Source organism: Pezoporus flaviventris, unplaced genomic scaffold, assembly GCF_033815535.1.
Source record: "Pezoporus flaviventris isolate CSIRO_AGI_PZ_B2104156 unplaced genomic scaffold, CSIRO_AGI_Pfla_v1 ptg000002l, whole genome shotgun sequence".
NCBI classification, from domain to species: domain Eukaryota; kingdom Metazoa; phylum Chordata; class Aves; order Psittaciformes; family Psittacidae; genus Pezoporus; species Pezoporus flaviventris.
The window spans coordinates 75,718,443-75,924,747 of NW_026892550.1; the positions used below are offsets into that span (position 1 = coordinate 75,718,443).

The window sequence follows — 206,305 nt, forward strand, 5'->3', positions numbered from 1 at the left end:
AGGGAAGCTCAGGTGAAAGCGGCGGTGGCCGTGAACAACAGCGTGGTTTTCTTTAAAACTGCCCAAACACAAAAGCGGTCAAATCCGCATAAAGCTTGCTCATGGCTTTGAGAAATATTCATCCCTATGCTGAAAACAGTTGAAGTTCAAAATTTTCGGGTAAAAAGAGACTTTTTTCACTGCCTCGCTGTTCCAAAATTTTTCAGATGCCACTGCCTTAGACTTGACTGGTTTAAACTTGACTGGTATTAAACTAAAAAACAGTGGGAGGATGATAAGACGCCCACTGCGTGTAATCAGAGCTAGGTATACTCTACTGATATCCGTCACAAAGATTCTTGCTATACGGAAATGTATCACATCTTTTCTTACTGTGAGATTTTCCGTGCATTATGCTGTAGGTAAAAGTATTCTATGACAAAACTGCAACCCTACTAAAATGGAGACAGAGAATCTATGGGTTTATACACAAAGTATGCTGAACAGTAGGTATGTGGAGACTATATGTTGATATAGATATACAACAAAGCTATTCCTTTGTCTCCATACTGCTGAGATGCCATTTTTCTCTTGCTTTAAACCTTTTTTTTTAAGCATTATGTGGCATAAATACAAATTTGCACAAGTCTATTAACAAAGGCAAGTCCGATGTAAGTTTTCCAGTTACTTCAGAGAAAGTGGACTTTAAATCCCCATACGACTGCTTACACAGAATTCTCACTGCTGAGCACCATTAAGTAGTCTCTTAGTATAAAATGCTCATTATCTCACACTGTACACTGTTTTCAGTGTCAGCCATGGGTTTGCCTTTGTTGTTTTCTATATGGACAATATTTGTACTCATGAAGCACAGGAAAAATCAACAAGGAGTTTCACAGAGATAATTTACTCAGCTCCAGCTTTGAAGAAAGAATTGGGGTTTGTTTTTGTGACTATAATTAGGTTGCATCTTGAACTATTTAGGGAAGTAGTTTCTTGCGTCTTTCATCACATGCAAAATCCTATTGAGCTTCAGTGGAATTATGTACACGGTACAGCAAGTTTTGCTCTCTAAGAAACCGATACGTTGTGTAGCTACCGTAGCTTTGAAATACTTGGGGTTACTCATTTAGGACAATCTAGGTGTCTAACCTAATTGTACATACTGTATCAGCGTTAGGTATTTTAGAGCACAGCCATGCAACAATCTGTTTGCATCATACCTTGTATTCTTGCAGAGGCCCTTTGATTTGAAAAAAGATACTGCCCATGCTGTGTTCCTTAAAAAGAAACAACAACAAAACATAAAAATAACAACAACAACAAAAAACAACCGACCAACAAAAACCCCTGTACTACTGCTGTGGGCTACAGGAATGGACTTTCAATTGCCCCTAGAATTTCCCTTGAGAACACATATAAGTACATCTGGAAGTAAATGAGGAATGCTCTTGCTTCCCAAATGAGCAAGGCTTCCATATATGAAGGTTTATTTTCTCTTCAGAGATACATAAATGAGGGGTTTAATATTGGTTCTTAGTTTTAAGAAAGTCACATTCTTACTTTTTTTGTTGCACTTCCCATCACTAACTGGAATTACATGTTCTAGGGGCTGTTTTTTCTATTATTTGAGTATTGTCTAAACAGAGATTGGTTTGCTGTTTCTACAATGAAAGGTAATGACTACTACCTATTCCATTATCTAAGTATTGATAATACTTGATTTTCAAGTCACCCTTGCAGAAGCCTGTGTGATACATCCCTCCATTTTGAGGGGTGAAATAATGATAACTCTCCAAGTAATTGCAATACTATATATTACAGTATGTATTTCATGCCATAGAACTTTCTATTGAACTGTTTCTGTTCTGAGAATGCTGTGTGAGACAGTGGAAAAAATCTCTTATAATATAGCACTGTAAGTGCTGTGTAGAAGGCCATTTTTTCTACTACACAATATCCCTGCAACATGGACTTCTGAGAAATCAGATTCCCCTTACCACCTATGTTAGAGAGGAAATGTCAGCCAAAATTTTCAGAGAAGTTAGCTTTCCTTCTTGATACTGAAGGAAAAGGACAGTGTAAGAAAAATTGACCAAATATTTTCTCTTTCTCACCATGCTATTACAAAGCCACCAAGCCAAAATACTTGGTTCCTAATGCACTTTTTTATTAATTGCTTTTCTTCATCCTGTCCTTCCTGCTTTACTTGCTTTTTGCCCATCACTCGTTTGCATTTGAACTCTGCAGCACAACAATAGTGGAGGAATTTTCCCCTTTGTTTATTTGAAGGAAATTCTACCTGAAAAACAGCCAGGATGACAACAAAAGAATCCATTACAAATCTTGAACATATTCTGTATGGTTATAGTCTTAGAAATATTTTGTATTTCCAACTGAAATGTGTAGGGAAACAATCTCAGTCACAATAAAATTATATATAGAAAATTTACTGGAGTCTGAAGTACCAGGCTGCTACCAGAACACAGTATTGAAACAGACATATGATAATTCTTGTGTGATTAAACTTCAGCCATCACTGCCTTACTTGACAGTACGAATTTAAACATCATTGCTGTGTCTTGATGGTATGCTTGAGGCCTCAAAGTGCCATATTCAAATAAGCAAATTGCATGAAGCCACACTTCTGAAACAGCAGAATAAATGAGAAACCTAATGGTAGTGAAATTGCACCTACAAAATTCTGGATATGGCTGAATGTTCTCAAAAAGGTATGAATCATTTAATAAATCTTTTACACGTATTTGAAAACATTCATAATGTCAATAATGCCAATGTTCCAGAATCATTATTCTTCTCAAAAATATTTAATGTTATCAAAGTATCAGATAGATGTCAATGTAGCCAAACTTCAAAAAGCAAGGGAGAAAGGATGAGTAGACCAGGCAGAGCAATACAACGTTGTGTCCTGTGTTATTTCAACTGGTTAAAGACTTTACAGTCAAAGGCTGCCAGTCCAGTATGTTTTGTGAATGCTGACTTGAATTTACAGGGGTTTGAAGTGATGTCATTTTAATTTAGAAAACTGCTTCCTGGAAGCTGCTTAGACAGGAGTGAAATACTGAAAGCTGTACTGCTGTATGGACAGAGACTGAACAGAAAAGCCTGAAAGATTTACAGCAAGTAGTAAATGTAGAAATGTAGCAGGTATAGTATTACATCACTAAAGATGCTAGATTACTCTCCCTGCTCTTTTTATTTTTTTTAATTAAGACATGGACTTAATGCCATAACTATTTCATGATTGACTTGGAATTGCAGCCAGTATACAATCCCTCATTTCTTTCATGGGACTGATTTGATCAAGACGGGGGGGGGGGGGGGGGGGGGGGGGAATAGGAATGGAACAGGGTTTTGATTACGTGGATTGACAACTCTGTTGGAATTTATCCATCCTCCTCAAATCATGAGAAGTACACAATTCTGATTTTAAAATTTCTATTGGCAATATTCTTCAGCTGGAAGGAAGCGATCAAAAAATTGCTTTTCTAAATTGAAATAAGGCGTCTAAAGAACCCACAGCAATAAATTTCCTTGAAATATTTTCAAAAACATGAGTTTCATATTTCTCTTTCACATTTTTTCAGCTTCTTTAAAATTGGCAGATGAATGGAGTAAAGATCTGAAATATTGGAACAAACAGCACAGCTGGCATTCAGTATACAAAAATATCAGGAAATATAATCAGATTCTTAGATTCCACTAGAGAAGCAGGAATACCTTTCAGATCTACAAGGCACCTGACTAAGCAGATATACAAATCAGTATGACTGTGACAAGTAATGGGGAAAAAAGTCATGTAGTGAATGTGCTCTGGGGTTGCTCTTACCAGAATTTCTTGAGAGGTACGTTTCAACAGTTTTAGTCTGAAAATAAATTTAACCTGCTTGTTAAAAATTGGAATGTTGATACTAAGTGATTTACATTTAAAAATCAGCAAGATCCAAGGAACCTTTAGTAACAATTTCCCTTGCATAACAACCTTGCATGGTATGTGATAATGCCAAACAATTCTTTTCCTGCTTTATAAAAAAGTAAGAGTATCTTCTCTCAAGAGACGAAACTGGTTTTTATTTGCTTGAGGTGACGGATGAAGAGAGGGGAAAAAAGACACTCCTGGTAATGCTAGAAATAGAATCCAGGCCATGCAGTACACTGAACCCTTCTCTAACGTGTGTGTACTACTTTTATGAAAATTGGGAAGTTGGTGGGAAGTGTAATGAAAGTAAAATTGGCCTTCTTTGCCTCATACTGGGAATTTGCCTACTTGCCAAGAACCCAATGTTTTCAAGGACATTTAGCTCCTACATCAAGGACTTCTAATAAAGTCTAAACAGGTTAATCAGCATGTAGAAAAAAGGAGGGGTGATATGATATCACTGATCTGTAAGCACATCTCAGCCTCAGAACTAATATTATGGTTTAAGGCTTTTAAATGAGATGAACATACAAATTCCTGAGACCTGACGCTGTAATTTCATGGACACTGTGCAGCAATTCAGGCCCATGCAAAGTGAGTGGGTCTAAAATGCTGTCAAATCACCTAGTGGAAACCAAGCCCTCAGAGCTGTGTGTTGCAGTGGTATTTTGTGGTCTAATGTATGATATTAAAAGGCTGTTGAAGTCTCATGCCAATAAAACCATTAGATAGATACCAGTTACATTTTCACAGATCTGCAGAATGTCTGTCTAGACAAAATGGACGAATGCTCTTTTTTTGCATTGTGGCAACTGTGTGTGTACATTTATATGTTTGCACTTGTTATTTCCCTTTTTCTAAGGCAAGCTAGATATGTCTTTAAGCAAATCAATGTATTTGCACACTTTTCAACAAATCCACATGATCCTGAGCCTCTTCCAATTAAGTTTTATTCCTCTCTTTTCACTCATACTGGTAGAAGTTAACAGAAGTGCTATTAGGAAAGGGGCTACAGAATCAGTTCCCTTGTCTGTACATTGCTCTGGGGACTGTATGGAGCTTATAAACTTTAGAAAGTACACTTTCATAAGATTTGCTTTACTGCTTGTTTATATAAAAGGCTGGTTTTCTTCCTTAATTTAGTTTCCCTGTCCCTGTGTCAGTCAATACTCCTTGAAAATGTAAATGTGAATCTTGGCCTACTGTGGAGTGCTGGCAACCACGTGATAAAAACATTTACTGTCACAAGACAACATCTTCAACATCTAGATTTTCTTTTTGACAGTGCTTCAAATGTGGGTGGGTGAATGCAATGCATCCTACTGTCCCTTGGCTGGTTGACAGTAAAAATTATCACATGGACATACCATACTCAGTATTTCAGCTAATGAGATCAAGAGCTGCAATGGATGCATGGAGTGCAGACTACCTCTTATTTTAGCAAATTAGCAACATTTTCTGCCCAGCCCAAGTATTAAGTCTGAATATATTTGGACACATTTCAGTCTTTCTCTAAGTGGGAGAGCAGGGTTTGAGTCACTGTGGGGATCCGAATAGGGGAAACAGGACATAAAAAAATAATACCAAGAGACAAACAGGTCAGTGATGAATTAAAACAGTTCACAATGATTTTTACACCCAGAAACAAGTGGATTTCCCACATTTTTTTGTGAATTGATATTGTACTATATTTTAATTTGTGGGCACATTCTCCGTTGTAACACCTTAGCAGAGAGAAATTTAAACAGCAGCTTACCACTGTAAAAGACGAGTCTGAGTGACAAGCGTGGCTCCCTGAGGAGAAGATCCTTCATCCTCATTTGTACCATTCAAAGCTCCATTTTCCAGGATGCCTGGCAATTTTGACTGGAAGATTACCTGATTCTGTCATAGTTCAGAGCCTAATTTTATTAAATCCCATCAGAAATCTTGGATAAATACCATATGGTACTAAATGCTTGCCATACCTTAAAACATTAAATTCCTCTTGTTGGAAGAGGAGTAAGTACCACAGCACAGTGTTGATTGAAAATGTAATCTTTCCTTCCACATGGTGCTCTGGAATAGGTGGTAACCCTCAACCACAGGTACTAAATATCTGAGTGAAAGCAACTCAGTGGGTCATCCAAAACCTTTTTTATGTTGCAGGAATGGGGAACAGCAAGGAGAAGAGATTGAAAAAAGGTCCCACTGAGTGTAGCTATGCTGCAAGTGGGAGTTCATCCTCCTGGAGAGCTCCTGAGTTATTTGTGGCCATGTGAAATAATAGTTCAGTGTCTAGTATGGCAAAAATCATGGTACCAGTTCTACCAAATAACAATTACCCTTGAGAAGTTTTGCTGTTCAGTGCACAGTGAAGCACTGAGCACTTAGATATTATTATTCCCAAGTGGGAACTGGTGGGTTAGTCTTAAGCCTCTTGGTAGTAAACTTCTTATGAAGAGGTCACATCTTGTCTTTGAAGTAAGATATGCTCAGAAACATTCATTAGGAGTTAATCAGAATCAATATAAGAGACATAGTAAATATATATTTTTGTGTATTTATTTATATGCATATACTTGTCTGATTAAAGCAGACACAGGATGCCAACATCTTGCTTTTGCATAGCATGCAACTCATCTGACTCTTGCCAACTTCAGGGTTGGAGATCCCATATACATATTCTGTGTTATGAAATTTTAAAAATCCTGTATGTATGTTTGTTACAGTTTTCCTGACTTGTAGGTAAGAAAAGCCACTTTGCAGAAAAGGGAGTGAAGAAATGCTGAAGTTCCTAGCAGCTGGGAGGTGTTCAACAATAGAAAGAAAGAAAAAAACAAACAGAATGCTTCTGTGAGAAGAGACTACACTTATTAGTAACAACAACCTTCAAAGTCATAGACAGGGAAAATGGAAAACTTTGGAAAAAGGGAGACAGGACAGTACTTATAAATTATTCACTGAATGCCAATTTAAAATATAGTGGTGATGCAATATCTTTTGCCATTAAAATTAGAATAACTCTGCTAGGATCAGTAAAAGGTAGGTGTCTCGTTCAATTAATATGTGTTTTGAGGAGGAAGATGGTTGTAGAAGTGAAAGCAAGATTAAAGAACCTCACTGCTCTTGTCTTTCAGTAGTCCCTGTAGTACCCAGGCGTGTGACCAGGTGCTTACACAGAGATAAGGAGGTCATTGCCAATTTCATTTTCCAACTTCAGGAAAACAAAACCCTGAGTTCAGGCCAATGAAAACACTGCAGTCACTCTCAGTAGAGTCTGAATTCCATATCTGGCTTTTAATAAAACCAGAAACCCATGTTCATGAAAAGATGGAAGAAATTTTCTCAGGGTTTTCAGAACATAGCCAAATCTAGGTGGGTTGGTATCTCTGCCAAATTAAGGAGAAAAAAGAAATCTCAGGAGACCCTCAGAAGTTGCATTAATTTTTAAAACACCCATGTCCTGGTTTTTTAGGAGTAAACAGCATCTACAGTTCCCATTACAACTCAGAAAATGAGACCAGAGATGCTTATTCAGAAGAAAAGCCATAGAAGGCAGACTACTTTGCAATAATATGACAGACAGACATAAAGAAACATCTTTTATGCAGAAAGCATTTATATGCCCCATAATAGAGGTATTTCCATCTTCCTCAATATTTTTCATTACACTGCCACTACTGATGTGTGGAAACTGCCTGCAATAATGAAGTCTAGGAATCCCACCCCACCCTAGCCTTTCAACTAACAGGGATTTGATACCAATAGAGAGCTCAAATAAAACTTGATCTTAATAGCAGGAGGGAAATGCTCAGAAACTGGAATACTGAGCATCAAAATTAGGCTATAAAGGAAAATGTTTTCCTTATCAGATGAAACAGCTGCTGACAGAAATATATGTCTGGCAAGCCAGAAAATAAGGAATCTGCACATTGTGGACTTTGATGTTGGCATAGAATTCATTTGAAGAGGTACAAAGATTATTTAATGGCTTATGTTAAAAGCTCACATGTAAATACACATCCTGGGTGCAAGAAGAATATGGTAAAAGACATACAGAAGTTTTTTTCTTTTTTAAATTGCAAAAAAAAAAAAATGTGGCCAAAATTTGATTCTGAAATTACAAAAATCTCTTTTGCTTATGTAATCATCCCCAAAATAACTTACCTTCAGTATTAGATAAAAAACAGTCCAAGAGCCTCACACATTCAAACTTTCTAGTTTTGAAATTTTAAATCATCAAAGAGGAGCCCTTTAACTTCTTTAATAGTTGAAGTACTTTCACTTTGAACCAGGCTATTACCTCTGTCCATTTTTGAACAGTTCATTTTCAGATTTAGGGAGTGCTTAACATAATTCATCATAATTTCAGCAAACTTTTTAGCAGAAATGAATCTGTTATGTTACCCCTTCTGTCTGTCACTCACAAATGGAAATGATTGATTGCACATGAATATATGACTAACCAATAGAAATGGTGTCTCAAGTCATATGAGTGACAGAAATGTAGCTTGAATTCTCTGTCCTTTCTTCTTGACATTTTGTAATGAAGAACCTCTATGAGATGATAGACACCCAAGATTACATACATTTGCATTATTAAAAGGGGAGGGTGGAAATTATTGTGAATACAAAGTTCTAAGAAGGTCAACAATGATACGCTGACTTGTCCAAAACCAGTGATATACACAAGAGATTTTGGAGAGGAGGCAACAGTTTGTTTCAGTCATCTTCAGAGATGCAATCACTGAAGAAATGAGGTAGATACTGAGATGGAATGGAAGTAAGAAAGCATGAGTGTATCGGCATTTTGGTCCTTTTCTCCCTGTGACACCCCCACAGTTAATACAAAACAGCTCATTAGATCATGAAAGTACTGCAAAACATTTTCCTTAATAGTGTCTTCCTATAGCCCCATTAGATTCCCCATTGTCTGATTATGTTAAATTAAGCTAATTAAGTTATCAGTATCCAGTTTTGTATGAAGCCACAAATCTAATCCAGATAAAACATACTAGCCTGTCATTGACTTCTGCAGGAACTGAAAGATCCATGTGACAAACTGAGATCTTAAACCTGACTCTTCATCCCATGAAAAAAAAATAGTGGGAAATTTTGTCTACCAAGGCATGTAAAGTTTTCGGTTCCCATGTAAGTTCCCTACTTATATTCCTTTAGTTTGCCCATCTTCCCTCGTCCCTTGTGTTGCCACCCCCATGCAATGGAGCAACAACTGTTAGCAATTCTTGTGGAGACAGTGTTCTCATGGGAGAATGCATAATTGGTACATAAACTCTGAATAATCCTGAAAGATGCAGCAAGGCCATGAGAGGCCCAAAGAAGCTTAAGCAAGCAAGATAAGAAGAAGCTGGAATTCACTGAGTTAATGAGAACTGTGGACTGTTGGCAAGCTTTCGAGGTCAAGTTCTCACACCTGTGCTTAACCAATTATATGTTAGTCACTAAGGGTCTTCAAGACATGTATCCAATCATAATATGCCAAATCACTGTAAGTGCATGTAAGAAACAGTATATAAGGTGTTAAGGCTTTGCAATAAATTTGGCAATCACTTGATCGCATTGATCGTCTCCTGCGTCAACAAATTCTCACTGAGGCATTTGGAGCCAGATCCGCAGCTAAGCCCTAGCAGAGAATAACTGTCACTGTCGCGGATTCTGCCTGAAGTCAGCGTAGGCCATGTCAAGAGAAATGTTACCTGGATATTTTGGATTGCTCCTTGCTGCATTTGACATATTTTTTTATCGGACTTCAGTCAAAATTGACATTGCTGTGCTCTGCCCTCTCAGCCACTCTATTTTCTAGAAACATTTTCTCCCATTTATGTCCTCCACCTTTTTCTTTTCCTTTTATTATATTCTGAGATTTGTTTTTTCCCATGGTCCGTTAGAGCTATCAGATCCCTCCAGTATTCTGTACCATGCAGTGCTGAAGAAGAGCTCTACTGAAAGTAGCCTAGATAAGAAAAGAAAAATCCACATTTTATAGTATCCAGTAATTGTCTCTTTTAATGTACTTTTGAAAGTTTTTTCCTTCTGCTTTTTATACAGATATACAGTCACTAACTCATAGAGTCCCTTTTCCCCTTTGCAGGGCCTTGGAGCCTAATCCTGTATATATATATATATATATATATGTATATATATATATATATATATATATATATATACATAAATCTACCAGTCACTATAGTGATGCTTCTGACTTTACTTTCCAGTCCTCCCCAATTGCTCTGCATTATGATATCTGTGCATTGCCCAGAACATGAGATAATCTTGATGTTAGTGGGTGGACCTAACCATTGTGTCTGAAATGGTTTGATAAACCCCAATTCCTAAATTATAGCCCAGGTGCAAGACAGTGAAAGGAAAGAAAGGTGTAAACTTTGCAAAATATGTCCCAGGCCCTCAAGTAATAAATGAAATCCTTAAGGAAAACAGCAGAGAACAAGAGAAAAAAATGTTATGCCCAGAAAGCAAAAAATTAATAAATAGGCAAATTATATCAAAATAATAAAAATATCTCCCGGTGGTTTCTAGTATCTAACCACAGCACTCCGGGTCCCTTAGCCAATAATTCATCAGCAGTTGTTACGCATGGGTCAAAACTGCAAAGTATTGACATAAATTAGAAACCTTTCTCACCTCCCTCAGAAATTAGAAGACACAACCATGCAACAATAGAATATAATTCTAATGAAGGAAATGCAGTGGAACACTATTGTCATGCTCTGATCAGCGCATGCTGGTTTGTGACACAAGTTAGCAGTTTAATAGAAATATCCACTAAGGTCGATATAAAATCGTAACTGATTTTTTAATACTGACATAAGCTTGTACGGATTTGTGAATACTGTCAATTTGCTTAGCTGCTGAATTGGAATTAGAGATATAATGAGAATGAATGTGAGTAGCATTGTACACAAAACCAATTGACAGTTCAAGAGAAACAGACCCAAGCAGAGCATAAACAGAGTCTTAAATATTATTAAACTGTACATTTGGCCAGTCACACCACTTGATTACTTTAACATTTGTAACCATATGGGACAAGGACTTGATATGAAGAATGGAATGGCCTTTGCACAACAGACTATTGAAATTAAAAAATCGGCCAAGTGCATGAGGGACAATTTGCCTTCCTTTGAAGCATCTTGCATTTGCCAAGCAGCGTGGAGAATATTGGACTTGATGGATCATTGGCTTAATGGAGTATGGCAGATCCTATGTTCCTATTAAAACTGACTGGTGGACGGCATCATTCCAAACACAAATCTGGTATTAAAAGTAAACGTGTATGTTCTTCTGAGCTTCCCTGAGTTAAATAATTACAAGTCATCTGATTTCTGTTGAAACTGACTAATTTTTTGTAGCCTGATTTTTCAGTGCTGCACTCTGATTTACAGATGACCTCAGAATAACAATAATTCATGATGAGCCTGAGTGAGAAGAAAAATAGTGGTGAATTATTTAATGTCACATTTCTAGCTTGCTTTGCTAGAACCAAGATCATGTGAGAAGAAGCTGGTTTTCTAAATTGCCACATAAACAAGCAAATAAGGTGTTAAGATTTGTGTAGCTGAGAAATGTGGCAGTCTTGTGACACAAGAACTTCGAGCTGAGATGAAGGGAATAGTCTTGGGAAACCAGAAGTACAGTTCAGTGATCACTGCCTTTGTCTTTCAGCAAGTATAATGCACAAACCTACTTAGCTCACAGCCATTAAAGCTCTTATCATAATTAACCCAAAAATAAGAAATCAAAACCAGTTAAGCCTTCTCACAGGCAAAGACAGGGCTGGGATGCATAAGTATCTCAGAATGATATCATTCTCCACTGTCTTCTTTGAGGCAGGTCCACACCCTTATTAAAAGGGCAAGGCAGCGCATCTGGTGTGGTTACCTGGCTTTCAGTTAGTGCTACAAACTCCAAACTCCTTCCCCCTAAATTTACAGGGACATGTCTTGGTCCTTGTTAGGTGTTCTACCTGCTTCTCCTGTCTATGGTTTCAGAAAGCTACTGTAGAACTTTACCTCCAAATAACTTGTTTTCCAAGGCCGGTTCCCTGCTGAACACCATCACTGTGGCCTAGTGACTGCATGCAGTGACACAGCACCATACAGTCATTTGTGCGTGACATTTTTTCAGGGCACAAGCTACAAAATTATCACAGTAATAAATGCAAAGATCCTTTAAAACCCATCTGCCTCCAAGTCATTTACATCATAATTATTAAATTACTTCAGAGCTCAGGTGAATATCCTGCAGTGAGCAATAATGGGAGCAGAGGAGACTATCATACTGCCTAACTTCTGGTGTGTAATATAAGTAATGAATGAAGAGTCTGTCTTCCTAGCTCTTTATATATCAATGGAGAAAGGGAGCAGCTCTTCCAAACAGTCATTCTAAATACCCATGTTATGGAATGTAACAAGAGTTTTCCAATTTAGATACCAATATTTGGTCCCTAAGTCAAGTGGTGCATTGTAGTCAGGAAGGGAAAGCTCTAAAAAGAATTGAAAATCCTTATTTTGACAGAGGATATAGTTTTATATTTGCAAGAAAATGTTCTGGCTCCTATCAGATTTGGACACTTCCTTGGAGAATATGAGTAGAGGATGTGAGGAAGAAAGTGAAAAATAATATATATATTCTAGAGATGGTCCATGAGATTACCATCTTCTGATAGAAAAGTCAGGAAAATGCTGATGGCACCTGCTTCAACATCTGCTTCAGAGCAGGGTATCTGTCAGGTTCAGATACATGAAAGCTCAACAGCATTATTGCATTTCCTGGGATGGGATGTGCCAAATAATTTTTTTTTAATAGTGGAAGATCCAGAATGGTGTTGGCCATTTCTGCCTAAATCTGATAATAAAAGGAAGCTTGCAATGATCAGTTTAGAAATTTAATTAAATTTCTGGTTTCATACTATTTCATAAGCTCTTCGTGGAATTTGAATACTCTTAAGCAGCAATTATTTCCATCAGACCCCTCACATGCATTTTTTGTTGTTCCAGTATGTGACTTCTTTCTAATACAATATTAGACAACATTTGCAAACTAAAACCGTTTTCAAACCCTTTCCCTGGTTTCTGGATATTTACAAACCTCAGTTTAGGCTGCTAGTTACTGTTCTGTTGCTGTTTAGAACTGCAGAGACAGTGTAGCTGGATGTCATTTAGATGAGCAGAAGAAACTCGCTGTCATTTCATCTGAACATCACAGCATGTGGAACCACTCCAATGATTTTAGCTTCCATTTTTTATTAAGAAAGTGCTTCTGTCCTCAGTGTTTGTATAATATAAATGAGAGTTTATGGAGATAACAAAGCGCAGCTTTGCTTAATTGTGAGACTATCATACATGATGGGCAAGATTTATTCTCAATTCAGGTGCTAAAGAGGTATGTTTGAGTCTTGCCTGGAGAAATCTGCATCAGGAAATCAGTTTTTAAGCCTATTAAAAATCTGGTTCTGCACAAAACTAGTTCCTGCGTACTTGCCTGTTACAGGGCATGCATACTGAAAAGGGATCACACCTGCATTTGTTGATGACTGACTTCAAAATAAAATGCTCTGTTTAATATGGAATTACTGAAACAAATAGAGACTTTCTCTTACTTTCTTTTCAGAATCTCAATTTTTCTTTCATTTGCTGCCTTTTTTTTTTTTTTGGTGCGGAAGATTATTTTGGGTTCAGTTTTCCATCTTTTACCTAGCTTGGTACCAGATCCCAAGTACAAAGTTACTTCTCCTTTCTATTCAAAGTTTGCAGGGTTTTGCTTCCTCCATCCAGGTAATACCACACTCAGCCAAAGAATTTCACTTGTGAGGAGTGACAAACATGATGAGACTGCCTTACTTTGCAAGGACCCTGAGCAAAGTACAAAAAGGAGACCTGAGTATATCTGATTTTTTTCCTTCTTAGAAGTGTTTTTTCACTTTAGGCCTTTCAACGTTGTGCAAGTATTAGCTTGGGAATGGAAATATTGCTATACAAACACATGTTTAATGCTTACAGAGTGCTTTATTCTTTTCAAAGAGCTTAAAGAACATAAGTAATTGCTGTAGTGTGCCCACTACTCAAAATGATAAGCAAAACCTAAGTTCATAAGAAGTTTAGGGCCAGATCATCTACTCAACAGCAAAAGGCTTGAAATGACTTTTTAATGCAGTCATATCTAGCAGCTGTAAAGAGAAGATGATCACTTCTCTTTACAGCAGCCAGAGAAGACACTGAAAAGGCAAAAGCTGTCACAAGTAACAACTTCGCTGTCATAGGACATGCAAGATTTTGGGAGAGGAGAAAAATGATGAGCAAAGTGGTAGCTTTTTATGCTGATGACAGAAACTTAAGTCATTTCTGAAAATCCTAATATGAAAGTGGAGATCACAAAGAAGATCATGGGTAATAAGCCAAGGCAGTTGCTTGAAGAGGTTGCTTCTTAAATCGCCTGACCTGATGCCTTCTGCTTTCTGAATGTGTTTCTTGGGACCATGTAGGTAAACAGAGTTACATCCCTTGATGCTGCATATACTTTCAACCCCCTCCTGTCTTCCCAAACATATTTAAATCTAGGGTTTATTAAGCTTTCAGGTTGCAGGGATTTATGAGAAGCTTGCCCTCACCTGTGCAGTTCTGTTCAGGCAGGGAATACAAGGTCTCAAGAGCTTTCCTTTTTAGTGGAACAGAGACGTTAGTTTTATGATCTTTTAAGTAAAACATTGGCAAAAAGCAAAAAATATCAGTTGATACAAAATATGCATAGATATTTACCTCTGTGTAAGAAATTATTTCCATTTCTTTTCAAGGATAAAAAATAACTTTGTCATACATTTAACATCAGGAAATGCTGGGGATAAGGAAATTAGAACATTCTGTGTGAGAGCTGATCTCCAATAACCAAAAGATTCATTTCTCGTTCACTAATTCACGGCTAAGGAAAATATATTTGGGTCATTGCCCAGCTCCTTTTGCCTTCAATTTGGATTAGGCGTTTTGCTGCTGTATTAACAGCCACTGCTCTATTCCAGGGAACGCTTCTGGGTATACATTTTTTATAACAGTAAATACAACTGGTCTTTCAGATTATAAAATACTTAGCGTATACAGTTCACTCAGTGCTGGCTACCTTTTAGATGTATTTTCTTTTCTGCCATTTTAAACACTGAGGTCAGTAGGCTGTCCACATGTGACAAGTTTCTTAATCAGGTTGTGAAAAATACACATTAATATACATCCATTACTCGTGTACAAAACTTATTAATTATGCATTCAACTTTCTTACATAGGGAACTATTCAATGACCAATTTAAGGTAACAATATAGTGTAGATGGGCTTGATTATAGGATATCACATTTAGATGAAGATTTACTTTGCTACAATAGATGTCTCAGAAACTGTAGAAATCTAAGACTGGGTATAACCACAGGCATTAATTCCACTCTCTGGTATCAAGTCTAGTAACTCTCACAGATATTTGTAGAGCCTGTTCTTAGGCATGTCCAGCAATGCAGATTCCACAAATTCTGAAAACAGCCTATTTTACTTCTAAAATATAATTAGAAAGTTATTCCTAATATTTAAGATGGATTTTGCCATTGCTGTAAATAAAATAGATTAATTTTTGTTCTGTTCTTGATGCCGTGGAGAGTAAGCTGGTCACCATGCTTTTACGACTGTTGCTTCTTCTCCAACTGCCTGTAAAGGGGTAGACTGAATTGATTTCCAGAACTATTAGTCAGGCTTTTCAGAATTAGCATATCCACTCCTCCCCATTTCTGAGAAAAAGTGCTTGTTGGGAACTGCAGCTTTGCCTCATTCTTTCTTCCTTTCTGTCACAAGTCTTAGTGATAGACTGAAATAGTGTCAGTCATCCTGATACTAAGAAATGCTTATTTCCTTGCCAGTGTAAAGTAAAATTGTAAGTTGTTGTAAGATAATATTTGCCTCTAACCACACTTAGACAATGCACTGAATTTCTACTGAGAGGCTAAACTAATGCTTTAAACTCAGCTCCATGGGCTATTTTTAGATCCTCTGCTTGCTGGTGATAATGATCCTCCTCAGGCTTAAGTCACAGGCAGAATAATCCTCTGAATTTGAGACCTTTTATTAATCGTTCATTTATTTCTACTTCGTGGGAGGAGAGCTACATCCTACCTACATGCTTGGATGCTATTAACAAAACACCTCAAACAGAGTATGTATTTTTCCAAAGGAGTCTTACCTCAGAGAACAGGGACCTGTAGCACTTTGGCTCCGGCAAACAGAATCCCAAGAAACTGCACAAGCAATGGCTTTTATCTTGCTCAAAACCATAATTACTATACTCCACATGTCCACAACTGTAACAGTCAAGAGAAGCTGTCCCAAACCATACAGTCAAGCAGCTGTGTTGTCTGAGGTGTTCAGCAGTGTAGAATTATTTTCCTCTTACAGCTAATAAAATAATTATTTTCCTTTTTTTTATTTTATTTTTAATGAACATGAACAGTAGCAAGCACTAATCAGATAATAGGAAGGACTGCTCATTATTGAGAAAGAAACAGACACAGAACAAATGCTCCCTCATTTCTAACGTGCTTTCGGGAACAAAGAAGCAGGCAAACTGGAGCACTCTCTTACAGTCTCCACAAGGGAGGAGCAATGAAGCCATTGCTATACAGCTTCTCTTACCAGCCTCACTTGAAGTCTCTTCTGTGATGTCGTTGCTAATGGAGTGATGTGGGTGCTATACAGGTTTTTTGGGAGTAGGAGAAAAAATGTCAGAGGGAGCAGTCACTGCCTCCCCCTGCCACACCAGCACCCATTTGGATGCTGTGACTTCAGGCTTCTCTCTCAGCTTTGACACCACTGCTTCTTCTGGTGCAGCGGGATCAGGGGTCTCCTGAAGACATCAGTTTCCATGTGTTGCAGTGTCTGACCCCTTACATTTCTTGCGGAATCTGGTGAAAAAAAATGGTAAAGAAAATAATTCTCTGTTGTTATTTCCCTAAGGCATGTATAAGTTTCTAGGAGGAATGTGCTTTGTGCTGATTTGTAGAAAAAACATGCTTTTATTTTTCATGCAAATAGGTGAAACAGGTATTATCCCAAGTTATAAAAATAGTTATAATTTTATTTTCTTCACCAAATTTTACCCAGTTTTCTGCATATGCAAGAAAAAGCATTCAGTGAAAATTTTTAAGAAGATGGAAGCATTTGAGATATCACTGGCTTTACAGATTCCCTACCAGCAATGCCACTCAGTGCTACTGAGAATGCAATGAGAAAGCAAATGACAGAAAGCAAAAAAGAAAGATTATTTCCCCTTACTTTCCATGCTTCTAAATCTTGCTGAGAGTTACAGGTGAGAAGTAATGACATAATTAAGTCAGTAAAGACAAGCCTTACAACACTTTGCAGATTTAGAAGGGTCAAAACTTTGTTAGAGGATCAGGTCCTTCACTACAAGTGAAGTACATATAATGATTATATATATAATAATTATTATTATTAATAATAATAATAATGAATAAAGTACATATAATATATCGACTAAGGGCTGAACATCCCAAAACCAAACAAATGTACTGAACACCAAATCACAAAATGAAGAATGAAATACCTTGCAAGGTACTCACATCGCACAGGGGAAGGTGATAAGAGGCTGTCAGACAATCCTATGAAGTATTAATGCCACAAGAACAAAAAACACAGCAGGAAATACAGATGCTGATCATGAAATTCTCATGTCTGTCTTGTGAGGGACTGTCTTCTCAGCAGAATGAGCCTCTACAAGTACAGAAAGAACTTTGTGAAATGGTCTTGTCTTTCAATCAGAGATCTTACTAGAGTGTAGCTGGTTGGGGCAGAAAGGTTTCAAGGATATCAGCAATGCATGCCTCCTGGTGTTTGTGATTTTCTCCAGTTGTGAACATCCCAAATTCTGTTATCAGACAATTCATTATTGGCAGCATATTTCTTTCACCAATAGCCACTAAACTGCAGCTCCATTCAGGAAAATACATTTAAAATTAATTTCTAATAGACCATGCCTGCCACACAAGAACCAATAAGAAGTTCCCATGGGATTCCTCTAAAGAAACATCTTCCTAAGGGATCTGAGGAGAAATCTCTTTGGGAAAACTCTTTAAAATTGCATTTACAATTGGAATGTTGTACTACCAGATGAAAAGAAAAAGATAGAAGTTCTGTTTGTTAGATTTGCTTATAGGAAGAGTACTCACTGAAATTTCTTTATAGTCTCTCATAAAAGTTGAGCATACACATATTCCAAATGTTGAAGGAAGCAGTGTTTGTTGTTTTACTGCAGTATTTCAAGCAACAGGAAGCCAATAAAAAGAAAAGCATGGCTGTGTGCATAATGTGAACTCTGAGAAGAACAAGTGCAGACTGCCAAGTCAGGAACTGCCAAATCAACCTCTGAGGCTATGAGCCTAGCTTCATTCAGTCCCTTTGTGTGCATATACTGTGATCTTGATCTATCTTTTCATCAGGAAGCTTTAAACTGTTTTCTACCCCGTGAAGCAGGGAAGAGTTCAGGCTGTAAATTGGAATGTTTTCTGGGACCCCTGCTACAAGGCTTGAAGTGAGGGAGTGCAGGGCTGTCATGGGTAGGCTTGGAGGCAGATGAAGGTCATTCAGGTACCCTAGGGTGATGGCGCATAACCCTGCCACCTAGTAATGTGCCTTTAGCGACCATCTGTGTGGAACCTTCAAGCTCACTGAAATTTAGCTCAGTTTCTGTATGAAAAGCAGAAGGCACATCTACAACACAAAGAATAATTCCTGGAGGATTTTAAACCTTTAGGCCATAGGATGGAGAGCTAACCAGGACTTTCCAAAGAAGAAGATTATCTTGATTTTTTTTTTTTTTTTTTTGATACCAAACAGCAACATTTTCCCTGTGGTCTACTATGGGAATCAGTAAAACGAAATTCTCACAGCAAAGAGCCCTGTTACCTGACACACAAGCTATGTTAGCAGTTCAGTTGAATTAGAGATTGTTGACAGTGGACTTTTCTGATAAGAACTGTTTAATATTCTTAATATAGTGCTGCTCTTAGTCTTTGAAGTAGTGCTCACCTGTGCAGGTATATGCACAAATGTGTGCTTTTGCATGTTTATCTGCAACAAACACACTTTCTCTTGGTTTAATTCTGCTTCCTGCAGAATGGAAGATGTTATTTCCAATGGGAATAACATTTAAAAATAAAAAACAGGAGGAGTATTTAGAATAACTCAGCAACAGATGCTGACAGTGTTTGAGTAGCTGATCTGTTGCAAATAGTCTGTATAGACTACACAGTATAACAAGTGTATAGATATATCTGTCAGTGGACCAGATGCCTACACTTGGAAATTTGTGTTTTAATTAAAATAAAAAACCCCAGCATATTTGTAACCATGCTTGTGTATCCATGTTAGTTTCTTGAGATTGTCACTGGTAGATATGAAAAGGAATCACATAACTAGCTGCCTTATTTGATCTCAATGAACTAGTGGCAATAGAGTGAAAACAAAATACATTATTCGGTCACAGTTTTGCAAAGAATCTGCAAAATGAGTACATAAATAAAAACCTGGAGGTTTTGTTACAATTCTTCAAATGAGCCTACAAAACAACACTTAGCACAGAACTTCATTAAGGAGAATTAATGACATAATCCCTCTTGTGTTTACTTCTTCAGAACAATTACCTGAGGCAGGAAATCTTTAGATAAAAACCTGTAATGATGCTAAGTCTCCTATCTAACCTCCTTCCCGAAAACATTACAGTTAATGATGACAAATTCTTTCCTTTTGTATCATAATAAAATTCTGTCTTTGTATGTGGTTCAATACGAACAATAAATTATTTGGCCTCCTTCTTCTGTTTTTAAATTTAAACTGGTAATTAACTTACAAGAAGTCTAAAAAGGTGGAAAATGTTTTTCTTCTCTGTCACTGTAGATTTTATTTGCTCTGAACTTGCAAAAACTACCATTAATTTTTTAAAAAAGCTATCAAATTCAGAAATTCTGGGGTACAGCAAATGAGGGACTCTGCATGTGCTTTTCTCTCATAGGCTGCAGGGAAAATAAGACAAACCTATAGGATGCATTCAGGAAGAGCAGGGTAGGTTAGAAAGGAAAAATGCTACAGATGGGAGAAAAACTACCAAAGTTCTGTTGTAGGTAAAACTATTACTATAATAAAGAGGATTTTCCACTCCTGAAGGGATGATAAAAAGCTTTCCTGGGTGTAGCTAGCCTTACACCCCAAAGCAGTGAGTTCCTGCTAGCAGAAAGCCCCCTCTCCATAGCACCCAGGCTGCCATTGTCCACTGTTGCAAGCTGAGCTCCAAGGCCCTGCAAACACCTGTGTCTATGCTGGCTGCTGTGCCTTGTGGGCTGGAGGTGTGTGTGACACTGGGAAATGCAGGAAAAGCTATTAGAAGTATTTACAAACCATTAAAATGGAAAGAAAGCAAATTCTGCCATTTAAACCATCTACTTTCTGTGGTGCATTGCTGTCAAGTTTAGACGTGGTATGTTAGTACTCTGGCGGGAGAGCTCATTTCTAGATAGTAGTATCTGAGAACCACATGCTGTTTGGAAGCACAATAATGTCAGCTGATCTGTTTAACTACTGATACTGCAGGAAATAATGTGAGTTTATTATGAACTTTCAGTTATGGAAAAAACTAACTTTGGCTAGTTCTGATTATATCTGCTGAGAAGTCATAGTTTTGCAAGAGAAACTGAGGTGATAGGAGTTACACATACAAGTAAGGATTCTAGTGTCATTCTTCAACTTAAACATAATGATTTTGCATCAGGGTTTGCAATAGGTGCTATCAATAATGTTAGGGACAATGAGTCCTTTACTACTTAAGGTATTTGCACAAACCTTTTCTCCTTTAAACTACTTACCATTAGGAATATTTATGTAGAGAAGGCTCTGGAAAATGCTGGTGCACTATGATGATAACATGTACTCCTGAGTGGATGATACTGGGGTTTAAATCATAACAGTAATTTAAGCATTTCTGATACTAAAGCTATGATCTGACAATCATTGCTGGAAGGGTGGTGGTGGCTTAAGACATCGCTATCTACAACTGCTTGTAACTTATCTTCCAGAAATTACCCCAGCAGTTTGACTAGTGGAACAAATCACCAGAGTGCTCCTCATAAACAGCATCACAGAAGTAAGCCCATCTAGTTGGAACTGCTGCCATGGCTGCTTGTAGTAACTCGACTGATTTTACGCTGAAGAGGATGAGGAGAGCTCATGTCGTCTGTTCCCTGGCTGAACTGTAGGGATGTGACTGCTGCAGACAGCAGCTGCTGTCAAACTAGAGAGACCTTCTAGATGGATCATCTGACAGCCACCAAATGCTGCTGCCAGTGGCTACCTATGGCAGACTGGAATCAATAACAGTTGCTATAAAGACTCCTTATCAGTCTGGATAAAGCCAGACACTCTACAGAAGCAACATCTTAAATGTTTGAAAAGCACAAAGCTGACATCTGAGGCAATGTAGATCTATCAATACTGAGATTATGAAAGCTCTTACTGAAACAGTCAATGAAATTATGCAAAATATTTGTCTGAGTATGTCATTTAGCAAGGCACATGCAAAGGAAAAAGAAGCGTGCACGTTTAATTCAATATTACATGTCGTTTACGGGAACTGGGTAACAGGAAGGCATTGACAAAAAGTTGTTAAAAGGTCATCCGGAAGCTGTTAGCTGAACAGGTGGTTGTGGTAGTCACTTTGTTACTGGAACTGAGCCAGGAGGGCTCAGGAAGGGCTTTCACAGCTCAGAGAATTTCTGATACTTTCTTACCTGTGTTTCTTACAGGTCCAACACGGAATGAATAAGAATATGTGATAATCTTTAGAAGTACTTGCTGGAGCTTTCTACTTTCTGAGTTTAAAATACACAAGACTGCAGTTCAGGCAAGAAAGACAAACCACCACATACAGGAATGAACTCTCTTGCCTGGGTCTAAAACATAGACAAAGCACACACCCTCAACAAATACCCCAACAAATACCCTCTCACACCCCCAACACCCCAACAACAGCCCTTCTGAGTGTACTGAATTTTGCTGTTACTTACAGATGTTAGCAGCCTTTATTACCTTCTTCTCATAAGTAAACATGATGCTTCTAAATTTCAGCTCTCAGGTAAGTGTCTTAACCAGGCAGAAAGAAAACAACTTTTCCAGAAAGAAACACCTGAAGAACTAATTATTGCTCTAAACCACAGGAGCTTTGTTCTAAAGTAATGTTCCATTCCCGTGTGGTTTTCTACCCTGTTTGGAAGCATAGCTGCCTCTTGCTCTCCTCATGTCACAGAGACAGGCCTGGGCTGAGGCCGAATTAACCGTTAGAGAAGATCAGGAAGTGGCCAAGAAGCTGGATGTTCATCTGCTTGTGGTGATTAGGTCTCAACCATGAGGTCAAGGGCTGCAGTGCATGTGTGTGCTCATACCAACTATGTACCAGGCACAGCCTTTTGGGGAAGGAAATTGGGGTATTTTTCCCTGTAATCAATACAAATTATTTAAAGAGCTGATTAAAAACAGTGGCAACTCTAAGAATTCAATGCTTGAATGGTGTTCCCTGCTCAGCAGTCTGCTGCATCACTGTTGGGCTATTGCTTGCTTTCAGAGGATGTGTCTGTGGGTGACAGCGAACAAGAGAAATATATCAGGAGCTGCAACAGGGCTTCTCCCTGCCAGCAAGAGCTGACTCTGGACTGACAAAGATATAGTTGTAGATTGAAATACTGAGTTGGCATCTACAATGCAGTAGACCAAAAGAGAGTAGGTTTGCTTTTTTGTGGAAGTGCTAGTGCTAGAGTAAGCTGTTATTTTTGCTGAGCATGCAAAAGCAATGCCTATCATGGTCAAACTGAAAGGAATAGAAAGGAATAGCAGAAGCCCAGTGTCTAAGGAATTTGAAGTCATACGTGTAAAATTTGGTAAGAGTAGAGCTGTTTATACTGCACAGTGAATACTTACAACAGTTTTTAAAGTAGCTTGCTTTTCAGTTTCTCTCCTTCCCTGTCCCTTGTTATTAATAACAATAACAATAACAATAAATATAAATATAAATAACTCTGTACACTTTTCAAAGAGGAAAAAACCCAAACAATCTGCAGTGTTCCCTAAAACCTCATGTCACATCTTGTCCTCTGTTAGTGTCTCTAAGGGAAGTTTGCTTCAGGAATTCACCAAAGAAACATACAGCAATTGGGAAATAAATCTGTAGACTTCTGAAGAGTTTTCTACCAATTCTTAAGTCATGGTAAATCTGGTATTGTCTGAAAAGCTTTGGTTTGTTTTAGTAACTCACAAAATATTAAAAGGTTGCATTTCTTTAGCTAACTATTGGGCATTTTTGGGAAAACGTGTTAATGTCTATCACACTGATGTTACATTTGCCATTGTGCAATGTCATCTAAAGCACATTAAAAAATATCTCTGGGAAGAATAGTATCATTTACTTCTATGCATGGCCAGGTAGATGCATTCATAAAAACTCACGAATGTTTCTGAGCAATGCTTGAGAAAGAGGAAGGCCTAAACACAGGTGAAAGAAAACAACTTGGAGACCCTGCTCCCTTTACAAACTATCCATCTCAATGCTGTGCCAGGTTCAGAAAATATTCCGCATGCTGCTTGGGAAAAAACCTCACAGGTTTCCTGAATAGGGACTTCAAGTAACACTTTCCAAAGTTTTACTGACTCTTTCCTTGCTTAAAAGAAAGCTTTCTGGCCAACATGGGGAGGAGAGAAGGGTATAAGTCTGTAGACAAATACCCATTTTTCCTGTGCACATGTTGAGCCCAGGCAGCAGGCTAACCTCAGGCTGAAAGGGAAATTGTGCAGTTCCTTCTGCAAGAAGATAGGCAGTGCTTCCCTGTCATCTGCCTTGAACCGGAACTCAGGCACCGTTCCTGCCTCACCAGGCTCAGAGACTGGGAAATGTGGGAATGTTGGAACTGCTGGACAGATCCCAATTCAAGCAGATCAGCTGTGTTGTCTTTTGCTCTCTCAGATAATTCCAGCAGGTTTTCAGTTGAAGTTTTATGTCCTTTCAGTGCTATAGAATGAGCTTGTGGTGACAGATGTTTCCCTTAGCCCCAAGCCGAATCTGCTGTCATAACATACATGGGTAAAGCCATTTTCACCAGTGCCACAAAAAGCATCCAGCACTTGAGGTAGCAGCTTTTGAAACAGCACAGAAATGGTTAACGGTTTTCTCTTTTTAACACTGACAGTTTAAATGACTTTCATCCTTAGTTCAAGGATACTTGCTGGTGTTTAACCGTTTTCAAGGATGGTTTAGGACCTTTAGGTAGATGGAAAGGACACCGTGTACAAACAGAAAATGTTAAGCTATCATTTTCCAGCTACACATGGGAAAAAAAAAATAATGAAGAGAGCTGATTTTTTTTTAAAGACAAACCCCAACTCAGTCGTGCATAGTGGCAAACAGAATAGTGTCATCAGTACGAGCAGGGAAGCTGCATAGTTTAACAAAAGCAAATGTGCTAAATTGCTTGTTTACAAATTACTTACTGCTTGTAAATAGAATTTGTGAAGTATTGATTAGGTAAAATAATCAAAATCATATGTCTCCAAGGTTGTGATCTACATATTAGCAATGACAATCATATTATTGCTAAGGGTTACCACTTGCCAGTATTCATCATAATATTTTATCACCAACAACAGTACATTTATTTGTACTGGTCTGTGCGATACCCAGGCTAAGGAACGATCTGCAATGATTACACTGCAAATGTGTCAGCAATATTTCATCTGGTCTCCATGAATGTCATGGTCAAAGCTGTCAGTAATTTCACCAAGAACAGTGCTTTCAGGTGCTGTTCCGCTCTCTCAACGTGATCCTGCTGTGTCTGTCTCTGAGGTGAGGGCTTGGGAGCTCTTCATGGATCAGAGCTCCATGGCCAGTCCTGACTCCTCACTGATTAATTCCCTGAATGAAGCGTCTCTTGAAGTGGTTCCTCTTCTATTTCTCCTGCCACTTGTTACTTTAGTAACGTTTTGAAAGTCACTTTGCTCATCCTTAAATGTTGTAAACTCTGAAGGTAAGACACAGTATCTTTCCAATATGACAAGATAGCCTTTAAATGTGGAAGTATCCACAGTGAAATAACATTATCCTTACAGTTTTGTCAATGCTTCACCTATATTTTCCCCATTTACCCTGGAAGACTCTTGAAAGACATGGATAATGCCTGTAGAGCAGTCACTACACCCACACATAAGGCCAGGCACTGCTCTAGCTAAGTCTGGTCACCTCTGTGATCTTGTAGCAATACTACACAAGCAACTAACCCGAAAACACTGGAAACAGACAACATTATAGATGTGTGATGTGTTACAGGACCTCCTAGGCAACTTCCAAAGCCCTTGGTCACATAGGGCATGAGCATTTCCAGTGCTGAACATAGCTAAGTTACACAATAATTTGTTGCAGTCAGCCATCACTATCTCCTGTGCTAAATGGTTTTCCATGAATACAATTTTGAGAGCTTCTAGCCTGATTTTTTTTTTTTGTGCCACAATTATTGCCTTTACCTACCTTTTTTTATCCTTCCAGTACATGTTTGATTTTTTCCTCTTTCTCTCTTCTTCTTTCTTTCTTCTTATTTTATTATTCTCTAAATAATTCTTCTAAAAACTGCACGTAAGTGTGATTATTCCCTCAACTGTACAATTATATTACCCCTTAAAATCCATATTGTATATGTTCACAGGGAATTCACTGTTGGATTCCCCCACCTTTTTTTTCTTTACCCGAAAAATGAATAACTAATGAAAAGAAAAACTCCCTCCCCCAGAGTCTTGGTATTACCCTACTATACAGCAGTCATTGAGACAGCAAGTGAAAAGTAGCTTCTCTGACAAAAATGCTAGAGGAGGTTAAAATAAATGCAGGTGGGTATTTGGCATTACAAAGGGCTTACTGTACAGAACTAGTATTAAACATGGGGTGATATCCTGCAAATGTCTTTATACACCCAAACATCAAGTCTGTGGGAATTTCCAAAGTGCAAAGAACACAAAATCTAAGCCAGAATAATTTGTAAACATGGGAATAGATGAGATTTACATAACAGGCTACTGCAGATTTATGAATCCAGAAAAGGAAATAATTATAAAGGAAATTAAAGTTAAAAATAGTCATGAACCACCAAAAAGACTGTGCTTTCACCTCTTTTTCTGGCAACAGTGTTACACCCACTTGCTGTGTGCTAGTTCATTCTTCCATATAACTAGTAGGGCCAGGAATGGGGTCTCCAGTTTGGAAAAAAAAACTTCACTTGGTAAATACTTCTCATTGTATGTTCAAAATAGGTTTTAGATTGCCTAGACAAAAGGCTTATACAATTTGCCTATGCATCCAGCAGAAAAAGTCTTCTAATAGTGTGTTTTAGTACAATGCACTTCTTTTGAAAGCAGGAATAACTAAAAATAACAGAAATTTAGGACTGAAGACTAAAGCTAACCTACCCATCTAATGACACTTATTACCAGCAGAACACCATAAAATGTACTGTGGGAAGTGTAAGACGTGAACACTGAAAGAATGGATGTAACTGCATCCAGTTATTCTACAGACAATTATTTATAAGGCTATAAAATCCAGTATAAATCTATAACACAACTACACAGAAACAAAATGGGGGAAAACAATTAAGATGAAGCCCTATGGGGCTGGATACTGCTGTTACCTATGGTACACATGGTGGCACTGGGGCCAGGTCAGGGAGCAGGGAGGATTCCTGAGGTATTTTGGGGCTTTCAAATATGCACGTGAAGCCAGGCACAGGTTTTCAACACATTGTAGGAAAACACAACAGGCTAAAGAAAATCCCTGGGACCATAACAACAGCAATAACTTCCTTAATAGGAACAATTTCCTTACTATTAAGGCAGTTTTAATCCATAGGAAAAAAAAAAAAAATCATTCTGAAAAAGGAAGCAGAAACACAATTAAGCTTCATGTGCGCATGTCTAGTGAGTGATGTGTGGGACAGGTGAGAAAGGTGGGGTTTAAAACATCCAGTGAAGGATTTTGTGAAAAAACCTGCAGGTGCAACATAAGGATACTCAAGTGTGTCTTAGTAATTGCCAAAATACAGCAATGGGATGTCATGGGATCCCATGTTTGCCTGTTTCACCCTTCATCTTCTGAAATTAAAAGTAACAATTTTTCATGGAAATAGGATTTTTAGTGCTGTCTGAAACGAATTTTCAGAGATGAATTTTAACAAGTTGTTGGTAAAAGCTTTTGGCTTCTACATGCTAAACCCTGGGCTGGCTGAAATCAGCATTCATTTTACGTGGTTTGATGTCTGCTTCCTCACAGGATCAGCTGTATGCAAGAGGTTTGAATGAGATGCACAAGATCTTTCCTGTGAATCTGACTAAACGGCACCTGTTATCAAATGCAGATTTTATTATCAGTGTTAGTTTACTTCCCTGAGTTCAGCTGTAACAGTTATTTTTCTCCTTCCTGTTAGCTGATGCAGTGCTGTGTTTTGGCTTTGGTCTGAGAACAATGCCAATAACATACCGGTGTTTGAGTTGTTGCTAAGTAGCGCTTAGGACTTTTCAGTCTCATGCTCTGCCAGTGAGAAGGGGCACAAGAAGCTGGGAGAAAGCAGAGACAGAACACCTGACCCAAACTAGCCAGGGGGTTGTTCCATAACACAGCACGTCATGCCCAGTATATAAACTGGGGGAAGTTACCTGGCAGGCCCGTATCGCTGCTTGGGTTGGGCTGGGTATTGGTTGGTGGGCCATGAGCCCAATTGTATTATGCCATAATACCAATTGTATTATGCATCGCTCATGTTTTCCGAGCCTTCATTTCTTCTCTTGTTGTTTCCTATTATTATTATTATTGGTATTCTTTCTATTATAATTATATTTTACTTTATTTTAGTTATTAAATTGTTCTTAGCTCAATCCATTCTCCTCCCCATCCCACCCAGAGGGGGAAAGGCGAGGGGTGAGTGGTGCTGAGTTACCGGCTAGGTCTAAACCACATTTACAATCAGACTGATTAATCACATCGGAAGGAAAAGGTTTATAAAAATGATTGTCTGAAGAAACTAAAATAAACACTAACACGTTTTATTAGTAATTCTCACATCATTCTAACTGCTGATCAAAGGGAAAATTGTATTGTTTAGTTTAGAGGAATATGACAGCACAGTCCTTATTTATGGTAAATTATATATTCCTTTAGACTTTATTCAGGGATGTAATGAAGAACAGCTCGATCTTTCTACATTTTCTCTGTATTCACATAATATGTGGGCACATAGATCCAGGCACCAATAAACTACTCTTAGAGCAAGGAGGATTTCCTCCAGCTCAGGAGGAACCTTTGGGTACACCATGAGATGGACAACTTCCATTGAAAGACTGACAACCTTCAGTGAAGCTCCTTGAATAAGTATGTTTTGGAAGAAAAAAAGACACTGAGTACTGAAAGGTCAAGTATGGAATAAATTAGTACTGTAATTGATAACAAGTGACTTCCAGCTCCAGCAAATTATATACTTAATATGAATAATTATTATTTATTTTCTCAACTGAGTGTCTGTGATTTTATCCTCAGATGAAAAGAACCAAAGCTAAAGGCCATGGATGTGTCTGACCCACTGACTCATGTTAGCAACTTTTTGCAGTGTTGCCAATATTTTGCATAAGGAGTATTGTATTTATTTAAGTCTAAGCTCAGGTTTTTTTTACGTAATCTAGAATTAACTCTTACAGTAAACACTGATGTTATTTAGAGAAAGTGTAAACCAACATGTACTTCCGTTTACATACAGTTCCAGCATCTTCAAAGTACTCACTAAAGCACAGTTGAAGATAGAATTTAGTTTCATAATATAGAGAGCAGTAGTAACATGCTTTTTTTCCTATTTATTTACAATCATTTTTTCAGAGCTGGGAGAGGGAGGGAATTTTAAATACTGAGCTGATTACCATGCTGCTCTTGGTCCACCAGAGCCAGAGCCCGAGCCCAGACTCAGCTGTGAGATTTTGGTGCCTGCATTCTGCAGCCTCCTGTGACACCAAACACAGCACCAGGAAAACAATTATCCAATGATATTGTTAGAGAGCTCCCTGCAAGAGCATTGCCCAAAAAGGACTTTCCAATTTGAGAAAGTCTATAAAGGAGCTCCTTATGGTATCCTGATTAAATTAATTGTTTCATAAAGTAACTGATGCTGGTGAATCAGCTTCTAACTCCATGACGGTGAATGCCTGATTCTGCTTACTCGGGCTGCTGGTGAGGATCTGGATCTCACAGGAATCTGGTTGCTCTGGGGGGATGCAGATGGAGCACAGAGATGACAGACCGGGTGAGGACAGAGGCAGCAGGAGGAAGGAAAGGCTCAAGGCTCTGTGGTTGTGTCTGGGGCTGGGTTCCTGCCCACTCACACTCTGCCTGGGGATGGGTTCCCAGATCACTGCAAAAGGATATTGCAGGCTGACAAAGAAACAAGATAGATCCTTGTTATTTATGTGACTGCATATGGCAGTTCAGTAAGAAGTTGCTGGCTTAATTGCAAGAAGAAGCAATTGTTGGTGAGGGAGGCTTTCTGCCACATTACTGAAGGAGGAGCACTGGTGTGACCAAGCCTGATTCTCAGAGGGGTCATGCCTGTGAGTATCCAGGTAATATCAGCAGTGACTGCTCCATTCCCCTCGGAAATGCCAGGAGTACCCAGGTGCCTTAACAAGGCAAATAGTGCAAGTCTGAGAAATGAGTATGAATGGTCCCAGTCACATTTTTGCTTCTTTTAAATAGTGTCATGTACCCAGCACCTTCTGGTCCCGTATAAATAAATTCTGGGAGCCTCAACATTGGCTTGACTTTGACCCTTGGGTAGCATCAACCAAAGATAAAGCATATGAATTAGAAGACTCAGGTGCTTTTAGAACAATGTTTGGAGAAGCATCTTCCACTGCAAAACAGAAAAAGTATAAATAATTAAAAGATGGCGCTTAACTACTCCTCTTTCCTTGCAAAGAAAGTCTTGGATATTTAGCCATGAAAATAAACATGCTGAGGCAAATGGGAATGCCACCTGATGTAAAATAAGATACAGCATAGAGAGTAGGGTTATAATTTTCCTTAACTTGGAAGTTATATGATGAGGCAACGTTTATAAAATATATTTTCAATTCCCATGCTGATAAAGATGTAATATCAGATGCTGCAAAGAATTAAGGATGAACTATTCTCTGTTTTTTAGACCATGAGAAAAATTGTGCAAGCTTGAAAAATTATACCCCAGGGACAACTTTCAAGCTGGGGCTGTTTGTGCTGGTATGTATCTACATAACGCCATCAGAAGCTGCCACTTTCACCCCAAAAAGCAAATGTTAGAGGATGTACAGAAGAACCCCCGACTTAACTCCCCTTCCCTGAAATGTGAATCTAATATGACAGTCATTATATTAATCTATTTTATCCTATCTTGAAGCTGTGATTATTTCTGTACCCTTTTAAAAGTAATTTCTACAAATAAATTTCAAATGTCAGATGTATTTTGTTGTCTGGCATCAGTTTACAGAAGGAAATGGTGAAAGAAGCAACCCAGCATCATTATGTATGGGGAATAAAATGAAGGGAAAACTTTGAAGAGAGAGAAAGAAAGGAAAAGCAAGCAGGGAGGAAACATCAGGAGCTAAGTTCTGGACACTTCCCCAGAAGGTCACAGGAGGCAATGGAAGGAATGAAACTGGTGATGGAAATTAGCAACACTAAGAAACATCCCAAAAACCGCAATCTTTAAGAAAGCAGCAGGCAGTCAGGCAGGGGTGCTGTAAGAATCCACAAACCTCATGTTAGTGCTAAGATACGGCAGCCGCCAGCTCTGTTCCCCATCACACCCATGCAACGCACCTATATCTAAGTGCCTACCTCAGAAAAGCAAAGCCAGTACCCAAGGCTTTCCATGGCTCCCGGCTGTTGGCAGTGACCTGCTGCGGTTGTTCATGTGAGAGGTCCTATGCCCTCGTGAGAGCCTGAGAAGACTGAATTAGTTTACATTGAGCCAGATCATGATGACAAAACAACAAAATGTATACAAATCTAAAAATCATATAAAGCTGTTGCTGCTGTTTGCGAAAATTACTCTTTGTTATCAGTTCTGGAAATAGTTCTTATCATTGCTATGTTAGCAGAGAAAAGGACTAAGACATTAAAACTGCAATGCTGCTTGCTGTCCTAAGAGGAAGTGAAGAATGCTGTTAGATTGTGCGCTACAAATATGTGTACTAATTTTTCATATAAACGCAGCAGCATGTTGGAATTAAGGTGGCCTTTATTTAAAAAACCTGCAAGGGATAACTTCTGTTTTTTGATTTTGTCTGTTGCACAAGTAGACCTCTGCATTTCCTCCCCACTCCTGGAACTGTGATAAGATCCAGAATTTCAAATACCCTGGCTTTTCTATTTCAACCCTGGTAGCTTCAAATTATGGCATTACACTAAGAACAGAAACCATTTCTCCCTCTGCTTTATTTTGGTTGCTCTGGGACACATTCTGCCCTGTAATTGATAGAGTTTAAAAATAAATCTAGTTTGGCCTTTTCTAACAGGAAAATATTTTCTTGAGAAGAAAGTGCGTATTTCTGTTACAGAGAAGGTAAATATTAGTGCCCTTTATGAAACAAACAGGTTTGAAGTCATAGAGGGGAAAATATTTTTCCTTGCATTAACTCAATTTTCTAGCCAGGACTGTAACAGCATTGAAGCTTTCCTTTCCATCTCTTAAAGGCCCACATTTCCCAAGCTCTAGGGCTAGTTTTGAGGTAAAATTTCTTCATGTGACTTAGCTGTATGGTCCTCAATAAAGCCTTCAGGCACCATGGGGATAAAAACATTTGGAAGAGCCTCCTGAGGTCCTGAGCATTCATCCCCTTGGTGCAGCAGGTCAAAGCATTGCTGGAGTACATGGCTCCAGCAACAGCAGGGAATGAAGTGGAAGGAGGGGCTTTAATATGAAAAGCAGAAGTATTTAAACAATATTTTTCTTACTATGCTTAGTATGATGAGAATGTAATAAAAAACCACAAAGGATAAACCTTGTTAGATAACACTTGCTTTGATGGTAGCTCATCTGCAGGGTGGAGGATGCTTGAAGCTGTTCTGAGCGCAGCACTGGCCAGGCATGCTGCTCAGGGGTGCATCTGGTGTGATGGTTTGCCCCTGTTTGCAGTGCTGCAGATCATGATGCTGCTTGAGGGATAAATCCGCTGGTGCCTTTCTGCACCAGGCTTAGAGCTCTTGCCAGGTGCTCAGGGGCATCCGTGCCCTGATGTGGAGGACAGGATCATGCTCATGGTCTACTGATTTGTCTGAAAGTTGGCTCTTCAGGGAAAACTGTGTGGTCTACTTGAGCCAACGTGGGGCAAGAAGCGAGAATTTGAGGCTCATAGAGAGCAGCCACAAGCTCTCTGCTCAGCTGGGCTCAGTTTCTCTTTGGCTCAAGTGAGTCTGCACAGCCCATAGAGAGGTCCGTCAGGCCACTGACAGCAGGATCCTGGCTTAGGGGTTCTGTGTTTCCCCTCCAAAGGATTTAGTTTGCAGCCTTCTAATCCAGGTGTCCAATGCTGGGTACCCCTCGCCCTGCTACTAGCTGAGCCCTGGGAGACCCAGCATGCTGCAGCCTCCAGAGGCCTCGGGGCATTGAAGGAACACAGGTCTCAGCACTGGTCGTGACAGCACCTCATGGGAAGAGATACACACATGCACCCACACCCAGCTATGTTTTGGTTTCCTCTGATGTGCTGCCGAAGTCCGTAGGATGCATGCCTGGGTGATTTTAAAGAAATCTATGTGATCATCATGTTCCTTTACATCTGACAGTCAAGTCATAGCCACACACGTGTTCAAAGCTGTCTGACAATTATCTTTGTATCAGCCTGTCTTTTGGGGATGAGATGTGTTCATCTGCTTTGGAGGGAATGAAAAACGGATGGAAAAGGAAACAGCCAGAACGCGAAATTACCCAGTACCCTGGTAAACAAAGCACTTAAGTGCCTACCAGTTAAGAAAGTATCCCGCTGTGAGGAAAAGCGAAAGCGCTGTGGATTGACAGGCACGCAGTCCTTGAGCTGTACAGCCCAGGCTGGGTGACAGGAGGCCGGATGGAGCTAGATGAGGCAGGGAGGGCCGACAGTGCTTCTCCGTACAGGTCGCTTCAGACATGGTTGTCCATCACGGACGACGGCGTCTGTTGCGGGGCCCATCAAAAAGACTGAATTTCGGGGCTGCGGTGCAGGTACCGTCGGCCCAACCCACCACACCGAGACCGCCGCGCACAACTTGCAGCCAGGCCCCGCCAGCTGTGCCACTACCTGCACATGCGTGGTGCACGCCCCCGCCCGCCGGGAAGGGGCGGGAGAAACGAGACGAGACTCGGCTCGGCTCGGCTCGGCTCGGCTCGGCTCAGCTCAGCTCAGCTCGGCTCGGCTCGGCTCGGCTCGGCTCCCCCCGCCCTCGCTGGGCGCATACACACCCGGCACCGCCTCTTGCTATTGACGGCGCGTCCCGCTTCTTCCCGCCCCTTCGAGGAGCCACAACCCTTCCCATTGGCCCCGCGGGCCGGCGGAGCCTCGCGGTTGGCTCCGGCGGCGCTGCGGCCCGGCGGCGCTGTGGGTGGGGCGGTCCGGCGTTCGCCGTGAGGTGCGGGAGGACCCCGTCGGCCGCTGCCGCCGCTTCCGGGTTCGTAGTGAAGCCGCCGCGGACGGCGATGGCGTAAGTGCGGGGGCGCGGGTGGGGGTTGCCAGCGGCGGGCGGGGCGGGACCGTCTTTCTGTTCCCACCAGGCTGGGCGCCGTGTGGGGCCGCTGTGGGCGGGACGGGGGTTGGTGCGGAGGGGTCGGCCCCGCCGCTGTTCCCGGGCCTGTCAGGCCGCGCCGCCTTATTCATGAGGGAAAAGCCGCCCGGCCGCCCTTGCGCGTGGCACCTCTGAGAGGAGTTAGCCACCCCGGGGGGAGTCGCAGCGCGTTGGGGCCTCCGAGGGTCCCGTGGGCTGCGCTGCGCCTCCAGCGTACCTGGTGGTATGCAGCTGGAGCCCGCTTTCCAGTGCAGCCTGGTCCGCCCAGCCGGGTGTTGTGTCACTGGGGCCGCCGTGCCCCGCTTCCTCCGCCGTCCCGTCCGCCCTCCGTGAAGGCGGTGCGAAGGGAAGTCCCTCCGGGCCTAGGGGGTCCGATTTTTTTGCCACTTTGACTATAAAATAGGTTAAAGACGTGCACAAAGCATGTAAAGCCAGAGAAGGGGAGTTCAGGTGCTTCCAGTTTTGTTTAGCCCTTAAGGAAAGTTTCGCTCTCCCTTTCCCTGGCCGGTGGAAGCCGATCTCTGCCGGCGGCTGCCGTCCCTGGAGGGTTTAACGCAGCCACACGCTGATTTAACACAGATTTAACCTGCTTCTTGATGTGGGTAAAGCTGAAATGATAATCTGCTTACACTTCGCATTGTCAATAAAAAAATCTGATGTAATGTATTAGTATAACATGCTGTAGCATGTTGATAAGGTGGAGGTGTGTTACAAAGTTTATTAGTGTACAGCCAGTATCCCAGTCATGATCTGTGTCTGAATTTGTTTCACATTTTAAGACACGCCTCCACACTCACCAAACTGTGAAAACTGCCACTGTTGGTAGCTTAATGCAACGTATAATTTTATCAGGTTTAATGTTAAGAAGACCACAGTTGTTGTTATGTTGCTTCTGTTGTGTAATTTAGTTACTTTTCTAGCTTTTATTTGTAGTGGTGGTACAGGGTTTTTTCCAATTTTCATGTGCTCATTGCAAAGTGCAATGTGGCCTGAAATTTTAGTAACTGAGAATCAAAACTGGAGTGTAGGAGGGAGTACTCCTCTTGTTTGTGGAAGTATGTTAGAAGGCTATTGAAACAATTGGTGATAAAACAGTGTTTAAGGTCAGATTAGGCAGTTGGCGCTCAGTGGATGTTCAGGGATGTTTACTTACAATCATGCCTGGAATTTGCACAGTTAACCTGCTTGTGAACAGGTTAATGCATGAGTAGACTTTGCTCATGGTGAATCGTCTCTAGTTGCACATCCGGGACTTCTCCAGGGAGAGCTCTCCTTATGTGTGGCATGCTGAATTAAGTCTCCCCTTTTGGCTATGCTGTTAGAAAACCTTGGCATGTGAAATGTGCATCAGCTGCTCTTTGGTAATTGTCGTTTTGCATAATTTTATCCTGTGAGAAACAGGCAAGACTTTACTGCTTTTCGTTAGCAGAGTTATAGGGTGTTTGTAGTGGTGTTGAGATATACTGCCTTCTCCTAAGAATTTCTTATTTTATATAACTTCTTTTAGCACTTGTTGCTATGCCAAAATCTTTGTGTTGACTGCAGGCTGAGACAGATGCTAATGAAGATCTACATGTAGTTCAGTTAAGGGTGATGGTATATCCAGCCACAATACTTTTTTAGTTTGATTTATGGCATATTTTCCCCTTTCCTCGAATTGTGGAGGTTATGATGTGTCAGAAAAGTTGAGAGGAAGTATGTAAGGTGTAGAAGACTCAAATTAATAGAATAGTTCAGATTACAAAAATGGAGGGGGGGGGGTCAAAAATGTAATTTTTTTTTAATATAAATGGAGGAGTGTGCATAAGTAAAGCTCTAATTTATTTCTACTGTTATGAGCTTTTATCTTCCGTTGTGTGTTTTTTTTTTTTGTGGGGTGATGGTGGTTTTGTTTTTTTGTTTTGTTTTTTTTTTTCCCTTGGCGGAAGGGTTGTTCTTTTTTTCTTCTGCAGCATCAAAAAGTGGCAATGTGAGCAGCGAAACAGCCTTCTCCCCTGAACAAGTCTGGGAGGCAAGGTTAAACCGCACATTTTTATTAAAAAAACCCACCACAACCTCTCCCTCCTCCCCATAACAAACCCAACCAAAAAACAAACCCAAAACAGAAACGAAAAAGCCATCCTAAGTTCAGTTAGGTATTCCCAGGCTAGCAATTGAGAATGATGCAAAAAGTACTGTATATTGGCTGCCATAGCAGGAGCTTGTCTTAGATTTCTTCTGTATTAAAACTCATGTCCTGTTATACTATAAATAAGCAAACAAACAAAATATCCTTTCTGCTGTTTTGAACACTGAATCAGTAGGTACTAGATTTTTATTCTGTTTTTTTCTCACTGCTCTCAGAAGGGTGTTATATATATATATATATTTATTTGAGATGGTTCTCTGGGGTTTTGTGGTTTTTTGATTTTTTTTTTGTTTGTTTACTTTTTTTCCCCTCTATTAGGTAAAATCTTATCAGGCAGGCTACTGTAAAATCATTTTTGCCTTTTATCTTACGCTTCCTTTAAATACACTTTAGTTTTGATTTAATTAAAGTAAACATATTATTTACTAACATAAGCTACTGTAGTGCAGATGATGTTTAACTAAGGCTTTCCATGCACTGGTTTAACAAGGTGTGATTCTTCTGTGATATGTTTAGTTCAGCTGTTTCCACTGGAGGTTATACCAAGATTTTATTAGTATAATTAAAACAGTAGTTTACTCTGTTTAAAATGTACTGCTGTTGTTACTTCCAACACTAGCAGAGGGGGAAGAGAACAGGCCTGAATCTTAGTTCTTTCATTAGAAAAAGAACTGCTACAAGAATTGCTGTGCAGGTCTCTACCACTTAGCTTATTATTTGTGTACATGTGCTTTTTGAGAACAACTTTCCTTTTTTACTTTCTTCATTCCCTTGCTTGTTGATTAAAAAGTAGCTGAGCTTCCAAAGCTGTGCTGGGATGGGTTTGAAGTCTTTGGACAGAGCTTGAGTGTTTTGCGAAAGACAGCAATGTTGGCAGCTTTTGGTTTTGCAAAACATGCATAATGGGTGCCTGGATGCTGAAAATTCGGTTGAGTCATGTTTACATCTGTGAGACTCCTTTCTAATATCATTTAATTATCTAAAGCTCTGATTTCGTAGCAGCTGCTGCTGGAGACTCTTTGAAAAAAAAAGTAATGGAATGAGTAGGATGCAGAAATGCCATTTCTTTCCTTTTTTTCTAAGCAGCCGCTGAGGGTACGGCTCCCTCGGTGGAGATGTGAAGCATCCAGGCATATTACCTATACTCATTTATTGTAGACTAGGGGGATTTATTTCCAGTTGTTTAGTGAGTCCTGGTAGGTGTAATCGAGACTCTGCTGTCTTGTGATTGCTGTTGAAGTTAGGAGTTGAATATCCTCATAACGGTAATTAACCACTAATAACATTAATTACTGTGTATTTGGTAAGTGCTAAAGATCTGAGGAATATGTCTGACAAATTTAAACTCCTGGTTTAATCTCCCCATGAATTCTACTACTACTAAGGGGATTAGTAACATCCATAACTGTATAAAAGTGATTCTTCTCAGTAACGTGAAATGCTAGGTTTCTTCCCACCTTTGGATACCAGTTTTATTCAGATGTTTCTACAAGATGTGATAGGAAGAGAGTGTTACAAAGGATGTCAGAAGAAGAAACGTGTTTATTTTTCCTTTTCTTATGCATCTCGAGACTCGCATTACCCTGATTCTCCTGGGGACCGAATAAATTTTCTGTTGCCTTTATTCTCAGCTATAGGTACAGGACAGACCTGGGTTGTTTCTCCCTAGGCTGCGGCTGTCACTGCCAAGGAACTGGACTCTGGTGACCAGGCTTGTGTTTTTCTTTTTTCCTGTCAACTCTTCTATATATGCATGCTCTTTGTAAATTTTTAATGGCTTTGTTCAAGCAGAGGTTCGTTCTGTGTTAAGGTGTTAATTTGTCAGTGTGAGGTTAAACCTAGTTTACCTATTTGATGTGATTGTAATGTGTTTATAAAGATTTGAAGCAGCTGCTTTTGAATGTTTGGCTTTTTAGGGTTAGAATATTTGTGTTGAGTTTGAAGCAGACTGTAAATGAAATGCATCACTAGGATTGTAACCTCCCTTGTATTTCTTTTTTGGCATTGAGAAAGCTGGATTCATGTGTGACACAAGCAATTAAATTCATTTTTCTAAAAGTCTGTTGAGTGTGAAGGCCTTTCTGACTAAGAGGAGCAAATCTACACCAATATCAAACTCTCACATCTTCAAGCCAGTCTGCTGTCTGCTTTGAAAACACAAAATGCTCTAAACTTGCACAACCTGAAAACCAGGCCCCAACTATTTCAATTGGGCATCATAAATAAAGGATTTGGCTTCTGATTATCTCATTGGCAGAAAGAAGACTACATAATGCCTTAAAGGACTGCTGTGAAGATAAATACAGTATTGTGATTCTGTCACTTCAGTGCCACAGTTCATCCTCATTTTCTGTGTTCTTCCCAGGAGATAGCTAATAGTTTTGCATGTATTAACATGGTATGTGGTAAATGAGAGTCACAAGTGACATACTGAATAGTAAAGATGTGCTTAAAAAAAAATAAAATGTAGGGGGAAGGCAAACAAACCAAAATACTTGACATGGCTTTAGAATATATTCTATCATATTAATTGGATTCATCATCACAAAACGGTACAGACCTTGAGAAAATGCTATAAATAAGCACAGAGACATAAACATCAAGTTCTGGGTTTCTCTTCCTCTTCGATGCTGTTTTTGTACTAGCAGGGTTGGTGTCCTGGGTTCAGCAGTAGCAGTCATTTTTCTCCTTCTTAGTAGCTGGTGCAGTGCTGTGTTTTTGACTTTCAGCCTGGGAACAACACTGATAACACCAGTGCTTTTAGTTGCTGCTAAGTAATGTTTACTTTGATCAAGGAATTTCTTAGTCTCATGCTCTGCCAGGGAGGAGGGGAAGCTGAGAAGAAGCAGATACAGGACACCTGACCCAAACTAGCCAAACGGGTATTCCATACCACAGCATGTCATGCCCAGTATATAAACTGGGGGGGAGTTACCCAGAAGAGCTAGACTGCTGCTTGGGTCACGCTGGGTATTAGTTGGTGAGGGGTGAGCAATTGTATTCTTTCCCCTTGTCGTTATTATTGGTGGTAGCAGTAGTGGTTTTGTATTATACCGCAGTTACTGAGCTGTTCTTATCTCAACCCGTGGGAGTTACATTCTTTCAATTCTCCTCCCCATCCCTCTGGGAGAAGGGGGAGAAGGAAGCAAGGGAGTGACTGAGCCGCTGCGTGGTTCTGAGTTACTGGCTGGGTTTAAACCTCGACAGTTGGCAAGACTCTTATTTCCCATCGATTTAGGTCGTGTATTTCCAAGAGGAGTCCCTTAAGCCTGGAAAGTATACTGTTACTCAGAAGGATACAGTAGCAGTTTGATTGTAAATTACAGGTTCCCCAAGCTAGGGGTCAGTGTTCCTGGAGAGTGCAACAGTTAATGTTTTGCCTGACTGGAAAGTAATTTTGCCCACAGGAATAAAATGTAACAGAGAGTGGATGAGTGCAAGCCGCTGGAAGGTATCTACCGTTTTAAGTCTTTGGGAACAAGATTATAGGGCATGGAAGGTGAAGGCTGATAGGTGCAGTCTGTCAACAGGAGGAAATGCTGATTATTGAAAGTAGCTAATATCAATCCTGAGAAGATATCTTTTCCTTTTAATAGTACTGATGATCCAGATCCTGCCTCCATCCTCCATGCCATATAAACACACAAGAGCATTATAGACAGTCTCTCATGCATCCCTTTTCTATAACACTGCTTTATATAGCCAAAATCACTTCATAATCTAGGTGGATTAAACACCCGCTTCCTCTGAGACATGTGCCGAGAGCCCACATCTAGTGCGTGTGTTGTTTCTGCCTGTTTCTGGGTGGTTACACTTCAATTGCCATCATCCTTTTCCTCAGGTGACTTGATAAAGGGTGAAGAGTACCATAACTAAAAAAAATAATCAGTGGGGCAGGGTAGTAAAACATCAGCTGTGGAGTCCAAAATGATGTATTGACACATGATAATTGGCAGGGATTCCTGAGTTTGATTGCATGCAAATAGTGAATGTATTCCAGAAAATTTCCGAGGATGTTCAGTTTGTGGTTATGGATAGTGATGGCAAAAAATGATGAGCACTGTCCTAATGTAACCAAGTATGTGGATCCCATGACTTGCAGTCTCTGAGTTGTCTTGTCACAGTCCTGTTTAAAGCATAATGATATTTTATGTAGTGTCTCAGTATCACTTAACATTTGGTGATAATTTCTTAGGGAAAAAGGTGCAGGTTGCTTTCTTGAGGGGTTAAGTAGTGGTGGTGTTCAGCAAGGTGCTAGGCAGTCCTCACTAGCTGACAGCACTTCCACAGTGGTCTTGATCACAAAGTAGTGACCCTGTTGTCTCTTGGTAAGAAAGTTCTTTCTTTCTTTATGCTGAAAGTGTCAGTTTTGGTTTCTGCATTGCCTTGTCATTCATGCATTAAAGGAGCTTAGACGCTGTCTGCAGAGGCATCAATCTGCTTCATAATGCAAGTTGATAAGTGTTTTGTTTGTTTGTTTTTTTAATATACTGTGAATGTCTTAAAGTGCATCCTAGTGCCATTATGTGATTTAATTTGCCATTGTAATGCCCCTTCTAAAACAAGGGCTTCTTTTTTAAAGGGGGTGTGTGTGATGCCTATTATTCTTCTTTGTACGGGAGCTCACTTAGTAGATTCTTTATCATCAGTACTAGAAGCGATGTCTGGGGTCGTTTCTGTTTATTAGTTTCATCTTTATTCCTCCCCATCCTATTCCTTCTTGCAGAACAGGTGATGAACAAATTGTTAGCATTTGTTCTTGGGACTGTACTTGTATTTTAGTTCAAAACATAGGCTCTTAGCTCAATGTGCTCCCCCTACATTTCTGTAAATACAGATTTATTGAAATGTAGGGGTGAGAAAAAAGTGCATTAAATGTGTCTTTTTGGTCAACTTTTTCTTCCATATTTTCTTCTCAAGTTATAATAGTGAGAGGTAGTATGGATATTACAGGGGTAAATTGGTAGGTTAATTGCTAACACTTCTGAATTCTGACAATTCCAAAGATGTTATACTACTCAAAACCTAAGGTATTACCAACATTAATTTGTTCTATGTTGTCGAGCTCTTGATGGAGAGCACTGGAGACTTCATAAAAAAAAGGAAATGAAGTTTACTTTTTTTTTGAGGGTAAAATACTGTCAGGAAGGGAGGCAGCCTGGAGCTTGAAGGGGTTAAAAAAAGGAGGTTAGGGTGAGGGACAGCAAGAAAAAGAAAGAGCAGACTTAATGCTTATCTTCCTGTGAGAAGGCTTGACAGATTAGGTCCAAGGGAGAGGACTTCAAATGAGACTAATGCAAGTAAAAGACTGCTGTGTAAGTGCAGATGTTACTGAGTTGAGCTACTCCCTAGCTTGCTGCTACGATAAAACAGTTCTATAAATTTGTTTGCTGTTACATGCTGCACAGGGCATTCAGGGTACTGAATTTAGAGAGCAGATTCCAGCATTCTGTTGATCTATAATCTGGTTTACGGAGGCATGTGCCTGGAAACTCTGTTTCAGCAGAGGTGAGTGGAAGTGTTTCTGGAGCTCTAGAATAGAAGAAAGGGTAGCTGAGAATCACAAAGATGTTATTGAAGGAATTAAACCAAGTAAATTCATATTTTTGAGAATGAAGACCCTAGGCCCACTGTAGGAGAGGATTTGGTTTGAGACCATCTTAAGAAACTGAATGTACACAAGTCCATAGGACCTGATGAAATCCATCCACGGGTCCTGAAGGAGCTGGTAAATGAAGTTGCTAAGCCACTGGCCATCATATTTGAAAAATCATGGCAGTCAGGTGAAGTTCCAGACGACTGGAAAAAGGGAAATATAACCCGCATTTTCAAGAAGGGGAAAATGGGTGATCCAAGGAACTACAGACCAGTCAATCTCACCTCTGTGCCTGGCAAAATCTTGGAGCAGATTCTCCTGGAAGGCATGCTAAGGCACATGAAAAACAACAAGGTGCTTGGTGACAGCCAGCATGGCTTCACTAAGGGGAAATCCTGCCTGACCAATTTGGTGGCCTTCTATGATGGGGCTATGGAACTGACAGATGGGGTAGAGCAGTTGATGTCATCTACCTGGACTTGTGCAAAGCGTTCGACACTGTCCCACATGACATCCTTGTCTCTAAATTGAAGAGACATCAATTTGATGGATGGACCACTCGGTGGATAAAGAACTGGCTGGATGGCCGCACACAGAGTTGTGGTCAATAGCTCAATGTCCAGTTGGAGACCAGTAATGAGTGGTGTCCCTCAGGGATCGGTATTGGGACCAGTCTTGTTCAACATCTTCGTCGCTGACATGGACAGTGGGATTGAGTGCGCCCTCAGCAAGTTTGCTGATGACACCAAGCTGTGATATGCTGGAGGGAAGGAATGCCATCCAGAGGGACCTTGACATGCTTGTGAGGTGGGCTGATGCCAACCTCATGAAATTTAACCATGACAAGTGCAAGGTCCTGCATCTGGGTGGGAGCAATCCCAGGCACAGCTACAGGTTGGGCAAAGAAGAGATTCAGAGCAGCCCTGTGGAGAAGGACTTGGGGGTGTTGGTTGATGAAAAAATGAACATGAGCTGGCAGTGTGCGCTTGCAGCCCAGAAAGCTAGCCGTATCCTGGGCTGCATCAAAAGGAGTGTGACCAGCGGTGATCCTGCCCCTCTACTCTGCTCTTGTGAGACCTCACCTGGAGTATTATGTGCAGTTCTGGTGTCCTCAACATAAAAAGGACATGGAACTGTTGGAACAAGTCCAGAGGAGGGCCACGAGGATGATCAGGGGACTGGAGCTACTCCCGTATGAAGACAGGCTGAGAAAGTTGGGGCTGTTCAGCCTGGAGAAGAGAAGGCTGTGTGGAGCCTGAAGGGCGCCTATAGGGATGCTGGAGAGGAACTCTTCACTAGGAACTGTAGTGATAGGACAAGGGGTAACGGGTTAAAACTTGAACAGTGGAAGTTTAGATTGGATATAAGGAGGAAATTCTTTACTGTATGGGTGGTGAGGCACTGGACTGGATTGCCCAGGGAAGTTGTGAATGCTCCATCTGGATAGAGCCTTGTGTGGCATGGTTTAGTGTGAAGTGTCCCTGCCCATGGCGGGGGGGGTGAAACTAGATGATCTTAAGGTCCCTTCCAACCCTAACTATTCTATGATTCTATGAAACAGATCATTAGAAATTTTTTAACATGGTACATACTCAGTATTCTCCAAACTGTACTGTACTTGTTACTCATTTTGATTTTGGTTTTCTTTAGTTCTACAGGTGCAGGTGCAAAAACAGTTTAGCAATGGATCAAAGGAAAAATGATAGTTTTGTCCCAAGTATCACGCAGTTGGAAGACTTCCTAACAGAACACGACTCCAATGTTGTATGGCTGTTAGTAGGTAAGGACAAGCTATTATGTTTTGGTTAAATGTTTTTTTTTTCGTGTGTATGTGTACTTTTAAATGTGTTTCTTTAAATGCTGGCATAGCAGTATCTAATACAACAGAATACTGAAAAAGGAGTTCTGTCATACAGCTGTTGAGTGAAGTATGGTAATGCTATTTAAGTAATTTGGAAAGGAAAAAGTGCAGAACTGTTTCCAGTACTAATTGTGCTGCAACATTTGGGAGGTAAGACTCATATTAAAGGCATATTTATTAACTGTCCCAGTTTCAGGCAGCCATTCCTCCTTAGCTGTCATCTTCATGGCATCCTGTTATAAGAGAACAAAAAAGATGTTGGTAGTTTCTTCTCCTGAATCAGTTATCAATTGCAGTAAAAGAGGTGGTGAATTCTAGAAATGAACATGCTCTGCAAAGACCTGATGCTCAATTCTAGAATAAGTTCTAAAAATCAGTACAGTAAAACTTTCAAATGTATTTTCCAAAATATAGTTTCCGTGAAGAGGCTTTTAAAATCAAGAATATAATAATGAGATGAATAGAGTTTATGGGATCTGTCATTAATAGTGGAGATTGAATTCGGTAATTGAATATAAAAGGTTACAATTAGTGGCAGAGCTGAGACTAGTAGTAAGGGCAGTGGATTAGGACTGTAGTGTCTGGAAACTGCATGAGGTTGCTGATTTTTCTCAGTATATATTACCAAGAAGGTGCCCTCTTGGCTTTAAGTGTCTAGAAGTTAAGTGTTGAAGTTGAACTTTAATTGCAAATGAAGTTTTATTGCTGGAATGAGATGCTTTGAGTCATTCCACCTTTCTCCCTACCAGGGAGAGGACCAGCAGTAAGCGGCTTACTCATCTGAAAGTGAGGGGAGGTAAACACTGTCCTTGGAGTATGCCTTCACTGAATGCCAGGAGCAGCTTGTTTTCAGGGGTGTAGCTTTAACCCTCTATGCCCTGTGTAATCACCCACACAGATTTGATTTGTTTTACATGCCAAACGTGTTTGAGCTACTTGAATTCTGGCCACCCTCGATCCATTTTCCTGTAAGGAAAAGACAAAGTACTGCAAATCTTTCTGTTCTATCTTCTCATCTTTTATCAAAGCACAGGACTTGTTACAAAGCAGTGGTGCATCCCACTGGAGGAAAAAAAAAATCCTAAAGACCAGTATAAGGACAGGTTGGGTTTGGATTTTTTGTGTGCTTTTGAATAACCTGAACTCTGTGCAGATGAAGGTGTCATACCCACATATCTTTCTGTACTTCAAGTTTCTCATAAAAGGCACAATAAATCTGTGTTTTTCAGTATTAAGTGTATACATAAATGAGAAACTTCTGTTACAAAGTTCAGTTAGTATAATGAGTAGAGATACCTCAAATAAAAAAAAAAAAAAAAAATTTGCTTTCTTCCCTGTTCTGCTGTGGATGAAACAGAATGGTAATTATCAGTGAAATGACTTAGAACTAGTCTGTTCCCTGGCAGTCTTTTTCCTTTTGGGTTTGTCCTTCTGGAAGCTTTGAGAACCCTTGTAGTTAGAAATAGGTTACTAGCTCTTAATCAACTTAAGTAAAAATTAGCTAATTAGCTTGGGGATTAGCAGGGGGATTTTTCTCAGGATACAGTGACTTAGGAAATGGTTTCAGATGTGATAATGTTTCCTGTGCTAAGATATGAAAGACTAGAAACTTAAGTTACAGTTCATGGTGTGAAAAAGGAATGTAGTATCACTTTTGTGGTGTTTTGGGGCGTTTTGAAATAAATGACCATGTGGGATAACGCATGTTATGATTCCATCTATGCAATTTAACTACTTGGATGGTAAGGGATGTAATGCAATATGTGGTGCCTTTTGCAGGTCCTCCAGAGGACAGGGTTTTTTTTTGTTTATATATTGGGGAATGTAAGAGCTTCCCATTTTTCATTCTTTTTCTCCCCCATCTTTTCACACACTTCTCACACCGTCTCTCTGAAAACACCCGTTAAAACTTCCCATCAGTTTAAAATTTTTTGGAGATTAGGAAGAACAGTGCTGTGCTTTATAGTCCTAATAGGTAAGGCTTTTATCTAGGTCAGCATACTTAAAAAACTATTTTAATTAATTTTAATCTTTCAACAGCGACAATATTGTCTTGTGGTTGGATTATCTACCTAACTTACTACAATTCCCGGAACATTGGACTCATTTTAACATTGGTTCTTAACAGATTATATAAACATGGCTACATCCATATTGGTAAGTTATAATTGCTGTAATGCCGCTGTTTATCTGATGCTTTTGATAGAATCATAGAATAGTTAGGGTTGGTATACTTCAATTTGCTAAAAACTCAAAGTATAATGAAAGTATTCCATTGTTATAGTAGTTTGAAAATGATCACCATTTATTTAAGAAGAAAAAAAGTTCAATATCGCGCTTTATTGCAGGATTCTTGGTGTAGGTAGAAAAACACCCCTTTTTTCATTGAAGTCTCTTATTATTTTATGTTAAAGTTCCCTTGAAAGGTTTTTGTAATTTTGAATTTACTTTTTTTCTGTTTAGTCTGTGTACTTTGTGTACTTAAAATCTGTAGGTTTTCCACTACACCCTTTTAAAAGCCCTGTAATTGTAATGGTCAGGACCTGAAAGGAGATTGACCTCAGTCCTCCGTGCAACCTGCTTGGTCCACTTTTGAATTTGGCTCATAATTTAATGTTAAGAGGTGCAACTTCGCACTTCCCCACACCTTTGTGGCCTATTATATGGCATCTGAAGTGGGTGGCAATCACTGGAGTAGGCTCAGAGGGGAACAGTAGAGTCTTAAGCCTTGACTCCATGTTATGGCAGTGTCCTTGCTTTCTAAATAAACTCTTGGAACAACCGATCATGTTAAATCCATACTGGGATTGTGTAGAATTTATACTGGCTAGAGCATTTGCATCGAAATCCATTAACTTTTTTTTTTTTTTTTTAATATTGTAAAACATTTTTTAATAAAACAGGTCAGTACAAATCACTTGGGCACTCACCCACATTACAGAAATATCCGATGCTGGGTCCCAAAAGGCTGTATCCTGCAACCTTACTTGGCTCATACTTTTAATTTTCTTTCATTTATTCTTCCATGCCTTCCTTTGTCTGCTTCCCTGAATAACGACTTTTTCTGCAAATGTTGATTATAATTGTAGTGAACACTTAAACCCCCAAAATCTCACACTTGTCTGCCAAAGAGACCCATGCAATAATTTGCTTATGTCTCAGGAATTTGAGAACTGTAGTCCAAATCATCTTAAAATCCAGCTTTTTGAACAGCAGTATAACTGAAACAGTTATTGAATGCTACAGCTGATCTATAGGCTTTTATGAAAATTTCTCGGTGAAATTGTTATTGGGTAAAGACTGTTGGACATAGCTGGCCAAATGTATGGTATTCTTTATAATCTTAATCAGGAAGAAGAGCATAACATTAATTAAATTCCAGGATTTACAGTTTGGCTTCAGTTGATCAGTGGTTTGGTTTTTTTCTTGTTTTGTTTTGTTTTGTTATTTAAATCATGGTTTGCTTAACTTTCTGTGGGTGAAGTCAAAAGCATTAGGAAAAATATAGGCTATTACATTACCTGCTGGTCTTTTCATGCTTATTGATTCTGCTGCCAACACAATTTATCATAATAATTGGACTGAAAATTTTATAGCCATTTAAAATATGAAAAATTATTTTGTCAGGAATCTTCATTTCTCTAATTATGGTCTTGCATACAATGACTTGATGGCATAAATGTTCAAAATAGCTTTCCTAGCTGTTTTCACAAGCTCCCAAGTCACCTGAAGGTTCCTGTGTGACTAGTGTGTTTCAGGGGGTTGGTTGTACTCTTGGGTGGTGCCAAACCAGCACCTTTTAGAGCTCTGTGCTTTTTGATTTGTATGTTCTGAATCTCTGACTTTCCTTCTCCCCTGAAAATCTTGTGGTTTCAAAGGGAAAACTCAAGATACCTAAATAAACCCCTTTTACATAATTGAATACTATATTCTTCCTGTTCAGAAAATAAAGCATTAACAACTTCAAGCTAATGTCTGGTAAACATTTCTTTTCATGCTAGGTTCCTTTTCGTTCTCTGTGCTGTCTGGAAAAGTAATGGTTCGTGAAATCTATTTCATCACAGAAGACATGTCTATCAGGTACAGATTTCCAAGGGAGTCACTCTTCTAAAAAGCGATAGCAAATATAGTAATTCCGTATGTCTGAATAATGCATGTCTAAATACTGTCTTACAAATGAGCAATGAATATATTTATAAATCTTAAAAATAAACCAACTTTTAAAATGGCAGGTTTTAGACATTCTTAGATACTTTTTAGCTCATTTGCTGTTTGAGGGTTACCAGTTGGAGGTGAGTACTGGATAAGATTCTAGTTGTCCTTAGTATTTGTAAAAGAAAACACTTTCAAGTTCAAAGGAGAACTGTTTTATCATTAATGTCTTTCACTCTACCATGCCTCTGCTCTTAAGTCTGGCAGATTCATTTTGGCCCCGGACTTATAATTTATTTACTGGAATTCAGAATAATTTGTTTCATCAACCACACACTAAAGAATAGTTTGTAATTTTGGTTCTTACTGCTGAATAAGGAAAGCCTTGAGAAGACAAAGGATATGGGATTTATATAAAATTCAGCTAATGCAGTAGCTGTATAATATTATAATTTATGCTGTAATGCTTCATGCTTTAATATTGCTTGTGTACTACTGCAACTGCAGATCTCTCCACTGCATAAGGCAAGATGTCGTGCAGCTGCATGTAGAATTTTGGATGATTACTCTCTTAACTTTGCTTTTATATAATTTGTTGTTAGAATTCAAGATGGGTTTATCATATTTCGCTGGTGGAAGATGTACAACCCTAAGCAGAAACAGCATGGTAGGTTTCCTGAAAAGGTTTCAAAGTTTAAGTTTATGGGTGGTTTATGGAAAAATACTTCCTTTGCACAGTCTCATGCATGTAATTGATTTGTTGATGTGTACCTGAAGTACATTAAATCATCGGAAGGTATGTTTTTTTTAACTAGTTAATCTGTGTTAGTACACAGGAATAAAACAATGAAATAAATGTTGGATACATTGAGGGACTTAGACCCTTCTTAAGGCAAACCATTAACCTTAATAGTAGCCTTCATTAGCTGTAATTTAAGCGTAATTGATTCTGTATTGAATTTATATCTGTGGTAAATAAGAGACTTCATACTTTCTGGAAGTGATTTTAGTTTTCAAGTTTGTCTTGTGCTGTGTGGGTATTTTAGCAGAAGTAGGGGATGTTCTTGTATGTATTTGTTAACATTGTATGTATTTGATAACATTGTGTCTTGATGACATCTGTGGTTATAGAAGTGGGGAAGTGTGAAAAATTCATTTATTTTTCTTACAGTCTCTGGATGAAGAAGGAAAATTAACACGATACAATAGATTAATTATAGCTGTGGAAAACACAAGTAGCCTAGTTATGTGTGCTTAGTTGTTTATAGGATCAAAATCTGGTTGAATAAGTCTTAGGTCCTGCCTCTCTTTGCTTTTGAAGCATTGCAGCTCCACTGAGAATTCAAGGAGGTCCAGAAATGGCATTACTAAGCCTCTGATGTGATAGGACACAATTCACATTCTTTATACCATAAGAAGACTAATTCAAAAAGTGGAATCTGGCTTAGTTAATTAGATTTTTCCAACCACAAGTTATTGTCTAATAGGTTTTCATAGAATTTTCTTCATCTGGTAGTTAGAACGTATTTCTCTAGTGTCTCCCAGCATGAAAAGTGAATTGAACTTAATGCAATAAAGACAGCTCTCTGTCTTTTATGGTTGTATTTTTGCTTGGCAGTAGTTTAAGGCTTTAACTTTTTCTGCTGACATTTAAGACAGCATAATTCGTGGACATCCATGTGGATAATACAAGTAACCAAGGAGGTCAGAAGTGTATAGGTCTGACAACAGATTAATGTGAATAAAATACTGTCTTAAATAATTACTCATTTTCCTAGGAAAACTAGCTTTGCTCACTTTACATTTTGATTATTTAGCAGAGATGCTTTCATTTTTAACCTTTAGGGAAAAATAAAATCCTCAATCTCTGAGCCAAACTTGGAGAACAGTTTCCTTCGCTCTGGTGTATGTGATTTGCAAAATGCTTTATGGTATACTCTTCCTATTGAACTTCTGGTAATCAATGTATATTTATGATCAAAGGGTAGATTACAGTAATGGATGCTAGGAAGCACGACAGTTAGACCTTTTTGTCAGAAAAAGGAAGTGTGAAAATGCTTTGCATTCTGGTTTGGGATTGTTGGGTTTGTTTGTTTGTTTTTTTTTTTTGGTTGGTTGGTTGGTTGTTTTGGTTTTTTTCCTTTTTCTTTTCACATTTGTTCCAAAGCTATGAGAATTTTTTAGTTACCAATCTTCCGAGTATAAAACTAACCTATCAATTTTTATGCTTTGTCTACCTGCCCATTAGAATTTGAAGTAAATGTTGTTTTAAGACTAGAATTGCCATATAATTTAAGGATGCTTCTCATAAACACTTAATTGAAGTTCCTTGCAGAAAAGAAGGTTTGAACCACAGAAAGTTTGGATAATGATTATTGGTAACATGTAGTGAAGTTGCATTTCTTGCTATGGGTTTTTAAAAATTCCTTAGTTTGCCCTAGGAAGTGCAATCTGTTTTTCATCACGGCACTATGTTTGTAATAGGCGCTCTGTTTGTGCTAGGCATGTCATACCAATGTTGAAAGAACTTCATCGAAAATGTCAAGTATGTGGGCTGTCTTCCTGATTTGAGTGTTAAGTTAAACCATACTGGAACTTGAGAGTAGGTTTTATACATATTTGAGAAAACGAAAGTGGTTTAGGAACAAAAGTTGGAGTATTATGTTGTGAATAGGGCACAACCTGATGGCATGGTTTAAGTGCCACAGCAGATAAGCAATTTTGACACTGTAAAACCCCGTTGTTTGTTTTGTGAGGTGCTTTTTCAAAGGGGAAACACTGTTTTGAGAACCAACTGAAAAAGCAGTAAATAAATTTTGATTAAGCTCGGTAGACAGCAAATGTCAGAACCTTGGCTATATTAGTCATCTTGCTACAACTGTTGATAAAACTAGTATTCTGCTATCAGTCTGGTAGTTACATTTACATAACCTGTATGTGTGCTTCTTTGAATCACTTAACTGTATGGCATCCAGATGTGCTTGTATCTTTTTTCCAAAAGTGGCTTAAGGCAACCAAATTGTGTGGAGGTCAAATCTTACTTTTGTTACTAGGAAAAAGAGATAGTTGCCTCTTTAAATCCCCTTTAAATAAATGAATTACTACATATGATTTCATTTGGTCAATGAAGTCTAATACCTGCCTCCAGGAACTGAAAAATTACATTTATTTGTGCTCTTGATGATGCTGAGATCTCCCAGGTGAACAATTGTGTATCCCAGTCTTTGTCCATGTCATCTTTTGCCTGTATCTTATTGATGCAAGGTAATATTACCAACAAACAGATTTGATAGTGCTTTTATGAAAACAGGAAGGAACCGGAACTGGCTCATTAACTTTTCTCTGTCTCTTGTTCAAGAAAACTGTGATGCCATTGTTTTCTGGAGACTTCCATATCATTATAAGAAAAGTCAATGTATAGTAAATATCTGCTAATTTAGGTGTGAGGGGTAAAAGGTGAGTTGCTGATGTTGGGACAGCGTTGTACAGATGCATAACTCTGGGGGCAGCTGTGTTACTTCTCCTGACCCTGACCAGAAGAGCGTCAGTGTTCGACTTTTTAATTTCTGTTGTCTGTGGGATATGTTGCCTTCAGTTTGTACCCCCTGAGTTACAGACTGGGGACTGCTGCAGTAACCATTGATGCTGCAGCTTCCTAAAGGCTGTTTGACTAAGAAAGATCAGATCAGGTTTTAAAACAGCTCAGGTCTCTGGAGTGAATGTGTAACGGGCACTCTTTCAACTGGGTAATTAGGGAGAAATTGTGTGAGCTTTTTCCTCACATTAACTACATAATTAGGTCATACTATCTAAGGCAAAAGTATGTAAAAGTATGTCACAAACAGCTCTGTATGCAGTTAGCAGATTTTGAACTAGTTTTTAAGTATCAGAGAGTCAAGCTGATGCTATAGTTAAAATTTTAAATTAGTTGAAAACGAATATGCTTCTTGTTAGTTACGTATAGTCGTGTTTTCTGTTTCTGTGTAAGAGAAATCTTCTTTCTGGTTCAGGCCTGCTGTACCACAGAGAAAGAAAAAAAAAAAAAGAAAGCTATTTGGATTTTGATATTTAATTGGTTTAGCACTGATATGTGTGCTAAAAAACAGAAGTTGGCACCCAGGCTTCTGTGCTTTGCATCAGAGATATTTTTGTTTGTTTTCATATGTGAGATTAAATAAACCTAATGTACCATTTTATGCAGCTCCTGCCTGGATTTATTTTTGGATTGTGACCTAATGGTGACATGCCTTTCAGGTTTTATATCTTGTATGTAACTGTCTTATTTGACAAGTTTGGAATGATGTAATTATGTTGTCGAGGTTTTACTGCTTTTTAATAGATACTTCAGCAACTGTTCATTGTAATTATTTTTGCAAGATGTGCATATTTGAAAAACTGTAAATATTGTAAGGGAATGTTGGAATAGAATTAGATCTTTTTCCACTATTTATTTAGATCCAAAGGCAGAAACACGACTGTATATTATGGTGAATGACTTTGAATTTCATGTGTACAACCGTTCTGAGCTTTATGGACAACTTCAAGAACTATTTGGCTTGGATCCCATAATAATTCCAGCAAAGAAAGATGATGAAAAATCACAAGTAAATGGGAGGCAGAGAGCACATACCAATCTTGAAAGGTAAATTATTATTCATTTTGCTATTTTGTTGATACTTTGTTCTGCAAAGGGCTGAACTAATTAGGTAATGTTTTGTTAGCATATGCTCTGGAGGCCAAATGGTTGAAGCACATCTGAGAGAAATTGCTCTGACAAGCCTGACAGTCTAAATCTTTTTTCTTTCCTTGGACTTCCTACCATAATAATTGAAGCTCACAACTAAACAAACCAAGTATTTCTTGTTTAATGAACAGAGACAGGTTGAAAAATATATTTGAAGTACAATGTGGAGAGGGAGCATGTGTTGAAGAGGATTATGCTCGTAGAATAAGAATGGTATTGCTCAGTAGAAGTAACTGCTGCTCAAGACATTGAGTAGACAAAATGTTAGGGTCCGTATTGTGTTGGGAGGACTTACTGTTTTTTGAGCTTTAAACTTGGGCTGATTTCACAACTTGTCTTTTTTTTGGGGTGTGTGTGCATAGCTATACAAGCCTTCTTTTCTTATTTTGTTCTTTTTGGAGTACCTCAGGAAACATGGTGTGGGACTGTAAGGAGTTCTTGTACCCAGCTTACATGTAGTGAAGTCAGATGTTCAATAAGAAGGCTCTCTCTGGGCAGAATCGCATGAGACTGATTTATTGGCAGGAGCAGAGCAGATCTGTTGACACCTGAGTCTTTCCAGTGCTGCTGGCTAAATCAGTACTTGTTCCTAAATTCTATAGTGGGCAGCTGTGGGAAGCTGAGCCAGTTTCTCCATGTTTTTATCTTATGCCCTTACTGGCAGATCCTGGAAGGACTTCTGCTGTTGGGGAGGACATGTTTTGGGAAGTGAAAAATCTCACACCTAAATAGCAATATTTAGAGCAGACCAAATTCCCTGAGGAAGATTTATTTAACTATTCTGTGCTAAACGTGGCACACTTGTTTTTTATCTGTGTCAGCCCAGTGTAGCAGCACTCAACGCATGTATGCTTCCTGCTATTGTTCCAGGCTCTGGAGGAGTCTGCAGTAGTCTGCCAGCAGGTCCCTTAGAGGAGGCATCTCTGTGTTAAGGAACATTCCCCAAGATCTGTGCACTGAAACCCCCTAGAATAAAAGGTCGGTAAATTCTTCTGCAAAAAAGGCAAAATAATAATACACATTTTTTCCTGTAGTGTTAAAGTAAAAACAGAATCTCAAGACCCTTCTTCTTCATGGAGATCACTTATTCCAGTCATTAAAGTCAATGTGAGCACGGTAAGTGTAAAGACCCTGATAATGAAAAGATTTAGCAGTATATGCTTAAAAATCAGGCTTGCCATTCATTTTTCTTACAATGATTTCAATGATTTCTTCTAATGATTTCAAGAATATCACCCAGTAATTAAGCTAGGTAATGGGTGTTGCACAATGGTGTGTTTGTGGGCTTTTGGGAGGTGTTTGCGGTTTCGTTGTAATAGGGATATTTGGCCACTCTCCTTAAAAGTTGATGTCCACCCTCCCCCCCCCCCCCCAAAAAAAAAACAAATCACCCAGGAAAATTGTTATTGAAATGGTAGGTGATAGAGTATTTGAGAGTTTAATGTACAAGGTAGTAGTTTTAGTTATGCACAAATTAGGGCCAGGATTTTTGTCTGTGGTCTTTATTTGGATATTGCTGGTTATTTTATAATTTTTATAATTTTGCTGGTTATTTTATAATAATTTGCATTATTATAGATAAATACATATATTTAAAAGATCAGTGTATAACAAGTATTTGGGTTTTCTTTTGGATTTAGGGTCGCTTGGCATTTGGGAATCATTATCAGCCACAAACACTTTGTATTAACTTTGATGATGCTTTTTTGACATATACCACAAAACCACCTTCGAGCCACCTTGACCAGTTTATGCATATTGTGAAAGGAAAATTGGAAAATGTTAGAGTCATGCTGGTTCCAAGTCCAAGATATGTTGGCCTTCAAAATGATGAGTAAGTTTTGGGGACTTTTGTTTCCGTATTTTTTTATTATTTCTTTTAAAAAACGAAGAACAGATTGTTGGTTGTATTTCTGCTAATTTATTTTTCTTAGTGTGTTTAGACAGTTGGTGTTTTTAACACTGCAGGTTTTAAATGTCGGATCTTTGAAACTATTTATGGAGAAAAGTACTAGTTTTCTGTCTCATTGTAGTTTATTTGTTCATAGAATCACAAAATGTTTTTTGGTTGGAAGGGACCTTTAGAGGTCATCTAGTCCACCCTCCCTGCAGTGAGCAGGGACATCTTCAACTAGAACAGGTTGCTCAGAGCCCCATCCAACCTGACCTTGAATATTTCCAGGAATGGGGCATCCTGCATTCAACTTTTATTTTCCTTCACTCAGGTACCATAGCTGCACACCTTTGACAGCACTAGATTTCTAGGGTAAATGCAAGGTTTAAGGTGTTGCCTTCTGTAGAGCTGATTCACATATGGTTAAATAAATATTTAATTAAAAAAAAAGAGGGAAAAAGCTGTGCCATACTTGTTATAGTAGAAATCACATTATCTTTTGAAGATAGATTGCTGATCCTTTTGCCTCTGTGTCTTCTGCATCAGCATGGTTATACAACTTTAACAAACAGTAGTACTAAGTCAATCAAAAGAGAGGGTGCTTACATTAAGTGGTTTGACACTAGGATTCTTGTCTTACTACCATTTAACCACCAGTCATTTCTGTGCATGCTATATTAATGTCTCTGATTGATATGGTGTGGACAGAATGGCCAGAATTTACTGTATTATCTTATTTAATGCTTACAACATTATATATTCAACAGACAATTTAGGCAAAACTGCTAAATTTCAGTCTTTCACAGATGTTATTTGCTCAACAAAAATAATCTATCCTTGGACAATTGTATGTATGAGTTAATGTAAAATGATTATACCTATTTTATACCTCCTAAGCAACAATATTCAGAGAATTGATTATTATTTTTGGGAATAAACTGTATGTTATTTGTACCTTAATTGGCTCTGTATGAGGCAAATACTGCTTCTATAATATGTTTATGATTTCAAAGAACATTCTGTGGGTGTTCTTTGAATCTTACTCTTCCAACATGATGACAAAGGCAATTTCTTCGAGTAATATTGAAAACAAACAAGATTAAAGCAAAATAGGATTAGGACACTCAAACTATTAGCTTTTTCTCCTGCTTCTGCTAAGTATTTTCTTTTTATGCTGTTACCATCCCTGCAGCTCCCGATGGCTGAAGGATAGCATATGTGCAGAAAACATGCCCTAATTTACTGTGTGAATTCAACAAATGACCCAGTTCATTGGAAACAGGGAATGTTTGAATCTTTAGAGCGTGTCCTTTTATGCTGCTTTTGCTTAAAAAATTAAGCTGGGTGTCTTAACTTTCAGAAGTTCCTGCAGGCAATGCACATATAAAAAAACAGCTAAGTGACTTGATGAAATTTGTAACAGATTGACTAATCAATACAAACATCAAAAAAACACCTTGAAAATTGTCATATTATATTACAGACGGACATCTCAACACCTCCATCACTTTCTGCAAATAAATCCTCCAAAACCCAAGGGAAAAAAAACTGTGCTAGGAAAAACAGATCAAAGCAGAACAAGCTTGACGAGCAGTGACTAAGTCAGCAGGCTCAAAGCGGAAGTTTAGGATGGGTATTAGGAAATAATTTTTAATGATGAAAATCTCATTATCATTCATGAGCGTTATCTGATTTGCAAATGTCCTGTGGTGGGTTTTCTAGGGTTCTACCACCTAGATGTACACTGGAAGAACTAGAAGGCAAGGACTGAGAAAGATATTTAGCTACCATGTGGTGTTTTGGTGGTGGGTTTTTGTTTTTTTTTTTTTCCTCTCCCTCCACTTCCATTAGTGTAAGACCTCATAGCTTTCCTCCAGAAAGTGGAGTATGGCAAAGGTGGTGAGGATGACACAGCAGTGGGTATTTGACAAAAGGATTTGACCATTCTATCTGTCAGCAATTAAAGCTTTCCTGTAGATACTTCTCTCTTTCCTACAGCTAAGTGACAGTTTCTGTTAGGCTGTGGAGTTAAGTCCAATTGTTCATCTTTAAGAAGACTTAGCTTTAAAACTCTTTGAACTTCTACTTGAATATAGTGTTTTAGATTGAAACAAAGTTATTAATTATTCTAAGTCAGACCTATGTAGTCTGTGCTATTAGAGACGGTAATGCACTTATGTGAAATGGATATAGTATTCTGTATTTCACAGAACAAAACATGCACCAGAGAGAGCAGCAGGGACTGAGAAACCTTTGACATCATAGACAGGCCAGCTTGCACAGGGGCTGCCTGACCTTCATGGAGAAATGCTGAGTTGCTGAAACAAGATGCAGCCTTTGCCCTACAGTGTGCCTCAATGGGGGTATAGTCAGACAATGATAAATGGTTGTACTGGCTAAGGAAGATACTGTCAGGCTCCTAAGTTTTGCAGCTGGTTATGTTGTGAGCTTCCCCTCTTTTGCATTACAAAGCACAGAGGCTTCCTCTGAGACCCTGTTGGTGGTGTGCTCAACCTGAGAGGCCAAAGTTACAAACTCATGCTGTTGTGCCATGGTGTGTGCTATTCAGTCCTGCTAACCTGCGTGTGCCTATTGCGGAGTGTGGGCAGAATAAAGTGAGCTCTTCCCATGAACTACAATTTAGATCTATATAAATGCTTTCCCTCCCACTTCTGTAGCTGAGCCACTAAATAATTTTTTTTCACATCTTGCTCCGTTTGCATCTCATTGCATCTCAAGTTCATAAATAATCTTTTTCTACAAATGAAAAAAAACAGTTCTACTGAAACAATTCAATTTCAGGCAGAAAAAATAAATAAGTGGAAAACTGGGAATGAATAGAAAGTACTTAATCTTTCACTGCTGTTACTGTCAAAGTAAAATTATTTCAAGGTTCCTGCTCTGCTGCTTTTGAAGAACTTCTGCCAGTATGTGAGCTCTGTCTGCTGTCTCCCATAACTTCCAAGCTTTCTGCATTTGGAAAGAGCTGTGGTAAAATGAGCAGCGTTCTTCTAACAGGTCACATTCTTAGACCTTGTATTTCTGTCATTGGAGTTTTCTTTTTCTGCAAAGAACTGACAACTTACAAAAGTGGCAAAAATGTCTTTCAGTAAAAACAGAACTTTCACATTATAATTATTATTACTATAAAATGTTATATTATAAATCAACATGTAGCAACACTGTAAGAAGGGTATGGCAATGTACTGATATAAAAGTGTTATGAAAAGTGTTTTGTGTCTTAGTTCCATCACTTAGATTCTTTTATATTGAGGGAGATGTTACTGAGGAAGAACAGGGGTTGGTTTTTTTTTTGTTTTTTTTTTTCTTTTTTTAAGCTAATGGTCTAATTACTGAAGATGTCTTGTCCCTTTGGTTTAGAGTGCTATTTTAGAAAGAAAACAATTAGCAGCTGAAAGAGCAATTTAGGACAAGGAGAAAAGAACTTTCAATGGAAAGAAATTTTGAAAGTAAAACTTTTGTAGTTGATTGTGATTTGTAGTACCCGAGAAATGTCTTTGTGGAGAGGAACCTGGTATCTTTGTGCTCAAGTTAACTGAATTTTTAAGGTATTTCATGTAGCAATAATAATAATGTAATGATCAAATATTTTTTGCACATCAGGGTAGATATAGCCTAGCAATATGACAGCTGCCTTTTTGATAAGAGACTTGAAATCAGATAGACTTGAATATTCAGTGCTTGTTTTCAGAAGTTCATTTAGTCTGAGCTAGCAAACTAGGAATTGCAGTGTAATAGGGAGGGAAGGAGAAAAATTGAGGTTATAACCTGCACTTCAAATTTAGCTTACTTAGGACAGACTGCAGTGTGTTTCAGGTACTTCAGTCTCTTCTGCCAACCCTTCTGGTAATGAGAAAAGACCAATGCCTGGCAGACAAGGTAAAGTAGCAAGACCTATGTAGATGTGTGGAGTTGGTGACCTGGGATAGCACCAAACTTGAATCTTGCCCACAGAATGTTTTTGGTCAGGTACCACATACACTGTATCCCCACTGTTGGCTTGCATGATACAGGTAACAGTTTTATTGGTGATTCCATGGATTACATATGTCCTACTAAGAAGCCACAAGTGAGCATGACCTATGAAATCTCTTTCATTATGCTTCATATAGAATCATAGAATACTTAGGGTTGGAAAGGACCTTAAGATAATCTAATTCCAACCCTCCTGCCATGGGCATTTAAAATTACTTGAATGTGTAAAGTTTAATCTCAGTGCATTTTTAATCTTTATTTTGCACTCTTATCCATTTACAGACCACCGAGGCTGATGGGTGAAGGTTTTGTTGTAATGCAGTCCAATGATGTTGATATCTATTATTATATGGATGAACCAGGTACCTTCTGTTAGATAACAAAGATAAAATTTTAAGGCGTATGAAGACTACATGTTTATTGTCTGGACTTGCTAGGCAATTTCTTCTGCTTTTTTTCAGTGCTGAAAAATCTCTGTGCTGAAAGACTTATTGTAATGTTTTGGAGCCAAAAAAGTTTTAGTAATTTTTTCTGCAAATGAACTAAAATTCCACTGAAACAAAGGGGAAGAGAGTTCATTTGTTTCATATTTAGAAAGGAGTGAAATTTTGAGCTGTGTTCAACTTCTAAACTGTTTCATGTAAAAGGTCTGGGGAATTTCATAGATGAAATAACTGAGTATGTAGAACCAATGTATTTCTCAGCAAGTAGTTTTATATCATGTAGGTACTCTATCAGCAAATGCCTTCTGCAAGTCTGTATGCAACATAGAAGCAATTAAGCTTGGTATGTGTTCTTGGAACAAGTTGTATTTTAAGCTGCAATCATAAATGATGTAGGTTTCCAAAAGTACTTCAGGAATGGGGATAATTTATAGTTAACGCTTACTGGAGGTTTGGGGAAATATATTTGGTGCATCCATTTCTGAATATTGTGGTGTTTCTCTTTTTCACTTTAAATCTGGTGTGTTATATTATCAATTTATTTTGCTGGAGTTCTTTCAGTTTGCAAAAGCTTTTGTTTGGACTCCACTTAAAGTATTGCCTGAATCTTGAACAAAGGTAACGTATTCAGTAATGATGCATACTGGTAGGATAGTTGACAATTTTGGAAACTTGGTTTATATGTAGGATTTGGATGTAAATGTGGATGTAGGAAAGCTTGCATTGGTGAAAAGCATATTTGAAAGACAAAACTGCTGTATATGTCAGCATTTTCCTGACATCAGTGAGCAGTGCTTCAGGAAATCAGTACAACATTTGGTCCTGTTCTCCCTATGTTTACTTCCGTATACACTGGGAGTCTGCATTGAATTGTGGCTTGATATTTATACACTGTAGTGGTCCCAAATAAAACTGACATAAGGAGATGTTAATTGTCATGTGCTTAGTAAACATTTTTCATGCTAATTTGAAACAGCTTCCTTTTAATAGTCTGTTTATTACATTATGTAATATAGGTCTTGTACCAGAGGAGATGGAGGAAAGTAATGATGGAGAATCAAGCAACGAAGACAGCAAGTTGCAGGATCTGCCACCATGCTGGGGTTTGGACATTGTTTGTGGAAAAGGAACAGACTTCAACTATGGACCGTGGGCTGATAGGCAGAGGTATTACCATGATTTACATCTTTAATTTTAATCTTTAATATCTCTTGTTACTGAGAAAGCAGTCTAAAGTTTCCAGTATGCAATGGCTCAGATTTCTAATTTGTTTGGGGCATACCAGGCAAAATAGAAGGAGTTTAGGTTTGGTAAATTCATTGTTGTTTATCTTGTTGGCCTTCCAAAGTTAGTATCACTCAGTGAATTTTTGTTACTAAATTAATAAATTATGCTCCTATTTTTGTGAACAAACTAGCTTTTTACTGTTTATCAAGCGTTAGATACCTAAGTGTTTAACCTTATAGTGGCTACTTTATATTTGAAAAGCTCCTATTAGCTCATGGATAGAAATACACTGTATATTGATGAGAAAATTTTATGGAAGTACAAATCTGGCTAGAGAAATAATGAGGGGGAGCTGTTTATCCCTGCTTTAGGAGAACCAAATTCTTGATGCAGTCTCAAAAGTATTTATTATCCAGGTATTTTAGTGACAGAATTTTAGCCCAGAGCTCTACTACTGTTCTTCACCTAGCCCTTGATGTTTTGCGCTCAATTATTTCTGGTGGAGACAATAGGATTGTTTAGAGAGTAGAGGACTATTAAGTACAAGTGCTTTCCCTCTTTTCCCCTGTTAATTACAGATTGATACTTCTTTTGGCCTCCATTAATTCTCCTGTGAAAATACTATAATTAACTGTCTCTTACAAGTATGAGGATAGCAGACCACAGAGTAGTTGTTAGATGCAACAGTATCTTGGAGAATTTAAGAGAAAATGCCAGTTTCCAGAACAGTGCTTTGCTAGGAACATAAAGTCAGTGAATTGTTAGTGATATATTTAATACTCCCAATAAAGCTCACTCTACGATGGTGTGCTTTTTATAATTTTAACTGGCTATGCAGAAGGTCGTTTGTGCCTATTTAGGGTGTGTAGAGTTTGTAGGTACATGCTTGACAACATTTTCAGATTGTGCTGTGGATAGAAGATAGAATTTTGGAAAGTGCCACAACATTTTAGAAGGACACGTTGTAGTGTCTGGTGGACTTGGTAGTTCTGTGTACTTGCTACTTTCCATTCATATAAAAGCTTCCACAAATACTGATCTTTAACACATCACAAGGTAAAATCTTGGGTTTCCCCAGGATTTGGACAGTGTGTTGTGTGGTGTTTGGTGGGGGGGGGGGATGTTTTTGGGTTGTGTTGCTCCCTTTTTTTCCCTTAACCTTTTAGGCTGCTATAGTGGTCAGGTGCTGGGTGCAGGAAACTGCTACCCCCCTTAAAGACTTTCTTCCACCTCCTTCAGACCTATATAAGCTAGGCTATCTGTGCTTTCTCACTATGGCTTTCCTTTCATGTAGTTACATGTTCAGACGCAAGTCTGCAGAAATGTAGGTTTCATGTTACTCTACTAAAGTTTTGTGTTTTGTTTACTGCTGGGCATTAGGTCAACTATTTGTGTACAAACCAAAGCATTTGGGGTTGGAGTAGATGATCTTCAGAGATCCCTTCCAACCCTAATAATTCTGTGATTCTGTAGCAATTCCTTGATAAAATGATTACTTGCTACTATGTTTTTGTAGTAGATTTGTAAACCAAAGAATAGGAATAAGAAGAAAGACGTATCTTGTTTGCCATCTGAATTAAAATATGTTTGTTGTGAATCACTTATGGTCTGTCCATTCATAACTTTTATCCAGAAGTCACTTCTTGTCATGGAAAATTTTGGAGATTTCAGTAATGAGTTGAAAGGCTCCTACGATTTTAAACAATTTTTTTTTTTTTTAATCACATCCAGTGGTTGTGTAACGACTCACCTAACCAGAAAATAATTGACTCAAATAGATGCATAGATATATATAAATACACATGTATTTCTTCTGTGAATAAAACCAGCTCTTTTGTTTTTGTGTGTTTGTTTTTTTTTCTTCCTCCCCATTAGGGATTGCTTGTGGAAGTTTTTCTTCCCACCAGACTACCAAGTTATGAAAGTCTCAGAAATGGCTCAGCCTGGGAAACCAAGACAGATTCTTGCTTTTGAACTGCGGATGAATATTATTGCAGATGCCACCATTGATTTACTTTTTACTAAAAATAGGGTAAATAATGAACACACATCTAGAAAATAATTTGTCTGTGTGATTACTCTATGGTTGTTGGGTGCGCATGTTTTTTACTTGTCTCAGGTGTTTCTTACAGAGGTATGGTTTTAAAAGCTAGGTGACTTGTCTTTCAGTCAGAGGCAGAAGGTACACTGATGTCTAGAAATGATGTTTGGACTGTTTTTCTTTCTTAAAATACAGGAAACTAATGCTGTACATGTAAATGTTGGTGCAGGATCATATTTGGAAATAAATATTCCCATGACAGTAGGTGAAAATGGTGAGTTAGTGTTAAGATTAATTTGTTTTCATAATGTTTTTTTTCCAAACAGTTACCTTAATGACTGTGTGTGTTAATATCTTATAGTGTTTTCCTTCAAGACTGTGAGATGTGTATTCTTACATAAAAGAACAAAAAGTATTTCCTTATACATTTCATTGCAAGATATTAAAGTATGTACATACTTAAATAGCTACCTTCATGTTTTGTTTGGGTTAGGAAACACAAATTCCTTAACTACTAGACAATGTATCATTTAAACATGTATCTATTGAAGCAGATGACATTGTTGGCTCAAAGCAGGAAGACTTCTTCGGTAGGATTAGTGTAGTAGTTGAATCATGCTGAGATATGTTCTGAAAAATAGTAGTAAATTTAAACGAAATTAATTCCAAAATCCAAGGTGGAGATCAGTGTAAAGTTATGTTACCTGTATTTACTCATCTTGTTGGCTGGTGTGAAGACCTTTGCTAAATTGTTTGTTCTCTTGATTCCTTCTGGCATTTTGAGTTTTATCCTGTAACTTAAACCAAGATCTCCAGAACTTAGCATTTCCAGACCCAGCAAGAAGAATTCTGTCACCTCTGCTATGTGAAGGCAGAACATGTTAAGCTCTTTACTATTTGGTAAATGGTAGAATTATTATAGTACCAATTTCTTTTATATAATTCTTGATTGTTAGTGGAATGGTGAAATTGCTGGTGAGAATTATGTAAATATTTATATAACTCTTATGTGTGAATGACTGTGTTTTATATCTTCTGTGTGCTAGGCTATTCACCTACAATTAAAGGGCAGCTTCTACATGTTGACGCCACCAGCAGTATGCAGTACCGGACTCTCTTAGAAGCTGAAATGCTAGCTGTAAGTTTGCGTTAATAAGCACAAAGCTTCAGTCTCTAGAGGATTTTTAATAAAAGAACATATTTGTTTGTCTGTGGAGCAGTTCTTCAGATTCTTAAACAGTACAGAAATATGCCTTTTGAATGTATTTTGCAAAACCTTACTATGTAAGAAATTTACATATATACACATGACTATGCACATGTGTAACTTTCAGTGACAACATAATTTATGTGTGTTATGAAAGCAATGGAGGGATTGGAGTACCACTTACAAGTCTTGCCTCATTAATTACGTAGCCATGTCTTACAGGCTTTACCTTAATAAATTACTACACTTGCTAGCTGTGCTACAGAATTTGAGTGCGTAAGTACTTAAAAATACTTCAGAGTGCTTAAACTAGTTGAGACAGATTTAATACTGCATTATTCTTTTGTTTGTAGTACTTCTGCAGTACTGCAATTCTGTAGATTACCTTTCTCACTTTTTTTTATTAGTGATGTTTTTAATGTTGAATATGAGCATTATATCAGTGGTAAAAATCCCTCAGAATATAGTATTTTTCATCTGTAATGTATTGTAAACAGTGAGGCTTTTAATGAAACCTTAGGTTTATAAATTGCATGGCATGTCTGCTGCAACAGATGTATCAGAATTTCATAATATACCTTTCCAGATAAATTAATACACTAATGCTTGACCTTCAAGCACAGGAAGAGAGATAGATTAAATTATTAAAGAACTGGAGAAGCCTTCTGTTCATCCCAGCAGGAAAACAGTTTTAATTATTCAGCAGAGTACATATGTGAAAACTGCTGAGCTGCAGGGTCAAGGATTGTATGCTTTAATTGTAATTCTGATGCTTCAATATCTTGTTCACAGTTTCATATTAATGCTAGCTACCCCCGGATTTGGAACATGCCACAGACATGGCAATGCGAACTTGAGGTTTATAAAGCAACCTATCATTTTATCTTTGCTCAGAAAAGCTTCTTTACAGGTAACTACTAAATAAAATACATATCAAATTAAATATTCTTTCTTTAGAATTTCTTTTGAAATTTTGCAAAGGCGTACAAGGTCAGGTACTCTGATCTGAGGTATTTAGCACAAGTACTTATTTTTGAGGACAAAGGTTCTGATGTTTTCTGTTTCCTGTAAGTGGCTTAGTACATGATATTCTTATATTTGAGTGGAGATGCCAAATGATTTAATTTTCTAACATCTAAGCTAAATTTGATCTGCAGTAATGTTAAGTGATCTTAAATTTCAGATTAATTTTTTTCTATCAGATCTATTGACTTGTTTAGTATTTGTCACCTAGGATATTGAATTCTCTGAAATCTCTCTTTGGCTGACTGATTTTCAGCTACTTAAGCTTTAGGTCATGTCTCTGTGGTTGACAGACGATGAAAGAAAGTAATTTGCTCCTTAGGATTTTGGCTGTGAGGAAGAATGTGTGTGCACAAGGCAGTAAGATGTGATACAGCATCACCAAGCTGTTGCTGAAGGTTTCAGCTACAGTAGTAGAAAGAATATAGCCCCATCAATGTGGCACTGCTTGGGCTAATTAGTCCTGCTGGGAGGAAGAGTTAATTAGTGCAGGCATAGTGCCATGCTAATAAAGTTATCCTCCTGATGAGGCTGGAGCCATTATCTATATAGTGTTGCAGTACACAGTCTACCTGTCCATTCAAAGCAAACAGTAACTTCTGCAACAACACCGTTTTGCAGAATTAGAATATATTACTAATGTATACATTCAGAGTACCTGAGTGGAAAACCAGAGGAAAGCAGTTGGTAGTCCAGTGCTTTTAGGTCAGTGTGTAACATTGCTATGGAGCAAAACTAAACATGAAAACTTCATTAAACCTATTGCTTTACAACTGAAAAAGCAGGTGAGAAATGGGAGATGGACTCACAGCTAGTATTTGTGGAATATCTGCTTGAGAAATGCATGCTGTATATTGTTCTCATTTTCCTTTTTCTGTAAGGAGCAAGCGACTAAGGCAATTTACAAAAAACCAAAAACTTAAAAGGAATCTCTCACTTGATTGCTACTGACTTGTCTTTTGTTACTTTACATGGGTTTAGATTTGATCCAAGACTGGTCCAGCGATAGCGCGCCTGATATCTTTTCATTCGTTCCTTATATGTGGAACTTCAAAGTCATGTTTCATCAATTTGAAATGATTTGGGCAGCGAATCAACACAACTGGATTGACTGTTCCACGAAACAACAAGAGAATGGTGAGAACCCTTTTTGATTTGGAAGAAGAGTGCAAACTGCAAAAAATACACTCAAAATAAGAGAGTACAGTCATTACAAAATTTTACTAGAAAAATGTGTCTTCAGTGATAAACCATTTTGCTACTGTTGATGTGCATAAACTATCCTAAAACAGTTTTAAGTTCTAACTTACTTTGTGCAAATGTGTATGTTTTTTTAGGGGGACAGTGCAGTTCTGTATCATCTTTTAGCTTTCATTTTTTAAGACTCTTGAGTCTAAGATTTAGTACAAGAGTTTGCAGAGAGCATCTCTGAGGTCTTGACATATATTCAGTATGTTAAGAGAAAACATGAACTTGAGAATAAAGTTTTTAAGTAAGGTTGGAAAAATACCATTTGAACTCCATGCAACCAGAAATGTTTGTTTTCTATGAATTTCAGAATAGGAGATAGGGCTGCTAATTCTAGGCAAAATTAAGGGGTACATTTTAGAAAGCCAAACCTTTGATTAATGTGCACTTTGCTTTATATGTATCTCAGTGGTCTACACTGTAGTAGAATCTTACTATTTCCTCATAGAAAGAGGACAGTGAATTAAAAAATCATAAAGTTGTGTTCTAGTTAAAAATAAGGCTCACTACTTCATCAACCCTGAGGAACTTTCAGTGTGGTTTTTTTGTTTGTTTGTTTGTTTGTTTTTCTAAAAACTGGTGTGTGGAGCATTAAAGTCAGTCATAAGATAATAGTCAGTTCTTTTTATTGTCTGGTTATGGTTTCATTGTGCCAAGTACAGTGCCTTTCTACGGAGGGCAAGCTGTAGGGAGTAATCACTTTCAGGATAACTTAGTATGATGTATTCTGAATACACAGTAGTTAAAATGGCAATTTCCTTTGTCTTGAGTTCTTGAATATATTTTCATTATTTTTACCTGTATGTTTGATAATTTTAAAAGAACAAAATCAGGAGTAATTTTTACAGATTTTTTTTTTTGTTTTTTCCTCTTGTCTCAGTTTATCTAGCAGCTTGTGGAGAAACATTGAACATTGTTTTCTCTCTGCCTTTCACGGACTTTGTTCCAACCACATGCAGTACCAGATTCTCTTTAAGGGTAAGTTCTTCCACTCCTTGCCCCTTTTGTCTTAGAAATGTGAGATAGTTTCCCTAACTTCTTCAGTCAGCAGATTTTGGATAAACTCTTTCCCAAAAGGAAATTAGTCTTTTTCACCTCTGGCTCATAGAATTTTTCGCGGAGGTAAATGGTTTCAGTTGCTTATATGAAGTATCCAGTCATAGGCTGGTTTAATTATATATACACACATATATATATTACACACACACAAATAAAAATATATTTTAAATATATATATACACATATGCTTCATACATATGTACACACAGTATGCATATTTACTATATTTACTTAGACTATGTGTATCTGTGTATGTACTTATCACTCGAAGTCTGTTTCCATTTATTTAGAAAATGTGAAAGTCTGCTATATGTTCAAAGCTAAAAATCAAATACTGGAATGGGTACCCTCAACCTTTTTGGAAAGCCATTTTCCATATTTTTAAGAGTTTCTGTAGAATAAGTAATGATGATAAACTGTAACAGATGCAGCTAATTCTTTGAGAGACTCTAGCACTTCGCTGAAATAGAAGCAGTCTACTGCTACTGAAAATTAAAAAAACTAGTTGGTGATGATGTTGGTAATTTTGTATAATTTGATAGCAAAGAAATCAGTGTTTTATCTGTATGATTTTGTTTTTTAAGTATGGTTTAGTTGGTTTGTAGGGCAGCATTGGCTAGTCACTTAACTTTTGTAGTATGGCTTGAGCAACATAAAAACAGGCACCAGTAAAAGTCATGCCCCTTTGTTTAACAGATTGCTAAATTATGTGGGAGCTGTGGTCAGCAATCACATGTCAAAATTGAGATTTCTTGCCTCGCTTTGCCTGTAAAGTGAAGATGATGGTGCATATGAACATGCAAACACCATGAGCATTATGCATAAAGTGAATGTAAGTTAACCTTTTTGATACTAATGTTTGATTTTTAGGGAGAAGATGTTGATCTTCATTTGTATCTGCCAGATTGTCATCCTAGTAAATACTCCCTTTTTATGTTGGTGAAAGATTGTCAGCCTAATAAAATAAGTCCTGAATCTTGTATTTCTGCTGAATGTCAAAGTGGTCAAAAAACGGACAAACCCAAATGGAGGAACATTACTCAAGAAGAGTGAGTTTTATTGTGATGTTTATGTATTTATATTGGCTTTTCATATTTCCTTATTTAGTTTGTGATGAAAGCAACCTGCTATATTTATGAAAGATACTTAATGCAACTGTTGTCCTTCAAGTAAGTGTGCTGTTTCTTTTTGAAAGGGCTGGATGGGTCGAATGCTGGACAGTCCCGAGTGTTGTGTTTACAATTGACTACTCGTGGCACCCAATTTATCCTCAGAAGGCAGACGAACAGTTAAAGCAATCCTGTAAGTGCCACTACTCTTTTCTTGTTAGCATGTTTCATTTTGGGAACAGTTGTGATTTTGCTGGATCAAACTGCTTAAATTTGCAGAAATTAATTTTGAACTGAAGTAATATTACATGTCACACGGGACAATTACAATCTGTAGGGTGCACCAGGTTTGATTTAAAAACTGACAACATCTCATGATGCAGAATTTCAGAACATGTCCCAGTTCCCTGTGTAAAAAGAGGATACTCTCTGTAGTTGACTTCACCTTGTCCTTAAACTGGATCTCGTAAATGGGTTGTTGCATAATACAACCTATCACTTGGTATGTTAAATATGAAGTACAGTATTTTTTGGCAGTATCTTATTCTTTAGCCTTTCTAAGCTTTTTTCCTTTGGATGTTATGATGTTCTCTTATGATTAAAATATTTAAATACACTATATATGAGATATAACAACGTGGTCTTTCCTTTATGGATATGAAACTGTGAGATTTTGTTGTAGCTACCACTGTTGAAGTGAAGCATGGCCACCTGATGCAACTGTTAGACTGGTCAGTCTGTCAATAATTTCTTCATCAGAATAGTTAAATATAAATGTCTAAACAACTTTTCTAAGTATGAAATATTCTCTAAGTATGTGCTTGAAAAAAAAAGTTATAAAATACTTAAATGCAGAGATAAATGTAAGTTCCTTTTTGTGCAGAGGGAAGTATGCAGGAAATCATGGGGATTACATTAAAGTCTTTCAGGTTGAGATGCTAAAAGCAGAAATGATGAAGGAAAGGTATTAGAAGAATAATGAGGGCTAATTTGGATGGGCCTCAATCAGCAGGTGTTAGAAGACATGCTGAGTAGCATTTTTAGGTTTTTAGTTCCAAATATTCAAATCTAAAAGAACTGAAATTTTAGAGGACGAAGCAGAAAAAGTGAAATTCATCTTGCAGATGTTCTTTAAGTGCTCTTGTGAGACTCTGTCAGCTTATGTCAATTGTGCCTACTTCAAATTTGAAAACATGTGCTAGTAATTGTGGCAATTGAACCTGCTTTTCTAATTTTTTACATGCACAGGTAATTTTGTCTGCAGCTTCCTTCAATGAATAATCCAGCACAGTCCAGATCACTTCTAATCTGTGATGCTGATAGAATGTGTTTGTTACAATAGAAACATCTTTATTTTATTTTAAGTCAATTGATGGAACCCTTTAAGGCTCTCAGAAACCAGTACGTTGCATTACCTGAAATGCAGCTTACGAAAAAGTGGTCATCTCACTGCAGTGTTTAGCTAATTTATAACACATAGCATAATGCAAGCACAGAGCAAGCATTGTAGGCAATAATAAATTAAAGCCTTGAAGGTTTTCTGGCTGCAGGTGTGTATTCACTGTATTTCTCTATGTGTCAGTTCTTCCAGTTAAACTGGCACCTGAAATCTTATTCCATGTAGAGCATTAATTTTCTGCAGTTTTCCCATAGAGTTCTTCCCAGCAAGCACTTCGCATCCCCAAAACGCTTCTGTCTTGTCACCTTTCCTCACTTAGAAAAAGACAAAATGCTTTCTTCTCCCTAAGTCCAAATAGAAAGAAAAGAAAGATTTGAATTTGCAAACTGTTTTGTGTCTAGAATAATTGAATTATTTGAGAGGAAGTTTTGGCCTACAGAGCTATTGGTTCAGAATAGGTTTTTAATATAACTTTTGTAATTTTCCTGTTTATTCACTTTTGTTTATTCTGCAGTAGCTGTGTAGTTGTGGGAAATCTACTGCACTGTAATGAAAGCATGTCTTTGTTTAACTTGAAGAGCTAGATAAATAAATTGGATGCTTTTTTGGAACTTGAAGGATTGTTTTTCTCTTGCATAATTAACATTGACTAAAATATTCTGTATTTTCCTGCTGTCCCATAGTTACTAGATGTGAGAAACCAGTTCTGTAGCATGAACTTATTAACATAATTATAAAAATTATATAAATTAGCTGCAGAAAGTAACATATTTAATACATATTCCTATTTGCAGAATTCTGTTCATTGGAAGTCTCACTTGTAATCAAAATCTGTTTTCTTCTTTATTTTGCTCCGAAGTGTCAGAAATGGAAGAAACAATGTTATCTGTGCTAAGGCCATCGCAGAAAGCAGCCGACAGTATGATTTCATCTCCCACAGCTTCAACCCGTGTTCCCCTTGACCCCTCAGAGCTGCCCCCAGATAAGCTCCACGTGGAACTGGAACTCTCTGCAGATTCTCAGATAACTCTATATGGACCCCTGCTCAAAGCCTTTCTGTCCATAAAGGTAGGCATAGGAAAGAGACTTACAAAATTTATGGAGGGCCAAATGTAGGAAAGGGAAATAAATAATTCCTCAGAATACATGGATTTAGCTGAAAAGTTCTTACAAGTACTATTCAATGACTTTAGTTGGTGATGTGGCATAGCTGCGATGAATTCTGCTGGCACAGGGTTATGAGGAGATTTCCAATATGTATATATGTCGACCCATATCACCGTAATTTTCCTTTCAAAGAAAGTGTTTCTAGACTTCATGTGTGGAAAATTTTTTCTTTGACTTCTGCAGTACTAAAAAGAAAATAAAATAATATCAGCTCTAATAATATTAATGGGGTTCTTTTTTACAACCACTTTTATGCAAATGTCTATCAAAACCCATGGGCATTTTAAGGGCATTTTAAGTTCTGCAGAGTGTCCTAATTGGTTTTGTTTTTGCTAAATTAGATTCTGTGAAATTTCTGGAAACAGGATCGTGGAGGGGAAGGGAGAAGAATATGACAATAACATAATTTTAAAAGCTGCTTCAGTCAATATCGAAGAAGAGTTTTTCATCCTTTTCTTCATGTTAGTCTATTATGCTTTAAAATGTTTGTGCATATTGCTTAGGTTATGTCCTCTTCCATTGTTGGGTGGCTGAAAACAGTTGTTTCTTCCCAAGTCCCTCACCTGCCTTGTTGAGACAAAAGCAGAAGTGACTGAACATATTGCTTCTATTTGACTTACAGTCATGTGGTTGGGTTTTGGTTGTTTCTTTTGTTTTTTTTCTCTGATGAGTTTTAGGGGAGTTTTTGTTTGTTTTAAAGGTCTGTTTTGGCTTATTCAGGACTAGGCTAAAGTAATGTTTCTGGAGGCTTTCAGTTTGAGTCAGAGAACTAGGAATGTTCTGAGACAGGTGATTAGTGTCAGGACTCATACTGAAACAGTCATTATAAATTTATAGAAGGTATTGTGTGTAAGCAAAGAATAGCAGAAAATATTAAATTTTTACAGAGTATAGGGCTTGCAAGTATCCTCATTATTTCTTCATGTTGCCACTAAAATAATAGGATTAAGATTAGGTCAGTGTTGCATCTGGAAGACTTAATTTCCTCTACTCCTGAGGAAATGTATCAATGTTTGACTAGTTTATTGAGCTCCTTTTTTTTGAGCCCATAAATTCATGAGGTAGTTTTGTCTTTCCAAGCACAGCAGCACTTCTTCATTGCACTTTGCATCTGGAGGTATATGTAAAGAGTGCTATGTTAGATCCGTCGATTCTATGATTTAGTTTTTAGAGATGAGGATTTCTCAGCTTAAATCTACCTTTTATCTTCTAAATCTCAAGAGAAATTTTAGGTAAATAGCTCATTTTTTGAAAATGTGCATTTATTGTACTTTTTACTATTTCTGTGACTGTGTGTTCATCTTTTTGCCCAGCTGTGCTGGCAGCATCTCTGACAGATTTCCAGGGGTGTTTTTTTATGCTTGTTTTCCTGACTTGAGGTTGAACAGTTGTTTTCAGCTAATTTTAATTGATCTTTTTTAATACATGAGGGATTGTTTCCTAGATGTGCTTCGTTCATGCAGTTTTGTTAAGCCTTCCGTTGTGTAGTTTTTCAGTGTAACACTGTTTCTGACTGAAGGGCTTACTGGGTGGGAATGAATGATTTATAGGTCCTTGCCTCCCCATGAGAAGGTACCAGGAGTTAGTTACTGAAATTCTTAGCACCCTCTGCTGGGTCTGCCTTATAATAAATATTTCAAAGTCTGTGTTAAAACCTTTTCGCTTTGCTGAAAAGCAGAGCAAATAAGCTTTGCTTAACTTCTGAGGGTTTTTTGATTTGGCCACAGAGCAATGCTTAATTCATATGCAGTAACACTAAGAATACTTCAGAGACTCAGTACTAGATGGTATAATTATATGTCCACAGGAGTCATTATTCCCAGGCCGATAATGAGCCTCCTGTTTCCACAGACTTTTTTCAAGGACATGGGTACTCCTAGTTGCTTATTTTTCCTTGTACACTTCCTCTTTGCTTGCTTGTGCTGCAGACTTGTACTTACAAAAGAGCAGAGAAGATTTAGAAAACAAGGCACAGAAAAAGGAAGGAGGAGAGCAAGAAAATTCTAAGATTCGAATCTGTTTCAGTTTAATGTTCTGTCTAGTACTCATTTATCTGCATCCCACAAATCACCAGTGGAGCTTGTAGTAGTTGGAATATTTCTGTCAACATGAGAGGCTGAGGAACTGAATTACTTTCTAAAAATGAATGAAGTAGAATCATAGAATCATAGAATAGTTAGGGTTGGAAAGGACCTTAAGATCATCTAGTTCCAACCTCCCTGCCGTGGGCAGGGACACCTCATACTAAACCATCTCACCCAAGGCTTCGTCCAACCTGACCTTGAACACTGCCAGGGATGGAGCATTCACAACCTCCATGGGCAACCCATTACAGCATCTCACCACCCTAACAGGAAAGAATTTCCTCCTTATATCCAATCTAAACTTCTCCTGTTGAAGTTTTAACCCATTACCCCTTGTCCTGTCACTACAGTCCCTTATGAAGAGTCCCCGCCCAGTATCCCTATAGGCCCCCTTCAGGTACTGTAAGGCTGCTATGAGGTGTCCATGCAGCCTTCTCTTCTCCAGGCTGAACAGCCCCTACTTTCTCAGCCTATCTTCATACGGGAGTAGCTCCAGTCCCCTGATCATCCTCGTGGCCCTCCTCTGGACTTGTTCCAACAGTTCCATGTCCTTTTTATGTTGAGGACACCAGAACTGCACATAATACTCCAAGTGAGGTCTCACAAGAGCAGTGTAGAGGGGCAGGATCACCTCCTTCGACCTGCTGGTCACGCTCCTTTTGATGCAGCCCAGGATATGGTTGGCTTTCTGGGCTGCAAGCGCACACTGCCTGCTTATGTTCATTTTCTCATTGACCAGCACCCCCAAGTCCTTCTCCACAGGGCTGCTCTGAATCTCTTCTTTGCCCAACCTGTAGCTGTGCCTGGGATTGCTCCCACCCAGATGTAGGACCTTGCACTTGTCATGGTTAAATTTCATGAGGTTGGCATCAGCCCACCTCACAAGCATGTCAAGGTCCCTCTGGATGGCATTCCTTCCCTCCAGCATATCAACCGAACCACACAGCTTGGTGTCCTCAGCAAACTTGCTGAGGGCGCACTCAATCCCACTGTCCATGTCAGCAACGAAGATGTTGAACAAGACTGTTCCCAATACCGATCCCTGAGGGACACTGCTCATTACTGGTCTCCAGCTGGACATTGAGCCATTGACCACAACTCTTTGTGTGCAGCCATCCAGCCAGTTCTTTATCCACCGAGTGGTCCATCCATCAAATTGATATCTCTTCAATTTAGAGACAAGGATGTCGTGTGGGACAGTGTCGAACGCTTTGCACAAGTCCAGGTAGATGACATCAACTGCTCTACCCCATCTGTCAGTTCCATAGCCCCATCATAGAAGGCCACCAAATTGGTCAGGCAGGATTTCCCCTTAGTGAAGCCATGCTGGCTGTCACCAAGCACCTTGTTGATTTTCATGTGCCTTAGCATGCCTTCCAGGAGAATCTGCTCCAAGATTTTGCCAGGCACAGAGGTGAGACTGACTGGTCTGTAGTTCCCCAGGTCATCCATTTTCCCCTTCTTGAAAATGGGGGTTATATTTCCCTTTTTCCAGTCATCAGGAACTTCACCTGACTGCCATGATTTTTCAAATATGATGGAGAGTGGCTCCTTCAGGACCCACGGATGGATCTCATCAGGACCCATGGACTTGTGCACGTTCAGGTTCTTAAGATGGTCTCGAGCCAGATTCTCTCCTACAGTGGGCCCAAGGTCTTCATTCTCACAGTCTCTGCGGCTACGTTCCAAGGCTTGGGTGGTTTGGTCAAAGCCTTTGCCAGTGGAGACTGAGGCAAAGAAGTCATTCAGAACCTCAGCCTTCTCCAAATCATGTGTAGCCAGTTCTCCCGAGAGCTTCCAGAGGGGGCCTACGTTGTCTGTTTTTTTTTTTTTTTTTTTTTGCTACATACCTATAGAATCCCTTCCTGTTATCCTTAACATCTCTAGCCAAATTTACTTCTAACTGGGCCTTAGCTTTCCTAACCTGGTCCCTAGATTCCTGGACAACATCCCTGTACTCTTCCCAGGCCGCCTGTTCTTGCTTCCACCTTTTATAAGCCTCTTTTCTCATTTGAATTTTCCTCAGCATCTCCTTATCCATCCAAGGAGGTCTCCTGGCCCTCCTGTTGCACTTCCTTCTAGTTGGGATGCAACACTCCTGAGCTTGTAGCAGGTGATCCTTGAATATCCACCAAGAGTCTTGGGCCCCCCTGCCCTCTAGGGCTATATCCTATGAAACCTTACTAAGCAGGTTCCTGAAGAGGCCAAAGTCTGCTCTCTTGAAGTCCAGGGCAGTGAGCTTGCTGCACGCTCTTCTCACTGTCCTGAGGATCTTGAATTTGACCATCTCATGATCACTGCATGCAAGGCTGCCCTGGAGCGTCACATTTCCAACGAGCCCTTCCCTGTTGGTGAGCACAAGGTCAAGCATGGCACCTCTCCTTGTTGGCTCTTCTGTTACTTGCAGAAGGAAGTTGTCTTCCACACAATCGAGGAACCTCCTGGATTGCTTGTGCCAGGCCGTAACCGTGTTTCTCTTTGGTCAGAAAGGATTTTGCTTCACAGAATGTTGAGTCCCCAGCACTTCCCATGTACTGAATTAACAAGAAAAGATAACCTACATCATTCAGGAAATTCTTCTTGAGAGATGCTCCTTTTATTTTGGGTGTGGTTTTTTTTTTTTTTCCCCTAGGCGGTGAGGAGGTGACAAATTATCAGAAATGTGTTCCTGATGCACTTAAATCAGGAAGTTGATTATTTTGTTTATTTGTGTTTTGCTTTTTTTTTGATTATCAATGGATTTTCTGTTTCCAGTAGAATTTGGCAAAGTTACTTCGTTACTTTGGTCTTAGATAATTGCAGGGGATTTGCTTAGAAACCAGGCGAGTTTTAGACCCAAGGGGAGAAATGTTTATAAACTAATATTTTGTGAGCATGTTTATGACTTTGAAACCTGCTGATTTCAGAAGGTTGGATGAGAGTAGCATCCTGCAGGATGTGTTTTGTCTTATTGCTCTCCAAGTTCTCTAAAAGCACAAAATCTGTTTTAAAATGTCAGTAGTAGTATTTCAGAATTGTTATTGGTATTGCATGCATGTAGAATATCAGTACTTTGAGAACTACTGAGAGGCTTATTTAAGGTAACGATTTTTCATTAATGTACATATGTATAATAAGTATGTATTTTAAAAATATAAGTATGTATATGTATATTTCCTCAGTTATAGGTTGTAGCTATGCTGCTTATTTTAGGGAGGACTAACATAGAAAGATTGGATTTGTATTTCATTACTTTGCCTGTATGTTTTTGCTTTGTTTTCCATATATTCATAATTGTTCTTTTTCCTAGGAAAACTATTTTGGAGAAGATGACATGTACACTGATTTTGAAGAAGTTATTTCAAGCCCTGTTTTGTCACTGTCAACGTCTTCAAGCTCTGGATGGACAGCTGTTGGAGTTGAGAATGACAAAAAAGAAAATGAAAGTTCAGTCAAGCCAGTTCACCCACTTACTTTACGCCCATGGGATATCACTGTGCTTGTGAATTTGTACAAAGTACATGGGCGACTACCAGTGGTAAGTACTTTAGAATATTAAAATAAGTTCCTTCATGGTTTGTTTTTTTTTTTTTTCCTCTAGTTTTATAATCCAGAGTTAAATTTAACTCCTTGGAACATGAAGTTAGGGTGGCACCTACCAAAGTGTGTGTATACTTTCTACTAAAACTGTGGTTATCTGAACCAATTTGAGATATAACTTATTTTGCTTTTCTGGGAGGCAGAGCTGGATAACTTTTAACATGATTTTTATTCAGTAAACTTATATTTTTGATGATGGACCGTTATGGTTTATCTGCAAATTAGCAAGACTGTCTCCTAATGGTGCATTCTGCTCTGTGCACCTGCATTCTGAGGAATCCCTGGGAGTAAGAACCCAGATAAAAATATGTTGGGTTTGCCCAAATGGGTTTGAATTGCTGGTTATGAAATTGTGGAAAGGCTTTTGAAGTTGCACATGCTTCTTTTGAAGTATCCACTTGTAGGAGAATTAGTATGCTTCCTGCTCACAGGTTTGCTTCTCATCTTAAAATTTCAGCCATGTTGTGAGTTTTCAGTTTCTGCAAAAGATGTTTTTAATTTTCATTTTAGCATTGCAGTCCAGATGGTCCTGAGTGCCCTACAGCTTTCTTGGAAAGGTTGTGTTTTGAGATGAAGAAAGGATTTAGGGAAACAATGCTTCAACTCGTGCTATCTCCAGTGAATTTGTTTCTGAATGACAACTATCAGGTAGTAAGTTGGTTTTACATGTTTGAGTGTGTGTGTCTCTGTTGTGGAAGTTGACATGATCTTAAAATTGTATTTGTTTTTGTTTATGCACGTATTAGTTTCATTAAAAGCAATGATACTTACTGTGCCTTACAGACCATATTGTTTTCAATTGCTGTGTCCTGAAATACATTGCTGCTGATGGCCTATATGTAATTATCTTACGGACATTACAGTGTTTGAAAACTGGAATACTGTATATGGATGAAGATGTATGTCACCCTATTTTTTTGCTTGTTTAGTCTTTCCAAATGTGCCACAAGCACAGAATACCTTTAGTATAACCACTGACTGTAGACTGACAGATAAAGGAATCAGAAGCAATGAACTTTCGTGATGGCAAAAAGTTATATGACAGAGATTAGAAACAATTTCTTGTTGTGGTGTGAGAGAGGGTGATCAGATATTGGAACAGGCTGCCCAGGGAAGTGGTGGAGTCACTGTCCATGAAGTGTTCACAAACCGTGTAGAGGAGGCCCTTAGTGACATGATTTAGTGATAGACTTGGCAGTGCTGGGGAACAGTTGGACTTGATGATCTTAAAGGTCTTTTCTAACCTGCTTGATTCTGTGATCTTAAGAAGTTCCACATTAGCCCTTAGGTTTTTGAGATGTTATTCTGTCGACCTCTGGTTAGTAAAGAGGAAATTCTCAGTGAGAATGTAGAATCTACACATCTTGGGTTTTTGTTGCAGTGCTGCAGTTGTCTTCAGCAGCAGTCTGAAGAAAGTGATGGTGTGACGTCACAGGAATTGCAGATGCATAATCTATATGGGATTAATAGAGTTGGCTTTTGAGATAGCTGCAGAAATTGGATGTACTGACAACAAGGTGGCAGACAAAATTCTGTTTTCTTCATAGCTTTTGTCAAGAGCTAAGTATCTGGATTGTAGGGCTTGTTTTTCAACTAAATGAAGTTATCAGAAGGTGCATTTGATACTGATTACAGTTACAGCTTGAACATACAAACCTTTATATAATGAAAAAATGCATCTCCTAAATTTCCAGTTACGTTGGAACTGGATCTGCTGGATACAGATCTGCTGGAAGTTTTTTGTATTTTTTGTTTTGTTTCTTTATGCCATGAGGTATCCAAGCATTTGAATAGCTGCTTATTTAAGAATACAGTTTGTTTTGTGCACTGAATGAGACCCTTAAATGTTTTTCAAAACTGTAACTTAATTATTGTATTGCAGTTAATATGTATAAGGAAGCAGAAATGAGGTTGCAGGGAAAACCTCTTTTTATTTTATTATTATTTGATTTCCCAGTCATGACTTATTGCATGATTTTTCTTCAGTATTCTTGCAGTTTAGACTTAGTAACACTGTGGTTATGTACCTTGCCTTAGGTTTTATATGCTCTCTCTGGTTGGATTTATTTTAATTCAGACAAATAAGACTTCTGCCTGGGAATTTCTTTTGGTAGAAATAATAAAAATGCAGAGCATGTTTTTAAAAATACTGTGAAGAAAGTTTTGATCAGTTATGTGTGTTACTGTTACCTAGTGTTTGGTATTAATTCTTTCCATTTAATGTTGGAAACACTAATATTTTGTGTTTTAATAAATTCACCCTTTACTCACAGTATGTATCTCAAAAATGCTGTTTCCTAGTTCCCAGTTCAATCTTAAAGTGAGAAGTTTACAGTAGTAATATATAGAGAACAGGAATTGTTGCTCTGCCTAGTAGGGCAAGTATCATTGCTTTATGCTTCCCATTTATGTTGTTCTGAAATAGCGTCTGAATTGAGACATAGGTCACTGGTGATATCAAAAGAATGGGGATTGTTTTTACTTAATTAAGCAACTCCAGAGGGTTTGCTGACAGTGAAAACCAAACCAGGCAAGATAACAAGCTGGAAAAACTGAATGAAAGAGAAGTTTAGCTGTTTACTTCCGGGCTTTAATCCACAGCTTAGTTCCACACAGTCACAAACTTCTGGTGTATGTCTGTGCTTGTGTATGTATCTTTTTGTTTATTTCTCTGGCTGTTGGAGTAATATTCTTTTGAAAAGTATTACAATCATGTTCTTTTTATTTTTATATAATGTGTCAACTTTCTGATAGTAGCAGACTTTCATAAGTCATGGTTTTTAAGCTTTTGATCACTCCCATTGTTAAGCATGTTTTTCAATTCATTTGTTATATTTTATTGCTGTAATATTTAACAGATGGTGTCTAGAGGTCACTGTGGATTTCACTAAGAGGAGGTTGTTGATGATGGTTGCTAAAAATTAAAACAAACTTAGGTTAGGTAAACTTCTCTTGCAACAAATCCTAAGATTTGCATAAATGTTGTTGTGTGGGTAATGCTGAGAAGTCTTGAGGCTGTCCAGCTGTACAGAAGTCAACAGGATTTAAGAGGTGCAGGTGAATGTGCAATCAGCTATCTCTGGTTACACAGTTTTTGCACTTTGTATTAATGTATTCTTTGTAAATATTAACTTAAACTTCCTTGTCTTTAACAGCGACCTGCAGTGGATGAAGTTCTTCGGGAGGGCCATATCAGCCTGTCAGGTCTGCAGTTGCGTGCTCATGCGATGTTTTCAGCGGAAGGCCTGCCTCTTGGAAGTGATACTTTAGAATATGCGTGGCTTATAGATGTACAGGCTGGAAGTCTTACAGCCAAAGTTACAGCACCACAGGTACTACTAGAAGCTAAATTCAACATAATTACCTTTCTTCTTTCTTGTATAACTGGGGTAGCACTGATTTTTGGAAAGCACATCATCTCAGCTGAATTTGGATGCATCCCTGCCTTAAGTAGCCTTAATTTTATAGTTTGAAAATCTAATAATTTCTATAAATGGATAGGAGATGGCAAAAGGGCTTAATCTGATATTCATTGTCAATCTAGGTGTAACAGTGGCTAGTGTTATGTAAGAATTTGAAAGGGTAATGTAACTGGTCAAATCAGTAATGAACACTGTTGTTGCTATATGTAGACACAGGTGCGCTACATCTGTGTATGTTAATGTACTTTACTACTGATTAGAAAGGCAACCACAGTATCTTTAGGCACTTTTAAGCAGGTTTAATCTGTAAATAGAGAAGGTGTTTTGAGATGCCTTCAGCCATAAACTAGGTAACCTGGTGAAGAGGAGAAAGGAAAATCCATTCAAAAGTTTTAAGTATGAGATGACTTAGTTGTCTGTGACGTTCTCTGAGGTTACTTTTATCTTGTAATGCTGACTTCTGGAGATGCAGGTTTGTTACCCCTGCTGGGTAACTCTCTGGGAAGGACAAATGAAGTATTCAGTTTTGATTGCAATCTGAAAGGCAATTTGATATCCCTCAGCTGTAAGGTTTTTGGATATATGTAGGCATTTGCATGAAGGGATGCTGCCAGCAATAAGGATATCAAGTTGAGCATCTGGTGAGAATTTACTTTGCAAATAAAGTTCTGCCTTTCCATAGAAAGCTATGGACAAAGCACATTTTAAAGACAAAGCACATTTTAAAGAAGACGTTAAATGAGATCATTTGTGGGAATATAGTATGGGCGTGTCTCAGGAGAGTAGGTGGTAGCTCAGTCATGCTGCTCACTGCCGAAATTCAGTTGTTTTCTTTCACAGTATTAGATTTTCTTAGCACTTATTTTAGTTTTGCCATTTATGTTGCTTTTATTTTTCTAGATGTATTAAAGTACACAATAGGCAGATCAGTTTGATCTATTTGTGGTGCAGGCTGCCAGATATTTAAAAAAATGTTTCTTTGTCAGTGTATTCTGAGACATGAGAAAAGTACACAAAATCTGTTTAGTAGTTACTGTTTGGTTTATTTGTTCCCCACATCTTTTACATCATCATATTCCTCTAAAAGCTGGAGTTATTTTCTAGGATTAAACATGTGTTTCGTTAGGAGACTTCTGCAGCAAATAAAACCAAAAAAAGGCATACAAGTGATTTCAGTAAATCTAAAGAATAGACTCCAGATACATTTTTATGGTACATATAAAGACTTTTGTGGCAGTATTTCCCAAAATGCTACCACTGATTTAAATAAGCTATAGTATTTACTCCACTGCTCTATGCTTCAAAATCAAACCTACTTGATTCAAAGTACTCTAAGGTTAGAGAACATTTTAAATGCTTAATGCACCTTAAAGCTTTTCTTTCGCTACAAAGCCATTCTCGGTTGTATGCTTCATACAGGATTTTTATTTTATTTTTTGTTGCTAGCACTGCTGTGGAGCAGAACTTGCATTTGCTGTTTCAGAGTCATTGGCTTTTTTCCCTCCGGTACTGTGATGTATTGCAAGAATCTGTGAAGGGACAACACCAAAGGGAGGAGGAGAAGTTTTGTGGTCTCAGTCACAGCTATATTAAATTCTATTTAAATTACTGCTGATTTTAAGTGCCCTTTCCTTTGGCTAGCCAAAGAAAACCCATTTCCCTCTCCTAATAGAGGCAGACAGTCATAAATCATTTCCTTTATGAATAAGCTAACTATATAAGACTTAAATCAACAGTGGTCTAATGACTAGGTCTAGGGAGCAATGTTCTTTTAGCCAGTTTCCTCCTGTGCTCTCTAAATGTAACTTTGTTAATTATGTACAAGGAAGTCTGGCATTTAACTTATGGTATAGAGTATTTCCAAGTATTTTTTAAGGTAAATTAAGGGGAGCTCTGTCTTTACAATGAAGTTCTTAGTTGACTGAAATAGCAAAAGCTTTTTTGCTACATTAAGAAATAATTAGGAAATTGTTTTATGTCGCAGTGTTTTCCATGAAAAACTACAGACTTGCATGTTGCGGCCCAGACACAAATAAAAATCAGTCTTGAGTAACAGGAAATAGACTGTGTGTAGGCAAGGTAATGCAGCCAGAATGTTATGGTGGAGTCTTTTCTTTGTTTTTATTCCTGCTCCCAACAATTGGTAATGTTCACTGAATCCTCTGTGGAATACTGGAAGTTCATTTTGTGTACTTACTACTGGACAATGTGTTGTTATTTGCTTACAGCTTACATGTCTCCTGGAATGGGGGCAGACCTTTGTGTTTCATGTGGTGTGCCGGGAGTTTGAACTGGAAAGGCCAAAATCTATAATAATGTGCCAGCATGGAATTGATCGTCGGTTTTGTGACTCTAAGGTAACCTTTCACCTGTCTTAATTGCTTGCTCTATTTGCACAGGTTCATAGAATAGTAGAATGATTTGTACTGGAAGGGACCTTAAATATCATCTAATTTTAACCTCTCTGCCATGAGCAGAGATACCTTCCATTAGACCAGGTTGCTCAAAGCCTTATCCCTCTCGGCCTTGGATACTGCCAGGAATGGGGCAGCCGCAGCTTCTCTGGACAACCTGTGCCAGTGCCTCACCACCCTCACAGTTAAAACTTTCTTCCTAATAGCTAATCTGAATCTCCTCTCTTTCAGTTTAAAGCCATTCCTCCTTGTCCTGTCACTACATGCCCTTGTAAAAAGTCCTTCTCCAGGTTTCTTGTAGGTCCTCTTCAGGCTTTGAAAGCTACTCTTAGGTCTTCCCTGAGCCTTATCTTCTCTAGTCTGAACAATCCCAACACTCTCAGCCTGTCATCGTAGCAGAGGTGCTCCAGCCCTCAGAATGTCTTTGTGGCCTTCTCTGGACTTGCTCCAGCAGGTTCATATCCCTCTTGTGTGGGGACCACAAAGTTGGACGCAGTACTCCAGGTGGGGTCTCACCAGGTGTCGTGTGAAAGGGGGGAAGATTTTCTTGACCACTAGTGTTTGATCTATCAGTGCTCCAGGACAGCAGAGACCCTTGTGCCTCACCAGTGTAAGTGTCCCATTATAGGGACTCTTCCCCGACCAGTCCTGCTGGATCAGAGGGTGATTCTACTGATGTGTGATGGGAAAGGTGCCAACAGCATCAGGGGGACCCCCTCAGTGGGTCTGCTGACTTCATTCATATGTTACCCACTGCTGGTGACTGCTAGTGCCCATGAAGGACTAACACTAACAGTTTACAGAATAACACTCTTAAATTAATATAAAATTGTGACAAATTAAGGTTTGTGATTGCTGGTGATAGGGAATGTCTGCAAAAATAAGCTTGAAGCAATACACAGCCAGACTATAACCACTAAGAGCAGCTGGAGTGAGGTAGTTATTTTGTGCACATAAAATGTAAAGCTCTTACCCGATAGGTGTCCCTGTGGGGGAGAAGACAGGTTCAGCCTGTTGACTGATCCCAGAAGTTGTGATGGAGTCTGCCCTATCTCCCTGCCTCTGTTATTCACTTTTATACTTTTCTTTCCTCTCAGGTGGAGCTTGAGTGACTCCCGTCACATATTCTTTTATTATGATAGGTGTAAAATTCTCTCGCTTCTCATTTAAAGAGAGAGACGATAAAAATATAAAGTGCATGCTTGGTGAAGGGTGGTGGTACCTTGGAGGTGGGAACTTTGGGATGGAGGTGTGCGTTAGTGTGATAATGAGATTATAATGAGCAAGGTTCACCTAAGAAAAGTGATTTTGGCACAGCTGTTGGCTCAGTAACGAACATCTTTTCCTTCCCATTTGATAGCTGCTATGTGGCTTATCAGCTGCATGGTACCATCAAGTTCCCAGTCCTGCAGGGAGTACAACAGAGCCTGGCTGCAGTGTCTCGACTCCACTCCACCCTCCATTGCTCTAGGATAGGTTGTGTTGCCCAGGGAGACATGGTGGAGTAGATTCCGTGCATACCTACCATCTTGGAAGTAACAACTGTATTTTGCAACTTCTGTTAGACCGCAGTTTTTTCTAATTTTTCCCCAACAGTGATTTTCCCACACCAGTGAGGACTAGAGAAGAATCCCTCCCTCAACCTTCTGGTCACGCTGCTGGGGATGCAGCCCAGGACATGGTTGGTTTCTGGGCTGCAGGTGCACATTGCTGGGTCATGCTGAGCTTCTCATGGACCAACACACCCAAGTCTTTCTGTTCAGGGCTGCTCTCAATCCAGTCTCAGCCCAGTTTGTATTTGTACTTAAAAACTGTTCTTTGGAACAGTTTAGAAATCCAGCCTTAAGGTTCTAAAGAAACATGGAGTATATAGTAAGATTGGATGTTCCCTTTGTTAAATTTTAGCTAATCATGTTTTAGAAAGAAAAGTGATTCTCTGGATTTTCCCGAGGAGATGCACAGTGTTTTCATGCTGTATGATTTACTTTGAGAATTGGTATTCACAGAAGTCATGCCTAGTGTTTTACCTCTGCTGTGACAGGTACGAGCCAAAAGGCATACTCCAGTGTTCTTTAAGAGGAAAAGGTCATACTTCCCCTCGGGCTCTTAGCGCATTTCTGTGGTAATTTTTCAACCCATATTCTCTGTTGATGAAAACTTTCTTTGCTGGGAGACTTAGGCTGACAGTTTATAGTTCCATACGCTACTTTTTTTTTTTTTTTTTCTTCAGATGAACTGTGTCCCTGGGCCTTGCCCAACATCCGATGACTTAAAGTACACTATGACACGCTTAGCCATGGATGGAGCAGATCTGTATGTGGTAGAACATGGCTGTGCCACCAATATAAAGGTAAAAATAATTTATCTTAACATCAATTAAAATATTTCTTTGTCAATAGAGTTCTTTGTATTTTTTTAATAGAATAGTTATTTGAATTTATTGCTTGCTTACATGCAATGGACTAAACAAATCTGTTGAAACTTCAGTTGATAAAAGGTTGGCTTGGACTGGGCCAGGAGTAGTTACTTTGGCTTTTGCTTGGTAATTCCATTAATGATTTTAGAAAATGGTAAGGAGGAGTGGATGCCTGCCAAAATAAGAGTGGACGCTGCAGGACTGGTGTAAAAAATGTGAGAAAACACTAGGCAGTATAAATGTCAGTGTCTGTACTTGAGAGCTTATAAGAACCTGCGCTGTGAGTTAGTAACTCAGCAACTGGAAATGATTGATAGGGATTTTGTACAAGTTGATGCTTGATAACTCCTAACCATCTTATGTGATACAGCTGTTTGAATTAAGATATATCTTTAGTAGAGATGGGAGAAGTATTAGGGGCACTGCCTAACTGAATCTAGAATACTACGTTGTATATCTGCTGTTCAAAACAGAATAAGCAGAGAGGAGCTGATATTCTCTCTGATATCCTATCATACAAAAGAAAATTGGAATAATTTACTCAACGTAGCAAAATGTAAGTTGAGACAATTGAGTTATGGTAACAACAGAAAAAGTGCTATGGTGGTACAAGAGACCAGTAGTTGTGCTGTCCGTTAATGAGTTTGGTTGCAAAATGTAGATTTAACATGTAAGGTTTTGGGACAGCTTCACATTATGAGCAAGAATCTTAACAGGCAGGGCTATGCCACCTTTTATTAGTGTACACCAGTGCTGGGGAAGATAGATACTGTATGAGCAGTTGGGTTATTTGTACAGTGACCAGTTTCCACAGTTAAGCACAGGAGTATAGCAAAAACTTTTGGTTTATCTTTGGAGAGGGTTGGCTCCAGCCAGTACTTTAATAGGTGAGATGCAGGCTCCTGTTTGGTTCACCAAAACTACTTGAGTTAATGCCAATACAAGAAACAGAGTGTGATTGCCTAGGGACTACTACAACACAATTCATGTGGATCTTGGTTAAGATTTAGGATGTGGAATTTCTTGAGTTTTGCAGTGTTTTACATGGCAGTCTCACAGAGGTATTTATTAATTGTAGAGTTAATATGGCTTTTTTATTCAAAGTATGTAATCAGTGTTTTAGTCTAAGAAAATATGATATAAACCATATAAACTCAAGATATCTGATTTTGAAAGTTTCCAGTTCTTGTTTTTTAGATGGCAACGAAGAGTTTCATGCTGGTTTAATTTTTTTAAGCATTCATTACAACACCTATCCGAAGTTGAGCTTCCTTTTTTTGATCCCTTTACAAAAGGAGACTCCTAAATAGAGTTTTTCGTAATTCAGAGCTGGCTAAAGCTGATTTTTAAGCTTGCTGCCTTTTGTGTGTGTGCATACGCTTGCACATAAACCCGGTTCTCTGGGGTGTTTTTTTTTGAGAGAACAGTTTACTGAGATCTTCCTGGAATGTAGCAGGTGGTGCGTTAACTGGTTTGAGGCTACCCTTTCTCTGTTTCACTCATGGCTTATCAGAGTTCATGTTTTAAATCACGTTTTCAGATGGGTGCTATACGTATTGCAAACTGCAACCTCCACAACCAGTCTGTTGGAGCAGGTGTAAGTGCTGCTGTTCAAGACTTTCAACTGAGACAGTATGTTGAGCAGGTGAACAATTGCAGAACTGGTCTTCAGCCGATATTAAGAAGGGCATATTGGCTGGAAGCTGGCTCTGTCAACTTGGGGCTCATCACTGCTGACATCGCTTTGGCTGCAGATCATCCTACTAAACATGAAGTGCAGAGACATTTCTTAGAAACACATGATAACCGAACTAAGAGGTAAGAGAAGATGATCAGGGAGAGGCGGAAATCAAATTTGTCTTCTGTTCTGAGGCTGCACTGAAAACAGGCTTAAAGAGTCCTAAGCAAGCTGGTGAGCAGCTGTGAACAAGATGCCTGGTGTGACTATGATTTGTGTGTCTCCCCAAACAGCAGTTGCCTCTGGCATAAATAACATTACACCAGTTTGGAGTGTGTTTGCAGTGCTTGCCTCTGTGGAGAGAAAGCATGTGTTATGGCAGGTGGTCATAATCTCTGCCTGAGCATGGTTGCCTGAGAACTGCATATTCATTTGTAGTTTGCTCCTTTGTGAAGCTGATGCTTCATTTTGTGTCTGACATCTGTTTCAGATACAAATCATTTCATGCTAGGTGAAATAGGAGTTCACGTAGAAGAGAGGGATATCTTTTAATCTTGTTGTCACTGAATTTAAACATACTAAGGGTGACATGGTCATGTTTTTGTTTTCTGTTCTTCTGTGTTTGTACAGATTGTGGTTTTTGTGGCCCGATGATAATCTGAGGAACAAGAGAAGCAAGAACAAGTGTGGCTGTCTTGGTGGTTGTCGATTCTTTGGTGGCACATTAACAGGACTAGATTTTTTCAAACTTGAGGAACTGACACCTTCAAGCAGCTCTGCTTTCTCAAGTACAAGTGCAGAATCTGATATGTTTTATGGACAGTCTTTACTGCAGCCAGGAGAATGGATAATTACAAAGGAGATTCCTAAAATTTTAGATGGTGAGAATGCATCATACTCTAATTTTACTTGATTTTGCCTAGAAGCTATTTTCTTAACTGCACATTAGTGTTCAGTCTTTCCAGTTCTGGTTAATGAGTAGTACTTGTTGTGCTCTTGTGCAAGAGCTCATGTAGTGGCATGGGCATTTCTAAGAGCAGACAGTCACTTTCATATATGGAACTTTTATATTGATGTGTGACTGCTTTCTGAGTAAGAAGTTTTTAACTTGCATCTGTTCTACTTGCATATAAAGGAGTCTACCAAGACAATCTGATGTTTTGCTGATATTATTTTATTCAGTTTTGTTAGTACAGCATGCTAGAATGTGTATGCATTTCAAAACTAGGGCTTTTATGTAACACTGATTTTTATTTCAGTGGGCAGGGAAGAGACCATTGCAGTTGTGTTGCCAGATGTTCAATTTTTCTGTTTCTGATACTAGGTAAAGCAAATGGTGTAAAAAGAAAGGACTGGGATTACAGATCTATGGGTACAGAAACAGAAAGAAAAGTACAACATCTGAGCCTACAAGTACCACTGCGCTCCCATAGCTCCTCATCATCTTCAGAGGAAACAAGCAGTTCTAGTGCTGCGCTCCCCTTGCTTGCAGGTGAGAAGGACAGTCCATCATCAACTACTGAGGATCATTTGGGACAGAAGGAGTTCTTGTCTGGTGCAAAAAGGGAAGATGGTCATGGAAGGTTAGTACTCTTTGTCTAGGTGGAAGTATAATTTGACTCTTGAACATGTTATGACAGAAAAAAACCTTACATTCAGCAATTTATAAAGTGTTGGTTATTTTCTAATGGTACTACTGAAATGCATTCCCTAGTTTGAATACAACTTTAAATCCCTAATGGGGCTGGTTACCTCATCTGGGTAGAAAATTCAGTGTGTGAGACAACAGTACTTGCCATTAATGTTCGTTTTTCTTCCTGTATATGTAGAAAAGTGGACTAACAAGTGGCAGAATTTAGTCTGAAATCAGCATTAATGAAACAATTGCTCTGTTAATAGAAAGTCATGGAATCACTGAAGTGTTTGACATCTGCTATAATGCAAACAGGTGAATCATTAATAAGAAAATAAGCAAATGAACCTTTAATTTTTGTTTCCAGTGTTGCTGTTGAGGGTGCAGGGGGCAGCCCTGCATCCCCTGGCACCCAGGAAAAGCCTGTAGGTCAGTCTCCCCTGAGGTCTCCACTCAAACGGCAAGCGTCGGTGTGCTCCACACGGCTTGGGAGCACCAAAAGCCTCACAGCAGCCTTCTATGGAGACAAGCAGCCTGTTCCCGTTGGTGTGCAGTTCAGCAGTGATGTGTCTCGCAGTGATGAAAATGTCTTGGACTCCCCAAAGCAAAGGAGGAGCTTTGGTTCTTTTCCATATACTCCATCTGCAGATTCAAATTCATTTCATCAGTATCGTTCAATGGATTCCAGTATGTCAATGGCTGATAGTGAAGCTTATTTTTCTGCAGCAGAAGAGTTTGAACCAATAAGTAGTGATGAAGGTCCAGGTACCTATCCAGGGAGGAAGAAGAGAAAAAAGCAAGCTCAGAAAGTTGAATATAGTAGAGGGTCTATTTATCACAGTGTAGAAGGGCCCTTAACAAGCACAGTCCATGGAGAAATTAGTCAAGATGTTAAAACATTGCCAATTAAGACTCATCCTTCCCAGGCTTCATTTGTTTCGGCTCTGGGAGGAGAAGATGAGCATGTTGAGAACATATACGTCATGGAATCTGAGAAGACTGTGGAGCGTGAGCAAATAACTTCCCAGCAGCCTGTAATGGCATGTTACCAAAATTACCTTACACAGTATCAGGTGATCAACTGGTCAGTAAAGCATCCAACTAACAAAAGAACTTCAAAATCCTCATTACATCGCCCTTTAGACCTTGACACGCCAACAAGTGAAGAAAGTTCATCCTCTTTTGAGCAACTTTCTGTCCCGACTTTTAAGGTATGGAAGGTGGAGGAAAAAGGAGTAGAGAAAGGAATAAGAATTTGAAACTACTTAAAACTGCTTAGCACACCAGATGTGTAAATAAAGCTATGAGAAGTTTGGAAATTCTTTGCTTTTAGTTAAGGAATACCTTGGATTTCTAACTTCATATCATGGGGCTATGTGGCTGGGAAGTTCTGAAACAGAAAAGATGGAGTTAGAATTCTGTGGATATATTTCTGAATTATCATTATTGCACTTAAAAATACTGCCTGTTGAGTGATATGCAGCTGAAGGATTATTTGAGTTTTGTTTAAAATTTGCGTTACACACAACTTCAGTAGCAGTACACTTAATACCAATAAGTATAATCTAGGCAGTAAATGCCTTATTTCAAAATAAAATTGAAGCTCAAATTAAAAAAAAAAATTTTGTAAATGTTTGGGCTTTTCATTTTTTGTATTCCTCATGTGATGTGAGCATACATGCTTAAGGAAGCTGAAATACATGAAAAATAATGGAAATTATATAATACGTGAAAAATATATATACATGAAAGATATATAATGCATGAAAAATAATGGAAATTATATAAAAATAGGTGTCTGAGCTCTGGACTTTATCTGTTACTACTTTGCAGCAAAAGCTTTGATTTCATGCAAATCTTTCATAGATTAGTATTTGAAGTTGTTTGGGTTTTTTTAAAGCAACTTGTCGCTATCTATGTAAAAAGTTCATAAACTAATCTCTCAGATCATTTAAAAAAATAAGCCCAGGGATTTCTGTATACAGTGTTGTAGCATCTGCATATGAGAGATTCTTTTTAGAAAAAAAATGTAAGGAGAATCTTTATTTGAGGATTCCTTAGGTATTTTTTTTTTTTATTTTCTTTGCACTTCTAGATTGTTAAACAGGGTCTCACAGCCAGTTCATTACTGGACAGAGGCATGCAGCTTACAGGATCAACATCTAAGTAAGTTGAATAGTATATAATATTATTAGCATATTTTTTAAGCGTAGGATTTTTCTGATACTCTTGGTAAATAATTTGGCTCTTGTTAGCCCTTCCAAAATTTGATTTGTAGCAGTAGTTTTCTGTACGGATCTGTCTTAGAACAGTGTTTTATTATGAAATGTTTGGGTTTAGTCAGAAAAAAATTACACCGAGAAAACATTAAATGATTTCACTTGTACCGTGTTCGAGATTATGATTTGCAACTTAATTTAAATTAATTTGGGAGATGCTTATGGCAAGTGTCCATTGCACTGGCAGAAGCTGAACTTGAATCTAGGGAAGGGCCTTTCCCTGGGATTATATTCGTGTGCTTCCTAAGCATTGTGGTAGAAGAAACCTGCCATTATATGCATTTTAATGAAAACTAAAATGATGCCAGGACTCTTCTGTATTTCTTTCACAAACCTAGATTATTAATATGTATTTGACTTGTCTAGTACACCGTATACTCCTTTGGAGAAGAAGTCAGCAGAAAATACAGATGATGAAACAATAACGGAAGAATGGACTTTGGATCACCCTGTCTTCCAGACACGGACAACAGCAATAGTAGAAGTAAAAGGAACTGTAGATGTAGTTCTGACTCCTCTGGTAGCTGAGGCACTGGATAGGTAATTAATTTTACTTTTACTACTGCAGTGTTAATTATGCTAAAAATCATCCAAAATCAAAGCTGGTTTGTTCATCAAAGGTTTAGGTAAAAGGATTGAATAATGTGACTGATGGTACAGTAAGGCTCATAAATGTAATTCTGTATTTCCCATGAAGAAGCTAAATAACGTTATGCTGACCTGTGAAGTGACCTTCATGGCTGTCAGTGCTTATTTTTTTCTCTGTAGTGTTAATTTAAACATTATTGATGATTCCATCATGTGAAACCGTATCTTTAAATGGTCTGCTGTGGGCTTGTTTTCTCTCAGGTATATAGAAGCAATGGTGCATTGTGCTAGCACTCGACACCCAGCAGCAATCGTTGATGATCTGCACTGCAAAGTTCTTCGAGATGCTGTGCAGAACAGCAAGACAAGCTTCTCAGAAAATGTAAGTAAGGGAACAAGAAAAATGCACAAACATTTGCAGGAATATTGTTTTCTATATTTTAAATAAAGAAAGCTTTAATTGAATTCAATGATTTGAGATGTAGGGAAATGCTACATTAATTTGGAGTACATATTTATTTTTATTTTGTGCTTACTGTACGTACATTTTGGTCATACATTCTGTTCTTAAAAATTACTACAACTGATGTTCCTTATGTATTATATCCATATCGGCAACACATCATTTCTTGTTTTACAGTAGCTGGGGAGATAGTTTGAACTTTCCTCTACCTCATACAAAGTTGTGAAAGTGCATGTGTTTTAGCTAGAAAATAATTGTACGGTAGCATCTACAGAATTAAGAGTTCTGTCTAAGTCAATGACCATATTCATATTTTATGATTTATTAAACTTCACAATTATTTACATAATTATTTACTTCATAATAAGTTGTTCTATATAATTTATATATGTAGGACTTAAAATTTCAGCTGAAATCTGGTCATCAGAAAGGTTATTGCAGAATGGCATTGCTACCCTTATAGATCTAGACCTCTATCATACCTGTATGTGCTACAGTCCTTTTTCTAGAAATCATGGTATTGTGCTTTAAATGATGTTGGAATCTCTTGCTGTTTCAATACTAAAAAACTATCCTGTTACTCTTTAGCTTAGGAGCTCTGAGTTTCAGTGAGAATAAATGTTGTTGCTTTTTTTTTCCCCTCTGCAAGTTATCTTCAAAGCAGGACATTAGAGGAACAAAAATAGATACTACCACTACAGGAACAACAAACCACGGACCAGCACAGACTAATCTCTCACTTAAGCAAGATAATGTGACAATTAAAGGTCTTCAGGCCAACGTTACTGTACCAAAGGTAACAAGTTTTTGTTTACGTGTTAGTAGATATGTGCCTCCCAAAGTACCCTTATTTTGCATTATTAATTCCCCAAAAGCTTAAGTGAAGCAATGTATTTGTGCTAGAGAACTAATGTTTTGAAAAGGATAGGCTGTTTTGGAGCTGCTTAATTTTATTATGGTAGGTGTGCAAGTTAAATACCAACTGCTATAGGGGTAACTGACTGCCATGTCTTTAAATTGTGTATTTACATCTTCTAGGTGGGATGGGTTTACCTTTTATTTTTTCACTTTATTGAGAAGTATAAGAAAAGATTGTATCTGAAATTAGTGATGTATTCTTAATGTAACATGATTTTCTAAATTACTTTACTCTTTGGGGGAATTTTGCATATAGGTGAACCTGTGTTTACTACAAGCATCTGTTGATGAATCCCCAGGAGTTTCTTCTAGCAAAACTGTGACTCATGTTTCGTTAGTAGCTTTGTGTTTTGATAGAATTGCTACACAAGTTCGTATGAATAGGTAAGAATACTACATGTTACTGTTTGTGGCTCACTCTTAAGTTAGAAGACTTACAGTGATGCCAGTTTTTTTCAGTGCAGAAGAATATTTGAAAAAGTTGTCATGTCTTAGTTAAGCAATAAAATGTGTCATCTTTGTTTTATAAATTAACATCTAACTAGTTCCTTTAAGAAGTGGAGAAACCCTTCTGGAATAATTTTGGAACTTTAGTTTTAACTCTTTTCTTACCTAATCTTATGCAGGATAAAATTAGTTTTCCCAATATTTTTCCACTGTAGCATATGTATCTTCTGTTTTACAAAGTATTCTTTTTAACACTGCTGGGCCAATGTCACTTAAAATTTTAAACAAAAATAATCAAATGAAATATGTCTATCTGAGATTCGCTTTATTGTTGTGGTTGGTTTTCTCCCCTGTACTCAAAGGGGTATAGTTGAGGAGACTTCAAGCAGTGCAGAAACTGGGAGGAATTCTGTCGCATTTGATCGTTACATCCAAACCAGTAAAATGCAGCCTCAGTCTTCTGGCTCACTGAGATCCAATGCTGGAGCAGAAAAAGGAAAAGAAATTGCTGCAAAATTGAATATCCATCGTGTTCATGGGCAACTCAGAGGCCTTGATACAACAGGTAAGCCTTTTTTTGTTTGAACAGTGGAAATGTCATTTTCCTAGAAGCAAGTGCTTATAGCTGACTTTGATCTTGTTTAGTTGTGGGGTTTTTTATCAACTCAGATATAAAGGCGCTTGAATGTGGAGATTTTACATATAATCTGAGAAGTGTGGGATGGTTGTTCTGAATTATTTTCTGCTATTCTGCTAAAGTGCTAGATTTAAATGTAGGCAGAGTGAAAACCTATCAAGAATGACTTCGAAGCAGTTGGTGTGTGCATTGTAAATATTGACATGCACTGGTAAATTTCAGTCCTGGGCTCCTGCTGTGGTTTAAACCCAGCCATGCAGCTCGTTACTTCACTCCCCCTCTTCCTCCCCCCACTCCTGGAGGGATGGGGAGGAGAATCAAAAGAATGCAACTCCCACAGGTTGAGATAAGAACAGTTTAGTAACTAAAGTATAACACAAATCACTACTGCTACCACCAATAATAATAATGATAAAGGAAATAACAAGGGAAGAGAATACAACACCTCACCACCCACCGACTGATAACTCGCTCCCCTCAGCCCGACCGAGCACTGACTGATACCTAGTCCAACCCTGCAGTGCCCTAGCCCTTCCAGGTAACTCTCAGTTACATCCTGGGCATGACGTGCTGTGGTATGGAATACCTCTTTGGCTAGTTTGGGTCAGGTGTCCTGTCTCTGCTTCCTCCTGGCTTCCCCTCCTCCCTGGAAGAGCGTGAGGCTCAGAAAGTCCTTGGTCAGACTAAACATTTGAGCAGTAACTAAAAACACTGGTGTTATCACTGCTGTTCCCAGGCCGAAAGTCAAAACCACAGCACTACACCAGCTACTAAGAAGGAGAAAAAATGACTGCTACTGCTGAACCCAGGACAGCTCCCTTCCTCCCAGTTAATCCCTCTTCAGCTACTATTTTTATCACCTAATGCTAGGAATGAATTACACTTCTTTGCTTTCTTACTGCTTGTTAGCGATCTCAAGATAGATATAATGTGCCTGTTGTACTGGCAATTTCAGCATGACAAGCTGTAGTTTTTTGACTAATTATGGCTATAAAACTAAAATAAGACCTAGCCAATTGTCTTCCTTCTTGTTTGCCTTAAGGAAATTCCTTCAAGAGGCCATGAATTAAAGTCAGCTGCTATAACTCCTGACCCTATATAAGCTAACCTGGAAAAGATGGCCAAAAGCAGAGGCCGTTCTTGTTAAAATGAATGCAGTTTTCATGGAATATATACCACTTAGTGCTCTGTTTTACTCTGGCGTGTAAAGATTAGGAATGTTTAGGGCATGAGGAGGTGTTCCGTGAAGCAAGTATTATTAACACAGAAGAAACCAATAAACCACAAACAAAAAAAACCCCACCACTGTGCAGAGATGTGAGCAGATGAAATTGGAGGAAAACAAAAGTGATAAGAGAACGTGAAAATGTTTAACTTGATTTTTACTGAGTTATAGGTAGAATCTTAGTGGCAGTGTCTTGTGTTAGATATGCTGCAGGCATTCAAGAAGGCTAAGTAATTTTTTAATTCTGACCAAGAAAACTCCTTATCTTCTATTTAAAATGTCTGAGAATTTGTTTCTAGGTTTCTTAGCATTTCACATATACTTCAAAAGTGATTGCAGTTATAAGTTGAGGTCAGAGAGTGAGGACTAGAAGTGACATAAATTGGTTCAGTGTAGTTGTTTTCCTCAGACATTTGACATTTAGCTCTGTGTGTGAGTTAATAGGTGGTAGGTATAAAATGATTTAAAAAGTTTATTCAGAAATGTCCCTAGAAGAAAGGATTTCTATTTAAGTTACATCCTAACATCAAAGAAATCAAGGTAGCATAGTACCCTCTTGGATCTTAGACAGTGAACAAGAGAATGAATTTAAAACTGCTTGAGTCTGTATCATCTTAGGAATCAGTGAGACCTAGTGCTTTACATCCGTCCAACACAGACATAGACATTCTTCCAACCAAGAAGCAGTCTTTGAATTAAAATTAGAACATGATTTCTAGATATCCTTCAAGTATGCTATAGTAAATACCAAATGTGTTTCTACTAAAACATATTGTCCAAGAGCATTGTCAGGATTGCTGCCATTTTTTGCTATTAAACCTTAGGTATTTAGTAGTAATGTTTTAGGTTGGGGTTTTTTTGGTAGTTTCAGGCCAATTACTAGTTACAGATAAAAATCTGAAGATCTTGTTTTATACACATGTCTTTGGAATCATGACTTTAGAAACGACAAAGAAAGCAGATGGGTTAGGATTGGGTATGTCTCGAAGCTTTAACTTTGTGTTATTTGGTCCTTGTTTTTTCTGAGCTTAAAAATTTATCTGCCTGTATTAATATACCGGGAGCAAGGTGGTTCTTCCTATGCTTTTTTTTTCTGCCCATGTTTCGATTTTATTTTTTTTTCTTTCTTACCTTTTTTTCCTCCTTCCCTTTTTCAGTATTGAGGAATACTAAAGGGACAACACTCCCAAAATATTGTAAGCTTCAGAGAGGTATTTGAAGATGTAAAGTATTTTTCGTTTTCTAACAAAGTGATAAATGTGTTTGTTGTCACAGATATTGGAACTTGTGCAATAACAGCAATTCCTTTTGGGAAATCTAAAGTTCTTTTTACTTTGGAAGAGCTGGATGAGTTTGCTTTTGTGGATGAAACAGATCAACAAGCTGTTCCAGATGTAACTCGAATTGGGCCTAGTCAAGAGAAGTGGGGTTGGATAATGTTTGAGTGTGGAATTGAAAATTTAACTATAAAAGGTAAAGCTTGTATAGGCTTTATATTATTTTTTCATGAAACTAACAATTCTGTTGTTAGCTCTTTTAGATTAGCAATTTGATTAGAAATTGCTGAACGTGGGTAACACTAAATAGTACAAATCTATTGTAAATATCACATAGTAGATTGTACAGTAAAGGACCTTTTTTAGTCATCAAACCTATGATAATAATGAACGAAATAATTCCATGTAAACTGGTGTCAGCAGTTTCTGAACTGAAAGTGAGGGTAGTGAAATGAAAGTGAAGGTAGAACATGATACTTTCACTGATCTCTTAAATCATGAACTTTCAGTCATACCTACAGTAAGGGTCTGCATTTAGCTGCTTTGGGAGGGGAAAGCTGGCTTCAAAAAGAAAGAAAAAGAAAACAATATATATGTGTTTTCTGTCATCCAAGATACTCTTTTCATGAATAGTGTTTAAAAATAGTCTTCATGTGTGTACTCTTCATCTACTTTGAACAGGCTATGAAAAGCTCTACAACTAGATGATTGTCTAAAAATTGTAGTGATAAATTGTTATGTAGAATGGTAATGCATCTTGTTTAACCAAAATCATATATATTTCTCCTCTTCAGTGCAGATCTTTTCCATGGGACATAAGTTATAGATGTTTATGCACAGCAAGCGCTTACAGTCTTAGTATGGGTGCTTTTACAGGAGGAAGACAATCTGGAGCAGTATTTTATAATACGTTTGGAGTCATGGGTAAATCAAGAGATACAGAAAGAGGTGGATTGCTTGCATCGAATAACTCTTCAGATTCTCCAACTGGTAGTGGTTATAATACTGATGTGTCTGATGACAACCTTCCTTGTGACAGAATAAGTCCCTCTTCAGATATTAATGGAAATTCAGTTTCAGATGAGCAGGTACGTACCTACTATGTGGAAATGGTTGGTCTTAGGTTGGGCTTTTTGTGTGTGTGGTTTTTGGGGGGGGATTGTGGTTTTTTGTTTTTTTTTTGTGATTAACATCCTTAATAAAAAATCTGACAATTTAACTTGTTCCAACTGTATTCATGCTGTCTACTCACACACTAAACTGTCAGCTTTCTGCAAGTCTCTTGGTATTATCTTGGGAGAATTGGTGGACAGCATTAGTTCGTTGTTTTCTGGTTTGTTTGTTTTTTTCCTAAATACATGTGAAACTATTTCTGATGAGCAGTGCACAGTATGGTATGTCAGTCTCATGTAGTGTAATCAGTTTGGAAAACAATTTCACTTTTAACTTTGTGTTTCCTTTTTTAAGGATGAAGGGGTTGAATCTGATGATCTAAAAAAAGATATACCCTTGATGCCTCCTCCCCCAGATTCTTGCAGCATGAAGTTAACAATCAAAGAAATTTGGTTTAGTTTTGCAGCCCCTACCAACGTGCGCTCTCCAGCCCATGTATTTTCAAGGTATGATTTTACCTGATTTAAAAGAAAGTGAGAATTCTGCTTTGTTAAATTGCACCTGTGTTTGGTAGATTCTGAATGTAACTTCAGTAATTTTTGTCACTTCTCTGGAAATGAAAATTGTGTTTTACATATATCACAGTAAATCTTGATTCAATTTTCCATTGTTGTCATTTATATGGAAGTGTTGCTAGAAATTTTTTACACAAGATTAAAAGAAGAAAAAGAATTAAAAAAACCCATGACAAAACAAAAAATCCAAACAATGAAAATTAGAGTAAAAATCTTCCAGTGAGACTGAAATGTATGAAGGAGAAAGGCAGGGGAGGATGTTTGCTTTGGGTAGGAGAAATGATAGAGAAGAGAACTTAGTTCTTTTGGTATTCAACCTGATGCTTAACCCATGATCTTACTTCCATTGCACTACAATGTTCAAAATGAATGTTTTGAAGATAGTTTTTTCATCCTGTGTTTATAGAATAAGCCAAGTATTCCTATCTGTCAGTAGTTTAATCTCAGTATAGAGCTATAAATTAGAAAATGCTCCTTGTGGTTTTGCTAATATTCTTGCCACAGGCCTTCAGCAAAAGTACTTCATGACCTATTGTGTAACAGTTAATGTGGGATTTAGTCAGTGATTTCAAATCAGAAATTTGAAATTCAGCCAGAATTTCAAACTGTTTGATTTCAGTAGGTAATACAAATGGGAAAAGGAGGGAGTAGCAGTAGCAAGAGTGGATGGAGTCATGAGTGTGTAAGCGAGTAAAACAAAACCTGCCTTAGGTACTTTTTTGCAAGTTGTCATTTTCTGGGCAAAAAGTCTGTAACATTGTTCTGTTGCATTCCACCTTTTTCAATGTCATTCATAATAGCATTAGAAAATCTTGCTAATTGCTGCTGCTAAATGTGAATATCCAATTCTTTTCATTTTTCTCAATAGGCAGCTGAACCTCCTGAGTACTGCAACACCTGCAGTTGGTGCTTGGCTTGTTCCTATTGATCAAGTGAAATCCTCATTAAATAAACTAGAAACAGAAGGAACCCTGCGAATCTGTGCTGTTATGGGGTGCATTATGACAGAAGCGTTAGAGGTAAAATGACATTTATAAAGTCAATAGGCAGAGCAGAGCAGTGTATTATGTAGTATATACATTAAAGTTTATGGATATTTTCACCGGCAAACTTATAGAACCTATTATGAGCCCTTATTTCCAGAAGTGGTCACAAGAACTTGCTACCTGTGATTTTTGTACACAACCCAAATTTCAGTGAGGAAGTCTTGTGCTTCTATTCAGGAGTGTACCTCCAGGTAGAATAACTGGAGTTTGTGCCTTTTGAAAAGGAAGAGTAAGAAATAATGGGTGTAGTATCTGGTATATTTTATGAAATATGAAGGTATGTTGAATTATGAATATTCAGGGTATCTTTCAGGAGAAATTGTGAATTGTTTGCTCCTGCTGTGTATGGAATCTTTGTGTTTTGGACCCACTTGTTAGAGGAAGGGAGGACTAGCACAGTGAGGGTGAAACATAGCAAGAAACACAAAATAGACAAATTTTCTGTTGAAAACCAGGATTGGTAGAGCTTTCATGACAAATTGGGTGTTAACAGTGATTTGCTAATGAGCGTTTTGTGTGTAAGCAGTGTTCTGCTGTTCGTTTACTTGGCACCATCTAGTGGGAAGGTTTTGAGGTGCTACTCGTTGCTGAGATCATGTGCTGTAAGATTGACAAATGTAGCGTTAGGATTAATTTTCTGCTGTACTGAAAAGTCATCCTTTACAGCAATCTCTTACTGTTACTTTCCTTCCTGTGTCTTTTCCCAGACTTTTCCTAGCATTAAACAACATTAGAGAAGTCCCTAGTTTTTCTGTAACTGGGAATGAATAGTTTCTTTTAAAATCTCAGCTTGCTGTGTATATATATCTTATTAGTCCAGAAGCAAGTTTGCAAAGTCTGCAGTTTGAATCCAGCCTTCTGTTTTATTACTTTGTATAAGTAAGTATCAAGTATGATTTTTCATACACACTTTTTAAAATAAGGTAGGTATCTGTGAGGCAAATCTTTGTTGTGGAAGTTCAAAAGGGGTTACAAGTTCGTGGTACTCTAGGGGAAACCTTGTAGGTCATGAGTTTGTTTTGTTTGCAAGCATGTTCATATGTGAAAAATTGTTGTATTTTAACCTAGAATAAAAGTGTGCACTTTCCTCTGAGGAGCAAGTACAACAGGCTTACTAAAGTGGCTCGTTTCTTGCAAGAAAATCCTTCTTGTTTACTGTGTAATATATTGCACCATTACCTTCATCAAGCAAATTACTCTGTTATTGAGGATGCCACCATGGTGAGTTACCCTGTAAAAATGGAAATAACTCAGTGGGTTAGTTTCAAATGTACCAATTTTAATGTCTCAAAGTGGGTAACAGATTAAGGAAAGTTAACAAACAAGAAAATATAACAGAAACTCATGTATAGCCTTAAATTGGTGAATAGATATTGCTTCTCTCATTTCATTTTCTGTCAGATCTGCTGGTTTTCTTGTGGCCTGTGTATGTGCAAAATTTTTTATCAAGCGATTTTATTAGTAAATACATGAGGAATCATACACCTAAAAGGCATGTCTTTAAAATTGTTAATTTTATTTTAATTAGATTTTATTTTATTTAAAGATAGCAGTAAAGCAGTAAAAATTTGCATCTGTAATTTTAAACTCGAATAAATCTCACATAAGGCAAGTGCATTGTTAGCTTATTCCAAATCCTATCCTCAAAATTACTTTTCATGTCTTAGAAATACTTAAATAATGCAGACAGTTTAAGAAAAGAGCTAAAGTTGTAAAAACTTTAAGGCTTAAATATCTAATCTTTTTCTTGTTCCTTTGGAATGTGAATGTCTGTTTTGTAGGGGTGAAGAATTGTTTGAACAAATGTATTTGGCATAAGAAGGAGTGTTTCTTCCTGATTTTGTGTCATTTTCATAATCCAATTTCACAGCTGTCAGATTTAAACACTATTTTTCAACATATTCAGCTGAGAGCCCAGTGATCAGAAATAGCACAGTTTGTGGCAGAAATAGCCCTGTGTGATTCCAAGCTTTTTTTCTTTAGCGTAATTCAGTGATGCAGTCAAAATGATCCCTATTTTTGCCTCACATTTATGTTTTTAAAATACTGCTTACCAACGAGGGGGAAAAAAAACCTCATCTTACCAATTTCAGTTCTGTTTCTACAGGCAATCTAGTGCTGTTGTGAATTTTAGGCCATAGTTCAAAGCCTAATAATTACTTAAGTACTTTTTTGTTTCATATTTAATAAACCTATTTCCTGTTGTTTATTTTTGGCCCCTTTGGGCTAGATCCTCAAGTCATGCAGATGAATGTGTTTAGGGTGTTCAATGAAGCTATAATTTTTACCACCTAGCTCTAAGACTTCTTGTATCGGTCATAAGCCTTTCGAGCACAAAGATTTAAAGGGTTCTGACACCCCCCTTCCCCCTCCCCCGGTTTTACTTTAAAATGCTGTGATACGCATTTGTTGTTTTGTTTGTTTGTTTTTGAAGAGTGATGGTCTTCCTGCCTTAGTAACCTTAAAGAAAGGTCTAGTTGCCTTAGCAAGGCAGTGGATGAAATTCATTGTCGTGACCCCAGCCTTTAAAGGAGTTAGCTTACACAGACCAACTCAGCCAGTGAAATTGCAGATGAATGCCTGCCATGACCATGAAGATGGACTTGGATTAGACAACGGAGGGGGTCTTCAGAGTGACACAAGTGCTGATGGAGCGGAGTTTGAATTTGATGCAGGTATTTTTGTGTTCTTCTGTCTCCATAAAAATTAATAGTGTCAACTAGTTCTTGTCAGAGCATTTCTATCTTCTTTAGTTTTAATGCTTGAATACATTATAGTGTTCTTTTTTAGAATCATTAAGCTTCTTTTTTAGAATTGTTTTCATTTTGAAGCTGCTGCTTACAATTATAGTATTATAATAATTATTATTAGTTTGGGGAAAACCAAAACAGAACACTTGTCTTTCATCATGTGTTTTGTCTTGTTCTTTACTGCACAAAACACATCAACTTAATTATTTGCTACCTGGGAATTAGGATTCTGTTGTGACCTTCTGATGTTAGGTAGGAAGTGTAACATGAAATTCTATGAACTCTTCCAGGAATAGCTTCAAACCAACCTTTTTTATTTGTTCTTTGCCAGGTAGTAGTTATCTTAAGCAGGTAGCTTAAAAAGAGAAAACCCAAAGATGTTTGTGTGTGAAACTTTTATGTAATCATACAGTATGATGGACATTTTTTTTCCCCGTCTCTAAAATATTTGCTTTGCTTGAGCAGACTATTAGATTATTAGAACTAGTGAAAAATTTTATTTCCCTCCCCCATGTATTCTATCTTGCACCAAAAATTTTGCAAGTGGCAGTTTTGCTTCCTTGTATGCATGTACCTATAGGTGGAATTCATGCAAATGTAAGCATATTAATTCAAAAAATGATCAGCCATGCCAGAGTCAGCAAAAGAAAGTGAAATTTGGCAGTTTGCTTTTGGATTTGTAGGGCAGAGCAGCAGTTGTATGATATTGTAAGGACAAAAAGATTTTAAACAAAATCTAGTAGTCCCATATCTGAGGTCTTTTTATTAGTCTTAAAATTCCCTAGAAGCTGTATGTAGGTGTGTGTCAGAATTTGGAAGTTCATGACTGCTTGTAAATAAATGTGCCTAATAATAGATAATCTTGATTCCCCCTATATATGCAAGTGAGAACAATTGTTTGCTTGGTTCCAGCTACTGTCAGTGAGCATACAATGCTCTTGGAAGGAACAGCTAATCGCCCTCCACCTGCTGGTGGCTCTTCTGGGCCTGTAACTGGTGCTGATATCATGAGGAAATTATCCAAGACTCACACTCACAGTGATTCTGTTCTGAAAATAAAGGTAAGTTCCTAGTGCCATGCACAAGGCAGAAGTGGTTTGTAGCTGACCTGTTTAGAAGCTGTTCTGCTTCTTCAGTCCTTACTGCTCACTCCTGGTTGTCTTGCATGGTTTATAGGCACAGATGCTTTGCTTAAAAACACATTTGTCTCTTATTCAATTTTGAGGGCAGAGAACCTGTTTCATAGTTTTAAACCTTTAGGCAGATCAGGAGCCTTCCAATTGGTGTCAGAAATCTCCAGCTTCTGTTCTTTCCCTTCCCCAGAGGATACACTCACCATTATACTAGGGCTGGAAAAGATTTGGTCTTCAGATGAAGACCAAATACAAATGAGGCTTATATTCAGTGGTACGCACTGTTCCTTCTGCAGACGTTCTTTAAGTGAATTCTACGCATTTGCAGTTCCATTTTTTTTTTTACTTGCTAGGCTTTTAAAACTTTTTTATTCATAAAATTATTTTAATACTTGAGAATTCAATAGCACCTTTATACACAGTACTTGTATGGGATATAACCTGTACCAAATGAACTGCTACTTGTCTGAAAGTTTGCAGGAATGAGAATTTTGTAGGTATTGTGTTCTTGTATTCAGACCAAATGTTGCATCCTATTTGCCATTTACACAGTGCTTCACTAGTTTCTTTGTTTTCTTCACAAGGGTATACATCCGTATCATTCCCTAAGCTACACTAGTGGAGACACAGCTACAGATTCACCAGTGCATGTTGGCCGTTCTGGAGTGGCAGTCAAAGAAAGCCCAAGGAAAGAAAGTCTGCTCAGCTATCTTACTGGGAGTTTTCCTAGCCTGCATAATCTGTTGGAAGGGACTCCTCAAAGAAGTACAACTGCAGTCAAAAGTAGTTCTTTAACAAGAACAGGTATGATGCAGCTTCAGTAAGCTAAAGGGAGGGGAAAGAAGGATTGGTTTTATTTTAATGATTAGAAAAGGTATTATATTTTCACTGCAAGTAATCATTTCTATTTTAATATTTCACCTCCCCGCTCTCTCCCCCCAAATAAGAATCATAGGCTTTAATAGCAGTTCCTAGATATTGCTATATCATACCATTTCCTGTAAACAAACAGCAAGTGCATCAGATTGGGAAAAGAAATTAAAACTAACAAAGTAAATAAAATATTTTCCTTTTACTTAGCCTTACTAATTTTAGAATATAATACATTATTTTTTTTTACTTAAAATGAGTCTTCTTGAATGAATAAGGAAATGATCTTTCTGTATTTGGCATTTTTTCTTGACCTTGTAAGTAGCTCAGAAAGTGGACAGGAACTAATGTTACAGTAACTTCATTTTTGTATAACAATCTGCGTATTTTTAGTAATGGTCTTTTGAACAAATGTGTTTTGTAGAAGTTTGAAATACACACATTGAAATTTTAATGTTCTGTATTATTGTTCAGAATGCATTGTCATAGTTTATAAAAAGAAAACCAGATAAGTTTGATACTGCATTCATTTTGTTTAAAACCTCTCTCCTTTGCTGTCAGGGAATGAAGTTTTATTCAGAAAAAAAGGTATTTTGGTTTCTTAATGACTCCTTTCCTCTAATTACTGGTAGAGATGAGCAAATGCACTTGTAGTGCAACATTCATTAGTGTCATAACTTCTGTGGTGTAGTAACTGTAGTGCTATTTGACACATAATTTACTGGAATAAACTTTGCGGATTAGACTTTACTTGTATAGTAAATAGGCATCAGTAAAATTATTGCTGCATTCCTGGTTTTTGCTGATTTTGATGCAACAAATGCTAAAGCTTCTGATTTATCTGTATAGGAAATACTGTGGCCACAGACATGTTATCTGAACATCCTTTGCTGTCTGAACCATCTTCTGTGAGTTTCTATAACTGGATGTCAAATGCTGTGGGCAACAGAGGAAGTGTAGTACAGGAGAGTCCAGCCACCAAGTCTGGACACAATAGTCTTCCAACAGGTATTGCTAATTACAGCTGGATGGATTTAAGAGATGATTCTGGGTTGGCTGTTCTGTGTTTACCACGTTCTTTCTAAAAGTAATTGAGCAAGGGACTTAAATTTGACAGACGTAAATACTACTTATGGGAATTCTGAGCAAACCAGAAAGCAAACAAATGTGATTTAAACAAAATTGTTTTCATTTCCCTCACCCTGCCTCCAGAAATGTAGCTTTTTCTTATATTTGGAACTGTAAATATAGGTTCCAAAACCATGTGTAGCTGCCCACAGCTAAACCATAAAATCATCCTCAGTTGCAGAGTTCCTTGGATCTTGTTATTTTTAATCTAATTTGCATGTGCTGGTTTTGTAATAAAGATTTTATAGGTTGGAATCCTTGCTCTTTCTCAGTTCTGCTTTGAGACGAAACATAAACTTCTATTTTGAGTATATAGTTCTTCAGGGATGGGAAGTCATCAGTTGGTGTAAGGGAAGGGAGAAAAGGAAATACACATAACTGAAGGTCTTAAGTGTATTAAAGAAACAAATACATAACGAATTATTGTGGCTTGCATATTATTTTTGTAAGCCTGGCATCACTCATAATCCTGAAAGGTGTATATCTTGATTTTCTTTTTCACTAACACTGAATTTGAATGTTTCTTCTACTAACAGTCTTTCAACAGTAATGTATTAATCTCAGGCAACAAGAAGTTGTTTTAATTTGTTTTTAATATTGAACAAATGATCCTACAAAACATCTTTGTGTTCTACATACTGCTTAACTGGTGTGGCTTCTCTAAATGGAATGTGTTTCTCTGAAAAAAAGAATCACAGGGTAGAAGCATAGCTTTCAAATTTTTATTCCCCTAACCCTTCCCCCCAGCAATACTTTTTTCTACTGAAACTGTAGCAGTTTGTTTGCATGCTCATGTTCCTGTGATTAAGACTTGGTCATTTTAACTCGGACACAGATCTATCCAAACCAGTTTTCTGTTAAAGCGTGTAGTCATGGTGCTTTGATTAAGTACTGTAAGCTTGAGTTTTGGAGAACGAGGATTAATTTATACTGACATAGCAACTCCGTCTCATGGTGGTTGATTAAGTTCTGTCCAGCCTAAAGATGCAGCATTGAGCATTGCCCTTGTGCTGCAAGTCTGATTGTTCACGAGTAGAACAACTGCAGGGAAGTGGCTGTCCATAGTAATTTTTATGAAGACCATATTTGACTAGGGACTAATCTATAGACATCTAATTAGTGGATCTTGCATTGGGACTGGTAAAACCCAGAAGCTTATAGCACACTGAAAGCCAAAAGAAAGTATCTGCAACTGTAGCTAATCTTTCTTTTGGTTGATGGTGTAGGCTACTCATCTATAGACTACTTCAGTTTAAACAGGAGTTAAGTACCCTGTAGAGTGCAGTACAGGCAAAAGGCCTTGGAAAGGAGGGCAAAAAGAAGGAAATATTTTTGTGCTGTCCAGATATGAGTTGGGATATCTCTATTACCGATTTCAGCAATATCAGACTGTTTCTTTACACTGAATGCTAATTTTGTGAGGTTATAGACCAGACTAGGGCTCTGACTTTCTATGTGTATGGAATGTGTTTCTATATAACTAATCTTGCTGAATTAATAGAGTTGGTGGTGTTAAAATTTGCTGTGGTGTTAGTGTTCCATGAGTATTTATTTTTCAGGTGTGGCACCCAACCTTCCTACTATACCCTCTGCTTCAGACTTCAACACAGTTTTGTCTAGTGACCAGAACACCCTGGATGGCACACACTCACAACACAGCACCAGTCAGGATGACATTGCAGGTGTAGAAGAGGGGAATCAGGGGTTTCCTGCTGTGCAGCTAGCAGATGCACAGGTAAGTGTGGTCTGCTGATGTATTTTGGAGTTCTGCAGGGAAAAAATATCACTTAAGAAAAAAAAAAAAGAAGTCTTACAATGATGAAAATGTTATCCTGGTTTTTTACACATTTCCTATGTGTAAAAATGTTCTATATTATGTAGCTGACGTTGTAAATATTGTAGATCAACAAATGATGGAGTGAGATTATAGGAATAATCTGGACAATAAGGAGTAAATCAGTGGGTTTTGTTTTGTAGGTTGTTTTCAAACCTCTTCTGAGTTACACAGGAATTCAATCTCAGGATGCAATGCCACTCTGCTATAGAATGTACTTTGGAGAGTACCTTTCCTTCTCAGGAACTTTGGACTGCCTAAGAGCAGATATTGTTGATTCAGATACAGCAAAGGAAAGAAAAAGCAAGCGAGCTCGAAGGTATGTTGTAATATATTTGAAAATATGTATATTGGTTAAAGAACAGAAAATAGGTTTTTCATGTGGAGTTACAGAATTCCAAAGCACTTCCATAGAATAAGGAGCAGCCCTTTATTCTTTTAATTGTACCAGTTTTGTTTTCCTGTTAGAATATTATTATTTTTTTTTAATCTTTTTACGGAAAGGTTTGGAAATTTTAAGTCTTTGCATCTTGGCTGCTTTTGAAAATTGGAGTTTGGGGGCGGGAGAGCTGGTGGGAATAATCTTAGGGGACATTTGAGAGGCTCTTAAATGCCGTTTTGTAATTAATTCTGTAAATGAGGTTGTTAATTTCAGTGTAAATGCTGAATCTTCCCCCACCAATTTTGAGTAAAGCTTTTGGTTATGATGGAAAGAGTGGGTGCCAAAATAATGTCAAACTGAATGATTACTGTGTTAGTAGTATGCAGTATGGAAGAATAAAAGTTCATTTGCTATATTTAGAACTGTGGTAAGAAGGTGATATCCTAAGAGGAATAAAAGGTTGGATTCTGTAAATTAGATGTACCACTGAGTTAAAAAGTGTTTGAGTCCATAGAAAGAAACAAAGTAATAAGTTGTATTTTTAATTTCCTTAGGCAAGGAGCTGTCAATCTTCCCCCTCTTGAATTCAAACCAGCATTGATGTTGGAAACTTTCAGTATTAGTGCTGTTGTAATGGAGAAATCCATGTGCACGCCTCATCACTCCACTAATGCCCTTTCTTTTCATGATTTGAATAAACGCTATTATAATACTTTCCACTGTAATTTTACAATTTCTTGCCAGTCCATAAGCCAGCATGTAGACATGGCACTGGTTCGTCTTATTCATCAGTTCAGTACTATGATTGATGATATCAAAGCCACACAGACGGACATCAAACTTAGCAGATACACAGCTGGATCAGCCTCTCCGACACCTACTTTTAAAACCCGCAAACACAGAGACTTCCGCTCTTCTGACTTCAGCCGAAGCTCTCGAGGAAGTCTTAATGGAGGTAACAGAGTGAACAACACCAAGAACAAACGAGCAAACAATGAGAACAATAAAAAAGAATCTCGAAACAAGAATTCCTTGGGGAGGTCAGAAAGAAGAACTTCTAAAGTGTCCAGGAAAGGTTCAAAAGATGTAGTTGACCACATGACCATTCATATGGATGATTCTGACTCCATTACTGTGTCGGAACAGAGTGAACCTTCTGCTGAGTGCTGGCAAAATATGTACAAACTGTTGAACTTCTATTCACTTATTTCTGATCCAACTGGGATTTTAGAAAAGTCTTCTGAAACTTTTGGTCCAACAGGTAAACTAGTTCATGAATCCAAAATTTAGTGTGTGTGCTTTAGCTCAAGTGCACTCTTCTAAAGCTTGATCATAAGGTGGTTTTTGAATGTTTGCAATGCCATTTAGCTCATACTACAGGGACAAGCAGTGAGGATGGGGGCAGAGAGCTTGGAATTATTCCACCAAGATGTTGTATAAAAGAAAAAGAAAAAAAAAATCTTTCCCTGCCTTTATAGTATGCTTTCATTCTTTCAATCCTAGACTTAGTTAAATATGTGTTAATTGATTGATTTTAAACTCAGATATTGTTGTGCAGCTCTGTTAATCTGTATTTCCACTGAGCGTGGGACTGTGTTAAAAGGTCAACATTTCTGGTGAATTGAGTGGATTGAGTTTGTTCCTCCCTATGTGCTATTTATTTTCAAGTAGCTAATGGAAATGCTGTATATTCTCATTCTGTGAACATACATAAGCACATGCGTAAGTGATCCTGATGGACATAATCTCTGGCCCTGGAAATGACTGAGTAAAAATATAAACTGCAAACCTAGCTTTGAGAGAAGAAAAGGTGAAGTACTGATTTTGATGAAGTCCAGCAAAGATTACAGGTGTTAGGGCCATAATTTCACCAAAAGCTTTGAGGTTTGGGGTCATCATTGCTCTCTATTTCCAATGTATTTTAGCACAGCAGCATAAATACGAGACCTGACTTAGCATCATACTTTTTGTTGGTGAACTTAGATTGCTGTAAATGTGAAGGGATGGTACAGTTCCTAGTAAGGCATATTCTGTTGGGACTTATTCTAACTAAAGAATGAAAAACTGAGAAAATGTCAAATGAGAGCTTCTGTTACAAAGAGGTCAGTATCTTTCATGCACAGAATATCATATCCATAGCTATGATATCTCTATGGAGAGTATTTTTTTTTTTTTTACATTGTTTTTATGCTCTGAGTGTTGTAAAGGTAAACTTGTGCATCCAAAACTAAATTGTAAGAACCTTTGGCTATGATAAAAAAAGCGCAATAGGACAAAATGCTGCCATCACGTTTTTATTGTATGACAATAAAATCACATAAATATGAATATTTATAGAACGTACATAAGAATATATTTTTGAATAATAATGAAATCACATCACTCATTATTCTCCCCACTGTGTCTTGGATTTGGTTCAGTTGCAACGTTACTGGAGTGGAGTAAGCGAGCCACAGATAATTTGCCTAGAGTTTGTTTGATGTGCAAGATACATGATCTTTCATTTCAAATACAAATATAGACAAGATATATCAAGCATTTCTTGTAAAGTTTCCTTAAGTGACTCCTTTGTATTTTTGTAGGTGTTCGAAGCCCAACCGAACCTGCTTGTAGAGTAGTGTTTGAGAATGAACAGGAGAACGGCAGAGATGTTCAGAGGAAGCGCAGCCTGGTGACTTCGGAGCCACAGCATGTGACTCTCATAGTCTTTGGGATAGGCATGGTGAACCGAACTCATCTGGAAGCAGACATTGGTGGACTAACCATGGAGTCTGAACTGAAGAGAATCCATGGCAGTTTCACCCTGAAAGAGAAAATGAAAGGTGGGAAAAGCTAAAATGTACTCTAATGAAATGCAGTGGCAGCTTTACATGTTTATTTATGTGCATACCTATAACCAGTGCCTATATCTGCATGTGTAATAGGTTTTAGATGTAAATAACATACATTATGTCTGAGTATAGATAGTATAATAACATTCAACAAGTTCTTTTGAAAACTATTACTGGGGTGCTGAAGGATTTTAAAAGGATGCAAGATTTTCAGAAAATGCTGTGAAGGAAAAACACGCAAGTTATCCTTTCATTTTTAAAATTTTCATTCTTGTCACAATTTAAATTTGATATTACTTTATGTGACTACTGAAATAGTAATTTTTCAATTATTTTCCTGCTACTGTTTTTGAAAGCAGTAGGCATACCTAGAAGTATTTTACTTGAATGAAATGCTGTTAAGTATCTTTTATTCTTAAAGATGTACTACATCAAAAGATGACTGAGACGTGTGCCACTGCTCACATAGGAGGTGTCAATATTGTCCTTCTGGAGGGAATTACTCCAAATATCCAGTAAGTATGAAGCCTAAAAATTTTATATTGGTCAAGTGCATAGAAGTGGTATCAGATGTGTCACAGGTATGAGTGACAGCTGAGTAAAGGTATGAAGCTTAATATGGCGAAAGCATTGGTGATATGTCTTAAGATAGAATCCATGAAGTCAGAGTTTGATGGCAATTATACAGTTGTTGCAGAATTGGGCTTGAGTTTGACTTGTATTTGCGTGTGCCCATTGACAGGAGACTTTTCTATGAAAGGCATATCTGAGTAAACTGAGAAGGAATATGGTGAACGTTAGTAGTAGGTTTCAGTTTAGGGCATCCAATCACACAAATCTTAGACATAGTTACATGAGTATAAATACTCCTGTTCCTTTCTTTTTCTAGTAAAAGATATTAGTAAGGTCAGAACTGATTGTATGATCACAGTGTAAATGGGTAAGAGACCTGATTGAAGAGTTGTACATGACAGGCCTTCTTGTACAAAGAAAGAAATTAAATGTCATGTAATCTGAGCATTCTGCACCAATTATGTTCCATGTGGTGTATGCATAGAAAATTTATTACGTTGTGTGAGTCGTTTCTCTTACGCTTCTAGTTGCTTTTTGAAGCTTATAGATTCCATTAAACCATACAAGATTTTTAGGGAGTATTTAACCTGCTGATGCTGATTATTCCCATTTAAGATCTGTGTTGTTTCATTAATAGATATATTTTTGAACTCCCATGATTCTTTGTGTTATTTTTACACTTCTGTATCTCCACCCTTTATATAATTGACACAACTTGGCAGGAGTGGGCAGGAGAATTACTTTTTTGTGCATAAATATCTGAAATGACTGGTTTAGCATCCACATTTTTTCTTTTCTTTTTGTTTTTTTTTTTTTTTTTGGTGAGGTTTGCAAACTCCGGAAGGCATGCATTATTATTCTTTATTTCTAGCTGAACTTGTTTATGTTTGAGGTGCAAAACAACAATTGAACTATAGCTCTTTGTAATGTAGATCACCCTCATGTGGTTTGAGGTTAGCTGGGTAACCCTCAGTATGTGATATGGGTTTAGAATACTAATGGTGTAGAAAAGGGGCTAAATAATGTGACTTGAGTTTCTCCTTTTAATTCCTGTTTAGTTTGGAAGATGCTATATAGAACTTAAAACATACAGAATTTTATTAATTTCCCCAGCTAAAGCACTTCTAGTAAGTGTGTTATAGAAGCATAAATACAAATTCTAATCTGACAGCTGTGTAGGGTTTCTGAAGGTGTCTGAGGTTTTCTTCATGTCTGTTTTACATCATAATCTTACTGAGCTTTCATACAGGAAGGGTACAAAAGGACAGGGGGCAAAACAATGATAAGTCTTTAACACCAAACCCTAACAAACCCAAACCCTTCACCTTGGTAAATTCGAGAGTAAGTGCCATATTGTGGGTTACAAGTAATTAACTGACTAATTTTGCATGAATGTTTATTCTTTATTTGCTTTTTGTTTTTCTTGCTTTCTCTTCAATCTTCATCTGTAGACTGGAGGATTTTCCTACATCTCCTACAAGCACAGCCAAACAAGAGTTTCTGTATGTCATATTATTATGTTTAATAGTCTTGCAATTAACTGTGTTGTGCAGCTGATGGCTGTGTTCCTGCTGTGTGTGATTGTGTAGGCAGACGTTTCTTGAATACCTTTTAGTTTAACATCTGATGTTATCTAGATAAGCTTTTAATGTAGCCTGCTAAATATCTGTCCAAAAAATCCCTTGTAAATATTAACAATCTAGCTTTACAGACAGATATTATACAGCCCCTACTGTACTTTTGGGATGGTTTCACTGGCTGTTCTTTAGATCTACTTCTATGCTTAGTTTAATGAGGTGAAGTAATGATCATAACTGTAAAGGAACAGACAAGTTACGTGTACTTTGAACATGGTAAGGAACTGAAGTGCTTAGAGAGATAGTACCCGTTGTGATTTCAGCATGAATAGGACTATTTCTTTTGTCTCTTTACCTCTGTGCTGTGTTTAATTGCCAGGCATGCTGACCAGTGTATGCCAATACAAAGTGTTTTCCTTAACATTATGCCTGTGCCTCTGCTGCTAATGAAGGTGACACTGTTCATGTCCCCTAGATCAATGTGTGTAAGTGTAGGTCTTTTCTCTCACAAAAGATGCAGTCTTTTCTATCTAGTTGCTTTCTTAGTTCTGATGCTAAAATCTAGAGGGTCTCACTACAGTAGAGGTCAAGGTGGGAATTGTTGCGTTGCCAACCTAGAAGCCCTGTTGTGCAGCGACCCTGCAGTATTCTGAAAAGGAAAGTTATGTAGCCAAAAAGTTGCCAGGCTGCTCTTTTTTCTTTCTGTCTTTCTGTCTTTTAATCTTTTTTTTTTTTTTTTCTCTTTCCAAAAGCAGTATTCTGATTCTGGGTTGATTTTGCTATCTGTTACAGCATTTGTGTCTAGTCAGTGTTGTGAAAATATGGGATTAACTTCAAATGTTCTTATAGATGGTAGCTCTGGAAGGAGAGGTGATGGACTGTAAAACTGCAAGTGATGTAAAGAAAATCTTAAGGGTTTTTTTTGTTCCTTTTTTCTGGTAGCAACATTAAACCAACATAAGAAAGTACTTTTTTTTTTGCGTAGGTCATCACTGAATACTTGAATTCCTTGCCATGTTGATGTTGTCAATGAAAGTATAAATGATTAAAAGGATTGGACAGATCCATGTGAGATGGATCTGGTGATGAGTCCTGAACACACACAGCCTCTGGCTCAAAAAGGAAACTTCTAATGGCTAGAATTAAGGGAAGGGTCACTTTATTTATACCCCAAGTATCTGCCACTGCATGAATTTTCATCTGACTTGCTGTGATAGTTCCTCTGTGTGTTACAGGCCTCTAGCTGGCATCTGTTTCCCCATTTTCTCACATTCCCAAAAGTCTGTTAGGTTGAGTGGTGGCCTTGTAGCCAGTTCTGTAGTGGGACAAAGACTTTTTTCACGGATTTGTCTGGAGAGTGATTATTTGTGGAATTGCAGGTTGGATGGGGCTTTGAGCAAACTAGTCTAGTGGAGGGTGTCCCTGCAGGAGGATTGGAACTGGATGATCTTTAAGGTCCCTTCCAACCCAAACCATTCTGTGATTCTATGATCCAAGAGCATAAAATTACTTCTGAATGTGTTACGGGTATATAACTTAAATATTGATGAAAGATTTTAGTAATATTCGATGGCATAGCACTGTAGGCAAGCTAACTGCAGATATCTCATGGGCAGTGCATTCCAAATAAATGTATAGCCTCACAATTGTTCTGCATTTCATTCTGTCATGGAAGTAGGCTCTTTGTAGACCAGACAAGTGACAGCAAAATTAATTTATTGGAAATTCCTTGGCAAAGAAGCACAGTTAATATTGCTGAAATCTGATCCTCCTGCAACAGCTATATTGATGAGTTGGTTTGTTTTTTGTTTTTGTTTTTTTTGGTTTTTTTTGTTTTTTTTTTAATTAAGGAAGTGCTTCAAATGGTATGAATTCATGTGTTTGGAACTGATTGTAAATTCAGTACAGACTTCAACTAATCTTACTTTTAACTTCTATACAAAGATAGGTGAAGTTCAGACTGTCTGTCTGGTACAGGTCTGGAGGAGATCTTGCAGATTCCCTTAAGTTAAAAGTTGTTCTTGTGATGCTTGAATAGCTGATGCAGTAGAATTTTGTGTTATAAATGGGGAAAATGTATTCTTCATTGGCTTCACAATAGCTCAGTCAGAATGGAAGCAGGAAGTGAGTAGGAAATAAGCAAACATTAACAGATAAATAATCGTGTATTTTTCTTTTAAAGAGGTGGATTAAAATAAGCCTGTCCCTTTCTTGAATAATGCTTATTTGTAGAAAGTTTTTCTGAAAATACTTGTGAATTAAGATTTGTTTCCTCCTTCATATTTGTGTAAATTCTTCACGTATTTTGAGATCGTTTCTACTTGGCAGTCTACCCTAAAATATTAATCCATAACTGCTTTGGGTTGCTTGTAGGTCTTGTGCAGCGGTGAAAATCTAAAACTGTTTCTAGAGCTTTAGTAATTGAATTTGCTGTTGATAGTCCTGTGGTTGCATTACAGTGCCATCTATATCTTCATTAAAAGCAGGATGAAGTTGGGGTTTGTTTTTTGTTTTTTTTTTTTTTCGTTTTTTATTTCCACACCTGGGATGCTTTGTTCTAGCTGATACTGTAACATCAGAATAAGGAGCCCTGTGTTAGCCTTCACAGAAGAAACATTACTTAGGGAGTAGAATTCATAGAATATTGTAGCTTTCACCATGAAACCAAACTGTCTGTAGATACTTTAGTGATGGTCCTTAAAATACAGTAACTGAGAAACTACAATTGAATCTTGCAATTTTATAGTGGCTATGTTTCAGACATTCTAGCATACTAGATGCATTCATACTGCATCTTCACAACTATGTGTCTTTCTCTTTGAGGCTGTAATAGTCTGTGCTGGCTACATAATAACATGCTTATATTGGGTAATCCTCCAGTGATTTACCACAGATGAGAAACATTAACGTGCTACTCCATATATCTCTTTCTAATAGAGGCTTAGTGAATTCTGATATGCCAAAATTTCATTTTGACATCAAAAACTATCAACTTTTTGCAGTTGTATTTTTATCTTGGATAACCATTGTGAACCACACATATCCTCCTTAACATTAAACAAAAAGTTTAGGGTTCATATTTTGGAATAGTATGTGTCAATTAAACATTGGTATTAATTCACAACCCCATTTGTCACTTGCTGTGTATTTATTGCTAAGTAAATATTTCTTCCATTGACCTTTTTGGATACTAAAATCAGATTTTACTAAGTTTTCTTCCAAAAAGGATGATTTAAGATTCTTCCTGAAAAGGAATTTAAATGGAAGGCTTATTTGTTTCTGTGTGTGAAAATTTGTCTGTGTATGTGCAGCCTAGTGTGTATAAACTCAAATGGTCTTACATTATGCAAGAATAACAGTGCATGACTTGTAGTTCTTTTAAATGTAGTGTAGTTGTTTGTGGCATGTAGTGCATCTGTGTGTGTAAAGAGAAGGAATGTCTGTTGCCTAAATCAAATCATTTATATGAATACTTTAAAATTCAGCTAACACTTAAATCCCCATTTTAATGTAAAACTGTAACTATTTGAAAAACATGTGAATAAATCCTATTTCCTTTTCTGTTAGAACTGTTGTGAAATGCAGTATTGCCAAATCTCAGGCCCTGTATAGTGCTCAGAGAGGGTTGAAAACAAACAACGCTGCTGTAGTCAAAGTTGGAGCCATCAGCATCAACATTCCTCAGCACCCTGCCACACTTCACAGCATGATGGTGCGCAGTTCTCACCAGCTGTCCAAGCAGATTTCGGATCTCATCAGGCAACCATCGACTGCGTAAGTGCTGCTTGCATGGCACAGCTGAGTGCCAATGGTTGCCATCCAGTCAGGAGCTTGTGCTGCTTTGAATGGATGTGGGAGAGCCATACGTTGTGTTAGAATAACAAAAGGTATTTTTCTGATCTAAATAGGCCCCAGCCTGCCAAAGAAGATGTTGCGACTCCTTTGCCCTCTGAAAAGACTCCAACAAGTATTAATCAAACACCTGTTGAAACAAATGAATTTCCACAGCTGCCAGAAGGCTTAGAAAAGAAGCCTATAGTTCTTAAATTCAGTGCCATGATAGATGGTATTGCTATTGGAGCAGCACTCTTGCCCTCTCTAAAGGCGGAATATAAGATGGGAAGAATGAGGAGTCATGGAATGACAGGTAACAGTCCTCTGAAACTTTAAAAACATTATGGCTTTAGTTTGGCCTTGCTAGAAGTATCCAAGAGGACCCAATATTTCTGTGGAATTGTAGCTAGAGTTTGGAATCTTGCCGTCAGCTTATTATTTTGAATGTAAACTTCAGTCAGATGGGGCCAAACAGAGAATTTACACTGTTGTTATACACAGTTGCTAGAGGCAGAGTACACAAACAGGTGAAAACACATATACATTCATGTATATATTCCTTCCAGGAAGCTTCCCTCTTAAATCAGTTTATGATCCTTGATTAATTCTGATTCGTAAGACTGCTTGAGAGTAATCTTACAGGGCCTCAGTATGCATGAAGTGGTTTATATGACTCCCTTCTCCATGTAATTACAGTGAAATCCTCATTTTCTTTTAATTTTAAGAAAACTCAGAATTCTGTGATTCTGTGTTTCTATGTGGGTGGACGTTTATAGCTCTAGAGGTCTGTGAAGACCTGTGAAGGTTTTTTGTGTTCGTTGTTGGTTTTTTTTTTTTAATTCCAAGTGTGTTCTTAAATTTACGGATAAATAAGAATTTTTTTTGCAAGCTCATACCTTTTCTTTCCCTATCTTCCTTTTACAGGTGCCCAGACTAGGTTTAATTTTGAGCTTCCAATTCACAGATTGCGCTTCACTTCAAAAGTCTCTGCCACTGATATGTCAACCATTCCTCCTTCAGCAAGTCTCAACCTTCCTCCTGTTACTATGTCAGGCAAATATATAATGGAAGAACATGATACTTACTCAGACCAAATTTGGAGCATAGATGAACTACCTGCTAAACAGGGCTATTATCTACAGGGGAACTACTTACGATGTGTGGCTGAAGTAGGTGTTGGAGACAGTGTTCATCTTTGATAACTTGTTATTTCTATTCTGTTATATTTCTGGAGGTGCATCTTTATATTATTTTAATAATTTGACTACACCAGAACTCTCAGATTTACAGGTTGATCCAAATACAGCATTTGTAATTGCATGACACTGAAATAGAACTTCCTCACTCATTAGTTTGATAAGAAGCCAACATATTAAGCAGTGAAGACCACTGTATTGAAGGATTTTGAAGGTGTTACTTTGTACAAATAAATAAGGAAGATGTGTTTAGAAACTTGTTCTCAGAATGGCAATATTTCTTATCAGTGAAGTAGGCAAAGTATATTATACTGATGATTCAGTGTTATTTTAAACTGAAAGCTTATGCTAACACATCAGATAACATAATTTGCAAAAAAAATACTGAGATTTAAAAACTGTTTTAATGTTTTATAACTTTCATTTTTTTTCATGATTAGACAGTTTCATAGCTAGGAGAATGTATATATAATCCCAGCAAATTATATATTTTTTTCTGTTTGACACAGTATTCTACTCACAGCTCTATTTGTGTACCAGTTTCTACAGTTACTTTTCATAGAGAGAAAATTGAGGCTGCTTAAAAGAAACCAGTCTGGTCGGGAAAAGTGAGGCTTTTCTATTACCTACATTTCTTTAGTCAGAAAGAGTCTAGCGTGTTTGTGATTGAGATTTCTGATGTTTGCATCTTAATGGGAGAATTAAGTGCTACACTTTGCTCAATGCATTTATTTCCTGGCTGAAGAAAGAAACTCTTTGAATTTGTTTAGCATGCAAAGCAAAAGTGAAGGCCTACTTAGCAAAGGCAAAAACAAAGTCTAAGCAGTTTTAGAAAATACCTGTACTTGCTCACCTACAGTGAGTAGAATAATGTACTTTTAGAGGTTGACAGTTGATTTCTATTTTGTTCTGATAATGATTTATTACCTGGAATTAAGTAGCATTTCACATACTTCCATGAACCTTAATCAAGTCCTGCATTTTCTTGTCTAAGCTAAACTTAAGCAGGAGATTAAACTTTTCCATATAATAGTCTTATGTCCTTAAATTTTCTGATAGACATTCACAGCAGAAAAATTGCAAGACAAAGCCATTTAATGCTCTTTTTGATGGCAGTAACAATATAATTGGACTTGAAAAGATATGCCTGAAAACACAGAAATGCACTGTTTTGAAAACATAGATATGCTGTTGTAAAGTTTTGTTTTAAAATTTTTTATTTCTGCAGGTTGGTTCCTTTGAACATAATCTCACAACTGATCTTTTAAATCATTTAGTATTTGTGCAAAAAGTGTTCATGAAAGAAGTAAATGAAGTCATACAGAAGGTTTCAGGTAAGCTGAATACTTAAACCAATTTTAAGTTAAAATCCTTAAACCTTATTTGATGGCAACATTATGTAGTTCTCAGGATCAGCTGTTGATTTCACAGACACCATTATTTCACATCTATCACCCCAGCACAGCTGGAGTTTGAAGTAATAACATAGGCTGTGTATATTTTTGTAGCTCTATCAGAAAAAAGATGTTTTCTTGGGAAGCAGGATAGTATGTTATTCAGGTCAGTAGCCTTTGTGTGTATGACATGACCTTGGCTGGGTTACTTTCTGTATTCGTTTCTGTATCTGTAAAATGCAGATCGTGATAATGCACTTTGTAAAATAATGTCAGCACATTCTTTTAGTGGAAAAGCTGTGTCTGGGGAAAATAGTGTCAATATTGGTATTACTTAGTGTTTCCTGTTTCCTAGCTCTGTGATTTTTTGCAGATTACATGTTTCAGTACTGTAAGAAAAAGGCATTTGGCTATTCATTAAGATTGTTTTGTGTATCATGCTGTATATTGCAGAAAATACTTTTATTTCAGTTGTTTAAGCTGATAATCTGTTCTCAATTTTCAGAAGAAAAATAGCGTTGTCATTAAAAACCCAATTAGAGAACAGTTGCAAAATCACTTAATGCTGCCTCTTTCGTAATTTCACAGACTTCTGCACTCATCTATTTGAGTAGGCAGCCAAAGTTACAAAACATTTATTTTCTTACACAAAAACTCTTGTCTGACCAAATCACAATTTACGCAGGAGTTAAAAATAGGTACACTCACTAGTTCTTACTGTTAGAAATAATCTATTAGAAGTATTGTCTGTCTATTAAGAAGTAATAATAAAAGTAAAAAAGAAAGTAAAATAACCAGGGCAAAGAAAGGGAGTATCAGTTCTAGTTAGGTTTTTAAAGGAAGAAGGATGTATGTTAGAGAATGTTACCAGATGACAACTGTAAATAAATATGCAAAGGTACGTGAAACTTCAAATAGTTTGATTTTAAGAATTTCTGAGTTATCCTAAAAGGCTATTATAGAAATTAGCTATTTTTTTAGGAGGAAAAATCATTAATAGTTGGAAACATTATGAGAAAGATAAATTAAAAGTGGTGCTCAGTGAAAGAAGTGTCTTTGTGTGTGTCTACACACTCCTTTGATCTACTCTGTGTATGTATATTCATGTATACAAACGTATATAAAAGAAATGTGCAGGCCCAGATGACATAACCTCAAGGGAGTTAGAAGATGCAGTGAAGAAAACGGAAAATGTCAGAATCCCTGAAGAATGAGATGAAACAAATTTTAAACACCCTGATGTTTGTTCCAGGCAAAGTATATTAGCATTGGGTAGTAAGAGAAGACTTAAGTAGAGAAGAAACCTTCAACAGCTGTCATTATTCTATTACAACATGTTTTATAGAGGAGCATAAAGTGGTAAACTGGGAAACGTATATTAGCTTTCTTTTACAACATTTCTCAAGTCTCCAGAGTTTGAGCTCTCCTCTGGTATTATGTGAGGAATTTATTACCACTGCTGGTTCTTTGCTTTTCCAGACTCCAAATTTGTGTTGCTAGTAGCAGCCTAATGGTTTCTGAAACGTGACTGCTACTTTCCATACTGTGGTAATTCAGCAGGAATGTGGTCAGGGGCCAGCAATCCATGGTGTACTGGGTGTTGAATGAGGAACAGTGGGGGCAGAACATAGTTTTTGTCCTTCTGGCTTGCCTCAAAGTAACTCACCCGGCTATAAAATTCCAATTAGTGTAATATACTAAGGTGTTTTTTATAATTATTGTTTCTGTTGCACTAAAATACTGATTGCATATTATTCTTATATAAAAACTGGATAAGCACCAATTACTTAAGATGAAGGTGTACCAGTTAAAAGCTAGTTAATGAACAGAGTAGGTAATAAAAATTTACACTACAAACTGTTTTTGTAAACCTTCAGCTAGTTACTGTTTAAAATGAGGCTTTTATTTCACTGTCACCTTCTTTTATATCTATTTGGTTTTAAATGTTTTCTTTGTTAAAACTTGAAATGTGTGTATTTAATGTGTACAGGAGGGGAGCAGCCAATACCTCTTTGGAATGAACATGATGGCACAACTGATGGAGAAAAACCAAAAATTCTTCTTTACTCATTAAGCCTACAGTTTAAGGTAATCTTATGATGACAAGCCAGTGGTCCTAGATGCTACTAATGGCTTTTGGGTTTTTACCCCAAAGCTTACTGAATCAGGAATACTCTGCATGAAGAAAAAGACCTTGAGTTTGGTTCCTTTAATCTTTTAAAATAGCTTAGTGGCATTGCATTGTGAAAAGTGATTATGTCCTCATGTCTTGCTCCACAGTGAAAAGGGGGTTTTGTTAAGTTTTGGTTGTTTTCGGTTTTCTTGTTGTTTTGGGGTTTTGGTTGGTTGGTTGGTTTTTTTGTTTGTTTTTTTTCCTCCTTTCTCTGTCTCTGAACCAGATCCTAATAACTTCATGCCTTCCTTATTCATTAGGGAATTCAAGTGACAGCTACAACTCCCTCAATGAGAGCTGTGAGATTTGAAACTGGATTGATAGAACTTGAACTTTCAAACAGACTGCAAACCAAAGCAATGCCTGGAAGTAGCAGCTACCTCAAACTATTTGGGAAATGCCAGGTGGATTTAAATCTGGCACTAGGACAGATTGTTAAACATCAGGTTAGTGCCTGACATCTTTGCATGTGGTGTTCTTAATAGTGTACAATTTAAAAAAAACAGAACCAAGCCAAGAGGCTATCTTAAACTACTGTTTTTTTTTCCAATTTGGCTGTGGAGTGTGTGTAAAGTGTAGGGGAGCTGGGGAGGGAGGGTATTGGTTCTTAATTTTTTGGTGGTTTTTTGCCTTGTTTTGTTTTACTTTTTATTCATAAATGTTTAAGCATTCTGCAGCACACAGTTGTGGAAATTTAGTTCCTGAATATTGTCTCATATTTTGTTCTTGAGTCAAGATGACACTGAAGATGACTTTTCAGAAGAATTAGCAAGCCTTCATAATGAAGGCCAGTGTACATGCCTAAAAGATGGAAGGAGTCAAGTATGGGCTCTTTTGATTTTTATTTTTTTTTTCATGCTATTAAAATCTTAAAACATACTAGCTCTTTACAACAGTAATGGCCTTGTTACTGAGGCAAATTCAAAATTTTTGTTGATACTGCTATTACTTTTAGAGCACATAAATAATAAGATCAGACAAGATCCAGATATGTCCAGACCTGCATTTTGAAATAGTTTATTTGCCTTAGTTTGGCAGTTGTATCTCTTGTATTCTTAAACCCACTGTTAACCCTGGAATCACTAATTCTATGGTATTAAAGTATTTTGTGATGCCTAGAAACAAACAAATGCAAATCTTAGAAGCTATAAATGTACTGTTGCAGTAGAGGATCTGGATATATACATAGTTATTTTAGTTAACATTTTATGATAAATAAGGAAAATTGCACTGCAATTACACTGTATCACACTGCAATTTAATGTAAGAAAATCGAATATTCTTCAAAGAACATAGCCTAAAAGAGAAAAGGGGGAAAGGAGGCCTCTACTTCTTGTTGTAATTTTACATTTTGTCAGATGCAATAATTTCATTATTTTTAATCCCCTGTGCCTGAATTTTTCCCTGCTCCAAACCCCTCCCCCTTCTCATTTTTTGAATGTTTTAAGGTTTACGAAGAAGCTGGCTCCGACTTTCATCAGGTTGCCTATTTCAAGACAAGAATTGGATTAAGAAATGCTCTCCGAGAAGAAATTAGTGGCTCATCAGATAGAGAAGCTGTGCTTATTACTTTGAACAGACCCATTGTTTTTGCTCAGCCTGTGGCCTTTGATAGAGGTATTGAAGACACAATTGCTATAAATTTGTCTTCATATTGAGGAAGCTATATATTTTTTTTTTTTTTCAAAAAAGCTTGATTATTCGAGATTTAGTATATTTCATGTTAAATCAAAATGTTGGGGAGCTGAGAAATTTAGGAGATTTACTGCATGTTAAGAGGTTAATAGTTCCAAATGTAAAAAAATTCCTTTTGCTGAAATGATTAGTTTTCAGATCACTTGGAAGAAGTTGCTTTTGTAAATCTTGACAAATTAATAATACTGGGAATGGCGCTGATTTCTGTATTTTAATGTGTTAACCCTGATGCTAAATTATTTGCTTTGTCCATCTTGGCGTTTGCAACATGAGACTCTTCACCACATGCTGAATGTGTGTGTGTGTCCATTGTTGTACATCCACTGTCTTAAAATAATGGAGAAATGTAAAAACAAACAAACAAAAAAAGCTTTCTTTAGTGAAACTCTAGTTTCTTTTTTCATGTGTGTTGATTTCAATTAAGTATTTCAATTTGTGGTTTCTTCACAAAGCTGTGCTGTTTTGGCTGAACTACAAGGCTGCGTATGACAACTGGAATGAACAGAGAATGGCTTTACATAAAGATATTCATATGGCCACAAAAGAAGTAGTAGATTTGCTGCCTGGAATCCAACAAACGTCTGCGCAGGCTTTTGGTACCCTCTTTCTTCAGCTGACTGTTAATGACCTAGGAATTTGCCTGCCCATCACAAACACACCTCAGGTAATCAAAATGTCTAAAGCAATGTGAATATTAGTAGTCTGTTGAAATAGCCATTTGTATGTGGTACATGGCTTTTACGTTCCTAAATGTGCCTTTTCATCACACCAACGCAGAGTATACTGATAATTGCAGTAGTGACATTGCTTGTAGCAGAAATGGTTTTCTTATTTATAGAAGGACTATATTACTCATGTATCAGTTGGCGTGCATGTTTTCGGGAAATGTAATGGATAAGGTGGATATGTGATCTGTACCTCCTAAGTATAAAATGGAAAATATTACGCTGCCAGCAGTTTAAAAAATATTAAACTGACAGCAGTTAAAAAAAAAGACACAAAGCAGCTGAGCATTATAAGGATAGGTAATGTTAAATGACTTTGTGAGAAAACTGTGGATTGAGAGACTGTTCATATGTTGAATTGAGAGTAGTCTTAATGGGGAATAATTCCAGAATAGGAATGAATCATTTTAATGATGTAGAAGGAAATAATTGTAATACATAGAAATGTAAAGGAGTAATGAGGCCAATAACCTAGAAGTCATAATAACATAACATTTTGATTGTGAATCTTCTATCTGGCAACTATGGATAAAACGGATGGCATTTTATGTATTACAAATTACAGTAAATTATGAAAAATACATTCTGGCTTAAGCTGTATGTAGGATATTTGCAGTTCTTGGACCAAAAGAAGTCTAGCTTTATAAAAGGGAATATGTAGGCTTTTTTTGCAATTAAACAAAATTACAGACCTTCATGTACAAAGGACTGTAAAATAATCAGTCAGTCCTGTGTATTTAAGGCTCTGCGTAATTGTAGATAGACATACAAGAAGGGAATATGAGAAGAGTATCAGTTTTCTAACAGGGAAAGATGAAAAGCATGTAGCACATGTACAGTATCACTTGGACATTGCAATGACCAGTAAATTCTCTCTGTGATCTTATTTTCCAGTCTAACCACACTGCAGATCTTGACACTGGTTCTGCTTTAGTCCTGACTATCGAAAGCACACTAATCACTGCCTGCTCCTCAGAATCTTTAGTTAGCAAAGGTCATTTTAAAAACTTCTGTATCCGGTTTGCTGATGGCTTTGAGACAAGTTGGGATGACTGGAAACCAGAAATAAGAGGAGATCTAGTTATGAATGCATGTAAGTGGGTGTGATTTCATACTGGACAATAGTATTTCAGGTGTAAATCCACTTTCATCCTTTTCTGTGACTTTTAAAGGCACTGAACCTTCTCCCAAAAAGATAAAGACAAGATTTTGGCCTTTTGAAAGCAAAATAATATGGATCTAAAAGGTTGTATTCCTTTCTGGTTTCCTTTAATTAATAACTTTGTTGCTCATTGTAGGCATTCAGGTAGTGTCTGACAGATGTTGGAAGAGTTGGATGCGTTGCTTTGATATTATTTCATAAGATCCCAGTGAATTTTTGATAGTTTAATATAGATGATTTTCATTTATATATACATATATATCTTCAATTATGGTGAAGATTCTAGAATGGAATGGAATATCAAGTTGATATAGAATTGGATGTTATCAAGTAGATTCACTTTAAATAAGAAAATACATTTAATGGGAAATTAAATTAAACCTTCTATCCAACTACACTCATGCTTTAATTGCCAATGGCAAGAGACAGGTGGAATTTCATAGGGCTGGTCTAAAGTAACTTTCACTGCCTACTTAATTAGTGTATGTGCTTCATATGCTTCATATAGGTGTTGTGCCAGATGGTACGTATGAAGTGTGTTCCAGGACAACAGGACAGGCTGCAGCAGGTAATATGTTGTTTCTTGAGACTGTACAAAAGTCAGGAATTTTATATGCAGATAATAATCTTTTAGGTTTCTTGCTGTTAAAAATCCTGTTCTGGAATAGTATATGTGGCTGCAATTGTAAGAGCTGAAGTTTGAAATGGTCCTGGTCATCAGATTGGCTGCAAGGCTTGTATTTTAATTAAGTTAGCCTGCGTACATCACTTCTTAAAGAAATACTGATGTTGTAGCTGTGAAGTACTTCCAGCAACCATTTCAGCTGTGCCGTTTGTTTTTGTTGGAGTGGGCAAAAAAGACAGTTCTTTGTAACTGATAAACATTGCCTTAGCTAACCAATACATAAGTCACTGTGGGGGATTTAAAAAAAAAAAAACCAACAGAACCCCCCCCAAGAAACTAAACATGGTTAAACTTTTTTTTTTTTTTTTAATGCAGAAAGTAGTAGCGCTGGAACCTGGACACTGAATGTGTTATGGAAGATGTGTGGTATTGATGTCCACATGGATCCAAACATTGGGAAAAGACTGAATGCCTTAGGCAACACCCTCACAACGTTGACAGGAGAAGAAGATATAGATGATATTGCTGACCTCAACTCTGTGAACATAGCTGACCTTTCAGATGAGGATGAAGTTGACGCTATGTCTCCCACTATACATGCAGTAAGTGAATCAACCAAAATAAGTGCTAGTAATTGGAAGTCTTCAGTCAAATACAAAGATTTGTCTTGAGTTCAGCATGATACTTCTTATAGCTCATGTAACTCCTGTTGCAAATCAAAGTAGTTTGTGTGTTAAGTTTTCTAACTCCATATTTCAAAGGCCAGAAATGACAGATCATATTTCTGCCAATGTTACATGGAAATAACCTGGATTGAAAATATGGAGACACAATACCTAACTTCAGGTACCTGAATTGGAACATCTGTGGCTCTAGATAGGTTTATTTGACAGATTAAATTACTAACATAAGCAAATTAGAAAAAAAATTTTTTTTGATACTTCTACCTGATATGCTGCTGACCTTGCTTTTTGGTTTCACATAAAAACATTTTAACAGGTATTCTTTAATGGCTATCTTAAATGTTTCTTGCTTGCCAACAGTGCAAACTTTGTCCCAGAACACTCATGTTCCTGTTTGTTGTTTAGAAATCAGATCGAGGTTCATTATGTGGAGATGCACGCAAGCTAACATTTGGGCAGCGGATTGTAAATCACCTGCTGGGTTTGAGCCCCCCAAACCATCGATACTCTGTTCCTGTAGAATATCTGTTGGGGTCAGCGAAGTGTGATTCTCCTCAGTCTAGCAGATCACATATGAAAGCAGGCAGATCCTGCTCATGGGGACATGTATGTAGTAGTTACAGTGTGTCTAACTGAATGATGGGGTTTGGATCACTGGAAAAAAATCCAATCGGATGCCTTATGAAATGAAACTGATTCTTTTGCATGCACTAATCCAAATTTTAAGGTGTGAAATTCACTTTGCTTGTTAGATCATATTAATGTCTGATTTTTTTTATGAAAGCTTTAATTAAATGTTTATTTTAAACAGGAGATTGTTGATCACCGACGACAGGGAGCTTCTAGTATCCAGACTGGAGAACAGCGAGGAAGAAAATTTGTGAAACGCTTGGTTGATATTAGAGAACTCAATGAGCAAGCTAAAGTTATTGATGATTTAAAGTAAGTTGGGGTTTGCTTCCCCTCTGTCTGCAAGGGGAATACAGAGCTCAGTAACTATATGCTAAATAATGAATAGGAGGCTCCTTTTACTTCTTGTACTTGGAATAAAATTGCTGTCACCATTCTGAGGGAAGTTGTGTCTGAAATTTGGATTTTAGATGAAATGTTTCTTCTAATACAAATTCAAGAATCAAAATTATGTTTTGTGCCTGCCTTTTCTCAGTGTATGAATCCTTCAGGAAACCGCAATTCTTTCAAAATAGCAGGTGCTTTTGCAAAGTTTTTTAAACTGTTTAGTGGTGTGTTGATAATCTTTAGTAGTTACATTTGGCACTGGTTATGAGTAACTAACAAAAAAAAAAGACAATGGGATAATTCCCAGGCAAAAGCAAAACATCATTGCAACACATATTTTTGAAATGGTAAAAATAATGGCACTGATTTGTAAGATAACTCAACTCAACTATGATTTATCTCCAGAAAATTAGGTGCAAGTGAAGGAACTATAAATCAAGAAATTCAGCGCTATCAGCAACTGGAGTCGGTGGCTGTCAATGATATCCGCCGAGATGTTCGTAAAAAGCTACGGAGATCCAGTATGAGGGTGAGCAGCATTATGTACTTGCATTGCATAATTCTTTTCTGCATGTTGATTAAAGCAAAGAAAATGTTAGTAGTGGAAAAGGAGGTTAAGATTATCAAGTAGTTCAGCAATCCCTTTAGGAGAGGGCAAGGAAAAGTTCTTCTCCCTTGTAATAATAGAGATAGGAAAATTGGAATTTCACAGGTATTATGGTGTAAATGGGTTTATTTGCACAGTCAGAAGAAATAGTAAAAAAAAAGTCGTTTTGAAAATGTCATTTACACTTTCAGCAGATTTTAAAATTATTCCTTATTGGACTGAGGAATGCAGATACAGAGGCAAGCATGTTAACTGCTCGGGCAAATGACAGATACCTATTACTGTTCCACCTAGCATCTGTGCTTGCTATAACCATGTTCTATATGTAAACAAACGGCACATTTGCTGAGTTAAGCGGTGTTAAAATAAGATTAAGCTACCAGGCATAGACACTAGAAGAAACTGGACAAAACCCAAGCAGGATTGCTGATAATCCACAAACGTGTGGCTGTTTTCGCAGACCCTGATAACAAACCTGGCAAAAGATGATTTTCAGTGTGTCCTAGAACATGAGCTCCAAGTATGATGCTTCAGTAATAAGAAAAGATCTTTCAATTAGTAATCTGTTTGCAACTCTTTCTGAGGTGCTCTCATGTTATCTCATGTTCTTCTGTTACTGTAGTGGTAGCTAGGAAGGATGTCTGTTGTAGCGGTCAGATTATTAGCTTTGGGTATACCTTTCTCCTGGCAACAGGACGTTACCAACTTCAGCAAATATGAAAACTGAACACGCATCCAGAAACAAGATGAAGATGCTGGCACATGTGAAAAGAGATGCAGTTTTAAAAAAATCTTTTTACTTTACCGGCAATAGTAAAATAGTATTTTAGCTTGCCAAAAATTTTTCCTCTCTGTTCTCAGTTGTTGCATTTAAATATTATTTTTGTTTTAGGCTGCCTCCTTGAAAGACAAATGGGGTCTCAGCTACAAACCCAGCTATAGCCGATCTAAGAGTATTTCAGCATCAGCTAGACCACCTCTGAAGAGAATGGACAGAACAAGGTAAGCTTCTGCGAATTTGAGATCTGTGATAGCAATGACAGCCTATGTAACAGAGGAAGCATTAGACATTGGCTTTAAAAGTCCTTTCACTGTAAGCAGTGGCTATTTGTGGTGGAACTAGATAGGAGGAGGTAACTTTGGAAGACATACATGTTCTAAAAAGCAGCTTTTTTAACAGACTCAGTAGTTTGTCAAATGAGAACTTTCCACTCTGCATCACTTCAGGGTTTTCTACAGAATTCTTTCAAGTAATATCCTGGGCTGCATCAAAATGAGCATGACCAGCAGGTCGAAGGAGGTGATCCTGCCCATTTACTCTGCTCTTGTGAGACTTCACCTGGAGTATTGTGTGCAGTTCTGGTGTCCTCAACATAAAAAGGACATGGAACTGTTGGAACAAGTCCAGAGGAGGGCCACGAGGATGATCAGGGGACTGGAGCACCTCCCTTATGAAGACAGGCTGAGAAAGTTGGGGCTGTTCAGCCTGGAGAAGAGAAGGCTGCATGGAGACCTCATAGCAGCCTTCCAGTACCTGAAGGGGGCCTGTAAGGATGCTGGGGAGGGACTCTTCATTAGGGACTGTAGTGACAGGACAAGGGGTAACGGGTTAAAACTTAAACAGGAGAAGTTTAGATTGGATATAAGGAGGAAATTCTTTCCTGTTAGGTTGGTGAGGCACTGGAATAGGTTGCCCAGGGAGGCTGTGAATGCTCCATCCCTGGCAGTGTTCAAGACCAGGTTGGACAAGGCCTTGGGTGAAATGGTTTAGTGTGAGGTGTCCCTGCCCATGCAGGGGGGGTTGGACCTAGATGATCTTAAGGTCCTTTCCAACCCTAACTGTTCTATGATTCTATGATAATAGTGAAGTACCGTAAAAAAGGAAAACTGGCATAGTGTGATCAGTTCAATTCCTACGCTTGAACTGCAGTCACATGCCTTAAAGGGCTGTTGTAACGAGAAGAAGAAAGGGAGATGCTTTTTTTTTTTTTTTTGCGAATAATAATTTTCTTTTAATCTGTTCATATGCATAATATGTATTGCTTTTGTTTTATCATGGCTGCTGAGCAAACTGCTGTAGTTATATAGTGATGCCTCCTAGTAAAGTGTTTGCTATGGTTTTGGAACACGTGTGTTTGAGTCTATTGCTCCTGCAGATCTATCTGAAGCATTTAAATTTGGAATTAAAAAAGTGCTGCGTTATTATGTATTAAATATGAAATAATTGAAAATTATAAAGGTTGAGAGGGGTGTTAGAATGCCTTGGTCTTTTTTTTTTTTTCCTGAGAGAAGAAAATCTCAATAGAAATGTACTTTGAATACCTCTGTAGAAGTGAATGGAAATGTTTAAATAATCCAGATGTGAAAACATCAGACAGCAGATATTCCAGAATAAAACCAGCTTTATAACCACTCTAATGTGCCCTTGAAAAGGAATCTCTCTTCTGAATTAATTAGCATTCTTGATAATTAAAGCAGAGCAAGTGTTGAAGGCATGAAGATTCTTATTCAAGATCTGTCAGATGAAAGCAACTTTCATTTTACCTTTTCACAAAGTTTTCTGAAGAGAGCCAGAAATTGTACGGAAAAGATGATGGGGCTTTTCTGTTCCTCTGTAAGAAACACTAAGTTCTGAAAAACTTAGTGAGTACTTTGGTTGTGAATATAAAGTGATATGTATACACTATGAGGCCAAATAATTCATTTGCATCACAGAATGCATAATCTGACAACCTGCTTAATGTCCTATGTGGTAGATCACGTATATCTTATTTTTCTGTAATTTTTGCATGTAGGCTCAGAGTTGAAAAACTTGCATAAAGAAATAAGCAGAAATTGGCTAGAGATAGACTACTGGCCAAACAATGTGTACCCTCCTTTTCTTTATTTCTCCTCCTCCTTTTTTCCTTTTCATATACCTTAAGGTCTTCAGTCATGATTTTATAATTTTTTCCACAACAAAAAACTGTATCTTTTTTATTGTCTTATATTTGTGTAGTTACATGTTTCCATGAATGCAAAATCCTGTAGTAAAACTTAACAAGCTGTTCTGTTTTCCTCTTGCTTATAGCTCTCGACTAGGAGACAGTGAAGACCTCCCTGATATTCGTGTAGATGCTGCATCTCCTGGCCCAAGAGTAACTTTCAACATACAGGATTCTGTAAGAATTACTTTATATGCCATATAATTATATTTCCTGTGCCACTTGGTCACAAGTTCATGAGATAGGGATACCTAGGCAGATCTGAATCGCTTGTATGTTTTTGTGTGTCTATTTCTGTTAATGTCGGCCTCAAATAATGGATGGGTTTTGGAAGACAGATTTGGTTTGATAGAAGACAGATGTGTTTTGGTTTCTTAACGCAAAAATCAAACGAATCATTGGAGAAAATACTTGTGTTTTTTTGTTTGTTTGTTTTGGTTTTTTTTTGGTTTGGTTTGGTTTTTAATAGGCTGACACAGTAGTAATGCAGTTTTGGAATTTTTAACAGAAGTGTGCAAAAAATTGCTTAGTATTTCTGGTGTTTGAATATATTTAGAGTTTTGGAAATAGGTATTAATTTGCTGTAACCCTACAAGTTTATTTTCTGTATGTTTGAAATGGATTGTTGAACCATTGACTTGGTCGCTATGTTTTTTCATTTTGAAAATGTTCCTATTATGTTGGTTTTGCATGGCTGAGATTATTGTTATTGTTTTAATTTATATTTTTTTTTTCTTTCTACTTCTAATTAAGTTGAATAAAACAGCTTTGGGGATTGCACAACAATCCAGCTGTCCAGGGGAAGGGTATTTTCAGGTATTTTTGAGAAAACAACCAAGTATTCTTTGCCAGAGAACTAATTTATCTCATAGGGAGTTGCTTTTCAATGCTTCATCTCTTTTGCATGCAGCTAAACAGAATGTATATGAAATATGAAAATAATTTAAATTTAAATATGTAAAATAAGCAGAACGTGATTGTGATGAGCTTTCCATGGTGTTTCTACATCCTTATGGAGATCTAAAACTTGATAGTTTTTGTAAAATGAATTATTGCAATTTTTGTTTGTATATTTACGAAGACTGATTAACCCTGATGTAAAGTGATGTAAGTTTGACCTTGAAATGTGGTTTACAAGAGGATTTTAGTATGTGTGCCTTTGTCTGTTTACATGGTGTTCCAAGGTTGCAGGCATCAAAACCAGTACAAAATAAGTGCTAGGTAGGAGGACATCCTCTTACACTTCAGCTCTTGTTGGAATTCCTATACTTAATGGAGAGTAAGCTATTTTCAAATAATAGTGAGTACAGAATGTGTCAGAACTTAATACCCAGAGAACAAATGGTAGAGATTTTAAAATGCTTTAAAAACATGTTTAGCGAAAATAGTGAAGATTTAGTTTTCCTTAAAAAAACCCAGAACAACAAAAAAAAAAATCAGATCAAAACAAACCAAAAAACCCACAAACCAAAAAACCCCCAAACAAACCAATTAAACAAAACAAAAACCCCAACAAATGAACACACAAAAGAAGCCTTTATAGATAATAACATACTTTTTTCCCCTTCCAACTCACCTCACACTCCCAGAAAATAAATTCCTATTTCTGAGAGAGAGATGGAAATGAAACATAGAAATGTGCTTTGCACATTTAAATATTTTCACATTTAAAAGCTATCCTACCTTTTGTTGTTGTTACATATAAGCCTGGTTAGCTTAATTTTTGTTAGCATAGCAAAATGCAGTCAAATAATTAGAGGTATCTACTGTGAATATTAAAAAAAAAAAAAATCTTACTGACATTATGTTGTCAGTTCTTCAGCAGAGCTCTAATTTGAATTTGCAGACAACTGTGTAGCTCTATAGTAACACTGCATAGGTAGTGCTGGTGTTAAACTAGCACTTCTTAAAATGCCTATGAAAAATATCTAGAAGTTAATGTTCAAAACTTGCTTTTGTGGTGCTTGTGGTGTGCTTTACGTGAGAAATCGGAGGCCCTTTTTGGAAAATTGGCCTGAAGTTCATTTTGCATTAAAGCATGTGTGCCTGGGAGTGCAGCCTAGAACATGTGTGCCGTACATTCTGCATTAGCATCCTGCATCCACACCTCACTAATACTCCTGGCTGCTTCACCCCTCTACGAGGTTACTGATTATTTTTGTTGTCTTCTGTTCTTTTCTTTCCAAATATTTTTAAAATTGGAATCTTTCCATTCTTCTGACTGTGGGAATTGGTCAGATCATGATATGTATTTAGCTAACAGACTGAGCTCAATCACTAGGCAATGGCAAATGTCTCCTCATCAAGCTTTCACTTCTTTCTTTCTCGCAATCTGTCTTGCAATTTCTATACCTGCATTTTCTGTACTATGAGGAACTTGTGAGTAAGAGTTTCTCATAGCACTCTTGCATTTTTATTTCCAGAGCTATCTAATGCATTCTTGATGGAGACGATATCTGTGGAAATTTAATATCTTTTTGTCTTTTTACAATCAGTTTCCAGAGGAGACAGAAATGGACCTTTTGTCTGTAACTATTGATGGTCCCTCCCATTACTCATCTACTAGTGAAGGCTCATGCTCAGTATTTGGTTCACCCAAAACTCCAGTTGTCTTCTCATCCGGCATTCCCTTCCAGCCTGAAGAACGCCGGGATGACAGCTTATCATCAAGCAGTGAGGACTCTGAGAAGGAGGATGACCATGAGAGAGAGAGGACGTATTTTTATAGGAAACCACCGTAAGTGACGGTCCTAAGGAAGAGCACAGAAATTAAGCAAATTCACTTGAAATATTGACTTGAAAGCTACAAAATCTGCTAGTGAGAAAAGACTGAATTTTGCCTGAAGTGTCTATGTGGGAAGCAGGAAAAGTTGTGCTACGCAGAGGTGACTATGAGGAGCAATTCTGATCTGAAAAGGATGCAACAGTGAGAAATTTCAGGGCTTGGAACAGAATAAAAGAACTTGGAAAGTAGGGTTTTTGAGGCATGGGGCAGGTTTTAGAGGGACCAAATGGCAGCACAACTTTCAGTGATTATAGCTCCTTAAAGTACATATAATAACGTAAATATTTACAAATATGGAAATTATTATATATCTTTTTGATCCTTTTTGGGACTCAGAATTTAAAAAAGGCTTAGTTCTTTGTAGTACCCTCTACTAAGAAAGGATACTTAGAAATGTGTGAATGGAAGATGGATCACAGTGTTGCTGTGCATCAGATAAGGCCCTTTTCAGCAAAGTTCTTAAAAGGGTGGATGTAGTCTAAGAATGCCTCCTAACATCTCTTCAGGTAAATCTCATGCTAATGTCTAATCCACAACTGTGCCTGTGCAGGAGTACATCTCGCAAGAAAGCAACAGGATTCGCTGCTGTCCACCAACTGTTCACTGAGCGCTGGCCAACAACACCTACCAACAGAAGTATGACTAGTACAACCACAGAGAGAAATATTGACTTTGAACTTGATATCAGGGTTGAAATTGATTGTGGAAAATGTGTACTGCACCCTACAATGCTTCAGCAAGAACATGATGACATAAGTTTACGAAGGTAATGTAGTTGATATTACAAATTTGTTTTAGACATCTCTAGCTTTTTTCAATACTAGAAAATATACTAATACTACTCTTATTAATACTAATGAATATTAAGCTTGCTTTAATAACATACAGTCTATTTATTTTAGGAGCTATGATCGGAGTTCCAGAAGTTTGGATCAAGAGTCTCCTACAAAAAAGAAGAAATTTCAAACTAGTTATGCATCTACTACTCACTTACTTGCTGGCAAGAAAGTGCCATCATCTCTACAGACAAAATCTAGTGATGTGGAAACAACAGTGTTTTATATTCCTGGGGTGGATGTAAAGGTAAAAGGAGTATACACCTTAGCAGGGAAGCACTTGCTCATTCTCTATGCTCAAATATGACTTCAAAGTAAATACACTGTTACAGTACGTACAGGTTCAGGTATACAGAGCACATTGGCAAGATCTTTTTCAGTTATGTAGATGCTGCTGATATAGGAATAATGTAATACTACACTGAAAACTGATAGATGCTTTGATGCTTTTACTCTCGTTTCCTTCAGGGTAACACCCACCCCACCCCCCCCCCCCAATCTTTATATGTACCATCAAAAATAGAACCATGTCAAATGATGCTCTGTAATAAATAGTGTATGTGATACTAGATAATGAAATCAGTTCCATTAATATTTGGGTATCTAAAATAAGACATTGGTTTGGTTATTTTCTCCTCTGACAGGTAATTTATATTGTATGCCTGAAGGAAGATCTGTTCATTGTTGATAATTCAGGGGAAGGACAGCTTAGCAGCTGGCCCACTAACACGTGAATCTCTTTTACTGTGTCTTCTGTGTTGCTTTTTATAGCAGTCGGAGTACTGGTATAAAAACTGTTATTTTAGGACACTGTTCTCTCAAACACTGTCAGACTGTACAATCCTTTTTCTTTTTTTTCTCTTTTATTTTTTTTCCTATAGTTGTTTCTGTATCCTAGTATGAAAGGGTCTCAACAGAAATGTTCTTGTATTTTGTGATTTGAAATCCTATGGAGTAAGAACAGGGGAAAATAAGTCAGTGCTGCATAGACACTTCAAGGAATTCAGTTGAGGCAGTGCCATAAATCAAATGCTTGCCTCTCGAAACAACAGTCTGGATTATTTAGCCTTTCAATGTGGAAGGGCTGTGTGTGTCCACTTTGCAGTATTTCAGGCTATATTCAGGGATAAGTTATGCATCGCGTCCTGCCACTGCCTTTAGTCAAATTGAGGAATAACTAAGCATTCTCTACAGTTTTAACTTATTTTCATTGATAGTGTATTATGCACATACAGAATGTGTGAACTCTTGGATTTTATTTTATTTTTTTTTTTAATGCAACTCTCTGGATGCCAGTGTTTAGTAGAGGCGTAGTTTCACTGTGCAGTAAGACAGAAAGCAAGCTATGCAGACAGGAACAAATAGTTGGCAGCACAGGATGTCTGTGATGTAACAGAGTGAAGAAACAAGCTTTAGTCATCGTTCCTAAATAGTAAATTCCTCTGTTTCTCTGTGATTCCTTGATATTTTGCTTATAGTTTATGAATTTATTTTATTTTTTTGTACAAAGGTGTCACATCCTTTATGTGCACCATCTTTATCTGTGGAACATGAACTGGAATATAATGTATCTTATTGTGGTATTTTTGTAAACAATGGAAAACCATTTTTTTTTTTTTTTTTCTTAAGGGAAGGAGTGACAGCAAACTGCTGTACAGAATTTGAGCTACTTGTATGAAGTAAATTGATCTTTCTTTGTTTTCCAGTTGCACTATAACTCCAAGACTTTAAAAACTGAATCGCCAAATACTTCTCGAGGATCCTCTTTGCCAAGAACCCTTTCCAAAGAGTCCAAGCTGTATGGTATGAAAGATACTGCCACATCTCCTCCCTTATCTAGCACTATTCACAGCAAGACTAACACCTTACTTCCTCCCCAACCCCCACCCATCCCATCAGGTACTTGCAGACAATAACCTTCTAAAACTACCATAGATATATGTATCTTCCTTCGTGTAACCTAATGGCTTTAGATCTGTCTGCACATTACTTGAAGCACTGTATTTATCAAGTCTTAACTTTGGCTGCAGAAACCTGATCCCAGAAGCATGAATGCAGTTCATAAAGCTGCATTTTTAGAAATCGCTTGCCAAACCAGTCACAGTAATGTTTCTGTCATAGTCACCATGTCCCAGTGATGGACTGTCACAGCCTTTTCCATGTTTTCATCAAACAAAGTAATGCTTAATGCTGGAAAGCAAAGTTTAAGTATCTGTATGAAAAGTGAGTGCTGACTGCTTTTTTTCCCCTTGGATTATGACGGATAAATTCAGATCAGTTTTTCCTCCCATATATTCAAAGAATAGTTTCAGCTTTTAACTGCCTTCTACTGCACAAGTAATGCATAAATTATTGCTTTCTGGAACTGGGTTATTTCTTGAGATACTGAGGCAGCTGTTTAGGTGTATTTGTATTAAACAAAACACCAGACTAATGTCCTCAGCTGTTGCAGGCCCTTAAATAACAATGCTTCACAGTAACATGAGTTCCAGTACTGAAAGTTTTGGTTTATCTCAAATGATTCCTGTTTTCAAGCAGGAGTCCGTTGTTGCATCATGTCAGATCTAGAGGTATGTAGATTGCACCTCTGAAACATCCACTCCTCTCTCCTTTGGCATTTGAGTATCACTTTAAAAACAAAACAAAAAATTTGTCAAAATTTGATGAGCCAGCAAAATTAATAACTGAAAAACATTGTAGGGGTTGTTTTGGGGTTTGTGTTGTTGTTTTTTGGGGTTTTGTTGTTTGGTTTTTTTGTTCATTTGTTGTTTTTAATAAAAATGGTGGAGATGCTGGGAGAGAAGAGTGAAATGGGGACACTTTTCTAAATTATCTGTGCTGTTGAACCATAAGCTGTTACTCCCTTAAATGTTCATTCTCTTTATGATTACTGAATGTTGCATAATCTTGGTTTATACTACTTCAATTTTGTTCTTTATTTTCCTATCCTCTTTCTAATCTTTGCCTTTGAATTTTTACCATGTCATGTCCAGTTACTGAGTCTTGTTTTTATGTCTGTAAGTTCTACATGTGGCGGGGGGTGATCTTACAGAAATTGCACTTGTATGAGGACATAAAATGTCTTCCAAAACTAGTGATTGCAATTACCATATTTCTTTATGCACTGTATTTCTATAAATATTTATTAGTTCTGAATTGTTTTGAAACACATTTATTGATATTTTTATTACTGTTAAAATATTACTTTTCCTCTGGAATGGAAACCATTTTGTCTTGTTCTCTTTGGTCTCCAGCAAGCGCACAATAGAACAATCTAGTCAGAGGCACTAGACAGGATAGTTTGCATTGCATAGCCTGAAAATCGAGTCCCTGGGGGCTTTTTTTAGCAAATGAAAGGATTTTTAAGCTCCATTTTAGTAATTTAGTTAATGTTTATATTTTTCTTGGCAAATTTAAAATCAGTATCTTCATTTATTTCTATTCATTTTAAAGCTGTGTTTCATAGAGACAGGAATTGAGCTGGTACTAATACCTTGTGTGCATATTTATATTTTGGTAAGTGTGCATCCAAGTCTACCCTCTTCCACAGATTTAGAAGACAACGATCTTTTTATTAGTTTATATTCTGGCCAGCTCCAGGCTTTTAAAAATCCAGTTATTCTTTGCATAAATATAGTAGGACTTGTCATTTACAGTTTTAATTTTCAGATGTATTTTCTCTGTTTAAACTTACACTCTTCCCAGGCTCATGTATCTGTTTTTCCTAATTCCACTTTCAGTTCCAGTCACTGTAGTTACTTTGCATTGTGTATTTGGAGAAGAATGCTTGTCTGATTTTGGTGCTATTTTTTAAAAAGCAAATTGGTAATAATGACATAAGACTCCTTGGTCAAGAACATAGGCAATGGAATTACAATCAAGCATGACAGACTAATGGTGTTGCACAATTTTTTAAATGAGAACTTAGGGCTTAATTTTTTTTTTTCTAACTGATCTGATTTATGTCTTTTCAGATGATGATACAGGGAATTAGAGAAAACAGCTGTTAGTTATGAAATATCTTCTAATGTTTCCCATTTACAGTTGAGTGGTATTACATCAGACAAATTTATCTTTTAAATGTTGCAGCCAAAGGGAAAGGAAGTGGTGGAGTGAAAACTGCTAAACTATATGCATGGGTTGCACTCCAGTCATTGCCAGAGGAAATGGTGATTAGCCCATGCTTACTGGACTTTTTAGAGAAAGCTCTTGAAACCATTCCAATCACACCCATTGAAAGGAATTACGCAGGTAAGTTGCGTATTTGTACTCTAGTACTCTTTTTCTTCTCTTCTGATGATGATAGGCTGTTCTTCCATTTAAATTCCACTAATAAGTTCTTGTACTTGTTAAAAGCTGTTAGTTCCCAGGATGAAGATATGGGACAGTTCGATATGCAAGATCCCTTAGAGGAATCCACAACATCATTAGTATCGTCCTCGACATCAGCATATTCATCCTTCCCTGTAGATGTGGTGGTTTATGTACGAGTTCAGGTGAGTGAGGTTTCAACTCAGCATTCAGTATAGTAAGTAATAGTCAGAGTCTTTGAGACAATCCATGCTTCCAAGTTTGCTTTTTTAAAAAAATAAAACATATTTCAAGTGTCCTTTCTGAGATACTAATGTCTAGTATGATAATAAAGTAGGACTTATTTCAGCAGGAGTTCTGACATATTTTGGTCTCAAGAAGACCAAAGACATGAGCAACTTTGAGAAGTCACAAAAGTTCTGAGCATTTTTAATCATTACTTCTTCCCTCTGTCTTCTGGACTTTTTGTGAAATATCTTCCATAACTACTATTTTTATCTACTATTTATAGGTACAATTACAAAACAAAAATAACAATTAAAGATTTTCTCAGTTTATATGGAAAATGTAGAAATGTAGAGTTATCCTCTACAAGGCAGTATTCATACTGGTTAATATTTGATGTGTCTGGGCTTTTTATATGTGTTAAGAGAGAAAAGTGCTACCACAATGTAATTCAGAGCACTGGAACTTGATCTGAATGTTTGCTCAAACAACATTTTTGCCTGGTTTAAATTTGGTTGTGTACCCATATTGAACAACATATTCTAGCAGATGGTGGCAGGGTTTTTTAAATGCCTATGAAAATTAATCACAATGATTTGTAGCTTCTCTCAGCTTTTACCTGCAAACTCATCTGGCCAAGAATGTACTGAGAGGATCTGAAGCTTTCAGCATCAGCTCAAGTGATTCTGCATAGTTCTTGCATGAGAAGAGCTATGCACTGACTTGTGGGGGAGGAAGAAAGGGGGAGATACATACATGTCTTCTGCTGCGTACAGGCTTCTAGTGTCTAAGTTTTCAAGAAACTAGTCCAGATAAAAGCCCTGGTGTTGGAGGGATTGCCTGCAATTAACATATCTATATCAACTTGCATACAGTTACCTTAGTAATTCTAAAACCAGTCTGAAAAGGCTGTAATTTGTTTAACTATGTAGTACTTTATATCCCAAATTTGGGATGGTTTTTGCATTTCCTATTTGTTTACTGAATGCTTTATTTTCTTTCTGTCTTCCAGCCCTCTCAAATCAAGTTCAGTTGCTTGCCAGTATCAAGAGTTGAATGCATGCTGAAATTGCCTTCCCTGGATCTTGTTTTCTCTTCAAACCGAGGAGAACTGGAAACATTAGGCACAACATACCCATCAGAAAATGCGTCAATTGGTGTCAGTACTTCACAAAGTGGCTCAAAGAATTCAGTTAATAAATCTGGAGCCCCAGGTAATATGTGTATGTGAATGTGTATACTATATACAGCTTGTAGCATGAATAAATATAATGTTCTGTTGTCTAAAATTAGAGCAGAAGATAAGCTTTTACACATCTTAAGGCTAAGCTTTTATGTATTAGTGAATTCAGTAGGATTTCTTCATGTATCAGTTTCCTGTAAAAGCTGGCACAGATGCAGTATATTGGAGTTTGCCTTACACTGGTTAAGCAGTTATCTCTTAGAACTCTTATAAGCAGTTATCTCTTACAAAAGGTTAGCATCAGTCCACAGAGTATTTAAGCTACATTGCTGCTATAAGGGCATAATTTGATGTGCGTTCAGTCTGTTTAGTATTGCTGTTAACAGTCAGTATTAGTTCATGTTTGAAAATGCTTCTGTACTAAAACTAGCTTTTGCCAAAATTTGACTTCAGGTTCCTCACCTGGCCTAGGCAGCCCTCTTAGCAGAACACGGCACAGCAGCAGTCAGTCAGACTTGACTACTTCTAGTAGCAGCTCTTCAGGCCTGAGCTTTACTGCCTGCATGTCCGACTTTTCCCTCTACGTGTTCCATCCATACGGAGCTGGAAAACAAAAATCTGCTGTTACTGTTCTAACCCCTGGATCAGGAGCCTTAGGTACAGACAAGTTATTGTTTGCTTAGATGAACACTGTTCAAATTTGTCATGGTTTTCTGAACTGAAGATTTGAAAAGGTCACAGAAGATTAACCTTTTGCCTTTCTATTTCTAGGTAATGTGGATGAGGAGCCAACTTCGGTCACTGGCCGGAAGGATTCTTTGAGCATTAACCTTGAGTTTGTGAAAGTCAGCCTGTCACGAATAAGACGCTCAGGAGGGTCCTCTTTTTTTGAGAGTCAGTCTGCAAGCAAAGCTACCAGCAAGATAGATACTACATTGATAAACATATCTGGTAAATGCTTATTTTATTTTAATCCCATCTATTCATCTAATAGAGAACTGCTGTTCCAGTGATAAACTTTACTCTCAGCAGCTTTTGTAGATGTTACAGGAGAACTGTCTAATAGGAGCATGTAGTAAAATGTTTGCTCTTTGAGTGAAGTAGGGATTGATACATTAAAGTTGAATGGTACTTGGAGTACCTCTTGGCAGATGGACCTCTTTAGCCTCTTGATTCATTTAATGTAACTAAATGGGCTTGCTCAAACAGTTGAATCTCCTAGATCACAAACTTCTTAGTATTCTTCATTATTTCCTTTTTTTTTTTTTTTTTTTTTTTTTGTCTGGTATTGGCTGTGTGTTATTATCTTAATTCTGGCTGCACTGCTGTATGTCTAATTTGGTAATGTAGTTCTATATTGAGTTACTAGCTGTCAAATTTCACCACTTTGCCATCTAGTGCCTGTGAAGCTACAGTCAGAATTGGACTCCTGAATACTCAAGGAGCCTTGAAGTAAAAGGGGGTTTAAAGATGTTTTATTTATTTATTTTCCACTGTTACATAGGGGTCCTGACTTAATGGGCAAACAGCAGAATGGTTGTGATTAATCTGCCATAAAACCCTCAGATGAGGAATGTGAGGTACATACGTCACAAGCAGGACCCAACATCAATTATATTTGTAGGTTCCATCTTGCCTTTATGAAGTGTGTTTGTATCTAGGAATCTGAGGTACATACGACACAAGTAGGACCCAACATCAATTATATTTGTAGGTTCCATCTTGCCTTTATGAAGTGTGTTTGTATCTATCTAATACTGGATTTGGACAAATGGCAACATCTCAGAAAAACTATTTTTTTCATTTCTCATGGTTTAAGCGCCAAACCAGGAGATCATTACAGCAAAGGCTATACTGTTACGTGTAAGGAAGTATTTGATGGCTATATTTAACACCTATTAATTACAATTGGTTACCAAAACCTTTTAGTACTTAAAGTTTACAGCTGTGTGTCTATGCTTTCTTTTTCAGCTGTCTGTGACATAGGATCTGCTTCATTTAAATATGATATGCGCCGACTCAGTGAGATTCTAGCCTTTCCAAGGGCTTGGTACAGGCGAAGCATTGCTAGACGGCTTTTCCTGGGTGATCAAACAATAAACCTGCCAGGTAAGATACTGCTTCTTATCATGAAAGCCCTCTTTGTACAACAGATTATAGAAGGAATTTTATAAATATGTATTACTTGTGTATTATTACATATATGACTACATATAATGTATTATAATTTACTCCACATGCAGTCACTCTAATAAGCTTAATAAAAAACTCCTCAAAAGAAGAAATAGAAGAAAATTTCTGAAATACGTCACTGAATTAATTGAAGAGCTTATATTAATTAATGCAATTGCAAACCTTCAGTTATGATAAATGATATGTCTTTTGACACTGAGTATTTCTTACTATATGGGAGAATATTGTTAAACAAAAACAGAATAGTTTTTCTGCCTTTCATATGCTGGCTTTTTTTTCTAGTAGCATCGGGTCCTGGAACACCAGATTCAATTGAAGGGGTAAGCCAGCATCTTTCTCCTGAATCATCAAGGAAAGCATACTGTAGAACATGGGAGCAGCCCTGCCAATCTACTTCGTTTACACACATGGCACAGTCACCTAATGTTTTTAATGAACACAATGCAAACAGCAGTATGTCACCTGGGACAGCATCTCACAGCTTAAAGTCTCCAGCTGTAACAAGATCCAGGAGCGTGTCTGACTCTTCAGTGCCTCAGAGAGGTTAGTTGACAATGATTTCTTTAGGGTTTTAAAGTATTTCCATCAGTTATATGAAAAAACTATGTCATTATTGCTTTGTAGAAAGCAGCCATAATATATTCTTTGCCACTGTGCCTGGGAGTGGAGAGTCAATGGCTTAGACAAAGAAAAATGGCTGAAATGGATGAATCAAAGTATAGTTTGTTAGTATGCTTCCTGTAAAATTGCAGTTTCTTTTACTAGAGTGAGAATTGTTTAGCTGGAATAAGGTGGAGAACTCATCTAAATTTGATTGCATTCTCATTTTGTTGGCTCCCTATCCTCATCCAAGCAATTATAACCCTCTTAGAAGAGGGTCAATATCACAGCTCACAGATGAGGTCAGTTATTTGGTTTCATCTGAGACTTTGTGCTCATACTAAGAGGTCTAAATAAGCGTAGCCTCCATGTAAGAAATAAAGAAACTTTTACTTTCTTTTACTACAGATGTTACTGTATTGTATCTTAGAGCAGTGTAGCACTGGCTGTGTGGAAGACTTAGAGCATTAGATATAGCCAGGAGATTTAGAAGTGTGAGACTTATTTTAGTCTAGAAAAAAAGGATGGGTATTTTGTCTATTTAGAATGCAAGCAAGATGTTATATATGAACAGTTTTTAGGGAAAAACACAATTGGAAAAGGATTTATGGCTCGTAGAGTGGCATTACTGATATGAAATGTAATTTTGCATAGGCTTATAACAGTATTGACAGGATTTTTGTGAAAAGAGCAAGGAAAACCCTAATACTTTGGAAATTCTGACTTGGCACTTGTGTAAATAACTGCTACCTGAATATTCAAATACTAATAATTCACTTTCTGAATACACTAGTCTTTTTAAGCAGCAAAGTAATTTAGAATATACTCTTGCATGACTAACTGGAAATGAAAAATCGTTTCTCTTAAAGATACTAGTTAAAATAAATGTGTAAAATGAGCCATTTCTATGACAACTAAAGCAATGCATACTACAAATCCTCTAGTTTTAACTTACCCTCAGTAGTAATTTTGTGGAGCTCCTTAAATATGGTGTTAGTCTTTCCTTTTGTAATATGTACAATTGATATATTCTGTCAGTTTTTCCTAGTGCGTGGAATAATTTATATTTTTATCTTTTTTGTTCAGATACTCTCTCAAAAACATCAACTCCATTTAATAGGTCAAACAAAGCTGGAAGCCAACAAGGAACACCATGGGAAACACTGGTCGTATTTGCTATGAACCTAAAACAATTAAACGTTCAAATGAATATGAGCAATGTAATGGGCAATACTACGTAAGTATAAAACAAGGTCAAGCATGTTTTAACAGATGGGGGTGTGTGGTGGGAGGTGGTGGGTTTCCCCACAAACTGTTAACTGCCTGTTGTCTTCTAGTTTTACAATCTTAACTTTTTCAGTTTTGAACTGTGAAGCCCTTCACGAATACTGGTAGATGCTTAATCCTGAAGTCACACATTCCTACACCATTTTCTAGTATATAATACTAGAAAACACCCTTTTCTAGTATATAATTTTTAATATCTCTTTTGACAGCCTGGAAAATTGTTGTCTGTTTTCATCTCTATTCCAGGTGGACCACCAGTGGTTTGAAAAGCCAGGGTCGTCTCTCTGTGGGTAGTAGCAGAGATCGAGAAATTAGCATGTCTGTTGGCTTGGGAAGATCACAGTTGGACTCCAGAGGAGGAGTTGTTGGAGGTACCATAGACGTTAATACCCTCGAGATGGTGGGTAAGTTGGAAAGCTGCCTGGTATTAACATATGCTCCAGACAATAAATATGGAAAACTAAAAAAAATACACAATACCTTGCTTCGTGAACCTGCTAGTATATAAAACCTTTGGATTTCTACTTGTGCATTCTGACTATGTAACATACCTTGAATTGAAGGGATTGCCTTCTGATCAGGGGCTGATGCAGTCTCATGGTTGCTCTAAAATTCCACTGGTTGTGCAACCCTCCAGCTCCCTTCAGCTGTCTGGGAAATGGCAACTGAAAGATTTTATGGCATTTCAGCTGCTCCTAGGATTTTACAAGTGCTTATGGTCTGGGAAATGCAAACCTGGCTTGGAAAGAGGTATGGTGTTCAGTCACTACACCAGTTGCCATGCATCTGGAAAAAGCCAGTGCTTTCTCAGCCCCTCTGTATCATGTGGATGCATACGGGTGATATCACTAGAAAAACTGTTTTTCTTCTATTTCAACGCTGTATTTCTCTACTGATTTCTGTTTCAGCTCATATTTCTGAACACCCAAATCAACAGCCCAGTCATAAAATTGAAATTACCATGGGTTCAACTGAAGCACGTGTTGACTATATGGGGTCCAGTATCCTAATGGGAATCTTCAGTAATGCTGATCTGAAACTACAGGATGAATGGAAAATTAATCTATATAATGTTTTGGACTCAAGCATCTCTGATAAAAGGTAATACTGCTTCCTGTGTTTAAAATGTATAATGTTTGATAAGGTCAAATTCTGCCTATATATCTTCTGTCCAGTATTGCTAACCAACCATGTAAGCATCTGCTAGAAAACAAAGGGTTCATTTGTGGTATTTTTCATTGTCAGTAGGAAGTAGATTAACTGCTAATGCTCTTGTTGGTTTTAATACCTAGTGAGATATTTGTCCATGGGGACTTGAAATGGGATATCTTCCAAGTTATGATTTCAAGATCAACTACACCAGACCTAATAAAAATAGGAATGAAACTCCAGGAGTTCTTTACTCAGCAGTTTGATACAAGCAAGCGAGCATTGTCTACTTGGGGACCTGTTCCTTATCTCCCTCCCAAGACAATGGCCAACAACTTGGAGAGAAGCTCGCATGAGCAGTGTAAGTGGTACAAAAACCAGTATACTTCCCAAGTAGTATGTTTTAATTGCAAAAATCCCTCTGATTAACTTTATACATGCAAGTATATCCGTTTGTCTTGAAATAGCTTCTTTACAGTACATTTTTGCCAGTTTCAAACTATTTCAATAGAGTTGAAAGTTTTCAAAGTCTATTTCATCAAAAAAACAAAACCCAAACATTTCTAATTTGAGTAGCAGTGGAAGTGTGATGTTATTCTTACTCTCTGTTAATCATGAGCTGAAACAGTAATTTGTCAGTTCGCAATGAGTCACTGATTTCCAAGTGTGCTCATTCAGGTACTCTTAAGCTACAACCACCTTAGGTTACAAAGATGAAACAGTGTCAATGAAATAAATTAAAAAATATCACTCATAATTCCATGTTTTATTAAAAATACAAATACGGCAGCTATCTTCTCTGCATCTTTTCTCTTTCCTAAAGTTTGTTCTCACTGTTTATCTTCTAGTGTTGGATGCAGCCCATCATCGACATTGGCCAGGAGTTTTGAAAGTGGTATCGGGGTGCCATATATCCTTATTTCAGATGCCACTGCCAGAAGACGGAATGCAATTTGGAGGATCCATGAGCCTTCATGGAAACCATATGACTCTGGCTTGTTTTCATGGACCCAACTTCCGCTCAAAATCGTGGGCCTTATTTCACCTGGAAGAACCCAATATTGCATTTTGGACAGAAGCCCAGAAAGTTTGGGAAGATGGTAATTGAAACCATTTCCTCACTTCTCTAAATTTCTTTAAGAGATTTTTTAAGAATGTATTGATGTATTAATAATGAAATGTAAGAAGAAATCAAAGAAAAACTTACTTTCTTTAAGTTTGAATCAAGATTATTTCCCCAAAATACACCATGTACCTAAAGTAATAATCTGTTCCCTCTCCATCTTTACCACAGTTTGCTTTATCTCTGGAATAATGCAAAGTATGTTTTCAAATGCAATAGATATATCCCTAATAATATGGCTACAAAGTGGACTGTCTGCCTTGTTAATTGCATGTAGTCCCTTGTTTCTGTATGATGAATTTTGATGGCCTTATATTAAGAAGATTTTACTCTCTGTGGCTGCTGAGGATTTAATTTTTCTGTTGTTTGCTAGCTTTGTATCAGTCTTTAATGGCACTGGCATACTTATTATTCATGTTAAATACCTGTGCAAGGAGAGCAGAGAGGAAAAATCCTACAACCCCTTACCAGCCTGGTTTTTCTGTGTTTCTTTTTCTCTCTTTCATGCCATGCTGCCCACACCTTCAATGCAGGTACTAGTGAACACTCCACGTATATTGTGCAAACTCTGGACTTTCATTTGGGCCATAACACTATGGTCACCAAACCGTGCGGAGCCCTCGAAAGCCCGATGGCGACAATCACAAAGATAACAAGGCGCCGCCATGAAAACCCCCCGCATGGAGTTGCCAGTGTGAAAGAGTGGTTCAATTATGTTACAGCCACAAGGAACGAAGGTTAGATCCATGTTCATTAAGTCTGGGGATTGGTCTGCTTGCCAGGCAGTACAGATAGTGCTTTTTAAAGCTGATAAATTACAAGTGGGCTGTAGAGAGAAAGAGATTTGAACTAACGGAAGTTGTTTCTTCTTAAGAACCTTATGGTGAACTGTGGATTAAGAAGCATAGCAATATGCTGAACAGTTGAAGTGTTACTGAGCAATGTCCTTTTTCAAACTGTGCAGAAATGACAAATGTTCTGTTAAGTGTACAGGACATTATGTATCTGGCATTGCAGTAATACTAGTCATCTTTGACTATATGCAAAAAGTTGCTATTTCATTCACAAACCATAGAAGCAGTAGATGGTAGCAACACAATTTCTGTGAAAGGGTGAATAGCAGAATGGAAAATATAGTGCGAAATGAGCAGGGACAGCTCCTTGAAAAATAAAAAATGGAGTGATTGATATACAAATATTTATTCCTTTTGAAGGACACAACAGGAGATAGTGATTGAAGTTCCCAAGTAGAGGCACTGTCTGTGAGTTCTTCTTATGTAGTCCTGTTTTGCTACATCTGGAGCATTTAACTATATAAACAACAACAACATGTCATTGTTTGACCTTTTGTAGCCATGCTTTCGAGAGCAGGATAAAGGATATAATCTTAATAATCATACACCAGCTTTTTTTTGCATTGAAGTATTAACTTTTCTTCGCTTTTTCATCTTGTCAGAATTTTAAAAACTGAAAACTAATTTAAATGATGTTGCATGTGTACTGTGGTAAATGTCTTGTGACAAAGTTGGATTACTGGTCAGCAGTGATTTCTGACAGCAATGCTGCCTCATTGAACTTAGGTGTTACTTGTATTAATCAGAAACACTTCTCTTTGTTTTAAGTACTACTGTATTTACAAACACAAAGGGCACATTTTAAACCCATAGAGTCTGTATCTCACTTAGCTGAAAGCTCATGAGGAGAACAGTTGTGACAGGGTGGTCAGGTGAATGAAACTTGGACTTAAAAGACCTAGGATTCTTAGAAGTGCTTAGATGTTACGGTACTGGCACGTATTTCTTTCCCCTTTCTTATTATGAGATGTATTTTGTGAAAATTTGTCACCCTCTGTGCTGACAAGAACCTTTTTTAAATAAAGACTACTGAATTGAGGCATTTCCTGTTGTCCATTTAGAACTAAACCTGCTGCGAAATGTTGATGCGAACAACCCAGAGAGCAGCACAACTGTGAAAAGCTCAAGCTTGCTAAGTGGATTCAGAGGTGGCTCCAGTTACAACCATGAAACTGAAACCATCTTTGCACTGCCAAGGATGCAGCTGGATTTTAAATCTATTCATGTTCAAGAGCCCCAAGAGCCTTCATTACAAGGTAAAGTAAATATAACTTGGTTTTTTCTTGATCTAAAGCTATGTTTCATAAATGAGGTGTTGCATACAAAGCTATTCTGCTGATAAAACAAGAGGATTTAATCTGAGAATTACTGCAGATTTGCAAGAAATGATAACATTTCGTAATAAAATGTGGAGGAAACTGTGTGGAGAAAGCAAAGATCTAGCCCAGAGACTGGTCACTATAGAAAAAACTTACCAAGAGAAATTTATATAAGTATTTCATATAGGTTGGCTGCTTTTAGGTGGCTGGTTTTCTTATTTTTATTAAAATGTTAAAAATGAGAGCCCTTCTGAAAAAGAGACTATGAGATGGGAACTGAAATTTTATGCACTTCTTTTCAAAATACTCAGATTGCAATTGGAACTGGGAAGAAATAAGACTTCTGAAAATGTAAGACATTAACGTACATGTTTATCTTGGCTGAGCTGTGGTTTTACTCCATACCTGATCCTGCCTAATACTGCTAGATAAGCCAGCCTGTTGGGGTTTGGTTAACAGTTTTTTTAATAGACAAACTAGTAAAATCTGCTATCAGCTTTTCTTACTAAATTGTGCATTGATAGCATAACACCAGCTAGTAATACTGCTCTAGGTTGGCTTTCCATGTTGAGGGTGATCAAGGTTGCTACATCACAATATGTCTTTATTTTCAGCATCTTTTATAAACTATCAGAAGTTCTTTGGATTGGAAAACTTTCAAAAATGCTGAGGCTGCTAAACACAGATATTAATTCTGCTCCTTCCTCTCCGAGTCTCTGGTTCAGTAACAGCAATGTCATTTTTCAAATTATTTGTATTAAAAATCTGTGTACTTTTATGTATACTGTATGTGCTTACAAGTGTATTAATACTATTTTTATCTGGCTGTAGATACAAGTGTTAAACCAAAGGTGGAATGCAGTGTGGTAACTGAATTTACAGACCATATCTGTGTAACGATGGATGCTGAGTTGATTATGTTTCTGCATGACTTGGTATCTGCTTATCTAAAAGAAAAAGAAAAAGGTAAGTTGCTGTTTATTGAGGCAACACTGGTCTATTTGCCAGTAAATATATTCATACTTTTTAATAAAGGTTTCGTTCAGGAAATACTTGAGCTCATTTTAAGTCATCCCCTGTAGGACTGGAAGCAGAGTAGTTGCATACAAGCTTACAAACATTGTTGTGTCACTATGTTGACATGCCACCACTGCACAGGAAGCTGTACTAATATCTCTGTGTGGCACTGTGTACCAGCACTGTGTAGGTACAGCAAGTTGTTCAAAAACAAACTGACCACCCCCAGTGCAGCACCTATGAGCAATATGCTGCAGAGAACAGACATACTCCTGGATTTCTCCTCCCCTGCTACTGATGAGCTTGTGCTAGTTACTCCAAGTCATAATCTTGCTCCTATTTTGACACTTGGTGTGTAATTTAATTTTCTTTTGTAAATGATATATGCAGATTAAAACTGTTTTAGGATGCTACGTTGCTTTTATTGCAGTTCTTTCACCAATGGAGCTTCTTCCCAGACGTGTTTTTCTGACTTCAGAAATGCTCACCACTGTAGTGAAAGTCACCTGTTTTGCTGTGAGAGATTCTGTTGTGCATAGTTGTTTGCATTTATTACTGAATTCTATGGAAAGTGTAACATTTGTTAGTGTGATATAATGTGATGTATAAATGTAACACATAATGTAGAACACATTGAGTATTTTGAAGTTTTTTTTTTTCCTAACTAAGCATATAAGAACCTTTTTACATGTCATTGTGTACAACGTAGCTAGGAGTGCTTCCTAAAAGCATTTTCAAGTGTCTAACAGGTGCAGAAGCTAAAACGGAAGATAAGTATTTTTGGTGGAAATTCGTCCAAAAAAAATGTTTTCAAGCTACCTTAAAATCAATCAAAATTCCATCCAAATTCATAGATTTGGTTTTATTTTATAAAATATGTTCTTTGAAGGAGAAGGAGCTGCTGTTGTTTTTCTGTATCCCAGGACTTAAACTCAAGTAAGAGTTGGGTTCAGGTGCCTTTGATGTCTTTGGACAAAGATTTAGCTTAACTATTCCCCCACCTCCTACTCCTCAGAGACTACTCTGTTAATTTAAAAAAAAAACATTCTAAACTACAAGCATGTCTGAATTTTGCTTATGGAATCTAATATGTTTCATTGAATGCCATGATGAATTTGAAGGAAAGCCCTGGTATATGGATGCTTTAGGCTGGCAGAAAGGAGCGAGAACCCACATTACAGTGTTATCCTGTGTCTGTTAGTCATTGTAGGGCTTTTTCTTACCAGAACTTGGTCCAAACCAGAACTGTTAGTCAGAAATTCTGTAAAACTGAGCCACAAGGTGGTTCTCACTTTGTTTTATTTAAATGATGTACAAAGAGTATTCAAGTGAGATGCTTGTGACTGACTGGTGTGGGGTTTTTCCTCTCTCCGTTTTGCAGCAATCTTTCCTCCTCGCGTTTTGGCTGCTCGTCCAGGACAAAAAAACTCTGTTGGTGTTCTTGAGGACAGCTCCAATGACAAGGAGGCAGAGGAAAGCATTACTTACACAACAGTCGACTGGAGAGAATTTATGTGCAATACTTGGCATTTGGAACCCACGCTCAGGTAACAAGGCTTATCTGCAATCACTTTGTGCATTTTCCCTGTGGGCTTTCTCGTGCAAACAAGAAGTGCTTCCAAGTTGATATTGTTCAGCTCCAAAAAGGATTAATCGTGAAGATGCTATTATAGATTTGCCTTTGGCTATTACTGCTGCTATGAAACATTCCTGGCTCTGAGAACATGAGAAAAGCTGGATAACACCATTATCTATTATACCAGTTAACTTTTAGGTTAGAATTTATTCAGATAAAAAGCATTGTTGGAGGATCTTCAAAATTAAGATACAGTAAAATTAAAGTCAGTAAGAACCACAGATTATTGTGTTTCGCTCTGTCCTGCAACAGTCCATTCACTTTCTGCCATACAGTTTTTTTGCTTTTTTTTTCCATTTTTAGCATTCCAGTTCTAGTTGTTCTTTAAGCATCCACCTTAAAATAAAGCAACACTATATGCTAGTTGCTATATGTCAGTTTTAAACTTAGCACAGAAGAATAATGTGTACAGCAGCAACTCACTGCTCTCAATACGCACTTTCAGTCAGTGAAACTGACTTTCCTCTGTGTTGCGGGGTGTTTTTTTTTAACCTATGCGGACAAGTGTTCATTCACGCATCAAAACAACACATCAACCCAGGCCAAACAAACAAACCTTGGGAATAAACCGATTTAAACATGATCTGTAGGCAGTCCAGACTCTTTTTTTGGGTCTCTTTTAGCATCCTTTTCCTTTGAGAGGATGCTCCACTGGTGGTTTTCTGATTATAACTTAAGCTGGAAACAGTGCCTGTTGCACCGACGTTGGTCAGAAGCAACAATGGTAAAAATGGCTGTTCATGTACAAGCCAGTTGCTCTAAGTTGTATATATCTGAGAGTGAGTCCCCTACTTATTGGTGGTTTTTTTTAGATTAATATCCTGGACTGGGAGAAAAATTGATCCTGTTGGTGTTGACTACATCCTCCAAAAGCTGGGCTTTCACCATGCAAGGACTACTATTCCAAAGTGGCTGCAGCGCGGTGTCATGGATCCTTTGGACAAAGTCTTGTCAGTTCTCATAAAGAAACTTGGTACTGCACTACAGGATGAAAAGGAGAAAAAAGGAAAAGACAAAGAAGAATACTAAAAATAGAATGTGACAACTGTAATTCTGTTTTGATTTTATCAAAGTGTTTTATTATAAGAATTTAAATATGGTTTAAAGAGAAACCTAACAGCTTTTTGCTACTTTATTTAAAACTTACATTGTGAGTAACTGTTTACCGTGGTACAAGATACCATTTCTCTATTTGAAGTTATTGCATGATGATGACCAATGTATATTCTGTGAACGAATAGGTGGAACACTGTACATCTGCTCCTCAGCACCCAGTTTTATGATGTGCAATACAATTCCTGCATCTTTAAAATACTTGATTAACTGTGAATTTTCATAAAATTTACTTGCCGTAACACAAGCCCCTTGTTGATGTGACTGGTAATTGATTTGTCAATGTAGACTTGTGTAAATTATATATGTATATATAACTTATGAAACTGTGATTGCCTTAGTGCTAAAAATCATCACGTTTACTACACTTGTAATAAAATTTAACTACTGTACAGAGCTTTTTTTTTTGTTGTGGTTCAACTTCCTTGATAAAAAAAAAGGTTTAAATATGATTCTACATCAGATACCGTTCGCCTCACACCGCAGCCAGCCCGCCTGCCTTCCCCTTGGGGCACTGCAGAACGGGGAACCGCGTTCCCGGTGTTGAGGGTAGGAAACTTGGGAGGGCGGCTCCCACCGCCGCGGTAGCAAGGAGGGAAGCGGCGATGAGCGCCCCGCGGGCCGTACTGCGGTCCCGGCCGCGCTGCCTGCACGGCGTACCCCGGACCCGTGACGCCTCTCGCGGTTTCGGGTGCCGCCCTGCCCGCCGGGATGCTCCGCTAGGCGGCACGGGAAGCTGACGAGACAGCGTGGGGGCTGTTTGGCCGGGGCTGGTGGTGCACCGAGAGGAGCCTCCTTCTCTCCCTCAAGCACAACGGCCCTTTCGTGCTCTGGCACGTCCCACGTGGCGAGCGGATGGATCTGCTCCTCGACAAAACGGTCGTGCCGCGCGGAGCTGTCTCCCCTCCTAAGAGACAAGCGGCACTGTTAGCTGAGGGTGGGCTTTGCGAGGTGGCGGCTGGTGGGGGGTCTCCTCGGCTGCCGGAGCCCATCCCCTGAGAGGGGCGGGCGGCGTGGCTGCGGTTTCCTTTTCCGCCCGTGGGGAGCGGCCATGTAACCCCCGCGCCTCGTCCCTCCATTCGCTTCGGCCGTGCTCCACGTGCTGAGGAGGGCGGGAGCGGACGAGCCACAGGTGAGGGGGTTTCTCACCGCAAGAGGCAGGGGGAGCGGGATCCAGAGCCTGCATGTTCAGGGCCCGTTTATCGTGGAAGCTTGAGAGGGATCGGCTTTGTCGCTTTATGTTTTGCCTCGCCTCATTGAGAGCCGGCTGTAGGGTGAGGTGCAGAGCCTCACGAAGTGCGAGGGGAAGTTGTTAACTAACTAGAGGCGGTCTTGAATCTTGCGGCGCCAGCTGGCGAAAGGGAGGGATTTCAAAGGTACAGGGCCTCCGTTCTTTTGCCCCAGTCTGTGCGGAAGGAGGGTGCAAGCTGCTCTTGTATAATAGCTTAACTGAGGAAACGGGAGCTTGCAAGTGTGCCCTTAGCGTCTCATAACTTCACTGTTGAATTTACGTAGGTTGTCCAAGGATGACTAGCAGCGACGGCTGGTTTCAGAATGCTGAATTTGCCACCTTTGACACTGCGCAAAAGACTTGGCCAGCTTGGGCTCCTGGGCAGCCACCTTTAATGAATCTTTCTCAGGCTGGAACTGTAAGGCCAAAACTTCCACCTTCTGAGAGGCACAGGACACCAGAGGTGACGCAAAATCCAGGTGTGGTTTTCAGTTTATGCACTGTGATTAGCTGTTAAAATAGAACCATAGAGTCATAGAATAGTTAGGGTTGGAAAGGACCAAATACACTGTTAATGTGTGTGAAAATAACTTTCTGATTTTTTTGAATAATTGCAACTCTCTGCAGCTTTTTCTTGTCACTGTTTCTTAAGTGATTTCATAAGTACCTGCTTGACACTGCTCTCTCCTTCCTGTGTCTTCTTTTCATACTGGAAGCGTGTTAGAGATTAGTTGTAGGGTGGACTATGTAGCCTGCAGCGTTTCATAATTATAAATTCCAATTTATACATTAAAAGTGCTGTAGAGGTTGCCAAAATACAGGATATTTATTGCTGCATTTGTTCTCTTGGAGACTGTTGCAGAAAGTTTTAACTGTGGTTCCAGATGTCACAAGGTGTACATTGAATTTTGTCTTTTCAAATAGTTGCATTGAGGTAAAGGCACCTATTTATGGGATTTAGAAACAGCAATTTATTTTAGTTCTTCTAAGGTGGGAGATAGTTGTGTCTCAGTATATAGGAACCATAAAGTTTCCATTTCTCCTAGAGCTGATATGTGGAGAAATACTTGGGTTTGTTTATTTATTTATTTATTTTAAGTCTTAACACTGATTTTTCACACAAGTAGGTGCTGCAGGAGATGTTAATCGGTTATTTGATAGGCCTCCAAGTCAAAGACAGCTGCTGAAATATACTGTGCTCTTGGGAAGAGTTTGTCTTTCAGATGAAACCCACAAGTGTGGGTTTGCATTGGGACTACTCAGAATTTAAAGAAGCATCCAGTGCCTCATTCAGCCTGGAGAAGTGGATTGGCTCAGGGGAAACCTTATAACAGTTTTCCAGTACCTAAAGTGGGTCTATAAGAAACTTGGAGAGGCACTTTTTACAAGGGCAGTTAGTGGCAGGACAAGGGGAAATGGCTTTAGGCTGGCAGAGGGGTCATTTATATTAGCTGTTAGGAGAAAATTCTTCACTAGGAGGGTGATGAGGCGCTGGCACAAGTTGGCCCAGAGAAGCTGTGGCTGCCCCATCCCAGGCAGTGCTCAAGGCCAGGTTGGATGGGGCTTGGAGCAACCTGGTCTAGTGGAAGGTGTCCCTGCCCATGGCAGGGGTTTGGAACTGAATGAAGTTTAAGGTCCTTTCCAACCCAAACCAGTCTGTGATTCATTATGTGTTTCTGTGACTTGGCTAACTTGCTTCACATTGCTCTCTGAAGTCCGTAAGGGCTTTCTTCTGGCACAGATGAAATACCCACCCACTATCCTGGATTCAGGTGTGGTTACTTGTGGTCATGGGGGGGACCTGCAGGACCAGGGTGGGTCCGCAGTGTAACTGTCTGCATGTTTTGTCCTGGCCACTTCACCAGAGCTGCTGTTGCTGTTCAGCCGCTCTTTGTGGGTGGGTTTCTTTTTCTCTGAATGAGTTACCTGCTTTTGGAGTTCTGTGTGTGGTTGCTAAAACTTCCATCGTGTCTTACTGCTTCATAGTTCTGTGTGAAAAACCACAGGCTCTGTTCTCAATCTGCCATGAGCAACTTTCATTTGATCACAGGCTTGCAAGGAAGGGGGAATACGTGTTGTATTTAGATGTGATATCTCTCTATATTGAGGTTTAGTGGATTTAGTAAGTAAAAGCTTTGATACTCTTAAAAAAGAGGAGTTACACACCGTTTCAGAATTGCTAGTATTGTTAATGGAGAATTCAGTGCAAAGCAGTGTTGCTGTAGAGTAAATGTTTTTCCTTTTTTATTTTCTAAAAATCTATAAAGCATTGACGGTAAACAGATTTAACTGTCAGTTTTTTCACTTCTTTTCTTAATTTTATTTCAGACCCTTTCCTTCTGAAAGCAGCCCATGCATGCCCATCACCAGCACTTCCTGAAAAGAAAGACCTAGAACAGTTTATTGCAAAATGTGAACAGGGAACAATGCACCCAGTATCTGCCTTACATGAGTTTGCACATATGCACAATGTACAACTTGAATTGAAAGAAACTGGTGTGGCAGGTAAATACTCTCTCTTTTCTTAAATAAAGTAATACTTGCTTAACCTTGAGGTTATCTAAATTTCTGCAGTTAGTATTAATGGCACTAAGGCGCATGAATTTTTTACTGTTGACTGCCCTACCCTCCACATATGTTGCTTTTTTGGAGGCCCTTTCATTGTCTAGAGCTGTGTCTTATCATTAGTTACTACAGAATTTGATCAGATGAATTGTATGAAATTATGACTGCTACAGAGCTTTGTGAAAATGCGTAAAGTGAAATCTGAAATTCCTGTGGAGGTGAAAGGTTTGAGCTGTATTTTGCTAAAATATTTTTTTTTCGATTGCAGGCACATAAATCTATGAATAAAAGTACCATAAAATCATTTCAACAATTGTCTCTTTTCTGTCTCCTTTAAAGGCAGTATCATAAGGCCTTATTTTGCCTTTTGTGCTGTGGTAGATGGAGTTTGCTACAAGGCTGGCCTGGGAAATACCAAGAAGGAAGCTAAACTAAATGCAGCTAAGCTGGCTCTTGATGAGCTACTTAACTCTGAGTACACCAGGGCAAAGGTTTCTGAAAAGTCAGGTAAATGTTCTAGCAGCTCCTCATTAGAACTTGAAAAGCTTGTCTTAAATGTTCTCTATGCAAAATCCCTGTAGTTTAATTAAATGCTTTTGTTTCAGGGCTTCTGACAACATTCTTGAATCCTTTGGGCAGAGCTATTTGTCATAATGGTACTGAAACTCTTTTTTAACTTTTGTGTGTTGGGAATTCCATCAGTTTGTATTGCAGAGTGGAGAGTACTGAAAGAACTGATTTGTTGCTGCTGCAGTTGATTTGCTATTTAACTAGGTAACAACAGTATGAAGTTGATCCTAAGGGATTTGGCATTTTTATGATTAAAAGGCTTTCACACTAACTACTATCAAAAGAATTCAGTTTTATAACTGAATAACATTTACCTTATTTAAGGGTTGTTGCCTAAACACACTTACAAGTAGTTTAAAATCAGAAAGTTCTTAAGAGAATTAGAAACTTTAATTTGCTGGAAATAGTGCGAGATCCATGTTTTGAAATTTGGAATTTCCATCCCAGTTTGACATTTTGCTAGATTCTTAGATCCCCCCTGTACTCCTGATTTATTATAATAAATAGTAAAAACATAAAAGTGTTTAGGTATTCTTGTCCTTTATTTATTCATGTCCATCCTGATAATCTTTTAGAGTACCAAAAGTGTATTTTGATAGTAGTGCTTTTAGGATGTGGTTACATTTATAATTTGACAGGTGGTTGATCGTGTCTGTTCCTCCTCCCCGCAAATCTGTGTCTTGCTGTTTTTTATTGTTCTATTTAGAAAGAGGACCACTTATATATGAACAACTTTCACGAATAGTTGAAGGAGTATTTAACAGTCTGACTGCCAAACATCCTGAGTACCAAAATTGTGGCAGTTCACTAGCTGCATTCATCATTGTAAAAGGCAAGTCTGTTTTGTGAGTATTGAGGAGTGGAAAACTTAGGCTGTTTGTGTTCCCAGAGAGCCTTGAGGCACACATTTCTCATGTGGTAGATGGAGGCGAAGGGTAGATGCCCTTCTTTGACATGCTCTACTTGATGGTTCTCTCACATGTGTAACTGCTACAGCCATGCAAATATTCAAGACCTACATAAACATTTTCTGGTGCTGTCTCAAAGAGGAGTAGGGCTGTATGGACAGGCCAGGGCAGGTGGATATGCCTTGAAGGAAGCTGCAGTCTGGGGGGACACAGGAGCAGGCTTCTAGCAGGAGCTGTGGTCCATGGAGAGTAGCCTACACTGGAGCAGGTTTTCTAGCAGGACCTGTGACCCCACTGGGGCTCCTGCAGTGGAGCAGTGTGTAGCTGAGGACTGCGCTCCTTGGAAAGGACCCACATTGGACCAGTTCCTGAAGAATGGCAGGCATTGCAAAGGACCCAGGCTGAAGTGATTAGTGAAGGGTTGTATCCTGTGGGAGGGGTAGTGTGCTAGATCAGGGAAGGAGTGTGGGGTGGAGGGAACAACAGAAGCAAAGTGTTAGGAGCTGATGCTTCCCCATACCATTGTACCACTTGGGTGGGAAGGAGGGGAGGTAGAAGAGTCAGGAGTGAAGTTGAGCCTGGGAGGAAGGTGATTGTAGTTTTTGGGTTGTTTATTGGTGGGGTTTTTTTTTCTTTCTATCCTACTCTAATTGGCAATAAAAGTGAAGTCTGTTTTGCACATGATGGTAAATGGCAAGCAAACCCCCTGTTTGTATTTTGACCTACGAGCTTCTTCATTTTAGTTTTTCATAGAATCAGAATCATTTTGGTTGGAAAAGACCTGTAAGATGGAGTCCAACGTGCTGGGGGACAGAGGGTGTGAGAGAGCAGCTTGGTGGGTATCTTGATAGCCAGACAAGGTTAAACAACCACAGTCGCATAAAAATGCATGTTTTCTTTCTAGGTGGGCACCATGAAGTTGTAGCTCTAGCAACAGGAGAATGTAATTACAGTCGAGGCCTTCAGCCTGGTGGAAGGGTGCTGCATGACAGCCATGCCATTGTTACTGCAAGACGCTCCCTGCTAAGGTGAGAATGTTTGTATGAATTGCTACTGGTTTTACTTTTGTGAATGTAAATATGTATATGCACTCTCATTTTATAAGAAGTGTGTTCTGGATTATTTTCAAATCCCCATGAATTAAATGTGAATGTCTGGGCATTTGTAAGCAAAATAGTGTTTTCCAGATTTACTGCTACTCAGTAGTTTCCTTTGTTACTTAACTCTTTTAGATACTTTTATAGACATCTTCTGCTGTTCTATAATGAAAATCCAATGAGGAGAAAGGAATCCATATTTTGCATAGCACCAGGCTCAAAGCTGCTTAGCCTCAAGCAAAATACAACTGTCATTCTCTATATGAATCAGCTTCCAAAAGGAACTGCTCAGTTAAAATCGCACATGTAAGTACCTTTCAGAAATGTATTGGAAGATTAATTTGTTTACATTGTGAGTATGGAAAATATGTATTGTTACCCATTTCTAAGATCAGGGAGGACTATTCTGTTGTGGTGGTGTCTTGGTTCCTCCACCCCCCATGCTAATGACTTGGAAGTATTAATGTACAGGGTGGTAGTGATGAGTGTCTGAGATGCAGCTCAGTGTGACAGTACAGAAACTTCTACATGGGTGTTTGCTTGAGGACGATGCTTTTTTATTACAGATACCTGTTTAGGCGTGTTAACTCCCTCCCAAGATACTATTAAAATACTAATAAATCATTAATATAACCACTGAGCCAGTGGAGGTGACTTAATGTCATCCTTTCCACCACAGGATTAGCGTATAAAAAGCCTTGAACTGAAACAGTAGGCTCCTGCTCTGCTGTGTGGAAAAAAGGTAATGAGAGAAAGTTGAGGGGACAAATAAGCTTCTATGCTCTACACTTCTAGATTTAGTTAGATTTATGAGAGTATATTTTTTTTAATAGTTTTGACATTTACAGCAGCACTTGCTGGTTTACCTGATTATTACAAGTGTTATTTTGTGTCCCTTATAAAGGTGCTGTGGAATAATGTCCCTGAAAGTCATACAGTCATAGCTTTTTTAATATGTATACCTTATACAGCTATATATCTTATATAGCTGCTTTCATACTGTCTCTGGGAGCATTAGAAAGGCAGACTTGTGAGCTGGAAGTCGCAGCCAGTTTGTTGCAAGTTGTGCTAACTGGGAATCAGCGTTGAGAAGGTTTTTGATTACTGTCAGTGTCATAGCCCACTATTGCAAGGGAAGTGCTTGATGAGAATAGATGCAGTTCGTAAGCTACTCTAGTAGTTGACAGATTGCAGATGCAGCACTTTTTCCTCTTTCTCTCTGTTCTGGCCTGTGTTCTCTTGAGACAAACTCTTGGGAATATTTTATTCTAATACAGCACATTAGCTCATGTACAGAGTTATTTAAAGATAGTTCTTAGAATAAAGATGTGGTACTGTGTTACTTAAGCCAAAATTAAATGGTTGCTTTATAATAAGGTGATAAATCAAAAGCACCTTTGATCATGAGATTATACGTTATGATAGAATTGGACAAAGTTTGCACAAAACTTCAGGCTTTGACTTTTTATCTGCTTTTATTTAAGGGGAAAGACCATGTTAGGCTTGTTAACAACCATTGTTTTATCCCCCTGGTGAGTGTGTTGCATCTCCTTCTTTAAAACACTTTGAGGATTTGCAGTTTAAGTTATGTTTTAAAGGAGATTTAACAACCTTATAGCTGCTTTTTCCTAAGATAAGCAGCCTCCAAGTAACTTCTGTCATAACTTTTGTGTAAGTAGACACAAAGCAATAGCTTTTTAGCTGTTTGTGCTCATCGTTTTTAATGTTTGCACAATTGATGGCCAAGATTAGGTTGAATCACTATTCATTAAGTACTGATTTCAGTATTCTAGTCGTTTGAGCAACTGAATGTCTTTTCTAATATTTACAAATACCATAATGTAAGGCCCAGATCCAGTGATAATTGTTTTGAGAAACAGTATTAGATACCACTTTACAATAATTTCCTAATATTTTCTCACTTAAATTCATTTTTTTGTGTTACTGTAGATGTCTCAACCCACAAAGTATGTCTGCTTATGAAACTAGTGAAGAACTTAGTCTCCATGTTGCTGTAGGAGGCAAGATATACCTAACTGTTTATTGGCCACCTGAAACTGTCACAACACGCAGTATGTCAGCTAGTGACAAATTAACAAAATGGGAGGTGGTTGGTGTTCAGGGAGCATTGCTGAGTCACTTCATTGAACCAGTGTATATCCACAGTATTCTTGTTGGTAAGTGGACTTTTTGTATGTTTCATCTTCCAGTTTGGATACATTTTATAAGACATGAACTAAACAAAGATGGTTCTTTCAAGAATTACAGTACTTTTCTGAAAAGATACTAAGTGTGTGTGATTTTTTTTTTTTTTTTTTTAACTCATCTTTGAAATGCCCTGATGTAAAAGTCAGGCTCACTCTTGTGTCATTGTGGGTTTGTTTTAGTTTGCTGGTTTGCCCTTTGTATTTCTGTTCAGAGAAAGAAATTCAGCACTGTTTTATATCAAATCATATTTTAGATATTAAGAAGATACCATGTGTGAAAATGTTGTGTTAAGTATTCAGCCAGATATGGTGACTTTAAGGTGACAGTGTACTGCAAACAGAATATTGGAACTGATTTTTCCAAAGATTATTTTTATGTAGAGGAATTAATACAATCTAAACAAAACAGACACACACCCCCCAAAAACCCCCAAACCAACCAAATACCTGCATACTTGGCTTATTTGACACTTCCATGACTGACCTTGTTTTGTTTAATAGGAAATGGAAATTGCAAGGATACAAGAGGACTAAAATTAGCTATACGACAGCGTGTTGATGATGCTCTTACGTTAAAGCTTCCCATGCCTTACTTGGTCAACAGATCTCATACTTACTTGGTGAATGCTGCACACCCGATTCAAACATACTTTAAGCAGACATCTCTTAGCTTGAATTGGTCATTGCCAGATGTATCACTGGAAGTTGTGGATGGGTTACATGGAAAAACCACTGAAAGGTTAGAGTTTTTCTTCGTTATGTTGGAAGTAATGGTTAGCCTTATTGTTTTGTGCCAGTTCATTGGCGTATTAATTTTTCTAAGCTATGCATGGAGGCCTCAGTATTACCAAAATGAGAGAGGTTCTCTCCTGTGTTAGGTGAATGTGTCCTATGATTATAAACCATCTAGAGATCTTGTAACTTTGCAGTGAGCTACCAAGATATGAAATGAAGTAGTTTTTTGAATTGAGGTATCTTTATTCCATTGTCTGTGGTAGTGAATGTTTTAGTTTTCACAGTATGTAAAACCAGTTGGCATCCTACTTCAGATAAATTCTAGTTTAAAAGTATTTTTTGTTGGCTTGTTTAAATTTTTACAGCTTCTGATTTCCATTAGCTTTGTGCACTGAAAGTGGAAGTAGAACCATATGATCGTGTTCACAAAGCATCAGAGGGGAAAAAAAATCCTGCAATGATTAAAGCAACATAGCCATGATGTATTTGTTACTGAGGTTTTTGTTCGGTTTGGTGGTGATTTTTGTTTGTTTTGTTGTTGTTGTTTGGTTTTGTTGGTTGTTTTTTATTGTTGATTTTTGGTTGTTTTTTTTTCCATTTTCATTGTAGTTCACCCTTCAAAAGTGGCACTTATATGGCAAGTCGCCTTTGCAAGGCAGCAATGTTTAGTCGTTTTAGATTGCTTGCTAAGGAAGCGAAACGGGATGATTTGCTTCAAGTTGCAACATACCATGAAGCTAAGGTAAGGTGATACAGGGTTGGGGGAAAATTTTTGTATGTAGCCTTTCAATAGCTATTCTCAAAGCTCGTTTTGTAGCCAAGGGCTACTTCCTATTTCACTGAAGACTTCACCTGAACAGCTGGATCCCCTTAATTTCCTCTAATCTTTGCCTGAGAATGTCTCCAGTTGCTGTTTTAAAATAAAATTAATCTGGTTTTTCAAGAATTAGTATTGAAACATTCTCTATGAAAATCTGCCATGTTTTGTCTCAGTATGTGGAGGTTGCTGGCCGTTTTCCCCACTTAAAATGGTTTCATATTTAAAAGCTTTGTTTTTTTTTATTCGTTAGTTTATTTTCAGTCTTACCCTCTATTTATTTAATATTTACATAGATATTTTTTCTACCACGGTGTAGTCTTATGGGAGGATTCTTGTATCTTAAAAGAGTATGAAAGTAGCAATTGGTTCATCAGAAGACATCATTAAGTCCCAGGCTTTCCTTTGTGGTATAAAAACACAGAAATTACTGAAAGCAGCTACTGTGATTCTTGATTGCTGTAAATTCACTCACTTCTGTCCCTAGTTAGAAATACATAAGCTCATTTTACTTCTCTGTACTCTTGAATGTTTTTCCTCCCCTTGGTTCAAGAGCTGCATTTTATTTCCAGAATTTTTATGTGAAATGTAGACTTTTATAAAGTACATATCCCTTTTTTTTTAATTATTATTATTTTTGTTACCCATCAGAACACAGAAGACATGATTTGTTTTTTAATGATTCAAAAACTCCTTCAGAATAGGATGCCTTGATAATTGACTGTTCATCTGTTTAGATCTGCGTTGAATGAGAGTGAATGTTTATCTTCTGTGTAAAGATATTACTAGAACTAACAAGATACTGGAAAAATTGTGTTTAACAGAACACGGTTTTCCCAGTAAATGGCCAAACATATAAAAAGAGTGTTTTTAGAGCCTGTAACACTTTTCCTAACTTCCAGAACTGAGGGAATTACAAGATTTGTAGGTGGTGTCTTCCTCAAGGTTTGTGCTTGTGCACATTGTATGCTGATCGTAAAGAACACAGATCTTTGTAACCATCATTCTTCCAATGTCTTCTTTCTTATTTAATTTTTTTTTTTTTTTTAATTTTAGACTAAATCTGAGTTGTACCAAGAAGCAAAAAACTTGCTGCAAAGCTACTTAGAGCAACATAATTATGGATCCTGGATTGTGAAGTCTCCACATATTGAACAGTTCAGTGACTGACATTTAATTGTAGCGTTTGTATTTGTAGCAAGAAAAATGTTATGGAGCTTCTTCTTTTCAATTTAAATACTGTTATTAAACCATCTGTAACCCTTTAGTCATCCCAAAGGCTGTCTTACAGGTAGGAGTATCTAACAGCTTTGCAAAGCAGATTTGATTTGCCCCCCAGTGCCACCTCATTTCTGCTCCCCCCCCCCCCCCCCCATCCTGTGGAGTTATTAACATGATTTTTTTTTTCTTGTTAGTTTCAGGATTGCTGCATATTGATTTCTTTTTTTCCCCTGCCATTTTCATATCATACAAGTGTGAGCAGCTGTTAAGTTATATAGTATTTTCATACATCAGTAGTAGTATAGTGTTGTAGTCATGTTTCAGCTTCTTACTCTAAGAGGTTTCTAAAATAAAAATCTCCTGATATGGTGTGTAGTAATTTTTGTTGTTGTTTTAATCTTATTTTTCTAACTGGTATGTGGAGTCTTTACTGGAGATGCTCTTATGTTGCTTTGTAAGTTGTTGAAACTCACCGAGTTTTTACTGTTTGGTCCTTGATGTTTTTTTGCTATTGTTATTTTGTTTTCTGTTGCAGTCTTTTAACTTGGGGGTGCATGGTGTTGTTTTTGTTGTTTTGTGGTATACATGCCACATAGTATTTACTCCCTGTAGTGTTTCCTGTGTTAAGAATGCTGGAGAATGGCTGGAGCATAGTATTGCCTTTTTTCCAGGGATATTAAATCTTCACTAAATTTCCTTGACAGTATGTTAGCTGTATGTGTGCATGTAATGAGTGACATACCTGTTAAATCTGACGTACCATGTTACATACATGCAACATGCCACACATATTAGTGCTTTATACACTTCTGGAGCATTTTTCTGTGTGGCCTTGGACTTTTGCTGAGACATCATCACCAAGGTGTTTTCTGGAGTTAAGTTAGAAGCCTGAAATATGTACAAGTAATCGTCCTTCTTTTTGTATACTTCAGCCATTTTATTAATTGAACAGCCAACCACAGCATCTATGAAACTTGCGTTCCTTCTTAGGAGAGAGGTTCTGTTGTGAAAACAGTATGTTGTGCTGGGCGTAATAGCTGTATCCTTGAAGTGTGAGTTGATGACAACAGTATGGATCCAGTGCTTGTATATGGGCTGTTCTTTGAATAAGTAGCAGCATGTGCAGAACGCACTAAGCTTATAAATGTAAGCGCACAGATGTTCTAGCCAGGTTTTTCCTTAGCTACTTCAGTAATTCTGAAATGTGTGATTCTGCAAGCTTGAGAGAAACAAGAGCGCTGCGGTTCCAGTAATGAGGCTGAAGAGGAATTTTGGACAGGTACATGCACGCAGAGCATGTAGACATACGTACATATATGGAAACATGGCTCATTGCACAGACTGAAGTCAGGGATGTGATTATGAACAGCACCAACACTTGAGAGCTTGGCCTCTCCCCTCTCTGCTTGAGAAGCATGGAGGTCCACTGGTAAAAGTATAAGTACACCTGCAGGTATGGGGGTGTGTGTGTGTGCATATTCTCTATATAGACAGCCCTGCTGTACCTGTGCACATGTCACATTATGCTGCTCATGTCACTCAAGTGTCACATACATAATATGTATGCTACATGTCATGTCGCACATCTTGCCATGTTTCACAGTGTCATGTACATGTCCCATAGATGCTTCACACTACATGTGTGTTGTGTGGCATGTGTCATGGCATGGCACATGTCACAGCTTGATATTAAAGCTGTGGGCTCAAGCAGGAGAAGATATCTCGGGAAATGCTAGAGGTTTTGCTAAAGATTTTTAGGACTTCTAGGAAAAGGTATGTACAATAAAATTTACCTTGCTATGCATTTTCAGAAGCTTTCAGTACAATACCCTTTTTCTAAAGATTTCTTCTAAAGCTTGGGCAAATACAGGAGCCAATCCTGCAGCTGCTATTTAAGTATATGAACCTACATATAATTAGTTGTCAGTCTGATGGACAGGGAGAGTTTATTTTCTGTATGTAGAATTTATATTTCTATCAGTTTTATCTCATAGGCTCAGAGCTTGCTATATCTAAATATTTTCTCACTTTGTTTAAAGGAGATTCAATTTTCATTCTTCTTGCATGTTGCTTTTAAATATTTATCAGAGAAGGAATTAATATAATAAGCAGAATTCTGCAAAGATTGACAGGGTTGAAAGAATTTTTACAAACAGATTTCTTGCCTGTTTTCTCACCTTCTGTGTTACGCTGTGTTTAGGTATTACTGTTACTTCAGGCTGTCATTTGGAAGGCATCTGATTTGAGCAGAGGGTGGAGCTGCTCTGTTTGTGGTGGGGTGACTGACAGTATTTTGCTTTTCTGAGTCTTTGTGGATGGGGACAGCACTCTTCACTGCGGGAAGAGAAGTGTAGAGTAACAGATACCAGCGCTGTAAGTATTTTCCCAGTTTTGGCAGAAAACTATCATTAACGCCCATTTTTCTCTTTTCAGCATTCAAGAAAAGTGCTGGGTTTTCCAGTGTTAGTCTGTTTTTAAGTACAACCTGAAATACTTCGTAACACACCCACCAGCAAAACACATCAAAGACTAAAAGATAGGCTGATAACTATTGTAGTCAGCTTACTTTGATCAGCTACGGGTTTGTATTGTTAGTATTGAGTTGGTGGGGTTTGGACTGCTGAAGATGGTCCTCTTAGTTGTTTCTTTCTGCATAAAACTTACAGTGTCACAAGACTGACTCCATCTTCATTTGTAGTAAATAAACTTCTGGGTTTCCACAAAAATATTTTTGTGAATATGAAGGCAGCATGTTGTCACATGGATTTATGCATTAATCATCCATTTGGTGTCAGTTGTTTCTAGAAGTGTTTCCCTGTCTCTGAAGTTTTTTGAGAGCTACATGTTTCACCTATGTAAACAAGAAGTATGTATCCTGCAAAAAGGTACACCAGAAAGCATGCATAGCGAAAGAGAACAGCTCAAAAAGAAGTTAGGGACTTTGGGGTTTCTTTTTGGGGGGAGCCAGCTTGGATCTATTACTTCGATACCTTGTGCTCTATGCTAGTGGAAACTGTTTTGGGGTTGTTTGTTTATTTTTCAATTGCTTTAAAATAGTTATTTACAGCTGCCTTGTTTGGAGTCTGGTACTGTACCCTTTTTGGGCGGGGGGGGGGGTGGTGTTTATTGTGTTTAAAGAAAAAAAGTAATAAGTAGCCAGTGAAAAAGACAGTATAATTTAACAATGAAGACTCAAGACATTTTTATAAATTACTGAAATTTATTAAATATAATCTACAAGGAACTTTTAATAGTTAGGGATTTTTTTGGAGGTTTTTGGGGGGGGGGTGTTGTTTTTTTGTTTTTTCTTGATTTTTTTAATAAATAGTTCTCTCTCAAGTTGATTGACAAAGCGAGAACCAGTTAGTTTTCCAAAGTACGTTTTGAGCCCGTAGGGCTTACCAGAAGGATCAGATGTGATCTTAGAACAGACTGTCTTATCACCCAGTCTGAGAACATAGAGTGGTTCCAAAATGGGCAGCAAGTTAGTAAGCTATAGGCAGAATACATAAATTAGTCATAATTTAGTATTTAAATAAATAACGTAGCAGTGAAAATGGTTATCTGCTTATTTTAGCATAGATCTCAGAAAGTTGCTCAGATCTTGGTGAAATGCAGGAAACTTCTTCTTGTCATTAGCTTCACAGATCTTGCATCCAGTTCCTTGGGGAATTAGATCCTGCAATGCAGATATTTTTGTTGATTGGTGATAGCTCTCTTGCCAGCTAGTTTTAACAATAAAACATCAACTTCTGTTTTAAGAAAAAAGAATCCTTAATATTTCCGGGGACGGGCTTTTTTCAGCAGGCAAGTCTTAAGGGATGATACGATGAAGCAGCTGCTTATAAAGGAGACTTTTGTAAATGAAAGAATACAATAAGCTAAGCAAACTCCATGATAAATACTGCAGCAGAAGCAAATTTTTTTTTTTTTTAACTATGTAAAAAGGTTACCTACCATAAGACCCTGGAGATTCTTCTGGATATTTCGAAGATTATCGGCATCCTCATCTTCAATGTCGTTCTCCAAGGTGCCCATTTCTGCCAGGTAACATTGTAAAGTTTGCCAGCTGCACTCCTAAAACAGAAAAAATAATTACATATATATATATTTCCTGAGGACAGTTGATTCAGTTTAAAAAAAATCATAGTTTCCTGTTGTTTTTATCATCATATCGGGAATTAAGCTGCTGGTTTTCTGCAATGTTCATTTGTTGCCCTTAATTTTTATTGTAAGAAGTTACATGTTTCCTTAGTTCTGTGGTAGGTTAATGTAACTTTCAAAAAATCAAGAATCTTCTAGGACACTGAGAACATCTCTTGAGAACACAAAGCTGTAGTATTTGCTCATAGACCAAATGAGCAAATTTGTCTTGTTTGTCATGTGGAAATCATGTCTTAGCAAAAGGGTTCATAGTTGAAGTGTCTCGTCAGTTTTGTAGTGGCCTTTTTAGAGCCATCTGCAGTTAATGCACTTTGGTTGTTTTATCTAATGTCTGAATCTGATCTGGCTTTTGAATATGATAACTTTACACATCACTCTTACAGGCTATTTCATCACTTGGTGACAATAGGTTACTAATCAGCTTCATGCATTTGCATTTAAGCACTGGAGCTCTTGAGATAGCAATATTTAGATGTTGCCAGTGATGAGAAAAATGACTCGGATAAGGAAGTGGTTGCAGAATCTGGTTTTAAAGCTTCACTGAAACAAAATCATGAAGTGAGAATTCTTCTTGATTAGAAACTTCTTTGGAGGTTCAAAGTAGTTAACGGCTGACTTCTGTAAAGATTTGTACTTCCCAGTACTAAATATCCTGATGCTCTTGTTCATTGGTCTACTTGCACACGAAATTAAACAGGAAAGCAGTACAGATTAGCAGCCTATCCATGATGAATGGTCTGTGGTAAAGCTGTACTTAGAACACAGTCTGCACTCTGGTGTGCAATTTTTTGGAAAGAAGCAACTATAATGATAGTATTCTTCTGGAACTAAGTCTTGGGTATTAACTAAATACCATAAAACATGAATATATAGCTAATACATCTAGAATGGCTTGTTGAAGTTTTATTCCTGAAGAGAATGAGTTAGAGCATATCTGAGTTTGATCTCTGGTGGGACATAGAAGGCCTACGGTGTCTTAAACAGAACCTACTGATAGCTCTGCATCTGGTCTAGATAAAACATGGGCACTATAGCCTACTGTAAAGCTAATACAATGTTTAAATAGTTCAGAAAACATTTTTTCCTGTGAAATCAACCATGTATTAAGCAGGATGCATAGGAGGGATTTATTTTGTGTTACATATTAGTCAGAGCAATGAGGTAATTTATATCAGAACCATGTTTGAGAAGACAAATCAAAAACAGAAGTGTCTTCAAGAAACTGCACTCCCTACATGGAATTCAAACTCTACAGATTTGTCTGCCCTTCTGCCAAGTGAATTTGTTTGGTGTAATTCAGTAATCTATTGTTTTAAAGTAGCCATACTTCAGAAATTCTTCTGAAAACAGAAAATTTAAACTCACCTGTTTCTCATTTGGTGTGTAAAGGTCAAGATGAATCTTCTGTAGAGAAGGGGGAGAAAAAGTTAATCTTTCGGGGAAAATGCATAGGAAAAGGTAAACAGAAAAGATAAATAGAAGAGGATCTTATAATAAAAGAAAATCAACCACTTACATCCTTGCTTTTTCCCAGGAATTTTAAATCTCTTATTAAAGCTCTAAGAAGGCGCATTTTTTCTGTTGATAGAGGTGATCCATAAGCTGCAGTCATAAGCATTGCTGCTGAAATACAGCTCAAGATGAGTACTTTGCACATCATGTCAGTGTTCTGATTATCTATATGCTAGTATTTGAGTTGTGGTGTATGATAAGAGCTGACAAGTTGTCATTAAGCTCTTTAGTGTATTTATACTCTCTTGTGGGGGGAAAAAGATGGGGGCGTCATGTAAAAGAGGTTTTATTACACATTTTTTCATATGTTCTACCTGTATGGTAAGAATCATTACTTTTGTTTTTCCTCTCCTGATGACACTTTGGAATTTTTATAAAGCAGGAGGGATTTTACCTATATTCACTGCTGTAAGAGAAGCCCACACTCACTTTGGGCAATCTCTCTTTGTGCTTTCTGCATGAAACACTTTTTCCCTCTTGTGCTGTCCCACTCCCCCATAGAATATACTACTGCCACATAAAATGCTGTTCTGAATTTGTATAGTTTAGCCATTTTGTCCATCTATCTGTATGTATTTATCTTTTCAGAAATGCTGTGGCATTATTTAAGTGAAGAAGAAAGAAGCATTCTCATTTTAGTAATTGTTGATTAAACAACAGGAAGAAAGTTGGCTTCCTGTCTGAAGGTGGTTTTACCTATCATCTTTTGCAAAGATAGTGTAAGCTTAGGTGCATGTCTTTACATGCACCTAAGCTTACATGCACACTGTCTGACTGTAAGTCAGTCTTTAGACCATCAAATTTAAAAGGTTTTTGAACACACACACACACACACACCCCCCCCCCAAAAACCCAACAAACTTCCAGCAGAATTCTTTGCTTGGGGATGTTAAACCATTTTTTTATTGCTGCATATCTTAGTGCTGCTCACTCTTCCTTGTGTGTACCTTTCACTTTTCTCCAGCTTACAATGAAAATGCACTGCTTTTTAAAATATTGACAGATTTTCTTACTGATACCTAACCCACTGCATGTTGTGGTCTGTGTCACTGAAGGTGAGAGTAAGCAGTAATTTGACACTGAACTCTTGTATAATATTGCTGAACTACTTTTCTGGTTCAGAGCTCTCTTGGCTGGTATCTTTGGAAAGAGATGTGAAGTGTTTTAAAATTCATCATTTTTTCTTTTTGAGTGTAGTTCTGAGCCATATACTCTTTTCTGCTGCCCAGGAGTCTCTAATCTTATATGAAACTTGGTTCTTCTACTCAGTTTATTTAGCTGCTGAAGCTGTGTGGAATAAATTCTGGGTTTACATGCTACTGTGGTTTGAAGTTTGGTAGCATTCAGGATGAGCAGGATTAGGTGGGTAACTACTTCACCCACCATTGCATATAAATCTACATGTGGAAACCTACTTTACATATTCTGATCGTCTAATCTGAGGGGGAGTGGATGTATTCAAAGTCAATCTGTGATTTTTGTTTGGGCTAAATAGAGTCCATTACTATAATTATTAGTTGCTGTTAATTAGCAGTGTGATCCCAGCTCCTGGAGAAATTGGTCTCCATTTCCTGGTTTTGAAAGAAGTGCAAACATTTAATATGTAAATCTGAAGTCCTAGGAGCTACTATAGCTTGCAATATGTAGTATTTGTGCAGTTTGAAACTTTTTCTGGCAATTTATCTTTTTGTCTCTTGCATTCTTGATAGTAACTAATTTCAAACAGGAGTTACAGCTGCAGAGGTGAGCTGCAGGGTATTGGGTTGTCAGCTTTTTCTCCAGGGTTCTTTTAAAGTTAGGTCATTTTATTCAAGGTTTTTAGTTGTTTAGTTTAAGTTAATGTGTTTTGGATGTGTCAAGTACTAAGAAATATTTTGGTGGTGAGCACAGGAGACGGTTGTGTTTGTAATTAGTGCTTAGTGTTTTCAGCACTCTTCAGTCTTTCCTGGGCTAGCTCTATGAAATTACATCTGGAAGCACTGGTTTGGGGTTCTGAATCTGTCAGCTTCCTGGAGTAGTTCTTAACAGTTCAAATTGGAGGTAGCTCCAGCACTTCTTTAGATCATTACTTTATTTTCCCAGTGTTCTACTGTTTTCTTTTGTAAGTATTGGAGAATTAAAAAAAAAGACAAACCACAACAAAACACAAACCCCCCCAAAACCCCAAAAGAAGCAAACAAAAACCCTAAAAAGAAAAAATTAACACCAACAACCAACAAAAAAGCCTGAGCCATCTGTCAAATTTTTCAGCAAGAGCAAGTTTGCAGATAGGTCTGCTAAAGAACTAACACTGTTCAGGGAGCTAGCTCCCATGCATCTCTGTCTGAGAATGTTTTCCTCTGAAGTCCTTTATAGGCCAGAGCATATAAAACTATGATTTTAGTGTAGTCTGTGTGCAACTGGAATCAGATCAGACTGTCTGTTACCTCTTTTTAAAGTCTAAAAGAGGTTTGCATTTCAAGGGAGGAGGGGATAGCTGGATATGCAGTATTTAATAAATTGTGCACAGGTATTTGAGTGATTAATTTTCCTGTAAGACTTTGCTGCAGGCTTTATGGTCCAACAGGAGAAAGCAACAGATCTTGTCTTGACCATCTTTGTTGGATGTGCCAGGTGACGGGGAGTTGGCTTTGAGTATACTGATAAACCCAGAAACACAACTGAGTGTTAACATTAACTGAGTACAAACTCAGTTAATACTAACACTCAACTTAATTAGACATTAAGTTTTGGGAGTTTGTCCTGCTTACAGATTTTCACTGTGCTAGCCAAGGAGTTTCCAAAGGCTATTCTGTCTTCACTGGCTATGTATAAGAGAGACCAAATCTGACCACAAGTAGCAAAAAGAAGGTGAATCTATAGGGACAGAGGTTCATGGTCATGGTACTAATAAGGCCATAGGTGGGTTGTATAGTAGTCTTTGTGTCATTGGTATGCTGACATGGTGGTGTAAGCTCCCCAAAAATTCCCTGCAGTACATTTGAATAGATTTGTGTCCAGAACATCTTCATCTTCTTTGAATTTATTTTTTCTTACTTGAATATTTTTCATCTAAGTGCTGTCTGTCATGTAACAGTTGAGTGTATGCCTAGAGGCTCATATACCGTTGGAGAGGGATAGCTTTTTTGGACAAGACTATGCTAATGTGCTGTAACTTTTAAATGCAATAGTATTTCTCCCTGTATAGTGTTGGACTTTTGGTGGTGGTCAGATTTCAGTAATTACACTCAGTCTGCACTCATGCTTATTACCAAGCAAGGAATTACTTAAGGGTTTACTCAGAGGTACTGTTATTTAGAAAGCCCGTACAGCTTCACCACAGAGTCAGTTGCATATTAACAGGAAATAAAATGACTCCTTTAAGTTGCCTTGGAATCATACATAGTAAAGCAGTGCTGCCAGTGCTGAACCTCCAAAATGCTGCCTTTAAGAAGTGTTGGGAATAGGTGCTAGTGACTGTGGGTTTCTTGATTTGGTTTTAGTTTTAATGCACAATTCTGAAAGGTTAGTTGATCTATATCTCATTTTCTTTCTAAATACTGTTAACACTAAATCAACATTATAGGAAAAACACTGTAAAATGTGTCATACCTGAAAGTCATGGAGGGACACTTTGAAAGTGTTACCTACATTTTCATGGAAGATTAATTGGCAGTAAAGCATGTATGTTAAAGGCAAACGGTGGTTTTGGATGGGGGATCTGAGAGGGGAGAAGAATGTTTGTGACTTGCTGTTATTTTGTTTTCAGGTTTTTGTAGTACTTGTGCCTCATAAGGACTTATTTCTCTTACAGAAAATAACTAAAATTAAAAGATATGACCTCTATTATTTCGAAGTCTGGAAAACTTTTTACATAGACTCTGACTCCTCTCAGTTCAGAATTGTATTTTTTTTGTGTCTTTCTGAAGTGAAAGCTTGAATTATTTTTTTTTTCCTTCCCCCCTCCTGTATACCTCATGACTGGTGAATTTTGGAGAGAAGTTTTGGTTTCATTGAGCTATTAGGCATCTTGTTGGATCAAGGTGCTATCAAGGTGCTTGCCTCTTCATCCTCAGAACAGACTAGTATTCAGCTAGCCACTGTGAATGTTTTGTTTGTTATCCTTTAGTTCAGTGCAGTTGTTTTTCAGATTGCTACTATAGTAGCATGCTTTTACAAGATTACTTTCAGTAGTGTCGTAGGAACCACAACAGAACTTGTGTCTGATGAAGGTGATAACCAGCAATTTGTGATCACAGTCTCTTGATTTAACTCTAACAGTTAACAGTTTTCCTAACAGTTCTTTCTTAACAGTTATCTTCTGTTTGCAGATCTCATGGTTCTAAGCAATAACCTGTAAAAAATGAGCCTTTCCCTACTCTGCTCACTAGGCAGATTTGTGTAAACATGAGCTCAAGATTTGAGTAAAGGGTTGAGTGGCTTAAATTCGTTTGCATTTAAGCTATTAAAAAGAGATAGCCACCTCTTTCTTCAGCCTTTTCTGAGTCTTTCTCTTAAGTGGTAGCAGATGTTCATGATCCTGCCTGCATTTAAGAAATTGAAAGTTAGTTTTATTGAAGATACTAGGTTAATAACAAAAGACTAAAAGTTTAAGATAAAAAAGGCACTAAACTGTGTGAATTTAATACACCCTCTAAAATGGACCACTTGCTTCCCAAGTCCCTGTGGTCCTAAAATTCAAAACCTCTAACCTATTGAATGGGTGATTGCTGTATTTTCTGTTGAGCAAGAGCAACCAGGAAAAAGTTTTTATTTTCTTCATTGTTTGCTTCTGATGGGATTACAGCTTGGATTCTGCTGATTCACCAATGTGTGTGGTATCATCACTGCAATGATGAAAGATGATGTGGGAAAGTATTCTTTGAATGCCTTGTTTGAAAAGGAGAAATGGAGCAAGGGGTATAAGAGGAAGCAAGAAGTTGCCATATTGGATTAGAATAGTGGCTTTAACGAGTTGAATGTTGTTCCTGATTAGGGCAAGTACCCATTGTTTCAGGAGAAAGTGCTAAAAAGTCCCCAGAGTGAGTAATTCTTGAAGTGGATTTTTACTGTGAGGGTATCATTGTGGTTTTTGGCTTTGGGGGTTTTGTGGAGGTTTTGGTTTTGCTCAGTTATTTGTTTCTTAGGTTTTTTGTTGGTTGGTTGGGGTTTTTTTTGTTTGTTTTTTAAGAAAAGCTTTTGCTTTTAGAGTGTTAACTAAAATTATCTGAAAATGGTTGACAAGTGGGAGCCTCTTCACAACAGTGTTAGAAGTAATTTTTTGTTGAAACAAGCAACATTCAGAGGGAAAGCCTTTAAAAAAGAGGAAAAAAAAGTAAATCATAAAGTCCTTGGGGCAGGGGAAATAATTTTAATCTTTATTGTCTGTCACATGTGTTCATCCTCCTGAAAATCTTGTAATTGTTTGGATGTGCATTTAGTTAAGGTATGGGATGATGGATTTATGGGAGTCTTTGTGTTTCCTGTCACCATAGTTAGCATTGGCTAAGCACATTCTCTCTAGCAGTGTACTGATATCTCATGGTATAGGTCTCTCACCTCTGCATATTTAGGCATTCATGAATCTACCTTGTGCCCTACTGTGCAGCTTGGATTTTCATTTCAGGGAAATGGTGTCTTGCCATACATGTCCACTCAGTCCATTTTTTTCAGTGCATGAATTGGCTCTTAAATCTTTGTGATGATGCTGTTTCTTCCTGGAGAGATTAAGAACTGTCTCTAAATGAAATTTACAGAGCAAGAGTCACTGATTGTATAGTGTTTGTACTTGCCAACAGGTTTATTGTTGGCAGCAGTGTGTTTTGATTATTCTTTTTTCTTAGTGTAGGTCACCAAAGATGGTGGTGATCATCTGCATTGAGTAGTAAAAAGCAAGAACAAGAACAAAAAAGAAGGATGAGGGGAAGGCCTGAGAAATCGGAGGCTGTTCAGCATCACCACTGTCCATGGGAATGTTACAGAGCAAGTCTTTGGAGACTTGAGGGTAAGGAGGATATGGGCTGGATAGGACTGTGGTGTGGGGCGGAAAAAGCATCTAATTGGGGATGTTTATAAATATAATGCAGTTAGGTCATTACAAGAAAAGCAGCTTCTTCATTATACATGAAGACCAGCAGCAGAAAATAAAAATCTTTTAAAAAGGTAAACTTATTAAGGTTGTGAACTTCATAGCATTTTAGTTTTATGGTAGGCTTTGGATGATTTCAAGTCTGAATGAGAAAACTAAATACTGTGAAAGTTAGCTTAATGTAAAGTAAGTAGGATTGACTAATGAAGGGTAAGGATTAGGCCTGGATGTAGTACAGGTTACGATGGTGTGCTGTATTTACAGAGAAGTAGTTGAATTTTTGGAAGATTTTTTGGGTGAACTCGAATGGCTTCTTTGTGTTTAGGTATAATCTGTTGTCAGTAGTTCAAACGTACGTTTACAAGGATGATTAGTCCCTTTTGTTTGTTTTTAACTTTTGTATCTAAATGGATTTTTTTTTTTTTTAAGACATGCCTCCACAGTTAAGTGTTGCCAGGATCAAAACATAGTTACTGATTTTCCCCTTAGTTGAATGTACGCCAAACAAGCTAAAAGTGTTCTCGATACACCCACAAAATTACACAAGTGTTAACCTCTACTAGTTTTGTTTCACACTTCTTCTTTAGGTGAAGAACTGTAGAGACCAATAGAAATACACTGCCAATGAGACAGTTCTGTGAGTTTAGTGATTTTGGAAATCTAAGTCCTTTACATTCTTGCTGTTTCTTATCTAGACCTAGATGTTGTGTATTTTTCTGTCTGCATAAGAAAGGGGAAAGCAAAATGGAGGTATTCTGAAGAGTGGAAATCAAACCAAAGCATTGTTGTTGAATGGTGTCACCATTGGTTAACTATGTATGTTAACTGTGCAGCGCGATAGGGAGGAACTGCAGAGTGAAAGTGTTGTGAACCCTTCCGATTTTTTTGCAGAGATTCTCTCTACGGTTGTTGTATGATTTTTTTGTTAGAAAAGCCAAAGCTCATCAATACTCTAGATGGTGTTTTAGATGTGTTACCTTTAGGACTAAGCTGTTAGCTGTGAATGCAATCGCCCTGGTAGGCCTAAGACAGAGAGGTGCTTTGTTGAGGCTGGAAAGAAACCAAGATCTGGCAGACACATTAGGTAGCTCAAATTGGAACAAGACTTGTTTTCATTTTGGAATGGGGGAGATCACTTAAGAAGAGTAGGTACACTCTGAACTGAGAGGTAAAGAGTGCTTTGTTCCTTACTTTCCTTTTAGAAGCCAGATTTACAGGGAGAATCAGTCTGTGGTGTCTCACTGGAGTCCCACTTTACTGGGTGGTGAGTTGTGTCAGAAGTTGAAGGAATTTTCATGTAATAGCCTGTAAGCAACCCCACATGAAAGTCTGTTAAGCATTTGCTGTCACTGTGCAAACTCTGACCTCAATTGCTCCTTCAAACACTTCAGGAACATAGCACAGAATACTTTTGAGTTGCTCTAGAAAAGTTTCTAGTTGTAATGCTGAAATATGCAGTTACTGTATTTTATCATGTGAGACACTGGGTGATACAGAGCTCCCAGGTTTGTTCTTAAATACTGGTTGTTAGTTGTGTAATAAGAAAAAACAGTTAGGATAGGCTGCAATAGTAGTTCTTGAAGTTGAACTTCATATGCCTTTAGCCAGTGCCAGTGAGTGCTGTCATCATGCATGTGCAAAACCAGACCAGTTGGGATAGATGAGCTTAACGAAATACTGTATAATCTGTGAAGAAAAGAGAAAATATGTTGTGTGTTCCCCTCAGTGTCTTGGAAATCTAATTAAATGGCAGATGACTTTGTATCTTACCCAAGTAAGACAAGTCTTCAACACGTAATTCTGTGAGACAGGTAGACATGCATTCCTTTAAAAGACATGTTAGGAGTTTAAGGGTCTACTACTGTAGTAGATAAATTTAAGTCCCAAATGTTTTCTCAGAGGAATTTACTTGAGCTGCAGGTCTGAGGGTCTTTGCCCAGATTGCTTCTTTTGTACAGTTGCTGGTGAGCTTGGAATATGGTAGAGATGGACTTGAGCCTGGTTTTGCAGTGATTGGGAAAGGCAAATTAGATACTGTCAAAATGGACAAGGACCAAAGCATAGACACCAGATGGGTTTTATGGGTAGGCTCACAACCATAATACCTTTTCAGCTATGTAAGCAGAGTTCTAAATGGAGAAAATAAATTGCCTGATACTGTTGCTTTGGCTAGTGCTGCTCTCTGGCTTCTCAGCCTTTTTGCATAGGTTAAGACCTGGGAAATTCTCAGGTGATAGTCTTGTTCATTTTAAAGCTTGTGTTTTTTCACTATATCTTTTAACTGCTGTTATGGTCCTTCCAGGATGTCTATATGGTCTGTGTCAGCACTCGTGCATGTCTGTTGATAGCCTTGGTGCCTGCCATGTTGTGATGCAGTGTCTTTTAATGAGAGTAGCATAAGAATGAAGATTCAATTCTTGTGCTCTGTTCTTTGTTTGAGAGTGTTTGTTCATGGTATAAAGTCTAATAAAAAAAGCCACCTTCATTCAGCATACATCATGTTGATTAAATACCTGCTTCTAAGGCAGTGATATCTTGTCTCAGGTTGATAAATGTGATGCTGTTAACTTTGGAGTGTGCATTCACACTCCAAGAAATTCAAGAATCCTCAGTGAGGTTTTTTTTCTCCCATCATACCCGCTGTTATATGGGACTGAATATGAAGTTTTCTGTTAGGTCTTTGTCAATTTGAAAATCAGCCACAGGGAGAGCCCTCTCTGCATTTCTGTTGCTCAGGTTTTGCAAACAGGCTTTAACAGAGGCGGGCTACGTGTTTTGGCTCTGCAGTATCTGTTTAGAAGACTAGGGCAATCAAGTGTTCTTTTGTTGCTAGTTTTTTCTCTGTTTAGCTGTTGGAGAAAAGACCTGAAGGCAAAGGTTTTCTGGTTTTCAGTATTAGTGTTTTGCAGTCGGAAAGAGATCAGCATATACACTAGCAAACTTAAGTTGTCGCCACTCTATTCTCAGTATCTGGATTTAAGATTATGAACAGTAAAGTGAAAGTTTAACTTGCGCTACTAGGTCAAAAGGCCAGTGTGGGATTATAATAATACAGGATGCTAAACCACAAATGAAGAATATTGGTTTACCTTGCTGAATTCTATGATAATACACATGCTAAGCAGATGGCCTAGATTAATCACTAGTAGGGACAAAAGCTGTTGAGGAGCAACTTCAGTACTGGCTGGCAGTAATGGAGGCTCCAGATTGTATAAGGCATTTTTATGGCAACATACCTGTTCTCTTAAAGTTCAGTTTCCCATTTCCATTTCCTTTTGTTCACTTTACCCACTTGCTTCAGATTGGTTGTGTGGGATTTACTGAGGAGGGGCAAGGGCTTCCCCAGACGTACTTACTTTGCCTACTGTCATACTCATGGCCAATATTATATTCCTGTACTTCCTGTAGACCCTACATTTCTTCTTGAGTGTTAAAAGCATCAGTGCAGCAGGAGTGTCCTTATTCTGTCCATGTTTGCCAATGCTTCTGACTGTAGAGATCCTGTGGAATTTAGTGGAGTTTGGTTGAAAATATGAATGATTTGTTTGTAAATAGTCTGAACAACATCACTGGATAACAGTGACAGCTTATTTTTCTTAAAATCCACAGTTATGCTTCATGAGTTGAAGAGTCCATTTAATTCAGCTCTTTCTTCAGAGGTGGCCACAATCAGAATCTTTTGGGCATTATGGTATTTCTGAGTAGTTTCCCAAGTACCAACTGTTTTCAGCTCAAAACTATTCAATGAGAAGTGGTTCATGTGTATTGACTAGCCTACAATGTATGTCAAGGCCTTAACTTGAACCATCCACGTCATAAATGGTTAGCAGGTTCCACAGATCTACTTACTGTGGCTTTTCTCGTTTTGATCCTGGTTCCTGCTAGGTTTCTTTGATGGTATAACCTCTCAGTCCTTGCACTGGAAGAGGTGTTGAGTCTTCCTGTCTACCTGTGCTATGACATTCAAACTTACGAGGAAGCTTGTCCACAAAAACTACCTTTTTTTCTATGTTGTTTCTCCTGTCCTACTTGTTCGCTTGTTTGTTGTACAGAACAGCAGAGATTTGATTGTTCTTGTTGCCCTTCCTTTAGCCTTTGAAGTTCTTCTGTTCTCTTTTGAAACAGAGGGGACTGCAACTGATCTTTTCTCTCTTTCTTTTTTAAATACATTTGCATGATAGTATTTTCTGGTATCTTCTGTGTAGCTCCTGACATCAGATCTGCTACTCTAACATGGACTGCACACTGAACTGACATTGGCGTGACACTGTAACCCCCAAGATCCTGTTTCTAATTGCTAATTGTCAGATTTGAGGCCATCTGTTGGGTTTCTTTCACTCCCATGCTATCTTCTTTTGGGTGAAGTTTTTCCAACTCTCAGCAGCATGCTGGTATTTTAAAGCAAGTAGGTTTTAACAAATGAAAACTACCTGCATCATATGATTGAAAATCTATTTGTAATCTGCCATTGTCAAAAAAGTGGCTTATATCAAATGTCTGTCTCTCCTATCCCTGATTTCTTCATGTATCATTTGCTTTCACTGGAGTGCTAACATCAACTTGGGTGTTGCCCTTTTTTTGTTTTAATCCGTATACTCTTGAAAGAATTGTGTGGAGTGGTGTACGTTCTTCTTTAAGTCATCTTCAAATATAAGTCAAAACCTGAAATTAGAATCCTTTTAGAATGAAGACTTTTATCTAGATGGGCGTGAAAAATGCATGATTCTCTTTGCTTGCCAATAGGGTTTCACAAATCTCTTTTTTTCTTTCCTTTGGTGCTGCGAGCGTTCCTTCTGTTCAGTGGTAAGTGGTGCTTGCTTATAGCCCCTATATGCAAGTGGTAAGTTGAGGGGGATAGTGTTTCAATAACTGTGACAACCACAGCATAAAAGTTAGGAAAGATTTTGCTTGGAGTTATACTAACTCCAGAAAGAGTTAGATGGGTACTTTAGAATTAGTTGGTTGTTTCCTTCAGCAAAAAATGTAGCAACTACTATTTAGGGAGGATAGCATTAACTTTTATAATCTATATAATGTGTCATTCTGTGCAAGGAAATGTGACTGAATCCAGTTTCTTAGTATCTAATTTTAGGGGGTTTGTAATGAAATAACAACTGAAAAGATGATGTCATCTCAGCATTTTTCCAGGTTCAGAGGTAAAAGCAATTGCATTTTCCCTGGTTTTGTTAGGTTCTGTTGGCAGATTTCCCCAGCCTGTCAGGGTGCCTCTGAATAGCAGCGCAGTCTTTGACCTGTTTTGAGAATTAATGGGGCCATCACTGATGGGAGGTACTATGTTGGGCCTTCAACCTGCTCTCTGCGCATAGAAGCAGACTATCATTTGCCCAAGGCATCACAGCTAAGATGATGTGAATATATAGGGTAGTTTAGATGCTAGTTGGGGATGTCAAGACTTCAGCTCACACTCAACAGAAAGCCCTGTATAAAAGCAACTATAAATTAGGTCTTGGTGTCCTAAGACATAAGGAGGATTTGAACAATTTTCCTGATCTTACAGTGGTAAAAGGTAGCTGGTGCCACTCAGGAAGGCTATCTTGGCACTAGAGTAGTTCAGTTTGAATTTCTCCTCAATACCTACTATTAATCAGAAAGCAGAATCCTAGGTACTACTAAGAAAGGAAAACAAAACTGCTGTGTAGATCTGAGGTGCACCCACGTCTTGAATAGTGTATATGGTTCTGCCCCCATGTCTGGACACAGATAGATAAGGGCAAAGCAGATGACCAATGGAAAGAAAATACGAGAGATGGCTAAGTAGACTCAAACTCTTAAAGCTGGAAGAGATGAGAACAAGGAAAGATATTGGAGGCCTGTAAACTCAGTGAGCTTACATAGGGTAAGGAGGGAATATTTCTTTAGTTGATGAGCAAACAGTGAAACAAGCTGAGATGTTGAGGGTTCCAAATGAAATGAAGGTTTCCTCTTCCATCTTGGTGTAGTTAAGCAGAGGAACTGTGCTACAGGATGTTACAGGTACCAAAAGCTTACATAGTTTCATAAAGCCATTAGACAAGTTTATAGCTCCAGGGATATTTGTATTCCTTTAAAAACAAAGATGCTGCTCTTTATTTAAGAAGCTCTTAAACCACAAATCGTAAGTGACTCGGAGACTATACTGGAGAAGTGCCTTCCATAGGCATCCTCTGTTGGTCCTATCGAACAAAACCTTAGACTGAGGAGACTTTTGAAAGAGGGTTGGAATGGATTATTTTGCAGGTGTTGTTGGTAGCAGGACCATTAAAGATGGTTGCATCTTCACTAACCCTTGATGATGCTGATCAGGGAACAAGGATGCTGCATCAAATGAGGATGCTAATGCAGTTTCTTTTTAAATTTACATTGATGGTGTGTAAAATTCTGCCTTGCAAATATATCCATTTTGCACCAAATAACGTATGAGATTTGTGGTAGTTCCTTAGTTTTCTTATAGTAGGTTAATTAAGCAACTAAAAAAAAAAGCCACCAACTCCCCCTCCCCTCCCCCAAACTGGCAACCAAAAATTGCGATTTGCTCCAGTCATAAGAGTGGGAATTTTAAAGGGATACACCATAGAAATAATAGGTAGAAATGCAAATGTAATAGTCATTGCTTGAGCAAATTTCTATTCTAACAACCTGGCATGACATGAATTTTAAATTTAACATTTAAAAAAAAAAAAAGTATCTTTTGGTAGGAAAATTCTCTGGGTATCAGTGGCTGATTGAGAGCTAAGGAATGTTCCTGGTTCTTTCCCTTTCACTCAGGTTGAAAATCATTTCATTCCTAACACAGATGGGGCAAAGCTATCTCTGTCAGCCAGACAAGCTGAATTTCATGTGTGTTTGCAATGCTTGCATATTATTAAAAATATTTTCCCTATCTAGATTAGTTTTAAGTGTTTGCTCTGCATTTGTTCCTATTTGGCAGTTTACCACCTAGCTCATTTCATCTGCAATGAAATGAGTGTTTACCTTTGATTTTTCTGTGTGTTGCCAGAAAACTGAGTACTAACAGAGAGAGAAAAGCTATAGAACATGCATTTGTAAGATTGAAAATAAGCTTGTCATGTTTAATCTCTAGAGCAGAAACTGGTGAGAAATAGCTAGGTTAGCTGTCTGCTGCACATAGTGGTTTTTACAAGCTTTGTGCAAACTAAGGGGAGAGCTTTGGAGCTGAGCAGGAGGAGCAGATTGGGAAGTGTCCTCATAGGTATGAATGTGTAAAAGAAGGCTTTTACCAAATTATTCATCTACTCAGGATAGCAGTATCTAGGATAGTATGCTGTGCACCTACTTCTGGGGAAAGTAATACATGAAGAAAATAACAGTGAAATAGTTGCTTCAAAAGAAAACAAAAAATACACATCCTATGGTAACAGCATATTTCACAATTCAAGTTCTGTGATAATTTCAAAAGAACGCATGCCCATAGATCCGCATGTCTGCCCCAGCCACGTCATGACCCCATACCAATGCAAGACCAATATGTGCGTCACCTTCCCTCCTGTAGCTTAGTTTTCTCAGAAAGGAAATGCAGTTGTGTGGGCTGGAAACGAGATGCTATGCATTCTAGCTTGATTGTGATCTGGATGATCAGCTCACGCCCATCTCTCAATCTAAATGGAGGAATCGGAAACTGTAATGTGATTCTTTCATTTAGTGCTGAAGGAGCATCACGTAGTGCCACGAAAAATTGTTGGGTCTTGGTAGAAGCAGGTTTTTCTAAGATTTGTGTTGGAATGGGGAGATAAAGTTTCTGTGGTGATAAGCTGGTTAGGAGACTTGGAGTATTAAATTCCAGACCAGTGGAAACTATTTATCTGGCGAAATCACAAGAGAGATGTGAAACACTTCAGACCTAGAACATGCTTTATGTTAAATGCAGTCACTTCTAGTTATTTATTCGTGTTATAACGCCCAGACATGACAAATGAAATCCAAATCCATTCTGTTAACTTCAGAAATGCCGAAGGGCAAATGCTACTGTTGTATTACATTGAACATACTCCTAAATGATGATGGATAATAATAATTCCTAGAAAAGCTTGTGTTCACTAGGATTCAGGTGTTAAGTCTTGCACATACAAGTTTTCTGGAGTTTGGGAAAGAAGCTTTTACATTTCTGCAGCTCTGGAAGCAGTTTTCAGAGAGGCAAGACTGAACAGCATAGTAACAGACAGAATAGAACTATTTTTCACAAGAAAAACTGCAGTCTTCTGAAGCAACAGATTATAATTTACGGAAAGTGTGCTACTGCATCCAAATACTTTAAAATCATCTGTGACTTCATTATATCTGTATGTTACCATTTACTTTTTCTCATCAGTAATAAAAAGTGCAGGAAATTGAAACTTTGATTGTGTAGTTAGAGGTTTTCGAAAGGACCACAGTGATCTGATTAGAGTTTACTCTTTTTTTCAATTTTTTATCAGTCTTGATAGACTGTGAGAAGTCAATTAAACCCCAAAGTATGAATATAAATTGCATACAAGCTCTGCACAAGGAGGGGAGTGTTTTTTGGATGATGTACCACTTCAGTAGCTAGATCTGAAGGTCAGTAGACTCATTGTGGAATGCAGGGTTGCGTTTTAGTGCTGAGTTCTCACTTGGTCTCTGGACTTTCTTAGTGACAAATTCGGCAGTGGAAGCAAAAGCGATGGAGAAATTTGCTTGGGTATTGGTCTTCCTACTGTTATTGAAATTACTGTACTTTTTACTTTCCATGTCTTGGTGAAGGAAAGATTGACAGTGATTTAGTGGTGGCAAATGCATCATAGCAACTTCAGTCATATATTCCATAACCAAATGCATGAGAGAGTAAGCGTTTTGTATGTCATGTCGTCATCCCCAGCCCCCCCCTCCCCCCCCCCCCCCCCAAAGTTTTAGTAATGTAAAGGTTTTGATACAAACAAATAGGACCAGAAAGGCCCCATTATTTTGTGCCTGTTTGATTTTAATGCTTTTAAGATAATCATCTGTTGGACTTTCTCTTTGGTGTTGGCGTATCAGTGATACAGCCCCTGTGAAAGGCTGGCTTCCATTAAGATAGGCTAACAATGAATGTGTGATAAGTGAAAAGTTCTCTTTTTTTAACCACAGAGAATACCAGTCACTGAAACAAGTATAAAAATGGCTACGGGTTACTAGACTGTAATCACACTTTTGGCTATGGGATGTGCTGTCAATGGAATGGATCTGACCTTAATGTTCATATGTTATGGTGTTGCTCTCGGAAAGTCAACACTGCACAGAAGGGAAAACAGGATGGGAAGAGAGAATGGGATGGACAATAAAAACAAACAAGCACCCACACAAAAACCCAAAACAAACAAAAACCTCAAAAACAACCCCAAACAAAACAAAACACCAAAAACCCCAAACCCATGAAAACAACGCAATTGCACCTTCAACCTGTGGAAAAGGGAAAAGCAAAAGGACTTAAATCTGATGCAGCATAAAACCATTGACATGGATGTGAACGTTTTGGACAGTTCAGGATTTCATTATACAGGTATTGGCATCTTAAATGCTCAATATATGGAAGTGCTACCATGCCTTATCACAGTAATGATTAAAGGACTTTTTAGTGCGTTTATTTCAGACTGAGGCTAGAGAAAGAGAAGTGAGTGTGCAATACTGTCATCATTTTGACTCTAGGAAACAGTTTGCTATCATTTTATGCTGAGTTTATGTAATATATTCTTCTTACTGGAAATAATTCTCTTTCGGCCTTTAATGAACAGAGTGATCTAACACAAGCCTTTTATTCCTAAATTGAGGTGTAAAGATTTGAGCCAGATACTGTAATAAGTAGCAGACCTCTGCTGTCTCAAAATCCCTATTTTGCAGAAGCTTCTTTTGGTCATGAGCTTTTGGTGTATAATGGGAGGCTTTGATCAGCCTTCGAGTGCCCCCAGGAAAGTTCTTGACATTCCAGAAGGAAATGAAACATCACCTCTGTGAAACATCTCCTATTCAAAAGATTTTGTGATTATGTTTTGATGAACTGTTTTGTTTCGTTGTGGTTTTTTCTTTTTTGTTTCTTTTGGGTTGTTTGTTTGGTTTTGGCTTTGGTTTATTTAATTTTTATTTCTCACATTTTGACATGGAATTACCATCAGACTTTTATTCCTGCTGTTTTAAATAGAGATATAATGCTGAAGGTTCTCCCTCATCACGTCGGGATACTGTAATTGGTTATCAGGTGTAAGATTTACCTGTTGTTAGCATGAGCATCCAAAAATCGAAGCTTATGTAGAATCATATGAAACTGTGGATGATTTTCTTGCTGTTCTAGTGAGGTGGTTGGGTTTTTTTTTAGTTTTGGAGTTCTGAGTCTGTAAAACTTTTCATGGCAGAAAATTACTTCTCCTGATGACAGAAGGAAGTCATTACAGCCTTTGAAAAAGGATGCTGATATCACCTGATAATATTAGACATTAAAATTAAAAATACTGAGCACTCAAGAAAATGAGAAAATTTAGTGATGACTCAAACTGACCAACTGTCTCCTGAAGCAAAGAAGTAGAGGCAAGAAGCACATTCAGCGGAAGCAAGAAGGGAGTTCTTGGAAAAATGTCACTTGCTAGGACACCAGCATATAGAGGATGGCAAGACAGTGCTCTGATGTTTTTGAATCCTAGCCACTACCATGGCAGGTGGAGGATAGCCTGACTGTTCGTGGCGTACTGGATTGCATTATTTTCTGCAGCTTTTTTCATGAGCATTGTTAAATAAAACTATTTCAGAGTCTTGAGATGCTTTGCTTCATGTTGCAAATACACCACTGCTTAAATTATGTTGGTATGTAGGGACCACAGGAAGTGGCAGTTCTGGTAGCTCCAGAACCAATTGTGAGACAAGAAACAAGAGAATGAGGGAAGGACTAAGGGTCTATCTTTGACTTAAGCACCACAAAAACAGTCTGTGTCATAGAATCAGAGAAGAGTTCGGGTTGGAAAGGACCTTAAGATCATCTAGGTCCAACCCCCCTGCTATGGGCAGGGACACCTCCCACTAAAACATGTCGCCCAAGGCTCTGTCCAGCGTGGCTTTGAACACCGCCAGGGATGGAGCATTCACAACTTCCCTGATAAGCAACCCAGTCCAGTGCCTCACCACCCTTACAGTAAAGAACTTCCTCCTTGCATCCAGTCTAAAATTCCTCTGTTTAAGTTTTAACCTATCACTACAGTCCCTAATGGAGAGTCCCTCCCCAGCATCCTTACAGCCCCCCTTCAGAGAGCCCAACTTTCTCAGCCTGTCTTCATACAGCAGGTGCTCCAGTCCCCTGATCATCCTCGTGGCCCTCCTCTGGACTTGTTCCAATAGTTCCATGTCCTTTTTATGTTGAGGACACCAGAGCTGCACTCAGTACTCCAAGTGAGGTCTCACGAGAGCAGAGTAGAGGGGCAGGATCACCTTCTTCAACCTGCTGGTCACGCTCCTTTTGATGCAGCCCAGGGTACGGTTGCTTTCTGGGCTGCGAGTGCACACTGCTGACTCATGTTCATTTTCTCATCAACCAACACCCCCAAGTCCTTTTTCCACAGGGCTGCTCTGAATCTCTTCTTTGCCCAGCCTGTAGCTGTGCCTGGGATTGCTCTGACCCAGGTGTAGGACCTGGCACTTGGCATGGTTAAACTTCATGAGGTTGGCATCAGCCCACCTCACAAGCGTGTCAAGGTCCCTCTGGATGGCATTCCTTCTCTCCAGCGTATCAACCGAACCACACAGCTTGGTGTCATCGGCAATCTTGCTGAGGGCGCACTCAATCCCACTGTCCATGCCACCAACAAAGATGTTGAACAAGACTGGTCCCAACACTGCTCATTACTGGACATTGAGCCATTGACCACAGCTCTTTGTGTGCAGCCATCCAACCAGTTCTTTATCCACTGAGTGGTCTATCTATCAAACTGATATCTCTCCAATTTAGAGACAAGGATGTCATGCTGGACAGTGTCCAAATGCTTTGCACAAGTCCAGGTAGATGACATCAACTGCTCTGCCCCGTCCATCAGTTCCGTAGCCCCATCACAGAAGGCCACCAAATTGGTCAGGCAGGATTTCCCCTTAGTGAAGCCATGCTGGCTGTCACCAAGCACCTTGTTGATTTTCATGTGCCTTAGCCTGCCTTCCAGGAGAATCTGCTCCAAGATTTTGCCAGGCACAGAGGTGAGACTGACTGGTCTGTAGTTCCCTGGGTCATCCATTTTCCCCTTCTTGAAAATGGGGGTTATATTTCCCTTTTTCCAGTCGTTGGGAACTTTACCTGACTGCCATGATTTCTCAAATATGATGGCGAGCAGCTTCACAACTTCATTTGCCAGCTCCTTCAGGACCCACAGATGGATTTCATCAGGTCCCACAGACTTACGCACATTCAGGTTCTTAAGATGGTCTCGAACCAGATCCTCTCCTACAGTGGGCCCAAGGTCTTCATTCTCACAGTCCCTGCATCTGCCTTCCAAGACTTGGGTGATGTCAGAGCCTTTGCCAGTGAAGACCGAGGCAAAGAAGTCCTTCAGAACCTCAGCCTTCTCTAAATCCAGGGTAGCCAGTTCTCCTGATAGCTTCCGGAGAGGGTCCACATTGTCCCTAGTCTGTCTTTTATTTGCAGTGTACCTACAGAATCCCTTCCTGTTATCTTTCACATCTCTAGCCAAGTTTAATTCTAACTGGTCCTTAGCTTTCCTAACCCGGTTCCTAGCTTCCTGGACAACATCTCTGTATTCTTCCCAGGCTGCCTGTCCTTGCTTCCACCTTTTATAAGCCTCTTTTTTCCCTCAAATTTTCTTCAGCAGCTACTTATCCATCCAAGGAGGTCTCCTGGATCTCCTTGCGCAGTTCCTTCTAGTTGGGATGCAACACTCCTGAGCTTGTAGCAGGTGATCCTTGAATATCAACCAAGAGTCTTGGCCGCCCCCTGCCCTCTATGGCTATATCCCATGGAACCTGACTAAGCAGGTTCCTGAGGAGGCCAAAGTCATGTCTTGTTTTGTTGTGAATACTTAATATTGCATATGCTGGGTTATCTTCCCATGCTGGAACTGATCTCCCATTATCTCAGGAGCTTAATGTACAAAGTCTGTTTGATTAAGGCATTTCTTTTGCAGTGTGAGAAGTGATAGCAATTTTGTCCCTGTTTCCTGTCTTTTTAATAAAAAAAGTTAGGGTGAATACAGAATACCTTTTGTGGTTAGGGTTATAATTTCATTATTAACAAATGTGATTCATATGTAGAACATAGGGGTTTCCCCCTATGGTGTATGGTGTATCCTTGCTTGTGGTAATTCAGGGGATTTCCTCTCTTGCCTGTTTAGTTGGCTTTACATTCTAATTCTTCCTGTTCTCCTAGATGACTGTATATTAGTTTCTTCCTTTCTGCCCAGTCCTGGTAGGTTTTTGTTGGATTACCTGGTGTGGTGACATATGATCTTCAGCAGGGATGTGGTTTAGTGACTCGCTTGTTGTCATTCTGGCTATGACACTGCCTCCCTTGTTACCTGGGGAGGTTGCTGACTCCTGACTTAATCTTCCTTATGAGTAAATAAGAGTGAAATTTCACTAGTACATTTTGCAGGAACTTTGTGCCTACTTCAGTATTAATTCTGATCTCACAGAAACCAAGAATTGTTTTGCATTGATGAGTTACTTCATTTTGACGTATGGCTTTAGAGCACTATATAATTATCTCCTGATTTTGGCTCTAGGTTTTTTCCCAATGGAATTAGTGATAAAATAATGCACTTGGGCTTAATGTTAGTAGTAAGGGTGACACATATTTCTGAAAAAATACACTCGTTATCTCTGTATTATATTTCCTTTTTCCCCCAGAGTAATTCTATGGTTTAATTACATTTAACTCCTGAATTGCAATAGTAAAAATGGATTTTAGATATTAGCACCTAAGATGTTGATTATCCTGGTTACACCACCTTACTGCTTCAGCAGCTAGGCAATGATCTTCTAGGGTAATATGCAAAAATTTGCATAATCCTAGTAATGATTCTTTAAAACAGGCATCAGGGATGTAACTTCGAAGGTCCAAGGTTAAATAGTGGTTTGTAGCCCAAAAGAAAGGGAGGGTGTGCGATATTTTAACTAAGACTGTTGTAAGATACGGGGCGAAAAAAAAATGAGCACTGTGTTTCAGAACAGTTTTTACAGTGACACAGAATCATAGAGTAGTCAGGGTTGGAAAGGACCTTAAGATCATCTAGTTCCAACCTCCCTGCCATGGGCAGGAACACCTCGCACTAAACCATGTCATTTAAGACTCCATGCAACCTGGCCTTGAGCCGGGTTGATGGAGCATTCACAACTTCATTGGGCAACCCATACCAGTACTTCACCACCCTCACAGTTAAGAGCTTCTTCCTTGTGTTTAACCTAAACTTCCTCTGTTTTAAGTTTGAACGTCTGTTGTTGGTCTCTGTCCATGGTCCCCCTCCATGGATTTCTCTTGCATTCATTATGGCTCTGCTTTAAGGCTGGTAGCATGAAGTCTGCACTCAAGGAAATGCCCTCAGACTTTCAGTGAAGATGGAGAAAGAAGGTGGGTTTTATAGCTTGGCTACCCATCCTCTTTCTGAGCAGCATTATCTTGAGAGTAAGACAACTTTTAACTAACAGGAGTACTTGCATAATTTTACATATATGCAGATAAAGTTTGTGCTGAGGGTGCTGCAAGTTTCTTGTGTGCACTTGAAGCCACTAATGCTGTATCTGCTCCTCCAATGTATATATCCATCTTGAGATAATCAGAGGGCTTTTTCAAACTGAGAACTTTAGTACCTCTCCCAGGGACTAGGGAGATGTTGGCTAGAGATGCACTGCTGCTACCTTCCCAGCTGAGGTCTTGCTTTAATTACATGGCTTTTAGAGCATTTTCTATTATATGGCTAAATGAGTTTTACCTAACGCTGGATTCTTTATCCATGTAGAATTGTGCAAGTGGTTACTGTGTTGCTTGTGTGGCAATAAGTAATTTACTCATGGCTATTAAACTGTTTTTCATTAACTGTTACTTGGGAGAATCCATAGTATTCATTAGTCATAGTATTTAAAAACAGAATAAAACTGCGACAGTCCGAAGGTCAGATAATAATCCTAGCTAGCAGAATTATGCACTTTCCTCACAAGGTGCTGTCTGTCAACTCCTGTTGATTCAGTGAAAGCTGATGTTATACACATGGATTGTGTAATTGATTGCTTCTACCTGTTGTGTGTATCATTAGTGCCTAGGGAAGAAAAAGGGAGATAATTTTGTAAATGTCTTTGCATGACTTAATTCTCCAGTTACTGCGTGAAGTATAATGAAGTCTGATATCTATGAAAATCCATACATTTAGATTCTACATTCAGGGAAACCAGAGGAATATTTTATGAGATATACATTTTTCTGGTATCTGTCATAGAGCAGTAAAGCTCTTAGCTATATGTGGCTAAACAAACATGTCAAAAGATTCAATATAAATGCCTAGGAAGAAGACCAGGAGTGAAACGAAGATCTGGGTGACACAAACATGAAGTATAAACATTCAACAGAAATGTTAGCAAAAGCATCATTAATAATGCTATAGATGTATACATGTTAATTTTCTCACTCATTTTTTTCCCCCAAAGATATTATTTTATTTATGGAGAACTTAAAATAATCTAATACATCTAATTTAATATTAAAACTGGAAATGAAAAAAAAAATGAAAAGAAACAGTATTTTTGTATGTTTACTGAACACTTCATGGTGAGAAGAAAGTGAACCAGTGCTGTAGCCATGTAGTTTAGCCACTGCTAAAAAAAGGATTTGCGTTTACTCTTTGACGAGCTCAGACAGTTTTGTCATTAGAGTTGCTGTGTAGCTCTAATACAGCTAATGTAAACTGTCTGTATCTTAATTGTATGTGGAATGGGGATGATACTGTTTTCAAACATGTAGATTCTGGGAGGCAGATTTAAAGTTGTTCAAGTGAGCAACATTTCTAGTCACTATAGCTTAATTTACCCAGTATTTCCATTGTATGGTCTTGATAGTTCAGCTAAGTTACAGCTACCTATAATTTGTTTGGGTTGAAAAGCTGAATAGAGTTTATCTGTTGCAAAAATATAGCTGCATGAAGCTTCTGTGCATTTCTTTGTCCTGATGGGTGAATAATACCTTTGGGATATCTGTGCTGATCTGCATTTGAAAAGGCAGGCAAGAATGGGTCTGCCACTTGGGAAAATAAAGCCTGTACGAAGTATTGGATTATTTCATTATTGTGTTAAAAGATAAATTTTACCTTATGTGGGTGACTTCTGGGAAAAGAAAGACAACACACATGGTTGTGAGATTTTTAGCAATGTGTAAAAAAATTTTGGATACTTCATGTTCAAATTTGCATGATTCTTAAGTAGCCTTTTTAAGTAGCCTATAATATAAAACAAAACCTTTCCAGCTCCAAAAGATTTTTCTGTCTGTCTTTGCTGTTCTCCTCCTAGAAATGGTTTAACTCCAGTCAAAAGTTGTATTCAACTTTTTTGGAGGCCAATGACTTCAAAAATAAGCTATTCATATGCTACTTGTGATGTTCCATGAGCTTTACTGAGATGCAGATGAGACATGAGCTAACCCTGGCTGCAGAAGAGAGCAGACTCAGACAGGTAGTGGGGTGTTGAGTGAAAGGGTTGAGAGAGAACAACTGAGACTGGAGGAGAAATGGTGCAAGAGCAGTGGGGGAAAAGGGCTTGGAGGGATGCCTGTAGGGTGCTGGGGTACAGAATGAGGCAGGAGGCAGCTGGCTCCAGGAAAGGTGTGAGGTTGTGGCTGGGTCCACCTAAGGGTGTGGGGAAGGGTGGTGGGTGTAGCTGGACAGAAGGGTGTTAACGGGGAGTGGCTCTCTCTGGCAAGAGGAGTCTGGGTGTGAAGACTGAAGTACTGGTTGACTGTGACAACTAGGAGATGGTGGGGAGATAAAGTGAATTGTTAGCACTCAGTGAATGTGGCTGTTCTCAGAAAATACAGAATTAAAATCCTTATAGCATGTCTGGACAAGAAGTTGGCAATCAGTAATGTTTGAGTTCTTTTTTTTTTTTTCATGGTGATAATCTGTCAATACTCCTTTTTAATGTAATCCATTGTTTGTGCAATAACATGGAATGCCTAAAATGTTGAGGGAGTGGAAACTACTAATATTAATCATTTTAAAACAGGCATTAAAAATAGTTTGCCCTTTTCTTGGCAGTATATGCATACAAAGGTCCAAGTATTTATTTTAAATCGGTGTGTGTCTGGACATTGTCTGCAAATCAGTAGAAGCAGAGAGAAAAAATAAAATTAAAAAACCCAACAAGATGACTGGATTTAGGAGAACTCCAGATATACCACTGAAAATGAAAAGCATTTATCTTACTGCTATAGACAAAGGGGTGTGGGGGGTCTCTTGCACTGCAGTTCTTGTGAGAATCCTGAATTCTAAGCAGAAGTGAAAGGACTTTTACTTGTATTCAGAAACTAAGCTAATAGTTTTTTCCACCCAGAAAATGACTGAAATTTTGTGAAGAGAAAACAACAAAAGAAAAAAAATTGGAGTAAGAAAATGAGTAGGCCTTGACTCAATGTTTTATTACATTTAAAAAGTACAGGTACATTAGTCATCTTCTCTGAAGGATTTCTTGTAAAGGATCATTGCTGTTTGTAAGCTTTTCCTGTGATTATTTTTTTAATAAAAGTATTTTCTTAAATTAAGTGAATTGGTACTTTGGAAATTGGTAATTATGGGAACTGACATTACCTGCTCCTGACTTTCAGGGACACCAGACAGTAAGAGCACCGTGTAGAGAGCTGTGCAGAGGAAGCAATTTCTGGTGAGGTTGAGCTGGTGTGTGGTTCTTGACAGTACCTGTTGAGGAGTCACCAGCAGACGGTGCCCCACATCTGGCTGCTGCTGTGGGTGTGTGTCACACAGAGCATGTAGTCTGTGTGTTCTTGTGTGGCATGGAGCACCTGCAGTTCTCCTTGGGGTCAGATCCCTCTGCTTTCACAGGTGGTTGATGTTACCCCTGGTCTTGTATAATCATGTCCCATGATTGCTTCACAGCAAAGGCGTAGTGGCCACTCTGTATTTATTTCAGTCTATTAATACATCGTACCAGTAACATTTTAATATTTTTCTAAATGAATTTGCAGGAGAGAGGAGCAGAAGAATTGATTCCATTGCTCCTGCATGAGGAAAAATGTGGTGGTATCAGAGTCAGTAGACTTTTCCATCATACGTGTAACAGGTTTTGGCATGCTGGCATGTCCAAAAGGTAAGAGGAGGTATGTGTAAGACTACAGGCTGCTACAAGACAGTTAGGGTGTTTATGCTGTGATGCACCTGCCGGCTTATGAATGTGCTGCTCTTTCCTCTTTTGTGCTAAAGGGCCAGATATTGTAGGAGGTTGGTAGGATGGAAATGATAGTCTGGAAATCTGTTTGAGAGTGGTAGATAGTTGGAGAAGTTGCCTGCTACTAAGAGTGGAAGAATTAAATGGAAATAGAAGAACCACCATGAGGCAGATGTGGGCAGGGCATTTTAAGGTGTAATGGTGCCTGCCATTGAGACTTTACAGGCTGCTTTAGTTGAACTGGAAAGTTAGCAATGGGTCCCTGCAAAGCCAGGTGCACAGCACACTCATAGTACTTCGGCCTGAGATAGTAGGGTACAGTATGTTTCATTAACCACTGGGCACTTCCCAGATACCCCTACCCTTGCTGTGATCCCCTGTAGTGGCTGCTTACTAAGCTTTGTCTTGCAAAGCATAACTTTATCTTAGCAGCATCTTCCCCAGTTAGACTTTTAACCATAGGGTTACAGATACAGGCAGAATGAAAATTGATTGCTGCTTGAGGCCAGAATTATGACAAGGTTGTAATACCAGGCAAGGAAGTTAGAAATTATGGAACTCGAAATCACAATCCAAGTAACAAAAAAATTTTTGTTTTTGCTTCATACCAGCTTACAGGAGTCAAGAAATGTACACTGCATTTATACAAGGATACCAGTCTGTCAAGCCTGTCTGTATTTACTGAAATCCGAGAAACCTCTGAACCTAAGAACTTGTATGTTCTGAACACTGCAACCATGGTTGTTAACAAAAACGAGGTACTCTGTGGTAGCAAGACTTTCTGTCTTTCTTTGACTGGGAGTTAAACCACTGTAGCCCTCAAGCTAGAGATGTGCACAAGAGCAGTTGCCATGAGGTAGGTGTCCTTTTACCAAGCTGTAGGTTGCAAAGGAGCAGCTGATAGAGAATAATTTGTTCTGTTGCCTCTACTGAGTGCACGGTATGGATATGACCTTTTCTTGGTAAACAAATCCAAGACCCATGTCTTGGTTACTCCCTGAGATAATGGCAGATTTGGAATAGTCTTTCCAAAGGCTTTAGTTAACAGTATTAGGTGCAGTGGTCTTTCCAGGAGAAAATTACCTGTTCATAGAAATGTCTACGTCATATTGCTGATTTTTGAGAGCTTGTGATTTGAGCTCACTATGACAGTGACAAATAACTGATGTGAAAAATGGAGGTCAATGACTGGACAGCATCCCCTTGATACCTCCAGAGGAACAGAAGGCCGTATCAAACTGATGAGGTGCTGTTCCCTTAATACCTGTCAAGGCAAGAGATATGCCACCAGCTATTTCTATGTTTGTTATGTTGCAAAGCAGCTAAAATTTAATAAATCTGTGTAAATAATAATAAAAAAGTGGGCCATGTCTGGTATGATTTTTGATGTTGGAAGTCTGAGATCTAGTCACTGGCTGACTCCTTTTATGGTCCCGTGCTAGAACCCATCAATATGACCGATTTTTAGCTGGTTATTTACGTCCATTAACTTCTGCGTGGTAAAAAGGGGAATTCGGAACTGCAGAATCTCAATAAAGTCGAAAGGATGCAAAAAAAAATAAAGTTGGTAATTGGCACCAAATTGCAGTTTCTGCAACTGTTGTTCCAATAGGATTCAGTGTAGAATTCAAGCTGGGTCAACCCTGTGCTGTTTTAAAAATTCCCGTGTAACAGTGCTTCAATTTATACTTATGAGAAGTCATATCCCCAGACAGCAAGATTAGACAGAGATCCCAAAAGCATATGTTTAGAAATAATGATAAAAATATGTAACCTTTTCTCACCAAGTATCAAAGCAGAAGAGCAGGTTACTATATAACACCATTTGTAGACTACCTGTGGGCCTGGTAGCAGTGCTTAAGGGAAGAACACTGGTTTTGGAATTAACGTTGGCTGCGTTGGGTAAAAGTCTGCCAACTTCAGCAATCTAATGTTAAACGTCAAGTTTATTTTTCATTGTATACTCTTCACTTTTTTCTTTTTTTTCCCATGTTTATTTAGCAGTGTAGTTCTATCACTTCGGGGCTCTCTAGTCCAATACTACCTGTTGGACAGGCAGTAAAAGAGAATGCCTGTGACAGGTGAAATACGGCACATTGACATGGACTTTTTTAGTAGTCTGTCTCTAGGGTTAATAGGATTGGGGCATGTGTATGCTCTGTGTATGTGAACTGTGTGGAGGTAGCTGGTCACATGTCTGGATATTTTTTTATATAAAAGCAACACTGAAATAGACCAACAGGAAGAACCACAATTTGAATCACTGTTTTATGATCACAGTTATAAAGTACTGTTACAAATGTATGGAGGTATGTATTTGGCTTATGAACCTGAAGATGCATTCCTCATATATTTTAAAGCATAAATCATCATTCCTTTATCTTAAAAACTGGGGATGAATTATCCAAAGTCACGTGACTGCTGATACCTGACTTGTTGCAGAGCAGTTTCACTGAAGTGAACTATGTATGTTGGTGCTTTGTCTTGGTGGAAAATAAGGAGATCTGTAGGGGCTGGGAAAACACCTTGGGTACTTTTGATAGTGAAATGCGTTGTTGATGGATCTGTACTCATACAGAAACTTAGAGGGAGAAGTTTTAAATTAATGTTTTTTGTTCTCCCGTTGACTTTTCAACCTACAGTTTCTTTCATTCCTAAAGGCATTTAATGTTTGCTGCATACCTCTGTTGCTCTTCATCTGACCTTCATCACTGTGCTGCCCACTGACTTTTACTTTAAAGCTAAATAAGACAAATGCATCAGGCTGGGAAATTTTCCAGAGAATTGTCTTGAGCACTGAAATAAATCTTACGAGAACCAGAAAGAGCTAGCTATTTCCAGAAAGAGATAGCTATTTCCCCACCTCAAAGAAGTGTCATTTTCTAAAATTTTGACTTTTTTTCCCATGTCACACTGAAGCGATGTTGAAAATTTTCAACTTTTAATAAACAAGAAAGAGGGAGACTGAGCCGTAGCAGTCAGTCGTTGAGTAGTCATCTCCTCTGGCATCTCTTGTGGACTGCGTCTAAATAGAGAAGCCAAATCAGGCCGGGCAGGGGTTGGACCCCAACCCCAACTCCAGCACTCATTTCCCTGTTGAATGCATATCCTAGAAACCTGCTGTCTGCTCTGCTCTTGTTTTTAAGTGAAATGCCATCCTGGACCTGAGGAAATTTTTTTTATCGAAGTTTTCACACTGTTTCAGTGACAGTTGCAAAGAAAAGTTTCCGTTTCAATAAACTTATCCAGTGGAAAAACATTTCACTGAAAAATTCCCAGCCTAGTCGACTTCTGAGTTGGCCTTGTACAACATCTTCTTAAGGAAATTGTTACGATGCAGAACATTCATGCTTAAGGTGGACATGCTTTAAAGGCAGTTACTGCAAGCAGCCCAAATTGGTTTATGTGCCATGGGTCAGGACAGTGATCTTGCCGCAGCTGGAGTAACTTGAGCTGATTGTGCTCATTTCTCCTGATGCTTGATTCTTGTTCCAGTCTTCTGTCTGCTTCTGCTCTTATATTTGTTCATGTCATTGTGCAACTTCATGTGGTGCTGCAGTGCCTGTGTTTGGGTCAGAGAACTAACTGAGATCCAGTATAGCTTGATTCTTCACTCTCCTCGCCTTAACAAATGCAACTTTTGGGGGCTGGTCCGGGCAGAAGTGGGAAAGGTTTAAGCCAGTCCTGCCTTGTGAAACACAGGTGGAAAAGGAACTTGGGGCAATAGGTACCCAGTAGTTTGTTCTTCAGTGCCATGAAAAATTCTTACTGCGAGGTCAGGTTGCTGCCTGATTATTTGTTCAGCTCTTTGCAGAGCCATGGTGTAAACCAGATAATGGAAAGGATCTGTAAAAAAAAACCCAACAAAATAAAAAAACACAGAAAACCAACCCAACAAATAAGGCAACAACAGACCAAGGCTGTTTTTAACCTGAATAATTTCAGGTCTGAAAAGCAGCTGCTGTTAATGTTGGAAAAGGGTGAAGTTTTACGATAAAGTAATCATATAAAATAGTAAAATGATTATATTTGAGAAATTTATGAAGCACCTGAGGCTTTGTATATTAGAGGAGGTTGCAGCTTTGCCGTTTTGTATCATAGTTACTCTATAACTAAATGTTACAATGGTAGTCTTGGTAGCAAGAGCTAACATAACTGTGTATGGTGAGGGGAGTATGGTGGATTTAGGGAAGTATTGTGAAAATCTACCCAAGCAGAAACCTGTGAGGTAGCCAGAAAGACATACCAGAGGCAGTCAAGGGAAGGTAAGAAAATGCTAGCATCCACACAATGGTTGGGACGTATCCAGAGAACAGAAAGGTGAGAAGGACAAGCCGAGGAAGACTTCTTCATCCAAGGAAGACTCCTTACTTCATCAGGACGACCACCAGAGGGGGCTGCGCAAGCTCAGAAGAGGCTGATGTCGTAATAGACTGATGTAGCAATCCTTGATGCATATGTATTAGTCAATGATGTAATCTGTGTTGAATATGTATTAGTGACGAAATTTTTAGTGTATAAATTGCGAACGCGATGTGACAAGGGTGAAGCCAGATTTGGGCACGTGCCCCTGGTTTCCCAGCGCTGCAATAAAGCACCTCATATAACCATTCCGGTGGTTATGTGTCAGTTCTTACGCTAACATTAACACTTGCCCAGCTGAGACAACACTAAAGGGTTATGATTGAGTGAGTTAAAACAGTGGATGAGGATGGGGAAAGGAACAAGAATTTCTGAAGCTAGTGTCACCAAACAAAACTGCTATTATGTATGTTTGTCTAAAAACACTCCTGAAATCTGGAGTAAAGAATCTGGAAAAACTAGCAGGGTGGGGAGTAGAGCACAGCAGCTGTCTTAACAGAACATGGGACATCTAATTTGGTCCATCATTTGTCCACCAAGAAGGGAGGCAGTAAGCCAATTAGGAATGCTCAGAACAGCCATTCAGCTGGTGGTAATAGGTTAGTATTTCAGAAATGGGATGAGTGTTCCATGGCCAGGAGAGCAGCAGTGCTCCATGTAGTGGGAAGGGTGGCCACTGAAGCACCAAGCCCCTCAGAGGGTACTTTTAATGATAACTCTGAGGGAGAGCCTGTGAACTACCAAGCCCTCCCACCTCTTCCTGTTCCATCAGCTCCCTACCTTGCCTTCTAGCTCAGGGCAGACTCGGCCAGCTATTTACTTGCAAAAAGTAGCCAACCTGTCGTTGGTATGGGGGAAAAGTTGTGTTAGGAACTGTTAGCAGGAAAGTGTAAATTCTTCCAGGGATAGCAAAGAGTCTGTGAGTTTTTTTAATTTGTGGTTTATACCTATATCTGTTTTAAAGTCAGACCTCTCCTGATGGTACAGTGTGGCATTGATGTTTCTGAGCTTTAAAACAGTAGATTCCAAAACAGGAATGGTTTTTGCCATTTTGTGGTTAACAGGTTGTATTTAGCTGAAGAGTTAGAAATGGTAGCTGTTCATTATCCCAAAAGCAAAGGTTTTGTTTTTGTGTACTGGGAATTTGCCATTTTCAACTTTTTATGAAAGCAGAGTGCAGAAGCAACTGGGAGTAATGTTGGGGCTTTTCTGAGTATTAAACAAGTGGGGCAAGACTTGCCAATACTTTGTCCTGTGTGGTGGCAATGCAAAAGAGTTGTAATGTTTGTTGTCATGCACCATTAACTTGGCTTTATCTGAAGGAGAGGAGGAGGGTGGAAGAAAAAGTGAGTGAAAGAGTGAGTGAGGAAGGAGTAAATTAAGATTGGGAAAGAAATTAGCATGGGAGGAAGAAATAGAAATTACTAAGTAGTTGGTTTTTGAAATGTGCTTGTAAAAGAGAGCACAACATGGAACCAACAACAGACTCTTCTAAAACTTTATAAGTAGGTTTATGCCTATTTTTAGTTTAAGTAAATTTGAGATCAAGATATTTTTACTTTAAAATACCAGTTTACCACAAAATGAACTCTTAAAAAAAAAAATAAAAACCACCCTCCTCCCCAACTCCACCACATTACAAATTGTTCAGTCTTATCATAAAGTGTGTTTGAGTGGCAAAGTAAGTCGTGATGGGTGTTTAGGGTTTCCTGTCTGTTCTTTACTCACAAAACCCAGGCAAAGCGCCTTTAGGTTTGATTTTAATATACCACCAAGTAAGCCAGATGTTTCTTGCTGTGTTGACTTGACTCGCTGGTGTCTTTATGTACCCCATTTCTTAAGCAGCCTTAAAAAGAGAGCTCATATGTGTGGGAGGCAGCAAAATATTGTAGAAACTTCCAGCTTACTTACAGATAGTTTAAAATTGGCCTCACTGTTAGCAAATGCACTTTGTCTTAACAGGGTGTTTCATGCCGTTGTGAAAAGCATTCATAAGATAGTAGGTGAGCTGTTAAAAGGATGGGTGCATGTGTGCTGGGTGTTACGCCTGTGTGTCTTCATATGTATATGGTTAAGGTACCTGCCTGGATTCATTAGCATTATTTTCTCCAGTCTATACCTCTCATAGAGAGTTAATCTAAAGCTTTGGGAAAGCTCTCTTAATTACTTTGTGCCTGGCTTATTTCTCCATTGGTAAAATAGGGAATAACGATAATACTGATGAGTTGAATTATTTATGAGGTCCTGAAACACAATGATAGTAGTCTTTATAAACACCTGATGCATAAAATAATGTTTTCCCTTTTTTTTCTAATATTCTTCCTTGTCCCTGTTTTTAACGTATCGAAATTAATAGTATCTGTGCAGACATTATCGTCTAAATCTTCAGGACTGATCAGATCTGTTTCACTGAGTTCAGGCCATTGTGAGGTAAATGCTGGGTTTTCCTCCTAAGAGGGAGTTCACCAAACCCTAAAGTATTTAAGCTTGTGTTGAAGAAGTTAATTTTGTAACTTCTGGTCATTCTTTCTTTCTCAGAAATGGCAGCGTTGTAGCTCTTTTTGGTAAAGTTACCTTTTCAAACGTGATTTCCTACCTATATTTGAGGGTTGGTGAGATTATTTTTTTTAAAAGCTGGGAGTCAGGAGGAGCAGCTCTCTTTTCCTTTCTCAGCTGCCTGCAGCCCACTTGTGCTATGATCTGGTCTTTACATGGGTGTTTTCACTTGCCATCCATAAAAGCAGGCATAAGCTTGTACTTACTTCTTAATTTCATGAAATGCTGGATTTGTTGTGCCAACATCGCACATTTTTCTCTTGTTTCACTCCTTGCAGATACTGTCTTCCATTTAGCCTTTCTTACATAAACTGGTTCTGGCCTTGACCCCTTTTTCATTTCTTGTCTCTACACTTACTTTAAGGTTTTAAGGGAGGATGGGGAGAGCTGCTCTGTCACAGTCTTAGAGCTTTTGTTGTGATAAACTTGATATGAGACACACTGTATCATAGAATCATAGAATGGTTTGGGATGTAAAGGACCTTAAGATCATCTAATTCCAACCCCCTGACATGGGCAGGGACACTTTCCAGTAGACTCTGTTACTCAAGGCCCTGTCCAGCCTGGGCTGGAATTATCTTCTGTTACATCTCGTTTGTGAGTGGTCTCCTCACTTTTGTGGCTTAAAATTCAAAATCTTTCTGACTTCTTACCTTGCAAAAGTTTGGTGATGGTAGGGTGGTGAGCACAAGGGCAGAGCAAGAAGTTTTGGAAAAACCTTGCAAGACTCGTCAAAGGAATCGTGAAATTCCGTTTTGATAGAGGTAAAATCATGTCTGTGTATCTGTGCAAGAGAAATCCTAACTTGACATGTAAAACATTGGACTTCAGGTCATACATAACTGCACAAGAATGATACTTTTGGGTAACTTGATACTTGCACAAAATTGGCAGTTCATGGCTGGGGAGCAATTGGAAAAGCAAGTTAAATATTAGGAATTAAGTACAGAGAACAGAAAACACAGAATCATAGAATACTTAGGGTTGGAAAGGACCTTAAGATCATCTAGGTCCAACCCCCCTGCATGGGCAGGGACACCTCACACTAAGCCATGTCACCCAAGGCTCTGTCCAATGTGGCCTTGAATATTGCCAGGGATGGAGCATTCACAACCTCCCTGGGCAACCTATTCCAGTGCCTCACCACCCTAACAGGAAAGAATTTCCTCCTTATATCCAATCTAAACTTCCCCTGTTTTAAGTTTGAACGCGTTACCCCTTGTCCTGTCACTACAGTCCCTAAAGAAGAGTCCCTCTCCAGCATCCCTATAGGCCCCCTTCAGATACTGGAAGGCTGCTATGAGGTCTCCATGCAGCCTTCTCTTCTCCAGGCTGAACAGCCCCAACTTCCTCAGCCTGTCTTCATATGGGAGGTGCTCCAGTCCCCTGATCATCCTCGTGGCCCTCCTCTGGACTTGTTCCAACAGTTCCACGTCCTTTTTATGTTGAGGACACCAGAACTGCACACAATACTCCAGGTGAGGTCTCATGAGACCAGAGCAGAGGGGCAGGATCACCTTCTTCCACCTGCTGGTCACGCTCCTTTTGATGCAGCCCAGGATACGGTTGGCTTTCTGGGCTGCAAGCACACACTGCCTGCTTATGTTCATTTTCTCATCGACCAACACCCCCATGTCTTTCTCTGCAGGGCTGCTCTGAATCTCTTCTCTGCCCAACCTGTAGCTGTGCCTGGGATTGCTCCGACCCAGGTGTAGGACCTTGCACTTGGCATGGTTAAACTTCATGATGTTGGCATCAGCCCACCTCACAAGCGTGTCAAAGTCCCTCTGGATGGCATTCCTTCCCTCCAGCATATCAACCGAACCACACAGCTTGGTGTCATCGGCAAACTTGCTGACGGCGCACTCAATTCCACTGCCCATGTCAGTGACAAAGAAGTTAAACAAAATATGTTGAACATGACTGTACTTGATAAAGTAATCACAGGGAAGGTTGCTGAACTTAAAGATGGCAAGGTGCCCAAAGGCAGGTGAATATTTGGTGTTTATGTACGTTTAGAAGTAGGAATCATTTCCCTTCTAATGACAGGAATAAGAACAGGGAGTGTATTCACTGCATACCTTAGCAAGTCCCTAATTTAGGAGGATTATCTTAAATTCTATATGCAGGCAATGTAGAGAGAGATTCTGGATGATCTCAGCTGACTATGTATCCTTGTCAGCTTCACTATGAGCTGCTTTGCTGCTTGGCGCTGCAAGCCAGTGTCAGGATAAACACTGAGTGGTGTAACCTGTGAGCCAAGGTTGATCCAGTTCTATGTTGAAGGTGATTCTTTATTAAAATAAGCCAGCTAATAATGTGAAATCAGTGTATACAAGTTAAACTCTGTTAAACCCAGTGAAGAGGCTCTTGTCCAAAAGAAAATTAGAGACAGCTTAACTTGGCCTCAAAACACCTGCGTACAGGTAGTAGGTTTTGAGCTGTGCATATTATTCATGATGTGATTTGTCTAAATTTTAAACTGTTTTAATTTTCTGAGTGACTCCTTATTGCTGTACTTTCAGTCTTCATCTTCTCTAATTCATTGACAAATTTTAGCTACCATGTAAACCCTTCATCCTCTGCAAGTTGTTGCTGATACTTGAACACATGCAAGTGGTGGAAAAGGTACGCAAGAAAGATGCTGAAGTGGTGGAATCCTGTCATATTTAAATAGGGAGAGGGGTGAGATACGAGAGCAGAGAAACAAATATGCCATCAAAAAAACCCTCTGTGTAATGCCCCATGTTTTGTATTCTTAACATCTCTGAAGCCTTTTTGAGTAATTTATCAGATGCCTTCATTCTGTTTTTTTTAAACGTGCTTCATGATGTTACATCAGTAACACCACAGTTGGACAAGAAGTTGGGAAGTTGTCAGCTTCATAAGTGGGAAAAGGGAAAACTAAATGGGGAGTAAAGAACTTAGTTATTATCTGTAGTGTGTCTCAAAGCATGCTGTCATGAGAAGCATTTTTTCAATTTACCTGTTTCGTATCTGAAACTGTTTTGAATTTCCATATAAGTGTCGACAGGTGGCAGTACAGTAATTCGGATCATTAGCTTCGACAAAGATGATGTTCGAACCGGAAATGCTATCTTTCATCTTTGTTCCTTTTACAACACAGATCATCAGCACAGGTGCAAAGCACACACACAGTTTTGTTCCCCAGCCCCACAGTTGTCCCCCCTGGGACAATTGCAGGAGGTGTAAGAAAAAGCTTATTGAAAGAAGTAGCATAGCATTTCTGGGCAGTACAAACCAACATATTTGAGATGTTCCAACTCTGAAAGACAGTTTTTGCATCTATACAGATTTAAATGTCAGTTTGGACAAAATTGTGCCTAGACATCTAACCAGACTTAAATAGCTAACTTATTCTAGTGTTAACACAATAGTCTTTGTGTTCAGAGGCTTTTTTCTTCTCTATTGCACCAGCAGGTATCCATACAATGCACAACAGGCATTGTATGCTGTGCTGCAGCTCAAATACTTCTGAATGTATGAGAATTCTAAAGCACTTTTGTTAAAGGTTCTGTGAGATCTGTTTCAGGTTTTGTGAGGTCTGTAGCATTATAATTAGAGTTACACAATGAACCAATTACTTAGGAAGACAAAGTAGCCTGGCCATAGGACTTCAAGATCTGTTTGCTTCATATGGTGTACTGTCAGTTGTCCACAGCAGAGACGCTATGATCAGCCTTTAATGGTATTTCTGAAACCATACTTACATATTTAATCTGTATTTATTTTTTTCACGTTCCTTACATTTTAAAAGCAATGTCTACTTTAAATATTTTCTTTTCTGTATTTTCTCTTGTGATTCTAGCTGTAGGTAAGATCCAAGTAAGAAAAGCGGTGTGCATGTACAAAATTAAATATATTTTATACCAGAAAAGAGAAGCTAGAAGTATTTTGAACCTTTGGCTTTCATCTAAATCCTATGTAGTTTAAGTAAGGGTCATCATACCTAGCAATGTCATCAAATCTGTACTTGGTGAGAAGTATTCTCTGGTTTTTTCCAATGACCAGTATTACGTGCCTAGTTTGGAGTAGGGTGACTTCTTACTGGGTATGTCTGTGTCTCTTCAGTGAGTGGACACGTGGCTCAGAATTGACTAGCAGTGAATCCCAGCATACCTGACTCCCCCTGGTTTCTTGTGTCCAAAGATAGAGGAGGTGTTGCTTGGATTATACCCTATCCTTTTACTCTTTTCTCCGAACACTTTTACAGGGTGATCTAGGCTGCACATTCCGATGTCTGCCGCCACCGAAGTATTTGCGAGCAAACAGGAGGCAGCTAGTACATCGAGCTCCTTGGGAGTTAAGTTTGTTGGCTGTTTTTCAAGAGGAAAATACCTACTGGGGAGAGCAGAAGTTACTGACTTCTAGGAGAGGGATCATAACAGCATTGTCCTGCAGGTTGTCCTCTGTCCTGGACATAGCAGTTTATGCCTGCAATATCCAGTGTTACTTTTCTAAGGAGTTGGTTTTTTTCTTTTTCTTTTTTCATTAAGAGTATCAGGCCCAACAAATGCAGATATGTGATGACAGGTGACATAATGGAAGGGGATAGAGTTTGGTCAGTGTTTTCTGAACAAACAAAAAGGGAAGAAATAGCTGTTACTGTCCAGTCTTATATAGAGCGTTGTGATCATTTGTTGGCACAAAGTCCATTTTTCTTACATTTTAGGGAAAAGGCATTTTTATAAAAGATAAAACGTAACTTCAACACATCCTGTCAAACTGGGATGCAAAAAAAGGTTGACATTTCAAAGCAAGAGAAAGGTAAGATGAGAGAGAACAGTGAAAAACAGACTGAATAACTCTTGCTTCTAAAGTTTTCAGGTCTTTGACATTACTCTGTGTAGACTCAAAACATGAAGCTAATCAATTTTTTGTTCATGTCAGTCTAACGAAATCTAGGTGATGTGCTCGAACGTGCTGGGAGTTCGCCAGAAGGAATTTATTAAGCCACAAAAGCCAATTTTTAAAAAAGATTTTCAAATAAGATGGGCACGATAAAAAACTAATGACCCCTTCTTAGTAGTTGGATAAGAATAGGGGGAGATAAACTTTGTATACCATGTCCCTGATCTGATCTAGCAAACCTATGGCAGCATGGGGTAATAAAATTTACTGTGGCACTTACGGGCTGCTGTCAGAGTAGAAGTGGTCAGAACAAAAAGAACAAGAGAGAATTGTATTCGCTAAAATCATTTAATATCACAGGCATATAAATAAATCAGACCACATAACGTGTGAATGTATGAACATTCCATTCACAGAAATGTAATAAATAATTAAATTAGATGAGTTGGTATAAAAAATAATCTCAGGAAAAGTAGATATTATACAGAATTGTATGTATCATGCTAAAACACATCCTGAAGTGCCTGCAAAGGGCACTTATGACCAAAATCATAAATAAATTTAAAAACCTCCCTGGGAGGTAATAGGCTCTTACGGCTTACTCTCTGTAATCAGTGCATGAAACACACATTGTTGATGCACAGAGTGCAGTTAGTACAGAGAGAGTTCATCTTACAAATAAAATTAAATCAAGATTGTGTAACATCTGGCATTGCGATAAGTAGTCCATGCAAGGACGACATGTTCCTCCTGGGAATCTTTTTCCTCTTGAGAACAGTGTCAGTGAACAAGATGACGTGTTCTTGAAGACTGATCCGTCCTTCACTGTTCTCCTCTTCTTGATTCGAGATTCAAATAGCGCACCCTGAATGAACACACTCAACCTTTCGTTACTCGGACAAATCAGAGTTAGCAGGAGGCCTCAGCCTCATGTAAGTCGAAAGTGTACAAAGTTGCCCACTGTTTCTGCTGACACTGGCCAGAAGTGTGGTGTTAACTAAAATCAGACGAGATCGCTTTGTGATTAATATTTTCCATACATATCTGGACTGGATTGTCCAATAAATACAGTGCAAGATCTCAGTACAGGTAGCCCTCTAAGTTACATTTGTTGCAGTTTCTCACTAGTTTTTTAAATCCTTTGAAGGAGCATTTTGAATTAAGTTATTCTGCAGGTACAAGAAATAGCCTCAGTTGAGTACAATAGGTTTGAAACAACAACAACAAAAAAACAAAACCAAACAACAAAAACCCTTTAGCACTGTGCTTGCTTTGATAAGATCCACAGCTCAAAAACAGTGGAGCAAGGCACTAAAAAGAAATAGCTACATTACTTACTGTATTACGTGCTGCCTGTTGCAATATAGGCAGGAGTAACCAGTTAGCTTATGACGTTCTGGTAGGGAATCACCTTTTTGTCACAAAATAGGCATCCCAGGTATAAAAGTTGCTTCTCAATGCTATGCAGTGACTACTAATAAATATGTAATATACAATATGCTCTTCGTTAGGGCATGCTAATGACATTTCATCTACACAACAAGAAATTTAATAGACTCTTTTAGAATATTGTTTGGAAAACACTTAGCAAATTACTGGAAAAGACATTTACAAATTCAAACGAATCAAAAACCATTCTACATTCTTCGCACAAAAATAAAGCTCTTTCCCCAAAACTCTGCACATGCAAGCATTCCTTAGAAGTGAATGCAAAGTTCTGATTTATAGGTTGGTTACCTGGGGCTCACCACAATAAGCACTTACTTCATCATAAAGGCATTCAGTCAACACCCTCATACAGATTTAAATATAACATTGTGGAAACATCAGCAGGTACTATGCAGCTGCAGGACTTGCTTTAATGTTTGCCCAGTTGTATTTATCCAAATCCTAAATTAAGTTTTACCCTGGCTTTTTCTACTTCTCTAATTTTAAAATCCATTGCAGTCACAGCAGCAGCTTTGCATATCGCTTACCAATTGGTGATTAAGTGACCTAATGGGTAGCAAAGTCAGAAAAACAAGGATAAAAGGTGGTGAACATCATTTAAACCCGATTACTTACAAATGAGTGGTAGCTCATATTTTGAGTTAATTCTCATGCAGTAATGTGGAAACATTGAGGTATGAGAGAGAACATTACTCAGAGGAGAAGCAGGTTTTGAAGCAGGAAAGAAAAAGGAAAAAAAAAGAAGATTTAATGTAGTCAAAATGGTCATCACCAGAAACAAGGAAGTTCATTGTGGAAACTTGGTTTGCTGTTGCCGTGGGGATCTTCCTTCCTCCTCTGACATATATTTTTGAGGAGGTTTACATTTCAGGACA

The 206,305-nt window shown here is 38.2% G+C and overlaps 2 protein-coding genes across 20 annotated transcripts; both read left to right on the plus strand.

The window, feature by feature from the left end:
• The first annotated feature begins 33,610 nt into the window (after positions 1 to 33,610).
• Positions 33,611 to 151,121, plus strand: BLTP1 (bridge-like lipid transfer protein family member 1). Of its 18 annotated transcripts, XM_061463080.1 has the most exons (88): positions 33,656 to 33,752; positions 34,237 to 34,431; positions 43,208 to 43,337; positions 45,459 to 45,575; positions 47,420 to 47,498; positions 48,173 to 48,237; positions 52,026 to 52,212; positions 53,349 to 53,430; positions 53,955 to 54,148; positions 58,487 to 58,566; positions 59,664 to 59,814; positions 61,750 to 61,906; positions 62,111 to 62,189; positions 62,962 to 63,053; positions 63,915 to 64,032; positions 65,127 to 65,282; positions 66,274 to 66,371; positions 67,323 to 67,501; positions 67,648 to 67,754; positions 69,820 to 70,028; positions 75,501 to 75,728; positions 76,301 to 76,441; positions 78,946 to 79,122; positions 81,441 to 81,569; positions 83,857 to 83,976; positions 85,583 to 85,860; positions 86,351 to 86,601; positions 87,045 to 87,303; positions 87,721 to 88,564; positions 89,449 to 89,519; positions 89,999 to 90,172; positions 90,482 to 90,602; positions 91,333 to 91,479; positions 91,858 to 91,985; positions 92,411 to 92,613; positions 95,186 to 95,383; positions 96,064 to 96,275; positions 96,655 to 96,806; positions 97,744 to 97,894; positions 98,990 to 99,142; positions 100,356 to 100,596; positions 101,584 to 101,732; positions 102,389 to 102,608; positions 103,524 to 103,682; positions 105,362 to 105,537; positions 105,780 to 105,955; positions 106,573 to 107,279; positions 108,601 to 108,840; positions 109,271 to 109,364; positions 110,874 to 110,924; positions 114,567 to 114,773; positions 114,908 to 115,146; positions 115,758 to 116,002; positions 117,258 to 117,363; positions 119,414 to 119,511; positions 119,857 to 120,042; positions 121,045 to 121,213; positions 121,744 to 121,955; positions 122,911 to 123,109; positions 123,687 to 123,746; positions 124,179 to 124,405; positions 124,892 to 125,092; positions 125,298 to 125,428; positions 125,909 to 126,032; positions 127,003 to 127,112; positions 129,181 to 129,271; positions 129,848 to 129,910; positions 131,590 to 131,831; positions 132,430 to 132,645; positions 132,782 to 132,962; positions 134,422 to 134,614; positions 136,805 to 136,966; positions 137,072 to 137,211; positions 138,264 to 138,465; positions 138,888 to 139,091; positions 139,206 to 139,385; positions 140,406 to 140,543; positions 140,910 to 141,170; positions 142,314 to 142,464; positions 142,761 to 142,918; positions 143,423 to 143,615; positions 143,807 to 144,024; positions 144,512 to 144,763; positions 145,320 to 145,523; positions 146,702 to 146,896; positions 147,791 to 147,925; positions 149,358 to 149,523; positions 150,425 to 151,121. In XM_061463080.1, the coding sequence occupies exons 3-88, from the start codon at positions 43,241 to 43,243 to the stop codon at positions 150,639 to 150,641; spliced, it is 15,273 nt and encodes a 5,090-aa protein (XP_061319064.1). In that variant the 5' UTR covers positions 33,656 to 33,752; positions 34,237 to 34,431; positions 43,208 to 43,240; the 3' UTR covers positions 150,642 to 151,121. The 18 variants fall into 18 exon arrangements, with proteins under 18 accessions (XP_061319055.1, XP_061319082.1, XP_061319128.1 ...); XM_061463071.1 differs by lacking the exon at positions 34,237 to 34,431 and having other exon boundaries at positions 33,611 to 33,752; XM_061463098.1 differs by lacking the exon at positions 34,237 to 34,431 and having other exon boundaries at positions 33,611 to 33,752; positions 140,913 to 141,170.
• Positions 151,122 to 151,894: 773 nt separating this feature from the next.
• On the plus strand, positions 151,895 to 162,447 carry ADAD1 (adenosine deaminase domain containing 1). Of its 2 annotated transcripts, none has more exons than XM_061444098.1 (11): positions 151,895 to 152,021; positions 152,241 to 152,435; positions 154,285 to 154,461; positions 154,861 to 155,028; positions 155,798 to 155,923; positions 156,904 to 157,027; positions 157,232 to 157,402; positions 159,047 to 159,273; positions 159,805 to 160,042; positions 160,648 to 160,780; positions 161,912 to 162,447. In XM_061444098.1, the coding sequence occupies exons 1-11, from the start codon at positions 151,910 to 151,912 to the stop codon at positions 162,023 to 162,025; spliced, it is 1,785 nt and encodes a 594-aa protein (XP_061300082.1). In that variant the 5' UTR covers positions 151,895 to 151,909; the 3' UTR covers positions 162,026 to 162,447. The 2 variants fall into 2 exon arrangements, with proteins under 2 accessions (XP_061300082.1, XP_061300074.1); XM_061444090.1 differs by having other exon boundaries at positions 151,909 to 152,033.
• Positions 162,448 to 206,305: the final 43,858 nt, after the last annotated feature.

What these genes read in the sequence shown, in the direction of transcription:
- BLTP1 (XM_061463071.1), top strand. Translation starts at nt 43,241, where the DNA reads ATGGATCAAAGGAAAAATGATAGTTTTGTCCCAAGTATCACGCAGTTG. An exon ending in TGTTGTATGGCTGTTAGTAG is followed by an intron (nt 43,338 to 45,458) that starts GTAAGGACAAGC and finishes ATCTTTCAACAG; the next exon opens with CGACAATATTGTCTTGTGGT. An exon ending in CTCTTCAGTGCCTCAGAGAG is followed by an intron (nt 141,171 to 142,313) that starts GTTAGTTGACAA and finishes TTTTTTGTTCAG; the next exon opens with ATACTCTCTCAAAAACATCA.
- ADAD1 (XM_061444090.1), top strand. Translation starts at nt 151,910, where the DNA reads ATGTTCAGGGCCCGTTTATCGTGGAAGCTTGAGAGGGATCGGCTTTGT. An exon ending in GCAAGACGCTCCCTGCTAAG is followed by an intron (nt 157,028 to 157,231) that starts GTGAGAATGTTT and finishes TAACTCTTTTAG; the next exon opens with ATACTTTTATAGACATCTTC. An exon ending in TATCCACAGTATTCTTGTTG is followed by an intron (nt 159,274 to 159,804) that starts GTAAGTGGACTT and finishes TTTGTTTAATAG; the next exon opens with GAAATGGAAATTGCAAGGAT.